Consider the following 288,358-nt stretch of genomic DNA (forward strand, 5'->3'; position numbering starts at 1 on the left):
AATTTGAAGAAAAGACCTATATGCAATACATGGGACGGCCGTGGGGGCAAGGTTTGCACCCAGTTATGCCCACCTTTATGTAGGGAATTTTGAAGATAATTTTATTTATAAACCACATCCTTGGTCTAAGAATATAGTTTAATATTTGACCTATAGGTACAGTGAGCTCCCGAGCTCCCTAGAACGCTCAGAATGTTTCAAGGTAATTTTATATACTTTTATGGCACCAATCTGATTATACATGTACCGTGACTTGCTTTTCATATTGTAATTTGTTTTATAATCCATTGATCAAGTGGTTTTATGAGCATATCTACCTGTTTTCTACCATTGTTCACAAATGAGAAGACACTCCCTGGAGGTGTGTTTTCCTGCTGCCATTTTCCATTTATGAGAGATGTGTCCATATTGTTTTATGATTTCTGCCATCTTATACGCTTGATAAAACAGTTATATACTCCGAAAAACGTGTTTTGTTTGTGGTAACCAAAAACACATCATCTCAAGAATCTCTTGGATAAAGGCAGATTATTTACTTCAACATTGAAGTGGGTCCAGTTCCTAAAAAATGTTGAAAAAGTTAATCCCCACTGTTGTATGAATCTGCGGGTCAATCTGATGATCACATGATCACTCAGATCACTGTTCGAAAGCTGTACAAAGTATGATGCTCTCATTAAGTGAGTTCATTGCTCTTATTTGTTATATGTGTATTAAATATAAGTTTAATCATTTTTTTAATAAGATCTTATTTAACACAATTTTTTAGTCACTGAAGGGGACATGAATTTATGATCTTCATTTGCTTGCATAATGCATCACACCACTTGTGCAGTGCAATGTATTATGCCCATACACGGTAGGGGGGCTAATACCTAATAGAGAGAGCCCCCTTCCTTTGGCTGCATTTAGTGTGGTGGCTATTGACCATAGCATGTAAAGGGTTAGATGCCCTGTTCCATAGGTTTTCCAATCCTGGGAGTTATAAGCGCACTAACCCCCATAAGGTTCCAATGTATGCAAAATAGAAAGTCTATTGGCCGGTTGCTAGCAGGTTAATATTTGGATGCTGCTCATCTCATGTTCAAGGTCTCTTGGTTTCTATTTAGACTCCAGGGTCATATTTAAAACCTCATTTTTTTCTGCCAGGAGATTTCCTTTGCTCATTACACAATTTCCCTAATTTCTTTTAATCTTATAATTACTTTTAAACTTCTGAGTGTTGGTAGAACGGTGCCTTCATTTACCGCTCATGACAAAGGTGAGAAAATTAATGAAAACCTGCCAGCGATTGTTAACGGACCTTCCTGCTCATTCATTTGGACATGTTTTTTAGTTTTGTTGCCCTGTTTGCAATAAGTGTTCCTTTTATTTGCAGTCACTAATCTCCTGTCCTGATCGAAGAAGTCTTTAACTGACATGAAAATTTTCACAAATGACAGTTCTTATTAGAACATAGGATCTAAAGATTTTGCACTTTATAGTGGGATTAGATGAGCAATGATCACTGGAGACTACTGGTGGAAGCTTGGAGGGATGAAAAGGTAAGAAAGACTGCAACTGAAGGGGGAAATAGGAAATGGGAAGAAACAGGGAAATAGGAGGAAGAAGAAAGGAAGTAATGGAGTTGAGCCTGGAAATTGGGGAAAGAGATTTGAAATGGAGGAAAATGAGACTTGGGGAATGAGGAAGGAAATATGGGAAAAGATGACGAAAATGAGGGAAAAAGAAAGTAAATGGAGGTTAAAAAAAATGAATATGGAGTGGAATTAACAGGAAATGGGGAATGAGCAAAGACATAGCAGAAAAAGGGATTAAAGAGGCTGAAAAGTAAAGTAAATAGAGGAAACATGCAAGAAATACTAAAAGAGACCGGAAACAGAGTGGAACATGGTGGAAAAAGTGGGAATGAATTGAGAAATTTGGAACAGAAGAAAGGGAATGTAGATGATCAAATAGTAAGACAAAAAAATTAATTGAGAGATGATGGAAAATGTCATGAGAAACTAAATCTGGGTACTGAAGTTTAGGCTAAAAAAATTGTGAGACTGAAAGAAAAATGGCATTGGAAGAGAAAAAAGAAAATGGAATAGAAAAATAAAGCAAGAGAAAAAAGAAAGGAAAGAAGAGCAATAGTAAGAAGGAAGAAGAAAAGATACTAAGCTGAACATGAAAAGAAGGGAAGAATCAAAGTTGGGAAAGAAGATGGTAAAGGAAGGAAAGAAAGATGAAAACGAACAGAAAAAGATCAGAGAAAGAAGAAATGATCTGTGAAAAGTTCTGTCCGCAGGAAGAGAAAAATGAAATTCAAAGCAGGGATGTATTCGTCACAAAACAGGCTCCAATGTCTTCCATTAGATTTCCATCATGACATTCTTCATGTTAAAGAAAAAGAATTGCACAGCACGGTATTTTTTCTAGCATTTTTTACATAGAACTGAAAACAGAGCTTAAAGATGAGAGACAGGAACAGCCATATAAGTGGCAGTGACACAAGCCATTCAGGATGAGTCAACCTCTCAAAATAATAATGTCATGTACATTTTAGATGTTTGTTTTCCTTTTATCATAAGCGACTAGGACAAAATATTAATAATGATAAAATAGGAAATACACGTTTAACTATACATTAGCTCAAAATAATAATGGTAAGAATAACAATAATGATGATTAGAGATGAGCGAACACTAAAATGTTCGAGGTTCGAAATTCGATTCGAACAGCCGCTCAATGTTCGTGTGTTCGAACGGGTTTCGAACCCCATTATAGTCTATGGGGAACAGATACTCGTTAAGGGGGAAACCCAAATCCGTGTCTGGAGGGTCACCAAGTCCACTATGACACCCCAGGAAATGATGCCAACACCTCTGGAATGACACTGGGACAGCAGGGGAAGCATGTCTGGGGGCATCTAACACACCAAAGACCCTCTATTACCCCAACATCACTGCCTAACAACTACACACTTTCCACATTCAAAAAAACCTCTATCAAAGTGGGAAAATACCTGGAAACCTTCTTTACTCCCCAAATGGATGGACACAAACCCCAATTTAAGCTCAACAAACAGTAACAACCACCCCTTTAAATCACGTTCCCCATGACAACCACAAATGGAATAGGCAATGGGAATTCCAAAAGCCCTCACCCTTAACTGTCATTTTGAGTGTGTGTGTGTGTGTGTGTGTGTGTGTGTGTGTGTGTGATGTGGTAAGACCTTCCAAAATTCACTTTTCTAGCCCTTAACATGAGCCCTTCCAAACAAAGTTACATGACCTTAAGCTGAGCTACCAGCAGAGATTGAGGCCCTTGGCATGAGTAGAGCCTTGCACCAGCAGTGTTTTTGGCACTTAGGGTGAGTTGAGCCTTGTACCAGCGTGTGTCCCTTAACATCAGGCGGGCCCTAAGTTCTGCGCTTTGCACAAAAGTTCCACATTAACTAGGCTGAATGGTACAAAGATTAGTAGGCCCGAGAACCAGGAACAGGTCTTGCAATGGCTGTCGGATAACGCTTAAAGCACATTGTCCACCAGCCAGTCAGCCTCTACCTCCTCTTACCCAACAGTCTTGTCCTCCTTCCACCCAAAATTCCCAATCTTCCCAGAACAATAACCCCAACTGTCCCTGCTCCCCAGAGCTGTTCTCCCTTCCTTTGACTGTACCGCAACCTGCCCCTCCATTTCGCGATTCCACGGACCTAACAGACGAGTATCTGTGTCCAGATGCTCAAACACTAGAGTCTCCTCCATTCCATCTCCGGTCGATTTGGTGGCGGATGACCAGCAACCCACCCTCATCGACGACGATGAGACGCAGTTGCTGTCAGGGCAGCCAGTTGACATGCGCATTGTGCAGGAGGAGGAGGCGAGACAGGAGTTGGAAGAGGAGGTGGTGGACGACGAGGACACCGACCCCACCTGGACAAGGCAGATGTCAAGCTGGGAAAGTAGTGTGGATGTTGAGGCAGGTGCAGCACCAAAAAGGGTAGCTAGAGGCAGAGACATGTCCAGAGGCAGAGGTCAGCTGCTTTGCCGAAGCCAGGCCAGACCCGGAATGTCCGAAGATGTTCCCTTTTGTACCCAGCCCAGAAAAACTCCCCCATCGAGGGCACGTTTCTTGAAGGTGTAGAGTTTTTTCAAGGAATGCGCCGAGGACAGATATAGTGTCGTCTACACAATTTGCCTCTCGAAATCGAGTAGGGGCCCTGAGAAGAGCAACCTGTCCACCACTTCAATGCACCGTCATTTGGAATCCAAACAATGGAATCAGTGGCAGGCAGCAACGGCAGGACAAACGTCGCCCGCCGTTCATGCCACTGCCTCTGCTCACAGTGCTGGCGATGCACTCCAGAGGACGAGCCAGGACATCACTTCATCTGCCTCCGCCACTTTGTTGACTTCTCCCTCATCCTCCCCTGTTTCTGTCTTATCTCCTTCTCCTGCACCATCAAAGGCACCATCAGGCGCTTCTTTACAACAACCCACCATCTCTCAGACATTGGAGCGCCGGCAGAAATACACCGCTAACCACCCACCCACGCAAGCCTAGAACGCCAACATCGCTAAACTGCTGGCCCAGGAGAGGTTGGCGTTCCGGCTTGTTGAAACTCCCGCCTTCCCGGACCTGATGGCAACTGTGGCACCTCACTATGCCGTCCCTAGCCGTCTCAACTTCTCCCGGTGTGGCGTCCCCGCCTTGCACCAGCACGTGTCACTCAACATCAGGTGGGCCCTTAGTTCCGCGCTTTGCTGCAAGGTCCACTTGACCACCGACACTTGGACAAGCGCCTGTGGTCAGGGATGCTGCAGTGCTTATCTTTAATGACAGGCAGGGTGAATGTGGTGGAGTCTGTTCCCCGGGTGCAAACTGGGGTGGCCTATCTCCTCTCCCAGGCCAAAATTCATGGCAGGAGTAGACTGAAACCCTACGACGCTGCAACCTCCACCACAGCTACTAGCGGCAAACGCTAAAACACTGGTGTGGGGAGACGTCAGCAGGCGGTGCTGAAGCTCATCAGCTTGGGGGACAGACAGCACAGTGCCTCCGAGGTCAGGGATGCCATCCTGGCTGAGATGGCATTTTTTTTTCCCTGCTACACCTGGGGCCTGGCATTTTTACGCCTGTGATAATGGCTGGAACCTGGTAGCGGCTCTGGAGCTTGCCAGCCTCCAACATGTTCCATGTTTGGCCCACGTCTAACCTAGTGGTGCAAAGTTTTTTAAAAACATACCCAAATGTACCGAAGCTACTGTTGAAAATGCGGCGCTTGTGCGCCCACTTTTGCAAGTGCACAGGAGTCGCTGCTAGCCTAAAAACACTCTAGCAAGGCCTACATCTGTCCAAACACAGGCTGTTGTCCGTCACTCACACACGCTGAAACCCTACAATACCATATCTTGAGCAGGGTGTGTGAGCTGCACAGACCTTTGATGGAGTTCCATCTACAAAACCCAAGGGTTCCTCAAAGTCAGCAACCAAAGTTTCTGCACCATGAGTTTCCAGGGGTGGCAGAGTTATGGCTAGGGGAAGAGGCATGGATAGGGATGATGTCTAGGGGCAAAAGCAGTGTGGATGTGGAGGCAAGCTAAGCAGGAAAAACTGGGGGTACAAGCTAAGGCATGGACTGGGGTGATGTCTAGGGGCAAAAGCAGTGTGGATGTGGAGGCAAGCTAAGCAGGAAAAACTGGGGGTACAAGCTAAGGCATGGACTGGGGTGATGTCTAGGGGCAAAAGCAGTGTGGATGTGGAGGCAAGCTAAGCAGGAAAAACTGGGGGTACAAGCTAAGGCATGGACTGGGGTGATGTCTAGGGGCAAAAGCAGTGTGGATGTGGAGGCAAGCTAAGCAGGAAAAACTGGGGGTACAAGCTAAGGCATGGACTGGGGTGATGTCTAGGGGCAAAAGCAGTGTGGATGTGGAGGCAAGCAAAGCAGGGAAAATGGTGGCTAGAGGCAAAGGGATGTCCATAGGCAGCAAGGGCAAAGATGCAAAACTCTCCCGTTTCAAGAATTTTCCTGACTTGTTTCCCCACAAAACATTCCTGGGAGGAGGGCTGAAACACCACCCTCCTCCTCCTCCGCTGTTAGATTTACCCCAGCTACGAGCTGAAAACGCTGCAACACTGGTGTGGGGAGACGTCAGCAGGCTGGGCTGAAGCTCATCAGCTTGGGAGACGGACAGCACACTGCCTCTGAGGTCAGGGATGCCATCCTGGATGAGATGGCAATTTGTTTATCCCCGCTGCCCCTGGGGCCAGGTTTTTTAGCTTGTTGGAGGGCTCTGGAGCTTGCCAGCCTCCAACACGTTCCATGCCTGGCCCACATGTTCAATGTAGTGGTGCAATGATTTTTAAAAACATACCCCAAATTAGCTGAGCTAAGGGTGAAAGTGCGGCACTTGGACACCCACTTTCCCAAGTCTACAGTACCTGGAGCTAGCCGCAATACACTCCAGCAAGGCCTACATCTGCCTGAAGCACCTACTGTTGTGTGAGGTCACCACACGCTCTAACCCTAGATACCGTATGTTCAGCAGGGTGTGTGAGCAGCAGAGACCTTTGATGGAGTACCAGCTACAAAACCCAAGGGTTCCTCAGAGTCAGCTCCCTCACTTTCTGCACCATGAGTTTCCATGGGTGGCAGACTTATGGCTAGAGGCACAGGCATGGATAGGGGTGATGTGTAGGGGCAAAAGCAGTGTGGATGTGGAGGCAAGCTAAGCAGCAAAAACTGGGGGTACAAGCAGCCGGTGACATCATCACTGACAAGCACAGCTGTCTGTCAGCTGACAGGCTGACTTTCACCAAAATGAACAGACAATGGATAGACTCATCATATACATGTCAGTTACATGACAAATTTAGTGCAATTTGCAAGTCCAAGATGGTTTGGAGATCTGCGGAGAGGAATCTCACCACCTCTTGCGGGTGCCATCATTTGGAAGGCAAGCCCTGGGCTCAGTGGGTGAGAGCAAGCGCAGGATAATCGTCGTTTGGCCTGGCGGCCACTGCCTCTTCCACTGTTGACAGGGCTGGCGCTGCAGTCCAGACCAGGAGCCAGGACACCTCCACATCTGCCTCTGACACTTTGGGGAGTTCACCCTCATCCTCACCTTTTCCTGCCATTTCTCCTTTTGCCCGCGCCATCATGCGCCTCTTCCCAGCAACTCCCCATCTCCCAAGCCTTTCATTTCATGCTAAAGTACAGCGCAACCCACCCACATGCCCAAGGCTTCAACGGCCTCATCTCAAGAAATCTGGCCCAGGAGATGTTGGAATCCCGGCTGGGGGACACTCTGCCCTTTTTGGGCAGAGTGTCTACTGCGCCACCGCACTGTGCCGTCCACACCAGCACTTTCCCCCAAACATGAGGCGGTCCCTAAATTCAGCGCTTAGCCCTAAAGTTCCATGTGACCAGTTACGAATGGACAAGTGCATGCGGACAGGGACGCTACCTTTCAATTTGGGCACAGTGGTTGAATGTAGTTGAGGCGTGGACCGGGTCGCAAAATGTGGTGGCCTGACTTGTCTCCCCACACAACATTCCTGGGAGGAGGGCTGAAACACCACCCTCCTCCGCTGTTAAATTGACCCCAGCTACGAGCTGGAAACGCTGCAACACTGGTGTGGGGAGACGTCAGCGGGCCGTGCTGAAGCTCATCAGCTTGGGGGCCAGACAGCACACTGCCTACAAAGTGAGTCATGCCATCCTCGATGAGACGGCAATGTGGTTTTTGCCACTGCACCTGGGCCCAGGCATGTTGTCATGTGTGATAATGGCCGTAACCTGGGATTGGCTCTGTAGCTTGGCAGCCTGCAACATATTCCATGCCTGGGCCACATTTTTAACTCATTGCTGCTAATCTTTTGAAAAAGGTACCCCAATGTTCCTGAGCTACTGGTGAAAGTGTGGCGCTTGTGCGGATAGTTTTTAAAGTGTATAGTTGCCGCTGCTAGCCTCTATGCACTCCTACAACGCCTGTACCTGCTGGAACAACGGCTGTTGTGCGACGTCTCCACACTGCTGGCACTAAACATATCATGTGTTGAGCAGAGTGTGTGAGCAGCACAGACCTTTGATGTAGTTCCAACTCCAAAACCCTCGGGTTCGTCAAAGTCAACTCCCTCAGTTGCTCAACCATGAGTGGCCATGGGTGGCAGACTTATGTGAAATCCCATCCCATCCATTGCACTGGACACGAAACATTAGCATGCGCTCAGCACAACTTCGGATATGGCAGATGCGTTAAGCAGGGTGCAGGGTACAACACAGACCAGGCCCGAGCACCAGGAACAGGTGTTAGAAATACTGCAGCATCTGCCATTTCCTTCCAATTTTGGGGTTTTGGACCCGCCACCGACTTGTCTGGACCTAAGTGGGGATCATGAGACACAGTTGCCATCAAGGCAAGCTGTGGTCATGTGCGGTTTGCAGTAAGGGGGCAGTGCGCAATTGGAAGAGGAGTTGGTGGATGACGAGGCCACCGACCCCACATGGACAGGGGTGATGTCTAGGGGCTAAAGCAGTGTAGATGTAGAGGGAAGCTAAATCAACAAAAAACCTGGGTAGAAGCAAAGGCATAAACTGGGGTGATGTTTAGGGGTGAAAGCAGAGTAGATGTGGAGGGAAGCTAAGCAGCAAAAACAGTGGGTAGAAGCAAAGGCATGCAAAACTCTACCCTGTTGGAAGACTTATTCCTAGGTCTGGAACACGTTAATGGCCCCCCTGGACAAATTACTGCCACTCAGGGACCTAGTGTCACCAGGAGGGACAAGTATAGGCGCATGTTGTGGGAATACCTGGCCGACACCAGCTCTGTCCTCTCCGATCCCTCTGTGCTCTACAGCCTAAACTTATTTTCTCATCTTTTTTTCTGAACTGCACATCTCTTGCCTGCTTCCTTTGGGATCTTAGAAATGGTGGTCCACTTCCACAGATGGTAACTTCAATAGACAGTGTAACGGGAGTAGCTGAGGGATCGCTGTCTTAACCACTTTTTGGCACAAAATTAACTTCCAAAGCCAAATATGGTGCAAGTATATGATGCAAGGACACCTACACACCTATCTCTGACACATTGGGGAGTTCACCCTCATGCGCCCTTTTGGCCTGCACCATCATGCGCCTCTTCCCAGCCACTCCACATTTCCCAAGCTTTTCATTGCAGGCAGAAGTACAATACAACCCACCCCCATGCCCAAGCCTGTAACAGCCTCATCGATAAACTGCTGGCCCTGGAGATGTTGGTGTTTGTTTATGCTTCTGGAGACCCAGGCCTTCCGTCAGCAGATGGCAGCTGGGGCACCTCCCTATGCTGGGCCTAGCCGTTACTACTTCTCTTGGTGTGCTGTCTCTGCCTTGCGCCTGCATGTGTCCCATAACATCAGTCGGGCCCAGAGCTCTGCGCTTTGCTGCAAGGTCCACTTGACCACCGACACTTGGACAAGCGCCTGTGGTCAGGGATGCTGCAGTGCTTATCTTTAATGACAGGCAGGGTGAATGTGGTGGAGTCTGTTCCCCGGGTGCAAACTGGGGTGGCCTATCTCCTCTCCCAGGCCAAAATTCATGGCAGGAGTAGACTGAAACCCTACGACGCTGCAACCTCCACCACAGCTACTAGCGGCAAACGCTAAAACACTGGTGTGGGGAGACGTCAGCAGGCGGTGCTGAAGCTCATCAGCTTGGGGGACAGACAGCACAGTGCCTCCGAGGTCAGGGATGCCATCCTGGCTGAGATGGCATTTTTTTTTCCCTGCTACACCTGGGGCCTGGCATTTTTACGCCTGTGATAATGGCTGGAACCTGGTAGCGGCTCTGGAGCTTGCCAGCCTCCAACACGTTCCATGTTTGGCCCACGTCTAACCTAGTGGTGCAAAGTTTTTTAAAAACATACCCAAATGTACCGAAGCTACTGTTGAAAATGCGGCGCTTGTGCGCCCACTTTTGCAAGTGCACAGGAGTCGCTGCTAGCCTAAAAACACTCTAGCAAGGCCTACATCTGTCCAAACACAGGCTGTTGTCCGTCACTCACACACGCTGAAACCCTACAATACCATATCTTGAGCAGGGTGTGTGAGCTGCACAGACCTTTGATGGAGTTCCATCTACAAAACCCAAGGGTTCCTCAAAGTCAGCAACCAAAGTTTCTGCACCATGAGTTTCCAGGGGTGGCAGAGTTATGGCTAGGGGAAGAGGCATGGATAGGGATGATGTCTAGGGGCAAAAGCAGTGTGGATGTGGAGGCAAGCTAAGCAGGAAAAACTGGGGGTACAAGCTAAGGCATGGACTGGGGTGATGTCTAGGGGCAAAAGCAGTGTGGATGTGGAGGCAAGCTAAGCAGGAAAAACTGGGGGTACAAGCTAAGGCATGGACTGGGGTGATGTCTAGGGGCAAAAGCAGTGTGGATGTGGAGGCAAGCTAAGCAGGAAAAACTGGGGGTACAAGCTAAGGCATGGACTGGGGTGATGTCTAGGGGCAAAAGCAGTGTGGATGTGGAGGCAAGCTAAGCAGGAAAAACTGGGGGTACAAGCTAAGGCATGGACTGGGGTGATGTCTAGGGGCAAAAGCAGTGTGGATGTGGAGGCAAGCAAAGCAGGGAAAATGGTGGCTAGAGGCAAAGGGATGTCCATAGGCAGCAAGGGCAAAGATGCAAAACTCTCCCGTTTCAAGAATTTTCCTGACTTGTTTCCCCACAAAACATTCCTGGGAGGAGGGCTGAAACACCACCCTCCTCCTCCTCCGCTGTTAGATTTACCCCAGCTACGAGCTGAAAACGCTGCAACACTGGTGTGGGGAGACGTCAGCAGGCTGGGCTGAAGCTCATCAGCTTGGGAGACGGACAGCACACTGCCTCTGAGGTCAGGGATGCCATCCTGGATGAGATGGCAATTTGTTTATCCCCGCTGCCCCTGGGGCCAGGTTTTTTAGCTTGTTGGAGGGCTCTGGAGCTTGCCAGCCTCCAACACGTTCCATGCCTGGCCCACATGTTCAATGTAGTGGTGCAATGATTTTTAAAAACATACCCCAAATTAGCTGAGCTAAGGGTGAAAGTGCGGCACTTGGACACCCACTTTCCCAAGTCTACAGTACCTGGAGCTAGCCGCAATACACTCCAGCAAGGCCTACATCTGCCTGAAGCACCTACTGTTGTGTGAGGTCACCACACGCTCTAACCCTAGATACCGTATGTTCAGCAGGGTGTGTGAGCAGCAGAGACCTTTGATGGAGTACCAGCTACAAAACCCAAGGGTTCCTCAGAGTCAGCTCCCTCACTTTCTGCACCATGAGTTTCCATGGGTGGCAGACTTATGGCTAGAGGCACAGGCATGGATAGGGGTGATGTGTAGGGGCAAAAGCAGTGTGGATGTGGAGGCAAGCTAAGCAGCAAAAACTGGGGGTACAAGCAGCCGGTGACATCATCACTGACAAGCACAGCTGTCTGTCAGCTGACAGGCTGACTTTCACCAAAATGAACAGACAATGGATAGACTCATCATATACATGTCAGTTACATGACAAATTTAGTGCAATTTGCAAGTCCAAGATGGTTTGGAGATCTGCGGAGAGGAATCTCACCACCTCTTGCGGGTGCCATCATTTGGAAGGCAAGCCCTGGGCTCAGTGGGTGAGAGCAAGCGCAGGATAATCGTCGTTTGGCCTGGCGGCCACTGCCTCTTCCACTGTTGACAGGGCTGGCGCTGCAGTCCAGACCAGGAGCCAGGACACCTCCACATCTGCCTCTGACACTTTGGGGAGTTCACCCTCATCCTCACCTTTTCCTGCCATTTCTCCTTTTGCCCGCGCCATCATGCGCCTCTTCCCAGCAACTCCCCATCTCCCAAGCCTTTCATTTCATGCTAAATTACAGCGCAACCCACCCACATGCCCAAGGCTTCAACGGCCTCATCTCAAGAAATCTGGCCCAGGAGATGTTGGAATCCCGGCTGGGGGACACTCTGCCCTTTTTGGGCAGAGTGTCTACTGCGCCACCGCACTGTGCCGTCCACACCAGCACTTTCCCCCAAACATGAGGCGGTCCCTAAATTCAGCGCTTAGCCCTAAAGTTCCATGTGACCAGTTACGAATGGACAAGTGCATGCGGACAGGGACGCTACCTTTCAATTTGGGCACAGTGGTTGAATGTAGTTGAGGCGTGGACCGGGTCGCAAAATGTGGTGGCCTGACTTGTCTCCCCACACAACATTCCTGGGAGGAGGGCTGAAACACCACCCTCCTCCGCTGTTAAATTGACCCCAGCTACGAGCTGGAAACGCTGCAACACTGGTGTGGGGAGACGTCAGCGGGCCGTGCTGAAGCTCATCAGCTTGGGGGCCAGACAGCACACTGCCTACAAAGTGAGTCATGCCATCCTCGATGAGACGGCAATGTGGTTTTTGCCACTGCACCTGGGCCCAGGCATGTTGTCATGTGTGATAATGGCCGTAACCTGGGATTGGCTCTGTAGCTTGGCAGCCTGCAACATATTCCATGCCTGGGCCACATTTTTAACTCATTGCTGCTAATCTTTTGAAAAAGGTACCCCAATGTTCCTGAGCTACTGGTGAAAGTGTGGCGCTTGTGCGGATAGTTTTTAAAGTGTATAGTTGCCGCTGCTAGCCTCTATGCACTCCTACAACGCCTGTACCTGCTGGAACAACGGCTGTTGTGCGACGTCTCCACACTGCTGGCACTAAACATATCATGTGTTGAGCAGAGTGTGTGAGCAGCACAGACCTTTGATGTAGTTCCAACTCCAAAACCCTCGGGTTCGTCAAAGTCAACTCCCTCAGTTGCTCAACCATGAGTGGCCATGGGTGGCAGACTTATGTGAAATCCCATCCCATCCATTGCACTGGACACGAAACATTAGCATGCGCTCAGCACAACTTCGGATATGGCAGATGCGTTAAGCAGGGTGCAGGGTACAACACAGACCAGGCCCGAGCACCAGGAACAGGTGTTAGAAATACTGCAGCATCTGCCATTTCCTTCCAATTTTGGGGTTTTGGACCCGCCACCGACTTGTCTGGACCTAAGTGGGGATCATGAGACACAGTTGCCATCAAGGCAAGCTGTGGTCATGTGCGGTTTGCAGTAAGGGGGCAGTGCGCAATTGGAAGAGGAGTTGGTGGATGACGAGGCCACCGACCCCACATGGACAGGGGTGATGTCTAGGGGCTAAAGCAGTGTAGATGTAGAGGGAAGCTAAATCAACAAAAAGCCTGGGTAGAAGCAAAGGCATAAACTGGGGTGATGTTTAGGGGTGAAAGCAGAGTAGATGTGGAGGGAAGCTAAGCAGCAAAAACAGTGGGTAGAAGCAAAGGCATGCAAAACTCTACCCTGTTGGAAGACTTATTCCTAGGTCTGGAACACGTTAATGGCCCCCCTGGACAAATTACTGCCACTCAGGGACCTAGTGTCACCAGGAGGGATAAGTATAGGCGCATGTTGTGGGAATACCTGGCCGACACCAGCTCTGTCCTCTCCGATCCCTCTGTGCTCTACAGCCTAAACTTATTTTCTCATCTTTTTTTCTGAACTGCACATCTCTTGCCTGCTTCCTTTGGGATCTTAGAAATGGTGGTCCACTTCCACAGATGGTAACTTCAATAGACAGTGTAACGGGAGTAGCTGAGGGATCGCTGTCTTAACCACTTTTTGGCACAAAATTAACTTCCAAAGCCAAATATGGTGCAAGTATATGATGCAAGGACACCTACACACCTATCTCTGACACATTGGGGAGTTCACCCTCATGCGCCCTTTTGGCCTGCACCATCATGCGCCTCTTCCCAGCCACTCCACATTTCCCAAGCTTTTCATTGCAGGCAGAAGTACAATACAACCCACCCCCATGCCCAAGCCTGTAACAGCCTCATCGATAAACTGCTGGCCCTGGAGATGTTGGTGTTTGTTTATGCTTCTGGAGACCCAGGCCTTCCGTCAGCAGATGGCAGCTGGGGCACCTCCCTATGCTGGGCCTAGCCGTTACTACTTCTCTTGGTGTGCTGTCTCTGCCTTGCGCCTGCATGTGTCCCATAACATCAGTCGGGCCCAGAGCTCTGCGCTTTGCTGCAAGGTCCACTTGACCACCGACACATGGACAAGCGCCTGTGGTCAGGGATGCTGCAGTGCTTATCTTTAATGACAGGCAGGGTGAATGTGGTGGAGTCTGTTCCCCGGGTGCAAACTGGGGTGGCCTATCTCCTCTCCCAGGCCAAAATTCATGGCAGGAGTAGACTGAAACCCTACGAAGCTGCAACCTCCACCCCAGCTACTAGCGGAAAACACTGTAACACTGGCATGGGGAGATGTCAGCAGGCCGTGCTGAAACTGATCAGCTTGGGGGACAGACAGCACAGTGCCTCCGAGGTCAGGGATGCCATCCTGGCTGAGATGGCATTTTTTTTTCCCTGCTACACCTGGGGCCTGGCATTTTTGCGCCTGTGATAATGGCTGGAACCTGGTAGCAGATCTGGAGCTTGCCAGACTCAAACACGGTCCACGCATGGCCCACGTTTTCCAACTTGTTGGTGCCATGTTTCTTTGAAACCTACACCATTGTGCCTGATATACAGGTCAAAGTGGGGCCATTTTCGTAAGTGAGAACTAGCCTCTGCTAGGCAGAAAACATTCAGAGCACACTCCTCTCATCTTCGCACCGTTGGCTGGCGGAGGAAGACGAGGGGGTTGGAGTGGCATCTGATATCCCTATCCCACACGAGGCTAGAGGGTGCACTTCAGTGCATCCCATTGCTTCACCACAAATGGTGTGAAGGGGAGTGGAAAATGGAGGAAATGGAGAGTGACCCTTACAGTTGGGGCCAGCAAAGGCATGCCAAGTAACACACTGGCACACATGGCTGACTTCATCTTGGGTTGCTTTTCAACACATATTTCACATCATGAAGAACAAATAATACTGGATTTTTTCAAGCCTCGAACCCCGGTCTAGGTCTAATGTCTGTTCCTTTCTTATATTAGGGGAGAGGGAAAAAAAATTACTTCAGTGATACGTTTAGCGTACATAGACTGACTATTAATGTGTATCCCACTTAGTGTTGTTAGGGTTACACACCGTCACAACCTGGCTAAAGCTTCTATAGCTGTTAATAAAGTCAACATAACTTTACGGTATCCAAAAAGACAGCTGGTACCGACAGAGAGCAAGACAAATGTCACCCAAAGCTGTGAGCTCTGAACACCCACAGTGACTTTGGCGTCATCATCATTATAAGGGAGCGGGTGGTAATAAATAACTTGGCAGTGCCTAAAACCCAAAAAGCTTATACAACTATATTTACATTAAGATACACAAATGAAACTTTTCAGTAGCATGTCATGAGACAAGCTGATAAGCTCTTCCTTTGTGCAGTGCTATTTGAAAGTTAAACGCTGCCTTTATTTTAATTCTGGAGAAGGTGCAGACATTAGATTTAGAACATGTTGTCTTCATTGTCCAAATCCTCTATATAGGTAACGTGTTTTTCGGGCCGAGCTGTCTGGGAACGAGCTGGTGCAGCACTGACAACCTGGGTGAATATGGCAAGAGCCTGAGATGTAGGGTGAATGAATCCCCAAATTATTTGTGGAATTCCCAGTGAGACAATGGCACTGTATACCAGTATTAAAAATTGTGGGTGCACATAACCCCCATATATTCTTTGAATTCCCAGTGAGACAATGGAACTGTATAGCAGTAGCAAAAATTGTGGGTGCACGTAACCCCCATATATTCTTTGAATTCCCAGTCAGACAATGGCACTATATACCAGTATTAAAAATTGTGGGTGCACATAACCCCCATATATTCTTTGAATTCCCAGTCAGACAATGGCACTGTATACCAGTATTAAAAATTGTGGGTGCACATAACCCCCATATATTCTTTGAATTCCCAGTGAGACAATGGCACTGTATAGCAGTAGCAAAAATTGTGGGTGCACGTCACCCCAATATATTCTTTGAATTCCCAGTCAGACAATGGCACTGTATACCAGTAGTAAAAATTGTGGGTGCACATAACCCCAATATATTCTTTGAATTCCCAGTCAGACAATGGCACTGTATACCAGTATTAAAAATTGTGGGTGCACATAACCCCCATATATTCTTTGAATTCCCAGTGAGACAATGGAACTGTATAGCAGTAGCAAAAATTGTGGGTGCACGTAACCCCCATATATTCTTTGAATTCCCAGTCAGACAATGGCACTATATACCAGTATTAAAAATTGTGGGTGCACATAACCCCCATATATTCTTTGAATTCCCAGTCAGACAATGGCACTGTATACCAGTAGTAAAAATTGTGGGTGCACATAACCCCAATATATTCTTTGAATTCCCAGTCAGACAATGGCACTGTATACCAGTATTAAAAATTGTGGGTGCACATAACCCCCATATATTCTTTGAATTCCCAGTGAGACAATGGCACTGTATAGCAGTAGCAAAAATTGTGGGTGCACGTCACCCCAATATATTCTTTGAATTCCCAGTCAGACAATGGCACTGTATACCAGTAGTAAAAATTGTGGGTGCACATAACCCCCATATATTCTTTGAATTCCCAGTCAGACAATGGCACTGTATACCAGTATTAAAAATTGTGGGTGCACATAACCCCCATATATTCTTTGAATTCCCAGTCAGACAATGGCACTGTATACCAGTAGTAAAAATTGTGGGTGCACATAACCCCCATATATTCTTTGAATTCCCAGTCAGACAATGGCACTGTATACCAGTAGTAAAAATTGTGGGTGCACATAACCCCAATATATTCTTTGAATTCCCAGTCAGACAATGGCACTGTATACCAGTATTAAAAATTGTGGGTGCACATAACCCCCATATATTCTTTGAATTCCCAGTCAGACAATGGCACTGTATACCAGTATTAAAAATTGTGGGTGCACATAACCCCAATATATTCTTTGAATTCCCAGTCAGACAATGGCACTGTATACCAGTATTAAAAATTGTGGGTGCACATAACCCCCATATATTCTTTGAATTCCCAGTCAGACAATGGCACTGTATACCAGTAGTAAAAATTGTGGGTGCACATAACCCCAATATATTCTTTGAATTCCCAGTCAGACAATGGCACTGTATACCAGTATTAAAAATTGTGGGTGCACATAACCCCCATATATTCTTTGAATTCCCAGTCAGACAATGGCACTATATACCAGTATTAAAAATTGTGGGTGCACATAACCCCAATATATTCTTTGAATTCCCAGTCAGACAATGGCACTGTATACCAGTATTAAAAATTGTGGGTGCACATAACCCCCATATATTCTTTGAATTCCCAGTGAGACAATGGCACTGTATAGCAGTAGCAAAAATTGTGGGTGCACGTCACCCCAATATATTCTTTGAATTCCCAGTCAGACAATGGCACTGTATACCAGTAGTAAAAATTGTGGGTGCACATAACCCCCATATATTCTTTGAATTCCCAGTCAGACAATGGCACTGTATACCAGTATTAAAAATTGTGGGTGCACATAACCCCCATATATTCTTTGAATTCCCAGTGAGACAATGGAACTGTATAGCAGTAGCAAAAATTGTGGGTGCACGTAACCCCTATATATTCTTTGAATTCCCAGTCAGACAATGGCACTATATACCAGTAGTAAAAATTGTGGGTGCACATAACCCCAATATATTCTTTGAATTCCCAGTGAGACAATGGCACTGTATACCAGTATTAAAAATTGTGGGTGCACATAACCCCCATATATTCTTTGAATTCCCAGTCAGACAATGGCACTGTATACCAGTATTAAAAATTGTGGGTGCACATAACCCCCATATATTCTTTGAATTCCCAGTCAGACAATGGCACTGTATAGCAGTAGCAAAAATTGTGGGTGCACGTCACCCCAATATATTCTTTGAATTCCCAGTCAGACAATGGCACTGTATACCAGTAGTAAAAATTGTGGGTGCACGTCACCCCAATATATTCTTTGAATTCCCAGTCAGACAATGGCACTGTATACCAGTAGTAAAAATTGTGGGTGCACATAACCCCCATATATTCTTTGAATTCCCAGTGAGACAATGGAACTGTATAGCAGTAGCAAAAATTGTGGGTGCACGTAACCCCCATATATTCTTTGAATTCCCAGTCAGACAATGGCACTATATACCAGTATTAAAAATTGTGGGTGCACATAACCCCCATATATTCTTTGAATTCCCAGTCAGACAATGGCACTGTATACCAGTAGTAAAAATTGTGGGTGCACATAACCCCAATATATTCTTTGAATTCCCAGTCAGACAATGGCACTGTATACCAGTATTAAAAATTGTGGGTGCACATAACCCCCATATATTCTTTGAATTCCCAGTCAGACAATGGCACTATATACCAGTAGTAAAAATTGTGGGTGCACATAACCCCAATATATTCTTTGAATTCCCAGTGAGACAATGGCACTGTATACCAGTATTAAAAATTGTGGGTGCACATAACCCCCATATATTCTTTGAATTCCCAGTCAGACAATGGCACTGTATACCAGTATTAAAAATTGTGGGTGCACATAACCCCCATATATTCTTTGAATTCCCAGTGAGACAATGGAACTGTATAGCAGTATTAAAAATTGTGGGTGCACGTAACCCCCATATATTCTTTGAATTCCCAGTCAGACAATGGCACTGTATACCAGTATTAAAAATTGTGGGTGCACATAACCCCCATATATTTTTTGAATTCCCAGTGAGACAATGGAACTGTATAGCAGTATTAAAAATTGTGGGTGCACGTAACCCCCATATATTCTTTGAATTCCCAGTCAGACAATGGCACTGTATACCAGTATTAAAAATTGTGGGTGCACATAACCCCCATATATTCTTTGAATTCCCAGTGAGACAATGGAACTGTATAGCAGTAGCAAAAATTGTGGGTGCACGTAACCCCCATATATTCTTTGAATTCCCAGTCAGACAATGGCACTGTATACCAGTATTAAAAATTGTGGGTGCACATAACCCCCATATATTCTTTGAATTCCCAGTGAGACAATGGCACTGTATAGCAGTAGCAAAAATTGTGGGTGCACGTCACCCCAATATATTCTTTGAATTCCCAGTCAGACAATGGCACTATATACCAGTAGCAAAAATTGTGGGTGTATATAGCCCCAATTCTATTGCTAGGGGACTTGCAGGGTATTTCTGAGGTGAAGGTGGGGGGGCACACCGTTGGAACGGGGATTTGGGGTGTATATATGGGGTATACGGGAATACACTGTCAGTGTGTTCCATTCAGGATCCTGGGAAAGCTGGGTTGCGGCGATTGAGCCCGTCAGTGCCACGTTACACTGACAAGCTTCTCCCTGGAATTGAAGTTATATGTAAGCCCAATATATTCTTTGAATTCCCAGTGAGACAATGGCACTATATGGCAGTAGCAAAAATAGTGGGTGTATATAGCCCCAATCCTATTGCTAGGGGACTTGCAGGGTATTTCTGGGGTGAAGGTGGGGGGGCACACCGTTGGAACGGGTATCGGGGGTATATATCGGGTATACGGGAATACACTGACAGTGTATTCCATTCAGGATCCTGGGAAAGCTGGGTTGCGGCGATTGAGCCCGTCAGTGCCACGTTACACTGACAAGCTTCTCCCTGGAATTTAGCTCTTATAAGAGCTGTTGGTTGTCTTCTCCTTCCTATCCTAGCCTGTCCCTGCCTACCCAGAATCTAACCCCTAGCTAACTGGACGGAAACCTCCGTCCTCGGTGAATTGCAAGCTCAGAATGACGCGAAGCTGGGCGGCGCTGTTCTTTTAAATTAGAGGTCACATGTTTTCGGCAGCCAATGGGTTTTGCCTACTTTTTTCAACGTCACCGGTGTCGTAGTTCCTGTCCCACCTACCCTGCGCTGTTATTGGAGCAAAAAAGGCGCCAGGGAAGGTGGGAGGGGAATCGAGTAATGGCGCACTTTACCACGCGGTGTTCGATTCGATTCGAACATGCCGAACAGCCTAATATCCGATCGAACATGAGTTCGATAGAACACTGTTCGCTCATCTCTAATGATGATAATAATAATGATTAGAGATGAGCGAACACTGTTCGGATCAGCCGTTCTGAACAGCACGTTCCCATAGAAATGAATGGAAGCACTTGGCATGTACACTTTGCCGGCGGCCGGTCGCCGTGCCAGGTGCTTCCATTCATTTCTATGGGAGTGTGCTGTTCGGAACAGCTGATCCGAATAGTGTTCGCTCTTCTCTAATAATGCTAATAAATTCAGCAAGCTATGGAGCATATTTACTAATACACAGTCTTAGATAGTACAAGTTTAGACCAGCCAGTCATAACCTGCACCAGAACTGTTTGATAACTATGGCTTATTGTTATACTATCTGGTCTAACATTAAATCACTTATTAGGTGGCTTAAAAGTGTTTGCATATTTTTGGCACATGGTGTTCCAGTGTAGGCCATGCCCATGCCTCTTTTTCGCACATTTCGTAAAAGATTCTGAAACAGTTGATAAATATGGCACATAACATGCTACCTATTTTGCTTGAGAAATCTCCCCCTATGAGCTCATACCGATAGATTATGTGATAATATGGGAGAAATAATTCATGGCATGAAGCATTGCATGTTGTACCCTGAAAATATGCAAGAATTTGCATTGCCTCCTGGAGAGAGTACAGTTCCTCATGGAGGTATCTTTCATGGCACACAGAGTGAATGAAGGTCCATAATACAAATGTGTAAGAATTCTGTGTCCACGTGTCAAAATCACAACTTCATAGCTATATAAAGTGCAATAGACGTTTAGAATATTCCACTGTTGTAGCCTCAGGCTGGACAACATGCAAGCATCACCAGCCAAACATCTCAGATTAATCCTGATTTCATTTTTTTCTTTTCCCGAGGAATTTACATATTTTCCACTGGAGGGAAAACCTATTGATTACATAGATGAAATGCACACTCCCTGTATGACTTCTTTTTTTCAGTAATCAAAGAATTTTTCTTTTTCCAGCCAAAATGCATGCAAAATAAGGTGGAAATGAGGAATAACTTGTTCAGTATAAATTAGAAACAGCTGTTTATTTCTGAGAAGTGAAAACTTGAAATGCTCCAGTTTGTGTCTTTAATTGTTAAGTAGTTATATCTAAAAATAAAAAAATGCATTAATGGAAATTAATAGAGCCTGTGATTATAGACTAAAATGGAATTCACTTTAATTAAAATTGTGGCTGCTTTCTGTCTGAATAATCTCTCTAAAGTTCCTGCCACTAGGTGTCTCACTTTTATCTAATTTGCAGTTCACTCCCTGTTACTAGGGAATTCCTGTCTATAGATATAAAATGACTTCACAGTAAGTGGAAGGAGGAGGGCCGGTTTTCTCTTCACACAGTGAAGGGAGAGGGGATGAGGCTCTGCGATTATCTGTGATTTACTAAAAATAAAGGAATACAGTATCTAAACAACTCTGTGAGTTTTCATGTATTTTTCTAGGAGGAACTCATATCCTGTTTTTCTTTGAACATATGTAGACTACACAGCCATTGGCGAATCCTGTAGCAGTATCCAGTGTCTGCAGCTCCACTCATTATATAGTTATTGTGACTACACTGTTTCAGGTGAGCACTGACACACAGAGAACAGTATATTAGTCTCTGAAGGGGTTAAACCTCTTAAAGTTCTGCAAAAGGAAAACTATACCTGTTGTTTTTTGTTTCAAATTTGTATGGCCCCTGGATTGGTGACTTAGGGTGTGTGATGTCATCTAGGGGGCCAGAAGTAGATGCCTGGGGACCGCTGGATGCCCAGGAGAGGGAAGCATAGCTGTTATTCACCTCCCCTGGACCTCCACATATTATACTCTGGGGTTTCCATCTCTTGTTCATTTGGATGCTTTTCTGTCTGTTAAATACAATGGATTATGACTTCACAGGGTTAAAACAGAGTCAAAAGTACACACATTTGCACATTCATTTTACCAAAAGAAATTTATGGGACACATTTGAAATTAAACATATCAAAAACACATGATGGGAATGGCCTCTTACAATGTAAGAGATGTCATAGACAGCAAGCAGCTTTCCTGACTGTGATAGACTTAGACTTCTCTTTCCCTGTGTTAGGGGTGTTTTTAGCTGCATCATACCTGCATACAGGCATGAAGGGGGAGCTGACTTAGGGTCTGGGGTCTAGTAGCTGTAGTTCCAGGTAACGTCTACAGGTAAACAACACCAAGATTTTCTTTTTTCTAATTTGATATTTTAATTTGACCCCAAAAAGCAAATAATTCTAACAATTTTCTGGAGGCCAAATACAGAGCGCATTGTGATTCTTGTAGCCCCAGACACAGAACTGGCGGGATGACAAATTGCTTCCCATATTGAATTAATAAGGGTGTAATCTGAGGCTTTGCTGTGCCTCTCATCACTTGTGTGAACATTATGAAAAACAAATGATTTCTAATTCTCTCAGCCTGTCTCATCCATTTCAAAATAATAAGCAAACGCATGTAGACTGTTCTCAAGGAGAGATGAATAGCAGAAGAGAGCAGGAATTATTAAGAGCGTGTTCAAGGCTCTGGACGTCGACCAAAATCACCACAATCCCAGAGCCGATTCTGCTAACAGTAGCAAGGTTCATGCTCAGCTTGGCTTCACACATTTATGTAGGATACATATGTTTTCTGCAGAAATAATCACCCTTTATTAATAGGGTTGGTTACATGAGCTAATCCTTCCAGACCTCCTAAGATGATCAGGAACCGAGGTTGTGTTTGTGACCCTGCCAAGTTCAGAAATTCACCGCTATCCAGAGATACTTTTCATAGATAGATCTATTGTCACTTTATAATACTGCCCTCTCTGTACAAAAATGTAACAAAAGGGTAACTACTATAATTCCTCCCCATATGTAGAAGAATAGTATTACTATAATATTGCCCTATACAACTACTATACTACTGCTCCCTGTGTACAATAATACAAGTATTATAATACTGTCATGTGACCACCGGGCTGGAAGTGGGGATGCACCATGGCTGCTCCCAAAGCTGTGTATACAGCTTTAGGAAAGTCAGAGAGGTGATAAACCATCCTTGACTTCTATATACAATGTCTGGCTGTAGTAACAGCTTGTACCCCACTTTCGTGCAGCTGCTTATATATTCATCCTTGCAGGGTTAAGAGTGGACAGCTCAGAGGTATATAGTCAATAGGTCATTCAAGAGTGGTTAAAGGGGTTGTCCCATCTCAAGGATCCTATCTATACTGGTAGCTTATATAAATTGAAGACTTTTCCTAAATATATTGCTTTAGAAATGCTGCTTTGTCTGCTTGCTATTTAAACTTCTTCCTCCCATTGTTTACACAGTGTTGCTATAACCACGGACCTATGAGATAGGAGAAGTGACGTCACAAACTCAGTGCTGGCAGGACAATCAAGTTCAGCTAATTGCACTTTGCTGATAAAGCCGAGTCTGTCATCTCTCTTTATAAACACACAGGTAACATGGAGACCATTCTCTACAAACATCTGCATATTATCTGATCTGTATAAGCATTGTGATACTTCAGTGTCCCGTTCAGCAAAGCTATGGGATGGGGGGGGATACAGGAAGTGAGAAGATGAGACAGCATGCAAACTTCTGAAACATTGAGATGGGAAAACCCCTTTAACATTTTGCACCTAAGGTGCCTTTTAAAAAAAAAAAAAAAAAAAGTGGCTTTAAGTGGGGGCATGGTTTAGATTATGCATGGGTGCAGGTTTGATTCACCATATGTGACTTAGTGCAAACCTATTCCACTTCCAAATTGCACTAAAAATTCTAGAGCACAAATTGTGACAATTTTTTAAGTCAGTATGTAACATCTCTGCCTGTTCGGGTCTCTGTGCCACCCTCTGCTCGCTTGCTGCGGTGCAGGAGGTGGGTGCAGTTTGATAATTTGCTTGAAGTTTTTAGTTGCACTGTGTGAACACGGCTCTAGTTCTGTAATTGTATTTGCACCACACCCGTCTTCTGCCCTTGTTGCCTCTGTCCATTCAGTGGTTTGATTTAGTCTTGCCTGTGATTGACAGCCTGCCTTCCTGTCAGGTTCAGGGCGGGTTCTTCCTCCCCTATTTAGTCCTGGCTCACATTCACACTGGTTCCAGTTATTGCCTCTTGCTTGCTGGTTTCCCTTGCTGTTTATTTACTTGTATTCTAATCCTTGACCTCTGGCTTCCCTACTGATTATTCTTTTGGACTCTGATTTGGCACTGCATCGGTCGACTGTTACCGAACCCTGGCTAGCTGACCTCCCTTTGTTGTTGTTCGTCTTGTCTGCGTTTTGTGTATCACTTATACAGGATGGCACTGTCTTCGTGGTTGCCGCCTATTACGTAGGATAGGGCCTGGCAATAGGAAGGGTCAGTTGGGGGCTTCAGCTTAGGGCTCACTGTCCCTTGTGCCCCTTCCTCCAGGGTTCACCAGCAGCTTCTGGGGAATTATCATCTGGATATTCCCTAACACAGTATGTGATATTTTGATAAATTTGTTGCAAAAAAACACACACTAGAAAAAAAAAAAAACAAGAAAAAAAAAACAAGCCTGAAGAGTGGCTTCAAAAATATTCTCATAACAGATTGACTACAATATTTCATATGATATCATATGTTATAATAGATCTTATATTATTTCCTAATTATTTATCTGAGACCAGCCGGTTCTATAATATACATGTGTTAGCACTTGATCTCAGACGCACAGGGCTACAAGCTGTACAATTATTATTACGTGACATACATTCTACTACCTGCTGTGCTGAAAATATTACCATCAGGTTGCAAAACTTTGCTTCAGGTTCATCTTTGTGTATTTCAACAAGAAGGTGAATGCCAAGGGTTAAATGGAAGCCAGGTAGCACTGTGACCCCTGAATGTGAGTGGTACATTCCAGCCTGGTGTCTGCCTCTATCAATACCAGTCTCATTACTCCTGTCTGTAAGGGAGAGATAACTCACTTGGAAGACAGAGCAACCTTCACCTTCTCCATAACTTGCATATTTTCCTGGCTCTGGTCCCAGAAGTTCCTTCTGTATTCTGATTCTGTATGTTCAGGTGCTTTGGGGGGTCAGTAGCTCAAGGACCTCGATCTGTTTATAGAGAACTTTATCTTGTGACGAGGAAAATGGGATCAAAACTGTCAGGTAACTGTATGATATAAAGTGCTAGAGGGTGTCTAAATATTCCAACATCCCAGAGTTGTCTTGCAAGTTTGGATAGAAGGTGAGTGAGTTGTGGATGTAAACTTTAGTCCAGCTGTACTACCCCCCATGAATACAAAATTATACTCCAAACTTTTATTACTACAAAATATAACTTCATATATATGAACAATCAATGCTTTGAGCAAGTCCTAGGACCATCATGTTGGTTGTCATCGAGCTGCCTTAACTACAGGTATGAGACTGGTTAAATATATTATAATAGTTTTTTATAAACTGGCAAAAAAGGATGACGCCAAGACCTATTGGTTATTGGGCAGATTTACTAGAATAGGACACGTTGTTTATATGGCAATGCCGTATTGTAAGTATACATACCATGTTCCATGCTCTCGGCCAATAAAACGTACCATTTTCATGGCAGATTGTACACCTGAGCGTAACCCATTTTCTGGGATCCCTCATTGAGTTTCTCTACTTGGGATCTGGGAGGCAGCCTGGGAAAGGGCATGTTCTAGCTTTCACAGATCGGTTATACGGACCATTAAAGTAATGTTTGTGTCAATAGATCCTATATTTACACTAGGACTGTGTGCTGTGCATTAAAAAACAGATAGCACATGGCAGAGAAACTCCATCATTTGAATAACCTCTAAATCTCATGAACAGATGCGGAGGAAGAACGAGATACCCAATGAGAAGCAAAACTTGTCTTGAACCTTTTACAAGGCGTTCTTATGTAATGATTGAGAGTCCTCAGTAGTTGATACCTTTTTTAATCTCTAACAAAAAGTGATGACAGATTGAAAGCTTTCGAGACTGCTCAGGTCTCTTCATCAGGCATTTTTTGTTAGCCAGTAAAAAAAAAGTATCAACTACTGACTGAGGACTCTCAGTCTTTACATTTCATATCCACTGGCTAATACGGTACAAAGATAAAATTTTGGAGGAAAAGGATTGCACTAGTAAAAACCTGACTACTACACCCATCAGCTTTAACATCTTTGTACAGTGTTGGCCAAAAGTATTGGCACCCCTGCAATTCTGTCAGATAATACTCATGTTCTTCCAGAAAATGATTGCAAGCACAAACTCTTTGGTATTAATATCTTCATTTATTTTGCTTGCAATGAAAAAACACAAAAGAGAATGTCAAATCATTGATCATTTTACACAAAACTCCAAAAATGGGCCAGATAAAAGTATTGCCCCCCTCAGCCTAACACAGCACAACCTTTAGACAAAATAACTGCGAACAACCGCTTCCGGTAACCATCAATGAGTTTCTTACAAGGCTCTGCTGGAATTTTAGACCATTCTTCTTTGGCAAACTGCTCCAGGTCCCTGAGATGTGAAGGGGGCCTTCTCCAAACTGCCATCAAGAGATCTCTCCACAGGTGTTCTATGGGATTCAGGTCTGGACTCATTGCTGGCCACTTTACAAGTCTCCAGTGCTTTCTCTCAAACCATTTTTGAAGTGTGTTTTGGGTCATTGTCCTGCTGGAAGACCCATGACCTCTGTTAGGTGCCTCAGGTAAGTAACAGGTGCTGTTAATTACACAAATTAGAGAAGCATCACATGATTTTTCAAACAGTGCCAATACTTTTGTCGACCCCCTTTTTTATGTTTGCTGTGGAATTATATCCAATTTGGCTTTTTGACAATTCTTTTTGTGGTTTTCCATTGAAGACAAATGAAATGAAGATAATAATACCAAAGAATTTGTGATTGCAATCATTTTCTGGAAGAAAATGAGTATTATCTGACAGAATTGCAGGGGTGCCAATACTTTTGGCCAACACTGTATGCATTTAAATGATGCTAGGTTCTTAGTACTTATTGCATAGCTACAGTCCTATGAAAAAGTTTGGGCACCCCTATTAATCTTAATCATTTTTAGTTCTAAATATTTTGGTGTTTGCAACAGCCATTTCAGTTTGATATATCTAATAACTGATGGACACAGTAATATTTCAGGATTGAAATGAGGTTTATTGTACTAACAGAAAATGCGCAATATGCATTAAACCAAAATTTGACCGGTGCAAAAGTATGGGCACCCTTATCATTTTATTGATTTGAATACTCCTAACTACTTTTTACTGACTTACTGAAGCACAAAATTGGTTTTGTAACCTCAGTGAGCTTTGAACTTCATAGCCAGGTGTATCCAATCATGAGAAAAGGTATTTAAGGTGGCCAATTGCAAGTTGTTCTACTATTTGAATCTCCTCTGAAGAGTGGCATCATGGGCTACTCAAAACAACTCTCAAATGATCTGAAAACAAAGATTGTTCAACATAGTTGTTCAGCGGAAGGATACAAAAAGTTGTCTCAGAGATTTAACCTGTCAGTTTCCACTGTGAGGAACATAGTAAGGAAATGGAAGACCACAGGGACAGTTCTTGTTAAGCCCAGAAGTGGCAGGCCAAGAAAAATATCAGAAAGGCAGAGAAGAAGAATGGTGAGAACAGTCAAGGACAATCCACAGACCACCTCCAAAGAGCTGCAGCATCATCTTGCTGCAGATGGTGTCACTGTGCATCGGTCAACTATACAGCGCACTTTGCACAAATAGAAGCTGTATGGGAGAGTGATGAGAAAGAAGCCGTTTCTGCACGTACGCCACAAATAGAGTTGCCTGAGGTATGAAAAAGCACATTTGGACCAGGCAGCTTCATTTTGGAAACAAAAATTGAGTTGTTTGGTTATAAAAAAAGGCGTTATGCATGGCGTCCAAAAAGAAACAGCATTCCAAGAAAAACACATGCTACCCACTGTAAAATTTGGTGGAGGTTCCATCATGCTTTGGGGCTGTGTGGCCAATGCCGGCATCGGGAATCTTGTTAAAGTTGAGAGTCGCATGGATTCCACTCAGTATCAGCAGATTCTTGAGAATAATGTTCAAGAATCAGTTGAAGTTACGTCGGGGATGGATATTTCAGCAAGACAATGATCCAAAACACCGCTCCAAATCCTCAGGCATTCATGCAGAGGAACAATTACAATGTTCTGGAATGGCCATCCCAGTCCCCAGACCTGAATATCATTGAACATCTGTGGGATGATTTGAAGCGGGCTGTCCATGCTCGGCGACCATCTAACTTAACTGAACTTGAATTGTTTGTCCAAAATACCTTTATCCAGGATCCAGGAACTGATTAAAAGCTACAGGAAGCGACTAGAGGCTGTTATCTTTGCAAAAGGAGGATCTACTAAATATTAATGTCACTTTTCTGTTGAGGTGCCCATACTTTTGCACCAGTCAAATTTTGGTTTAATGCATATTGCACATTTTCTGTTAGTACAATAAACCTCATTTCAATCCTGAAATATTACTGTGTCCATCAGTTATTAGATATATCAAACTGAAATGGCTGTTGCAAATACCAAAATATTTAGAACTAAAAATGATTAAGATTAATAGGGGTGCCCAAACTTTTTCATAGGACTGTATTATTCTCAATGTTCTGTATCTGAAGCCCTACTTTAAGGGCCCCTGGAATGTAAGCTTATTTAGAGAGTATGTAGTATTTTACAGATAGAGATAATTGGAAGAAATAACATAAATCTATCACATTTCATAGTATCCGATGTCTCGCTACAAGTATTCAGGCTATATGCTGCAAATTAGGTCCTATTCTCAACAAATTACAAGATAAGGGAGACAGGAAGAGGGTAAGCAACGTGGTCAAGGTGATCTTAAGGATAAGGCAAAGAGCTGGAAATTAGACTTGCCACTGCTCATTATAAGTCTGGGGTCCCAGTGCAAACATTGCATTTCAGACTTATTACAACAGACACAACGCCCCCTGCCCACATAGGAAAAACACGCAGCATCCTTGCCAAATGTCTAGAAATGACACAGTAACATTTATTAAAGATGTGGATCTAAAGCCGGAGCCTTCAGCTCTTATTCCCATCAAAAACCAAACGGGAGATGGATCAGATAAGAAATGTTTAAGTTGTTCTTGAATGTCGGCCTGAGCGGGAAAGACGAGATAACCAGATTACAAAGTCATTTCCATGCTCCCTGTATCCTGCACGTCTGACGGATCTGAACATTTTACCGAAAGCACATCAAAATTCGTAACATTATATTAAACAGTCTCTCGGCTTTTATTTCATCCAACACAATAGATAAAAGTGGAATTTAATAGAAATGTAATATTATTATTCAGTCTTGTGTTTATTGTTTTATTAACCCCCTAAAGATCAGCAGACACATTTTTCCACCAAATGGCATAGCCTCAGGCTGCTGGGTGGGGCCATATTTTTTGTGGGTTGATGGCTGATGTACTTTCTATTGTTGCCATTTTGAGGAATAGTTTGGTTTGAGTCTTTATTAACGTAATTTTTTGCCCAGTTAATTGCTGACCTAGCCTTGCGTTATATTCCTATGGTATAGGTTGTTATAGTTATACAGACATCAAATGTATACAAGCTGCTTTGTTATATGGGTTTTAGTAATTTACCCTATTAGTGATCGTTCCATAGACTTTCTACATTGGTCACTAATTGCCTTATTTTTGTGCAATGAACTTTGTTAGTCACTTGCATCAAAATAATGCAAGGGTTAATAATAAGGGATTTCTTGCAGTGTCTGAACAGGTGCCCGGCTGCACCTGCTCCTAACATCTGGAATTGGAAAACCATCAAATCCTGGACTTTAACCCTTTAGATGTCTCAGCCAATAGTGACTGCAGCATTTAAAAGGTATTGAAGGGGTCCCATGCCTTTACATCGCAGTCAAAGCCTAAGGCCATCAGAGCATCTATCTGCCACAACACGATACACTGTTTTTTGGTAGTAAAATGTATTGTGTAGAGCAGTGATTTTCAACCAGTGTGCCACGACACATGGTCGGGTGTGCCGCGGGGAAAGTTCCCCAATTACACTTACCTTTCTCCTCGTTCCCTTCATTCTTCTCGCCGCTCTCTCTCTCTCTCTCCGTAGTCTGGCTACGTCATCACATCGCGTCTCTAACTGTTAGCAAGACCGCGGAGAGAGAGAGACCAGCGAGGGAACGAGGAGAAAGGTAAGTGTAATGTGTACACTGTCTGCACAGATGGAGGGGACATGAATCTGGGGGCAGAGATGGAGGGGACATGAATCTGGGGACAGAGATGGAGGGGACATGAATCTGGGGGCAGACATGGAGAGGACATGAATCTGGGGACAGACATGGAGAGGACATGAATCTGGGGGCAGAGATGGAGGGGACATGAATCTGGGGGCAGAGATGGAGGGGACATGAATCTGGGGGCAGAGATGGAGGGGACATGAATCTGGGGGCAGAGATGGAGGGGACATGAATCTGGGGGCAGAGATGGAGGGGACATGAATCTGGGGGCAGACATGGAGAGGACATGATTCTGGGGACAGACATGGAGAGGACATGAATCTGGGGGCAGAGATGGAGGGGACATGAATTTGGGGGCAGAGATGGAGGGGACATGAATCTTGGGGCAGAGATGGAGGGGACATGAATCTGGGGACAGAGATGGAGAGGACATGAATCTGGGGGCAGACATGGAGAGGACATGAATCTGGGGACAGAGATGGAGGGGACATGAATCTGGGGGCAGACATGGAGAGGACATGAATCTGGGGGCAGAGATGGAGGGGACATGAATCTGGGGGCAGAGATGGAGGGGACATGAATCTGGGGGCAGAGATGGAGGGGACATGAATCTGGGGGCAGAGATGGAGGGGACATGAATCTGGGGGCAGAGATGGAGGGGACATGAATCTGGGGGCAGACATGGAGAGGACATGATTCTGGGGACAGACATGGAGAGGACATGAATCTGGGGGCAGAGATGGAGGGGACATGAATTTGGGGGCAGAGATGGAGGGGACATGAATCTTGGGGCAGAGATGGAGGGGACATGAATCTGGGGACAGAGATGGAGGGGACATGAATCTGGGGGCAGACATGGAGAGGACATGAATCTGGGGGCAGAGATGGAGGGGACATGAATTTGGGGGCAGAGATGGAGGGGACATGAATCTTGGGGCAGAGATGGAGGGGACATGAATCTGGGGACAGAGATGGAGGGGACATGAATCTGGGGGCAGACATGGAGAGGACATGAATCTGGGGACAGATAATGAATGATAATGAAATTTTGTGTACATCGAAACAGGCCCAGGTTTCACACTGAGTGAGTATAAATACATTTAGAATCTATATTATTAACTATATGTATAATATGTACTGTTTTAGTGTCATTTTGTGCCATTTTGGTCGGTGGTGTGCCCCGGGATTTTTTAAGTGTAAAAAGTGTGCCGCGGCTCAAAAAAGGTTGAAAATCACTGGTGTAGAGGACTGTAGGGTTATAGGTTGGACTTGATAGACTGATGTCTTCATCCAACCTTATCTACTATGTAACTGCTGCACTTCATTTTTACCCAGTCAGTTTGTATTTGTAGATTCTCCTTTCAATGTCCATATTTTATATATGTGTATGATGTAATAAATAAAATTATGACAAGTTTATTGACCAAGACTGGATGTGTAATATATTCCTTTTATACTAAGTGTCATACTCACGATTGCTTTTCTTGTGGATATTTTATGTAACTATGTTAGCGATCAGAGGATCACAAGTCAACTGATAAAAAATTAAATGAAATCTTATTTTTAATAATAACAAGTAAAAAAATAAATAAACCACTATAACCCCATCCCAAAATGGAAAAAAACAAAACAAAACATAATACACAAATACAGCTATAATGTTTTTCCCCACACGGGTGATGGCTTAAAAAGAATAATTAATTCATTATCAAATTTTAATAAAATTGACCGATTTGCCATTTTTTGGGGTTTAGAAAAGTTTATGTTCCCCTAAATGGCATAAAAAGGTCACATCTTCCCACAAAAAAAAAAAAAAAGCCACTACACTATTTCAATGACAGAATAACAATAACGGTATGGGTCTTTGAAAATGGCAATGCAAAAAATATGCAAAAAATATATATTAGAAAAAAGGGTTTTAGGCTAAGGCCTCACGTAATGAAACATAGCTAAAAATGCAGCAAAAACTTTATTTCATCCTTTCCTTCAGAGAAAAGCGTAGAGGAGACAGTCATCAGGCAACCTCTGATCGCTAAGGCTAATTTCACATCTGGGTCTGAGTCTCCATAGATAACTCCACCACAGAATCTGCCAAAAAGTAGCAGAAAGGAAAGCCCTGCACGAAGGACTTTTCTCTCTGCCAGTTTCAGTATAAAACTGGCAGAACCCATTGGGTCCGCGGGTGTTCACGCGAAACCACTGTTTTGGCGGATGGGATCTCTGTAATTCTAGTCCCCCAGTGTATCCAAATTGAAAGCCAAGTGCAAGTGTGAACGTAACCTTACTCTTTTTGCTGTTATCAGTAAAGCTAGACTTGAAAACATGTTCCCCAAACTATTTCTAAATACTATGTTACATTTCACCATTTTCACAGTGTTGGATACTAAGTTATAACCTATTGGTACTTGTGGTTGCATGGATACTTAATCAACACAAAACTTTTTTCTTTCTTTACTCTATTTTTCTCAGTAAACAGGATTATAGATATCGAGTTGTTCCTGCGGAATCATAAATGAAGGCCTCTGATTGAAATCTGCATCTTATAAATAAATTGTTGCAGGTCGCAAGAGGACAAAGTCACAGAATAGCGCCATCAATCAAATATGGCGTCCTCATGCTAATGACTGGAATGTGCTCTTCACCTCATAGGGAGAGTCAGGGCCTGTACAGGACAAAGAATGTTATACAACAACGTGAGAACAAAACACAATTACTCCAAAAAGTCGCATGGGATATTGGGGAGCGGGGGTTGTTACTAAATCTTCTTGGATATGTATCTGAGCCTCGTTATTGAGATTACATTAATATCAGGACAATGTAGTTTGCTGCACCCCCGGGACGACCGGAAAGGCCTAGAACATGCTCAGGTTCCTCAGTCCTGGCTCAAAAGCTATCAAAACAGGGTTTATTTCAAAGCGAAACGAAACACATTGCCCTCTTAAGAGACTGCACTCTGGAAGAACAGAAAGGAAAGTGTTATGTTTTCATGGTGAAATGCGGCTCGTTGCGATTGGAAGCGGCATCGGGAAATGAGAACAAATAGTGTTAAATCCATTAGTAAGTGCACATGTTCTGTGCAAAATAATAGAAGGTTAACAGCTAGTAAGGAAACTGTGTCAAACTCGTAAATTTGATCCCCCGCCCTCCCAGCACCGCTTCCAACGTATTTTACCAGATGCTGAATTTTGGCATCAACAAGTAATGTTGTATTTCAATGCATTTTGCAGCAGATTCATTAGTGGATTTTGCAGCAGAATTACAAGTATTCATCATTTCTCCAAATTACAATTTCCCGCTGGTTTAACTGTTAACAACAAGGAATCTTTCTGAAGCTTTTCGGGGACACACGGCGAGGCTCTTCCACTTTTTGTGTCTATATGAGCTATTAGAAGGGATCAGTAGTCGGAAATTCTTTTAAGTGAGAACTTCCTTCCTTGGTGGAACATACTAAAGTACAGGCCCACATGTGGACTTCACTTTACAGGCTAGATCTAGATTTAATCTGCAAAATTTGTTTCAGATTCTTGGGTATTCTTTAGAGATGAGCGAGTAGTACTCGATCGAGTAGGTATTCGATCGAATACTACGGTATTCAAAATACTCGTACTCGATCGAGTACCACTCGCTGTTCGAATGTAAAAGTTTGATGCAGAACCAGCATTGATTGGCCGAATGCTATACAGTCGGCCAATCAACGCTGGTTCTTCTCCTACCTTTAGAAGTGTAGTGTGGGCTTGTAGTGCAGGCATGCGCAGTCGGCTCTGCCCAAGCCCAATGCCTGACAGAGTGAATGAAGAGCTGGAAGATGCCACGGGGACGCTGCAAGGAGAAGACTGCCCGGAGGATCCAGCCCAACCCTCACTCGTGGACTTGGTAAGTATAATTTGATCGAACGTTACCTACCCCTGAAACGAGAATTTTCCCCCCATAGACTATAATAGGGTTCGATATTCGATTTGAGTAGTCGAACATTGAGTCGAACCTCGAACATTTTACTGTTCGCTCATCTCTAGTATTCTTATCTTGTCTCCTGTCTTGTTATATTCTTATCACCTCTAAGACTTAAAGTGGTTGTCCGACTCCAAATTTATTTTTTGTACTGATGACCTATACACAGAATAAGTTATCAGTAGGGTTGAGCGATCGTGTTCAGAAAAGATCGGATTCCGATCGGCGATCGATAAAATTTCCTGATCGCGATCGGAATTCCGAACATGATCTTTTTAGGTGGGATCGAGATCGGTACTACTTCCCACAATGCTTTGCTTAGCCTTCACACTGAGTATATAGTGTATACTCAGTGTGAAGGCTCCACTGCGGTTCCATAGGAATTAATTGAAGCAGCCCGCACACAGCCTTAACCCCCTGCGTGCCAGCTGCCTCCATTCATTCTAATGGGAGACTAAACTAACATCTCTAGTGGCTACTTACTTGCAGAGATGGCTGCTCCGGTCCCGGTGTTCTTCTTCGCCTCGCTGCCGCTCCATGCTGCTCTTCTCGCCTCACTGCCCCGCTTCCCAGGTTAGTGTTTAAAGAGCTAGGAAGGCAGGGCTTGTGGCTTAGGAGAGTGTGGGCAGGTACAGGGTGGGGAGACGTGACATCTACCCTTCCAGTACCCGTCCACACTCTCCTAACCAGCCCACACTCTCTTAACCTGGGAGGCAGGGGGCAGCGAGGTGAGAAGAGCAACGTGGAGCGGCAGCAAGGCGAAGAAGAACACCAGAGCAGCCATCTCTGCAGGTAAGTGGACACCAGGGGGGACTAAGTAGCCAGAGGATTAAAAAAAAATCCTCTGGCTACTTAGTGATTCACTACACAGCATGGATTCTAACAATTAAAGTGTTCAATTGTTAGATTCCATGCTGTATAGTGAATAGGATTGCTTTTAAGATCCGATCTCCGATTAATAAAAAAAAATCCCATTGACTTGCATTGGCATCGGAATTGGGATCGAGATCGGGTTCGAATAAAAAATGATCGGAAATCAGATTTTAAAATCGATCCTGAAAAGTCAAGATCGGCTCAACCCTAGTTATCAGTATAAGATCTCTGGTCATCCAACACACTGTGGATACGTCATCAGAAAGAAAAATTGACTTGAAGCTAGAGAACCCCTTTAAAGCACAAATCTGCTTGCCAGTATTTTGCACTGAGCTCTCATATCAAGGAATCCTCTCTTTGTTTTAGCACTTGTATGGAGTACATGCTGCTTTACTTCATTGTGGGAGTTAAAGTGTTTTCAATTTTGTCATCTTCCAAGTGCAGTAGACAGTGGTGCATAAAAGGATTATCCCACTTTTACAAACGGATGGCCTATCTGTGAGATCGTGAAGACCGTGAAATTTATTGGGGATCCAACACTCAACACAACTCACCAATTAGCTGTATGAAGGGGCATTGGTACTTGTGTGTGGCCTCTTCATTATTTACAACAGGAGTCAGAACTGCAATGTTCAGAACTGTGTACTTTTTGCCACTAGGGTTGAGCGATCGGGTAAAGATCGTCGATCGAGTAAATTTCACGATCGCGATCGGGTTCCGATCCCGCCTAAAAAGATCGGGAACGGAATTCCAATCCCGATCGCTCAACTTACCTGCACAGAACCGATGCCGCTCCCCGGAGCTCCGGGCCGTTGAACAACGGGAAGCAGCAGCGGTTCTGTGCAAGTAACCAGACAGCACAGGGGACTAAGTAGCCAGCGGATTTTTTAATCACTACACAGCGTGGAGTCCAAAAATCGAAGCGTTCAATTTTTGGATTCCGTGCTGTGTAGTGAATAGGATTGTTTTTAAAATCTGATTTTCGATCATTAAAAAATCCCATTGACTTGCATTAGGATCAGAATTGGGATCAGGATTGGGTTCCGATGGAAAATGGTAGGAAATCGGATTTTAAAAATGATCCTGAAATCTCAAGATCAGCTCATCCCCATTTGCCACTCATAACCACTGTTAGAAAAATCCCTGTTAGCACAGCGTTCTGATTTAATGTAGAATTCTACTTTGGATGTGACCAATAGAAAAGATACATTTTTGGTGTGGTGGACCTAATGGCAATATTGTTAGCTAGAAATGAGCTAATTTTTCACAAATTCAATTCAGCTGTTTTGCCGAATTTTCCTAAATGATTGGATTAGATCTGAGTTAATTCACAGTGGATCGTGTTAAAGTACAGTTATTTCCTGGCTGCAGAGAGCCTGTATAGTGGTGTAGAACACTGTGCCTTGCAGTGGTTTTTAGGGATGTCCCACTTGGGGACCTGAACCAGTGATGCACTGATCGCACAACATTGCATACAAAATACATTTTGCATTTCGATACCTCCCATTAAAATGCAGTTACATACAGGAAATTATTAACACTTAGTAAATGAAGCAGAGGCATTGACAGAAAGCAAAAAGAGGGGAAAAAAATAAAAATATGGACATGTGTATTGCAGTCTATAGCGGAAGTCAGCCTATGTAGACGCATAGGCTGACTTCCTCACTTCTGGGCAAGGTCAACCAGGTACTGGAGACTATTAGCACCCCAGGGTCATTGGCCAGACCACAGACTGCAGATGATGCTTACCGGCACCCCTTGATCTTGTTGCAGGGGGTGCCAAAGGGGACATGTAGCATGGCGGAAACCCTTGGATGCCATGTTCATGTTTGACTTCGGCATCCAGGGGGTTAAAAAAAAACCCAATTGGAGCTGTGCTTGAACTGGGGGTTATGGAGTAGGGTCTTAGCTGTCAGTTACAGCTAATACCTGCTGTCATGGGTGGTCACGAATGGATTAAAGGGCTGTGACATCACAGGGTGGTTGGCTGCTGATTGGCTGCACACATGGCATTGTGGGTGATCTCATGTTCCCAGAGTTCCTTGCTCAATGACCTAACATGTGCAGCAGACATTTTAGAAAAAATGTGATTCGTTACTATGAAGCGAGAGGAAATCTGGATTTGATGCAAATCGAATATTTCCTGAAATTTGGATCAAATTCAATTTGCTTGTCTCCATTGTTGCCCATATAGACACCTGAGGCCCATGTAACATTGGTTACATTATTCACCATTATAATCCTAATCTGATTCATCACTGCATGTATCACACCATTATATTCCTTGTGTAATAATAATTTGGAGATTATTATGCTGGACTTTTTATTCCATTTCTGGAGTCCATATCCATGGATACTGTTGTGACGTTCCTTGATGCAATTTTCTCAGAATTTTTAAATAAAATCTCAGAAATTTACAGGTAGGGGGCACCATTGCCTTGGTTTATATATGATCTGTTTGTCTGAAAGGATAGGAAGCAATAGCTAAAGAAAACACCTCATTGGATGTGGCTTGGTAATCTTACAAGAATTCAGTTTCCTGTATTCCAGTGTTACTTTGGCTTTAACATACCGTTGACTTAATTAAATCTGAGCTTCTAATACAGTCCATAAGCACTGCCTCTGAGAGGACCCAGTGGCCTGCAGATGGAGCAGCATTAATGGTCTCTCAGCTTGTATAACTCTTACTCACAGAGCAGCAAAGCGAGAATATAGAAGAGGTGACTGGACAAGAGGGAATGCGTTCACCTAATCAGCAATATTCTGTTGCACTACAGCCGTCCATATTATGTTTCTTAGTCCTGGCCAAGCCCTGTGTGAATAGGAGCTCTGTTAGGGACCCCGAGAATCCCCAGCGAGGTTGTGTGCAGACGCCGCATGTAGCATGAATGAGTGAGTCTGTGCTATAGAGTTGACTTTGGGGGGGATGTTAGAAATAACTTTCTGCTTTCTGTCAGTGATCATGGAAAAAAAAAACTGCTTATTGACAATTAGATCTGTGTAAAGTCAACTTCTTCTTACCGCATATGGAAAAACCTCATTTCATAGGTGTGTTTGTGCACAGATCATTGGGCTATTAGTTGCTCTGCACCCAGAACTGTAAGATCCTTCTTGCTACATCTCTACCTCTGAGCATAGCTCTTGTAAATTATATGTCTATAGGTCCTTATTGCTTGATATACCGATCACCACCACTGGCTTTCCTGCCAAGACTCAAGTAAGACTTAGTGTCAGGTTTTGCCGTTTGCTCATGTGCAAGGCTTATGATGCAGTCTTCTCTTACTGTCTTCAGTGAGGGAAATCTGTTACAAATCTGTGTAAAGCAATGGGGAGTCTCTGTACAACAACGAGAACTTCCGGTGTGCATAAAAAGCTGCAAGAGCACATAATGGAGCAGATTTACTAAGTGTCTAAGCTTTAGACTAGACAATCTTAAAGGGGTTGTCCAGGTAAAAATAGACAACCATTATAACTTTTAAATCAGCCAGGAGCATTGAAAAAAATAAAAAAAAAATCCTACTCACCTGTTCCCTATGTTCTGGTGTCTTCCCAATTCATTCCGGTCCTTCTGCTGAACGGTGCCCTTTCGGGGTTCTGCTGAAGACGTTGATTGGCCTCAGTGGTCACATGACCGCTGAGACCAACCAGCCAATGGCATGCAATGCCACTAACTGTGACATCACAGGTTTCTTCCTGAGGCCTGCTGAGACCACTGATTGGCTTCAGTGATCACGTCACTGCTGAGGCCAATCATCGGCTTCAGTGGAACTCTGGAAGAGACCAGGAAGGAGAAGCCACTGCAGCAGAAGAACTGGGACTCACCGGAAGGACACCGGAGCATCAGGGACTTACTGCAATGAAGTGCAACAGTAAAATGTTCTTTTCCTCCTAGACATTCATGACATCAAGTATACAGCATTTTCAATACAAGTTTAAACAGAAGAGAGGGGTGTTCCACAATATTCAGAATGATGTCACCATTAATGTGAAAAAGTGGTTACACCTCCACTAGGAACAGGGGCTAAGTACACTTGACAGGAGGTTCCAAGAGGTCACACCCTACTATTCAGACAATTATGTAATTTCTAGTCAATATGCCTTAAAGGGCTTATCCGGTTTCTAACATTAACGGCCTATCCTTAGGATAGGCCATCAATATTAGATCTGCGTGAGTCGACCACCGGGGACTCCCGCAGTTCAATGGTACGAGACATGGTTTGCAGTATTATATAATGCAAGTCATGCTGCTCACTTGCTGTACAAACTGTAGGGATGAGTGTAGGTACTGCAGTGCTGCCCCTTAGATTCCAATGAGACAGTGCTACAGTTTATAGGATGAGTAAGTAGTACGGCGTGTTTGCAGCATAGCTTGTGGTATGTAAACAATACCACGAACTACATTGTCTTGGTACTTGTGATTTGTGGGAGTCTCGGGTGTCGCAGATCTGATATTGATGGCCTATGCTTACTGTGGAGGGCAAGATTTTAACATAAGACTAGCCTTTCTCAGTAAAGTTTTTATTTATGTTTGGCTGTTGACACCATTGGGTTCATACCAATTTATCTAAGATATAGGAAGATTTTGACAATGCTGTGAGTAAATGCAATCTGTGCACAGTGTGCACTTTTGTTGTAGATTTTGGTACTTTTTTTGTGCCAAAGTCATGAGTAGATTGAGCAGAAGGTAGCAAGAATAAGTGATTCCTATATACAGGGGTGAACCTGGGCTTTCTGCCGCCTGAAGCGGCGTCAGAAAGCCGCCCCCCGGAGGAGGGGCGGAGCTGAGGGGGCGGGTCACAATAAAGGGGCGGGGCCAATCGGAAGGAGGCGTGGCCGAGCGGAGAGAGAGGACCTGCTCTCTGCCTGAGTGTGAGGGGCGGCCGCTGGGGCAGCGCTGCGTCCAGCAGGGCCGCCCCAATACACCACTCGCTTCCCTTGTCGAGCTGCAGACACGGTGACGCTAAGCCAGTCCAGGACAGCTTGTCCTGGACTGGCTTAGGTCAGCAAAAATGCCGCCCTCCCGAGGCCCTGGCATAGTGCCGCCTGAAGCGGTCGCTTCAGGTCGCCTCATGGGAGGTGCGGCGCTGCCTATATACCATTACTTTTGTAGCCATTCATGGCTTTGTCTAAAAAAAACCCCTCAGAAATATCTGTACAAAAAAGGATGTGTTTCTGCAACATAGGTCTTCAGCCCAAGGCTGGGCTCCACATAGCGTAAACGCCGCAAATTGACTACAGTGTTTTACTGTACCTAAAAAATTGGATAGGATTTTGTCCTATCCTACCAACGCACTGCAGAAAAGCTACAATTCCAAAAAACGTGTTTTTGTAAATCGCAGCATGTCAGTCATACCTACAGAAAAGCCGGCGTTTTCTGCACAGGTGCAATAGAAACAAAAAGTCTGCAGAGAAAAATTCTGTGGACTTTATATGAAAAATTCTGCAGAAAAAAACGTGGGGCCTTAGCCTATACGGGTTTTCCAATACGTAAGTCTTGGAAAAACAAAACAAAACGTTAATTATGAAGAAAACTAATAAAAGTATAAAAATTGTCCAGTATCAACTCATTAGACCATATGAATAGGATATTATCTTGAGTAACCTTCAGTACACATGACCTCATGGTGAGGATAACACATAGGTCAGTCGTTGTTCTCATTGTCTTTGATTACTGAGATGGCACAGAGGACGCCAGTATTGCCTGGTAAAACCATGGAGAATAAATCTTCCTACAGCTGGTTATCTTCTACTCCCTGGTACATATTTCCAAATCTTTGTTTCTTTTGGCAACTGTCTCTACATACAAGGTAAGAAAGTCATGATTCATAGTGAGGGCCATAAGAGGTCAGAATGAAGCATTGTGTGACGATGGCTCTGCGGGCTGAACTCCAAGAAGTCTCTGATCTTTCCATTTTCCTCCCCTAGGATCAGATTAGTATCCATGTTGTGGCTGCTCCATGTTTTTGATGTCATAACACAGTCGATTTGTTGCCCTCATAAATTTCCACAAAGCTATTGGAGCAGAAAGCGACTTACATTATAATCTCTGTTGCCGACCTGTTCCCCCACCCCAAAGGTTAACAAATCTAGCTGAGTGGCCATCTTTATAAAATCCATCAAGACATTTGACAAGTGTTTTGCAACGTCTTTACGTTCTGTTCACTATGATCTTAGCACGTCCGGTATCTGTGCAGGCGTCCAACGCACGACTCTCATGTTATGTCTGATCTTATGAGAATTTCTATAAAAAGCGACTTCAGTGCAGCCAAGTCTTCCAGACATTGGAATGTAGAAACACAGAACACGATTTTTGTCTTAGACTATAATGAGGTTTCTGGATTTATTTGTAATTTAAGGAACAAAAGGACAATTTGGTCAGTTAGCTGTTCTTGCCAGTGTTACAATGATATTACGTCTTCATGGTGCAAAATAAAAAGACAAATCTGTCAACTGTTGAACTATCTGGGATGGAAACCGAGCCGGTAATGTATTCCACTTGTGGGTTTACAAAGAGGTCATGTCAAACAAGCGCTTGTGATTTAGTTTGACTAATGAATGAGCTGGTCTGTACATGAGCAAAGATTTTATTAACATTTTGCAATGTGAACATTGGAAAGCTTGGAGCATTCAGCAGGTGATGGTAAAAAGTGCTTAAGGATGCAAGAAAATCTTTACTTATGGAGCCATCAACCCAAAATGAAACTTGCCATAACTGAACAATCTAAAGGGCAGTGTAAAATACTATAAGTGAATTATTGTATTTGTTTAGTGTCATTTCCAGCTGACTAATGCAATTTACATCAATTCAGCAGCTAACAGGGAAAAAATACCTGCCCTCGGCCAAAAAATAACTACTCTAATACTGTTCACTATGTACAAGAATACAGCTACTATAACTACTATTACACTGTCCCCTATGCGCAAAAATATATCTATTATGATACTACCCCCTTTACAAGAATATAGCTACCATAACATTGCCCTCACATGCAAGAATACTACTACTAATAATATGTACACGAATATTGCTGCTATATTACTATCCCATGTATACAAGTACATAACCACAATAATACTGCTATATACAAGTATTTAACTATTATAATACTGTCCCTATTTACAAGAATATACCATCCAAAAACTGCCTTTATGTTTAAGAATAACAATACTGTCCCTAAGTACAAAAATATATCTGCTACAATACTGAATCCTATCTTCAATAATATCACATCAATAATACAGCCATTCTGTACAAGCAGAGGAACTGGACTATAACTACTGTATTACAACTCTCTAGGTAGAAGACTGTAACTAATATAATACAGATTCCTATGAACTAAAGTATTACTATTATACTGCTTTCCATGAATATGAATATAACTATTACTATGATACTGCTTCTCTATGTATAAGAATGTCACTACTACAATACTACCTTCTATGAAAAAGAAAATAACTATTATAATACTATCCCCTATGTATGAGAATATAACTACGATAATACTGTCCCCTATGCACGAGAATGTAACTATTATAATACTGCTTCCCTATGGACAAGAATATAACTATTATAATAATGCTCCCTTCTGAACAAGAATATACAGTGACTACTACGATACTGTATGGTGGTGGTGACACCTGTTTTGGACATTAGTAGGCTTGGCGTAACACAATTTGGCATAGACTGGTTTATTTGTTATGCTGTATCATGCATTGTGATGTATTTGTACAATGCTGAATACTCATGTTATTTTAAGTAGTGCAGGTCATTGCATGATCAGTGTTCTAGTACCTTCTAGTTATTTTTTTTGAGCCAAAGTCAGGAGTGGATTGAGCAGAAGGTAGATGTATAATAACTTCCTATAGATCTTCTATTCCTTTTGTAGACATTATTGGCTTTGGCTCAAAAAAATGCAGCACAATCTACAACAAAACTGCATTTACGCAATGTGGGAGCCTCCATCCAAAATCTAATTATTAAGGTGACCTTGGGTGACATCCAAGACTCAATATCTGGGAAGCAGCCTGAGAAGAGACAGTTTGGGTACAGTGGCATGTTCCAGTTCTGACCAAAGTGGAGCAGCCGTTTTGCCACCGCTCCGACATCAGTGAATAGTCACCAGTGACTGACTACAATAGTACCCATTTGTGCAGGATAAATATAGGACAGTATTTATATTGACTGAAATTGTTCTTTAATACTATGACATCTGACTTGTCATGCATCTTGGAGTCTTGGTTATGATGTAGGCTCCTGCAGTTGAGTGCAGAGTGTCATTCCGGTTGTATGTTACAGTCAGACAGGTGCTGAGGCACATTGTGTGTCTGCTGTGTATGATTTCATCTCATCACACACCTCAGTGATCACTTTGTTTCTGACTTTATGTTTTACAATGTTCCTCAGAGTAAAGCAGAGATGTCTGTGCGGGTGATGGGATCGAATGCTGATTCCACAGGTCAGTCTCATAGAGAACTCGTGAACCGCAGACTCTCATCCTTGGCACAAAATCAAAGCAGAATGAGTAAATTGTGAGCGGGCAGTGACGGCTTCAGTTGGCTCTTATTGAAATTATCTGTGTAAAACTGATGTGCGCTGTGTCAGGTTCATGCTTCATTTGTGCCCTTTACAGAAACATAGATAAAAGCGGCATCTTCTGTACATCCTGTTACCTCACTAATCGAGACAGTCTGCTCAGAGGACATATTAATAATAATAATATTACTTTGACTAGGCAGATGACCGGGTAAAATGGCTCTATGCAAATGACCATAAATGCTCTGCTTATAGGGGCTGACCTTTTAGGATACCCCATTTGCACATGCCCTCTTAAAGCATATGGACATCAGTGAGAGAGGTAGTCCTCTACTCGATACCCCTCTGCCACTGTAAACAGTGATTCCAATTCTGTGACTATGTATTACATTTTTGTTCATCTCAATCACCACTGTCAAGGGTGGAATGTATTCTGTGCAGCCTGTTTAGTGCACTGGGACCTACAGGAAGGGGAGGGCCCACAATAACCAAAGAGGGCCTTAATCCAAGTTCTTTGTGTCACTCACCTCCTCCCTCTGCGTACTCTCTCCTGGGCCCGGGCCCCAAATTCTGCGTCATCCCTGTCATCCAATCACAGAGCCTGGAGGAGAGGATTGCTCTGTGATTGGCTGATAATTGTTTTTGTCTGAGCATTCTGCGCTCACAGATGGAGGAGCAAGAGGAGGGATTCATGTAGCCTTCAGTACAGAAAGTTATACTGGAAGCAGGCTGATACTCCTTCACTGTTCTACCTTACAAGGAATGGAACTTTTAATTGTCCTAGACCACCGGGGATATTATGTTTTATCTCATCAATGCCCTACACTACCAGGAATGAAACCATAAGTCCCTGCACTGCCTGAAGTTATTATTATTCCTTTCAATACCCTAGACCACCATGGATATTATCATTAACACCATCACTGCCCTAGGCTAGCAGTGCCTTTACCTATCATAACAGGGGAACTGTTTTCTGAAAAGTGGCTCCCATGCTTATTTGTATAAGGGTCCTCATTTTGTATTCAGTGTCCCTGGGTACCCTATAATATTTGTATAAACACTATGTTCATAGGGCCCCTGTGCAAGAACTGTTTGTGACACCCACCCCCCCCCCCCCACACACACACACATCCTACACAAAACAAATTGTGCACACATTGCACACAAATACACAAACTGTAAACATGCACAAATGGCACACATACAGCAGGCAAGCGGCACACATATTGTACACAAGTAGCATACACAACAGGTAAGACCTCAACTGACATACGCTACGCATATCAGATATGCATTGTAGAAATTCAACACATTTTTGTAGCACACAAACTGCAAACACATGAGACGCGCTCCACTCACATGTTATATGCCATTTGTATAGGACATTTCAGATAGAACAAGTTTGGTTAAACCACGCATTAAAATGGCTTAAAACTAAAGCATAGAATATAAGGCTGTCAGGGCTTTTAGGAACCTTTCTGTCCAATTTCTAGATCTCTAAGACAAACACAACCGAAGTTATGTCTCTTTAGTCCTTAGAGGTGGAGGCCGAAGGGAAGAGTAAAAAATAAAAGTACATTTATACTCCCCTTCCCTTACCTCTTTTGAGCTCTCCTTCAGTCCTCCGGTGATGTCATGCACCTGGGGTTACTGCTGAGGCCTGTGATTGGACCTTATTGGTGACATGGGCACGCCAAACACCATGACGTCATGTGACCACTGGTGGCCCAATCACAGGACTCAGTGGTGAACCCAGAAACATGGCATCACCTGGAAAGAGCCAGATGTCTGCGAGTAGGCCCAAAATAAGTAGAGGAAGATGAATATAAATGTTTTATTTTTCACTTCCCCTGGGACTCCACATATTATATTCTGAAGTCTGAAGAAACCCCAGAGTATTATGCAGTGGACATTTTAGCTTGCCCAAGAAGAATCTCCATTTGTACAGTTTCATAAAAAAAACTATTTGGAATATTTAGGTCAAACCTGGCTTGGTACAAGTTGGGTAGTGAATGCTATGTCTGTTTCCCTATACTTATGCCCAGGGTCACTTTAACCATATGGCTCTAGGTACATCCACATCAGGCTCTATCCTTGTGAAATTCCCCACAGCTGACCCTGCATTTTGGGTGCTGTCCCAGGCGACATATAGCAATTTCAACTGTGTTTCCTTAGAATTCATATAAATTGAATACAATGGTGGAGCACAGATCTATCATCTCAATGTTTTACCCTTCAGGATTGAGCTGATGATATCTACGGCAGGGAGGCGCGATAAGCTCCGAAATAGAGACATCACTACAGCTGGAGCCTACAGGCACAGCAATTACGTGGGAAAGGGGGAGGTAAAATTTGTATGTGTAACACCCCTTCAGATCTCACTCTATAGGAAGGGCGTGTGTATCTTTAAATTCGCTAAGGTGAAGTGCCTCCACCCGAATCTTTCTCGGAGCTCTGTAGGAAGGCAGGAGGGTTGTCCTCTTCTGCCAGGGGTTGACTCGGGAAACCCCTGCCTAAGCTCAGTACACACTCACAGAAATAGGGGTAAAACAACCAGGGAATATTAATTGGGATAGAAGTAAATAGGAATGTGCTCAGGAGAACAAATTACAAAAGTAGAATGGTAAGATAGCATATAACATAACACATAAACAACCCAGCGCTTGCTCCTTTGTAACCATGAGCTATAAGTGCATGCCAGGCCTGGCAGATATATTAATATAAATGGATCCCCTAATACTCTAAACTCTGGGGAACACAGGGTTAATGTACAATGACCCACACATAGTACATAACTCTCACAGATAAGTTTGCGCACACACTCCACATAACTAGCTGCATGTACCAAATCTCCCCTAATAAAGGTGCAGCAACATAAATAACTCAGTCCATCAGTTGGGGCCCTGTTGCCGCGGGTGTTGGCGCGCTTGCTGAAACCGTTGGTGCACTTAGGATTACTGTCCTCGGAAATAGTTCCCACAACAACTCTATAACACAATTCAGCAGTGGCTACTCACAACTCCCAGACACATAGGTGCATCCACTTCCAGAATTCTGCTTGACTCTGCAGCAATCATGTCCTGGTGTAGTGGGGCAGGGTCTTCCTGTGTGATGAGACAAGGGGTCTCTCCAGAGCCAAGTTGTAGAGCTGATTAGCTGCAGGGTGACCTCCTCTCCTGGTCTTAGCTGCTGTGCTGGAAGGACTGTTCCTGGAGCTCTGCCCTGTGTCTGCAGGTGCTGGACTCTCTGCTCTCCCAACCATGTGGTCCCCTCATCTCCTTCCTGCTCTTCCTTGACCCACAATCCCCTTATCCCCCAATCCTCTGCAGCTCCTTACCCTAGGTGGCAGGGGCACAGAGAAGCAGGTGGGGCTGGGATAGGTAATCCAGGGTGTCTGTACAGTGTTGCCTACTGCTGTTACTTTACCACTAGCAGGGGTTATATATGTAATATACTGAATGGTCACTGAGGGGGCAGGGAGCCTTTGAACCTTGAACCAGCAAGTAGAATCACTTGAACCAGCAACCAGAATCAGAATCACTCAAAATAAATACCTCAAGTAAGGAAAACCCAGCCTTTCCCTTAGGCACTATATACACATGTAGTTGGAAAGCCTCTTGTTTTTTAGGCCTCTGTGTAAGTGAATGGTATATGCACCTCTGAAGTGGAATATCCCCCTGACTAATAGCCACTGGAGGAGATGGTGATCATCATCACAACAAGCTATTAACTAAGTTCTATGAAATCATACTGTCAAGATATATTAGTCTGTACCATAGGGGGTAATATAGTAAAACAGTTTATTCATGTCTGTTGGAACAAGAAACACTGCAGGGAAACTGAGTGTGTCTATTATTATCTCCTGGAAGCGACAGTTTTGTTTGCAGGTAGCACTATGATCATTTTATGTGTGATAAGAAAGTCATCTAATCTGGACAATCCCTTTAAGGATTATGTTACAATGTAATGTTTTCCTGCTGCTGATCCTTACATTGGAACTACAGTTTATTTCCATAGTAGAAATAAGTATCCTGTGTCTTTCACACTTCAGTGACCACTTTACCCAAACTTTCATTTACTTTCAGGATTTATTCTCCCAGTAAATTGCGAGGAGTGCCAAACTGGGCGTAATTTAGTGCCCGTAATTCACACAGCAGCTAGTTGGGTTTTTCTATGTAGGCAAAGTCGCATCTGAGCATTATGGATGATGATCTGTGGGCCAAGCCCGCGGCTGGGGCTGCGCTGACACCACCGCCAGGCTGCCCATAAATCTCCGTCCTCTCCGCCATGATTCATGCCGCTCGCCGCTCTTCCACTCAACTTGACAAGGTTTTTAATTCTCTGCAGATCATCTCTACAAATTGTTTCATTTTGCTGTGCGGTTGACAATAACAAAAGGCGAGGGACAGATCAGCAATCACCGCGTGGCACAAAGACCCGTCCGCTTCTTAATTAATGAAATGACTTATTGAACCCGCTTTCCATCTCTTTCCACTTTTCCAGACTTGCTGTTGTATATTATGTTGAAATCCGAGGTTAACCCTTATCCTGCTGCACAATCCTATTTCTCACCTCCTGTTCTGTGACAAAGAGGAACCAACTTCTATAATTCCACATTCTCAGTCCAGGTTGATATTATGTCTTGAATTCTAATACATTTGAATAAATATACAAATTCTTTTAACTTTTCATATTACGTTATAGTCATAAAATTCCAAGTAAATACGGTAGAGAATGGGAGGTGTTTTTTTAGGCAGATTCTGCTTAAAAATTGACCTGCAAAAAAACTCTGTGAACATACCCTAAGAAATTTAGAGATGTTTACTGCAATTAAAGCCAAACCATCAGTGTGATGCAGGGTACTTCTCTGGCTGTGAGAGGGGGCCATAGATGTGGGTCACAAGGGGTACTATTTCTCTTAAGGAGACATAGTACTCCTACTGGGAAAGTTGGGTGACAAAGGCTGCAGAATAGAGGGATGTATGATTGTAGACAGTAACCATCAATGGCGACCAAATGTTATTTTCTGTGACTTTTTTAGTACACTATATGGGTGTATGGGGTGGATCAATTGTATTGTTACATGGATTATTTACACTGATACAATGTAATAAATGCTGATTCTATTTAGTTTACAGATATAATGTAACAAACCTTCAGCTTTAGTTATAAGTATAACACTAGTTTCACACTAGCGTTTGCCTGCTGTTGTTCGGGTCTGTAAGGGGACTTAAAAAACATAGAGCCCATCTGCTAAAAAAAGGGGTTACCAGTGGACACCCACAGGCTAAAATGGGGTCCGCCAGGGGTCTGGTTTCTGCTGGACTTTTCTCTTCGCCGAATTTAGGCAGATGTGAACCTAAACTGAGACAAGGATGGGTTTACAGACACTGGATATAAACAGAAAATGAAGAAACAAGAAGGAGCATAGGCCCTTGGTAACCAATCACAGCCCCACATTTCATGTATTCCCTAAATAAAAGCTGCGTTGTGATTGGCTCCTAGCGCCAACAATGACACAATGACTGCTCTCTCTCTCTCTCTTTTTTTAACATGTTCATAAATCTCTACAAAGCTGCTAAACTTCTCAGTGATTAGAGAAACTCTACTAGTGAGCCCATGAAACCACAGCCTGCACAGAGCCTAAATAATGTATTAAACAACTGGAATAGTGGGACCAGCAATAGCAACTTACTGATGTTTTCCAGGCCACAGGAATTTCTTTCTTTGTGTAATATATTGATATTAATATAGAAAAAAGACAGGTTTAGTCAGTATCAGGATATCTGGATAAAGGCTCCCTTTAAATCAATATAATCTTATCACTAATCCATGCTTTATTAAAATTATATTACCAAATATAATGGTTATCTTTATCTAATAATAATAAAAATAATAATAATAATAATAATAATAATAATAATAATAATAATAATAATAATAACTGGACTCTAGAAGATCTAAGGATAAGTTCAAACAGAGATTTTTGTAGGCAGATTTTTGAGGAGGAATCAGTGTCAAAATCTGCCTTAAAAAACATTCATTCATTTCAGTGGGAGTCAGACCCCTAGTGCAATTCCATAACAGGTCACGCGCACGAGATCATTGTTGCTAATATTATTATTGGTACTCCAATTGTTATGGCCGTTTTCACTTCTATTTGTATACTGACCTCCTTATCATTGCCATTCCCATTTGAATTGCACCATTCTGCTCTGAACATGCTGTGTTTCTTTTTATTTTTGCTCTTAGATACTTATTGACATTTCAGAGGGAGTCAGGAGCAGATTCTTTTCCTCATACTGATTTGCTAGAGGAAAAAAGAAGTGTCATGACCTATCATCAGGTACTGTTAGATGGCATCATATGTATCTCTGTGTATGATGACATCATGTATGGCTTCATGTCTGATGTTGTTATGTGCTATGTATGACTTGTATATTATGTATATCATGTATATCTGATGACTTCATGTACGGTCCTTTGTCTTATGATGACATGTGCAGATTATATTTGTTGATGTAATGCGCAGTTCCATGTCTGATTACTTCATGAATGGCTTCATGTCTTATGACTTCTTTTAGGGCTTTGTGACTTCATGTGCGGCTCCTTGTGTCTTCATGTCTGATGACATCATGTATAACTTCCTGCCGGATGATAGCCATGTGCGGCTTTGTGTTTCATGTTGTTTTGTCTGTTTTTTTTTTTTATATTACTATCTTCTTACTATTCCTTTCACATTGAAAATAAAATAAAAAAAATCTAATTTTCCGCAGACAAAATTTTATCTCGAGTTTAAGTGCCTGTGACATTTGTTGAAGTTTGGGTAGAGCACGCGCTGCAAGTTTTATAATGAGGTGGAGGAAGCATAAAGAAGAGAAAGATTTAACTAGAAGGAAAGTTATAAAGAAATGATAAATATTAGGAAAGAACAATCCTAATAAAGAGAGAGGAATCCAAAAGACATCAGTAAATAATCCAGCAACCCGTCGTGCAGATATGTATGGCAGCCATGACACATCACTCGCTGCAAACATCTCAATAAGCATATTTCTTCCTCCAGTCTGCAGAAGGACAGATGATTTAATTGCTCTGCAGAAGATCAATGGCAGATAGGAGAAGGTAATTAGTCCCTTGTCAGGTCTAACTTGTTGTCGCTCTACCAAAGTAAAGGCCCCCCTGGCTGTGTGCGGCTCAGCTCTGCTGCTTCAGTATCTCTAAATGTTATCGCTGCTCCCTGGTCAGACCTTACATGATCAGGATGTGACCTCTTGTCTGACCTCGTGCTGTTCCTGTCACCTGAAATCATGGTGACTACATCCAATAGATTTGGGAGGGGGTAGTACAAGAAGCTCTGACATATCTGTTCTCAGGAGGAAATTACCAGTTATGTTGGATGCAATTGTTCCCATAAGAATGCTAGAATGATAGAAGACTGAACATGAAGGGAATATGCGGGATACAATTTCACCCAACAATTATATAATGTAAGTAGTCAGCTATTCAGTTTTATGTAAATACCAGTTCTTCTTCATTAAAGAAAAACTCTACAACTTGCTAATAGATTTAATTTTTTTCTATCATTTTCAAGATGATAGTGAATCAGATATATCTTTTTTTACATCCAGAGGATAAAAACTTATCCTGACCTAATATTTCTTGTAGCTGATAGCTTGCAACAATTGTATCCAGTCTAGACAATCCTTGGTGATCCATCTAACCTATATCTGTCCTATTTCTAGACTATGGACAGCTAACTCTTCAGGTGCTTGCTGGAGGTGATGTAGGCACATGGCATTATAGCATCCCAATGCAGTCTCCATAGCTAGGCCCTTACCTGTGACATAACAGTGTTGCTAGATACAGGCATTACCCTAAAGTAGGTAGTGACCTTGCTGGAAGCTTGCCTGACTCCGAAACCCAGGGGTGAGGCCACAGCTACTGGGCCTGAGCGGCAGGCAGGAGAAAATAATATGATCCTGCCAAGTATATCTGTAGCTTTACAGTGCAAGACTATACCTGTCTGTCTAGCATTTCCATTTACAGTATATAACAGTGTGATCTCCATTACTCCAAAGCTACAAAACATCATCAGTTATGCCATCCTGTGATCATAAATATACGTATGTTATAATACAATGCTGCGTATAGTGACCTGACCCCTTGTGCTTAAAGGTAAGAAGGAATTCCATTGCTTTAACACGACAGATGTTCAGGAAACAAAGAATGAAAACAATTCCAGCTATAAGCATATCTGTTAGAATGGAGACAGAACAATGTTTTGCAAACCTCTAGGGGGTCAGAGATGTAATAATCTGCAGAATATATCACTATTTATCTGTCAGGAGATAGGGCAAGCAGTGCAATGTTCTGCATAGCTCTTCAAATGTCTGTAGTATACGTCACTATGTATGTCTTTGGTGGAATCGTGGACCGAGTACTGTTGTACAGACAGAATATATACCCATAGTTGCCAAATGTTGCAAGTTTTCTGGAAACATCTCAAGTTTTCAATCCATACAAATTTGTTTTCTCCTGGCCCACCCAAAAGTGTTTGTTCCTGTCTCTGCTGGGGCGGTCTATGCTAGGAATTACCAACTGAGATGTTAGTAACTATGTATCCCTATGAATCAATCAGGAGGTGGGGTGAATAATATTGTACATAATGTCATAGTGGTCAATGGAGTAATAATCTGCAGAACATATTACTATGTATCAATCAGAAGGTGGGGTGAATAACATTGTACATAATGTCATAGTGGTCAATGGAGTAATAATCTGCAGAACATATTACTACGTATCTGTCAGGTAGAAGAAAGTGCAATGTTCTGCAATCTCCATCGAGATAGAGGAGATGATACATTGTTTTTCTAGAGGTGTCAGTAATGTAATAATCTGCAAAATATATCACTATGTATCTGTCAGGAGGTGGAAGAAATAGTGCAATAGTCTGCAATCTCTAATGAGGTAAATGGTGTAATAATCTGCAGTATATATCAATATATATCAGTTTATTCCTCTTTTCTATCTCCTTCTATAAGTGTTGCTGTTTATTAGATTAGATACATTCAGTTATGGAGGTGACACGTTTGCACTATGTATTAGGTTATTTTCCTGTATTTACTCGGCGCTTCAGAATGCATCAGTGCTTTACATACACATTAACACAATAATCTAAGTGCTGTTTTGTAATGCTCGCTCTATAGCGGGTGGCAGGTAATGCGAAGCTTTACACAGACGTGAATTGAAAATTAAAGAAAGAAAGGCAATTGTTACAAAAAAAAAAAAGAGAAACATTGGCCAAGCTTTACATTTCCCAGCGCCTCTTATTTTACTGCAATTTCTGCTTTTCATCTGGAAAAAAAAGCAAAAACACATTGAAACCTGTATAATTAAATAAGAAGTGCTAATTGAAGATCTTTCAGCTTAAAAGCCTTCAGTGGAATGGGAGAAGCTTTCCTCGGCTTCAGCACTTGGCACTTGAAATCCACTTTTGGCAGGAATGAGATAAAAGGTATTTGTGCCGTCGCGACCAGATCTATCCAGGCAATAACCGAGACAATGAGCTGTGAGAGGGGCTGCTGCTTGTGGAGAGCTCTCACCGGATGACCGCTGCTTGGGGGTAGAACTCTTATCATGCGCTGGTTAGACTTTAAGACAAAATCACATCTTATGATTACTGCAAAAATGAAATAATTTCCTACAATAGAAACCACATGACATTGTAGTACTCCATATAGTAGAGAACACATAGAAAAGAATAGGGAGTGGGAGCAAGGGTGTATATAACACAGAGTGCACACCTAGCTATAGGAGATGCAGAAGTAACAGGCACACGGAGGATCAGCAGCCTGAGTGGGCCTAAGACCCTCTGCCACATCAATATATCAATACTATACAGCAACATAGCAGAAGCACAGAGGTTTCACAGTATGCCTATGCCACAGAGATAGACTACGCAGCTGCTGCTATGGGCCACCAGGTGACATCATAAGTATATCATATCATTATAATACTAATATAATACATGTGTATTAATAGACTGGTAGAGGGCTTCCAAAGTAGAATTTTAATATTTGCAGATGATACTAAGTTCTGTAAAGTAATCAGCTGAAAGGAAGATAACTCAGTTTCAATAACCAGTGCCAGGCAGCTGCTGCCAAGGCAAATAAAATCATGGGATGCATGCTTATGACAAGAGCATAGTTTTGCCTCTAAAAAAATCACCAGTCAATTCACATGCTGTATATTCCATGTACTTCTGAGTACCTGTATAAAGGATCAACATAGCTGAACTAAAGCGGGTGCAGAGGAGGACAACAAAGCTTATCAAATTTGGGTACTGTATATTTAATTGGGAAAATGAGGGGATATCCTGATGATGTGCAATTCATCATCATCATCATCATCATAGACAGGGATTCCTTAAGGGCTCTTTCACACGGGTACAGAGGGGGCGGATTATGGCGCAGAATCCACGTCATAATCCGCCCCCTCACAATGGGGGTCTATGGAGACCGCTAGCGTTCGTCTTTCCACTAGCGTTTTTTGCTGCTAGCGGAAAAAAAGAAGCGACATGACCTTTCTTGAGGCGGATTCCGCCTCAGGAAGTCAATACAAGTGAACGGGAGGCGGAAACCACATTGCGTTTTTTTGCCAAAAACTGCAACGCATTTTTTGGTGCATTTTTTAACCCTTTTCTTGCCAAGCACGTAGCTCTACATCCTCCCAGGGTGTCACTTGTATATCGGAAGATGTAGCTACTACGTCCTTACTTCTAATGCCCATATCTCTGTTATGACCCGGTCTCAGCAGTCTCGGCCTGTTCGGTTCAGGCGCAGAGTGTCCGGACGGCATTCAGTGCGTGAATCACCTGATGCAAGGCAGGGGAATATTCACACCAGACATGCTGTTTCTGCTCTGGCACTCAGGCGTGGATCACGTGGTGAGTTGCCTGGTGGATCAGTGCCTGGTGTGTCTTGGCCTCTGAAGGGGTTAAGTTCTCTGCAGTGCTGAATACTTGACAGGCCATGGGCGAGGCCTTCTCTTACTATATAAGGCTGTTGCACTTGCTCTCTGATGCCGGTCTTAAACGTCTGTACCTGTGCTCTTGTATGGTCTGTTGTCTGAAGGTGCTACCATCTGCATCCCGGCCCATCCAGTTTCTTGCTCCTGTTCACACAAGACTGGTTAGCTAAGTATTGAGCTCCTATCCAAACATAGTGTTCCGGGCGCAGCGAGCCCTAGGTATTTTTTCTGTTTGGAGGTTTGGAATTTTTTTGGTAGGGGTTTTTATAGTGTGTGATACTCAGTTCTGTTTTTTCCTATCCCTTGCTTAGTTCAGTTATTCTGTGTTTCACATTTATTTTCTCCCTATGCTTTTGCGTTACTCACGTTCACCGTTAGTCCAAGTCTGGACATCCGTGGGGGGCTTGTTCTGTATCTGCCTCTCCTTCCTAAACGTGAAGCTAGACAGGGGCTCTATTTCCCTTTGTAGGTTAGCTACTTCTCCGGCTGTGCTCGTGCCCCTTCAGGCAAGTTAGTCGGGCCCACGGCTACTTCTAGTTGTGCGAGGCAGGGTGTAGGAGTATCCACACTAGAAGTCCAAACTGCTCATACTTATTATTGTTTGTTTTTATATATGTTTTTCCTGTACTGTACTGAGAAGTTATCAGTCCGTGGTCAGGGATCCCCAGACCATAACAATCTCATCTTTAAAATGATACCAAGCTCTTTATGTTAACCCTGACAGTGCCGAAGCGATTCACCGATTCACTGTTGAACACGGTATTCGGGATTGAGATCCTATTGAAGATCTCAATTCCCGACAGCGTTTTTAACAGCAATTCGCTCAAAATCTGTAAAGACTATTATGAAGAACTTGATATTATTTTAAAGATGAGATTCTTATCTTTAAAATGAATCTAAAATTATCTTCATAGCCCAAACAAGTCCTGAGATACAGAAATTTAAAGTGACCCCCAGGAGGGGGGGGGGGAGAAGGAGCTTCAGTCCCTATTCCCCCCCTTCCTATCAATCAGAGCGCATACTATACTTTTGTGCTATGATTGTCACATACATGTATAATGTAACTTCCCCCCTGAGCTTTACTAGTGGGGTATTCTTATGTTATACCCCCTGAACATAATCAGGAAGTTTATTGGCGCTGTCACCCATTTACCATTGTCCAGCGGCAAAAAAAAGTCACACCAAACAGTTACACAACATATACACAAAATCATGCATAAAGTTTGCATTTCACCTAATCCCTGTCCTGTCCATACCTGAGCTTTCTAGAGTAAAATACGCCCTAGAAATGTCCGTTACATGCTAAAATAATAGTAATAATGATTATCACTAGAGATGAACTTATAGGTTGCTAAAATTTTTATAGGGGATGAAAAATAATATTTTTATGTAAAGTTCTATTTAATTTGCATGCACAAAATGGGATGGCGCATTTCTGCGATTTTGGCGTTTCTTTAAAACCCGTCCCTGTAAATATATACATGTGTGGTATGTATGAACTCCTCACATATTGCAGTTTTTTAGAAAGTACATTATGTTTGCAGAATGGGATTGCTGGAGTTGCACTTTAGTGGCAAATTTGAATTTTTGTGCAATTTTTGCTTGCAATCTCTGTTTGCCGCAACTTTGCATGAAGGTGGTTGTATATATGAAACATTAAGGTGTGTTTTTATATACAGTATGCTGTGCAATCTCAAAAAAGTTAGATTTTGGCATCACAGTCACAGTGATTTTAAATGTATTTTTTATATGAATGTGAAATTGAACATGGTTTTTAGGTGAAAATATGTGTTTTAGTGCATTTTTTCAAAAAATGTTTTGTGTTTGTCACAAAGTTGAATGAAGGTGGATGTGGCTATTGATGACCCATTGAAACAAATGTAATCTTCAGGTTACCTACTTTCAAAAAATATATAGGGTTTAGCGGTTCACTTGCTTTTCATGGTGTGTAATCGCTACACTTTTTAGGATGATACTTTTTTAACATTTCCAACTTCAAAGCAGATTTTTGTTCCTTCCAGTTCTGGTGGTTTTCTAAAGACACGTGCATGCGGGTACAGGCCATAGTGATATGAATGAACTCTGCACATGTTGAACTCTTATTTTTAGGAGGTTTGGTGCATATAATTTATTGTTTGGTTTCCACTTTTAACAACTAATATACATTTATTTGCATTTTTTCATAAAACATTCACTTTAAATCAAAATTGCATGAAGGTGCCTGTTTGTATACAGTACCAATCGGCATTCTGACAATGCTTCAGGTGTCTACTTCAAGAATATATAGAGGTATGGGGGGGTGGATGATTTTTTAATGTTGCAATTTAGGTTTGATTTGTCCATCTCAAAACTGTGAAAATTGTTTTGGCTACTGGAGGTGCAAAAATTCCAGAAACCCTTGGCAGTGAAAGGATTAAGGTCCATTCACTGTCCGGGAGGGAAAAACCGCCTGGCGTTTTTTGAGGCAAAAATCCGCTCCAAAAAATGCCTCAGTGTCCAAAAACTGCTTCCGAATTCCTGAAGCGTTTTTTTTTCCAGACCAAATTACGTCACACGGTATTCACGTGTGAACTAACCCTTACTGTAAGAGCAGTCAAACTGTAGAACTCTCTGTCATAGGATGTTGTGATGGTTGATTCCTTGTACAAGCTCAATAGGAGCTTAATACCTTTCTCGGTAGAAAAATATCACAAGTAGTTGTAAGCAAACCGATTTAGTTAGAACCAGATTCAACCCAAATTTTCCTAAAGTTTTAGGTTTACCGCCATCAAAACGCTATTATACTTCTGGTCATCCATCAGATTCCTCTTCAGGCCTCTTCTGGCCTCTGACTGACATCACAAGCCCTAGGGTCACTGCTGGGCTTCCGATTGGGCCTTGGCATTCCACATGGGGTATGAAGACATCATGATGCTGGGTCCAGGGGACTTCTGGATGCCAAAAAGTTGCCCATAGAGATGAGGCAAAATCAGTATAACCCTTTGTTATTTTTACTCACTTCCCCTGGCCCTCCACTTATTATACCTTGGGGTTACTGGTACCACTGATGCCCAACTTCAGATCTTCATAGATATGTTACAGTTTCTAATCTTTTCTTCATACAATGCAGTCAATGGTAGAATTATTTCATATTTCTAGCTTTATAAGCCATAACTCCCCCATATTCACTGACGTCTTTGCTTGTGTTATAAAAGTGTCTTTTTTGGGGTTTACTGAGCAAACCCCAGAGATCTATAAATAATAAAGAGATTTCTTAATCGCTTAAACAGATCGATATCTGCAAACCACTGAGAAAATGAGGGAGGTTCTTCCAGTTCCTTGAGGTGTTGTTGGACCCATCCCACAAGTCGTCTTGATGCAGTCTGATACTCTGCCCACGTCCTCATTACTCCTGTACTCACCAGAGCCCCGGGCAGCCTGGATGGTTTCTAAATTTAAACCAGAGCGTGGACTGATTTCAGATAGGAGGCCAAGCAGCGCTGAGGAGGAATTGGCCACAGCTCAATTCATAACAATGTCTTAAGTCAGCACTGCCAAACCGAGCTGGGAGATTCTGGTCTCTGTTACATTTTTATCTTGGGACCATGGAAATATGTTATCAGCTCTGCATCGCTTAATTGTATGTGAAGGATTTGGAGCTGGAGGATAGGATGACCACTGGCCAAACCAAACTGGGAAATCTGCTCCATAACTTCCTGTTCTCCTCTTGTTGGGTTCACAAAGTTGGAGAGAAAGAGAAGATGGAAAACTCAAGCATAAATGTGGATGTGAAGTTTTCAGGGAAATCTTTAAAATGCGATCATACTGTGATAGGAGATCATACTATGAACGTGACAGGTATAACTCAGGGGAAACAGGGAAATACTCAATGATTCATAAGGAAGGTGGAGTTCATCCTACAACATTCATATCAAGATTTCCCCAAGCTGCTGCAGCTGCACGCCTACCTGTTCCTGTCAATGACCACCCAGGTTACGCTGGAGGCAAAACAGTACTGGGGCCATGGATGGTGCCAACAAGTCACTATGTCTTTTGTCAGGGCCTTAGTTAGATTCAGGGCTAGGACAGCAACCATAATCTCTGTACTGAACCCCTTACTACACCTATTAGTGAGATCCTAACCTGGAAAAATCCTGTCAATTATTTTTCCCTTGTAAAATCTCATATATTCTGCCATGCTATATAATAAGGGAACTATTAGAGCCTGGTTATACTTGCTTGTTACTGGAAGTCATTGTCTCTTTTACCATTACATAGTGTGCAGTGTGACCCCTACCATTAATGGTGTGTCACTGTCCTTCTTGACATTACTTTTTTTGTCCTTGTCCCCATGTATCATTGCCTCCCCACCTTTACTGGACTGCCATTGGTCCTCATGCCATTAATACAGTGGCATTGTTTCACCTGGTAATACTTCAGTGTTGGTTTGCTGTGCCCCTGTCCTCTCTGCTATTACTGTACAATAGTGTTAGTGTCATTGGTGCCATTACTTATGTTTCAGGGGCTCCCCTGCCTATACTGTTGAGTGGCAGTCTCTTTTATTGGTGAGATTATTTCTGTTGTTACTGCTGTATCTGTCATTGTTTCGTTTACCTGTTACTACTGCGCCATTGACTCTCTGCTATTACTAATGTGTCACTGTCTTTATTACCATTACTACTGAGTTACTGTCTTCCCCACTATTACTTTGACATTATTTCCCCTACCATTACAACTAAATCACTGTATTCCCTGGCATTACTCATAAGACAGTGCCTCCACTTCTATATATACTGAGTAAATGTCTCCCCTACCATTACTACTGTATTACTGCCACTTGCCATTACTATTGTATTCCATGCCATTAATACTGTGTTACTGTCTCTGTTGCCATTACTACTGTGTTACTGTCTCCATTGTTACTACTGTAACACTTTCTCTCCTGCTATTATTACTGTGTTATTGTCTCCCCTACCATTACTACTGCGTTACTGTCTCCATTGCCAATACTGTTGTTACGATGTTACTGCCTCCCATTCCCATTACTTCTGTTACTGTCCCTCCTGCTATTATTATTATTATGTTTCTGCCTCCCTCCCATTATTAGGGCTAGTTCACATGTGAGTATAAGGGGAGGTTTTTGACAGCGGATTTCGCGTCCAAAACCTCCCCTTATAATGGTGGTCTATGGAGACCGCCGGGCTTCTTTTCTCCGCTAGCGGCAGCTCCCTCATATGTTGGCTCATTCATTTGAGCCGACAGCAGAGGGTTAAGCCGCGACAGCAATGTTCGCGGCGGGCGGGTTTTGACAAGAGAGAGACGCGGCTCGCCGCGTCTCTCTCTGTGTCAAAACCCGCGCGGGTAGTTCACGTGTTACTGTGTTCCTTTCTCCCCTGTCATTACTACTATGACATTGTCTCCCCTGCTATTATTACCATGTTACTGTCTCCCCTGCTATTACTACTGTGTTAATTCTCCCCTGTCATTACTGCTATGGCATTGTCTCCCCTACCACTACTACTGAGTTACTGTCTCCCCTGTCACTACTTCTATAACATTGTCTCCTCTACCACTACTACTGAGTTACTGTCTCCCCTGCTATTACTTCTATAACATTGTCTCCCCTACCACTACTACTGAGTTACTGTCTCCCCTGCTATTACTACTACGACATTGTCTCCCCTACCACTACTACTGAGTTACTGTCTCCCCTGCTATTACTTCTATAACATTGTCTCCCCTACCACTACTACTGAGTTACTGTCTCCCCTGCTATTACTACTACGACATTGTCTCCCCTACCACTACTACTGAGTTACTGTCTCCCCTGTCACTACTTCTATAACATTGTCTCCTCTACCACTACTACTGAGTTACTGTCTCCCCTGCTATTACTTCTATAACATTGTCTCCTCTACCACTACTACTGAGTTACTGTCTCCCCTGCTATTACTTCTATAACATTGTCTCCTCTACCACTACTACTGAGTTACTGTCTCCCCTGCTATTACTACTACGACATTGTCTCCCCTACCACTACTACTGAGTTACTGTCTCCCCTGCTATTACTTCTATAACATTGTCTCCTCTACCACTACTACTGAGTTACTGTCTCCCCTGCTATTACTTCTATAACATTGTCTCCTCTACCACTACTACTGAGTTACTGTCTCCCCTGCTATTACTTCTATAACATTGTCTCCTCTACCACTACTACTGAGTTACTGTCTCCCCTGCTATTACTTCTATAACATTGTCTCCTCTACCACTACTACTGAGTTACTATCTCCCCTGCTATTACTTCTATAACATTGTCTCCCCTACCACTACTACTGAGTTAGTCTCCCCTGCTATTACTACTACGACATTGTCTCCCCTACCACTACTACTGAGTTACTGTCTCCCCTGCTATTACTACAATGACATTGTCTCCCCTACCACTACTACTGAGTTACTGTCTCCCCTGCTATTACTACTATGACATTGTCTCCCCTACCATTACTACTGAGTTACTGTCTCCCCTGCTATTACTACTATGACATTGTCTCCCCTACCACTACTACTGAGTTACTGTCTCCCCTGCTATTACTACAATGACATTGTCTCCCCTACCACTTCTACTGTGTTCCTTTCTGCCCTGTCACTACTTCTATGACATTGTCTCCTCTACCAATACTACTGAGTTACTGTTTCCCCTGCTATTACTACTATGACATTGTCTCTCCTACTACTACTACTGTGTTCCTTTCTCCCCTGTCACTACCTCTATGACATTGTCTCCCCTACCACTACTACTGAGTTACTGTCTCCCCTGCTATTACTTCTATGACATTGTCTCCCCTACCACTACTACTGAGTTACTGTCTCCCCTGCTATTACTACAATGACATTGTCTCCCCTACCACTACTACTGAGTTACCGTCTCCCCTGCTATTACTACAATGACATTGTCTCCCCTACCACTACTACTGAGTTACTATCTCCCCTGCTATTACTTCTATGACATTGTCTCCCCTACCACTACTACTGTATACTGTGCAGTGGAGTTTTCCTGTACATCTTCATGTGTCCTATGAATACTTGCATTACTTAGGCAAGAAATAAATGTTACGAGAGCCTAATCTAGGGAACCATTTATTTTTGCACGACCAAATAATCCTTGCAGCAGTCAGGACCTAGTGTCCGCAAGGTCTGGATCAGTTTCATCACATATTTATTGAAGTTGTAAGCAGAAATCTTCCCAGGGAGCTGTGTTATTGGAGGGGAAATAAAAGGCAGCATTGATGGGCGTTCTCCATGAAGTGATTTTACTGATGGGGAGCGGGACGCACACACTGGGGCGTTGGATTTCAGGAAGTTGCTGTTTTCCTATGAAGAAACACGTCTGTAATAAGCTGTTTATTTTAGCACCCCTCCAGCCTCATTCTCTGTCCTACAATAACATGAAATGTCTGCGCTGCTGGATGGAACGTTCTGGAGCCCAGTCTCGGGTTTCTCTGGGATGATCGGCCACACTGCTGCTCACATCCTGTTTTTCCGATAAAACCAAACTTCTTATGCAGTTTTGGGGGAATGTGGGTTTGTGATGCAGACAGAGCCCATGTCTTGTGGGCCAGGACAATGAGGGAAGTTAACCTTTTCATAGCCCTTGACTGAGCTCTCTCAATCTGTAATGTTCACATTCTACAACACTGATGTGTTGTATCCGTCTCACTCTGGATGAGTCAGGATGCTCCGCACCAAGGCAGCGTGATATAGGAAATAATGGAAGAAAATCACTTCATTCATGCATAAGCTGTGAAGAAAGAAAAATATATATATTTTACAGAGGGAGCAGTAATATGGCTGCAATAAGTGGGATGAAGATGACGATAATCTTGGTCATTGTCATTTTCCTCAATCTATCAAACCATACAGCATATTAGATATCTAAACTAGAACTGGTGCCAAAATTTGCACAGATTTTGCAGTTTTCCTCCTCACTTCTAATATTTAAAAATGAAAGATAAAAGTGGGTATGATCTAAGAAGATCCATCATAAAGGCCTCCTGTATTAACTGAAGTGAGAGAAAATAGTGCAGATCTAGGTCTATTCATAATGGGCTGAGGCTAAGCTCACACACAGCAGGCCCACTGTGAATATCATGCCAAAGCAGAAGGCAGGTGAAGACTCAGAATACGGAAATATACATAGGAAATATACATACTGCCAAAAAGCTAAAAAAAAACACTATGGAAAAAACTGCAGTGTAACTGCATCACGTTTTTTCCCGCAGTGTTTTTTCGCATAAAGTCTGCAGAGTTTTCCCCTGCGGACTTTCTGCCCCTATTATACCTACACAGAAAAGCGAGCATTTCTGTAGATATAATTGACATGGTGCTGGGAGATGCTTCAACTTGATGATATTATCCTAACAGGCTTTGCACACATTGTTTCCATGCAGTCTTTGTTCCCACTGCATTCAGTTGCATAACTAATGGCACATCACATACATTATTATCAATAAACAACATAAAGAGGGACAAAATGTGTGGCGCGCATAGTGCGATGCAGCAAATTTAGCCCCTCCCACTTTTATGTTGACTCCGCCCATTCTCATTAATTTTTTTCAAGTCCCCCGACACAGTATAATCCTCCTACAGTCACCCGCACATTATATGTCTCCACATTGTAAAGTCCCCCTTCCAACTGCCCCACAGCATTAAGTCCCTCTCCTGGTGCCCCAGTTTAAACATGAAACTGGATCAGCTGGAGGGGGACATTAGCAGTGGGAGTAGTTGGAGGGGGCAATAAATGACAGATGAAGTGGGACATTAAACAGTGGGCAACTAGAAGCAGACATTAAACCATAGGGGTAGCTGGAGGGTGACATTAAACTGGGGGCAACTAGAGGCAAACAGGTCCCCCTCCAGCTCCTCCCATGGTTTAATGCCCTCTCCAGTTGTCCCCCAGTTTAAGTGCCCCCTTTATCTTCTCCATTTCATGTCCCCCCCTCCATTTCTGCCTTAGTTTCATATCCCCTTTCATCTGCCCCCAGTTTCATGTCCCCCCTCCATCTCTGCCCCCAGTATAATGACAAACACACAGACAGACAGACAGACAGACAGACAGACACATAGACACTCTTTCTCTCCATCCTGCATCTCAGATCCCCTTTTCCCCCTCCCTTCTCAGTACCTTACACGGATCTCTTCACTCTTCACTGCACGGGACACTGTCATGCCCACCTAGTCACGTGACCGTGTGATGTCACACAAGGTCCTTGAACCATAGTAAAGCGTTCCACCGATCACCTCAGGCTCTTATCCGTTATAAGAGCAGGCAGTGATCGGAGGAATGATTGATCAGTATATCATTAAAGGGACATAGCAGGACATGTAGGGAGCGGCTGTATGTATGTCGGTATGCTGTATGTAGTGCACGGGACGCTACATCTCCCATTCTAGGTTTATCCAGCGTGTATTGTGATTGTCATATTTCATAAGGATCTTCATGAAATGATGCTGAAACTGCACTCACCATATTACTGATAGCAGCATGGACAGAAAATGCAGCGTACATGGGGTAATGTGATTCCAATGTGAGTGTACTAGTGCTGGTCTGGAGATTTCTATGGATGGGAGATTTCTATTTGATCAGTTATATTTCCTCTACAATGTACAGATGTACTGCATGTAATGTTAATACTAGCATTGTAGTATTTGGAGCAGTGTTTCTAGAATATATAAATACAGCCAAATTCTTCTTTCCCACAAATCAACCCTTTACATGCTATACTTATCTTTTTCAACTGATTTTCCCTGAAATTTCCAAAAGGACTCTACAGGTAGTCATTGCTGTTATAGTTATGGCCACTAGATGTCAACACAACAGACAAATATGAGCATAATATATAGAGTAGGGGGCATTATTGACTGTAGGACAATTACAGTACTGGTATCTGCAGGTGAAAAAAAGTTCTATTGTTTATGGGCACATAGAGAAAACATGGCTGAGTTCCCAGTCTAATATTCTTTACATTTCTTAGGAACTTCCAGAATTTTTCATTTGATCCATTCTGTTCCCAATAGAATACTATACATACTGTATATCCTTCAGTAAATAGATACTGTGAAACTGCATCATCTGAGATCTTCCAGGTTTATAGGAATTGCGAAAGGAAGATCAAAAATAACCCAGAAATATCAGTCCCTAAGTTATCCTATTCATGGACTTGCATCGTATTCATGAACCTGGCAGCTCAGGATAAAACAGGCCACACATAGCAAGCTTCAGCCAAAAAGTGCTTTGGAAAAGACTTTCAAAACGTGAGTCCCTGGGCCTTAAAGTCAGAAAATCGTGATGCACAGTATGTGTGACGGTTTTCTGGTGCATTTAGCATAGTAAATTTCCCTCGTTGTTTTCATTGTTACTGTATTTTCATTGACAACCTGTCATCTATGATCTATGAGGAAGAACTTTATCCTGGAGCCAATATTATTAAATGATGTCTTTCATAGTATACATTGTCAAAATTTGCCTGAGTTGACATCTATAGATTGTGCTCAGCCTGGCACTGCTGTTTTACATCTTCTTGTGCATCTACTCTACAGACTAGTTACTTCAATTTCTCTTCATTGAAGACACAAAATGTTCCTCTATTTAATCCTCTCCTTTTCATAATAAAATATTAACTTGGAATCTATTCATGGAGATAAGATAAAGAAACCTGCGGCAATACGATGGCTCAGTGGTTAGCACTTAAGTGCTGGAGACCTGGGTTCGAATCCTGCCAGGAACAACATCTGCAAGGAGTTTGTATGTTGTTTGCATAAATTTCCTCCCATTCTACAAAGACATACTGATAGGAAAATAAATATACATTGTGATCCTGATATGGGGTGCACAATCTACATTAACAAAAAAAAAACAAAGATAAAGAAGCCTTCATATGGTACTACTAGCAGCTCAATGGATCTTATGGAAATATTCCCATGTGGGTTATAGAGGTCTCATGTATGAGATTTATCTTTCATAATGTTTAAAATATTGACTGATATATGAACTGGGGCAGAGGACTCTACTCATGTCATCTTCAGTGTTGGCTCTTGTATGCTGGCTTATATAAGCTCCATAGCCATTTCTAGTATATATATATATATATATATACATATATATATATATATATATATATATATATATATATATGTATATATATATATATATATAGTGGTAAAGTGTACGGAAAGGTGGTGGATGGAGTGTATATCTCTCCTGGTTTCCTGAGCCAGGCGAGATAAAGGAAAGCCTGAGCAATCATGTTCTAGCAGAGCATAGTCTGCTGGAACTCTTGTTCCTTACATGGGCTGGCTTTTCTGGGCTGGAGGGCAGGTTGGTAGTGGGAGCCTTCCAGTCCACACCCTTACTCCACCACGGGTTTTGCCCTGAGTCCGGGGCAGTCACAGGTGAAGCTTCCTTAAGGCTATTTACTGGGGAAGGAAGCTCAGTTATGGGCCTGATACACACATGGAGTGTGTGAGCAAAACACTCCTGAGACCAACAGGTATTGTGTGGACTTTGACTTGCTAATGTGGGGACTCAACCTGCTCTAGATCATAGAGGTAACCTATTGTATAGGTAGAGCCGGACAAGGCTTAGGTTTTTGTTGTTTTATTACTTTGCTGGCACAGTGTTTTATGCCGAAATCCCAAATAAAACACTCTGGACTTGTTTATCCTACTGTCCTACCCCCTACTATATATATATATATATATATATATATATATATATATATATATATATATATATCTTTTTTTCTGGAAAAACTGGGATCAACCAACCTAGACATATTTGTATTTTTCAAATGTACTGGCATCAGTGATAGCAAAGATCAGTATGGACCCCTAATATGAGTACTGAAGTAGAAAGATTTGACCAAGTAAATATAAGGAAGCATGAATGCAGCCCTACCACATAGGTAAAAGTAAGGTTAGCAGTTTCTGGTTCTAGAACACAGGAGATTGGAATGAGAAGGTGATGCTACTATTGGTCTCTGAAGCTGAGATTTCTGAGGGGAGAGGTGAGTTATGTTTTGTTTTCGCATCAACAGGTGTAAATTAAGAGGTTGTTTATGTAAAAAGGTTGAAATGGAATGAATCTGTTGTTCCCCCTACGCCCAACAGCAGCACAACTGGGGTATTCCTGCCCCTATGAGCTGTTAGGACAGGTGGAATATTTAATTACCTAACAGCTTTGACCCCTATAAGAGGTCGGAAGACCAACTCCCCTTTGTGTTTTTTTTCTGTCTTGTGGGACAGGACAGGTGGACAGGGGAGAGGTGTTCCGGCCTCCTATAGGGGTCCCCCTCTCCCCCCTAATCGTACCTTGTTGCGCGGCTCCCTGTCAGCTTGTCGGGTTGACCTCACTCTACCAGTGTCTGCGTCCTCTGTGCCTTGGTCCAGGTCCCTCACTGAAACGCTGTGCCTGCTGCATCCCGGACGTCAGGTCTGCTGCTGCCGGCGGGTAGGAACTTCCATCCTCCGGCGGGGTCTGGGAACCAGTTTGCGGTTCCCAGGTTCCGCCCGAGCTGGAGACCGCTTCCAGGGAGACCGCGCATGCGCAGTCCACGCGACCCGTTCTAGTGGCCGCGGCTGCAAGCAGCTCCAAAGAAAGAGCCAGGTAAGACTGCTCCTGTTTGTTTTACCCCCCTCCTATGCAGGAGGATCGGGGGGGGGGGGAGATATTTGTGCACACAATGACAAGAAAGGTCGGACCTGATTAGGGGATGTGACCCTGCCCCCTGTACCTCCCCAGCCCACCTATTAAACTCCCTTCCACCAGAGTAGAGTACCTGTCGCTCCGGTTACAGGTGCTTCTGAGTGCTGCTGCCTCAGGATTGGAGTTACCAGTGTTTTTGAATCTCAAGTTCTTATTTTCAAGGTCGGTGCAAGGGATTGGGGCTGGGGCTGTAACTGAGGAGGTCCAAACCCTTATGTGTTTTTTGCATGTCTCTTTTTCTCTGCCTCCTTAAAGAATGTCCTCCTCATCCTCCTCTACCCTCCCTCGGAGGAAAACCACAGCTAAGAGGAGACATTTGGCTTGTGCCCAGTGTAAGATCCCTCTCCCTGATGCCTGTGAGTACAGGTACTGCCAGGGATGCAGAGCCCTCCCTTCCGAGGCTACTCCCATTAGGGAAATGGTCTCCTGGGTAAAGGACTTTGTGTCTCATTCTATGAGGAAGATGGATGAGACCATCTCTCACCTTGCCAAGAGACCCCGGCTGGAAACATCTGAGCCCTCCCTCCCGCCTTTGGAAAGGCTTCATATCGGGGAGGTCGACTCCTCGGATGAGGATGTCGTAGAGATGGAAAAGGAGGTATTTCCCCTTGATAAGATGAGCAGGCTTTTCAGGGTCATCAGACCAAGAGATCGGGAGGCTGGTGAGGGACCAAGCAGGAGGGCAAAGTCCTTTAAGGCCAATTCAGACCTGATCCAGGTAATGGAGGGAAAGTGGAGGCATCCAGAGAGAGCATTCACACCTTCCTCAAGGTTTAGGGCTCTCTTCCCGATGTCGGAGTCCCAGCAGGGTGCCTGGGGACCACCACCCAAGGTGGACGTGGCGGTGACAAAATTATCCCGCCGAACTGTCCTTCCTGCCGAAGATGGGTCAAGCTTGCAGGATCCGTTGGACCGCCGTGTAGAGGGGTCCTTGAGGCAGGTGTATTCCGCCACCTCTTCTCAGGCCTCTGTGGCCATATCGGCAAACGAAGTGGTTGCTGGCCTGCAGGCCGAACTATCAGCCCTTGCTAGGGATATAGACTCGGGAGTCCACCGGGATGACCGCCTGTCGGCCATGACTGACATTAACTTGTTGGTGGACCACCTGGCTGAAATCTCCAGGACACAGTTGAAGCTCTCCTCTAAGTCTATGGCCCTTACTACCGTGGCCAGGCGACCACTGTGGATCAAACCGTGGAGGGTGGACAACGCTTCTAAACTAGGGCTTTGTACACTGCCCTTTGAGCCAGGTAGGCTTTTTGGCAAAGCCCTGGATAAAATTATGGAGGATCTGGCGGACACCAAGTCTAAGAATCTGCCACAGCCGCCAGAGAGAAGAAGAACCGCCTTTCAGGGGCGAGGTTCCTCCACCAGAGGCTTCAGGGGACGTGGGCGCTCCACTCCCCAGGGCAGAGGCAAGGGACGCGGTGCTTCACGCAACCGAAAGAGAGATCCCTGACCAATCTGAAACCTGCCATCTTGGGAGAAGACGGGCCCGTCCTCCATCTAGGCCCCCGGCGCAAAGGTCCCGGAGTCGCTCAGCATGTCATCTAGACTCCTCTGACCGAGACAACATCTTGCCCTCTTTAGGGCCCCAAACAACTTCATCTGTGAGTGCCCGTCCAGAAGGACCCTCCTCCGGTTTTCTTGGTACCCAAGACCTTGGGCGAAGGACTCAGGTTCATCGTTCTCTACCTAGACCGTTTCCTTCACGGGATGCGGTTTCTCTGAAGGACCTTCAGGCCAGGTATACTCGCAGGATCGCCCGTAGCTCGGTCCAGGACCTTGTATTTAGGGGACAAATACCTAGATGGAAAGCTTTGTCCTCAAGTTTCCACCCTCCCAGACGGCAGAACTTCATCCCCCCCTACCTTCGGGGAAGTAATATCCACGGGTCTTCCCCCAGACCTGCAGTGAGGCTGGGGAGCCCTTTAATTGGGCATAAGGTTTCTCAAAGCCTAGATCAGGGAAGGCTACCTCAGATACATTCATACCGTAGCCTAAGACCCGTTAGAATGTAGTTCCATCAGATCGAATACAGTTCCGGGGATTCACCATAGACTCTCTCACCTGGAGGCACCTTCTCTACGACAAGAAGCTGCGAGTCTGGAATCACTGTCCCTAGGGACTAAAAGAGCCTATCCAGTAGACCATCAGTGCCCAGCCTGTACAAGCCCGGCAGACCCATCTTCGCGATGGCAGGTCCTCTGTCAGGTTTACCTAGACCCTGTTGACCACAGATGCCTCCCCAACTGGGGGAGCTCATCTGGGGGAGACCCTGGTACAAGGCACTTGGCGGTACCTGAGGAGAACATGCTTACCCAGCTGGCGAGAGTCTATGAAAGCTCGAGTGAAACTTCAGACATTGGCGCCATATTCCCTGGGAGACAGGATCAGGATCCGAGTAGACGACCCAATGACAGTTTACAGCCTTCACGGAAGGAAGAGCAGATCCTTTCCCATCTTACGGGGCGCCACCAAGATCCTTATCTAGTCAGATCTTTTACTCTCCCAGCTGCCGGCGGTTCAGATTCCAGGTTACTGACACAGTCTGTGGGACTAACTCACCAGAGTTCGGGCAACCTTAGCCAGGTCTTCCCTAGACCAGGGTGCCTTCCACTATCTTACCAAAAGATGAGGTCTCCCCGAGGTGGATCTGATGGCTACCTCAAGCAGTGCCGTAATAGAGGTACACTGCTCCCCTGTCCGGGAGGACAGTCCTCTGGCGCTGTATGCCCTGTCAATACCTGGGAGGTTCAAATGGTAGAGCGTTTACCCTCCTCAACGGAGGATTCTGAAGGTATTGACGAAACTCAGGCAGGACCAGAGCTTGGCAAGGAGCACGCCATTCTGGTCAAAAAGGGCATGGTTCACCGTCTTCACTCCCATGAGGCAGAGGAACAACTGGAGGCTTCCACCAGTGCAAAATCTGGTAATCCGGAACAGTCAGCCCTATCAAGGCCTGAACAGATTCAACCTCACTGCCTGGAGGTCAGCCAGCCTGTAGCTGGCGAAAGAGGATTATCCCAAGGGGTGCTAAGAACTTTAGAGCGGAGTCAACTAACCAGAGCTACCAGAGGGTCGCCCAGATTTTCCAGAACTGGTGTTCAAGTAACCAGCGCGACCCTAATAGGAATACAGTCTTGGAGTTCCTACAAGATGGCCTGGAGAAGGGGCTAGCACCTGCTACCTTAAAGGTCCAAGTCTCAGCTCTGTCCGCTCTCTTGGAGACCAGGTTAGCACTAGATCCTCTGATTAAGCAATTTTTAAGAGGGGCTACTAGACTTCGTGCTCAAGTGCAGCCGCCCGTCCCTAGTTGGGACCTAGCCGCAGTTTTACATGGGCTTTGTGCGCCCCCCTTCGAGCCCCTATCTGAGGTGGATTCGAAGTACCTAGCATACAAGATAACTTTCCTGTTGGCAATAACCTCCGCCAAGAGGGTCGGTGAACTTCAGGCCCTAGCGGCCTCTGAGCCATTTATAACCTTCTTTCTAGACAGAGTACAACTGAGGTTCATCCCAGGATTTTTGCCAAAGGTACCCACTCCTTAGAATATCAACCAGGCAATTCTTACCAGCCTTTTTTCCCTCTCCCACCTCGGAGTGGGAGGAGAGGATGAACAAGTTGGACTTGGTGAGAGCTTTACAGATTTATCTAGACCGCACTGCGTCCTTTCGGAAATTGGAGAATTTGCTGATAAACGTGTTTGGCCACACTAAAGATACCAAAGCATCCAAACCAATTCTATCAAGATGGATTAGAGAAGCCATTATCTGCTCCCTACGTGCTCAGGATCTCCCAGTGCCAGACCTTATCCGTGCACATGCTACCCGAGCAGTAGCAACATCGTGGGCCGAGAGGCGTTCCCTTTCCTTGGAGCAGATATGTGCAGCGGCTTCTTGGAGTTCTCAGCTAACTTTCGCCAAACATTATAGACTTGAGTGGCGAACGATGGAGTCCACAGCATTTGGACACTCTGTGTTGGCATCAGCCTGCCAGAATCACCCGCCCTAGGATAAAGCGATACTTGCTAAATCCCCAGTTGTGCTGCTGTTGGGCGTAGGGGGAATGAAAGATTGTGAATGACAATCTGTTTTCCCTTAGCCCAAACAGCAGCACAAGGCTCCCTCCCTATGTTGTATTTGTACTATTACGTGTACTATGTCAGATTACTTCTGTAAAATATATGTCAAAACTTTACTTGTTACTAACACAAAGGGGAGTTGGTCTTCCGAACTCTTATAGGGGTCAAAGCTGTTAGGTAATTAAATATTCCACCTGTCCTAACAGCTCATAGGGGCAAGAATACGCCAGTTGTTCTGCTGTTTGGGCTAAGGGAAAACAGATTATCATTCACAATCTTTCGGTAGTATAGAAAGTAGTTAGGGGAATAAAATAAATGATTTTGAGATGTGAGGGTATTATGTGATTGAATTCAGAAGATCACCATACCTGTCTAGTCCTGTTGGCAATATTTAGTAATTTTGCTACTAGGTATTTTAACCCTTTCACAACCAGGGGTTTTCAGATTTTTCTCTCCTCTGACTGCCAGGGCAATATTTGGAAAAATAAAACCTATATTGCAACATTAAAAAAATCATACTAAACCCCCCATGAAGGTGCCTGTTCATATACAGCACCAAATGTCACTTGGTACTGTATATGAACAGGCACCTTCATGCAATTTTGATTTAAAGTTTATGATTTATAACAAAAACTGCTAATTAATGTATACTGTATTAGGTAGGGTTCACACTACAGTTGGTGTCCGTTAAAAAAAAAGGAAACCTATTATAACGGACACAAATGGACAGTAACTGATGGCTATCAGTTACTGTCTGTTGCCCATAGATCTCAATGTTAAAAAAAAAACAAAAAAAAAACAACGGATACTTACTGTCCATCTTTTCAAACGTACAGAAAAGTCCGGCATGTAGGATTTTTTTGTCTGCTTGAAAAAACGGACATGGTTGTAAATGGACACTAAAAGACACAAACAGACACTAAAGGACACAAGATAAAATTCCATTGAAATGAATGGAAATTGCAAACGGACCACTAGTGTCCATTGCTAAAACCCTGTACGGACAATAGCCATGGACACTGCTGAGCAGACACCAACGGTAGTGTAAACGCCCCCTTAGTTGTTAAAAGTGGAAACAAAACGTCATATGCACCAAACCTCCTAAAAACAAGAGTTCAACATGTGTAGAGTTCATTCATATCACCTGCATGCACATATCTTCATATAATCACCAGAACTGGAAAGACAACCTGAAGATTACATATATCTCAATAGGTTATCAATAGCCACGTCCACCTTCATGTAACTTTGTGGCATACACAAATAATTTTTTGAAAAAATATACTAAAACATATATATTTGCATCTAAAACTCCTATTTAATCTTAAATTCACACGCAAAACACATATAAAATAATAGATCAAGGTGCACGCATTTTTATAAAAACTGCAAACACATGGGCAGCAGGGAAAGGGTTAAAGAGGCATTCCCATCTCAAGGATCCGATCTATAATGCTGGTTTATGTAAATTCAAGAATCTGTTATCAGGACAATCAGTTCAGTTAATTACAGTTTTCTAATAAGGGCTCAGACAACGTAAATATCTCTATGTAAACCTAAAGATAACATTGAGTTTACAGCAAATCCCTTCTTTCTGAGCATGGTAAGTGTTCTCTCCAAACCTGTGTAATGTAACATAGATTCACTGTGCATGTTATTTGATCTACATTTATATTAGATATCTAGTAAATATAGTAAACAATCTCTCATGGTAAAGGCAATGTCTATATCTACAGAGGTACTTCATAGTGCCCTATTCTTCAAACAGTCAAAGCCCGCACACCAGCTTGATGAAGAATACAGGAAGTGAGAACTGCTGAGAGATGAACATGGAAAAATCCCTTTAAGATGTTGATAAAAGGAACTGTTAGCTCTTGGTAAATGCAATTGGTACTTGGTACATGCATTTGGATGGCCACAGATAGCATCCCACTAATTACATGATAGGGGATCTCAATTATGGAGGTTTACAAGCTCTGCAGTAGTTCAGAGCACATTAGTTCTGAAATAGGTTTTCACCCATTTTTTACATTATTGTAACTTATGAATGGTCTACTGTATATCTCATTTTGCAGGAATATAGGAAAATTGTGGCAAAGGTCTTACTCAAATTTTCCCCAAAACAGATATAGCACATGAAAAATAACTGTGTTGTTGGTTTTATGCAGTTTAAAAAATATTCTATTCCTTTTAAAAATGGCATTAGATAAGTTCTTGATATTGTATGATGAGCCTCATTTAACCAGCACCACCCTGTGATCATCCTATAACATCATACTAACACTCTTCTACCGGCAGAGTCACCTAATGACCGTGGCTTTGTGTCCACTTTGTTATCAGACACCTTTCAAGTTACGTTCCGTCTTCAAAAAGTCTTTTCATGTTCTTAAAAATGTTGAATTACTCAGCAAGGACACAAACCGACACCGAGCCAAAGAATTCTGTCTTTATTATGAGATGAAAAAAACGGTTCTGACAGCGGGAGAAGTTCTGAGACGAGTCACTCATAATATCATCGTAATATCATCTAATGGGGGAAACTGATGATACCAGAGAAGTTGTCAGATCACAGGAAGAGGCTCATTCAGACCTTACAATCACAGGAGATAAATGAAAAGTTCTCTGTGTGAAATGGAAGAGAAGCTGCAGCATGGCAAGACTAGCATAACATGTAATTGTGAAGGACTAAGAATGGAGAGAAGGGAGGGTTATATATGTGTACATTTAATGCACATCTCCATGTACATGTCTCAGGGGCTTTTTCCTCAAGGATAACACAAACCTTATTATGCAGCAACCTGATGGAGAAAACTAGAGGCTGGAAGCACTAGTAGCAATGATAAGAGTTGTCAGTGACCAGTAGAGTAAACCTACACCACCAGCTCCCCTTTTGAGCTAGTGTGGAGCTGAGCGAGCCAGCAGAGTAGCTTATGGTGGTGTTCATCTTCCCCTGGGATACTTTCTAACGGTCTTCAGGATCTCCGAGCCAGATGGAAGTTGGAAAGGACCTTGATGGTAGTTGTGGGTCATGACTCAGTAGACACATGTTGCAAGTGAAACAGGTTTGAACTTTACAGTGAAACAGCAACAAACAGCTTCCAATGTGGAAATGGAGTGAGCCTGGCGATAGTTTAACTAGTGGTCTGTGCACAAAATAACATATGCAGCTGTCAATCTCTCTCTAGCTCTCTCTCTCTCTCTGAATACCAAGGGAAGCCCTGTTAATCATGTGGCACAACAGTGTCTGAACTCAAGATGAAGCTGATCTTCGATTCCGCTCCAAAATGGCGCAACTTACAGATCTTTACATCTGTCCAAAATGTCTATCCTCCACAGATGTCAGAAATGGCCAGATGAAAAACGCCTGTAAGCCCAAATTTTTTTGTATGGCAGTTCCAGTTTCAAATAATGGACATCTAACGGACACCCAATGGATCCCATTATAGCCCTTTATTTTTGTGATCCATTTTTCCATTCTTTTGGTCTTCTGACATACCTGAAGAGTGGAAACCCAGCACAGATGTGCACCTGGTAGCTTGAATTTCCTCCCTACAAATCTCAGCAGCTTTTTTTTTCTGTTTCAGAACTATACCAATAGTCACATGGACTTAACTCTTCCTTTCTCACTATTCACTATGGGAGGCTGGATGAGACTCTTCCCACTCCATGGAAAGTGGATAAAAATTGACTAGTCTCTTCCTACAAACAACAATGTGCGGGCTGGACCTATTCCTAGTGGAACAGCGCTTAAAGGGAAAGATAAGTTACGTATCTAAAGCAATGCAAAAATATACAGAAAACATAGATCATTCAGGCAACTATGCAACCACTGAGGCATAGACATCAGGCAGAGGCTGGAAGAGGCCTGAAGAGGACACCTAGAGAGGTGAGTATAAGGTGTATACTGTAGGTCAGGGGTAGGCAACCTTTTTAGTTCGGCGTGCCGATTTAAATTAAAAAATCAAAGATGAGGTCCTCGGAGTGCCGGGCAATAATTGTAAAGCTGACGACACCTACACTAAAGTCATATAGCACAAACCACAACATAGAGGTGCTGTCATACTGCGCTCCCAGCCACATGCACTTACCACTATTTGCCTGGATACACATGTTCTTTTCCTTTAGAAGCAATGTAAGTACATGCGTAACCCACAATTAGTGGTAATGTATGTGACTGGGAGCAGAGTAAGGTCATACCTGTGGCAGTGGACACTAGCTGTCGGACACCGACGGTAGTGTGAATGCTCCCTAAGTGAAATGCAGATTAATTTCAGTCACTTTTAGTTCCTGGTGGTGCAGTAACAGCAAAACCCCAGCCAGGAATTAATCGGTGTCACACTTTCAACAAAGTGAATGCACTGGTGCCCAGGAACTGGATTTGGCTTTAATTGCATCTAGTTACAGTGTCACCACCCAATAGAATCACACTAAGGCTGAGGCCCCACATTACAAAAATGCAGCTTTTTTTATTGCAGATTTAGCTGCAGTTTTTTTCCGTCAAAGCCAAGAATGGCTAGAAAATGAACGGGAAATATATAGAAAGCTTCTTATATGTCTCCCTCCTGCTCAATCTTCTCCTGGCTTCGGCTCAAAAAAAACAGCAAAATCTGCAACGAAAAAAAGCTGTTTCTGCAACGTGGGGCTTTAGCCTAAGGCCCTCACGTTGTTGGAACACAGCTTTTTTTGTTACATATTTTGCTGTGTTTTTCTGAGCCTAAGCCAGGAGTGGACTGAGCAGAAGGGAGACGTATAAGAAGCTTCCTATATATTTCCCATTCCTTCTGTAGCCATTTTTAGCTTTGGTTGAAATAAACTGCATGAAAATCTGCAACAAAAACGCTGCGTTTCTGCAATGTGGGGCCTCAGCCTTGCGCCTCCTGCATACAAATGGCACGCATGTGGTTTTCACTGACCTATATGTTAAAATGAATTGACAGGGCTGCAAATGCAGACAGATATAGGGGATGTATAGGACAGATATAGGGGATGTATAGGACAGATATAGGGGATGTATAGGACACATATAGGACCTGCTCAATAGTTTTCAGCTCTTCAATTTGGCCCAGATACACAGCCACAAAAAGAATGGCTGTATATATGGGTCAATTGAAATATATAGGTCTGTACTTTTATCTGCAGTTGTAGATAAAGAGTCTGGTCATGTGCATTGCAGGTTACAACTCAATGTGCTCCATATTAATAGCAGTTAACCCCATCATGTCCCTCACATTAACCCCCTGTGTGCTTTACATAAGGGACACGGATATGTAAGACATATGGAGGTAATAAGTGAATATCTTCATTATATAGATCCTTTATTAGTATCCCCATATGTCTCACATATCAGTAACCCTTATGTGAGCCACACAGGGTTAATGTGAGGGACATGATGGGGTTAACTGCTATTAATGTGAGGCACATGGAGTTACTAAAACTAAAGTAATAACCCCAAATGCCTGACATTAATGAGAATAGTTAGTAACACATGTACCTGGTGTTGTGTTTACTTTCACTTTGCTTCCTCTCCTCAGGGCTGCAGACGGCAGGAGCTCCTCATGTGTAGCAGCAGGTCCAGGGAGCCCTTATCCTGTGCAGTGAGAGGCTCACCTCTGATTGGTGGCAGGGAGAGAAGGGGGCGTGTCCTACACAGCAGCTCTACCAGAGCACTGAAGGGATGCTCTCTCTCAATTTAGTGTATGAAAGTTGCGGGCTGGCTGCCGTGCCAACAAAATATGCCTCGCGTGCCAGTCTTGGCACGCGTGCCAGGGGTTGCCGACCCCTGCTGTAGGTATATAGGTATATATAGGTTTGCATATATATATATTGCATTATTGCATTATGCAAAATCCCCGTTTTCTGCTCCAGTCATGTCTGGCCTCCACTTCTGCCTCCAGGGAGCAGATTCTGAAGAACACTGCAACACCCTCTGGAGGAAGCATTGGTGGCTGGACCGGACGGGGATTGGTTAGTGAAATATCAGTCGCTATCTGTTTGAATAATGCTAGGTGGTGCCACTTGAGGCTGTTGCCTTAGGCCCCTCATGGAAGGTGCAGCCTTTTTTAGTGGCAGTCTTTTGTCGAAAAAATAAAACAAGTCTGTGCAGTAAAAGACATACAGCGTATTGTCCCGCTAAAAAAACTATCATGCACGGTTTAGAGATACAGTCTGTTACTGATACAGTCCAGTAGATCAAATAATTGTGTTCTGCAAGGAAAAGCTACAGAACAAGAAATGCATTTGTGACAATGTGGAGTACAATACTGTTATTTATCTTTCTTTTTAAATAATAATATTCTATACTTTCGAAGCTGCTGCGTGGCATTACGTACCACTGCGTATCGGACTTGTACACTTTATACCCAGGTCATTCTCTTGCTATTATATCTCTAGTTCTATTCCATAGTTAAATTAAAAAGTCAGTTTGCTGACGGCTGCTGAGGAGCAACTGAAGAACATTTGACAGAATTTTAATTGTAGCAGATCATTTCTTGCTTGTTTGATTTGAGCAGTGACGCACATTCCTCCAGATTGACTGAGAGAGAAGACACTTCACACACAATCTACACAACAAGCACTTAATGAAATCAAGCACAGCGCGATCCGCAGTGCTCACCATCCACGCTGGAGGCTGTTAACCCAACAACAACATTTAATGGCGGCCTCAGCCGGGAGGAAACCTCTTCACTTCACTTAGTTATTTTCTGTAAAGTGAATAAAGCAGATATTTTTTTTCTTTCTCAAGAGGACTCGCAAATGCAACTGCAGCCGCACAGAAGCCATTTGCTTCAAATAATATAGCAGATGGCAGCGCAATTTGCATATTTCTGAACATGAGTCTCTCAGCATGGGATAGAAAAGCAAAAAAATGTTAACTATATTCAAGTAAAAGAGAAAATGGCAGAAAAATGTCACTGTAAATCTGAGAGAAATCAAGACCTTTTGCATTTCACATTCTGTATCTCTTTAATAAGAACTAATTAGAGCACAAGAACATTCTGTGCTTTATGGATCCAGAACAGACTGAGAAGAAACAAGATCCTATCAAAAGTCACTTATGTTTCCGGAAAACTTTTGGATTTTCTTCTCATAGGGACATGGAAATCATAGATCCAAAGATGGTTGTAAGAAGTATAACTTCACACGGTTTCCTCATTGTGGTGCTTTAGAACTATTTAAAGGATTTAAGGTTATAGTTAGAGGCATTTTTACATGTATAAAATGTATTGTGTATGAAAAGGTTATGCGTTTTATAATAGACTTTGTTTTTGAGTGTCTCACAATTTGTCTGCTGTTAGTGTCTAAGAACAAATTTGTTTCTTATATCTCTTTCCACAGGTTCCCATAGCGAAGGCCTCGTTGCAATTATTTTCTGTGTAGCTAATCCTTTGAGCACTAAATACAGCTTGAGCACAAATTTTTCTTCTTTTCTAAGGATTTGGTACAATGGTTTATATGACACTGCTTATAGAAGAAATGTGCAATAGAATAACTTATATAATACTGCCCCATGTTATAAATGTTAAAAATATATTAATGTAATTACTATAATACTGCCCCTATTTACAAGACTATAACTACTATAATACTGTCCTCGTGTATAAAAATATAAGTACTATAATGTTGCCCCATGTCCAAATATATAACTACCATAATACTGCCCCATGAAAAAGAATATATAACTACTAGGAAAATGCCTCATATGCAAAAAATAGTGCTATAATAACTATTAATACACACCCCTTTGGAAAAAATTATCACTACAATAATAATACCCTTGCAGTATGTGTCAGTATAAATATAATATAAATACTCCTCCTGTGTGCAAATATATAATATTATAATACTGTCTTCTATGCACTTGAATATGACTACTATAATACCGTTCCCTATGTATAGGAATATATCTACTATAATGTTTCCTTTCTTGTGCAAAAATACAATTGTGAATTGTGAATATAAGTTAGGGTTGCTAAGTTAAAGTTACTAACGTTAACCATTTTACAAGATTTGTCTGGAGCAAATCAGGAAAGATTATGATTTGTTCCGGTGCCTGAAAAATAAAACCTATCCTGAAAATAAGCCCCTTTTTCAGAAATAAAAAATAATACAAGACGCTGTATTATTTTCAGAAACACAAGGGGAATATTACTGCCCTTACGGTATGTACCAATGTGAATATAAATACTATAATACTTCCTCCTGTGTGCAAACCAATAATTACTATAATACTGTCTCCTATATAACAGAATATGACTTCTGTAAGGGACCATTCACATGGAGGAAAATGGTGAGGAATTTGGTGTGGAATTTCAGCGCTGATTAATAATATATGAAAAGCAAGAAGACTGGTGTCATAGGCAGATAACAAGCTGCCTGAGTAGGGGCCAGTCACAGGTTCTAAATACAATATGGCAGCAATAAAACTTATATTATGCAGAACAGGCTTACACTCCGGATAAAGTAGCCTTGGAGACAGAATAGAGGCTCATTGGATCTATTCCATGCTACTATTCAGAAGTAGATTTCATTACAATTGATTGATAAAAATAAAAATAGTATGCACCAGTAGGCAATAGAATAGTTTCTTATCACAGTCGGAGGTAAAGTTCAGTTTTATCCACCTTTCTATTGAAGCACTGTTAAAGGCATGAACAGATTATAATTTGTCCAACTGGACAACCTCCTAGGGTCAGAGGCTCCAGAGGACCATGGCCACCCAACTCTCTCTTTCACCTTAAAATGATGATTTGCAGTGGCCTGTGGTGGCGGTATAACTCATAGTGTGGGTCGTGCATTCCTAGTAAAAGAAGCAGCTGCTTTTTCTCAGTGAAGTTCCCCCTCTTGCTCCCGTGGCCATTAAAAATACCATTGCGTCAAACCAATATATATATATATTTCTACTAGATGTTTTCATTGACATTATCAGAGAGAAAATCAAGTCAAAGCTAGAGATAACAGGTTTCCCAAAATATACATTAAAGTATAACCTTTAATAAATATCTGTTTAAAAAATTACTCTTTATAACAAAAAACCTGTCTATTTATCAAAATCATATGTACATAGTAGGATATATAGATCAATGTATGGACGACTCCAAATTTAATCAGATCATGAATAGAGCTCAAGAAAAAACTCAATAAATATAAAGGCTAAAGGGCTGTAACTATAAATCCAACCAAAGATTCATGTGACTGAAGACATTGCTAAATACATTTCAATTTCTTTATATATCCAGTCCTCTCCGTATCCTACTCTTAATATAGATTGTGGGAAAGCAGTTTCAAATTTAACCCCTCTCATAAGCTCTGAAGGAAAACGCATAGAGTAGAAGGTGGGCACACCATGCCAACTGTCTCCCGATTGGATGCAAGAGATGGATCTGCCGTAGAAGGGGGTTGTGCTTTGGTCTCATATACCTACCTCTCCCGGGATGTCATGCCTCTGCCTTCTAGTCATGCTAATATACACATTGCCTCCTGATAAACTGGTATACTTGCCGGGAAAATGCATGAGGACATGGGCTTATATAGGCAGGGGGAGATTAATCATCATCAGTATCTCCTGGGACTCATACTGGGCATAAAGGGGTATGTTCTTCTCAGCGTACCCTCTTACTAGCGAGTTTATTGAGAATGAACATTCCTATAAATGATCATTCAGCTGATAATTAGTCCATATAAAATACCCTGAAACCTTTAGCCTTGTGGGTGGCAACATGCTTTATATAGCTTGGGGCCCATGAAAGTCTTAAAGGGGTATTCCCATCTACATAATTATTTTTAAATTTGTAGATAATTAAAAGTTAAACATTTTTGCAAATATAAGTAATTAAAAATTCTGCAGAGTTTTAAAGATTTTCTCTAACTTTCTTAGTGGTGACAGTCTGTTATCTTGATCAGTTGCCATGGATGTGACCACTAATGCAGAAACTTTCTAAGGTCAGAAAATCAGCCATGATTTCCTTATTGTGCCCAGGATATCTTCTGATACATGCAGTGTTCCTGCGTGATAACCCAGCTACAATAAGAAAGTCATAGCTGGGTTCCTGACAAGTCCCAGACCATAGAAAGTTTCTGCATTAGCATACCTCCCAACCGTCCCGATTTCCGCGGGACAGTCCCGATTTGGGTGACATGTCCCGCGGTCCCGGTTGGAGGGAGGTATGTCCCGATTTCAACTCAGATCTGCGTCCAGAGGACGCAGATCTGAGTTGAACACACATGCGGCTGAAGGAAGGAGCTGACACAGGTCAGCTCCTCGCTTCCCCGCTGCCCGCCTCTCTCCCTGACACACGCGGCTGAAGCTGCTCGCGTGCTCGCTTCGCCGCTGCGTCTCTCTCTCGCTGACACATGCGGCTGAAGCGAGGAGCTGACCTGTGTCAGCTCCTCGCTTCGCTGCTGCCGCCGGCTCCTGGCTTGTAGACGCGATGTACACGCCAGGAGCCGGCGGCAGCAGCAAGCGAGGAGCTGACACAGGTCAGCTCCTCGCTTCAGCCGCATGTGTCAGCGAGAGAGAGAGACGCAACGGCGAAGCGAGCACGCGAGCAGCTTCAGCCGCGTGTGTTAGGGAGAGAGGCGGGCAGTGGCGAAGCGAGGAGCTGACCTGTGTCAGCTCCTTCCTTCAGCCGCATGTGTCAGCGAGAGAGGCGGTGAGGGAGCGGAGGAGAAGGTAAGTTTAATGTGGAGGTGGAACGTGAATCTGGGGGCAGATGAAGGAGAGGACGGCATGACATTGGGGCAGAGATGGGGGACATGAATCTGGGGGCAGAGATGGGGGACATGAATCTGGGGGCAGAGATGGAGAGGACATGAATCTGAGGGCAGAGATGGGGGACATGAATCTGGGGGCAGAGATGGGGGACATGAATCTGGGGGCAGAGATGGAGAGGACATGAATTTGGGGGCAGAGATGGAGGGACATGAATCTGGGGGCAGAGATGGAGGGACATGAATCTGGGGGCAGAGATGTGGGACATGAATCTGGGCGCAGAGATGGAGGGACATGAATCTGGGGGCAGAGATGGAGAGGACATGAATCTGGGGGCAGAGATGGAGGGACATGAATCTGGGGGCAGAGATGGAGGGACAGGAATCTGGGGGCAGAGATGTGGGACATGAATCTGGGGGCAGAGATGTGGGGACATGAATCTGGGGGCAGAGATGTGGGGACATGAATCTGGGGGCAGAGATGTGGGACATGAATCTGGGGGCAGAGATGGAGGGGACATGAATCTGGGGGCAGAGATGGAGAGGACATGAATCTGGGGGCAGAGATGGAGGGACATGAATCTGGGGGCAGAGATGGAAGAGGGACATGAAACTGGGGGCAGATGAAGGGTGTATATGAAACTGGGGGAGAGATAGAGGGGGGACATATAATTTAAGGGTGACTGTAGGAGGATTATACTGTGTGCGGGCACATGAAAAATTAACGAGTGGGCGGAGTCAACACAAAAGTGGGTGGGGCTAAATTTGCCACAGCGCGCTACGCGCGCCGCACATTTTGTCCCTCTTTCGGTTCTTCAAAAGTTGGGAGGTATGCATTAGTGGTCGTAACCATTGGCATCTGATCAAGATAACAGACTGTCACCACTAAGAAAGTTAGAGAAAATCTTTAAAACTCTGCAGAATTTTCAATTATTTATATTTGCAAAAATGTTTAACTTTTAATTATCTACAAATATAGATATGATTATGTACATGGGATTACCCCTTTAATTTTCTCCTGGTTAAAGGCAACAGCAGGATTGGAAATCTGCGTAACTATTTATGGTGGGGATTTGTTCGGCAAACATGGAGACAATTTGCTTGTGCTGCAAACTTCACAGAGGCAAAACAAATCTGAAGAAATTGTAATAGTGGTCTGGGGGGTTGGATAAGAAAAGGAAATGAAGACTATTTCAGAAATAAATGTCACATGTGAGCATCTAGATTTATATATATATTTGGGGTACGGCTAATCTATGTATGCAGATTCTGTTACAACACTTCCTAATAGAGCTTGAGTCTTGGGGAGCCCAGTCCAAACCTCTGTACACCAAACGTTGGCTGTGTGTTTGGCAGAAATGACTTGTGTAAATGTCAGTCAATAGCATTCCAGCATTCAATCATGCCACAAGTAATTATTTTTATGGTAGTGAAGACCATTGCTAAACCATAGTTTTATTGTTAATTATCTCCTGACCAATTACTATTACGATTGCTCAGAAATTAGCTAATTATGATTATATCTGGCTAATGTAAATGAGTCTTTAATAGAGACGTAGTACATTGATGTACGTATAATATATAATTTTCTAATGGTTATTTATAACATTTGTTTTGTAATCTGCCGCTTTCTTCAAGCATAAAATGTATAATATCCTGATTTCTGAATTATAATTACCAGAAATGTGTTTTTCGCTGTGACAGAATCTAATCAGCATGGTGCCAATTATTCAGATTTTATAAATTTTATATCTTATCACTTAGTTACTTTTTTCATTAGACTAGAAAAGTCACATGTCCGTCAGGTTCATACAATTAGACCTTCTTACTGTGTTGATCCAGAGGAAGCAAAAGCAAAACCCTGTGAGGCAGAGGCCAATTTTATCTCCCAGCAGGGAATATTCATCCTTTACTTCATAAATAGCAGTTAGATCAGTCATCCAAATAAATGACATCTTATAGCAGTAACAAAAGAAAACATTTTCATCCAGAAACACATCCAAGCTCATTGATACGGATGACATTCACATTATTCATCACCTTGCCATTCAGAGCACTATATCGCTATGAAGTGACCAAATAATGGACTCATCACATTTCCAAAAAATCTTGCCATAGGTTGCCGAAACAGAAGTGGTAACTGTGTCCTGATAAAACTTTCTTACATTACTTAACTATATGCTTTGTTCTATTATTACATTGCTGAAGAAGGTGTACAGTAAAGTGCCAAATATGAACATGGTGGGCCCCTAATAATGTGTAAAAACTATACCGTTAAACAGTGTCTGTACAGGTACTGTTCTATACTAATACAACCAAAGTGTGTCAAAACAATAACCTCATAAACTGTCTAAATGGCCTCTTTTGGTCAAGGTATGTTTATGCGCACATGGTGGAATTTATAAGAGCTGAAAAGTTCTGCTTCAGGAATTTAGAAGCAGAATTTTTCAGATTTGCCAAATCCACCACAGAATTTGCAAAGTCCATGTCAAATTCTGTCCAGTTCAGTCCGCTTGAAGATCAATCATGACACTTATTTTTTTCACTAGCTTAAAAAAAATCAGCTACAGCAAAAGAAGCAAATACTAATGGAATGAAGGCTGGTTTTAAACCAAATTTGGAGCTGATTTTGAGATAGAATCCACCTCAATATCACCTTCGAAATCCTATATGTGAACATACCCTACAGGTCTCTCGACCTCCTGTACCCCATCCAGTGTTATGCGACTGTAACGTCTCTGCCTGTTCAGGTCTCGCACACTGTGCCGCAGGAGCCTTGTACAGTTTGATTCTTTGCTTAGAGTTTTTTATTGCTCTGTGTGAACACTGCTCTATTACCTGTAATTGAGTTTTCACCACACTCATCTCCTGCACCTTGTTTCCATCTGTTCCTCAAGTAGTTAATTCTAGCCTTGCCTGTGTTAATTCTAGCCTTGTCTGACAGCCTGTCTACCAATCAATCATAGGGCGGGTTTTTGGCTTTCTATATACAGAGCATCAGCTCACACAGGCTTGCTGGCTATTGTGACTCTCTCCTTAAACTGTCCCTGCTAAGCTCCTTTTTCTGCTACTATTGTATTACTGACCTTTGACCCTTGTGACTATTCTCTTGGATTATGATTTTGTACTGTGTTGCTAAACTGTTACCGGACCCTTGGCTAGCTGACCTCCCTTTGTTGTTGTTTGTCTTGTCTTCATTCTGTGTTGTCACTTATATATAGATAAGGCTTGTCGGCCAGTTGTCACCAGTTGCTTTTCATAGGAACGGCAAGCAGGAAGGGACAGCAGGGGGTGTCAGCTTAGGGCTCACTGTGTTATTGTGCCCCTTCCCCCAGGATCCATCAGCAGCTACTGGGAAATTGCTCCTCTAGCAATTCCCTTACAGCGGCAATGTCAAAGTAAAGGATAACAAAATAAATCCAGTTTTCTTCTGTGACTATTGAAAACTTTTGCTGATGAGAATTAACAAGGGCACTGTATGTATGTTTTATTTATTTACTCGAAGAATCTATTGTCACACAAGTCAAAATTTGTCACTCAAATAACAGTGATAAATCCCCTCCTCCCACCATCACAGGGCTGGGAGACAAGCAATCTTAATACTGTCTGACAAATGATGTTTATAGTAAATGCCTGGTTGTCCCTGCCCTTGAAATTAGTAACTTCAATCCAAGCCACAGATTAAATGTGCATCAGTTATAATTTGCAACTGGATTATTGCATCCATTTCCCTCAGGAAATATAATTAATGATTTACTAAACATGATTTCTCATTGATTTGAGACGACTTCCCCTCGCCATGACAAATGGACCCGACTGTAATTTTATTTAGGAAGACAAACTTAGACTTTTCTTCTGCAGAACAAATCAAATGAAGAAGCTGATTAATGGAGAGGAGGTCTGCAATAAGAATCTCCATCTTGGTTATTATGTATCTGACATCTCCAACAAACAAATCTGGATTGACGAGAACAGAGAAGAGAGGCTTGGATCATGCAGCAGGATCATTAGTCAAATGTCCTCTTCTGGGTAGGCTGTCACACTAGTCGTGTGATGCACCAGATGCTGTCAGCCAGACAAGGTCTGATGTGCTCCATGTAGGCATTATGGGTAACAGATGGGAGTTCAGTCCAGTGTGTGCAGATATGTATTGATTATGTCTAACATCTGCCCTGAAGTCCTTAGATGGAGCTAACATCTCTATACTGTGTTGAATTGGAATATATTGGACCAAGAAGAAAGAAGTAGTCCATTATCCAACTGTATAAGACAAGTTTATGTAGACTTTTAATAACATTACCCTTTAGGTGCAAAAAGTGGGGTTATTGTCTGCTTAGCTGTATTATCCCAGATATTGTTGGAATAACGTAATGAAAAACTTGGACCCCTTCAACTGCACAAAGACAAACAACAGAGGCCATCAATACAAAAATATTACATGGGCTCCTTGCTTACCAAAAGCTCAGTATACACTGAATAGACACTTTATAAAGATTCCTCTGTAGAAATACATGGGATCTCTTTTGGCCTTCGGAAGTGATCAATGTTTCAAAGCATAAACAAGTATTATCCACAGATATCAAAGGATCCAGGGTACGCCAAGAAAACATTCCTCCAAATACCATTGCTCTACCTCCAACTACCTGAACTGGAACCTAGCAAGAAGGGTTCATTGATTTATGCTGTTTATGCTTCTGACCCTCTCATCAGCATGGTGCCAAAGAAATCTGGAATCATTTCTGGATTTTTCACTGCTCAGCGAATCCCTTTTTATGCTCTTTTGCCCACTGGGATCCTATGTTTATGTTTCCCCGAAGGTTGGCAGTCCTTGAAAGCCTGACCTGGCTAGTCTAGCACTCATGCCCGCGCCTCATTCAAATTCACTCAAATTTCCTTTGCTAATGTTGATTCACACTGAAACTGATTCATGGAAATCTTGTTCACTTCATTTTATGCTGCACTCAGTCATGAGTCTAATTTCTATACAGGGAAACTCTAATTGTGAAAGGGCGGGTGTCTCTAATATTGTGGCCGGTGACTCTTTGTAAAAAAATAACATTTTTTGGCTTAGCCCTTTCAATGATATCTAATAGTGTGAAACTGCTCTTGCTCTGGATAACTTACTTGACCCCTGCACAGCCTTTTAGGTTACACATATGGTTTGTCTTACCCAGTCCTGGACAATTGTTAGATCATTCATTAGTTCAGTGCTTGTTACTGTTATCTTATGTATTATGCAGGTGTTCTGAGGGAATTCAGGGCACTGTTATAGCCGATATTTGGTCCAAAATACTATTTTAAATATTAAAATTTGCATATTTTAGAGGGTTAATATTTAAAAAACCTTCTGCTGTCTGCTGATCCTATGAAGGAATAGAGAGGGTTGCAGCACTAGGGATTTCTGTAGCCTGAATTCTAGCAGAGCTGTTTTCTATATAACATCCAGAATTAAAGTGTTTGTCCAGTTCTTTGTTGTTGATAATCTATCCTCTAGATAAGTAATCAATAAAAGATCAGAGGAAGTCTGACATCTGGAATCCTCACTGGTGAGCTGTTTGAAGGGGCACCATGCTATAATTGCATCACATGGCCACTATGAAACAAACGGCATATGATATAAACAGTTATAGGATTGTGGCGCTTACAGTGTGGCCCCTTCAGATTGCTGATCTTTTATTGATGACCTATCCTGTGGAATGGTGATTGATAACAAATAATTGGACCTGGGGGTCTCCAACCTTCCCGGTGTCTTAGTCCATCCCGATAAACTAGGATTCATCCTCTGTAGGGAGGCTCAATATAACACCCTGAAGGCCTTCTCTGCCATCCATCATGCCTGTAGGTCCCAAACACACTTGATTCTTCTCTCTTTGGATGCAGAGAAGGCCTTTGACAGGGTTGACTAGAGCTTCTTCGATTCTACTCTTCAACAAATAAGTCTAGGCCCTCTTATGCTCTCCCATGTCTTATATAACTCCCCACAGGCCCAAATCTGAGTCAATGGAACCTTTTCCTCGTCCTTGTCCATTCAGCACTCGACAGGGAAGTCCTCTCACCCCCTCTTCTCTATGCCCCAGTGATGAAGCACTTACTTGTGGCCATCCAACGCAATCTGAACATTCAAGGCCTGTGGTCAGGTGATTTACATCTCAAAATCTCAGCTTTTGATGATTGACGATGATATGTTGCTATTCATTACTAATTCACTAATGACCCTTCCCTTCCTGCTATGAGAAATAGCCACTTATAACTTCTATAGCAACTATAAAATTAATCTCTGTAAGAGCACCGCGCTCAATGTCCCTCTTCCTGACCCCTTGGTTCACTCGCTTTGCTCTTCCTTTCCCTTTTCCTGCTCAACCAAAGCAATTAAGTACGTAGGCGTGCACCTCCCCAGCTCCCATCTGACTCCTTTGCCCTGAACTTCTTCCCACTCCTGCGTACAGACTAACCTATCTAGATGGGACACTAAGGGACTCTCATGGCTACGCCATATAAATCTCTTCAAAATTAATATTCTCCCCAGATTACTCTATCTCTTCTAGACAATCCCTAATATCCTCCCAAGGGAGTTTTCCTCCTTGGTCCAGAAAGCATTTACTAAAATCATTTGGGCCTCTAAGCTACCAAGAATAGCCAAACAAACCATCACCAAACCCAAGCAACTAGGCAGTCTTACAGTTCCAGATTGTATCCAATAGTATCTGGCAGCTGTCACTGCTTGAATCCTAGATTGGCATCACTTTGCTAATTCCAAACTCTGGGTTGCCTAATACCTCTCACGTTCCTCATGTGGCTCCATCGTTGCCATTGGTCGGGTAGAACTGCTTCTGAGCTCCCATATATTGCTCAACAAGTCCTCTGTGTGTGTCGATCATATCACACTGTCACCCATCTCCTTACTAATGATGGCCCATTGACTCCTGTCTTGGGCAACCCAGATTTTCCTATGACTTCACAATTGTCCTTTCTTACCCGTCCCTCAACCCAACCACTCCTCACATTTCTCAAAGTCCTATCTCCAACCTCCCTCTTACCCTATGCAGTCCTACCATGCCACCACATCTGATCTCCATCATCTACGACTTCTTCTCCATGGCTAAGGATTACCTTTTGCCGAATTTTGTGGTCAGCTGGGAGAAAGAACTTGGGACTACCTTTCAGCTGGACGAGTGGCTTTCTGTCTTTTACTCCTGTCACAAGTTATCTGTCCCCTGCAAAGCAAAGGAAACCAATTATAAAATCCTCACATACTGGTACAGAATTCCTTCTACCCTCCAAGAATTTTTACCCTCATCCTCTGCCAAATATTGGCAATGCTCCACAGGTCGTGGCACGATGCTACACGTTTGGTGGACTTGTCCATGTCTTCACCCATTTTGGCCTACAGTATGCAGTGTCATTAAGACAATTACTGGCGTTGCATTGGAGGATGATCCAGTCCCTCTTCTTCTCTCCATTTTTCCACTCGAGATACAAAAACATGTTCGTAGATTGATCGGCTTCATGCTGATAGTGACCAGGTCCGTCATTCACCAGCTCTAGAAATCCAGCTCTAGAAATCCTCAATGTCTGACTGACTTCAGGAGATTCTGTATATTCGGAGAATGGAGGACCTAATCTTGGAACTGTGACAGAATGACAGTTTCCACCAAAAAGTGTGTATGTCATGGAATGCTTTTTATTATTCTCCCAACTTTCACTCCACATTTCCTGATCTTTCCCCTGGACCCCTCCCATAGATTCAATAATGCTCTCTTGCTCTTCTTTTTTTCTCCCATCGTTCTTCGATGCCATTCATTTTGCAGTTTATGTTGCTGGTTCAGGAGTACTTATCACATCTTCCCCTTCTTTTCTTCCTCTTGTTTTTCTTTTCTCTTGTTTCCCCCCACTCTCCTCCCCCACCCCCTCTTTGTCAGTTGTTATAGAAAATAGCTTTTGCCACTCATCCATCCAAAGCTCTGTTGTAATTTCTTTAAAAATGTTAATAAAAACTTCATTGATTTAAAAAAAAAAAAAAAAACTAGACAACCCCTCATATGAACATTTGAGCTTCAAAAAACACTTCAGACTTCTCTATTCCTAATTTTGGCAGAACTTTTAATAGATTGGGGGGTGTCGCAGTAGCCAATTATTTTTCCAACAAGAACCTGTAGAACATGAAGATCTGAATTCCTTAACATAATTATAAAGGTAGGGAAATAGTGCTTCCCCTTGGATTGTATAGGGTTAATAGCAGATTTACCTCATTCGCATTTAAGAATTCAGGCAATTACTTCCAACCCCTTTCCATGTCATTTAGCAAGGAGTCACCATTTTCTTCGGAGAGAAGCTTTGAATTTGTAAGTCTAATGAATAAATTAAGGGAAAAAAAAAAGGTCAATGAGCCTCCATGTTTATGAAACATTATGCAAATGGGGATAATACGGGTCTGATGGTAAATGGAAATTTATAGGGATGATGGGTCATTTCACAGTTCAAATACAGACAAATAAAGTTACTTTCCCAACATTGTGATGAGGTGCAAGGTGGTCGTCCTCCATCTCCAGATGGTTAAATGTACAAGAACAAATCTCTGCGTCTTCCCGTACTCAGGCATTTTACTAAGAAATGGTCATTGTTTGCTTTTCACCTATTTGCTCAGCCCATTAATTGTCTTACTCTGGAGACTGAATCAATGGTCCTAATCTCGCCAGGATTACTCCTTCGCAGTATAAAGCTCACCTCTACTTGTCTTCTGGGATCTGGAGGAGTCAGGAGCCAAAGTTACTTTATTATGCTTTAACAGTTTGAGAATTAAAAAGAAAATCTTCCAGGATTATTAGATTTTTGGCTTTTCTAGTACTTGGTGTCTGTTCAGAATTCGTCAGTTTAAGATTCTACATTTGTTGGGTAAGATATTTATAGTGCAGCAAAATTGTTCTTGATTTTCCGTTGTTCCATTCCTGGCAGAGAGGGTCTCTCTGCTAATATTGGTAGAGGTGTACGGCCCTTGACATTCAGACCCTTAATATGACTGACATATAGATATAGCTGTTATCATTAAACATAAAAGTAAAAAAGAAAAATGGGCGTTTCAGTTATTTCTTTTTACTAACTATCAGGGTCTGGGGTTGCTAGGTGGGGTGGCATAGACACAAAAGTCCAGTTTCTTTAGTCCAAAACAAAGGTAAAGTTTATTTTCACTCAAAAAGGTAGTTCAGCAACAAAAGGAAACAATACAAAAATAAATACCTGCCCGGCTAGACGCTAACTAAACATAGAATAGGTTACCTCACCTAGAATAACAGAAATCCAAAAGCCAGTAGAATAATTCAGGACACAGCTCCAAAAATATGACCTCTCTGTTGGCTCTCTAGCCAAGCTCTGCCCACAGTCTGCTGCTGGAGCTGGCTTCTTAAGCTCCCTTAATGAGCAGACTTTCTGCAGCTGAGTTGCTGCCGGAACATCCCCAAAGTGTGGACTGGAGGGGGTGGAATGACAGGTCCCACTGCCAACCTACCTGCCATTCCTAAAAATCCAGCCCAGTAACCGGAACTTTGAAATAACACTCAGCAGACAATAGTTATCTGCTGAGAAATGTTCTTTCTGGAGTTTTCTCATCTCACCCACCTTAGTAGTCTGGGTGAGACTTACACCCCCTCCATTACCTGACCGTCCATCGGCTTACACAACCCATTAAAATTTGCTTGACTATAACATTTTTATGGGGTCTTCTAAGTCCATGATAGGAACATCTGAAAGTTGTTTCTCAACAAGTGAGGAGATCCATGGTTCTTCATTGGTAAAGGCATATAAACGTGATCTATCCCATATGACTAGATCTAAAATAGAAAAGGATCTAGATAATAAAAGCCATATAGACCAATAATGTAATATACTGTGTCTGTCTAGCCCATAGTGATCAGTGTTATAACAATGATATCCTGTTCACAATAAAAAGTCCTATTAAAAATGTCCGAAGTGAATACTGAAGACTTGAGCCATACGTACTGTCTGCACCCCATATGTGATAAGTAGTAAGAATGTTTAAGGTGTAATCATAGGTGGTCAGTTCCCTCATACAGATCTATGCAACTGGTTTGTTTTAACACAGAATGACATAAAATCATGAAACCTGGATGAAGTGATATGGAAATATAAGACTACGCTATACATGAGCAGCATTTACCTCAGTAAGCTGCACATTCTACATAGGATTGGAGTCAAGGGTCACACTAAATGTATGCACATGAATTGATCTCCATTGATCAAATTATGTCATTTATTGCAGCTAGTGAGGAGTTATTGACCGACTCTTCCAGCAGGAGTGGCGGGCTTCATGCATTTTGAGGTTCGATGTAAGGAGACTAGAGGTGGAAGAGACTGCTTTGTATTGCTGGTTAATAACATGATTCTCCATATGCATTAATGTCATAGAGAGATTTGCATGACCAAGCCTTGACAGGAAAGGAATAGGTGGAAATGCAGCAGGAATAATAAGGATTTGTAATAGGCACAGAGGATCTTATGTTGCGTGTCCTCAGGTATAATATAGACATAATAACATGCATTATTTATTATGCTTCCTTATATAGCACCATCATATTCCACAGCGCTTTACATACATTGACAGTCACAGTCCCATATAGGGCTCACAATCTAAATTACCTATCAGTATGTCTTTGGGAGGAAACCCACGAAAACACGGGGAGAACATACAAACTCCTTGCAGATGTTGTCCTTGGCAGGATTCAAACCCAGGACTCTAGGGCTGCAGTGCTAACCACTGAGCAACCGTGGTGCCCGGTGCATCTTCAAACCCTTTCACTTCTTTCGGGCTAATGCTAAAATGAAAAAATAAAGTCAAGTTATTCTCCCACCATTGCACTCAATATATTGACAAAGTGAAAACTGAATGTCCGACATCTTTGCTATTTAATTGAAAGTGAAAAAACTAAAATATTACCATAAGTATTCAGACCCCTGGCTCTATACTGTGTTGAAGCTCCTTTGGCTGCAATTGCAGCTTCTAGTCTTCTTGGGTATGGTGCCACAAGGTTTGGACACCTAGATTTAGGGATTTTCTGCAGTTCCTCTCTGCAGATCCTTTCAAACTCTCACATGTTGACCCTTGGTGGAGTCTAGGTCTCTCCAGAGGTGTTCAAACGTGTTCAAATCAGGGCACTCAAGAACATTTACAGAGTTGTTCCTAAGCCACTCCTATGTTTTCTTGACTGTGTGCTTAAGAACATCTTTTTAGAAGCTAAACTTTTGGTTCAGTCAAAGGTCCAGAGTACGCTGTATCAGGGTTTCATAAAGAATATTTCTATACTTCACTATATTTAGGTTTTTTCAACCATGACCAGTCTCCTTACCTGCTGAAAAACACCCTGCAGCATGCTTCACTGTAGGGATTGTATTGGGCAGGTGATGAGCAGTGCTTGGTTTCTTAAGAGGGCAAGACATTCTTGGTTTCATCAGATAATCTTGTTTCAATCAGTCTGAGAGCATTTTAGGTGTTCTTTTTGCAGACTCTAGGTGGGCTTTTGTGTGTCTTTTACTGATGACAGGCTCCTTTCTGGCCATTTTACCATAAAGTCCTGAGTGCTGCAGTGATGGTTAACCTTCTGGAAGTTCATCCATCTTCGCACAAGATATTTGTGGATCCTACTAAGATCATCCTCCTCCGATTACTTAGTTTGGTGGATTGCTCAGCTCTAGAAAAACTCCTGGTTGTTTCAGACTTCTTTTGTTTAAGAATTAATGAAGGCCACTGTACAACTGGGAACTTTCAGTGAGCAGAAACTGTTTGTACTCTTCTGATCTGTGTCTAAACACAATCCTGTCTGTGAAGTCTATGGATAGTTATTTCCTCCATATTGCTTGGTATTTGCTCTGATATTATCAGCTGTGAGACCTTATATAGACAGGGGTGATCAAAGTTTTTGGGTTCCAACAGCTGTATGAGACTTTGAGTTGCCTTGTGGTCACATGCCTAAAAAAGTCATAATAGCATTGTACTATTGAAAAAAAGGCTCCAGGATCAAATGTTGTCCTGTAGCAAGAAAGTGAGAGCACAATGTAGGAGTACATTGAGATGAGCAATAGTGCAAAATAGGGATAAAATTCAAAGTGTGCACATATTCTGTATACAGATTTTTTTGAGCCTTAACTTACCTTGAATTTTGTGATGGTCTTCAATTTCTTATTAAATCAATTTAATGCCTTATCACATACTATCAAATCTTGACAGGAAGTAAATCACTATATAAACGCTGTGTGGCCACAAAAAGACACATTCAGCATATCACATAGGATCACAAAACCATGTTATTTGAAAAGCTGTTCACACAAAGGAGATCCAGAGGAGACCCATGATCTTCCTAGCATGTAATAGTTTATTTACAGATGTGCTAAGTTATAGGGTTCTGTAGATGGAATATTTTCATTTATTGTGCACCAGATAATGTGAAGGAGAAGAGTAACTGAGCATGTCTTATGATACACAACAAAGTAATCTATGGGATAATAAACTGCTGCTATGATCTCTGTGTAGCAACTCCCACTCATGAAATGTCAGATCCAAACCGAATGAGCAAAAGAACAAATAAAGTGATAGCTATCATTAAAGTTCAGGGGATTAACATTTAGATGGTAAATTGAAAAAAAGTAATTAAATAATAGTTTTCCCTTAAATGTTACCAGGACTCAGCAATGAAGACAAAGTGCCGGCTGCATCATCTGGGGTGTACTCCGGTTCCCCGGCCTTTAATGTCAATTCTATAAATCAAAGAGCATCTGTTCACTAAAAATATAAACTAGAACTGCAAATAATAACTGGGGACACACAGGTGCAGAATCCAAGGCCCACACCAGCGAGAGCTCAAGTGCTGAGGCTGCATAGGAATTACTTACTCCACAGAAATAGCTGAGAGCCAGTCCTGGTCCATAGATACATAGATAGATGATTAATCTATATAATTGTGTTAATGTTGAAAACTCGGAACACCCTAAGCTAAAAGGTTACAGCTCAGTTGCCTAACTCAGTTGGACACCTTGTCAGCTCCAAGAATTAGGGTAACTCACAACAATAAAAAGAGCATAATTTTTTAAAATTCATAAAACATATTTAAAACTGAGGTTCACACCTCTAGCCACAGGTTTTGAACAATGCTGTTCTTACCCATTGTCTATGAGTAGAAACTGCAAAGTTCATAACACGTAAGCATTTAAAGATACAGTATGGACCTCAGTTTTTATCATATTTTAAGACATTTTAATAAAGTAAGCAATGTTTTTTACTCCACGGAGGAGCTGGACTTTTCACTGTTGAATAGATAAAGCTGCCAGTATCACACCGTGAAGCAGAGAACAGAAAGAAGAGCATTATCAGCACACCAAACATCAAAGAAGAGACACTGTCGAGAAGAGGATAATGCAGCCCATGCCATGCTGTGGCACTGAACAGCAGAGATTACAATTTGTCACTAAGGTGTCAAGAATACCTACCATCAGTCTTGATTTTGCTGGTATAATTGGCAAAAATCAGACCTCAATGGACTGAATCTCTAATGGTTTTGGGGAGTTTCCTGGCTTTCCCAGGGGTAAGGAACCATGTTGGGGACCAGGAATGAGAGGGGAGTCATACTAGAGATCATAAATGAGAGGGGATTAAGGATGGGATTAGTTTCGTCCAGTGTTTGAACCAAGCAATCCACCAGTTTCATTCAGCCTGAAATTGTTGGATAGAACCAAATGTGAAATGATTATACTCTGTGGTTTCTTCAGACCCCAGCGTAGAGTAGGTGGAGGACCAAGAGAAATAGAAAAAAATAAAAAACATTTATACCATTTATACTCACCTTCCCTCACCTCTTTTGAGCTTCTTCATGGCTTTCAACAATATGTGTCTTCCTTCTCTGGGCATGTGACTTCACAGAAGAGTGCCAAAACCACTTGAATTGCCCATGTCATCGCTGAGGCCTGGGAATGGTCCCACCAGTGCATGACGTCATAGAAGCGTGCAAGAGTAAAAGTGAATTTTTTTTTTCTACAGCTCCCTTAGGCTTACACTTATTAGGGTCCATTCACACGGAGGAAAATGGTGAGGAATTTGGTGTGGAATTTTCCACGTGGAATAAAAAGCCTCCCATTGATTTCAATGGGTTCTGCTAGCTTTTTTTTCTATTAGTCAAATTTTCCGCTAGTGGAAAATTCCACTAGTGGAAAAAAAAAGCTAGCAGAACCAATTTAAATCAATGAGGGGCTTTTTTTCTACATGGAAAATTCCACACCAAATTCCTCACCATTTTGCTCCGTGTGAGTGGACCCACTTTCTCAGGATAGATTTATAAGTGGACACTGGATGACCTCCTCCAAATTATTGGAATTTGAAAAAGCATTTTCCTATTATTACATGTGTTGTGTGACTGGAGAAAGCAATGTTAGGGCTGTAAGGGTGTGAACCTAGAGGGCTCTGTAGAGTGACCAAAACAGAGTTAAAAAGGACTCTGACCACACCCATACAAGAGAAAGGGGGCTCAACTCCAGAGGGACTTCACACAGCAGGAGAGTGCTGCTGGTGACCTGCAGGGGCAGGTGGACTGGACCAGCTGGAGACAGACAGAAAGTCTGTCTCAAGGAGACTGGAATCCAAAAGGAGCCCAACTCCAGAGAGGGAGTGCTGCTGGTGACCTGCAGGAACAGGTGGAAAGTGGACCAGTTAGAGACAGACAGGAGGTCTGTCCCAAGAGAATTGGATTCTGTAAAGGACTTTGAGCCAGACTGGTGAGAAGAAACCTCAGAGAGTATCTTGCATCTATAGATTAGTGAGAGTTCAAGAAGTGAGGTAGTGCCCTGTGTGAGGGCTAGGTTGTTTGTTATTTTTGTCCTGTTATAAGCTGAATAAAGCCACTTATTTTGGTTTGCATTACCTGATCTGCTGTTTATTTGACACCCAGCACTACCAATACCTCTGTTTAGTCTAGGAAACTGCTACCTTTGATGCTAAATTACCCCAATTGTCACAGGGTTATTATCTATATGTTAATATTAGGCTGGCATCTGCTATTGTTCATTCTTCTTCTTTAGCTGACCTATAACCTTGTTATTGCCTCCCATTTTTGGCCAGTGAGTAAATTCAATTTTGTTGTTGATGAGTAACGCTGGGTTCACACCTGCATCTGGGGTCTCCGTTCTATGGTTTCCGTCTTCTGCATGGCAGAAGACTGGAAACCATAGACCGGGTCCGGCCGTGCGCGGCGGTGAGCGTTTTAGGCTCTCCGCCGCGAAACCGGATTTTTTTATCCGGACACAGAGTAGTGCATGTCCGACTCTGTGTCCGGATTATAAAACCCGGTTTCGTGGCGGAGAGCGCAAAACGCTCACTGCCGCGCACGGCCGGACAGCTTTCTCACCCATTCAAATGAATGGGTGAGAAAGTCTCCTGCAGGCTTCCGTCTCCTGCATCTGTTTTATGCAGGAGACGGAAACCTGCAATAAGGACCCATGAACGCAGATGTGAACGAGCCCTTATCATGAGAATATTTTTTATAGAATTTAATAAAAAGTCCAACAAAAAGGACCATTAAAGAATGTAACAAAAGATCTGTGTTCTATCATAAGACTTGTACAGAATGTACAGAACTATGTAGAGATAAAGCACGCTTTTATACCTGCACATAGAGACCAAGAATGAGCAGTGATCCACAATAAACACCTTGAGTGCTCCTTTATATGTGGTTATTATGGTGGTGTTGTATTGTGCATATGATGGACATAGAAATGATCACTGAATTAGAAGTTTCAAGTAGTTTGCTGATGATACAGAATGAAGAAAAACTTGGAAATACGCAAACAAACAACAAGGGATTACATTAAACTTTTGTGGTCTTTATCCACCTGGTCTGTGCAAAGCAAGTCTCCATCTCCCTCACTTGGAGCTTGCCAGGCTGCTAATGCAGCTGTCTTCTATTTACAGTCACTATTGTTCGCCTACCGGGTACCAAGCTGCTGTTGCAGGCTCCTCTAGATTCTGGTGTCAAGTCTCTGACCAGTCTGTCTTCCCTGTTTCCAGGCTGCGTCCTGTTCTCAGACTGTCCCTGTGTGACAAAGGTTGGGCTAGATATAACCTCTCAGTAATCCCCTCTCAGGGATTTCCACACTGGAGACAAGCAGAATCTGTAAGACCACTGCTGCTGAGCAGCTTGGGAGCTTGGGAGTATGTGCAGTATTTCAGAAAAAGTACAGTCACAGGAAGCTCTGCAGCCAATGGCCACCGAATTTTTTAATCCTGGTCATGTAAGTAGTAAGGGAAACCTAGTATTCAGTTAGTGTAACAGTAGTAACCATTTAGAAATGCCAAATGCATGTGCCATTTGTAAAAATGTATGCGTTTTACATTCATTTTTTAATTGGGTTCTGGCACCCTAAGATAGGTCAGAGTGTTTCTAGGAAGGCTTGTTCCCCATAATTCAGCTGATTATAAAGCAGTGCTATAGGCAATTAAATAAAACAAAAAATACAGACACCAAACACCAGAACACAAAGCAGTGTCCCAGTACAGGGAAACCATCATCATGGATAAGGGACTGTCCACAGGAAAGATTATTTTGCTACCCTAACCCTGTATCTAAATACCTCAGTCAAGCTAAAGTAACTTGTTAGCACTCTCCCCAGGAACCATCACCCAGTTCTGATGCCCTGAGATCCACTCCCTAGCTTCTCCACTAATATTGTGGGAAAAATATTTAGTAGAACTTGTATTTTATTTGCCCACCCACTCTAAGGTTAGGAGTCCAGTGTGTGGTTCAAGCATCTCCATAAAAGTATACATACAAAGTTAACTTTCAATTACTATGTAGGACCACCCAATGGTAGAACTAGTTCTACTAAAGCTCCTCCCATAAAACTGTATATTAATCTGCAGATTCCTCCTCAAAATCAGCGGCAGATTCTGAACTGATTCTGCTTCCCATTGTATTCAGTTGGAGGCAGAGATCGGAGGAGAATACTGAAAAAATAAACATCTTACTTGATCTTGTCATGTAACCTGTGGCACACGACTCACTGCTGGGACATCCAGGCCTAAATCAGCAGGTCGGCTTCCCCCATTAGGGGGGTGAAAGAGGTATTTAAGGTGCGCCTCAAATTCCTCTTCATTTTCAAGTATGAGTAAGAGTATTAAGTTATAAAATGATTCCATGTGCAGCAGTATTACAGCTATATTGTATACAAGTTAGCGGTTTCCTTATAGTTTCCTTATGTCACAAACCCCATACACATAACAAAAAAGTTAGCCAATCCCACTTATTTTTGCAACTTTCTTAGATCCTTGTGTATTTTATTGTGAATTGTGTGATGTGTTTATTGTTGTGCATATGTAATGTGATGATGTATTACTCTGTATGATGTAATTTTAACTGTGTTTGCTGCTGAGTAATTGAGCCTACTTCTGTCTAGTCATCCGAGGAGAGGGCAATATAATGATTGGTTGTGCGAATATCAGTTGTGCTGCCCTTTTCATTGCAACTGTGGTACAACCCATGCATGCTACTGCCGATTGCCTTGTAGTCATGCCAGGTGGTAAAATTCCAATATAAAATGCAGGTTTTCCTTTGGGTCTTCCATCTTTAGATCCATTGTAATAATTGCATTGATGCAGCTGTGCATTGCAATTCTCGGAAAAAAGACTGGCTATATCCAAAGGCAAAGTGCAATGAGCCTAGTGTGTGTTTCAGAAGAGGGATCTGTAGGACCTGTGAGGAAACCCCAGTAAAAACAAGGCAAACACTCTGTTTTGCTTCAGGACTGCTACCCTCACCATTGTCAAGCATATTGCTGTAGTTAATCCTTGATACAACTAAATATCTTATTTAACCACTTTGTGGCTGCATAGCGGCTACCTCAGTAAAGTGCTGGTGACAACGATTCTGTAAAAGTGAGTGTGCTTTGTCAGCATCTCTGCATGTCCACAAGTAACAGGGTTGCTGTGTTCATGGATGGGTAGGTGTGGATGGGTGAAAGTGATGCTGCCCTGGGTTGTCACACTACATGTATGGGATTTCCTGGCCCTCCCCTGACAGATTATGTTGGGGAAAGAAGGATCTGGTGGGTTCATTTTGACACCCAATCTTTTTGTTCTCAGATGAGAAGTTATTGCCAGAATTGTCCTCATCCCTTTCGTCAATGCAATGCTTGGTTAAACTAAGCATGCATGTGTATAGGGAAGTTGAAAAGGATATCTGTTTTTTGACCAAGTTTGTATTTAGTTCCCTGAAATGCTCTAAACCAGGCATGTCAAACATGCGGCCCTTTACAGGCATATCTGCGGCCCACACAAAAGTTTCAAACTTTGTCTCTAAAGTTTAGAGACAAAGTTTGAGACTTTTGTGTGGGCCGCAGATGTACAAAACTCACACTGCTACTCGCTGTGTAGACGCGATGTGATGACGTCACATCGCGTCTACAACTGTTAGCGCGCGTGAGAGAGAGAGAGAGAGAGAGAGAGGGGGAGCGAGGACTCTGAGTCGTCGGAGAAGGTAATTTTAATGTGTGTACACATAGAGGGGGAACGTGAAACTAGGGGCAGATGAAGGAGGTGACGGCATGACACTGGGGGCAGAGATGGAGAGGACAGCATGACACTGGGGGCAGAGATGGAGGGACATGAATCTGGGGGCAGAGATGGGGGGGCATGAATCTGGGGGCAGAGATGGAGGGACATGAATCTGGGGGCAGAGATGGAGGGACATGAATCTGGGGGCAGAGATGGAGGGGACATGAATCTGGGGGCAGAGATGGAGGGGGGACATGAATCTGGGGGCAGAGATGGAGGGGGGACATGAATCTGGGGGCAGAGATGGAGGGGGGACATGAATCTGGGGGCAGAGATGGAGGGGGGACATGAATATGGGGGCAGAGATGGGGGGACATGAATCTGGGGGGCAGAGATGGGGGGGATATGAATCTGGGGGGCAGAGATGGGGAATATGAATCTGGGGGCAGAGACGGAGGGGACATGAAACTGGGGGCAGAGATGGAGGGGGGACATGAAACTGGGGGCAGATGAAGGGTGTATATGTAAACAGATAATTTTCTTTTATGAAACTAACAAAATCTTCTCAGAGAACAAGGCTGACTGATCACCACTTATCATCTTTGATCAAAGTAGGCACTGCGTTGTCATTTCAGCCTGTTATACCAACAATTGTTAGCACAAAGAGGTGTCAAGCCTCAGGCAAAACACTAAAAAAGATTGAAAAAAATAATAGCAAATAAATGTTTAGTTTTTAATTGCTGTATTTTTGGTAAATATAGTAGTTGCTGTTGCGCACTGCAAATATATGTTGCTGTTACATATTACTACTTCATATCTTGTTTTCATGACTGCTGTTAAAATACATGTGTGACATTAGCTGCTGTGTGCGGCCCTCGCAACAACCTCTTGTTACTCATGTGGCCCTCGGGGTACCCTGAGTTTGACATGCCTGCTCTAAGCCACAACCCTAACAACATGAATTACCTCGGTGGTGCAATACAATGCACTGATGACATCATCATGAAGGGAGGAGTTACTGCCTGTAAATGGAGTATATGCTACTTCTTGCAGACAGCTCCTCTACTGAACATGCATGAATATAACATGGGGATTCATAGCTAAGGGTGAAATTTCCCCTGAATCCCTTAAGTCCAGCATAGTGATTGGTAGCAAATAGTACAACATATTGCATATTTGTATATATTAGGATGAGTCTTTACAAGAAACCAAATGATTTCCCTCCATGTCTACCCCTTATTACATTTCTATGTGTGAGTATCCAGAAGGAGAAGAGTTAACTATGATCTGCTGCTGCTGCTGGCCACTTCCATGTGACCTTTTAATAAAATATGTACTGAACATGGAGTAGATGGACTGATGAGATTTCATAGGAGTCAAGATGACTGATCGAATCCCCCAAGAAATCTCCAGCCTTAAACCAATTCTATTGCGGCCACTGCCTTCCAGCTGGGGTTATGGATACTGCAGTGATTCTCCAGTCACCATGCTGCCTGCGGTTTTATATAGAATACTCAGCATAAACGAACATCAGGCGGGTGTGATGCATGGCTTAAATTATGACCATAACAATCCATGAGGTGTGAAAACAGCCCCTCAAGGGAGCAATAAGTCAACTGAAGAAACACCATTATCTCAGTCGCAGTGGTCTGCACAGAAACGACATAAGTCTGCATGTTATGGGTATCATCAATAAAATTACCAAAATCTCTTTTTGTGCATCCCTTGTCCTTCCGCTTCTAAGGCCCCGTTCACACGGGCAAGAGGGGGCGGAATCCACATCATAATCCGCCCCCTCACAATGGTGGTCCATGTTGCCGCTAGAGGAAAAAAGAAGCGAGCTGCCCTTTCTTCAGGCGGAATCCGCAGCTGAATTAGCCGCGGCGTCCGCCTCGCGACAGCACGCTCCAGACTAGGCCCATTCATTTGGGCCTAATCCAGAGCGGAAAGCCGTGACGGGATGTCGTGCATTGCACTGGCATCCTGTCGCGGCAGCCGTGACGGAATATGTGCACGTGGAATTGCGTGTGAACTAAGCCTAATAGGTTCTATGCTCCAAGCTACAGATTTTCTGCACACACCCTTGACTTCTCTGAGAGGTGGAGTCTAAACCACCTGCAGTCTGTAACTCCTCCCACTATATGCTCTCCTAGGATGCTTAGCTTCCGATCTGCCTAGCTTACTGAGTAGCTATTAAGGTTATAGTTAGGGTGTTAGGGTTTAAGGACAATAACCATTTTAGAAAGTAGTCTAGGATATAGCATCATCTTATGATCAATGGGATCTGACGTCTTGGATCCTGACCAATCCTGAATGTAAAGTCCACCCTGGTCCTTAACAACAGCAGCTATATGGGCCAAATAGTATTGTTAAATAAAGGGGTGTGAGGTTGTGGTGCTTACCTGTTCTAAAATTTTGTGCTTCATTTTCCTACAAGCTAGATTCCTCAACTGCGCTAACTACAGACTGACTTGAACAAACTCCAAACAAAAAAACAGGAACCAAAAAAATAAAATACATAAATAAATTTTATTAATTAACCACAAATAATAAACATAAAATAGCGCATGGAGACAAACAGGGGAGGGTCCACTAACTAGTAGCGGACAAATACCGCAACCCCCCAAGAGACTAATAGCCAGGGAATCCCCCCAAAAAAGATCAAAAGAGTCACAGAATGTAGGAGTACAATATATATATATATATATATATATATATATATATATATATATATATATAGTCTAATGATCAAAAACTGACCCAATATAGGAGTACAAGATATGTATATAAAGTCAAATGATCAAAAAAAAATTACCCAATATGCATACACTGGTGTAACAATCAGGTAGAAACGATCACAAGATATATAACTCCAGTATATACAATCAAAATCAGCCATTTAAAAGTACATACCTACAGACATGGCTAAAGCAAAATAACTCTTATTAGGGGGACCACTCCAGCTACCGTCAATGAGATGAAATGCTCAACTGCCTAGGCAGTTCTGGGCCGAATGATAATCTGAAATCAATGTTACAGAAAATCATATTAAATTTAGACACCATAGCATAAATGCATATAAATCAGCATTAAGTATAAAGACTGCACAATAGCGAAAAAAGTGGCCCTTTTAGGGCACACTGCATATTTAACTGTTTATTGGGTAGACACATGCTACGATTTTTGGCATGAAGCACTTTTTTTTTTCTTTCAACTATAGGATGGAAATCCATGCAAACACACAGAGAATATACAAACTCCTTGCATATGTGTTTTTCCCTTGATGGGATTTGAACACTGAGGACTCCAGCGCTGCAAGGCAGCAGTACTAACCGCTGAGCCACCGTGTGCCCACTCATCATGAGGCACTTTTGTTCAAAACCATGTGCCTCAGAACTAGACTGCCTCATTTTAAACTTGACTGGTCATTGGATGACTTTCTGATAGGGTCAATCAGTTATTTGGGGTTTTCCCAAAATGGTCTACATGTCCATTATGTTAATACCATGATGAATAACATCAGGGCCCTGGTGTATGGGTCCCTGGGAGTCACCTCTTCTGTTATGTGTGATGTAGCCTAGTCAGGGCATAACATAATATTTTATCATAGTGAAGATTCTGCTTTCATTGCTGATACTCGGAGTATTGTGCTATAATTACCCACAATATGGAAAACATGACTATAAAGAATAATCCTGCACATCCGGCGCTTACAAAATGGGTTGAAGATCTGTTTATTTGAAGGTTTTGAGTTGTAAATCCGGAGCCTGAGTTGTTATCGTCTTTGTTGGATCAAGCGTTTCATGTGAGATAACGATGCGGGGAGGGAAGTTGTGACAGGTGTCTGCGCTCCGATGTTTCTGCATCTTCAAAAGGCACCAAAATAAACCTGCTACATTGTCTCCATCTGCATAATATTAATCCACCTGAACCGACATAGATCAGCAGACGGCTTCCTCTGATGTTTACTCATGTAGCAGAGCAGTAGAGATAGTCAGAGCCCAGGGAATGGGCCCCCCAGAATATACAGTATTGGGGAGTGTCTATATACATAGTCTATATATAATATAAAGCGGTTTCAATATACATGACTGTTCTCAGCCTTCTTAACACATCCCAACCCTACCACACCATTACCACCGACCTTCCCTGAAAAACACAATATTATATACATAACAAAGAAAGGCGGGATCTTAGAATAAACCCCCTCCTGATACATAGCAATGATTCAAAGGTACCCCCTAATGAAAGTTGGTCAAAATGATCATCATTCTGAGAAAGTCCAGCGGGGACACACTACCAGAAGTTCACAAAAACATGTAGAATCTAGAGCAGAGGTGGAACTTGAAGCTCCAGGGCCCCAATGTAAAATCTGTAATGGAGCCCAGACCTACCTTATGCAGTTTAGAATAGTGGCATCATTTATGAAGTAGAATGACTGCTACCATTGCACCCTCTATAGCTATGTCTCTAATCTGGAGAACGCCACATACCTACTATGTGCTTTCATTCCCCAGACAATGTACATCTTCAAATACCATGTTCCTTCCTGGAGCAGTGACATACTTTACTGTCATAGGGTATATAAACAAAAAGAAATAATGGACAAATGAGTAGAAGTGTGGGATGCGGCTCCCTAACCACCTGCTGCCTGAAGATCCCAATCCCTCTCATATATATTACCCTACAAGTCCTTTTCCTATTCAGGTATGCATAGTTATCCCAAATAATTGTCTCACATCTATCCCCCTTCAGATCTTTACATGATCTCAATCCCAAAATCTAAAACCCTCTGATTATATCTAATTTAACCCTTCTCCTGTTTTGCCCTACCATCTATCCAAAGTCATGTAGCCCTCCCCTAAGCTGTTCACCAATGCAGATCTATGCTGTACCAAGGGTGTCTATATACAGTTCCAATGAGTTTTATATGCACAGTACTGAGCCAGGGAATACATAAGGGGACATTATGACGGTATAACCCTCCCTTTTGGTGACGCTGGTTGGCACCTCTTTCCTGATTGATGATTCAGGAGAGCGGTGGCCTGGTATCCAATGAGCACTTCCATCAGTTGTGAACGAAGTACTCATTCCAGCCTTTTCATTAAATCTGCCATTATCTTTTGGATTATTCAGGCAGATAATGGGCAATATTCATTACTCACCCATTCCTACTCATGTTATGTGAAACATATTTTTAAATTTTTTTTGGTTATGTTGTTTTTCATTTTCTATGTCCTCTATATTTTTTTAAATCCTAAAAATCTTGCAATTTTAACAGTTGCCACTAAGTCTAAAACAATGTGTCATCTTCTATTTTCTGGAGATGGACTGTGGGCCATAAACACAATGGTCTGTATAAGACATTATTGACCCTGTGAGATCATTGTGCAGAAAGGGGATTAGATAATCTGTGAAATTACCTATTATGACTGGTGGATTCGGAATTTTTTCTATATTACATCACATTATATTGCATATTACATTACATATCATTACAGTGTGCTGATAACTAAGATGGCTGCAACAAATAAAACCTGTTACAGAAAACAGGAAGTACCAGCATGTTATTTGGCTTAGTGGGCAGAGTAAGAACTGAAGAAGGTTTAGGATTCTTTCTTACTCTAGATAATGGAATGTGAATTTTTAGACAAACTCAAGAAAAATTCTTAAGATGTATGTTTAACATAGCATTTTATTTAAAAAGTATTTTTTTTTTCTAATGGTACATTTCCTTTAAGATGTGTAACCACATGACCTTACATTGGTGTCTACATATGCAGTATATATTAATGGCTTTAAAGCAATGATGGGCATTGATAGCAGCGATTACTCATCGGCTGGGGAGGTCACACAACATTAATCTCTGTTTAACATGCAAGAGGAACAAGGAAAGCCACTGGCGATAAACCAAGAGGCAAATAGTAACCATTAACTTGGTAACGTACAAGTATATTGTGGCAGCATACATAGGGATAGCTAGCTGTGAACAAATGTGAACCAAGCTGGAGAACAGTTTTAATTGGTCCAATTTTGGGAAAACCACTTTATGCTCTTGTAATGCTAGAGACAGTTGTAGGCTGTGAACATGTCTATCCTTGGGCTCATCATCAGCAAATAGTTTATGATGTTATTGTTTGTATAGGTTCGCATTTGAGGCTTCAAAAAGCGCTCAGAGGAGCGCGAAACAGCTGTTGCCTATTTTTCGCCTATATGCTGTCTATCCCTCCCAGAAGGTTGCTTTTTATTGTATTTGCTTTTCCGAATAAAGGACACTTTTTAGAAGAATCTTTCTAATGGGTGAGTGCCCTTCCTATTTTTTCCTTTTTGCTGTTTATTCCTACAATATGCTTTTTGGATGTTGAGCACCCCTGACACTTCTAAAAAATTAGCCATTCTTACGTGGATTTGTAATCTTTAATATTTCACAAAGATGTTACTACACAAATAGAATCAGCAGTGCCATCCCACATCTCCTCTTTACATTGTTTGTATAGAGGTCAATCTTTTCCACTCAATAGATGTTTCCTGTAGCTATATGTATATGAGTAATAATCACAAATATCTGAGTGGTGAGCCTAGCTTCGAATAATTTGCTGATAATGGTTACAGCAGTTAGTGCAGTCATCTTGTGCTCCTCAGTTCAAAACTCAATATGTTAATGGATCCCTAGAAGCCAGAAGCAACAGTAACATGGACAGTCCAAAAACACCAAAGTGGCAGGGCAGGATGTGGTATGGGCAGGACAAATCACTAGCAGGACATGATAAAGGCAGTAAGTAGCACAGACAGGATAAGGCATAGGCAAGATGTGGCATAGATAGGACACGGCACAGTCTGGATGAGGCAAAAGCAGAATTATGCACAGATAATATATGGTAAAGGCATGATGTTGCAGAGGCAGAATTTCACAAGTAACCTGGAACTAGTCTAGGACAGAACGAAAACACAGGTATAGCAGCCAGACTCAAGTACTAGACATTGAACCAGGAGATTCTAGGAATAGCTTGGGTCAGCAACGGGAGATACCAGGGTGGGGTTTAGAAGCAGGTGGGGGTCACGTAACAGGAACAAAGTCTTGACACTGGCAAATTACCACCAGGCAAGATGTGGCAAAGGCATGATGGTGCAGAGGCAGAATTTCACATGTACACCAGAATTGGTGTAAGACAGAATGAGAAGAGAGCAGGTATAGAGGCCAGACTCAAGCCTTAGACTAGGAACAGGGTCTAGGAATAGCTTGGGTCAGAAACAGGAGTTACCACCAAATTACCACCATGACAGACAGACCCATAACTGGCACAGCAAGGCACTGGATAAAGGCTTGTCCACAGGACACAGGCAGAGCATGTCACAGGGAGGATTAAACAGCAGAGTCAATCATCAATAGCCAATGAAAAAGTTGAAAACCTAGAAGCTTAGAACCGGAGGGGTTAGCCCCTTCCCACTCTCTCTGGATGTAGTAGAGCTCAGCACACACTCAGCTCTGCTACATCTCTGGTGTAGCAGGGCTCAGCACACACTCAGCTCTGCTACATCTCTGGTCGATGCATTCCTATGGGAAAAAGTCAGCTCCCGCATATCGCAACTTGACAGGGATCCCGACGAGATAGAGCCCCAAAGAGCTGTTTCAGTAACATTTCCACCTAAATAAAGGTTATCCCTAGCTAACCCTGCCAGTACATCTATTCCTGTCTCACAGTCACATAGTTCACAGTCTCATATGACCCGGATATTAAATCCACTATTCGTATAAATTGGAGGTCACCTGATTTCGGCAGCCAATGGGTTTTTTCAATTTTTTTTCAATGCCTCCGTTGTCGTAGTTCCTTTCCCACCTCCCCTGCACAGTTATTGGTGCAAAAAAAGCACCAGGGAAGGTGGGAGGGGATACAAATTTTTAGTGCGTTTGCCTCGTGGTATTCAAATGTAATCGAATACCTCGAACGGCCCCGATATTCGATCGATATTCAATTGATATTTGTTCGCTCTTCTCTAATGCTTATGTGATCAGTCCCTTTGAATTCAGTTTGACCAAAAACGGACTGATGCACATACTGATTGCAAACTGACACCTTTTTTCTTTTAATCTAGGAGAAAACTTGACTAGAGGACAGATAAGGGGAGAAAATTGTAAACAGAGTAGAGATAAGAACATATAATAAATGTCCTTACGTCCTTCTCTTCACACTGTACACTGCTGACTTTAGGCACAAGTCATCCAGCTGTTACTTACAGAAGTACTCCGATGACTCTGTTCTTGATTTCTATGATTCCTCCAATTTTGTGTTATTTAAGCAATGTTTGGGAAAACATATCACAAGTGGTTTCAGGACAAATCCCTCCCTTGAGGGACCCATCTTTTTATGTCCATGGGTATATCTATCTACATTTTTCCATGTGGATAAGATGGTCTATGAGACCAATGTCTGAAGCTTTTGCTTCAGGGCTTGTGATGTTAAAGCCTTACACATTCATCCATTGAAACATATATTTCAATATTTCGTATTTTTCGGACTATAAGACGCACTGGACTATAAGAGGAGAAAAATAGGGAAAAAAAATGTTCAGGCAAAAAATGGTAAAATATTTAATGTATGGGAGTTGTAGTTTTGGAACAGCTGCAAGGCCACATTGACAGGTGACCCTGCAGCTGTACAGGGACGTATAGGGCGTTTTTTTTGTGGGGCCAGATGTACTTTTTAGTTATACCATTTTGGGAAATGTTTATTGCTTAGATCACCTTTTATTTAAATCAGAGGCAAAACTGTGAGAAAAACCCGGTGGTTTAGCACTTTTGATTTTGATGTTCACTATACATAAAAATATTAGTAGACCGGGCATTTTCAGACACAGGGATACCTAATGTATATGTTTCACAGTAATGTTATACTTTTATATGTATTCTAGGGAAAGGAGGTGTACTTTTATTTATTTTATTTTTTATTATATTTTTTTAAGTGTTTTTTTTTTTTTTTTTTTACTATTTTACTATCCCCCGCCTAGGGGGCTTGAACCTGCAATCATTTGATTGCAAGTCCCATAGACGGCAATACAAGTGTATTGCCGTCTATGGGAGATTCTATACATTACTATCGCGGAGTGTCATAGACCAGCCGCGATAGTAATATATATCTATGACAGGCCTGGGAGTCTTCATTAGGCTCCCGGCTGTCATCGGAACAGGTCAGCTCCTGCGGCCTCGCCGTGCAGGAGCCGGCCTGCATCACTGAAGGTATGGGGCCGGTGGGGACCGGCCCCGGGGCTAACTTTAAACTGCCGGGACCTGCGGAGGAGGAGCGGATTTGCAGCATGGCCGCGCTACTGCCACCGCTGGTTTTCTTCAGCGGCAGGAGCGTGGCAATCTGCATACCCCTGCAGCTAAGACAGTCCCCGGCATCTGCTGTAATAGACCGGTGGATGCCGGGGAGTGTTTTAGCTGCCAGGGCCTGCAGTATTGTCACACTCCTGCCGCTGAAGAAAAACAGCGGTGGCAGTAGCGCAGCCATGCTGTAAATACGCTCCTCCCCCTACATTCGGACTATAAGACGCACCCTCATTTTCCTCCGAAATTTGGGGGGAAAAAGTGCGTCTTATAGTCCAAAAAATACGGTAATATGCAGAGAAACCTCTCCTTATCCAAACCACATTTTCGGTGACCAATTTTCAGTTTTCCATAGCAACCATCTTCTTTGAAAAAAACTCCACCTCTCTAGAAGACCACTTTTCCATGTAATTTTAGGTGGTTGTGTCATGTACAATGCTCGTAGTATGTAATATGCTCTTTAAAACCAGCAGTCCTATATAAGCCTTTTTCCCATCAAGCCTCAGCCCTAACCCCTCCACTCTCCTTTTCTTCCAAGAAGAGGTGTCCGCTGGGTGTTCTGCGCTAAGGAATATGAGAAGGTCACCTGCCGACAGCCTGTGACATATTGGAAAAAGAAGCTTCAGGTGAATTTAGAAAGTCTCATCACACTACGAGCACAGAATGAGTGAATTCATCTATCACTGGTGAAAACGCAGCCATGAATGCGGGGGCCTTGAAGGCTGAGCATAGACACTGCTGACCCTGCCGTAAATGACCATAATTCTTCAAGACTCGGGGCTGCGTGACAGGTGGAGCTCCAGGACGTCACATGAATGCACAATCAGCTGACATTAACTAGTCCATCTCTCTCACTTTCACGTCACACAGATTTTGAAAAAAAAGCACAAAGTCTTCTCTTGTGAGATCCTAAAATTTCTAATATACATTTAAAATAATAATTTCACAAAAACACAAGATGCAAAAGGCAGAATTCGCTCCCCACATATATAGGCTATACAATCTGGGATTGTGGGGTCTAGGACCCACTAATAAAATGTATCTGGGGGGCCCACTGTACAGCTACACCCAAATATTCCTGTTCAGAAATTCCTAAAACTGCGCACATTTTTTTCTGTTGTAGCTTGCTGCATAGGGTTTGCCTTGGACTGTTTCTATCATTTGAACCTGACAGTAGCCTGCTCACTAGCTCTTGCCTTAAACCACAGCCCTCAGGTCTCAGGCAATAGTAACACACTGCAAGATGTTTGGTGCCTCTGCAGTGACTGGAATGGAGGATAGTGGTCATTCTGCCTCTTTGCCTATATGTCATCTAAGCCTCCCAATAGAAAATAATAAACTGGGTACGGCGGGTTCACACCTGTCTCCGCTTCGTGGGTTTACCTCTTCTGCCGACAGGAGACGGAAACCCGTCATTCAGTGTCCGCTGGTGAGAGCTTTCTCGTCTCCGCGACGAAACAGTTTTTTTCAGGTTTCCGTCTTCAGCCCTCCACGGCAAATCCAGTTTTTTTTAACCGGACACAAAGTCAGACATGCAGGACTTTGTGTCCAGGTAAAAAAAAAAACTGGTTTCGCCGCGGAGGGCAGAAGACGCTCACAGGTGGACACTTTGCAAACCCGTTTAAGTGAATGGGTTTGAAAACTGACTGCTGGTTTCCGTCTCCTGTCAGTTTCTCGGGCAGAAGACGGAAACCTGAAAGCGGAGACCAGGCGCAGGTGTGAACCTGCCCTAGCTTGTTAGTTAAACTACCCAGTTTATTATATGAATGCAAAGGTTGGTTGAGATGCTCTATACTGCCTAGTACAGTATATAGTACAGTAAGTATACTGTGTCATGCATTGTTTCTGAAGGGGCTAGGGAGCTGGGGGTTACCTTGACTTAAGGATTCATGGTTATTCACTTGTTCCCCTATGGACCAGTCTGTATGTGTTCCTCATCATACATTAAGCAAATCCTCTGGTAGTGTATTGGACATGACCAGTGCAGTAACTAGGAATGGCGGGGCCCCATGGTGAACTTTTGACATGCCCCCACCCCGACCGACACCGAAGACTGACCCCCCCCCACACATTCCTGTGCACTCTATTATGCCCCATAGTGGCCCCTGCACACAGTATTATGCACCATAGGGGTCCCAGTACACAGTATTATGCCCCATAGTGGCCCCAGTACACAGTATTATGCCCCATAGTGGCCCCTGCACACAGTATCATACTCCATAGTGGCCCCTGCCCCACTGTGGACATCCATAAACAATTATTATACTCTGGGGTCTTTTCAGACCTCAGAGTATAATAATCAAAGATCCAAGGGGAGATACAAACATAAAAAAACACTGTCCACCACCTATCCCCGGCTCCGCTGCAGTCCTCGGTGGTGTCGGCCATCTTCCTTGACATTTGGACGTCACATGACCAGGGACGCAGGCCCGGGTCATGTGACGTCAGGGACCTCACAGTAGTAGGCCGAAGCCTGCCAGGAGCGTGGAAAAGTAAATAACACAGTTTTTTATGTTCACTTACCTCTCCCGGGCCTCCGATCATTATACTTGGAGGTCTGAAAAGACCCCCGAGTATAATAATAGTGTTTGTGGGGCCCATGGTGTCACTTACCGATCCCGGCCCCTGCCAGGATCGGTAAGTAAATAAACTAGTAACGGTCGATTAAGGGGAAAATAAATGCAGTGGTAGTGGCTGTCACCGGGCTCCTGATGTCCCGGGCCCTGTGGCAGTTGCTACCCCTGCTACCCCAGTAGTTACACCACTGGACATGACCAGCATAGAAAACACCGGTCTATGACTTCACCAGCAGAATAGTAAGTGCTGCTCGAGATTCTTCCACCAACTCTTGAGCCTCAAGAATCTGGACAGGTATTGCCTGTATCAGGGCCTGAGGAGGAAACTTGAGGATCTTGTCTTGTCTGGAGGTAGCCATGAGAATATCTCCAGAGTGAAATCTTTGCTAAAGATGTGTCAGTATGATAGACAAACATCTTTGGTTTTTGAGATGGATTACAGGAAATACAACCTGCCCGATCATTACAGAGACTGTAAGAAGTCAGTGAGTAGTAAGTTTGTGGCCCATTAGTGGGCTTGCCCTCAAGATGTCACCAGGACCAGGTGGTTTAACATCTGAATTTAATAAAAAACTTTAAAGAGATCTTGGGTCTCCTGCTGACTAAGGTATTCAATGAGTGTCTTTCCTCGGGCAGTAAGCTGATGTCATTGAGAAGATCTGCTCTGATCACCTTGTCAAAGGGTAAAGATCTGACCTGTATTGAGAATTGGCATCCCATATTGCTACTCAATGTGGAAAGAAAGATTCTAGCTAAAGTGCTGCTGTTTAATTGTCTGGTGAAGTTTGCGCCCCAGCTTCTTTCAATGGCTCAGCTCTGCAGTACAATTAGTTATGTGCTCACTGGAAGGGTAATTGCTGTCTTTAGATCAAGCAAAAGCATTTTATCAGGTTAAGCATGCATGCCTCTGGTCTGCCCTTCTGAGATATGGCCTGCCAGGGGGATGTTGGTTGGCTTAATACATTATATGCACGGCAAAGAGTCTCCCACTTGTGAATGGATGGATTGGCTTCTCTTTTGATGTTGTATCTGGTGTTCACCAGGGTTGCACATGATGCTAACCTGGTGAACCCTTGCTGTATATGTTGTTTGTAGTGTTTTGTTAGAATATTGTATTACATAATAAAAGAAATACCAAATGTAACTCAAGATGTATACAAAGTATGTCATGTAAACTATGCATGCAATAACTCCAGCAGAAAAAAAATAGTGAGTGCAGCTCTGGAGTATAATTCGGGGTGTAATTCTGGATTAGTATAGGATAAATAACTAAAGTATGTACATAGTCATTCTACCAGCAGAATAGTGAGTGTTGTTCTGGAGTATAATGTAGTCCTTAAAGTAGGGTAAATAGAAGATTAATAATATATTGGTGGGAACCTACTAAACCATATAGGACAGTTTAGATGGGTGTTAATGTGCCACATGTTTGATTCATGGACCTTTTTTGGGACAAAGATACGACCTGCTTGCCACTTTTTGCAAGAGGGTTGTAGCAGAATGTAGAACTAGGCAGGCCAGGGCAGGGATGTCTCAACACAACAAATTTATTACAACTTACTCCAGAGTGCGTGTATAAATTATACCAAAAATACACAACAAGAGTACGTGTGGATTATCAGCCTCAGGCACGTTTCATGTCAGTTGAGGAATTTATTAAGACTGCCATACAGAACGCCAGTCTTACCATTCCCCCAGTTCATTATCCTTAACATTTCTTTTTTGCTGTAAACTTTGTGAATCCTGTCTAGGTCCTTCATCAGAAGTTTATCAGCTATATTGCAAGTTTATGAACTTGACTCTGAGGTAAAGATTTGTTGTTGCCTGTTGAGTAAAACGTAAAAAACTGCAAATTTTCTTTATTTCTGGAGGTTTTATTCTGTTGAAGAGAAGTTGGAAACTTTCTTAGTTCTTGGGGTTAATAAAGTGTTTTATCCTTTGGCTTCTAGACTCAACTGCAGATAATTGTTACCTGAAAAATCACAAGCAAATTTCAGTTATCAGTTAATGGAGGAGAATGTCGGTCGAGCGTAGAGACCGGGCGCACCTGAAATGTCCAATCAAATCCTATTAAGGAAATTAGTAATTACAGTTGTGATGAGAAGACTCCTGACAAGCCGTCTGCAGTGCGTGAACCCTGCGGTGACCTCCCCGTCTTCTCTATGGACCCCGAGCCTTCTGCTCATTAGACAAAGACAGGAGACGACACAGCGCATCCGACCACGAGCAACAGTAAAGCTCAATAAACATTGCTGTGGATTCTAAAAATAACTCTGCGCCCATCTGCATTGTGTAATTCTGGGATATAAGGTTTATACAGACAGTAGTTAAGTCCTCATTATTACAGCAAAGTACCTTGAAATGATATAGAGATCAGTAATATTATATATAATAATATTAGACCTTGAGTTGTCCTCTGATGATTAATTATATCTTCTTTATTATATCTAACCATTATAGCCACCATGTCAATGCAGACAACATTTATTACCCACATTTTCCAGAGTACTGAATGGTTAAGCTGTCTAGTTATACAGAAGTGTACCCCTAACCAGTGGGAGACCCTCTGTGGGAACCTTATTTGTTAGTTTATAATTTAAGATTAGTGCATTCTTCAAGAATATTTATAGATTTATTTGGGTGTTTGGTGAGGAAAGTTTTATTGTATATGATATAGAGCAAAATTCCTTAAATCTGATATTGCATTGTCCCGAAAGTTTGTTCCAGCACAGAATTGTAATATGATTAAAGAAAACCAAAGAAGACTGAGAAAAGAAATGAGGTAAATCATATGATTACTGCAAAGTGACGGCAGCAGAAATAACTAGTTAGATATCAGAAACACGAAATATCTCCACCTTGCAAGCTATTATACAATTTAGACCTATCACACTCATTGCACTCCATCAAGGGAGTCTCTGACCTAGGACTATTTTTCTCCTTGAATTTACCCCCACTATTAACTGATTTAGAACCCAACTGTCAAACTCAACTCATGGGTGGGAAGAAAAATAATAAAAAAAATATTCTAAAGATGTATTGTCTCCATAAATTCTTATATTTTATGCAAACAGTGCTAATAACCTTACCTAGATCCTTCTTTAAATCAAGCCATAGCTTATTTATTTCTTTCCTATGGTAAAGCAAACACCCAAGGTTGGCAGTCTCCCTTCTAACCTGGGGAAGTTTGCAATGCTTGACCTCTACAAATATTATAAAGTCATTTATTTGGCCTATTAGATGTAACTTACCAAATCCTCCAATCCACTACCTGCCTGCTTATCACTTAACAATAACATACTGCTGTGGTCCAATAACGCTAGCACAATAAAGATTTAGCAAGAGCACAGCGTGACACGAGAACACAATTCACCCTTTCCTCTCATGGTTGTAAACCTGATTCCACCCTGGACACAAATTCAACTAAAGAAGATAGCCTTCCCTCGGACTCAACTACTCCATATACCAATTTACACTATAGCTTCCAATTATACTGATCTTGAAGTTATCTCTCTATTACCCCTGGATAGCTTTGATGGTGTCACCTCTTTTTTTCAGTACGAGTCATATAACTTTTTTCCGTAATTTAATGCATCCTTGATTGTCATGAGAATCTCTTCCTATCTACAATCTCTAAGAGTAGGGCACTATTACTTACTCATACATACTATTCCAACCAGAGTAATGCCATATTATGTTAGGGAATGGGAAACCAAGCTTGGCAGACAGATTTATGATTCTGAAATCACTGTTTTTCCCTCCAGATCTCAAGGTTTCTCAAGTTGTGCAATAATGTTGTCAGGATTCGGGGACGCCGTGGCATTCCTGCTATGCGGCGCATGCCCCGGAGGCGTGTCAGTGACTCCTCTGCCTTCTTTTAGTACACTAAGGGGTTAAGTTGCCTCCTTGGTGTCAGTTTGACTGGCAGGCTGTCTGGCCAGTCATTCCCATCTGTGATGGGTGGGGTTGTAGCCCTGTTCCTATTTAACTCCACTCACCCATCTTCATTTGCCTGCTATAGGTTCTATATAGTTTGGTATTGCCAGTGTCTGTATACTTATACACTTGCTACAAACACTTGATCTTTGTTTTCCCTTCCTGTTCCTTGCCTGTTTAGTTTTCCTGCTTATTTCAGTATTCTACTTCTTACTTATTCCTACTACTGGTCTAGCTTGAACTCTGTACTGCTATTGTTCTCTGTTACCTGCCGCCACTAGTAATTCTCTGTTTACATCTCAGCCCACTGGTAGGGTAATTATAGGGAATCTATTTAGGTTCCTGTGAGGGGCGCCCTTGTAAGGACGTTACTCTGACGCTAGGCAGGTTCAGTCAGGGGTTCTTATAGGGAAAGTTTCCCAACCTGTTTCCGCCCACGTTCCAGGACTTGCACTCAGCCGTCACCAATCCAGGTCAGTGTCTTACAAATGTAAGCAACTTCCTTCACGCTGTTGACCCATTGTTATAGGACTCCAGTGCCCCTTAAGGGAACAAATCTCTGTGATTCAGACAAGTGCTGGATGGGTAAACCTTCCCCGAGTACCCGTTCTCATATCTGGTAAACAGGCCCAAAACTATTTCCCTTCAGGGAGATTAAATGGATGTGCGATAGCTCAGTTCCTCCTCTCTTTGACAAACCATCAGCTGTGGTAGTAATAGGTTAAATATACAATTGTATTAGACTGCTTAGTATCTTTTATGTAACATCTGACTTGCACCCTCTATTCTTGTCTGTTGTTATGGTATTGTTTGTTGTATGCATCATGTATATTCTAGATAAATCCTACCAGAAGCTAGATGAGGTGTCCTTTATCAAAACCAATGCCATGTTGTTGTTTTTAATCCCTTTTATTTATGAAATTGAAAAACCCTAAATAAAAATAGATAAAAAAACAAAGACAAAAAAAAACAACAATGAAGTATAGACTTAGTTGACTCGTGGATTCCACTTTGCATATTCCGTCGCGGCTGCCACAACGGGATGCTGGTGCAGTGCACGGCATCCTGTCGTGGTTTTCTGCTCTGGATTAGGCCCAAATGAATGGGCCTAGTCCGGAGCGTGCTGTCGCGAGGTGGATGCTGTGGCTGAATCAACCGCGGAATCCGCCTGAATAAAGAGCAACTTGCTTCTTTTTTCCGTGAGAGGCATGTTGCTGCTCACGGAAAAAAGAGTACTAGCAGTCTACATAGACCTCTATAGTGAGGGGGCTGATTATGACATGGATTCAGCACCAAAATCCACCCCCTCTTGCCCCGTGTGAACAGGGCCTTAGTTACAGAGGGAAAGGGGCAGAGTACCCAGAAGAGTATTTCAGAAGTATGCTGATTTTATAGGGATCACAGATTATAAAGATATATGCTCAACTTTTTCAAGAAAACAGTGTGTTGATCTTGTGGAACATGCTGAGTTACACAGAGGAAAGAGCAGGGTTTTCCCGACATCACAGAGTATTTCAGGAGAGGTTTGCGAAGAGGAGAATGAGTATAACCAGTTTTATAGCCTTCTTTCTCTGACCATAAGAAACTTTTTCCCCTCCATCCGAACTTTATAGAAGTAAGTTGGTCCAGACAAGTTTGCTCCATTGGATGAGAGCAGCAAGGTTTGCAATGATTCATTAATGCCATTGCGGAGCTGAGAAGCGCTCCGTGGAGCTTGGACAATAACATGAAGGCCGTTTCTTGATGGATGAATGCAATGAACTTCCAATGTAACAATACAGTGTAACGTGCGCAGCACAGAAATAAATGTACTGACCTTAAGCAGCAAGAAAACTTCTTGAGCGCAAGAAGCAAACTTTCCGCACTCAGCAGAACTATAATTCAGCTGCTTTATAACTCAGGGAGACAATTACTGCCACTCACCAGTCAGGACAATGGCACCAGAGTGCAGTCTGGTGCTGGCACAAACCTGCAACTTCATCTCGATACATTATAAGAAATATCTATAGTGGGATCACTAGACAAATCAACCCTGTTATTGCTGCAGACAGCTCTCCATATATAACAATTACTCCTCAGATCCTGGAGGTGGAAGGATTTGTGCTTGTAGCGGCTTCGGCTTATCATTTATTGTGTAATATCTGATACATGAAAGAATGCAACGTTTAAGCTAAGGCCCCATGTATCAGCCACAATGAAAAAGCGCTGCACAAAAGACTGCGGCAGAAATGCATCGCATTTTTTTCTGCAGCGCTTTTCACAGAAAATCCAAAGAGTTTTCCTTGTGCATGCTTTCTGTTCTTATTATACCTATACACAAATCCCCATCATTTTCATATGTATAATTGACATTCTGTGATTTACAAAAATGCAATGGATTATGAAATGGTGGTATTTCTGCTGCAGATTTTTTTTTCTGCAACGTGCGGATGGGATTAGCCAGAATCCTATATACTTTGCAGATATTGTAGAACACAGTGTTTTTTCATAACAGGGAGCCCCGGGCTTTAAAGATAATGTATGTGACCCAAGACATCCAATAGAATTGTTACAGGTTACCTACAGAATTAATCTACATAGTTATTTCAGCCATCATGTATATACTGTACATGACATTATGTATCCAGTACTGAACCTGAGTCCTATAATATATTATATTTCAGGCCTGCCCTCACTATTCTGCTGGGAGAGTCACTTACATTGTACTGACCCTGATTTACAATCTGGTATTATACACCAGAGCTGCATTCACTATTCTGCTGGTGGAACTACTATTGTGTATATATTTTACATGACATATCCTGTATTTGTTCTGAGTTGTATTCTGTATCATACCCCAAAGCTGCACTCGCTATTCTTCTGATGGAGTCAAATCAAATCAAACAGGCTTTATTGGCTCGTCCAAATAGATATTTGGCATTGCCAAAGCTAGTAAAGTGTGGGGGGGAGTTGGAGTCGGAGCAGGGGGGTATGGGGGAGGGTTGATTTGGGGTATAACAGTCCGTGGAGTCTTAACTTCCTCTTAGCTGGTGGCCGCTATATGGGCAGGTGGAGGTGGGGTGTGTGGTTTGGGGTATAACAGTCCGTGGGGGTCTCATCTTCCTCTTGTTTGGTGACAGCTGGACACGTATTGGGCAGCGATCTCCACAGTGGCCTCTTCTTCTCCCAGTAGGATGTAGAGTTTCCTCTTCACGTCTGCAGATATGAAGTCTGGGATCTGGGCAGAGAGTCTTTGGTAGTAGATGGCCCTCACAGCTGAGTATTTGGTGCAGTGTAGCAGGAAGTGGGTCTCGTCTTCTAGGCCCCCCTGGTCACAGTGCTGGTACAGTCTGTTCTCCCGTGGCTTGTACGTTTGCCTGTGTCGCCCCGTCTCCATCTCCAGGTTGTGGGCGCTCAGTCTGTACCGGCTCAGTGTCTGTCTGTGTTTGGGGTGGTGTATTCTCTCCAGGTAGGTGGCTATGGTGTAGTCTCTTTGCAATGACTGGTACACGGTGAGTTTCTTGGAGTTATTTATTGCTCTTTTCCATTCCTCGATGTACCGCTCTCTGTCTCTCTCAATTACTCTTTTTTATTTGTAAAGATAAAAACAAAAAACAGCACCGAGCTGCATATGGTGAAGTACCGTATGAGTAGATGAAAGGTGGAGTTAAAAAAGCTTCTCACCTTTAAAAGGTTGTGTGTACAACCATTGAGTATAGCCTAGAACCTCTTAAGGAAGGGGGGGTTCCACCCCAGGTTATGAGACAGCAGGATCCTTGTCACCTTTGGTGTAGAATATATCAGGAAGGACCGAAGAAAAAGGGGATCAACGCGCTCAACTGATCATCAAATGGATAGACTTTATTTCTTGTAAAAGGCACACACTACGCGGGCAAAAAGCCCTTTTTCAAGTGTATAAGCTTGCTTGCGTGACACACATCCAGCCAGACGCATGCCTTGTTCAGGGCATGTTGCGGGTTTTGGCTTGGCAGATGGCTAATGCTTGGTTGGTGTCAGTTTTTCTCGGGGCTCTGTGGCTCAGCCAGGCTTGGTGGTGGTAAGAGCCAGGACTACTGCCCTGTATGTGAGTCACTGTACACGTACATTATTTAGCCTGTACTCATCCTGGGTTACATTCTGCATTGTACTCTAATGTTATGCTCACTATTCTGATGGTAGAGTCACTGTATATGTATATTTATTTAGTCTGTACTCACCTGGATTACATTCTGCATTGTACTCTAGAGCTGTGCTCACTATTCTGCTGGTCTTGTAACTGTGTACATACTGTGCATTACTTAGGCTGTTCTGATCCTGCGCTATGTTCTGTAGTTCTTTTATTAAAAATAAAAATGTATAAAACTAAATAATAACAAACTCTAGCACAGCCATTAAACAACATATAAGTAACATAACAATACAGAGAACACCATAGGAAACATAACACAATATACATATATAACATGGTAAAACCCTCCCGCTCTCCCTACTATAATGTATAATACAATATATACAATATGTACATAATCAGCCCATACATTGATTGGCTGGTTTAGCCTCATTCACACTGAACACGTCTGTTCAATTCAAAACACCCACACTTGCTTTTTTAACATACACAAACAGTTTAGTAATAGTTAAATTATCTATCAACGCTACACCACATACTACATCACCACAGCTATACATTTTTATATATATTATATACATTTTTTATATATACATTATTTTATAAACAATAATAATAAAATAATAATAATAATGATAATAATAATAATCAAAAACACACTAAAGTATATATTTTAGTCACACATACAAAATAAACTAAATCCCTTTCCTTGCTCTGATACTAGTTTAACAACCAAAGTTCACTTTAAGGGTCAGTTCACACGTTGGTGGTCTGCCTGCCGTGACCATCACGGTCGCGGCTTTCCCCTCCTATGTCGGCTCAAATGAATGAGCCGACACAGGAGGGTGCTGCCGCTAGGCAGAAGCCGCGGTCCAGCGCGCCTGAAGAAAGGACATGTCGCTTCTTTTCTCCGCTAGCAGCAGCCTGCCGCTAGCGGAAAAAAGAAGCCCGGTGGTCTGCATAGACCACCATTGTAAAGGGGCGGATTTTGAAGCGAAATCCGCTGTCAAAATCCGCCCCTTTGTTCACGTGTGAACGAGCCCTAAGGTCTCCAAACCAGAGTCAGTGCAGGAAATCCCTCTTCACTATCTTGTCACCTCCCAACCCAACACCTATGGCCATGAATATATAACATACAAATCAGTTGCTTAATCCAGACAAAATAAAATCACATCAAAACCCACAAGTTTGGCAACTAAAAGCTCTACATACATAGTAACCAAAACACAAATCTACTGGTCAGTAACAGTCCACCTATAAAATGGGGACGGTGTACTAAGGCACAGTAGGAGAACCCCCTGTAAAGTAGAGAGGTCCTCCATGCTCACAGCCTCTCATGCTCCTTGTTCCTAGCCACCCCATCCACTTGGAGGATTTGTGCATTGATGCTAAGCACTGTATGTTCTATGTATAATGTCTAACCACAAGGTTAACTATGAATACTAAGCATCAGATCCAAACACTCAGACTTTTGAATATTCCATAGGCCCATCATGCATAACAAAATGGACAACCTGGGCCAAATGAAGTAAAAGACCACTCTGTTGGTCATCTCTCTAAGGGACAATGAAGCAGGAGGTATTTTATACATTCTATCCCATTGACCAGTCCTTTCCTCAGAGTTCCTGCACTAATGGTTGTTCCCGACACAGTTTCCATGGAAGCAGCGCCAACCAAGTCCCCAAAGTTCAAAGGAATCCTGATGGAATTCACAAGTCTCAAACCAACACCCAAATCCTGGCTTAGGCAATCCTTGAGAGCATGTGGGCTTTGAAAATGAGTGGCTGGACCTTCTTGTCAAGAGGATTCCTCAAAAGAATCCTGATTTTCCATATTTCCAGACCCACCACCAAACTACTTTCAGAACCAGGGTGGCAAAAGCTGGAAGATGTCCATGTGATGTGAATCATATAGAAAGCCTCTTCAGTTCCTAACTTGTGTAGATCTTGATTATGGTGCACAGGCTGGAGCCTTTTGATAAACCAGTCGCACCTTGTGCTTGTCGAGGCCTTTATTAAGGCTGGCATATGAAACAACAGTCTTAATAATACTGCTCCACTGTGTATATACATTCAATTATTTATTGTGTACTGATCCTGAGTTACATTATGTATTATACTCCAGAGCTGAACTCCCTATTCAGTTGGTGGAGTCACTGTGTACATATATTACATTACTTTTACTGTACTGATCCTGAGTTACCTTCTGTCTTATACTCCAGAGCTGCACTCTGCTTGTGAGATCATTATGTACATGCATTATATTACTTATCCTGTACTGATCCTGAGTAATATACTCCAGAGCTGCACTTATAATTCTACAATTTAAGAGTTGATCTCTCTATGCATTCTTTGTCAGCAAAGAGTCTGCTCTGGTGATTCTTTATTCCAGTTACTGTAAAATCATTCCATGATATTAACTACCCTTCTTTAGAGGGCGTTCACACTACCGTCAGTGTCCGACAGGTAGTGTCCGCTCCTAGTGTACATTCAAAATCTCGCACGGACATTAGGAGCGGACACTAGCTTTGTCCGTGACACTTGTCATTCACTTAAATGGCGATCGGGTGCGTTCTTTTGCACTCCGTGCTCTTCCTTCACTGTCCGCATGTAAAGATCTCCGACTTTTCAAGTGGACAGAAAAACCCGACATGTAGGTTTTTTCTGTCCACTTGAAAAGTCGGACATCTTTATAAGCGGACAGTGAAGGAAGGGCACGGAGTGCAAAAGAACGCACCCGATCGCCATTTAAATGAATGACAAGTGTCACAGACACAGCTAGTGTCCGCTCCTAATGTCCGTGCAAGATTTTGAACGTACACTAGGAGCGGACACTACCTGTCGGACACTGACGGTAGTGTGAACGCCCCCTTACCTGCATTACAGTAGCTCAGGTAAGCCGTCAGGAGGGTGTCTGTCCACAAGCTGAATATCCCCAATAGTTACCAGCATATATACTGTATGTGTTACAGATTAACATAAATTGGTCCTAAGGGCAGAAAATTCCTTGGAATAGTTAGTATAAAGTATGTGGGGGAACTTGTGTATATGGTATGTTCTAATATTTGTATACATTTTTATTAAAACATAATTATGAGGGTTTTTTTCCTGGGAGACACTTGATATTACCCCTTTACTTCGGTGGCCCTTTGCATATGTTTTCCGGATGTAACAGATGGGATTAATGTCTTGCTCTGTGTTCTGTATATTTTCCTTGCCCTTGGATAATGTCTCTGTTTATATATATTATTACATTTTTGGGCAAAGGAAATAAAAGAGAGACTAAAGCGCATTCATTGGGGGTCATTCACACACAGAGATCTCTTTATTCCCAGTAATGGTGCCTTCTTCACAGAACGTGCAGGTGGGAAGTTTTATTGGGAACGACTGAATCCGCAGCATCTTCAGAGCAGTTGTGGAAAGCTGAGCTGTTAGTTGCTTCCAGATGGGATAGGGAGTCAGCTGCTTGAGCCGCGCCTGAAATCAGATCCACTCTTTTTAAGGGGAAACTTTTATTATTCTTCTGAGGGACGTGTTGGATGAGGCAAGCGCTCTACTCATGCAGTAACATTAGACAGTGCGTACTGTTGGGTAAGGTTACAAGTAGGAAATATGGCAGCCGCTCATTCCACCATGGGACCACCACTCTTCATATTTTCTGATGATTTGCACATTTTGGGAATGTTTCTTGTGCACAGACAGGAAAGATGATGCCATTTGCTTTGCCCACAGTGTGGGGTTTAAATCCACAGTCATGTGATGTCGTCCATGTAGTTTTCATATCATCATCATCCTCATCGTGCCAATGAAAACAAGTCGGGATTGAATTTTTAGTTTCTTTAGAGATGTGATCACATTACTCCTCCTCCAACTTCGATTTCCTTTTTTTAAAACTGGTTTCCAGTTATATCCATTCCTGAGAAAGTTGGGTGAGAACCAAAGAGGCCACCAGAGAAACCCCATCATGTAGTATGTACGATCTGTCTAATGTTACAACTATGTACAATGTTAGGGCCCGTGCACACGATGGAACGCGGCGTTGATTCTGACATGTAAACTCGTGCCAGTATCAAGCACTGCAAAACAGAATCCCATTGACGTCAATGGGTTCCATCTTACGCGTGCTGCACATTGAAATCAATGGAAGGTTTTTTTAACCCATTGATTTCAATGTGTTAAGCCTGATAAAACAGAACCCATTCAATTCAATGGAATTCTGTTTTGCAGCGCTTGATTCTGACACAAGTTTACGTGTCAGAATCAACGCCGCGTTATATCGTGTGCACGGGCCCTTAAATGTACCTCAAGAGATTCCTGAGAAACCCCACACTTATACTAGTCTATATATAACAGTACTACCCACCCTGACAACAGCTACCTGCAGATACAGTTCACATCACAAAATCAGTATTACAAGATAGAATTGGCATTCCCTATGCAGTATAAATAACTTCTATAAAATGTTATTATTTTAGATATTTTCGGACATGGTCATACCTAATATGTTTTTATTGTTTAGCTAGTTTATGTAGAATTAGGTATTTCAAGCTTTAATGTTTCTTGTTTTTGTATATTATTAAAATCTATATTTAAATGTTTTAGTTCACAATTCACTGTAATACTTCATTTAGTGTGTTCTCCCTGGATCTGCAGTCTAGCAGCTCCATACACCCAAGATGACATTATGATGCACATGAACATCAAATGTCAGGAAGGGGTTCAACCATGTAACCAATTTAAACTACAACAATTCTTTAACCTTCCATGTCCATGGGTCTGACACTTCACATCTTCAAAATACACAATGTCATGCTGATGCTGAAAAGCTTGAAGGCAACAAGCTCATGTGGCAAATTATTTGCTCAACTACATCACAGAATTGCACCATAGCTGTTAAATCTAGGATGTACTGAAAACAGCCAGAAAACCATACTGAGATACAGTGGCTTGCACAAGTACTCATACCCCATGAACTTTTTCACATTTTGTTACCTTACAACCACAAACATAAATGTATTTCATTGAGGTTTTAAGTGCAGGACCAACACAAAGTAGTAGATAATAGTGAGGTGAAAGGAACATGATACATGGTTCTCAAAATTGTAATCAAATAAAAATCTGAAAAGTGTGACGTGCAAAAGTATTCAGACCCCTATAACAATACTTTGTAGAGCCACCTTTCACTGCAATTCCAGCTGAAAGTCTTTTGGGGTCTGTCTACACCAGCTTTGTGCATCTAGAGACTGAGATTTTTGCCCATTCTTCTCTGCAAAATATCTGAAGTTCAGCCAGATTGGATGGAGAGCGTCTGGACTTTGACTTTGACTGGGCCATTCTTATACATGAACATTCTTTGATCTAAACCATTCCATTGTAGCTCTGGCTGTATGTTTAGGACCATTGTCTTGCTGGCAGGTGAATCTCCTTCCCAGTCTCAAGTCTTCTGCAGCCTCCAACAGGTTTTCTTCCAGGATTGCCCTGTATTTAGCTCCAACCATCTTTCCATCAACTCTGACCAGTTTCCATAGCCATCCTTATCCCTGCTGAAGAAAATCCTCCCCACAAGAAGATGCTTCCACCGCCATGTTTCACAGTGGGGACGGTGTGTTCAGGGTACTGAGCTGTGTTACTTTTACATAGCACTTAGCATTTAGGTGAAATGTTCACCTTTGGCCTCATCTGACCAGAGCACCTTCCTCCACATGTTTGCTGTGTCCCCTATATGGTTTCTGGCAAACTGCTCTTCTGGCTTTCATTCAACATTGGTTTTCTTCTTGCCACTTTCTTCTTCCATCAAGGCCAGATTTGTGGATTGTACAATTTATAGTTGTCTTGTAGACGGATTATCTCACCTGAGCTGTGGATTTCTGCAGAATCTCCAAAGTGGCCATGGGGCTCTTGATTGTACTGGATTTTATTTAGGGTTTTAGAGTACAGGGACCTGAAGACTATTGTACGTCACACTTTTCAGATTTTTATTTGATTTAACTGGGTTCACACTAGCGTAGGTGTCCGACAACTGGTGTTCGTAGATGATGCCCGCGCAAGATTTTAGCATCGGACACGATCTGTGTCTGTTTACAATTTCCATTATTTTAAATGGGATATTATGTGGTGTCCTTAAGTGTCCATTTACAAAGATGTCCGATTTTTCAAGCGGACAGCAAAATCCTAAATGTAGGATTTTACTGTTTGCTTGAAAAATCGGACATGGTTGTAAACGGACACTAAGGACACAACATAATATCCCATTTAAAATAATGGAAATTGTAAACTGACACAGGTAGTGTCTGATGCTAAAATCTTGTGTGGACATTAGCTACAGACACTAGCTGTCGGACACCTACACTAGTGTGAACCCAACCTAAAATTTTGAGAACCATGTATCATTTTCCTTCCACTTCACAATTATCTGCTGCTTTGTGTTGATCTGTTGCTTAAAATCTCAGTAAAATACATTTATGTTTGTGGTTGTAATGCTGGGTTCCCACCAGCACTTGCACTACATTCGGGGATTCTGCACTGCAAGCTCTTGTTTTGTACCCAGTAGGAGCATATCTCCAGCATTTGTTCTTGTTTTTCATTCCCAATGATGGATTAAAGGCTAAGTTTTAGTGATCATCTGGCTCGCCTGGTTGCTGGACTATACAAGAAGTGTTTTTTCTATTCATAACTATATATTACTCTAGTCAGCTCCTCCTGCTCTATAACATGCTGCCTGTGGATTAAACAGCATTTTCATAGTGACAGGTTCCCTTTAAATAACCAAGAATCCCCAAAATAATTCACAACGATGCCATGTGGTCATCTCACTATAATCTTCAAGCCATTAAGATGCCGCATTGTTTTTTTTTTTTTTTAGGTCATTCCAATTTTCTGTCCTTCCTCCAGTTGCTATTGTAATCCTCTACTTATAACTTTCATTACAAACTTTAGTCCTATCAGGTCACCTTCTTTTGAGGGCCACTTAAACCTCTTAAGGCCACTTTGTCCCACTGCCAATTTAACACCTGACAGCTCTAGTTTTACTCTGTTAGTTTTGTGACATTAGACTTTTTAATACCTTTTTCTATATTATCTTGTCATAGTTGCACAGATGGGCACAGGCAGCATGTTCACTGGATGAAGATATTGATGGCGAGTTCCTGGGGCCTTCTCTGTACAATAAGCATATGGTCCAATGTCTGTAAGATACAAGATCTCCAACACCGCAGCTCTATGGGATCAGTGCCTCATATACAGGCTTGGGGATCTGCAGGGCAATAACAGAAGGTGAATAAGCAGGATGTAGATTCTGCTACCTGCTGCATTGTCATTATCTAGAAGAACTGAAACAAATGTACTGCAGTATTACAGATATCTGGGGCTTGTGCAATGATGGAAAACATCTTCAGGGACTTTCTGCAAACAGTGAAGTTCTTGAATGATTCCTTGGAAAACTTTATAATGGATGAAGATGATGATGATGAATACTAGGGGTGAGATTAACAGCTGGTAAACAATAGCAACCACCACAAAAGGCAACTTCTCCTGGGTCACAGGATGTTGTCTACCCTACCAACATCCAGAGCTGCAGTTATAATGCTTTGTAATATATTTCGTGTTTTAATGCCTCACCATTTCCAAAATACCTGTTTGCTGTCAGTGAATGTGATCATTACTTGTTACTAGAGATGAGCGAACACTGTTCGGATCAGCCGTTCCGAACAGCACGCTCCCATAGAAATGAATGGAAGCACCTGGCACGTACACTTTGCCGGCGGCCGGTCGCCGTGCCAGGTACTTCCATTCATTTCTATGGGAGCGTGCTGTTCGGAACGGCTGATCCGAACAGTGTTCGCTCATCTCTACTTGTTACCTATAGAAGCTGACAATGGCTACAGATGTAATATTTCATAAGAGATGTGTTATTGCTTTAAGAAAATGTATAACAAGGTCACAGTTTTATCCAGCCTAAACAATCCTCTGCTTACTAAACATCACAAATCTCTCTCCTTTCCAGATAGTTTGCTACAGCGTATATTGCCCCACAAGGATACCCCTTGCATTTCACCACCTTACAACTTGCAGAAATTTTTAGAGGCTCTGGCCATACATTGCACCAAGGCAGTGTTTTTTGACTAATGCAAAACCGCAACAGGAAAAAGTGCTGTGTTTTACAGTGCCAGCAAAATGAATCAGATTTTATGTAATCCTATCCACACATTGCAAATGGCGTGTAAATACTTTGTTTTCAAAAATGCAGTTGTGTTAATATTACTTGTAGAAACACTGCATTTTCCCCCCAGGAGTTGGGAAGGCAAAAACCAAAAACGCAGCAGAAAAGCAGTACAAATGCAAGCGCTTTTTTTCCTGCGCTTTCTAACACGGAAAACTTTTGCCTCCTTACATGGAGTCAGTTTGTGATGGTTTCCTTGGGCTGGTCTCCTGCTGATTGTTGCAGATTTATTCTTTTACTTGGAGAGAGTCTAATTATCCGCAGGTTGGACATTCCCCAGCTGGAGGGGGATTTACTATTATTAATATTTTACTGTCCTTCTGGCCCCGTGGCTGCAGCACGTCTGTGTGATTCATGTTTTATTGGTGTTCTGTGGTGTCCCCAGTTTATCCGTGATATTTACTGCAGTCTGAGAATTTATATTTGTTTATTTTTCCTGTCAGTTATTGTTACTTACTTTCTATCTTTCTTGTCCTTAGAATTTTGGGGTTGATTCATTTTGGGGATATTGTGTTATTTTCTAGATTTATAATCTTTCTTGTTTGGTACAGAGACCCTGCTTCTTCATTGGGTTTATGATATCAGTACACAATAGATGCTTATTGACAAATTGTTCCTCAAATAAGGAGGCATTTACACTTGCGCCGCTGTCTGCACGACGCGATTCCACCGAAATGACATAAAAACAGCTTGGGGATGGCTTGCATATGGTCATGTTAAAAAACCATTAATTTCAATGGGTTTTTAAAGCAGTGTTAGTATGCAGCCTCCCTGCCGTGAAACCGCTTTTTTTGCACAGACACAAAGTCCTGCATGTCCGACTTCGTGTCTGTGCAAAAAAAGAGGTTTCACAGCAGAGAGGCTGCATATAGACACCGGCAGTTTACTTTAAAAACCCATTGAAATAAATTAGTTTTTAACCTGACCATATGCAAGCCATCCCCATGCTGTTTTTATGTAATTTTATCGGAATTACAGCGGGTGGTCAGCATCTCAAGTGTGAACACCCCCTTACCTGAAGCATAGGTCTCTAACCTGAGCCCATTTCTTGTGAAACTGCAACAAGCAGCATGCCTTGATAGCCGGAGACCATACTGCGAGCCACAGGTTGGAGACTACTGTCTGATCCAATGCACTGTATATGGAGGAGAAGGTCCTTATGTGGGAATTTACTAGAGATGAGCGAGTACTGTTCGGATCAGCCGATCCGAACAGCACGCTCCATAGAATGGATGCACCTGGTACTTCCGCTTTGACGGCGGCCGGCCGCTTAACCCCCCGTGTGCCGGCTACTTCCACTCATTTCTATGCGAGCGTGCTGTTCGGATTGGCTGATCCGAATGGTACTCGCTCATCTCTAGAATTTACAATTACAACAACCATTTTTATTTGATTAAGTGAATTCTGATACAAATCAATTACAAAGATTAATCAAAATGATTAATAATAAAACGGCTGAATTTAGGGTGAAATTTATGGTTTCGTTTTTAAGCGTTTGTTCTACATACAATTACAATTGATTCACTTTCCAACCCGACCACAAGGTGGAGTCAGTGTTCAGGTGAGGCTTCATACAATTTCTTGCCAAGCATGGAATCAAAAGAGGATCAGAGAAGAGTAAGGAATACTGACCCATTTCCTCAGGGTCATCTAGTCTTTGAGTAAGAGGATAACTTTCCAAGCTTCTTTAAGATGTGGTGACCTAGTCAGGATGATTGTAGACTCTGGCCACTGCCCTCAGCACATAATACATGAATTACAGCGGCTTCTTTTGGATGAAATTTATATTGACCTTTCCAAATGTAAAATTATCTAGAAATGCAGAAAACCTTCAGTGAGACAGAACTCTACAAATAAACAGTTCATGATGTGCCAGACAGAAGAGGCCGAGGAGGAACCACATCCTGCAGCAGCCGCAACAACTCACAGTGTTTTCACAAGTGTTTTTTATCCTGCACTTGAGTTTGATGTGTAAATACCTCACAGATGTCTCCTGCAAAAGTAAATAGTTATTGGTGGGTTAAATGGTGTCCAAAAAAAAGCCGCTGATTCTGACCCCGTGTATTATAACATGGACTCTGTTGGGCCAACATTCAAGTATTAACAAATTATTTTGCTAGTGATATATTCTGCAGATTATTACTTCACTGACATCTCTAGAGAATTGCAGAACATTGTTCTGTCCCCTTGACCTTGTCTCAGACATATTCTGCAGATTATTACACCGCTGATGTATTTTGACACCTTATTCTAAAATAATAAGAATCTTTGTTTTTCCGAGATTTGTTTCGAGCACAGTAATCTAACTGCAGATCTTCAGGCAACTTTTCTTGTTCCTTGCTCTGAGCTCATATAAACAGCATCTGGGCTTCAGTCTTGACTGCTGCAGGGTCTGGCAGCACAACGGCAAAATAGCATCACTCAGAGCACACAGCAAGAGTAAAAAAGTCACATGATCCAGACTCCTCCACAGTTCCCCTGCTGAATATCCACAGTTCTGGGATTTAATGAACTTTTCTTATCTCTTTCATAATGGAAATCTCCTCCTGCAATATGTGTCATCTTCAAATGCATTACCTTTTATTATACATCACCAACATATACCATAGCATTGTAAACTGACTCCTATCATCTCTGACCACAGGAACTCACAATCTAAGCTCCCTATATTACATCATTACACAGTTAGTGAGTTGAAAAAAGCCCATCATGTCACACACAGAGGGGCAGATTTACTAAGCTAAATGCACCAGTATTCTGGATTTCATCACTGAACCCACTAGGTATCAAATATCCTTTTTAACTTTCCCTTGTTATGTTAGGCTGGGTTCACACTACCGTAGGTGTCCGACAGCTAGTGTCCGTAGCTAATATCCGTTCAAGATTTTAGCAACGGACACTAGCTGTGTCAGTTTACAATTTCCATTAAAGGGGTTGGCCAATTTCAGACCAATATTGACAAACAAATGTACAATGGAAAGATATACAATTTTCCTATATACCTTCTGTATCAATTCCTCGCGGTTTTCTAGATCTCTGCTTGCTGTCATTCATTCTGTTACTTCTAGGGGATAAAACTCTGACCATGGTCATGTGATTTATGGTCCATGGTCATGTGATTTACGGTCCATGGTCATGTGATTTACGGTCCATGGTCATGTGATGAGCACACAGGTGCCGCTCGTTATAGTCCTAGCACAATAATCAGACATCTGCCTGGTAATCAGCTGTGCAACTGTGTGCTCATCACATGACCATGGACCGTAAATCACATGACCATGGACCGTAAATCACATGACCATGGACCATAAATCACATGACCATGGTCAGAGTTTTATCCTCTAGAAGTAACAGAATGAATGACAGCAAGCAGAGATCTAGAAAACCGCGAGGAATTGATACAGAAGGTATATAAGAAAATTTTATATCTTTCTATTGTACATTTGTTTGTCAATATTGGCCTGAAAGTGGCCAACCCCTTTAATTTAAATGGGATTTTATCTTGTGTCCGTTTGTGTCCTTAAGTGTCCATTTACAACCATGTCCGTTTTTTCAAGCGGACAGAAAAGTCCTGCATGCAGGACAATACAAATTAACATGGCCTGATCTTGGATTTTGTCTGGTATTACAGTTAATCCGCACTGAAGTAAATGGGGTTGTGCTGCAATACAACATGCAACTTATGGCCAGGTGTGCCGCGGCTTTTAGAACTACTAAGACTACTGGATTATCGTTTCAGTGGCTTCATACACTAATGAAACTCAGAGGGAACCTAAATGAAAGGTTTTATCTTTATTCGTTTAACCCACCTCCTCCTCTGAATCTTATTATGTAATCTCAGAAAAACAACCTGACAAAAGCATCTGTGGTAAGGTAGCTTCATCTTACTGGGACCCATGCTGAGGATTCAGCTGGCACATTGAGGAGCCAGTTGTCCATTTTAAGGGGCACTCTTTTAATTAATACTCATTCTCTTTCTCTGCACTTGCTGACACTTCCTTTAAGAACATCTTATTCAGGGATAAAATAACAGTGGCATGTGTGTGACTTGTGTGTCTATTAAAAAGACAGAGGTCATTGTCAGGTTGTTTACTGGCGCTGGCTAAAGAAAATCCCACTCAGGGTGCAAGATAGGGGCCAAGATTGTTCTGCCAGTGACAAGATTTAATATAGGAGACTTTGCTGAAACATATGGATATATTATATGTATAGTGCTAAAGGAAATGTGTCATTAAAAATATATACAGTAAATCAGACTGGGGCAGGAAAAGAAAATCATGGTATCAACATTAGAGAGTAGGGCAAGTAAATTACCACAGCTCTACTGTACAGCTGTAGGTCTAGAAATGGTAAGACAGCAATGTTGGCCGGACTCATTAGATGTGTATTGAACCACATTTGCCATTTTCAACAGGGCTGCCAACCATCTAATGTATATGGGGCTTCCTGACTCTCCGGGTCACCATGGAGCATCCCAGAGTGCTACTACTACTGGGTTGTGTTGGCATGAATCATCTTCTATGTTCTATGCTCTATATCTTTGTATATACACTGTTATGTAGCTTCCTTTGTTATTTTTTTCCCCTTTGTGTTCAAACCTTCCTCTTGGTTCAGCCCTGGGGTTGTAAGAAACCTAGGTCTCCAGGGTGACTGTTGAGAGCTCAGTCTAGTAAGAACAGTGATCCTGTGCAGTTCATGCTGAGCTGTGCAGTGAGGAAAACACCAGCACAGAGACTGTATCTCAACGGCTGGCCTGTAGCGTCTAAGATTGTGACTTGCCTTAGGCTTATATAGAGACAGCCCTAAGAACAGAGTTCAGCTGTCTGGACTATTTGATTCCATGCCAGGAGAATCAGTGGAAGACACTGACAGGAGGAAATTGACTAGGGCCTAAGCAAAGTTAACCAGATCACTGTTAGGACTCCCTGCACTATCATCCCTAGTATCAATAGCTGGGAGAGGTACGATAGGAATGGTAGATGGAGGGCAAGTCTGCTATAGAGCCTGCATTATTACCCTCCTAAAAACAGGGCTGGGGAATTGGACACTGAGGTACTACTAACCCCAGTTGGAAGCTGCTGTTTATACCTGTCTCCAGTTGCTGAATAAAACTGTTACTTTGTTCAACTGCAACCACGGGCTCCCTGAGTCGTGTCTGCCTTATCATCAGGGCCCTTCCGAACACCATCACACTGCGTCAGAGTGTCGATGTCCCCTCTCCAAGTAGAAGTTCCCTTGGGAAAACTACTACCACCACCATCCAGGTAGTGCTGCAAGACCCCCCTCAGCAGTGTCCGACCTAGGAAAAGGGCTCGTTTGTGTGGTTGAGTGTGTTCGGCCTAGCAGGCAGCACATCATCCGCCACTACTATTCCCATCCCTCCATCTCCCTCCATCTGGGTTGCAGCAACTATGTTCATTGGGAGATAATAAATCATTAGTATTCCGCCTCCTTTTCCTGAGCTCCTTTCTCCTTTTCTCGGTCTATCCTTCCCCCTCCTCCCTCTTGGTTTCCATGTCTTTGTTGGTCTCCCCCTTGTCTCGTTTGGTTCCTCCTTGATTTGTCTCCCTCACCCCCTTTTCCCTCTTTCTTGTGTGTCCTTTGCGTTGCTTATACGGCTTCATCTGCCTACTATGATGTTTGCATATTTATGCTCTGCTGGCCGGGGAACTCCTTGACCAGCAGCTTCTTTGGAGAGGCCTGTGGGCCTCGCTTTTGTGTTATCTTTTTACATTGTTGACCCCCCCCCCCTCCCTTGTTAATGGAAAAAAAATCATTAGTAGAGTTGTTTGGCAGTGACTTTCAAACCATTCCAGGTTTAATGCATGTACACCAATCGACTGAGCTGAGCATGCATGCTTCTGGGGAAATTGGTTGAGGCTGGGGCCCCATGTGGTATAAATGCTGTGGTTTGGCCATGGTGGAAAAGTCACGAGAAGCAACGCAGCGTTTTACAGCCTCTGTGTAGTGGATAGGATTCTAGTGAATCCCATCCCCATAGTGCAGGAAAACTTCCAATGTGGTAAAACTGATTTCCAAAACCGTCATGGTTTTGGAAATCACAGCATTTCCCTATAGGTATAATGGAAGCAGAAAGTCCACAGAGAAAACCTGATTGAGGCTTTGGCCGCACATAGAAGCTGCAGCAAAAAAGCGCTGTGAGAAAACTGCAGAGGTTTCTTCTGTGGACTTTCTCCTTCAATTATACCTATAGGAAAACCACCTGTATTTCCATAGGTATCATTGACATGATGCAATTTCCAAAGATGCATCAGTTTTGAAAGTTACAGCGTCTGCACTGCGCGTATTTGTCTGCAATGAGTGGATGGCATTCATCAACTGCAGGGAGAGCAGGGACAGTAAAACGTCACATTTACACCGCATGGGGCCTCCCAGCCTAAAGGAAGTCCGAATAGCCTTAACTGCACAAGGGAGGAGCTTATGAACATAACAATGGCTGCTTTCCATCAGCTGGGCCATAGTGATTACCAGGGCATTAACTTCTATTGCCAATATGATCTTTTCAAAGACATACTCTGCTGGAGACTCTGCTCCTCTATATAAGGCTGCCTTAAACAAATGCAAATGAATTTGCCTGTAGTACACCAATTGCCAATACAGGAATTCAGCCAGCACACATTTAGGCTAAGACCCCACATAGTGGAGCGCAGCACAAAAGCAGCAGAAAAGCATCACATAGATCTTTTCACAGAAGTTCACAGAGGTTTCCTCTGTGGACTTTCTTTTTCAATTATGCCTGTTGGCAAAGCCAGCGTTTCCATAGGTATAATTGACATGCAACGTTGCAAAACAGCAACGGTTTTGGAAATTGCAGCATGTCCACAGGGCATATTTTTTTGCAAGGTGTAGCTGGGATTTGCGAGGATCTTATCCATATTGCAGTGAGTATAATATGCCACTGAGGCATTTACGCTCAGGCCAATCCGTGGTATTTACGTATTTATGTGGGACCTTGGCCTTACTAGTATTTTCATTTGTGAATTTATGAATTATTGGGAGGGGTTGGCAATCTTTCCTGCAATCATTCACTCTGACTTTACCTCTCATAGAGTTGTTTGCTGGCAGTGCTTGTTTACATGGAGAGATGTGTGCTGACAAATGATCATTTTTATAAAAGATGCCATGAAAAACAAACCTGCATTTCCTTGTTGATCACAAGGGATCTTTACATAGGAGTAAATGTTGAACCGTACAAGTGTTTGTTTGGCCAATTATCTGCCTGCATAAAAGTCTCACAACTCTCATAATACAAGATCAACAACTTCTCTCCTGACATACCCTGTGTTGCTAAAACAGTTTGTTAGTGGATTGAAATGCAATGCAGACTGTTGCTTTCTTCTCCATCTGTGCCAGATTTATCGAAGTGTCTGATACTGTTTTATAAATCTGATGTACTGTTAGAATGTCTAGTCTAACATCACACCACTTATTAAAAATAATAAGTATTATATATTAACAATTTTGGAGCTTTTTTGGAGCATGGCGGTACCACTTTAGGCCTTGCCCTTTCCTGATAAGCCACATCCACTTCTAAAACAATTGACAAATGTGGTGCACAGCAGATTAGACAGTTTTCAGCACACATTATGTCAGAATTCTGGCACATTTTGCTTGATTTCCCCCATCTTTTAAGGTAGGCCACAGTGCACAGCTAACTCTTGGTCATGTGTAGAAAAATGCTCTAAAGCAACCCACACAGCATCCTTTTCTAATGTAGCCTGCATTATTACATAGTGTAGGAATAGAGAAAAAGAGTGCTTTAAAATTTGGTGCACCAATCCAAGCATAGTTAGTTCAGGAATAGGCACAGCCACCTACACCAGTAAGCGGTAATGCAGAAGTGGAGCATATGAAGCGTTTGAACCAGAGACCATAAACGGCGATGGAATTCACACTAGAAATGCACCTTACTATTGACTTTTATAAACTGGTACTGGGTGCAAAATACTTTGCAAGTGCAACCTTAATCTTAGAGAGATGGACTAAGATCATAGTTCCCAACCATCCCAGATCCGGCGGGACAGCAGTGTACTGTATCTAGTGCCCTACTTTATTTAGCTTGTTCCCCCGAAGCGACAAAGCTAAACGCTTCAGATCTCCTGGGTCTGCTCTCCCATCTCCATCATCAACTGTAAGATGGAACTCACATGTCATGAAGCCCATTAGTAACCAACATAGAATATGTGTAGTTGAATAATGGGTTAAAGCATGGCCTACTAAATGAACAACAAATTGTTGTAAAGCCATAATAGCTTAGGTTTTTACATTGACAATCCTGCCCTAAGAGTAAAACTGATACCACACAGTGGGCTTATACTAAACTGTGTGATGTTATATGCAAACGGACTGAGTTGTAACTTGCAACTTTTGCAAAGGTGGGTGAGAACATGGCAAAAGAGGTTACCCAGCTTCCAAAAATATTATTTGCAAATACATCCACAGCAGTGTTAAATGCTCACTGTTCTCGTGCACCCTTTGTTTGGCTTCATTTTACTTGCTGCTCCTTGTATCACTGTTATTTACATGCAGTGAATCTGTGGACAAACTACATTTCCCATGCTCCATCTGCCTGCTCTCACTTTCTGTGTACCCCTCCATTCTCCACTCTCCCCTCCAATGAAATCACAAGTAATAACTCACCCATCAAGTAAAATGAAGCCAAACAAACAGAGCAGAAGGGAACAATGAGTATAGTATTTAGCACTGCTGTGGATGTATTTGCAGACCATTTTTGGAAGCTGGATAACCCCTTTAATATTTACTCCACAAAAGTAATATAAATGAAGTTAGTATTTTCAGGAGCGCAGGGGTTGCAGCAGATTTGCACCCAGGACCAAAGACACCAAGAAAAGCAACTACTTCATGATCAGGTAGGCTAATGTGTGTGCTTTTGATTTTGTATGCCACTTTTGTGGAGTAAAATATTTGCTACATAAATATATATTAAAAACATACCGTAATAGTAAAATATTGCAACCAAGTTTTCCAAAAGTAGTTGAGGCTTTTGCCAATGCCATATTCATTCATTTTTAGGCCATAGAAGCTAGACCTTGTGCCCCAGTGCTGCTGCAGATTTGTGCCTATCTTCAAGGGCACCAAGGCTAAGTTCACTGAATTATTTCATAAATTAAAGTGCCCTCTGGTGCAAGAGACATCAAAACTGACTTACGATACACCAGTCCTGTGTCCTACAATGCTAAGCCATGTGCCAAGTTGTTTTGCCACCACTGAACTTTTAGCATTTGGTAACACTGCTTTTAACTGTCATGCTAGTTGCATTTTATAAGACCTTGGTAACCACTCAGTCTGTTGTCTCTTGTAAGAACTTTGTAACCACTAAGCATGCCAACTCAAATCTAAGTAAACCCTAAACACCTATTGTTTTTAATCTGCTATGTCTACCAGAATTACAGTACTACCCCATCATCAAGAAGGGCCTCAAAATAAACTTCTTAAAGCCTGTAAACCCGATAGGTGTAGTTTGCTGTTTCCTGCATTTAGTCTCTACTTCTGCCCCTCATCTCCAGTCTCATTCACAGGTTTCCCTAGTTTTTGTCAGAATAGACCATATACATGTGAGATGCAGATTGAAGTTGATATTCCAGACACTTTCGTTATTGCAGACATTGTCGCTGTTATCAGAGGGCCGCGGGTCTCGACTCAGATCTGCTTGTTGCCATATGGCACGAATGCTCCTGACCGCATGTGGCATGGAAAACCGAGCATTGGTACAACTAAACCTCATCCATTATTAGCTGTTTTTCTTTAAATCTGCAGTCTTCAATAGCTAAAAATACAGCTCTTTACAGGAATATGTAAGGCTAGGATGGTGAAAACTGTAATCTTACTTCCTTCTAATAGAAATACAAGTACAAGAGGCAAAATGAGCATCTCTCTGGCTGTCGCCCCATAAAGCGCAGTTGTTGCAGTCAGCTCTTTACAGCAAATTGTTAGAAGATAGGAGTTGTGGATTTGGCTGCTTGACCCTTTAACAATGGAGTAGAGTGCTGTTGTCACAAGGAAAAGAAAAGAGAACAGTCCGTCATATAAGGACATTGTTACATGTTTGTGTATGACACAGAACAGGGACAAAAGGGAGGAGGAGCCAGCTGTGGCACAATTCTGAAAACACCAATTATGTAATCATAGATAATCTGCTGCTTCAAGGGGCTACAACTCAGAGACCTACAGAGAGAGAACAACATCTGACATTGAGATATTTCCGATGGCTGCGTCACTTGATGCAGGAAATGACAGCGTTCTGCTGCAGAATGTTTAAAGGGGACTTCTGTCTTTCTAGAAATACATTTCAATCACTGCTAGAACTTGTGCATTAATTCTTTATCATTTTCAAGATATCTGCTTGTGGAACATTCTTATTTACATACTAAGGATACTGCTTTGGGTTATTAGAGTGAATGAGACTAATCCACATGCAAATCCATTTCATGTCTAACTACAAAACTGCAACATAGCGTAAGCCTAGTGAACATAGCCTAAGGATAAAATCCTCACCTAATACTGCTTGTAGCTGAGGGGTTATTAAAATTGTTTGAGCTAAACATATCAACAGCATAAAGCTGATTCTGTCTAACAATGTATCAGCTTTAAGAAGTTTTTTTGTACATTCCAGCATAGTTAGAAAAATATTTGTTTTTCTTACTGGTACAGTACCATCATATTCAGACATTGTCAGTCACTGTCCCTTATATGGCTCACAATATACATTACCTACCAGTATGTCTTTGGGATGTGAGAGGAAGCTGGAGCACCTGAAGGAAACCCATGCAAGCGCAGGGAGGACATACAAATTCCTTGCAGATGTTGTCCTTGGCAGGATTTGAACCCAGGACACCAGGGCTACAATACTAACCACTGAGACACTATACTGTCCCTTACACGTAGCTAAGTTTCAGTAACTGATTATACAGTAGCTATGTCCTAACTGAATAAAGCTGCAGTATAAAGTAGAAGGAATAGTGCTTATGACAAGAAAGAAAATGTATATAGACTACCATATAATCTGTTCCTTTAGAAAATAATGTTCTGGTTTGGCTTTAACTACAGAAACTGTGGCAGATCCATTAAGAGTGGTATTTCACATAGTCCCATAGTGTATGAATGGTCTATTAGACTCTACATACTGTAAGGTGGCCTGCAAAGGCAGTTTTCCTAAGTAGATAAAGCATTCCTTTTTACCCCAACAGACAAAGTTGGAGGCCCTGTATGGTCCGCAAGTTGCTGATCAGCAACACTAGTTGCTGATCGGCAACATAGGCTCTGCAGATGTCCTTGTCCTGCCGCACTCCAATAGAACATAGAGTTCTATGGGCGAGTCCGTGCAGTACCGCAATTCACGGCCATTACGGACATGTCCTATAAATTGCGGACCACGGTTGCGGCCCGACCGCACCATGGTGGTGTAAGAGGCCACATTAAATATAATGTGTCCGCAAATGGTCTGCAATTGAAAACCCTCAATTGCGGACCATTTGCGGACTTACATTACGGGCGTGTAAGACCAGCCATAACTGTGCAGAAATAAAATATGAATTGCACAGAATGAATATATCACTATGACTGCCATCGCATAGATTAATTGAGTTCAGTCTTCCCAATCTCAGCAGTTTTCCCATTACTCCCCCAGAACCAGTCCCTCACACATGAATTAGGCTCGTCCATTCCTAGATTCAGTGTCCATGAAGATACTTGCCTTAGAAATCACTCCCTGTCCACTCTTTGGCCATGGTCATCCTCAGTGTGTTAAAGTTTCTAGCGTATCTTAGGAAACTCTGCTGGAGAATGTAACATTTGCTGAGGCGGCAAATCCAGGAGCTCGTTAGATGTGATAGTCAACAATAACTGCAATCAGGTCACATCATTAGTGAATGATTTATACTGAAACCTGGAAGCGTTCTTCACAATTAACCTTCACATTCATTAGCCCCGGTCTGTGTCATACACACGTTTCATCTTCATATCTTTACAAAAATGAGCTTGCAGGAGCTACGTTCAGCTCAAGTAACTTACTGACGGAAAACTCCTCAGAAAGAAGCAAGAGCTTTTCTTAAAAGCTGCATTGCTACAACCAGAGCTCTTATAACACATTTGTGGGACCAATGCGAAGGCTTCATAAGTGGGCCCCCCACACCGTCTAGACATCTCAGCTTTCAGACAACACAATTTTGTTTTACCCTTGACCAGCCCCACCCATTTCTACCAAGTCCCATTGTGCCCTAGCATAGTAATGGTGCCCTAGTGATGATACCTCCTTTGTTCCTAGCAAACAGTATAATGTATCCAATGTGGCCCCACACAATATACTAAGTGGAGGCATTTAAGGAACATTATAATGTCTCATAATGCCTATTAACTAGTATAATTTCCCCTAAGTGACCATACAGCATAATGTTTCTTCCTTCTAGATTTTCCTGTACTAACTTAACCCCCTTTCCCTCTCCTTTTTTCTCCCTTCTTCCTTTTCCCCCTTTTTTTCTCCCTCTCCTCCGTCTCCCTCTCCTGTCTGATTCTTGCTCACCCATGCCTTGCTGCTTCTTTGAGTATTACATACAGCATAATGTTTCAAAAGTGTCCTCATTCAGTATAATATACCCTAAGTAGTTCCACTCTCTATAATGTCTCCAAAGTAACCCCCACATAGTATAATGACCATTTAGTAGTGTCCATATAATATAATGTCCTCTCATTGCCCCCCATACAGTATAATAGTGCCCCCAGATCTTGAAGGTAACCAACAATTTGCCGACCTGAAACGTGGAAGTCTTTTGTGTGGATATACCATAGGAGCAAACTCTGTGACGAAAGGGTGTCATAGTGGTGGAGGAGTCCATAGTCCCTGGAGTACCAGTAAGTACAGTGAAGTTAGAGTCTGATTTGGACAGGGAGGAAGTTGATGTGGGCAAACATTGTATACAGTGAAAGTAAGCCCTGTATGAGCATATGAATCTCAAAGATCATGAGATGATATTGCTACTAGGGGAGTTGGTGGCTGAGGGGCTCACTGACTAGAATATACAGATTGTACAGGAGCCTCATTGGTGCATGAAATCAGTGGACCTGTCTGCTGTCTATGGCCCACATGGTGAGCCCAATGCACGTATAAAATGCTAGAAGATGTCTCTATGGATAATGACATCCTTTCCCTGCGCAAGTGGAACTGGCAGGTTCAGATTCTGTGGGCTCATGCTGTTTTTTTCAGAGCAAAATGATGCTGATTTTGTGGAGATGCATGCTCTGGAGCATGAAATACTAATGCCAATGATGCCAATGTACCAGAATATTGTACAGGCCCTGTGTCAAGAGGTCAAGGCACTACTGAAACAGATGTAAGAAAGTAGAGTGATACAGCTCAGTAAGTGCCCTTTGATTTCTCCAATTGTACTTGGAAAAGAAAAACAGCACATTGTGGTTCTGCGTGGATTATTGATGTCTGAATTCTTGTACCACTCTAGACTCTTACCCCATGCCGATGATTGAGAAGTCTCTCACAACTCTGGGGCAGGCCCAATACTTTTACAAGCTTTCTTTAGCCAATGTTTACTGGCATCTATTGGTGATTGAAACAAAACAAAGACTGCCTACATCATACATGGTATATGAGTTCCTGAGCATGTTGTTTAACTGAACAATGTGCCAGCCACATTCCAGAGGTTGATGGAGTAGTCCCTGGGAGAACTGAACCAAGAATGTTTCTTGATTTACCTAGATTAAATCATTATGTTCTTAACCACATTTTAGGAGCCCAAGAAAGACTAGATTGGGTTTTGACCTGGTTGAAGGATAATGGACTGATGTTGAAACTTCAAAAGTGTCACCTCCTCACATAAGAAGGTTTAGGCCATTCAAAAGTATCCCATGTCTGTCAACACTAACAAGCTCTATTCGTTCCCTGGGCTATTGAACTACTTCTGGCACTTTATGAAGGACTTTGCCAAAATTGGAGGCCGATAGCAGCCTCCAGTAGCTGAAATAACTGGAAGAGATGCCAAAGACCTCAAAGAAGACTTTGGCTTTGACTGAGGAAATAGACCTCACCTTCTGGGTTCTATAAGAACTGATAACTAGCATGTTGATACTGGCTTAAATGAACTTCAGGAATTCCTTTGTGTTTGTCCCATATGGACCATTTTAGCATATTAGGTGGGTGTAACAGTTAGGGTCAGTTCACTCCACTCACCCTTCACTCAAGTTGCAAATTGAGCATAAATTACATACCAACACAGTCCATGCACTCCAAATACATGCTGCTGCCACTACTGGCTTGGCTGGCTTAACATAAACCTCACTGCCGTACGCATATGTCTCTCCATTAGTTATACACAAACACACTTTAAAAAGGTAATGGGCAAACACAAAACAATTCAATACCCAAAGGGTTCATTGATATATGACAAATAGAAAGCTGATAAGACAAGCAAAACAGTTTTTAAAAATAAAAGGAGAAAATACAGAACCTTGTAACTTACAGTCATTTTGTTTCCATTTGCGTCACTGCAGATGTGTGTCACATTCAAATAACCCACCACAGTTGCCGATGGTGATACAGATGGCCAGGTTGTACAAAGACTGCTTCTTCATGCTCCCTGCTCTACCACCGATGGAGGGTGCAAGTGCCCACAGGGGAGTTGGAACGTGAAGATGAAACAAAGGAGCTGGCCAAATATTGCAAATATTCAGGAGATTTACCTACCGGTTATGTTTCATTGGACTCAGCCCAGAACCTATGATCTAATTAATCTGCCATCATTAAACCTGCACAAGTTTGATTTATATAGTTCACATCTCTAAGCTTTCCTCATATGGCATATGAACTATTTGGTGTAACAAGCTTCCATAGACCATTGCAAGATAGTGAATGTTTGCAAATCTGTGGACTGAAGAGTAGCAGCGCATTCCTTCTCCCTGGCAAATGTAAAAACCCTTGCCTTTTCATCCAGTGGAGACCCTGCAGCTGTTATGAGGTCCTAGAAAAGAGAATGAATAGGATGAAGAATGGAAACATCAGCTGCTAATGGCCCAGTTTGCGCTCATTTTTGCCAATAAAGACCATGTATGGGGTCCTGGAGAGAGAATCTCAGATTTATCATTTAAACTCTAGGCTGTGAACAAATGAGGGAAACTTGACAGAAGAAAGTTTGAGTCTTATGTGTGCGGTGTTGTAGTATGAACAAACTGCACAACATTTTAATTTTTGCCATTTGGACCATTCTCTTCTAAGCCAGGACATGCCATGTTTGGTCAGACTCAGAACTGTAAAAAGACATTAAAGTAACAAGTAAGAAAAGTTATATTGCTGCAATCTCCTAAATTATGAAGAGCCTTTTATAGAGGGATGGCATGGTTATAACCTGCAAACAATGAAGCATGCTCCCCTCTGCTCCTCAATTACTCTGGGCTGCTGCTTACTAATTTTATCCAGCTTATTACTGCATAAAGTGTCCTACATAAAACTACACCAGACTGGTGAAAGGTTTCTCTATTGTACCATAATTGCCATTTTTGTATAATATAAAGCTGTCACTCCCCCTCCCTTTCTAAATCACAAGCGAAATATCTGTAAATTCCTCTATACCTGCCAGGTCGTCTTTTTCCAGGCCAGTCCTGAAAATAACATTATTTCCCGTCCGTGTTGTTCCTGATTCCTCTTAATAGCTGCACATAATTGCCCTGTAACGAAGGAGTCTTTGTGCGCGGCGTTTCTGTGAGAGGCGGACACGCCGAGCTTTTCTATAGTCATTTTGTTCTGGTGGATTGACAAGAGCACTGAAGTTAAAAGTCCATTTCCATGGACTGGAACACCCAGCAGAGCTTATTGCGGTTCTGTATGATCCGTGCTCCCACTCATAAACCCTGACCATACAATTTACCTGTCATTCCAAAGTTCTTGTGCTGGTCTGACCACTGGCAGATCTGGTGATAAATAGCTTAGTAAGCCTTGAGTCTCATAGAAGATCTTTAGATCAAAACACAGAAACTGTATGGTGATGGATAAAGCTAATATGAATACATGATCAAGCAAAAAGCCTTTCTCAAACAACAGAACAAACCTAAGGGTGTATTTACATATCACAGGTTTTCTAGATGACAAATTGGATGGGTATTTACTAGAGATGAGCGAGACTTGATTGAACAGTAAAGTATTCGATCGAATACTACGGTATTCGAAATACTCGTACTCGATTGAACACTACTAGCTTTCGAAGTTTAAGGTTCGATGCAGAACCAGCGTTGATTGGCAGAATGCTATACATTCTGCCAATCAACGCTGGTTCTTCTCTTACCTTTAGAAGTCTTCTCCGTGCAGCGCCCCCGCGGCATCTTCCGGCTGGAATTCACTCTGCCTAGGCATCCGGCCTAGGCAGAGCCGACTGCACATGCACTGGCATGCCCTCGCATGCGCAGTCGGCTCTGCTCAGGCGTCGGGCCGGGCAGAGCCGACCGCGCATGCGTAGTCGGCTCTGCCTAGGCCCCGATGCCTAGGCGGAGTGAATTCCAGCCGCAAGACGCCGCGGGGGCGCTGTGCTGGGAGAAGACTTCAAGGAGAATCCAGCCCGACCGTCACTCGTGGACTTGGTAAGTATAATTTTATCTAATTTTGCGTACCCCTGAAACGAGCATTTCCCCCCATAGACTATAATTTGGGTTTGAAATCCTTTCGAACATTCGAACAGTGTGCGGCTGTTCGAATCGGATTTCGAACCTCGGACATTTTAGTGTTTGCTCATCTCTAGTATTTACAAGACGATCCAAAGCTGATACTAGATTATCTGCCATGCATGTGCTGCTTACATGTCAGCAGATCCATATTGAACATGGGCTAATGTGCAATCTTTTCTATGTGGAAGGTGTGAGAGGAATGAATATATTGGGGGAATTTATTCCTTGACTGATGTGAGGTATGCCTGAATTATTAAGAGGCTGTGGTATATTTGGCGCAAGAAAGTGTTGTGTGCCAAAGATGGCATCAATGGGTTCATGCATTTTTTTTACTGCATGCAATATTTCATACTTGGTTCACTTGTATTGATTATAGACTGTTAGCAGATTGAATGAGAATTTTAGAATGGAACCTGGACCAAAATGCAGATCAATTCAAAACCTTACAATGTGAAAGGATGCTAAGCTGTGAGAGATAAAATCACACCATTCATCCTCATATGTCACCACAGAACAGTTTACGCTGTATCCTATGAGAGAGTGGATCAATGGTGCAGGGGGAGGAGGCAACTTCACTATGGCCGCCTGAGCCATATTGCTATTTATGAATTAGGGTTTTAAAGGAATTTTTGGGGGGCTAAAATATTATTGACCTATTCTAAGGATAGCTCATCAAATACCAGATTAGTGGGTGCCCGATACCTGGTTCCCCCACTGACTGACTGTTCTCAGAGAATGTAACAGAAAGCAGACTTCTCTGTTCTCTATGTAGTGACCAGACCAGGTTACTGCAGATCCATCTCCCTTTTATTTCAATGGGAGGTAAGCTGCAGCGACTAAGTTCAGCCCCTACACAGAGAACAGCTTCCTGTTCCATTCTCTGTGTCTCAGCTGTTGAGAACAGCAGATTGGTGGGGATGCCGGATGTCCTGCACAGATCTGATATTAGTGTCCTATCTTTAGGAAAGGTCATCAATAGGAGTACATACCCAACCTGTAATTTCTACATATCCCTCAATGTTTCACAGATTTATAATCTTACAGGTTCAATAGGATGGATTTGCACATATGCAGTTTCATACTTTTCTTCTTTGCAGACTAAAATAAGACTAAGTTCAGTTCACTGTGTACTGAAGAAGATAGTTATAGAATGGAATAGTCCAGACAGAATTCATTAATTAATTAATTAATTAATTAATTAATTAATTAATTAATGCTGGCTAGAGACTGGGCATAAAGGGGCCTCTATTTTCTATGTGGGCACAAAGGGAGCACAAAGTGAACACTGCTACTTGAGTTGGACCAAGAAGACACTATTACTTATTCAGGCACTAGCGAATAATAATACAAATTTGGGACACTATTACCTATGTGGCACTTTGTGGGGGCAAAAAATTACCTAATAAGTTGGTAAGGGCACAAAGTGCACTATTACCATGCAAGGGGCACTTATCAGGAATCTCAGTGTCTGTATTCCTGCTTCTTGACGTTGCAGGCATCACTTTAAGGTTACTATGATCAATGGTCAAACTCTGCCAGGGTCTGCTCAGCTGGTCAGAACTTTAAGATGCAGATCTTATCAGAACTCTGCATCACCATCCAATCCTGGCATAAGGCGGGGTATTTACACTTGGCTTTAGCACTAGTCATTTGTCTGAGATTGTTTTTGCAACTGGCCCCCTTGTTTCTCTGTGTTTACTCACTGAACCTCTCTCTGATGTTGCTGATCTCTAGGTAGATGACATTTGGCTTTTTCTTCCTTCTTATTGGGTTATTTCTGTCACCTACTGGATTAGACTACGGCTTGGATGTTGACATGTCTTTGGTTACGTTTTGGCTCATCCACACTTTCCTGATTAGACCTTGGATTATTTATAAATCTCTCAGTCCACCATTGGATTATTGTTTTGACTCTCTCTCTTACACTTATTTTCTTGAACCAAGTTTTGGCTTTTTAACCTGAGTCCCAACTAAAGTCCAATCGACCTTGCAGTGGGCACTGGTGAAAATTTATGCCTTAGACTCTTCAAACCAAAACTGTATTGGGTTATAGGTAGCTACTTACTTCCAGATAGAGTTTATCTGTTTCCTGATGCACATTGAGTAATAAGTCCAGTAGCAATTCCAATACAGATCTGGGATTTGCTTGTACAGCAAGTCCATAACAGCACTATTACATTGCAATGGCATAAAAAGAATATTATTAACTTGTGGGATAATAAAGGGCGCTATTATCTTGTAGGGGCACAAATGGGGATTTTTACTTTGGGGGCACAATAGGGGGATTACTACTGTGTGGAACAGAGAGTGGAAGCTATCACTTTGTGCTAGAGGTACAAAGAAAGGAATTATTGTTTTGTAGTGTGCACAATCTGGGTGTTATTACTGTGTGGAGACACTATTATTTTGAGAGTCACAAAAGAATAGTAGCTAGCACTGTGTATGGGGCCCTGACAGGAACCTTGAAGGCAGCAGTCACTTTGGTGGCAGCAGCAGGATAGCATGTGTGTGTGAAGAAGTCATCATAAAGGTCTGGGTCAGATGGAAAAGATAAAGTACTGGAAATACCTATAGTGCATTTACTATTCACTGTGTAGAACTGCTATCTGACCATTATCTGATGACTGCATTATTAGGTTGTGAATCTACAATCCTCTGCAGAACTCTACTTTTGGGGTGCTATTACTTCTTGGCAGTTGCAGTTACCAGAAAATCCCTTTCTTAAAGAAAAAATACTTTGAGCCTTCTCTGTAACTGGGAAAATGTCAATTGATAATCAGTGTCAACTCGGGAAATGTGTCTGGTGTTCTGGAAGAAGACAGGGTGTATCAGTCACCCATACTATCCAACGCAACAGATTGCTGGTTTTATGGATAATTAATCACACCCCTTCTGAACCCAGCACTGCCATATTTCCTTGCTCTCATTGGGCCTGTTGTTTTTGGACCAGAATGTGAGTACGAAGAAGCTTCTTCATCTTTCTTGTCAAAACACAGACTTAGAAAAACACGATGGAAACATCTGTTCTCTTCTTCTGTCGCGAACAGAACTCGGAAGAGAAGGGAAAAAAAGGAGAGAATTTAATTAAGAAATAGTGCTGTGGAACATACATCTGACATGAGCCGAGCACATTCTCTATTAAACTTTCTGTCACGGAGAAGGATATTTTCAGCATGAAAGAGGAAGGGATTGGGAGTCCTTTAGATTTAGAAATCGTCTTCACATTCGTAATGTCTTCCACTTATATCCAACTCCATTATCTCCACAGTAGAACAAGTGCGCTCATTATCCTCTTAGTGTCTTCATGTAAATTTCCAGTGGAACGCTCGGAATGTTCCGTATTAATAGGAACTAAGTAGGTCATAAAAATCTTCAATAGAGAAAGTACCACCTTACTGGACCAGGGTCTATACAGATATATGTGTGTATGTATATATATATATATATATATATATATATATACAGAGACACCCAGTACTATGTAAACGGGTGTAAGAATCCTTTCATAATAGAAGTGTTAATAGTTTATTTTCATCAATTAAAATTAAGTGAATGAGTGAACAAAAGAAATCAATATTTGGTGTGATCGTCTTTAACCTTAGAAACAGTATCGATTCTTCTAGGTACACCTCCTTAGTGTTTTTGAAGTATCTCAGCAAAGAAGTTGTTCCAAATATCTTTGAGAACTACGCAGAGATCGGTGTAGGCTAGATCAAATTCTTCTGTCTCTTCACATAATGCCAGACAGACTCAATGCTTGAAATTAGGACCATATCATCATAGGGGCCATATCATCACTTCCAGGACTCCTTCTCCAAAGGATGGTCAAACGGATGGTCAGATGATAATGTGATATAGATTTCTATTTTTGTTCATTCACATTGCATTTTGTTAATTGACAAAAATCATTAGTTCTATTTTTTAAGTAATTTTACTTTGCAGCATTTTTTCTGTATTTGCTTAAACTTTATTAGCCTGAAGACGACATGTGTCTAATGACACTGAGGTTCTTGAATTTACTGACTGGAGAAATGTACAGGGAAGATAGATTTCACCTAAAGCAATTCTTCACCTTAATGTATTTGGTGAAAAGAGTAAAGACTTCCATTGAGCCTCCTGCCCTTGGTGTGTCCTCAGTTCATGGCCTTGCGTATTGACAGGTAGAGCGGTTTCTAGGGACATAAGACGCAGCTAGAAAGAACTTAACAATTGTTACACTATATCCACAGCAACCAGGGTGTCAGACAAAATTCTGCAGTTCATAGTAAACCTAGATTGTCCACCTGCTGCCAAGTGAAATGATCTGCAGTGTACATTAGACAGGGCAGATGGTTTCTGAGGTCATAGATCATGGGACTGATGTGTTGACTACTCTGTAGCCACATTGTAAGAATCTGCAGAAGATAATGATACAATAAAACAGCAGTTAAGAACCAAAAAATTATTGTACCTACCCTTGGTGAAGAAACTGGAGCAGTGTGTGTGTGTGTGTGTGTGTGGGGGGGGATTTTTGGCAGTGAGGTAGAGGCTTCTGGTAATGAAATAGCGGGTCCTGAAAGTGATGGAAGAGTACTCTGTGTCCAGGTAGATGTGACTCTGTGAGTTGGTATAGATCTGGCTTATCTTTCTATAAGCCGTTGTTCTCCTATGTTTCACATGGCTCTTATGAGCTGAAGTATTCACCTGTACTGTTCTTAGCACCACTTGTCTGAGTTGCCATTGGTGTTTATTTACCTTTATTGTGTTTGACTTGGAAAGCCACAAACCCTTGTCTTCAGACTCTGGTCCTGCCGCTTGTGAAAATACAGAGCAGTGCGGTAAGTTTAATGGACTCCTATACGGCGGAGCAGGAAGCCCCTGAGCTCTATTTATAGCAGGAATTTCTGCTCTTTATTTGTCTATAAACATGTAGTGAAATATAGAAGGGGCCGTGTGATACGTTTGCGGTGAGACGATGCCTTTACAGTACTAGAATATGTTGTGTTACCCTGTATTTTATGCTCACACGCTGTTACATTACCGCACATTAATCAAATCAGTCAAATGACGACCCCCAGCAGACTCCCACCACAACTTAATAGGATTTATATTCCTTTTTCATAAGAATTTACAATATTCATAAAAGGTTGGTGTCCACATTTATGTGACTGGAGCTTAATCATTTTATAACATAAAGGTACTGTAAATTTGTTACAGACTTGGTCTAAGATTTACTAATAGTACGATAGACAGCCTAAAGTCACTAAGGCAGTCTATAGATACACTGGATATATCATAATGGTTAATACTAGATGATAAACCTGGCGTATCTTTAGACGGTCTAGTCTAAGTTTATACCACAATAAGACAATTCATATGTTCCCATCCCAATCTACTACAGAAACAAATAGGCTTTGTAGCTTATCATTTTGTGCTAAGTTGTTTCTTAGTCCTTAGAACTAAGAAACAGTAGTTTCCAAAATGTGTCAGCTGCTTTTCGTGTAACTTGCTACTGAGGTATACCATCAGGGTCTATGTACCATCTGTATATCTGCATTTTTAATTGGATGACTAAATAGAGATTCAAGTTTTTTAATTAAGTGGATCTTGCTGAACTTCACTCTTACCGCAAGTCTATATGTGTGTTCACGTTCCGAGGAATCCTTGAGAGATCGTGCATTGGATCCCATGCATTGAGAAGTGACTGTTCCAATATTATATGCTTGCATTTAAGTGTTATGCATTGAAGATTGGATTTTCTTTATTATATGCTGGTGGGCTGTGTTTCTTTTCCTGCGAGTACCCTGTCTCACAAGTAGGCTGTCCGGAGCTGAGCGTCAGGATACGGCTTGACAGTCTATATGGTTTGACAGTTTTGAAGTGCAACATCAGGTTCCAAGATTCTGAGAACCGGTGTGATAAGGATTATCAAATACCAGTAACCTAGTGCCTTCACTAGTAATGGATATATTCTTCATCATATGCCACAATTAATAAGCACCAAACCCAAGAATAAACATACCCAACAATCCCCAAAATTAATAAAAAGGTCCCAAAATGACTATAAATACACACAAATATCTATATGTATACCAGTATCTATACCACCCTAAATAAACACAGTCCCTAAGATACATAGCTAAGCTTGCTCCCAGAAGACACTTCTAAATAAATATGTGCCCCCAGAATACAGACCTCAAATCAGACGTATATAAATATGTACCCCAGAATAAATACAGACCTCAAATTAGAACTCTACATACCCAACAGAGATCCAAATATAACTCCGGCTGACTGGTAAATGAAACAGACCTGCTAAACCTAAATAGCTACAGTCCCTATGCCCCCTAAATACAGACCCAATTAAACAAATACAAACTCCAGACCAGTCCTAATTGAATATTTCCCCTGAAAAAAAGACAGACCTCAAATCAGAGTCATAATAAATCAATCCCTTAAATACAGACCACAAGTCAGACACTGGTAGGCTTGCAATTCTACTCCCAGTGACCTCACAACTTGCAGGCAGCCTATGACATCATTAAATGTGCTTTAGGAAAGGACTTAAGAAATTACATTTATCATTACTGATGCTGATTCTTAAGGGGAAAGTCAATGAACAGGGCTTGTGCCACATGTCAGTTTCATCACATTTTTGTGGTAATTCACAGCAAAAACCTACAAATATTCCAAATTTTATATTACGAGGAAGGTCAACTGCTTTCATTGGGCCAGTTTGGTCACAAATTAGAAAACTGAAAGGATCTACTGTTACCATAATGGTGACTGATACCACAGGACACATTAAGAGGTCTTGTGGAGTCCATTCCTTGAAGGCTAACATCTGTTTATGTGGCACGATGGGACCTACACAATATTAGGTTTTAATGTTGAGGCTGTTGATACATATATTATTGTGTACTTGTGTATGTATGTGTATTGCATGTAGATGTAACTCCAAAGCCTTTGGAGCCAATTATGTTCAAGGACGTTAAGTCTCTTTGATTATTCACATATGCAGATGAGGCGCTGAGCCCCAGGTTACCAGTGCACTTTAAATTGTCAGCAGACAGATGCCCTGCTTCGCTTTTGGAGTTGCAGAGATCACCATGAAGCCATGGCTGATGTGCTGGAGTCTTCTCAATGCCCTCATTAACATGCTTTTATCACTGCCCGCTGCACACTCCACTGAAGCTTCTCTATGTCCCGGCATTAAAAGAGAAAGTGAGGAGATACAAAGAGCCGCCAGACGCTGCTGTGTGCGCACAACGACAGCAATGAATTAATGATTACACCTGGCGTGGCGAAGGCGGCAGATTTATATCTCATACACAACATAAAGGGCTTAGGTGGCTGCACATGGAAGATTCACATCTCAGCTTCTCTTTATATTCACAAAATCTGATTTTATTACCTTTCTTTGCATGAATATGTGGTGTCCGTCTGCTTGCTTGTCTATTCTGAACGCCAAAGACTTATCAATATTGTCACAGATGGAAAACCTTGAATTAAATATCTGAATGTTTCACAGCTTACGATAGATGTGACCTCACTACAACTTCTGTCATGCACCGGTCACAGTAAAATCATCCAGCCATGTTGGCATTTTTGTGATTGATGGACAACCACTTTTAATTCTCCAGGTCCTCCTGTTACTAGATAGGCCCTTAACTCTACGGCCTGACATCCCTGGACCCCGGTTGGCTTATAACTGTTGCGTGCAGTTATCACAGAGTGAGAGCGACTCTACCAAGTTTTCGTGTTTTTTTTATATTTCTACTCTGAGTAGTAAACTTGATGGGAAACTAATCCCCTCCCCCATTAATGTCACATGCTCTAATAAAGGAAAGGAAAGGGTTAACCAAATTCTACTTATAATGGCTGTCCCATTAACAACAAACATTGTATTGTAGAAAGGGAGTTCTAGTGATCTACAGTATAAAGAAATCATAAAAGAAACCTTATTGAGGAAGACCCTATATATTGGAAGATCCCTCTACAGGTATATTGGATTCAATTATCGTACAAGATGTAAGAAAAGTATAGAAAATTTACATTACCACTACTGACCACAGGTCGATTATTAGAGTATTATTGTTCACTGTTCTTTGTATATTATGTACGCCAGGACTCAGTTATAATGGACTTTTGTTACTCTGCTGTTGTGTAGTATTCTATGTACTGTATGTTTATTATATTGTTTGTGTCTACTATATGTTGTCTATTATATTGTTGGTGTGTGGTATGTGGCCTATAGGTATTGTATTGTTTCTGTATAGTATATTGTGCATATATTTATTATACTGTTTATATGTAGTATATGGTGTACATTTAGTATATTGTGTGTAGCATACAGTATAAATATTTAGTATATTGTTTGTATATACTGTGTGGTATATTTTGAGTACACTTATGCCTAACAGTTATATATACCACTCGGCCAGGTTTGTAGTCCACAATTTAGTATATTGCATTACTTATGTTATCCTTGCAGATCTCCTTGGCCTCGTCTATGGAAAACTCAGCTATCCACCCTACATTCAGAATGGAGAAGTGAAATCGATAGGCCGCCTCTCAACTGCCAAAGGAGATGAGAATTATAAGATGATAAAAGTCTTTTGTATGAAGGTCATTTCTTGTCCTCAGAGAATGCTACCAATGGGTCTCTATAAACTGGGCTCCTGCAAACATATTGTTGGGCTCCAATCTGACACTAAATCACCATTGGGCAAAAATCTAATTACTGGCAAGTGACAGCCTAATTCAAAGAGGAAAGCGGGGGGAGATATAGTGACCCACTTATCACAACAGCCAAAAATACCCTAAAAGTGAATATGTCATGATTCAGTCAAGCTATATATAGAACAAAAGTATACTGCAACTCCATCAGTCCCCTCTTGTGACCATTAATGGATTGTACACAATGATATTGCAGCTTATTCCACGTGACGTGGTCACCTTCATTGCCTCCTCCTGCGCCCTTCCCCTCTTATCCTTGTGATAATGAGATCTCTTGGACCCTCTGTGGAGATGGTGGCGTATGTCCTGCCTGAGTGTCAGTTCATTTTGAAGGAGCACTATTCACACTGTTTTCGAAGAATGGAAATCTCGGCTCTACCATCAGATTAACTGTTCTGAGAACTGCACGTTACAGCTCAAGGGCTTCAAATTGAGGCTTCCAGACATGAAGTGACATTTCAATTAAATCATATTGACTTTAACAAGCAGAACTCAGTTACAATCCCCCAATCTACGGTTAAAAATACAAAGACGCTCTACAGACACATAATACAATGTGAGGAGCGCGTACTATGGAGGAAAGAAACTGCAGAAAATGTCTTTATTCCTTGTACAGAAGAAACACTGGAGCAGATAAGGAGACCATATCCCTCCTGAAGAACCTGCAGCAACCTCACCATAAATATATGACTCAGGATTTCTTCACACATTGTAGTCTTACTGCGATTCACTTCTGCAATTTTTGCAAAATCTTTGTATAATCACATCAAACTGGAGACATACTGGAGTATACTCTAAGGGGGCATTCACACGGAGTAACGCCGGGCGTGTATCACAGCCGTACATGCCGATGTTACGGCAGACTGCCGAACACTTCCCATTCACTTCAATGGGAGTGCTCGTAACAGCGGCGTTTACGAGCGCTCCCATTGAAGTGAATGGGAAGTGTTCGGCATGTACGGCTGTGATACATGCCCGGCGTTACTCCGTGTGAATGCCCCCTAAGGCTTTTATTTACAGTAGGTTGAAGTGGTGGGAGGTGCAAATTGAGTGAACTCCCCCTTAGGGCTCGTTCACACGCGCACAAAGGGGGCGGATTATGGCGTGGAATCAACGTCATAATCCGCCCCCTCACAATGGTGGTCTATGGAGACCGCTAGCGTTCTTTTTTCTACTAGTAGCATGTTGCCGCTAGTGGGAAAAAAGAAGCCGCTAGCGGCCTCGCAGCAGCAACCTCCGGGGTCGGCACATTCATTTGAGCCTGCTCCGGAGGGAGAAGCCACGACTGTCAGAAGCCGCGACAGTCGGATTTTGGCCCGAAAGTGACACGGCTCACCGCGTCACTCTCGGTCCAAAATCCGCCCTTCCGCCCCCCGTGTGAACGGGGCCTTACCTGTCTATCTAGCACTTAGGGTGGCAGCCATCCTCTCATGTAACACAGAGAAAGCTGCACCAAACTTTTTGCTTTATGCAAAGTGTTACTACTCGTCCGCCACAGGATCTTAGCTGTTAGTAGGCAGCTGTCATTGATCCACTGTTGGTGCAGGGGCTTTGATACCTACACGGAGATCTGGCCTTGCACAATTGCAGCTAGCTGCATACCTCCACACCACATTCACTGACCTGGAGTAATTTTTTCTTTTTTCTCCTAGCTTGTCATTTGGCAGCAATCATTGCCTTTATTTTTGGCACCGAAAGCTAGTAAACTGTCAGGTGGGCAATCACTGAGATTAAGGTGCCATAGACACTGGGCAGTGGACATACAGTTGCCATGGTATACTGCTAGTTGCAATTGTGTGAGAATGTGACGTGTCTTCTTATAACTCTCAGCATCAAAGGCACAAATTATAGCACTTGGGCCCAAAGGAAAATATTGTTATAGGGCCACCATTTAACATGGGGCACTTCATGTACAAGGACCCCTTATCAGGATGCAGTGACAGACAGTAACTTCCAAGGCATGGTGGGAATAGAACATAAAATCTATCCGGAAAAATATAAAGAAATGTTATAAATGTGATACATACCTACTGTACAGGATATATACTTTGCCTTCCAACATATTGTACAAAAACATGTTTTCCCTGCAGTTTCTGCCATAAGACAAGGACTTACAGACTGAGAGCAGAATTTGTCTGCAGAAATCAATTTGCGGTAAGTTTCATCATTGAATATTGGCAGATGTCAACAGGAAAATCTTTAGAGAACATCTGAGATTCCGCAGAATTCTTGGTTCTAGTCATCAGCGTCTCTCCTGCCGCCGTTGTGCCAGGAAATCAATCAATTGTCTTTGAATAAAACACACTTTGAGCACTTCCTTACAGAGCGGAGTCGTTCACACCTTCTGGGGCGAGATGACCGTGGCATTGACAGGTTAAACGTGTCACGTGATCAGATTATAGGAGTACTGTGTATTGTACAATAACCAACGTATGTTACACTTATATAATCACATAGAACTAAAACTTCTATACATGGAATTCTATGGAGGAAGAGGCAACAGCAAAATGTTGATGCTATGAGTCACCCACCCCCGGACCCCCATATTCCTGCTCCTGTATTTGTATCCTGTGTAGTCAGAGGAAAGTAAAAATGCGTTGTAATTAGAATGAAGGTTTTCACGTGAAATGAATCAATTATACAAAGTTTTGAAGATAAAATCAAAGGACAATAAGACTCATCATCTGATGAGGAAAATCACTTTCATACTTTAATTAGCTTCAATATTCTCTGTGTTCAATGTAAAGATGAAAGTCAAGGATAAATGTATTATCCGGAAATACAGAAATGAAAGGGGGTGGGGGGAGGGAACAGGAGGTTACACAACTCAATCTGATTCCATATATAGAGCTGACTAATATTAGACATAAAATATGCAGATAATGGGATGGATTTTGCCTGGTACGCTTGTTGTGCAACCAAAGATGACTGTGTAGCCCTGTGATTACTTCACTAATGTAAGTGAATGGGGTTGCACTACAACCCTGAGGATGTTGTGACTGAGACTTCTAATGGCAAAAAACAACAGTGCAAAACTGAAGCACAATTTCTCTATCAATTGCCAGACTGTGTGAGATGTACAATGATTACCTGGAAAGAGGATAGACTCCTAAAGTAGCAACAGGTCAGCATTTCCCATGAGATGAGGTCAGCATCAGATCATAGAGTCCTTGAGGGGCTGGCGCTGCAAGTGGATTGGTTGCAGATAGTGAGTGCCAAGCTGCACCATTGGCTGCCCCTGAGCCATAGCCTGCACATCTCTTCCAGAACCCCACCATCCCACAGTATTGATGCCTATGCTCTTACACTGACAAGCAAAAGGATAACAATGTTTTGAACTTTTTTCCCTTTCATGCTCTATATCTCACCATCCACTATAGATTCAAACATGAGACCACACTCATTTTATAGACAATCATCTCGGCCATCTCGTACATAAATTTGACTTGCAACTATTTAGAATATGATAAGTTATGAGGAATTGAGGCAGATTTATCTAATTCCTCTCCATTTTTTGGCCCTCTAACTCCTCTACTTTCACTTGCGGATAAACCACAGCTGAGTGGGACTAGTCAGTGGAATGGCTCTTACTGTGGGATCTGAAGTTGATCAGTGGGGGGAATATTCCAACCAGGGAAGGGGGATAGCCATTTTATTTTTTGCCTCAGGCAGCAGATAAGCTAGAATTGGCCATGAGTCAACCAATATGTACAGAAAAAACCCTGATACATTATATATATATATATATATATATATATATATATATATACACACACATATATATGTACATACAGTGGGGCAAAAAAGTATTTAGTCAGTCACCAATAGTGCAAGTTCCACCACTTAAAAAGATGAGAGGCGTCTGTAATTTACATCATAGGTAGACCTCAACTATGAGAGACAAAATGAGAAAACAAATCCAGAAAATCACATTGTCTGATTTTGTAAGAATTTATTTGCAAATTATGGTGGAAAATAAGTATTTGGTCACTTACAAGCAATCAAGATTTCTGGCTCTCACAGACCTGTAACTTCTTCTTTAAGAGTCTCCTCTTTCCTCCACTCATTACCTGTAGTAATGGCACCTGTTTAAACTTATCACTATAAAAAGACACCTGTGCACACCCTCAAATAGTCAGACTCCAAACTCTAGTATGGTGAAGACCAAAGAGCTGTCAAAGGACACCAGAAACAAAATTGTAGCCCTGCACCAGGCTGGGAAGACTGAATCTGCAATAGGCAACCAGCTTGGATTGAAGAAATCAACTGTGGGAGCAATAATTAGAAAATGGAAGACCACTGATAATCTCCCTCGCTCTGGGGCTCCACACAAAATCTCACCCCGTGGGGTCAAAATGATCACAAGAACGGTGAGCAAAAATCCCAGAACAACGCGGGGGGACCTAGTGAATGAACTGCAGAGAGCTGGGACCAATGTAACAAAGCCTACCATCAGTAACACACTACGCCACCAGGGACTCAGGTCCTGCAGTGCCAGACGTGTCCCACTGCTTAAGCCAGTACATGTCCGGGCCCGTCTGAAGTTTGCTAGAGAGCATTTGGATGATCCAGAAGAATATTGGGAGAATGTCCTATGGTCTGATGAAACCAAACTGGAACTGTTTGGTAGAAACACCACTTTACGTGTTTGGAGGAAAAAGAATACTGAGTTGCATCTATCAAACACCATACCTACTGTAAAGCATGGGGGTGGAAACATCATGCTTTGGGGCTGTTTCTCTGCAAAGGGGCCAGGACGACTGATCCGGGTACATGAAAGAATGAATGGGGCCATGTATCGTGAGATTTTGAGTGCAAACCTCCTTCCATCAGCAAGGGCATTGAAGATGAAACGTGGCTGGGTCTTTCAACATGACAATGATCCAAAGCACACCGCCAGGGCAACAAAGGAGTGGCTTTGTAAGAAGCATTTCAAGGTCCTGGAGTGGCCTAGCCAGTCTCTAGATCTCAACCCTATAGAAAACCTTTGGAGGGAGTTGAAAGTCCGTGTTGCCAAGCAACAGCCCCAAAACATCACTGCTCTAGAGGAGATCTGCATGGAGGAATGGGCCAACATACCAACAACAGTGTGTGCCAACCTTGTGAAGACTTACAGAAAACGTTTGACCTCTGTCATTGCCAACAAAGGATATATAACAAAGTATTGAGATTAAATTTTGTTACTGACCAAATACTTATTTTCCACCATAATTTGCAAATAAATTCTTACAAAATCAGACAATGTGATTTTCTGGATTTGTTTTCTCATTTTGTCTCTCATAGTTGAGGTCTACCTATGATGTAAATTACAGACGCCTCTCATCTTTTTAAGTGGTGGAACTTGCACTATTGGTGACTGACTAAATACTTTTTTGCCCCACTGTATGTATATATATATATATATATATATATATATATATATATATATATGTATACAGCACACAGCATTACAGTAGACTGTCTCAAAGCTGCACAGAACTGCCTTGTGTAAAAAATCCTGTCGATCTATGCTGCACAGGTATAACTTCTGCACAATACATTGCCCCTCCATGCTGTCATGCTGTACAGTTTATCTTGTGTACAATGACCTGCACCTCCATGCTGCACAGGTCTATCTTGTGTACAATATTGTGTCATGCTGCACAGGTTTTTCTGCTGTCTAATAATCTGTTTTCTTTGCTGTAAATTAAGTACTTGTAGATAGGATTATATTATGTGCTGTAAAACTAACTCTTTCTTTAACACCGCAGTATAGTGGCTCAGTGTTTAGCACACAAATTTGAACAAGAGAAACATCTACAAGGTTTCCTCCCACATTCCAAAAATATGCTATTTATAATTAGAGATGAGCGAGTAGTACTCGATCGAGTATTCAATCGAATACTACGGTATTCGAAATACTCGTACTTCGAGTATTCGAGTACAGTAATCAAGTACCACTCACTATTCGAATGTAAAAGTTCGATGCAGAACCAGCATTGATTGGCCGAATGCTATACAGTCGGCCAATCAACGCTGGTTCTTCTCCTACCTTTAGAAGTCTTCTCCGTGCAGTTTCCCCGCGGTGTCTTCCGGCTCTTCATTCACTCTGCCAGGCATCGGGCCTGGGCAGAGCCAACTGCGCATGTCCGCTTGTAGTGCGGGCATGCGCAGTCGGCTCTGCCCAGGCCCAATGCCTGGCAGAGTGAATGAAGAGCCGGAAGACTTCTCGGAGGATCCAGCCCGACCCTCACTCGTGGACTTGGTAAGTGTAATTTGATTGAACGTTGCCTACCCCTGAAACGAGCATTTTCCCCCCATGGACTATAATAGGGTTCGATATTCGATTTGAGTAGTCGAATATTGAGGGGCTACTCGAAACGAATATCGAACCTCGAACATGTTACTGTTCGCTCATCTCTATTTATAATATGATAATTTTTATGGTTGTTGGGGATCAGGGGCGTAAGTACCGGGGTAGCAGCTGCCACAGGGCTCGGGACATTAGGTGCCCGGCAACAGCCGCTACCACTGTGTTTTTTTTCTTTTACTAGGCCGTTACCACATGTGCAGGCTTTGGTAGAACTGAGAATGCAAATGTACATTGTTATTAGAAATTATAGTGTTCAGCCCACAGCTATTGTACTGTACTGTATTGTTATGTATGACCAGCCCTTATATGACCAGTATTTTCTACTGGCTAACCTTGCTGGCAGTCAGCAGGAACAGAATTCGGGTAAGTTAATATTTCAGAAAATGAAGAGGAATTTGAGGCAGACATCCGCCTTAAATTCCTCTCCATTTTCCGCCCAACCCCCCCCCCCCCCCAAAATAGAATGCTAAATCAGAGCATCGTCATTCTGCTGCGGCTTTCCAGTTTGATTAGGTTCAGATCAATGAGCCTTATCAGCCAATAGCCTCAGCCGCAGTCTCCGTGGAATAATCTGCTGCAAAATCAACAGCAAGATCAAGCAGGACACTTATTTCTTCTGTGTCCTTCTCCAATTTCTGCCCTACATTGAAAACAATGGGAAGTAGAATGGGTGGAATCTGCTGCTGATTTTGCTGCGTGAACAGGCCCATTTCTTAGATTGTTTGCTCCTGATCATTGGCCACTCATTTCTCAATCACTCACTTTATTGCTGCTTCTGTATGAGGATGAATGAATCTTTTCTCATATAGTTTGCGTAGTTTACTCTGCTGACAAAATAATATCTTTATTTTTCCTGCAGAATCGTTACGCTGTTATTCTCTGTGTATTTTCTTCCCCTATTAAATCTATTGGTAAAATGCTCATGACTCCGCAGCTAAAATAAACATGCAGTGATTTTCAAAAACACATGTTTTTTTTTTAAAGTGTGCTTTTTCACATTTTTCCTGCAATGTGTGGATGAGATGAAATGAAATCTTATTTACTTGTAATTTGTAGTGATTTGCATGTGTACTGCGTTGTGTAAACATACCCTTACACTGGCCAAAAAATCGGAACAAGAATTCTTAACATCAGAAATAAAGCAGTAGTAAGGCTGGGTTCACATGGGGATTTTTGGACCAGATTTTGACATGGAACCCACCTCAGAATCCTGTCCAAAAAAATGCCTCCCATTAACTTCATTGGGAGCCGTTCACTTCTTTTTTCCGCTAGCGGTTTTGTGCCGCTTGCGAAAAAAGAAGCAACCTGCCCTTTCTTGCTGCGGATTCCCTCTGCGGCGCGACACCTCCCTCCCAACTAGGCCCAATCATTTGGACCTAATCCGGAGCAGAATGCCGCAGCATCCAGTTGCAGCTAGCCATTTTTTGGACAGGATTCTGAGCCGACCTCTGTGGCAAAATCCAGCCCAAAAAACCCTGTGTGAACCCAGCCTAATAGTACCTTTATGGTAAGGCTCCCTGTAGCCAAAAAGTGGGAAAAACCAAGTCGGAAATGCAATGCGTTTTTTTTCTGCACCACTTTTCCGCTAAATTTTCCTTCATAGATTTTTTGGTTCAATTATATCTACATGTGAGACCTTAGGGTCCATTCACATGGAGTAAACGCGCACTTATTTTGCCAAAATACACGTGTAAAAATAACACTCCCATTGACTTCAATGACATTTTTTTACACGTGTAAAAAAACACATCAAAATACACGTCAAAATACACGTGCAAAATGTCATTGAAGTCAATGGGAGTCTTATTTTTACACGTTATTTTGCCAAAATGAGCGCTTGTTTACTCCATGTGAATGGACCCTTAGGCTATACATAGCAAATAACAGCTAAGAAATGTTTTGAAATAAAAACATAGTGGAAAAAATGCGGAGGAAAGAAAATACAACCAAAATGATGAAAAGTGTTCACTGCTTTTGTGCTGAGTTTTGTATGTTTGCTTTCGCTCATATAAGTCTATTGGGAAAATCCACTGGTTTTGCAGGTAATATTACCGTAATTTCTTTCTGAAGTGTGGGTTTAACATTATGTAAAATCTACATCTTTTATTAGAACTATGAAATACAGTGTTTTTTCTGCTGTGTTTCCACAACAACAGCCAAAAACACTGCTAGAATCAACTGTATAGCAAAAATAAACTGGAAAATAGTTTTGTTATTACAGTAAAAATAAATAAAAATGCACTTAATGGCATCACTCAGCCAGGGAATGCCCGTATGCTCCCCTACATAAATAATATAAATAATCCCAGCCAATGGTTTCCACACAATTTGTAATGACATATGCAGCCATTGACCTGATGCATCCCACCCAAATTATTTGATCTTGGTTTGGATTTCTTCTCAACACTGGCAAAGCACAAGAAGCTACAAAATAGCCTTGTGTCCGTAGTTACTCCGGCAGCTTTGCCAAAATAACCAATCGGGTTCGTGTTTGGTGGAAACAAGTAACTATTTTCATTTGCTGAAACGTTTCCGGTTATTGCACAGTCTGTGCTCTCCCTCTCCTAGATAGAGTTCAGCAGTTGCAACAGAAATGCGTCATAATATTGTCAAAAAAAAATTTATGGCCCAAAGTAAGCCAACTAAAACATGTTAGAACTGTAGCCTAGACAGTCTAATGAGATGCCAGATTCGACAGCATCATTCAAATTGATAAATCTGGCGAATTTTAAGAATGCCAAGGTATGTACTTGTCTTCTGCCCCATATAATGCAGGATTGTATTGTCTGCTGTAAAATACACTGACTCTGCAGTCTCTTCATGGTAATCAGAGATGAGTGAGTTGGTTGGTAAGGACCAGGTTTACTCAAAATATTACAAATTGTTATTTTTTAATGAGATTGAACAAATGGCGATTCAATTCGGATGATCAAAAATGGCCACGCTGTGAGAAAATGTTTAACCAGGAAATACAGAGCAAATATGTGTCTAATGACTTACATATGGTAACAACATCTGACAGTATGTGTGTACCTTGGAGGAGGATAGGAGTTGTGCTTCCTGAGTAGCTGTGATTTGAGACAAATTTAGTATCCAGTTGTTTGGGCCCCTATGACTACACTGTGTTCAGCCACCAGATCTCTAACTGGAAGAGGTAATGTGTATTTCTTTAACTGGAGTGGCGTAAAGGCACAGCATTACAGTCTGAGCATCCCTCATCTCAAGGCTGGGAGTAGCCAACAGGGTGGAGACAACTAACCCAATCGGGAAGTTGCATAAGTTTCATGTAAGTCCTGAAATTAAAGTTCAGTTTGATTCAACTACACCACTGTCTCCTGAGTTATTCCTGCGCTGACCATCAGGGCCCTTCTGTGGCCACAAATTTTTCTCTCAAATAACAATAGCACTCGCAGGCCAATCTTTCTACAAACCATTGATTTTTTTGCATATGCATATAACCACCACGTGTCTCTAAAAAAACACTGTTAAGCACCTTTTCCACCAAAAAAGGGTAATTTTTGGAATATTTTAAATGATAAATGCATAAAAGACAGAAGCAGCGCAGTACATGGTTAAAGTCGGAGTTTGTATCAACTATTTACCATACATGTCACTTTCACTTTGACATAAGTTTGGTTGTGTTTGCCTTAGGCCCGGTTCACATCTGCATAAAAAAGCGGTTACCTCATAGACCAGGGGTAGGGAACCTTCGGCTCTCCAGCTGCTGTGAAACTACAACTCCCAGCATGCTCCATTCACTTCCATGGGTGTTCCAAGAACAGCAGAGCAAGTATGCATGCTGGGAGTTGTAGTTTTGCAACAGCTGGAGAGCCGTACGTTCCCTACCCCTGTCATAGACTATAAAACAGACCTCATAGACTATAATGGGGTCCGTGTGGTTTCCGTGTGAAAAATGCAGAGAGAAAAGTGCTGCTTAAAAAGTGCTCCACATTTTTCATGCAGAGAGGGGAACAGAATCCCTGAACACAAATGTGGACCGGGCCTAAGAGAGCTTCGAATTAGATTTTCTTAGCAGCCCTAAGAGTGTTCTACACTATGTTTTAAGCTAATTTAAAGTATGGTTGGTAACAAACTTGTTCGACCCAAAACAAATCTTGGGACCAAATCACCCAAACATAAAGTGAAACGAATTTGAGAGGTTCTCCCCTCTCTAATCATTATGCTATACAATGAAATGGAGAAGATGATGTTGTAGCACACAATCTTTCCTGCGGCAAACATGCAACACAACATCATTCTGTGCTTCGATTTCCAGGTCCTACCTGGCGTAAATCTCTATTCTGAAACAGGAACATGCCCATGATCTATGAAAAGGCCATATCCTCTTCAAAATACTCTCCATCCCTGCCCCAGACAGGGTCTTTGTTAAGACTGGCGTACAATGCGCCAGTCTTAATAAATATGCCCCAGTGTCTTGCCATGCCATTGTATTGTATTGTCTGGTTTTCCATTCTTTTCATTGCATTATCTGCTATAGAGTACACTGTCTCTCCATGCTGTACTGGTTTGCATTGTCCCAAAGCTACGCAGGTTTGTTTTATCTGCTGGTAAATACACTGCCTCTCTATACTACACAGGATTGTATTATCCACTGTAAAATACACGGCTTCCCCTATACTACCCAGGATGGTATTATCCACTGTAAAATACACTGCCTCTCTATACTACACAGGATTGTATTATCCACTGTAAAATACACGGCTTCCCCTATACTACCCAGGATGGTATTATCCACTGTAAAATACACTGCTTCCCCTATACTACACAGGATTGTATTATCCACTGTAAAATACACGGCTTCCCCTATACTACACAGGATTGTATTATCCACTGTAAAATACACTGCCTCTCTATACTACACAGGATTGTATTATCCACTGTAAAATACACGGCTTCCCCTATACTACCCAGGATGGTATTATCCACTGTAAAATACACTGCTTCCCCTATACTACACAGGATTGTATTATCCACTGTAAAATACACTGCCTCTCTATACTACACAGGATTGTATTATCCACTGTAAAATATACGGCTTCCCCTATTCTACACAGGATTGTATTATCCACTGTAAAATACACGGCTTCCCCTATACTACACAGGATTGTATTATCCACTGTAAAATACACTGCCTCTCTATACTACACAGGATTGTATTATCCACTGTAAAATATACGGCTTCCCCTATTCTACACAGGATTGTATTATCCACTGTAAAATACACGGCTTCCCCTATACTACACAGGATTGTATTATCCACTGTAAAATACACTGCCTCTCTATACTACACAGGATTGTATTATCCACTGTAAAATACACGGCTTCCCCTATTCTACACAGGATTGTATTATCCACTGTAAAATACACGGCTTCCCCTATACTACACAGGATTGTATTATCCACTGTAAAATACACTGCTTCCCCTATACTACACAGGATTGTATTATCCACTGTAAAATACACTGCCTCTCTATACTACACAGGATTGTATTATCCACTGTAAAATACACAGCTTCCTCTATACTACACAGGATTGTACTGCCGTTTCAGGTTTGAGTTTGCCTGTTTTTTTGTGGTGCAGTTCCTATAATAGTGCTATAATACATTAGAAGCCAAACTGACCATTCCGATCAGTATCCCCCTTTTGCAGCCGTGCTTCCAGGTCTACATCCCTTCTTTAATGTTTAATGCCAGTAATGGCTTCATTCAGCACACGGGAAGACGAATAATGGAAATTGTAATACTCTAAGCAAGTTTTCAAATAATTGTGTTGGATTCCATTTGCTGCAGCTTTACGGTCACCGTCCATCTTAGTGACATCTCCCCAGCTGGGAGGAACAGGCCTGACCTGTGTGTAGGACACGTTCTGCAGAACAAGCCATTTCTGCATAATCCACAGAATCTGCGGCCTGAGAAATACTCCTGTCATACTGCTATCTGCGCTGCACCTTCCTTAAAGGCAGGAGACAAATAGATATTTATGGCTGAAGTTGTTTTACCCTTTCACTGTGCATAAATTGTAAATGACATTTAAAGTAGCTGGAAACAGCAACAACTGCAGCTTAGTATTATCAGAACAGTTAATAAATCTATCACCCAAGTATAGTGTTCTTACAGAAGCTTGCCCTATATTTACAGTAGGCAGAGTAAGAGGACAGAAAAATATGAGTGGTGGCTTAGAGATTGAGAACATCATAATGGAAGGAGCAGATTTGTACTGAGTATTGCAGCAGAAGAGTGTGCTGATCCTTTAGCAAGGGGGTCCCTGACTGTGGTCAAGTATGTTTCATGGTCAAGTTTCGAGTGAAAAAAAATACATTATAATAATCTATTTTCTAAAAACACACTACACATAATTGGTGTTGTCAAATCCACAAGGACCTAAACTATAAAATTAACATGCTCTAGAATACAGGTACAGAAAAGTGCCAGAATTGTTGCTTTTGTTTATCCAACTTATCCAAAAAAATGGCTAATAAGGTCATCAAAAATTCATATATACTTTCAAAATTGTACCAATGAAAACATCAATTTGTCCCACTAAAAATAAGCCCTCACACAGCTCCATCAACGGAAGAATAAAGAAAAAAGACGTTACAGCTCTCAGAATGTGAAAAGAAAAAATACATACATTTCTTTAACCCCTTCCCAACATCCGCCGTAATACTACAGCGGACGCCGGGTGTTTAATTATGGGTGGCCGCCATAGCAGCTGGGTGTCTACTGTTCTACACAGTAGACACCCAGCACTAATGCCTCCGGTCGGTGCTCGCACCGATCGGAGGCATTAACCCCTCCAGCGCCTAGGTCTAAGCTGACTGAGGCGCCATTTTCCCGGCGGCGCATGGGCGCCGCCATTTTGCTGGTGATCGCCGGCACCTGGAGCATGCTCCATGGCCAACATCACGTTGCCATGACAGCTGGGAGCCTTAATTTCTCAGGCCGCAGATTCTGTGGATTATGCAGAAATGGCTTGTTCTGCAGAACGTGTTACATAGTACCTGTAGATAAATACTGTGAAACACATACATATTAGGTATCTCTGTATCCAAAAATGCCCACTCTACAAATCTATTAAATATTTTTCCTGTATGTTAAACACCGTAGCGGGAAAAAGAGTGCCAAACCACCATTTTTTTTACTGTTTTGCCTCTGATAAAAATTTGAATAAATAATGATCAAAGCAATACCAATTCCCCAAAATGGTAGAACTAAAAAGTACACCTGGCCCCGCAAAAAAAGACGCCCTATGCATCCCTGTACACAGAAGTATTTTAGAAAATTTTTTTTTTTGTTAAGGGGTTAAAATGTAATTAAAACCATATAAATTTGGTATCTCCAGAATCGTACCGAAACATAGAATACAGGTGACATGTCATTGTGGCTGCACAGTGAACGCTGTAAAACTGAAGCTCGTAAGAAAGTAGCACAAATACACTTTTTCTTCAAATCACCTCCATTCTGAATTTTTTTTCAGATTCCCAGTATATTGTACAGAATAAATAATGAAGGCATCATGAAGAAAAATTTGTCCCACAAACATTAAGACCTCATATGGCTCTGAGAGCGGAGAAATAAAAAAAGTTATGGGGTTTGGAAGGAGGGAAGTCCAAAACGAAAACCAAAAATAAAAAATACCGTCGGCTGGAAGGAGTTAAAAATGTTTTGCATAAGCAGCAAAGCATTAACCCCTTCCCGACATGCGCCGTAATAGTACGGCGCGTGTCGGGTCTGTAACTATGGCGACCCCCCATTGCCATGACAGCCGGGAGCCTTGTTAAGGGCTCCCAGCCAGTCTGCAAATTCTCTCTTTTGCAGGCTGGTGTATACAGCCTGCAAAAGAGATGATGATTTTTTGCAATGCATTAGCATTGTAATGCATTGCATTAGTGATCAGACCCCCTGGGGTTCAACACCCCTAGGGGGTCTAATAAATGCAAAAAAAAAATAAAAAAAAAAGTAAAAAAAAATATAAAAAAATATAAAAAGTATTAAAAGTTCAAATCACCCCCCTTTCCCTAGAACAAATATAAAAGTAGTTAAAAACTGTGAAACATATACATGTTAGGTATCCCCGCGTCCGAAATCGCCCGCTCTACAAAGCTATACAAATATTTTTCCTGTTCGGTAAACGCCGTAACAGGAAAAATAGTCAAAAGTGCCAAACCGCCGTTTTTTCACTGTTTTAATTCTGATAAAAATTTGAATAAAAAGTGATCAAAGCAATAACATTTCCCGAAAATGGTAGAACTAAAAAGTACACCCGACCCCGCAAAAAAAGACGCCCTATGCATCCCCGTACACCTATGTATAAAAAAGTTACGGCCGTCGGAATATGGCGACTTTTAGAAAAAAAATTTTCAACACCATTTTGGAATTTTTTTTAGGGGTCAAAATGTAAATAAAACCATATAAATTTGGTATCCCTGGAACCGTACCGAAACACAGAATACAGGGGACATGTCATTTTGGCTGCACAGTGAACGCCGTAAAACCAAAGCCCGTAAGAAAGTCGCAGAAATGCATTTTTTCTTCAAATCCACCCCATTCTGAATTTTTTTCCTGCTTCCCAGTACATTATATAGAATAATTAATGGTGGCATCATGAAGAAAAAATTGTCCCGCAAAAATTAAGACCTCATATGACTCTGGGAGTGGAGAAATAAAAAAGTTATGGGGTTTAGAAGGAGGGGAGTCAAAAACGAAAAATGAAAATCAAAAAATGCCATCAGCGGGAAGGGGTTAAAGAGAATCTTTCACCACCTCCACCAACGCCAGTTCTTTTCTCTCTAGCCTCCACCGTTCCCGAGCAGCAAGTGCGGTTAGTTTTGGTACCTAATGTGCTATTTAAAGGGATATTCCCATGAGCATAACCTTTTTTTTAAATTTGTAGATAATTAAAAGTTAAACATTTTCCCAAATACAAGACATTAGATATTTTGAGAAAATCTTCAAAAATTTTTTTAGAGGTCACAGTCTGTTGGCAGGACCTTTCTAAGGTCAGAAAATCAGCCATGATATCCTTATTGTGTTCAGGTTATTTTCTCATGCATATAGTGTCCCTGCCTGGTAGCTCAGCTACGATAAGAAAATCATGGCTGGATTTCTGACAAGTTCAAGACCATAGAAAGTTTATGTATTCCTGGTCGTATCCATTAGCAATGATCTAGACAACAGATGTCACCACTAAGATGGTTAGAGAAAATCTTTAAAATGGTACAGAATTTTTAACTATATTGACAAAATGTAGGTATGGTCATTTTCATGGGAATGCCCCTTTAATCTCTGTAATGTCAGAAGGGCAGTGTCAGGCAGGGGGTGTGAGTCAAAGCTCCAATCAGAGGCAGCCGTGGTCAGAACTAAGAATCACACCCCTTATCTGCTCCTGCCTGACACCCCTTATCTGCTCCTCCTCATTGAAGCTGCAAAGGGTCAATATTATTTGTAACAATGATATAATATTATTACTATTATTGTAGTTATTTTGGATATTTTTATTTTACACAAATATCTATGTTTTAACATAGTTTTTAACTTTAAGTTTCTTCCGTTGCCCTAAAAGAATAATGGTTGAAGTACAACAAATCCCTGAGAAGAACAGTAAAATTTTGGCAAATCGAAGCAGGGTAACAGATGCTCATATCCATGCTGAACACCACAGCGCAGTTATATCTCAGAGATCCAGGATCCAATATCCACTAATGAGAACAACTTAATTGGCCGCTTTCTGCTTCCATCTCCCGCACTTTCTGACCGCTTCGCTTTGAAATTTGCACAGAAGTGATGATTTCATTAGGAGCAGCTCTGGTCACATGCTGAATAAATATTTCACATGACTTCTACCCTTGTGTCAATGTCTCGGAGAGGACAAGCTAAAATTATGGAAAATGAGGATGAAAATATTCTTGCTGCTAAAAAACCTTCAGAGACACAGAAGTAAACCTTAAACGTCAATGGAAGCTCATTGAAATCCGTATTCAATGCAGAGCACCAAGGCCACTTTAATACCATCATAAAATAGCTGCATTTTAGTGACCATACCATACCTCCGATCTTGGAACTCCTTAATGTAGGTTCTTGCTGAACCAAACATAGTGGCCTAGTTTATTCTGTGGCTTCAACCTGATTGTGTAGATGTAACAGGGGGATACTGGGTAATACACATTATCTTATTTGTCATATTTTTTACACCTGATTGTGACCCCAATAGGTAGCCTATAATATGGTTTGGCAGGACATATCTGGTTGGCTGAGTGAATGGCATGATGCGCTGTTTGTATTTGTATTCTTACAAGAGGCAGACTTCACCACAGTTAGCCTGATAAAGAACCTTGCTGGTGGTAATCATGCTGGTGGTATCATGGTGGCTATGAACTCTACCGATTCCTCCAGCTCTTCTGCCAGACTAGTGCAGTGCCAAAGGTACCTCCAGGCTACCTGGTGATGCTAGTTTTTTCCCCAGAGGACGTGCTAGTTGTGGTCATCATTCATAAGTTGATGGGAGTTGGAGTGCCCATGATGGTCATGCAGTAATAAGACTCAGAAGACACAAGGTATGCAGGAGCAGAGTAACTGGCAACTATACTTGAGGTTTAACACAGTAAAACAGATTCCAAGTGTGGAGGTACATTTCTCGTAACTTTGCCACTGTGAATAGGAACTGAGCTAGCAGTTGGTATATCCAGATGGCAGTCTACTCAGTCCCTCCTAAGGCTAGCTATGCTAAACTGTATGCCATGTTCTCTCTCATACTTTATGTACTAACTACTAGAGATGAGCAAACATTAAAATGTCCGAGGTTTGAAATCCGATTCGAACAGCCGCACACTGTTCGGCTGTTCGAGCGGATTTCGAACCCCATTATAGTCTATGGGGTGAAATGCTCGTTTCAGGGGTACGCAAAATTCGATATACTTACCAAGTCCATGAGCAACTCTGCCTCTTCTGGCTTCTCTTGCTCTTGTAGTTCTATACAGGAGCATAGAGAGGCCACCCCAAAATGGCCGCCGGCTGTCTCCTGTATTGAACTGCAAGAGCGGCTACCCAAAAATGGCCTCCGGCCATTTTTGGGTAGCCGTTCTTGCAGTTCAATACAGGAGCCAGCCGGTGGCCATTTTGGGGTAGCCGCTCTTGCAGTTCAATACAGGAGCTGGCCGGCGGCCATTTTGGGGTGGCCTCTCTATGCTCCTATATAGAACTACAAGAGCAAGAGAAGCTAGAAGAGGCGGAGTTGCTGCAGAAGAAGGAGGTGGCGCAGGAAAGAGCTCTGGGCAGCAATGGGGATGCGCTCATCGGTGTTTCAGCGCTGGGGCCCGCCCTCATTGCTGCGGAAAGCTAATTTGCATACCGGTTAAAACTGTTTTTCTACGGAACGGTGCGGCGGAGACCACGTCTAAAGGTAGGAGACGAATAGCCTTTCTTAAGGCTATTCTGACGTGTTCATTAGAAAATAAGGTAGTTTAATGGTAGAATCCCTTTAAGCACTGTGTGCATAAAAAAATGAGTGAAAAAAAACAGGGCAGGCAACAGACAAAAGGAAAGGGAGGAGGAAATACTTGTGCAAGTACTACTATCTCCTAATAAGAATGTGGGTGGCAAAAGCAACACTTCTTTTTTTGGTGGCACTGCCAGTAGTCACAGGATTGTTGTACTTCCTGAGAAACTTGATGAAGTTTTTGATTATTTAGCGGGTTCATCTCTGTCATAGGATATCACACTCGAGAGTGATGTGATCTTGAGTCAGGCTTCTGTGTGTTCCTCCTCCTACATGACTCGGAATTTTCCCCAGAGCCTTTCTGAACTGTTCACTGTGCCTCCTTCACTGACACAAATTCCTGGTAGTGATGTTGAGAACAGTCAGCATTGTGTGCAAGCAGAGGAAGAAGATATGATGATTATTTGTGGTGGTGGAGATAGTAGTGGCAGCAGGTGTGGTACTACTACTAATGGTAGTTGTTTTGCTAGGGGGATATCTGTTTGATACGTTCTTCATTAGAGATGAGTGAACAGCGTTCGATTGAGTACATGTCCGATCGGACATCACGCTGTTCTCAATGTTCGATTCGATATGAACACCGCGATGCAAATGCACTTAAAGTTTGATTCCCCTCCCACCTTCCCTGGCGCTTTTTCTGCACCAATAACAGCGCAGGAGAGGTGGGACAGGAACAATGACAACAGAGGCCATGAAAAAACTAGGAAAAAGCCATTGGTTGCTGAGGACATGTGACCTCTGATTCAAACGAACAGGCGGCATCATCTCCGATTCATTTGTGCTTGCACTTACTTAGAGACAGACATCTGCTGAGGGCTAGATAGGTTTTAGATTCTGCTAGGCAGGAATAGCAAAGAAGAAGAACCACAACAGCTCTGTTAAGAGCTACACTAAAGGGAGAAGCCCATATACCCATATACCCTATATACGCTCAATCCAGGGTTCAACAGTGTGTCCCCCCCCCCCCCAAAACTAAGGGGTATACACTGAAATTCTCAGCCCATATTCACTATATACGATACATCCAGGTTGCCACGGTGTGTACCCCCAAAAAATCGGTGGGATATACATTCTAATTCTCAGGTTATATACGCTTCATCCAGATTGTCACGGTGTGTACCCACAAAAAAGCAGTGGGATATACAGTCTAATTCTCAGGCTATATACGCTCATCCAGGTTGTCACGGTGTGTACGTACAAAAAATCAAACCCTGATTTCCCCAAACTCTGCTGGTTAGAGGCTCAACTCACTCCAAGGGCCAAAAACTCTGCTGGTAGGAGGCTGAAGTCACCTAAAGGGCCTCAATCTCTGCTGGTAACTCATCTTTTGGGCCTCTAACTTAATTTGGAAGGGCTCGCATTAAGGGCCAGAAAAGTGAATTTTGGAAGATCTTGCCACATCACACACACACACACACACACACACACACACACACACACACACACACACACATCCACAATGACAGTTAAGGGCGGGTACTGTTGGATTTCCCATTGCCTATTCCATCTGTGGTTGTTATGGGCAACGTGATTTAAAGGGGTGCTTGTTAAGGTTTCATTACAGTAATATTTGGGTTTCTGTCCATCCAATTGAGGAGGAAAGAAGGTTTCCAGGTATTTTTCCACTTTCATAGTGGGTTTTTTGAGTGTGGAAAATGTGTAGTTGATAGGCTGTGATAGTGGGGTAAAACTATGACTTGGGCTTGTTAGGTGCCCTCAGACATGCTTACCCTGCTGTCCCAGTTGCATTCCAGAGGTGTTGTCATCATTTGCTGAGGTGTCATATTGGACTTGGTGACCATCCTGGGTCGAATATTGGTTTCCCCCTAAACGAGTATTTTTTTCCCCATAGACTATAATGGGGTTTGATGTTCGATCGGACAGTCGAGTATTGAGCGGCTACTCGAATCGAATTTCGAACATTTCACTGTTCGCTCATCTCTATTCTTCATGACATTGCAATTATAAAATATCTTCTGTTCATGTACCCTCTGATTTGTAAAGTGCTGCAGAATATATATATATATATATATATAAAGTTGTTGTTGTTATTAATTATATTATATTATTATTATTTATTATTATTATTATTATTATTATTATTATTATAATTATTATCATTATGACCCAAAGGCCACAAAGCCCTTCTCTTCTCCAAAGGAAGAAATTACTTGAACAAGCTATGGGGTGTGAAAGTGGACCTATACCTGGAGCAGCACTAATTTGGTTGTGGTCTCCTCCCTTCTAACACTCTGCAAAGCATCCAGTACATTACAGGCTGATACATAATAAGATGATTACTGGATAAGATCTCTGTGGTTTGATGCTACTCCATCTAGCTTTTTTTCCCCAGTTGTTATTATTTTCTAAGCGTCTGTCACAGACTGTTCCAGCCATAGAGATATGTGAAGTTTGATTCATTCTCTGCGAAGCGTCCTGATGAAAGAGATAGCAGCATCTGCAAATGAATATAACATTACCGGCTCTCGCTGTTCAGAGCTGCAGCAAAATATGATTTCAAATAGTAGCAATCCAGGGTGACATTGCTTTAATGTAACACATGTCCCCAGTAATGAACCCCAATATCACAGAGAATGGGAGATGACCTGGGCAAAGCCCAAATATCTGCTGAATTCACCATGAAGCATCAAATTATAAGGATGCTTCTCCTCTGCATAGGAAACATTTCCCTCTAGACATTATCTATCTACTGTATGTCTGTCTCACATGTTCTATGAATCTACATCTACCAGTCGATACACAAGTCTTACATATGATCCTACAGAGATCTGTCTAAGTATCTATCTATTTATCTATCTATCTATCTATCTATCTATCTATCTATCTATCTATCTATCTATCTATCTATCTATCTATCTACTGTCTGTCTGTCCCATACGTGTGTGTGTGTGTGTGCATCAATGTATATTATATGTCTGTCTCTTATGTCTATGTACATCTATCTATCTATCTATCTATCTATCTATCTATCTATCTATCTATCTATCTATCTATCGAGTGGCACATACACAGATTGTCTGAATTATCTGTCTGCCTTATGTATATCTATGAATCTATTTAGGTTTCGATCTAACTCCTATCTATGTACCTGTCTGTCTGCCTTTAATTCTTGTACTCTACACCATCCATCTGCTGGGGTTGAGTTAAAGCCACTTTGCAAGTTTCAAGTGGAGATTGCTATTGATTATGAAGATATTCCTGTGCTCAGATGCTGTCAACCTCTGGCTTGAAAATGGACAGATAAGACAGTCTCATTTTATTTAGACTTTTAGATGGTTAAAGCTTTGCTCGGTCAATAGCTGGGTGCACTTTAGTGCTCTTAGGTTCTTCCCTCCCTCCAGGTTGTCTCTAAGTGTTTCAGCAGCTTCGAAGCTAATCAAACACATGTAGCACTTTAGGTCACATGTGATGATCACCTCGTCCTGAACTCTCTGAGACCGTGGGAGATCAAGTGCGCAACTTTTGGGAAAGTTCTTCCAAGAGTACAAAATAATAGAGTGTCAGTGTAGCCAGAATTATACCAATACACCTGAAACAAAAGCTGTTGATCATGTGCTCCTTCTGAGATCGGATGCCCCATCCCCACATCTAACACATTACACTTAGAGATGAGCGAACACTAAAATGTTCGAGGTTCGAAATTCGATTCGAACAGCCGCTCAATGTTCGTGTGTTCGAACGGGTTTCGAACCCCATTATAGTCTATGGGGAACAGATACTCGTTAAGGGGGAAACCCAAATCCGTGTCTGGAGGGTCACCAAGTCCACTATGACACCCCAGGAAATGATGCCAACACCTCTGGAATGACACTGGGACAGCAGGGGAAGCATGTCTGGGGGCATCTAACACACCAAAGACCCTCTATTACCCCAACATCACAGCCTAACAACTACACACTTTACACACTCAATACCACCTCTCTGACAGTAGGAAAACACCTTGAAACATGTGTATTTGGCACTTGCAGTGAGGAGAGCTTGTCACCAGCAGTGAATTTGGCCCTTGTAGTAAGTTGAGGTTGGCACCAACATTTGTTTTGAAAATCAGGGTGGATTGAGCCTCTAACCAGCAGAGTTTGGGCAAATTCATGGTGGAGGGAGCCTCTAAAAACCCCAGTTTGGACCAATTCATGGTGGAGGGAGACTCTAAAAACCCCAGTTTGGACCAATTCATGGTGGAAGGAGCCTCTAAAAACCCCAGTTTGGACCAATTCATGGTGGAGGGAGCCTCTAACCAGCCCAGTTTGGGCAAATTCATGGTGGAGGGAGCCTCTAACCAGCCCAGTTTGGACCAATTAATGGTGGAGGGAGCCTCTAACCAGCCCAGTTTGGACCAATTAATGGTGGAGGGAGCCTCTAACCACCCCAGTTTGGACCAATTCATGGTGGAGGGAGCCTCTAACCAGCCCAGTTTGGACCAATTCATGGTGGAGGGAGCCTCTAAAAAACCCAGTTTGGACCAATTCATGGTGGAGGGAGCCTCTAAACAGCCCAGTTTGGGCAAATTCATGGTGGAGGGAGCCTCTAACCACCCCAGTTTGGACCAATTCATGGTGGAGGGAGCCTCTAAACAGCCAAGTTTGGACCAATTCATGGTGAAGGGAGCCTCTAAAAACCCGTTTGGACCAATTCATGGTGGAGGGAGCCTCTAACCAGCCCAGTTTGGGCAAATTCATGGTGGAGGGAGCCTCTAAACAGCCCAGTTTGGGCAAATTCATGGTGGAGGGAGCCTCTAACCAGCCCAGTTTGGACCAATTCATGGTGGAGGGAGCCTCTAACCAGCCCAGTTTGGGCAAATTCATGGTGGAGGGAGCCTCTAAACAGCCCAGTTTGGGCAAATTCATGGTGGAGGGAGCCTCTAACCAGCCCAGTTTGGACCAATTAATGGTGGAGGGAGCCTCTAAACAGCCAAGTTTTGGGAAATTCATGGTGGAGGGAGCCTCTAACCAGCCCAGTTTGGACCAATTAATGGTGGAGGGAGCCTCTAAACAGCCAAGTTTGGACCAATTCATGGTGGAGGGAGCCTCTAACCAGCCCAATTTGGACCAATTAATGGTGGAGGGAGCCTCTAAACAGCCAAGTTTTGGGAAATTCATGGTGGAGGGAGCCTCTAACCAGCCCAGTGTGGGCAAATTCATGGTGGAGGGAGCCTCTAACCAGCCCAGTTTGGGCAAATTCATGGTGGAGGGAGCCTCTAAACAGCCCAGTTTGGGCAAATTCATGGTGGAGGGAGCCTCTAACCAGCCCAGTTTGGACCAATTCATGGTGGAGGGAGCCTCTAACCAGCCCAGTTTGGACCAATTCATGGTGGAGGGAGCCTCTAACCAGCCCAGTTTGGACCAATTCATGGTGGAGGGAGCCTCTAACCAGCCCAGTTTGGACCAATTCATGGTGGAGGGAGCCTCTAAACAGCCCAGTTTGGGCAAATTCATGGTGGAGGGAGCCTCTAAAAAACCCAGTTTGGACCAATTCATGGTGGAGGGAGCCTCTAATTAGCCCAGTTTGGACCAATTAATTGTGGAGGGAGCCTCTAACCAGCCCAGTTTGGACCAATTAATGGTGGAGGGAGCCTCTAACCACCCCAGTTTGGACCAATTAATGGTGGAGGGAGCCTCTAACCAACCCAGTTTGGACCAATTCATGGTGGAGGGAGCCTCTAACCAGCCCAGTTTGGACCAATTCATGGTGGAGGGAGCCTCTAAAAAACCCAGTTTGGACCAATTCATGGTGGAGGGAGCCTCTAAACAGCCCAGTTTGGGCAAATTCATGGTGGAGGGAGCCTCTAACCACCCCAGTTTGGACCAATTCATGGTGGAGGGAGCCTCTAAACAGCCAAGTTTGGACCAATTCATGGTGAAGGGAGCCTCTAAAAACCCGTTTGGACCAATTCATGGTGGAGGGAGCCTCTAACCAGCCCAGTTTGGGCAAATTCATGGTGGAGGGAGCCTCTAAACAGCCCAGTTTGGGCAAATTCATGGTGGAGGGAGCCTCTAACCAGCCCAGTTTGGACCAATTCATGGTGGAGGGAGCCTCTAACCAGCCCAGTTTGGACCAATTCATGGTGGAGGGAGCCTCTAACCAGCCCAGTTTGGACCAATTCATGGTGGAGGGAGCCTCTAACCAGCCCAGTTTGGACCAATTCATGGTGGAGGGAGCCTCTAAACAGCCCAGTTTGGGCAAATTCATGGTGGAGGGAGCCTCTAAAAAACCCAGTTTGGACCAATTCATGGTGGAGGGAGCCTCTAATTAGCCCAGTTTGGACCAATTAATTGTGGAAGGAGCCTCTAACCAGCCCAGTTTGGACCAATTAATGGTGGAGGGAGCCTCTAACCACCCCAGTTTGGACCAATTAATGGTGGAGGGAGCCTCTAACCACCCCAGTTTGGGCAAATTCATGGTGGAGGGAGCCTCTAACCAGCCCAGTTTGGACCAATTAATGGTGGAGGGAGCCTCTAAACAGCCAAGTTTTGGGAAATTCATGGTGGAGGGAGCCTCTAACCAGCCCAGTTTGGACCAATTAATGGTGGAGGGAGCCTCTAACCACCCCAGTTTGGACCAATTCATGGTGGAGGGAGCCTCTAAACAGCCAAGTTTGGACCAATTCATGGTGGAGGGAGCCTCTAAAAACCCCAGTTTGGACCAATTCATGGTGGAGGGAGCCTCTAACCAGCCCAGTTTGGGCAAATTCATGGTGGAGGGAGCCTCTAAAAAACCCAGTTTGGACCAATTCATGGTGGAGGGAGCCTCTAATTAGCCCAGTTTGGACCAATTAATTGTGGAGGGAGCCTCTAACCAGCCCAGTTTGGACCAATTAATGGTGGAGGGAGCCTCTAACCACCCCAGTTTGGACCAATTAATGGTGGAGGGAGCCTCTAACCTGCCCAGTTTGGACCAATTAATAGTGGAGGGAGCCTCTAACCACCCCAGTTTGGACCAATTCATGGTGGAGGGAGCCTCTAACCAGCCCAGTTTGGACCAATTCATGGTGGAGGGAGCCTCTAATTAGCCCAGTTTGGACCAATTAATTGTGGAGGGAGCCTCTAACCAGCCCAGTTTGGACCAATTAATGGTGGAGGGAGCCTCTAACCACCCCAGTTTGGGCAAATTCATGGTGGAGGGAGCCTCTAAACAGCCCAGTTTGGGCAAATTCATGGTGGAGGGAGCCTCTAACCAGCCCAGTTTGGACCAATTAATGGTGGAGGGAGCCTCTAAACAGCCAAGTTTTGGGAAATTCATGGTGGAGGGAGCCTCTAACCAGCCCAGTTTGGACCAATTAATGGTGGAGGGAGCCTCTAACCACCCCAGTTTGGACCAATTCATGGTGGAGGGAGCCTCTAAACAGCCAAGTTTGGACCAATTCATGGTGGAGGGAGCCTCTAAAAACCCCAGTTTGGACCAATTCATGGTGGAGGGAGCCTCTAACCAGCCCAGTTTGGGCAAATTCATGGTGGAGGGAGCCTCTAAAAAACCCAGTTTGGACCAATTCATGGTGGAGGGAGCCTCTAATTAGCCCAGTTTGGACCAATTAATTGTGGAGGGAGCCTCTAACCAGCCCAGTTTGGACCAATTAATGGTGGAGGGAGCCTCTAACCACCCCAGTTTGGACCAATTAATGGTGGAGGGAGCCTCTAACCTGCCCAGTTTGGACCAATTAATAGTGGAGGGAGCCTCTAACCACCCCAGTTTGGACCAATTCATGGTGGAGGGAGCCTCTAACCAGCCCAGTTTGGACCAATTCATGGTGGAGGGAGCCTCTAATTAGCCCAGTTTGGACCAATTAATTGTGGAGGGAGCCTCTAACCAGCCCAGTTTGGACCAATTAATGGTGGAGGGAGCCTCTAACCACCCCAGTTTGGGCAAATTCATGGTGGAGGGAGCCTCTAACCAGCCCAGTTTGGACCAATTAATGGTGGAGGGAGCCTCTAAACAGCCAAGTTTTGGGAAATTCATGGTGGAGGGAGCCTCTAACCAGCCCAGTTTGGACCAATTCATGGTGGAGGGAGCCTCTAAAAACCCCAGTTTGGACCAATTCATGGTGGAGGGAGCCTCTAAACAGCCCAGTTTGGGCAAATTCATGGTGGAGGGAGCCTAGTATTAGCAGAATTGTGCAACGCTTATGGTGGATGAGTATGAGGATGCGGAGGAATTGGAGAGGTTGAGTACAGACATGGAGTTTCATGTTGGGGTGCTTTACACAGGTGGGCACAAAAATGACGGCTCTACCCAGTGGTGGTTCATTTTTATCAAAGTGAGCCGGTCGGCACTCTCAGCTGACAGACGGGTGCGCTTGTCAGTGATGATGCCACCGGCTGCACTGAACACCCTCTCAGATAGGACGCTGGCGGCAGGACAGGACAGCACCTCCAAGGCATATAGGGCAAGTTCAAGCCACAGGTCCAACTTCGACACCCAATACGTGTAGGGCGCAGAGGGGTCGGAGAGGACAGGGCTGTGGTCGGAAAGGTATTCCCGCAACATGCGCCTATACTTCTCACGCCTGGTGACACTAGGACCCTCCGTGGCGGCACTTTGGCGAGGGGGTGCCATCAAGGTGTCCCAGACCTTAGACAGTGTGCCCCTCGTTTGTGTGGACCGGTGAGAACTTGGTTGCCTACTGGAGGAACTGCCCTCCCTGCCGCCAACGTCACATGCTGGAAACATCTCCATCATATTCTGCACCAATTGCCTGTGGCAAGCATTGATGCGATTGGCCCTCCCCTCTACCGGAATAAAAGACGAGATGTTGTTTTTATACCGGGGGTCAAGGATAGCAAAGATCCAGTACTGGTTGTCCTCCATGATTTTGACAATACGCTTGTCGGTTGTAAAGCACCCCAACATGAACTCAGCCATGTCTGCCACAGTGTTAGTTGGCATGACTCCTCTGGCCCCACCGGAAAGTTCAATCTCCATTTCCTCCTCATCCTCCATGTCTACCCATCCGCGCTGCAACAATGGGACGATTCGAAGTTGCCCGGAAGCCTCCTGTATCACCATCACATCATCGGACAACTCTTCTTCCTCCTCCTCCTCCTCCTCCTCCTCCATTAAACGCAGTGAAGCGGACAGATGTGTGGACCTACTCTCCAGCTGTGACGGATCGGATGCTATCCCTAACTCCTCTGTGTGATCTGAGTTATCCCTGATGTCAATCAGGGATTCTCTCAGAACACACAAGAGCGGGATTGTAAGGCTCACCATCGCATCCTCAGAGCTCACCCTCCTTGTGGACTCCTCAAAGACCCGTAGGATGTCACAAAGGTCTCTCATCCATGGCCACTCATGGATGTGAAACTGAGGCAGCTGACTTTGTGGCACCCTAGGGTTTTGTAGCTGGTATTCCATCAAAGGTCTCTGCTGCTCAACCACTCTATTCAACATCTGAAACGTTGAGTTCCAGCGTGTGGGGACGTCGCACAAAAGCCGGTGTTGTGGCACATGCAGGCGTTGCTGGAGAGATTTTAAGCTAGCAGCGGCTACTGTCGACTTGCGAAAGTGGGCTCACATGCGCCGCACTTTCACCAGTAGCTCTGGAACATTGGGGTAGCTCTTTAGGAAACGTTGCACCACTAGGTTGAAGACGTGGGCCAGGCATGGAACATGTTGGAGTCCGGCAAGCTCCAGAGCTGCTACCAGGTTCCGGCCGTTATCACAAACGACCATGCCTGGGCCCAGGTGCAGCGGCTCAAACCATATTGCCGTCTCATCGAGGAGGGCATCCCTCACCTCGGAGGCAGTGTGCTGTCTGTCCCCCAAGCTGATCAGCTTCAGCACAGCCTGCTGACGTCTACCAACGCCAGTGCTGCAACGTTTCCAACTCGTAGCTGGGGTCAATCTAACAGCGGAGGAGGAGGCGGTGGCGGAGGAGGAGGCGGTGGCGGAGGAGGAGGCGGTAGAGGAGGAGGAGGAGGGGGGTGTTCTTCTCGTGTCCCTGCCAGGAATGTTAGGCGGGGAGACGAGGTACACCGGGCCAGTTTGGGAAGCAGTCCCAGCCTCAACTACATTCACCCAGTGTGCCGTCAGTGAAATGTAGCGTCCCTGTCCGCATGCACTTGTCCACGCGTCGGTGGTCAAGTGGACCTTTGTGCAAAGCGCGGAACTAAGGGCCCGCCTGATGTTGAGTGACACGTGCTGGTGCAAGGCGGGGACGGCACACCGGGAGAAGTAGTGACGGCTAGGGACGGCATAGCGAGGTGCCGCAGTTGCCATCAGGTCCAGGAAGGCGGGAGTTTCAACAAGCCGGAACGCCAACATCTCCTGGGCCAGCAGTTTAGCGATGTTGGCGTTCAAGGCTTGCGCGTGTGGGTGGTTAGCAGTGTATTTCTGCCGCCGCTCCAATGTCTGAGAGATGGTGGGTTGTTGTAAAGAAACGCCTGATGGTGCCTTTGATGGTGCAGGAGAAGGAGATAAGACAGGACCAGGGGAGGATGAGGTAGAAGTCAACAAAGTGGCGGAGGCAGATGAAGTGGTGTCCTGGCTCGTCCTCTGGAGTGCATCGCCAGCACAGTCAGCAGTGGCAGTGGCAGAGGCAGAGGCAGTGGCAGTGGCGTGAACGGCAGGCGGCCTTTGTCCTGCCGTTGCTGCCTGCCACTGATTCCAGTGCTTGGATTCCAAATGACGGCGCATTGAAGTGGTGGACAGGTTGCTCTTCTCAGAGCCCCTAATCAATTTCGAGAGGCAAATTGTGCAGACAACACTATATCTGTCCTCGGCGCATTCCTTGAAAAAACTCCACACCTTCGAGAAACGTGCCCTCGAGGTGGGAGTTTTTCGGGGCTGGGTACGAACTGGAACATCTTGGGAGATTCCGGGTGTGGCCTGGCTTCGCCTAAGCTGCTGACCTCTGCCTCTAGCTACCCTTTTTGGTGCTGCACCTGCCTCAACATCCACACTACTTTCCCCGCTTGACATCCCCCCTGTCCAGGTCGGGTCAGTGTCCTCATCATCCACCACTTCCTCTTCCAACTCCTGTCTCATCTCCTCCTCCCGCACAATGCGCTGGTCAACTGGATGCCCTGACGGCAACTGCGTCACATCATCGTCGATGAGGGTGGGTTGCTGGTCATCCACCACCAAATCGAACGGAGATGGAGGAGACTCTAGTGTTTGAGCATCTGGACACAGATGCTCCTCTGTTAGGTTCGTGGAATCGTGACGTGGAGAGGCAGGTTGAGGGACAATGAAAGGAGCGGAGAACAGCTCTGGGGAGCAGGGACAGTTTGGGTTATTGTTCTGTAAAGCTTCGGAATTTTGGGAGGAAGGAAGACAAGACTGTTGGGTAATAGGAGGAGAGGAGGCAGAGTCTGACTGGCTGCTGGACAATGTGCTGTAAGCGTTCTCTGACAGCCATTGCAAGACCTGTTCCTGGTTCTCGGGCCTACTAAGGTTTGTACCCTGCAGTTTAGTTAATGTGGCAAGCAACCCTGGCACTGTGGAGTGGCGCAATGCTTGCTGCCCCACAGGAGTAGGCACGGGACGGCCTGTGGCTTCACTGCTACCTTGCTCCCCAGAACCATTCCCCCGACCTCGCCCACGGCCTCGTCCACGTCCCTTTCCGGGAGCCTTGCGCATTTTGAATTCCTAGTTAGAAATTGGCACTGTATACCAGTAGTAAAAATTGTGGGTGCACGTAACCCCAATATATTCTTTGAATTCCCAGTCAGAAACTGGCACTATATGGCAGTAGCAAGAAATGAGGGTATTTGTATTCCCAATATACTCTTTGAATTCCCAGTCAGACAATGGCACTGTATACCAGTAGTAAAAATTGTGGGTGCACGTAACCCCAATATATTCTTTGAATTACCAGTCAGAAACTGGCACTATATGGCAGTAGCAAGAAATGAGGGTATTTGTATTCCCAATATATTCTTTGAATTCCCAGTCAGACAATGGCACTGTATACCAGTAGTAAAAATTGTGGGTGCACGTAACCCCAATATATTCTTTGAATTCCCAGTCAGAAACTGGCACTATATGGCAGTAGCAAGAAATGAGGGTATTTGTATTCCCAATATACTCTTTGAATTCCCAGTCAGACAATGGCACTGTATACCAGTAGTAAAAATTGTGGGTGCACGTAACCCCAATATATTCTTTGAATTACCAGTCAGAAACTGGCACTATATGGCAGTAGCAAGAAATGAGGGTATTTATAACCCCAATATATTCTTTGAATTCCCAGTCAGACAATGGCACTGTATACCAGTAGTAAAAATTGTGGGTGCACGTAACCCCAATATATTCTTTGAATTCCCAGTCAGAAACTGGCACTATATGGCAGTAGCAAGAAATGAGGGTATTTGTATTCCCAATATACTCTTTGAATTCCCAGTCAGACAATGGCACTGTATACCAGTAGTAAAAATTGTGGGTGCACGTAACCCCAATATATTCTTTGAATTACCAGTCAGAAACTGGCACTATATGGCAGTAGCAAGAAATGAGGGTATTTGTATTCCCAATATATTCTTTGAATTCCCAGTCAGACAATGGCACTGTATACCAGTAGTAAAAATTGTGGGTGCACGTAACCCCAATATATTCTTTGAATTCCCAGTCAGAAACTGGCACTATATGGCAGTAGCAAGAAATGAGGGTATTTGTATTCCCAATATACTCTTTGAATTCCCAGTCAGACAATGGCACTGTATACCAGTAGTAAAAATTGTGGGTGCACGTAACCCCAATATATTCTTTGAATTACCAGTCAGAAACTGGCACTATATGGCAGTAGCAAGAAATGAGGGTATTTATAACCCCAATATATTCTTTGAATTCCCAGTCAGACAATGGCACTGTATACCAGTAGTAAAAATTGTGGGTGCACGTAACCCCAATATATTCTTTGAATTCCCAGTCAGAAACTGGCACTATATGGCAGTAGCAAGAAATGAGGGTATTTGTATTCCCAATATACTCTTTGAATTCCCAGTCAGACAATGGCACTGTATACCAGTAGTAAAAATTGTGGGTGCACGTAACCCCAATATATTCTTTGAATTACCAGTCAGAAACTGGCACTATATGGCAGTAGCAAGAAATGAGGGTATTTATAACCCCAATATATTCTTTGAATTCCCAGTCAGACAATGGCACTGTATACCAGTAGTAAAAATTGTGGGTGCACGTAACCCCAATATATTCTTTGAATTCCCAGTCAGAAACTGGCACTATATGGCAGTAGCAAGAAATGAGGGTATTTGTATTCCCAATATACTCTTTGAATTCCCAGTCAGACAATGGCACTGTATACCAGTAGTAAAAATTGTGGGTGCACGTAACCCCAATATATTCTTTGAATTCCCAGTCAGAAACTGGCACTATATGGCAGTAGCAAGAAATGAGGGTATTTGTATTCCCAATATACTCTTTGAATTCCCAGTCAGACAATGGCACTGTATACCAGTAGTAAAAATTGTGGGTGCACGTAACCCCAATATATTCTTTGAATTACCAGTCAGAAACTGGCACTATATGGCAGTAGCAAGAAATGAGGGTATTTGTATTCCCAATATATTCTTTGAATTCCCAGTCAGACAATGGCACTGTATACCAGTAGTAAAAATTGTGGGTGCACGTAACCCCAATATATTCTTTGAATTCCCAGTCAGAAACTGGCACTATATGGCAGTAGCAAGAAATGAGGGTATTTGTATTCCCAATATACTCTTTGAATTCCCAGTCAGACAATGGCACTGTATACCAGTAGTAAAAATTGTGGGTGCACGTAACCCCAATATATTCTTTGAATTACCAGTCAGAAACTGGCACTATATGGCAGTAGCAAGAAATGAGGGTATTTATAACCCCAATATATTCTTTGAATTCCCAGTCAGACAATGGCACTGTATACCAGTAGTAAAAATTGTGGGTGCACGTAACCCCAATATATTCTTTGAATTCCCAGTCAGAAACTGGCACTATATGGCAGTAGCAAGAAATGAGGGTATTTGTATTCCCAATATACTCTTTGAATTCCCAGTCAGACAATGGCACTGTATACCAGTAGTAAAAATTGTGGGTGCACGTAACCCCAATATATTCTTTGAATTACCAGTCAGAAACTGGCACTATATGGCAGTAGCAAGAAATGAGGGTATTTGTATTCCCAATATATTCTTTGAATTCCCAGTCAGACAATGGCACTGTATACCAGTAGTAAAAATTGTGGGTGCACGTAACCCCAATATATTCTTTGAATTCCCAGTCAGAAACTGGCACTATATGGCAGTAGCAAGAAATGAGGGTATTTGTATTCCCAATATACTCTTTGAATTCCCAGTCAGACAATGGCACTGTATACCAGTAGTAAAAATTGTGGGTGCACGTAACCCCAATATATTCTTTGAATTACCAGTCAGAAACTGGCACTATATGGCAGTAGCAAGAAATGAGGGTATTTATAACCCCAATATATTCTTTGAATTCCCAGTCAGACAATGGCACTGTATACCAGTAGTAAAAATTGTGGGTGCACGTAACCCCAATATATTCTTTGAATTCCCAGTCAGAAACTGGCACTATATGGCAGTAGCAAGAAATGAGGGTATTTGTATTCCCAATATACTCTTTGAATTCCCAGTCAGACAATGGCACTGTATACCAGTAGTAAAAATTGTGGGTGCACGTAACCCCAATATATTCTTTGAATTACCAGTCAGAAACTGGCACTATATGGCAGTAGCAAGAAATGAGGGTATTTATAACCCCAATATATTCTTTGAATTCCCAGTCAGACAATGGCACTGTATACCAGTAGTAAAAATTGTGGGTGCACGTAACCCCAATATATTCTTTGAATTCCCAGTCAGAAACTGGCACTATATGGCAGTAGCAAGAAATGAGGGTATTTGTATTCCCAATATACTCTTTGAATTCCCAGTCAGACAATGGCACTGTATACCAGTAGTAAAAATTGTGGGTGCACGTAACCCCAATATATTCTTTGAATTCCCAGTCAGAAACTGGCACTATATGGCAGTAGCAAGAAATGAGGGTATTTGTATTCCCAATATACTCTTTGAATTCCCAGTCAGACAATGGCACTGTATACCAGTAGTAAAAATTGTGGGTGCACGTAACCCCAATATATTCTTTGAATTCCCAGTCAGAAACTGGCACTATATGGCAGTAGCAAGAAATGAGGGTATTTGTATTCCCAATATACTCTTTGAATTCCCAGTCAGACAATGGCACTGTATACCAGTAGTAAAAATTGTGGGTGCACGTAACCCCAATATATTCTTTGAATTACCAGTCAGAAACTGGCACTATATGGCAGTAGCAAGAAATGAGGGTATTTATAACCCCAATATATTCTTTGAATTCCCAGTCAGACAATGGCACTGTATACCAGTAGTAAAAATTGTGGGTGCACGTAACCCCAATATATTCTTTGAATTCCCAGTCAGAAACTGGCACTATATGGCAGTAGCAAGAAATGAGGGTATTTGTATTCCCAATATACTCTTTGAATTCCCAGTCAGACAATGGCACTGTATACCAGTAGTAAAAATTGTGGGTGCACGTAACCCCAATATATTCTTTGAATTACCAGTCAGAAACTGGCACTATATGGCAGTAGCAAGAAATGAGGGTATTTATAACCCCAATATATTCTTTGAATTCCCAGTCAGACAATGGCACTGTATACCAGTAGTAAAAATTGTGGGTGCACGTAACCCCAATATATTCTTTGAATTCCCAGTCAGAAACTGGCACTATATGGCAGTAGCAAGAAATGAGGGTATTTGTATTCCCAATATACTCTTTGAATTCCCAGTCAGACAATGGCACTGTATACCAGTAGTAAAAATTGTGGGTGCACGTAACCCCAATATATTCTTTGAATTACCAGTCAGAAACTGGCACTATATGGCAGTAGCAAGAAATGAGGGTATTTATAACCCCAATATATTCTTTGAATTCCCAGTCAGACAATGGCACTGTATACCAGTAGTAAAAATTGTGGGTGCACGTAACCCCAATATATTCTTTGAATTCCCAGTCAGAAACTGGCACTATATGGCAGTAGCAAGAAATGAGGGTATTTGTATTCCCAATATACTCTTTGAATTCCCAGTCAGACAATGGCACTGTATACCAGTAGTAAAAATTGTGGGTGCACATAACCCCAATATATTCTTTGAATTACCAGTCAGAAACTGGCACTATATGGCAGTAGCAAGAAATGAGGGTATTTATAACCCCAATATATTCTTTGAATTCCCAGTCAGACAATGGCACTGTATACCAGTAGTAAAAATTGTGGGTGCACGTAACCCCAATATATTCTTTGAATTCCCAGTCAGAAACTGGCACTATATGGCAGTAGCAAGAAATGAGGGTATTTGTATTCCCAATATACTCTTTGAATTCCCAGTCAGACAATGGCACTGTATACCAGTAGTAAAAATTGTGGGTGCACGTAACCCCAATATATTCTTTGAATTACCAGTCAGAAACTGGCACTATATGGCAGTAGCAAGAAATGAGGGTATTTATAACCCCAATATATTCTTTGAATTCCCAGTCAGACAATGGCACTGTATACCAGTAGTAAAAATTGTGGGTGCACGTAACCCCAATATATTCTTTGAATTCCCAGTCAGAAACTGGCACTATATGGCAGTAGCAAGAAATGAGGGTATTTGTATTCCCAATATACTCTTTGAATTCCCAGTCAGACAATGGCACTGTATACCAGTAGTAAAAATTGTGGGTGCACGTAACCCCAATATATTCTTTGAATTCCCAGTCAGAAACTGGCACTATATGGCAGTAGCAAGAAATGAGGGTATTTGTATTCCCAATATACTCTTTGAATTCCCAGTCAGACAATGGCACTGTATACCAGTAGTAAAAATTGTGGGTGCACGTAACCCCAATATATTCTTTGAATTCCCAGTCAGAAACTGGCACTATATGGCAGTAGCAAGAAATGAGGGTATTTGTATTCCCAATATACTCTTTGAATTCCCAGTCAGACAATGGCACTGTATACCAGTAGTAAAAATTGTGGGTGCACGTAACCCCAATATATTCTTTGAATTACCAGTCAGAAACTGGCACTATATGGCAGTAGCAAGAAATGAGGGTATTTATAACCCCAATATATTCTTTGAATTCCCAGTCAGACAATGGCACTGTATACCAGTAGTAAAAATTGTGGGTGCACGTAACCCCAATATATTCTTTGAATTCCCAGTCAGAAACTGGCACTATATGGCAGTAGCAAGAAATGAGGGTATTTGTATTCCCAATATACTCTTTGAATTCCCAGTCAGACAATGGCACTGTATACCAGTAGTAAAAATTGTGGGTGCACGTAACCCCAATATATTCTTTGAATTACCAGTCAGAAACTGGCACTATATGGCAGTAGCAAGAAATGAGGGTATTTATAACCCCAATATATTCTTTGAATTCCCAGTCAGACAATGGCACTATATACCAGTAGTAAAAATTGTGGGTGCACGTAACCCCAATATATTCTTTGAATTCCCAGTCAGAAACTGGCACTATATGGCAGTAGCAAGAAATGAGGGTATTTGTATTCCCAATATACTCTTTGAATTCCCAGTCAGACAATGGCACTGTATACCAGTAGTAAAAATTGTGGGTGCACGTAACCCCAATATATTCTTTGAATTACCAGTCAGAAACTGGCACTATATGGCAGTAGCAAGAAATGAGGGTATTTATAACCCCAATATATTCTTTGAATTCCCAGTCAGACAATGGCACTGTATACCAGTAGTAAAAATTGTGGGTGCACGTAACCCCAATATATTCTTTGAATTCCCAGTCAGAAACTGGCACTATATGGCAGTAGCAAGAAATGAGGGTATTTGTATTCCCAATATACTCTTTGAATTCCCAGTCAGACAATGGCACTGTATACCAGTAGTAAAAATTGTGGGTGCACGTAACCCCAATATATTCTTTGAATTACCAGTCAGAAACTGGCACTATATGGCAGTAGCAAGAAATGAGGGTATTTATAACCCCAATATATTCTTTGAATTCCCAGTCAGACAATGGCACTGTATACCAGTAGTAAAAATTGTGGGTGCACGTAACCCCAATATATTCTTTGAATTCCCAGTCAGAAACTGGCACTATATGGCAGTAGCAAGAAATGAGGGTATTTGTATTCCCAATATACTCTTTGAATTCCCAGTCAGACAATGGCACTGTATACCAGTAGTAAAAATTGTGGGTGCACGTAACCCCAATATATTCTTTGAATTCCCAGTCAGAAACTGGCACTATATGGCAGTAGCAAGAAATGAGGGTATTTGTATTCCCAATATATTCTTTGAATTCCCAGTCAGACAATGGCACTGTATACCAGTAGTAAAAATTGTGGGTGCACGTAACCCCAATATATTCTTTGAATTCCCAGTCAGAAACTGGCACTATATGGCAGTAGCAAGAAATGAGGGTATTTGTATTCCCAATATACTCTTTGAATTCCCAGTCAGACAATGGCACTGTATACCAGTAGTAAAAATTGTGGGTGCACGTAACCCCAATATATTCTTTGAATTACCAGTCAGAAACTGGCACTATATGGCAGTAGCAAGAAATGAGGGTATTTATAACCCCAATATATTCTTTGAATTCCCAGTCAGACAATGGCACTGTATACCAGTAGTAAAAATTGTGGGTGCACGTAACCCCAATATATTCTTTGAATTCCCAGTCAGAAACTGGCACTATATGGCAGTAGCAAGAAATGAGGGTATTTGTATTCCCAATATACTCTTTGAATTCCCAGTCAGACAATGGCACTGTATACCAGTAGTAAAAATTGTGGGTGCACGTAACCCCAATATATTCTTTGAATTACCAGTCAGAAACTGGCACTATATGGCAGTAGCAAGAAATGAGGGTATTTGTATTCCCAATATATTCTTTGAATTCCCAGTCAGACAATGGCACTGTATACCAGTAGTAAAAATTGTGGGTGCACGTAACCCCAATATATTCTTTGAATTCCCAGTCAGAAACTGGCACTATATGGCAGTAGCAAGAAATGAGGGTATTTGTATTCCCAATATACTCTTTGAATTCCCAGTCAGACAATGGCACTGTATACCAGTAGTAAAAATTGTGGGTGCACGTAACCCCAATATATTCTTTGAATTCCCAGTCAGACACTGGCACTATATGGCAGTAGCAAGAAATGAGGGTATTTGTATTCCCAATATATTCTTTGAATTCCCAGTCAGACAATGGCACTGTATACCAGTAGTAAAAATTGTGGGTGCACGTAACCCCAATATATTCTTTGAATTACCAGTCAGAAACTGGCACTATATGGCAGTAGCAAGAAATGAGGGTATTTGTATTCCCAATATATTCTTTGAATTCCCAGTCAGACAATGGCACTGTATACCAGTAGTAAAAATTGTGGGTGTATATAGCCCCAATTCTATTGCTAGGGGACTTGCAGGGTATTTCTGGGGTGAAGGTGGGGGGGCACACCGTTGGAACGGGTATCGGGGTATATATCGGGTATACGGGAATACACTGACAGTGTATTCCATTCAGGATCCTGGGAAAGCTGGGTTGCGGCGATTGAGCCCGTCAGTGCCACGTTACACTGACAAGCTTCTCCCTGGAATTTAGCTCTTACAAGAGCTGTTGGTTGTCTTCTCCTTCCTATCCTAGCCTGTCCCTGCCTACCCAGAATCTAAGCCCTAGCTAGCTGGACGGAAACCTCCGTCCTCGGTGAATTGCAAGCTCAGAATGACGCGAAGCTGGGCGTCGCTGTTCTTTTAAATTAGAGGTCACATTTTTTCGGCAGCCAATGGGTTTTGCCTACTTTTTTCAACGTCACCGGTGTCGTAGTTCCTGTCCCACCTACCCAGCGCTGTTATTGGAGCAAAAAAGGCGCCAGGGAAGGTGGGAGGGGAATCGAGTAATGGCGCACTTTACCACGCGGTGTTCGATTCGATTCGAACATGCCGAACAGCCTAATATCCGATCGAACATGAGTTCGATAGAACACTGTTCGCTCATCTCTAATTACACTGTCATTTTCTGATTTTAGCTATATTTACTATTTACATTATATTAATATTTGCATTTTTTTTAAATGTAGATTGGGAGCCCCATATAGGTATCACAATGTACTTTTTTTTTTTTTTTTACTCTATCAGTATATCTTTGTAGAACGGGAGGAAATCCATGCAAACACGGGGAGAACATACAAACTCCTTGCAGATGTTGTTCCTAGCGGGATACGAACCCAGGACTCCAGCGCTCCAAGGCTGCAATGCTAACCACTGAGCCACTGTGTTGCCCCTAATATTTGCATATTTTTTGTTCCTTTCTAGTTGTGTGCACCTTTATTAAGTTCCCACTGAGTTTTTTGGTCACGAATTTGGTCAGGAAACTGACTGTATGGTGAGTTGTTTTTTGGAGGAGGAATTTGAGTCAGTTTCCTGACCAAAAAACTCAGTGTGAACTTAGCCTTATTCTGAGGAACATTTCCAGATTCATGTGAAAATGAAGTTGTGATGCCATTTCTTTCAGATTTTTCAGGTATTTGTTACGCTGCTTATGTAGCAGAGTGCATTTGTGGCTTTTTTGTGACTTTTGAAAAATGAAAAAGATGCACTTTGTTAATGTATCCTAAAATGTTTCCCTAGATAAAGCACACTCATGTTCCCTGCCAAAGAAAGCAAAGTGACAAGCCTTCTGTAAAAGTTCTGGAAACAGGCACCTACAGCATAAAACGTTAAAAAAAAAAAAAAAAAAAAATGTGCAGAACAAGAAAAATTAAGGTGCAAGAGGCTTGATAAATTCCTTCCGCTGACTTCTATAGAAGTGTCCTAGGCATGCCTCTAGTGGTCTGTGAATATATCACTATGACCATCGCCTACTGTCAACGCCTGATCTTGGTTATCTGCCACCAGCATTATTAACAGAGGTGTTACCTGAAATATTTCAGGAACATGGAAAATTTTAGAAAAGTCTTAAAAAATATGCTTAATGCAAAAGAAAACTATTTAAACATAGGGCAGTGTGAACATGTCATTCACAAGAGCAGAAATGATTCATTCTAGCAATGGGTGGAGGGCTGCTCATAGACCCATCTCAAACAGTCTTCAATGCATGAATGGGGTAAATATGGGCAATAACAGCTTTCAGTGTAGCCCAACATCCCCATTATATATGTCCTCTGCGCATCAGAAGTCTTGTTGCTCTGTGTATATGGGACACGTCTGTGCTTTATTCATCTTTTATCTTGCATGTATCATCCTTTAATGTAGTATTTGTGTTTTCCCCATTATTCACTTTGAATGATCAAGGTCATGCAGACACATTGAAAGCAGAATGATTCATTCCTCACAGGCCTCCAGTGGAGGAATGAGTGACGGATGATGGCAGATTACACAGAGTTTCCGAGTTCTGCTTGTAAGAATGTATCTTATCTAAGAGGAATCCTGCCGAGACCATTTGCTTCCCCCTAAACCCAACGAGCTGGCGCAGTGAGGAGACGGCATTTTCTGTAAAATAACTCTTCATTTAATTTGAAAGCTTCATGAAAATGTATGGCTCCCCGTATAGCGAGATCAGTTTGATAGGTGCGCGCCGTGAAGTGAGCTCAGAACACCCATTTACCGGCGTGATGTTCTAATTAAGGCCTTCATTGAATTTGCTTTAAATGCGCGCCTATCAAAAGGCCTCGGATAAGTGTTAGCGTTCCCCGGGATCCGGCTACACTAAGCACTTAGCCTGAGTTTTCTGAAACTTCAGAGAAATAAACAGAGCAAACCCTGAATGAATTAGAATTCAACGTGCCGCTGCAACTTCAGCTCCTACCTTGTGAGATTGTGAATCCCTCCAGCAATAAACAGCGAAGCGATATTCATGTTCTCTGCTTTATAACCTCACTCGTTATTAATAAACTTTCATCCGCAATTTCTAGAAATGGTACATAAAATATAAAGAATATTATGAGATAAATCCACCAAATATACATAATATTCTAATACTGTGTAGCCATTATATGTGAGATCACACACCTCATACTATAGTGACAGCTCTACCATCTATTACAGCTGAGAAGTCTCTATATTGTGTCTGAGAGGTCACAGTCACAGCCCTATTATAATATATCAATAGTAATATTATTACATTGTCTTCACACCCCTTATAGTACAGAAAACTATATCTATAGTTACTGATAACCAGTCTCTATATCATATCTGAAAGGCCACAGTCACAACTATGCCGCCTATTACTATCATCAGGAAATTTATCCATGAGGTCCACACACCTTTTATTACAGGGACAGCTATTTTATTTATAACTGCTGACAGCCAACCTGTATATCATAGTTGTCAATGACCCTTCCCCAGTGCCGCACCTCCCATGAGGCGACCTGAAGCGAGCGCTTCAGGTGGCGCTATGTCAGGACCCCAGGGAGGGCAGCATTTTTGATTACCTAAGCCAGTCCAGGACAAGCTGTCCTGGATTGGCTTAGCACCAAGCGGTGGTTTGGGGAGGCAACTGGAGCAGCGCTGCTCCAGCAGCCTCCCCTCACGCTCAGGCAGAGAGCAGGTCATCTCCGTGCCTGCTCTCTGCCTGCGAATGGCGCTAAGCCCCGCCCCCTTCGCTCCGCCATGCTCCCTTCACTCCGCCCCTCCTCCCGGCTTTCTGTAGTTCGCCTCGGGCGGCAAAAGGGGTAGGTTCACCCCTGCCCTTCCCCTATTACGAACATCACTGAATATAATATTAATATAATTACATTGTGATCAGACATGACATCTATATAACATATACTATAGAAACAGCTATTTCATGTATAACTGCTGACAACCAGCTGCTATATCATGTCTGGTTGTGGTCATAGTTCCAACCCCCCATTACCGAAACTACTAAATAAAGTATAATAGTAATATAACTAATAGTTCATATAACTACAGCCAGAATGTCTTCTATATAAGAACATGCAGAGGTTTTACATTTGTTTCAGATTTTGCATGCAAAAACTAAATTGTATCATGGAGTCTTATGAAAAGGTCTATCCAACAGCCTCCTGAGGAGTCCAGGCTCAATTCCTGGATAAGTAATATTGATGAGAAGAATTAGAGATCACAAGTCTGCCCTTAATGTTTATCTGTTAGTCAATTCACTGATATACAAATAATCTAATTAAGGCGCATTTACTCTCTGACCCAGCCACTCTCCTGTCACTTATAAATATTTACAATTGACCTGACACCTTCACGATCCTGTAGAAATAATAGAACAACATAAAAGTGACAGCAAAAGAAAGAAGAATGATGTCATATTCATGCCACTATAGTAGTATATGAAAGAAATTCTTCATGCCCTCTAGCATATGGATAAGTGGCATTCTAGGTAATACTACTGCTGATCTAGTTAACTGGATGCGTTGCATTCTCATTGATGATACTGTCTAGGGAATGGATAGGTTGCATTCTCAGTGATGTCACTGCTGCTCTTTAGAGAGTGGCTAGACTCTGTGATGTCACTGCTCTCTCATGTGAATGGATAGGCTGCATTTTTAGTGAATTAATTGCTGACTAGGGTTGAGCTGATCTTGAGATTTTGGGATCGTTTTTAAAATCCGATTTCCGATCATTTTCCATCTGAACCCGATCCCGATCCCAATTCCGATCCTAATGCAAGTCAATGGGATTTTTTTTAATGATTGAAGATCGGATTTTAAAATCGATCCTATTCACTACACAGTGTGGAGTCCAAAAATTGAACGCTTCAATTTTTGGACTCCACGCTGTGAGGGTATAAAAAAAAATCCCGTTGCTACTTAGTCCCCCCTGGTGTCCGCTTACCTGCACAGATCCGCTGCCACTGCTGCTCCCCATTCTTCTTGTGCCTCTTCTCTCTCCTTCACATGCCTTCAGAGCACCATGTGTGCCCCCGCCTCCCAGGCTAGTGTTACTGATGCTAGGAGTAGATGGGGCTTGTGGCTTAGGAGAGTGTGAGTGGGTACAGGGCGGAGAGACATTAGTGCCTCACTCACATCTCCCCTCCCAGTACCCGCCCACACTCTCCTAAGACACAAGCCCCGCCTTTTCCCAGCATCTCTAACACTAGCCTGGGAGGCGGTGGTGTGCAAAGCGCTCTGAAGGCATGTGAACGAGAGACAAGAGGAGTGAAAAGAATGGGGAGCGGCAGCGGATCTGTGCAGGTAAGTTGAGCAATCGGGATTGTAATTCCGTTCCTGATCTTTTTTAGGTAGGATCAGAACCCGATCGTGAAATTTACTAGATCGCCGATTGGGATCCTATCTTTTCCAATCCCAATCGCTAAACCGTATTGCTTACCTCTAGCAAATTGATAAGCTGCATTCTCAGTGATGTCACTCTCTAGGGAATGGATAGGTTGCATTCTTAGTGATGTCACTGCTGCTCTTTAAAGAGTGGCTAGACTCAGTAATGTCACTGCTGCCCTCATGTGAATGGATAGGGTGCATTCTCAGTGAATTCCCTGCTGACCTCTAGCAAATCAATAAGGTGCATTCTCAGTGATGTCAGTATTGCTTTCTAGTGAATGGATAGGCTGCATTCTCAGTGATGTCACTGTTGCTCTCTAGTGAATGGATAGTCTGCATTCTATGTAATATTACTGCTGATGTAGTTAACTGGATACATTGCATTCTCATTGATGTCACTGAAACTCTATAGGGCAGTGGTCCCCAACCTTTTTTCCACCAGGGACCAGTTTCAGCAATACAATTTTTTATGGCCCGGTGGGGGCGGGAAGGGGTGTGGATGCATGCGGGGAAGAGGTGTGGTTGGGAGCAGGGTTAAGCATGGGGGTGTAGATTACTGATGACGGACACTGCAGGTTACGAAGATGGCTACTGATGACGGACACTGCAGGTTATGAAGATGGCTACTGATGACAGACACTGTCATGAAGATGGACACTGATGACGGATATCACTCCTAATGCTGCTATTAACTTCACTACAGCCTCACTACAGCTACATTATACGTCACAGGGACAAGTGACATGTAATGTAGTTGCCCAAAGTTTGGTAGGTGAGTTCGGGGTGGAGCCAAGACCCGCTGCATGTCCTGCATAGTACTAGAATCCCAGACATACAGCTGGTCCTGGCTCAACCCCACATTTTGCTCACCTTATCCTGATGATCAACAACCAAGCGTCAGTGTTGTGGGCACTCGACGGCTCCACAGCAGCTGCTGACTCCTCGCCGCCGGTACGCGGATCGGTGCAACATGCCCAGCGGCCCGGTACTGGTCCGTGGATGGGCGATTGAGGACCCCTGTTCTAGGGAATGGATAGACTGCATTCTCAGTGATGTCATTGCTCATCTTTAGCGAATTGATAAACTGCATCCTCAGTGATGTCACTGCTGCTCGCTAGAGAAAGGATAGGCTACATTCTCAGTGATGTCACTGTTATTCTTTAGTGAATGGAAAGGCTGCATTCTCAGTGATGTCACTATTGCTCTCTAATGAATGGATAGGCTCCATTCTCAGTGATGTCACTGCTGCTCTCTAGTGAATGGATGGGTTACATTCTCAGTGATGTCACCGCTGCTCTCTAGTGAATGGATAGGTTGCATTCTCAGTAATGTCACTGCTGCTCTCTAGTGAATGTATAGGCTCCATTCTCAGTGATGTCACCGCTGCTCTCTAGTGAATGGATAGGCTGCATTCTCAGTGATGTCACTGCTGCTCTCTAGTGAATGGATAGGCTGCATTCTTAGAGATGTCACCGCTGCTCTCTAGTGAATGGATAGGTTGCATTCTCAGTGATGTCACCGCTGCTCTCTAGTGAATGGATAGGCTGCATTCTCTGTGATGTCACTGCTGCTCTCTAGTGAATGGATAGGCTGCATTCTCAGTGATGTCACTGCTGCTCTCTAGTGAATGGATAGGCTGCATTCTCAGTGATGTCACTGCTGCTCTCTAGTGAATGGATAGGCTGCATTCTCAGTGATGTCACTGCTGCTCTCTAGTGAATGAATAGGTTGCATTCTCAGTGATGTCACTGTTATTCTTTAGTGAATGGAAAGGCTGCATTCTCTGTTATGTGGCTGCTGTTCTCTAGTGCAGTGATTTTCAACCAGTGTGCCGCAGCACACTAGTGTGCCGTGACACATGGTCGGGTGTGCCGCGGGGAAAGTTCCCCAGACGCATGCCAAGATTGGCACGGGAGACCTATTTTGCTGGCACAGCAGCCAGTCCCCGTGTAAATGTAGACGGAGCGTCCCTTCACTGCTCTGCTAGCTAGAGCTGAGGTGTAGGACACGCCCCCTTCTCTCCCTGCCCACCAATCAGAGGTGAGCCTCTCACTGCACAGGATAAGGGCTCCTTGGACCTGCTGCTACATGTGAGGAGGAGCTCCTGCCGTCTGCAGCCCTGAATAGGAGAGGAGGAGAGGAAGCTGAACAAAGTGAAAGTAAAAGAAAACACCAGGTTAGTAACTATTCTCATTAATGTCAGGCATTTGGGGTTATTACTTTAGTTTTAGTAACTCCATGTGCCTCACATTAATAGCAATTAACCCCATCATGTCCCTCATATTAACTCCTGTGTGGCTCACATAAGAGTTAATAACATGTGTGACATATGGGGGTACTATATAATGAAGATATTTACTTAATTATCACCTCCATATGTCTCACATATCAGTATCCCTTATGTAAAGCACACAGGGGGTTAATGTGAGGGACATGATGGGGTTCACTGCTATTAATATGAGGCATATTGAGTTGTAACCTGTAATATACATGACCAGACTTTTTATACACAACTGTGGATAAGAGTACAGACCTATACATTTCTAAGGACCCATATATACAGCCATTCTTTTTGTGGCTGTGTATCTGGGCCAAATTGAAGAGCTGAAAATTATAGAGCAGGTCCTATATCTGTCCTATACCTACCCTATATCTGTCCTATACATACCCTATATCTGTCCTATACCTACCCTATATCTGTCCTATACATACCCTATATCTGTCTGCATTTGTGGCCCTGTCAATTAATTTTTAATGTTTATATCAGTGAAAACCACATGCGTGCCACTTGTATGCAGAAGGCGTAAGGCTGAGGCCCCACGTTGCATAAACGCAGCGTTTTTGTTGCAGATTTTGCGGCAGTTTATTTCAACCAAAGAATCAACCATTTAGAATCTATATTATTAACTATATGTATAATATGTACTGTTTTAGTGTCATTTTGTGCCATTTTGGTTGGTGGTGTGCCCCGGGATTTTTTAAGTGTAAAAAGTGTGCCGCGGCTCAAAAAAGGTTGAAAATCACTGCTCTAGTGAATAGATAGCCCACATCCTCAATGATATCACTGTTGCTCTCTGTTGAATAAAGGAGATGCATTCTCAATAATGTCACCATAATTTTTATTGTGCGGACAGACAGTATTCTGTTTCTTATGAGCGGGCACACAACAGAGATTTCATATTTAGATTGCATGATGCAGCCTCTAGAGCGATCTTTGCAATGTTTTGCTCTGAGACGTACCGACAGCAGGATGCTCTTTCTCAGCCTGAGATTTTGTTCTTGACACTTTCTAATTGATCAGATTTACATGAATCCACATTAGTTGTTACAGACAAATGGGATATATTTTTAGAATTTGAACATACGTTTAGTTCTGGGTTTGGAAGCTGTCACTGAACAGAAGTATTTATGATAAGTGGAGCGTTCCTCTGCAGATGTGTAAAAATCACTCATATGCCCACACTCCTAAAATAACATTTCTCTTTGCATCTAATGATATTTGACCATGCGGCTCCATTCTATAAAGAACCTCCAAGGATGAGATGTCTGTGTATTGTGCCAGCACTCTACAGACTACATGTCATCTTACAATAAAGTATGTTAATGAAATATTTAGGGGATCAGCTCACAATGGGGCTATAAGATTAAGTCCTTCACTGAGGCTAAGGTCCCATGTATTGGGCTGCAGCCAAAAAAAAACAAAAAAAAACGATACGAGAGACACTGCAGCAAAAACACATCACCATTTTTCCTGCAGCACTTTACACAGAACGTCTACAGAATTTTCTTTTTTTTTGGTTAATCTTTTTAATTTTCTTCTGTTTTCTTCAGGATAGACAACTTTCTAAAAGCCCTGTTTGGATATTTGCGATAATTGTTGACAAAGACAGTATTTCACAACAGAAAAAAGCACTGATTCAGTTGACCCTAACCTCTGCAGGGCTGGGTGGATTTGCTTGGCTCTGGTGACTCCTTTAAAGCAGCAACAGCAAAAACAAAAAGTTGCAACTTCAGGTATTTTACATTTCAATAAAACTGTAATTGTAAGCCCACATGCCACGACAAGGCAACCTGTGTTAGGTGGATTCCTACACTAAAATGACTCCCTTCTCTTACCCTTGGTTCACATCTGCGTTTGGTAATCTGTTTGGGGAATCCACATGGAGACCCCCCAAACGGACTACTGAAAACATTTGCAAGCCGTGTGCAGTGAAAGCACATGGACCCCATAGACTATAATGTGGTCCGTGAGATCTCCACATGAGTCATGCGGTCAGGAAAGTAGATTGTGAAGTACTTTCCTGTCTGCATGTTCCCTGCGGAGATGTTGCAGCAAGCACACGGACCCCATTATAGTCTATGGGGATCCGTGTGCTTTCACTGCACACCGCTAGTTAAATGTGTTGAATCTATATTGTTAAGTTGGCGGGCTGTTCCGCTATATTCTTAATCGAGATCTATATCATACGATCTTCTTCAATATGAGCATGCGCGAGTGCTCTAAAATGATTGGATAGTCTTTGTCATTTGACTTTAATGGGAGAACATCGGCCTTGTTCTGATATACTGGTTAAAACTCCATAGTTCTCCTTCAGGTCCGCTCTAACATAGGGGAGGAGCCGAAAAGCTTATGGGCGTGTTTAAAATACAATGTAGGCTGGCTTCAATGTGAGAATATCGCTTTTGGCCCTGATAGGTTGGTTAGAAGTGTGTAGTTCTCCTTCAGGTCCGTCCAAACGAGGGGGAGGAGCCAAAAAACCTATGAGTGTGTTTAGAATCGCTATGTTTGTGGTACATTGGTGCGAAATGGCCGTTGCCTCTGCCGCATATGCTATCGCTCCCTCCCATATTGTTTTATCGATATTCTTGAATAAAGGACTATGTTTTTAAAGAAGATACCTTTCTTTGGTGAGTGCCCCCCATTTGTTCTTGTTTTTCATAAATGAGATTACTGTTGCTCTTATACCCTTTGAACATCATGTTATCCTCAATTTGCTATGCTGTTCACAATAAGTCATTTCGACCAGGTGTGTCCAAACTTTTGCATGCCACTGTATAGTGGCATGGAAAATTTTAAAAAGTCAAAAAATGTTTATATATATATATATATATATATATATATATATATATATATATATATATATATATATATATTGGTTTACAAATAGGTAATTTGGTGACGCATTGTCTTTAAAAGATATTGCCTAAACTGGATTAACAAGTTTTTTCCACTTTTTCTGAAATATCACTTGATGGTTTGGGAGTTTGATTACCACAAATGGTTGGAAGGGGTTGGGAGCGCTAGCATGGGTCCTGATATCTTTTTTCTGGACATGGAAATCCATTGAATTAGACCCACCTAGAGAAATACCCATTTGAGGGGCCAGTCAAAGTTTAAGAAGTCCAGCTCTTTTCTCATATATATAACATGAGCGGATCTGCCTCCAGGACAGAGAGAACCCCATCCATCTTTAAATCTGAATGAGTATGAGCAGTGAGGAAAAAATAGAAACAATGTAACAGGTCAAATATTATAAATAATAATATAAATAATAATAATACGGATAGAAATGTGCAGAATATAATAGAGGTTTCTTTCCATTAACTTGTCTGCAGTTTTACTCCAGAGTTTTCCTTCTCTCATGAGTAAAGATCATCTGATCTTGATAAACATCACTCCCGAATATTTACATCAAAATGATGAACGGTTTGGACCTTTAAAAAGCTGTCAAATAAAAGAGGGAGCTGAATGTCAAGGTCTTTCTTAGAGCAAAATATTCAAATGCTAAGGCTGCGTCCTGCCACGTGTGCTGACCTTTTGTGGAACTGATACAAATGAGGCCTCTTCCGTTATCGCATATCTGATTGATGTCATTGCGTGATTGAATCATGCGCTACCTTTATGGCCTACGCTGATCAATAAGTGCAGATTAGCAGAACAGACCATGGAGAGGAGGCAAAATCACTAACAAACTCAAAAGTTATCTCGCAAATACAAGAAAAATGCTGTTGAAAATATAAAGTGATGCTCTGAGCTCCAAACTGAAGGGATTGTTGCAATAGGGATTTGCAAGCAGAGCTCTTCCATAGTCTGTAATGTTTATAATGCCACCCTGTCCCCTAATAACACCTCATGAGAAAGTGATCATACTGAGAAAGTGGTGGCTAATTGCTGATACCCACATCGCAGAAGCTTCAGTGGAGATGGGCCCCACTTTTAGTTATGTCCCTTTTTTATCCTACCAGCATATGTGGAAACAATCTGCAAAATAAAGGGCTTCAATCTCTCTCCTGAATAGATTCATGATCCATTAATCCATTAGAAGCTATCAGAAAAATACAGACACCATTTATGGAAACCTGCTTCAAGTAACTTATGTGCGCAATCTAATCCCAATATACAACCTGCAAATCCTTCTACAATCCTGGTTATTGCAATGGCATATTTAATTAAAACATAACCTTTAACAAATATAAGTAATGCTGTGCACAGGATGCTATTGATTCTTCATCTATAGGGTACTTACATGCTATTTTGTCCCCTGATAAACCCACATTTCAAAGGAAGGTGGTGGGACATGTTGGGACTAGAGATGGGTGAAGCCCTCAAGATTCGATTCATTTCTGGTTCCAGTGGCTTGAGGCCCAAATTAGTAAGGGTGACAGTCTTGGTATTTGGGAGAAAAAAAAGTCACAAAAATGTATCCCTATAAGGGAACAGAATGCCAAACCCACATTTTGTGAACACTGGAACAAGCAATGGTGGGATTGTTTGTGGAACTTGCAACTACAGAATTCGAAGACAGTTTTGTGGCACACTGTCAGCATGCCTGCCACTTGAAAAGTGAAATAGTAAAGAATTCACTTAAAAAAGCACAAATGTGTGACAATGACATTTACAAGATTTGAAGAAAAAATAAAATATTTGGGTTTCTGTGGTACCTGTTGTTTTACTGTCGCCACATGATTTGCTCCACAAGGGGGCCCACTGAGGCTCTGTCGCCCAAAGGCCCATAAAAAGCTGGAGCCAGCCCTGGTCCTTGCCCATAATTGCTACTCCGGGTATTGATAATGGTGTGCAGCTTTTCCTACATGTAGATGCACACATGGCAATATCAAGCAGGGATAGCTTTCATAAACAAATAATAGCTGCTAGGTAAAAACGTCTTTATTCTCAGGATGTACAACAACACTGCAGCTGCTAGTGGGACTGTCAAGACAAGAAGTGTTGTTGCTGTTGCCATCCACATTCTTATATTTAGTATTTGCAAAAGTGTTTCTTTTTCTCATTCTTTTTGTCATCATCTGCCCTATCCCTATAATCTGCCTGTAATTGATTAAATCTCACTACATTCTCCTATTTATAAGATCCTTTAACTCTAATGATTGCAATTGTAAGCCTTTCAGAATTGAATGCTCTGCATGATGCAGTGAGATGAATGACAGATCCCTGCCTACATTCACCATTACAGCAATGCCGCGTATTCAAGCTTATAGCACTTTATATAGTGTATATGACATTAGTGCTGTAAGGTGTCAACCTAGCACTGTCTATTGGCTCGGAGGCTGTCAGCTTATGTCAGTTGGAGCTAGAATGTCATTGTAACTGAAAAGACAAGTGTGTCGTTGAACCTGGCTCATGACAAATTGGTTCATTCATCTCTACTTCGGATGAAGGGATGAATGTGTTTTATTGAATATATTCCATCCTTACTAACTGAAGCAGACATTTATCTTCACCTTATGGATACAACTAAGGACATTTACGTCCACATCTTAGTTTGGGATATTTTTATTGGACCTCAAGTACATCCTTGGATTACTATGAGGGCTGCTCTAAAATTTTAGGGGCTTGTAGGCGAGTATCCTGGTGGTTGTACCATTGGCCTATATTACTTATTCTAAGTTTAAGAGGTTTGGTTCTTTTACTTATATTGATTGAAGGTTATGTTTTAATGTGCCATGGTAGGTTTATTCAGTGATAAGTGTTGATATACCTTGGCTTTTCCGTATTTGATATTTTCTGTGATATTTGCAGCTCCATATTACCTTCGCCATCAAACGCTGGTGAATCCTGGGTCCATGTCATCCATTGTACACGTTATAGTATTTCTTTATATGGAAAAAGGCTAAAGGACTACTCCAAAACAGATGATATACCCTGAAGCATCTGCAGGGGAAAAATATGAAACAGGGATTTTAAGAATAAATTTAACATCAAAGGTAGACATGATAAAGGATGAAAAAGTAATGGGATCATTCTGATCTCTATAAACAGGGTTGTCATTTCTGAAAGAGCATCTGTCACTGCTCCTGACATGTCTGTTTTAGTAAATACTTGCATTACAATGAGATAACAATTCTGGAGCATCAGCTTATTTTCTTATAGCTGTGTTCCTCTGTAATTCCTCCTAGAAATTTAGGAGTTAATTGAAACTTGACTGTTACCATTCCTCTTGTCAAAGAGGTATGTCAGCACTGACTGGACGGTGTCAGAAAATGCCGAGACATCTGAAATTGTTGACATCCACTTCTCAATTTATTCATAGGGTGAAGGGAGAAATAACAATTTAGAAATCTAAGAAAAGTTTACGACTGTTATTACAATGGGAATACATGTATTGCATATATTGACTAAACAGACATGGTAGAAGAGACGACAAGTCCTCTTTAACTCTGTCCTCATCCCATCCTGAGGTAAAACAAATTCAGAAGGCCTCTCTCTGGAACAAAATAAAAGTTGAATTCATAGTGAATTTTTCTGTACTTTAGTATGAGACGCCACGCACTACAACTACCCACAGTGCAGCGCTTGAAACCTCAGACCAGGGAACTGAGGAAAGTCACAAACATTTTTTCACATAGTTAAAAACATATCCTTGACAATATATTATTACGAGTCTCTGAGGATGGGTAAAATGTCAGATGATCTCCCACTAGAATCAAACGGAGTTTTTGTCAGCATCTGTTTTCATTTCATTTATACGTGTGAGGTTAGACGCACCCCCCTCGCACCCCCAGCCATCCTCTAGAAGGAAACATGGAGAAAACGTCAGCCAAAGTGTAGGAAAATCTGAAACCGTAGCAAAGAGGAAAGGAAGGATTTAAGTTACCTCTGTGTAATAATATCTTCTAATGTCACATAAGACTGAGGTCACGAGGCACAGTAAATTACAATTTTTATATAGGGGATCAAGATCTTACTCTTGTCTGTAAGTCAAAGTTAGGCATTGAAGGCTGAGCGAAGCTAAAACCTGGAGGAATAATGATGACATTTTTTAATTCTGTGTTATTTTAAGAGCAGATTATTTACTTTAGAAATCATTGCTTGTCACTGTTATTATTTCATTAGATAACCTCCATGGGGCACTGTTGCATTGAAGTCTATGGAGCTTGCAACACTGATAGATTTAGACAAGAGTTACATGGCAACTTTGGCTGTGACTGCCGTTATGTGACCAAAGATCACTGGGTTGTTATGAGGCTCTTTTACTACTGGTCACAGTACTCTCAGATCTCAATGTGACTAACTTGTATGAAGGGGTTGCCGTGTAGCCCTAGCCTCAATGCTATCAGAACTCTGGTGCAAATGACTGCCACTCACTAGACAAGGGGTGTTAGGCTAAAAAGGGAGCATTTGGTGGAAAGAGTATGGTTTAACATGCACCAAATACCAAGAGATGCATAAAACTAGACAAATGTGTCTAAGGCTGAAGCCCCACGTGGTGCAAATGTTTAGCGAATCCCATTCACAAATTGCAGAAAAATAGCCACAACGGAAATGTTGCAATTTCCAAAACTGTTGCGATTTTGCAAATTGCAGCATATCAATTATATCTACAGAAACACTGGCAACTTCCATATAAGTAGCAGAAATTCTGCACAGACTTTCTGTGAAAAGCTGTGCAGGAAAAAAACGCAATGCATTACTTGTGCGGTTTTTCCGGCAGCACTTTTTGGCTGCGGCTTGCTACGTGGGGTCTTTTATCATCTAGATTTATCACCTAGAATGAGTTTTTCCTGATAAACGTAGTCTATGTCTGAGCTGTCTAAATTTAAGACATTATTAATAAATTTGCCACAATGTACTTGAATGAAGCATTCAGAGAAATATGAGACGTATTATTTCAGATTTCAATACCACACCATATACCAGAGTGATTATCATATTTCATAATCTTCCTCCTTTTTCTATAGAACATAAGGACAATGTAACTAATTTTATCTGCAATGTGGAAAGCAGACCGGGGGCTATATAGATGAGCCAGATTTATCACAGTGGCTTGTGCTGATGATAATTTGCAGCCTCAGAAGATGCTTTTTATACACTGTCTACCAATAAGTATTTGGACACCTCTGGTAGAATAGAAAAACCACATTTATTCCTATTCAATCGTTGGTAGAGCCCAGCAGATGCTTCCTTACGAATGGTATTGATGGACACAATACTTCCGGATACCTGGTGAAACTCCTGGTGTATGTGAGCCATCGGTTTGGTGCGGTTTCTCTGGCCAGCACTTGTCAGTCTCTATTTCCCAGTTTCAGGGTCTGCCGACTTGGGGCACATTCCGACAATCACCTTTCACCTTCCACATCGTAATCACATAGGCCATTGTCGATTTTGGGTAATTAAGTTCGTTTGCTATGTCCCTTAAGGATCGACCATTTCTGTGGTACCCCACAATTACCCCTCTCTTGAAATCGGACAACTCTGCACTTCGTGGCATCTTGCATGCGACTAATGCCAATGCTGTTTCCTACATGATATTTAATGGTGGAAGGTGTGACATACATCACGACCATAGATACTGTATCTTCATTTGCATGGGTGTCCAAAAACTTATTAGTAGACAGTGTATTGAACTCCTTTCACCATCATGCTATTCCATGTTCCCTTTGCAAGCACAATAAAAAACTATTTAGAATACATATAATAATGCTAGGTTCACACAGCGTTTGGGATTCCATCCTTCAGCCAGCTTAGGGATCTGAAAATGGAAACCATATCTGTTAGGGAATTGCTAGATGACAGTTCCCCAGAAGCTGCTGGAGAACCCTGGAGGAAGGGGCACAAGGGACAGTGAGCCCAAATTTACCATAACAAAGAAACTTATGACTTCAGTGTGTGTTGAGCCCATTTGCAAAGAGATTAAAGGGGTTTTAAAACGGACTTTACCCCTGGCCAGTGGAGTAAAATCCGCTCCAGTGACAGACAGAGGTGTGTCAAGTGGCAAAATATTTAATAAAGTTTGCTGCAGACCCAGAGTCAAGTAGGGCCTTGCCAGAAACAGACCTGTCCCCAGAGGACAGAGACACAGATAGCAACATCTTATTGTTATCGTTAGCAAATACCTGGTTGCCGGAGTGGTTCTCCTGATTACCACTCAGGCACTGAAGTTTTTTCACTGGTGACAAGGGTCTGATAGAGCAGTCTTGGATGACATGACCAGAGGAACCACAGTACAGGCACAGGTTAGTCCTGAGACAATGCTCTCGCCGTGTCTTGGTGTCCACAGCTCCCAGTTCCATGGGTTCCTCTCCCGAAGTGATGGGAGGAAAGGTAAGTTTTTCAGGAGAGAGAGAGGAAGAGACAAAACTTGGAGGAAACAGGCCCTACTCTCTCTTTGAAATTTTCCCGGATCTTACAGTCAATACGGACCGCCAAAGTCATGGCCTGTTCAAGAGTAGGGGGATCTGAGTGACCAACCCAGAGCTCCTTAACCCGATCACACAAACCTTGTTTAAAGTGAGCCTTTAGAACGGACTCACACCAACCTGCCGTTACACTGCACTTACGGAACTCAGAGCAATACTCCTCTGCAGAGCGTTTGCCCTGCCACATAGTGAGGAGTTGCGATTCCGCAAGCGCAATGTGGTCTGGCTCAGCATAAATAGAGCCCAGGGACTTAAATTTTTTTTCCACATCAAACCACTCTTCAGCCTCAGGAGGGAGTTTAAGGGCCCAAGCTTGTGGATCCCCCTGTAGCAGAGATATAACCATTCCCACCATTTGGGCCTGAGTCACATGTGGATTAATATGAAAATACAAGTGATAAGACTCCCTGAAAGTCTCAAATTTTTCACGGTCCCCTGAGAAACGATCCAGGAGTAACATCTTGACCTTATTAGGTGAAGAACCGGCTGGGAATGAAGCAGCAGCCTCAGTAAGGATCTGAACCTGTTTAGCTAGCTCACCTACCAGGCCTGTCAATCCTTCCAACTTGGCTGCAAGGCCCTGAATAGGATCCATGGAGGGAAACAATGGAAGTAGGGTTTTGGGCTTGTTATTCTGTTAAGGAAATGCTAGATGACAATTTCCCAGAAGCTGCTGGAGAACCCTGGAGGAAGGGGCACAAGGGACAGTGAGCCCTAAGCTGAAGCCCCTCCTGTCCCTTCCTATTGCCAGGTCCTATCCTACGTAATAGGCAGCAACTCAAAGATGATCCCTTCCTATATATGTGATACAAAAAAAGCAGACAAGATGAACAACAACAAAGGGAGGTCAGCTAGCCAGGGTTCGGTAACAGTCGAGCGATGCAGTGCCAAATCGAAGTCCAAAAGAATAGTCAGTAGGGAAAGCCAGAGGTCAAGGATAAGAATACAGGAAACTAAACAGCAAGAGAAAGCAAGAGTCAATAACCAGCACCAGCGACTGTGAGCCAAGACTAAATAGGGGAGAATGAACCCGCCAGGACCTGACAGGAAGGCAGGCTGTCAATCACAGGCAAGACAAAATTTAACCACTTAATGGACAGAGGCAACAAGGGCAGAAGACGGGTGTGGTGCAAATTCAATTACAGAACTAGAGCCGTGTTCACACAGTGCAACTAAAAACTCTAAGCAAATTATCAAACTGCACACGCCTCCTGCGCCGCAGCATGCGAGCAGAGGGTGGTTCAGAGACCCGAACTGGCAGACATGTTACAATATCCTCTTAAAATGTAGTTACACGCGGAAATCCATGAACCACATAGACTCTAATAGACTATATTCTGTGCAGGACTTTTCTTTCTGGCGACGTGGGATAGAGTCTGTGAACGCTAGTGTGAACAAGACAGTTCCACCAGTTTGTTATTGGCAGGAGCATTCTGACGCATTTAGTTTAGTAAATCTAACCATAGTTTGCACTGTCTTTCTCTGGATTTTCTATATCGCATTATGTCGTATTTCATAAAGGAAGTTCCAGTAAATGACTCAATAATTAGAGATTTTTGGCTGAAGTACAACCAGAAGCTGTGTTATAATCAGGTCATCCTGTAGGGAAATATGCCCTTAATGGGTTTGTTATTTTCCCAGCCTCCCTGGAATTGAGTTAGTGAGTATGCAGAGATGGCGGTCGTGCTCCTGCATCTGCTCTGACACTTTGTAGGTTCCATGTAGCTCAAGCGCAGTCATGAGCTGTAAATTCCAGGCCTTATACATTTTTCCTGCCAGCGCTTTACAGAACTATTAATATGCCAGTGTCCAAAAAAAAATTTAAAGGATAAACACAAAGGGAAGTACAGTGTTGGCCAAAAGTATTGGCACACCTGCAATTCTGTCAAATAATACTCATTTTCTTCCAGAAAATGATTGCAATCACAAATTCTATGGTATTATTATCTTCATTTAATTTATCTTCAATGGAAAACCACAAAAATAATTGTCAAAAAGCCAAATTGGATATAATTCCACAGCAAACATAAAAAAGGGCGTGGACAAAAGTATTGGCACTGTTTGAAAAATCATGTGATGCTTCTCTAATTTGTGTAATTAACAGCACCTGTTACTTACCTGAGGCACCTAACAGGTGGTGGCAATAACTAAATCACACTTGCGGGCATGCCGATGCCTGGAAGAGTGAATTCAGAGCCGGAAGACGCCGCGGGGAAGCTGCACGGAGAAGACTTCTAAAGGTAGGAGAAGAACCAGCGTTTATTGGCCGACTGTATAGCATTCAGCCAATCAATGCTGGTTCTGCATCGAACTTTTACATTCGAATAGTGAGTGGTACTCGATCGAGTACGAGTATTTCGAATACCGTAGTATTCGATCGAATACCTACTCGATCGAGTACTACTCGCTCATCTCTAATTAATACCAAAGAGTTTGTGCTTGCAATCATTTTCTGGAAGAAAATGAGGATTATTTGACAGAATTGCAGGGGTGCCAATACTTTTGGCCAACACTTTATGGCATGTGCCATTTACAGCTGTGAAAAACAATCACAGAGGAGAACTATTGTTAATATGAACATGATTCTTACAATATAGAGTCCTGAGCGATGATATCATCATTAATAATAATCATAATAATTGTGTAGTCTATAAGACATTGGTCCCCAACCTGCTCATACATTTGATGCGGGAAGTTGTAAGGGTATGTTCACACAGAGTTTTTTGCCTCAGAATCCGCCTGCAAAAAATGGCTCCTGTTGACTTCAATGGGAGCCACTTGCTTTTTTTCCCTGCTAGCTAGTAGCATAAAAAAGAAGACCTATCTTGCCGTGGATTTCGTGGCTGAGTCAGCCGTGGCGTCCACGTCCTGCGTTCATTCAGGCCTAATCAGGAGCAGGGTGCTGTGACAGAATTCCGATGAGGTCTATAGGTATATAGAAATGGTAGAGATTGTAGCAGATAACCAGCATTTTACTGACACCCTACTTAGTAATATAAAGTTGAGGGAGAATATTTTGCAAAAGTCTCTCATGGGTCAATGTCTCTCTATCTGATAGATAGATAGATAGATAGATAGATAGATAGATAGATAGATAGATAGATAGATAGATATTCCTTGTATGTAACCTAGTTTTAATCATCCTCTTTCATTTGTATGAGACAATATTATAATTTGCTTGCCTCACACAACCCGCTTCTCTTTGGATTTGCGGTAACATTATAACATAACCGGGAGCTGCTGTCTTTGCGATGTGACCTTTATCAGGATTATACTGAGCTCCTTGTGGGTATCCCTTGACCTCTCCGCTCCTCACGTCCATGGGACACGTATAATAGGCTTGCATCAGTAGACCCTTGTCTACAGGCGGCTTCATATTGTATTCTTTTAAGCGAGGAATGAAGTGGTAACATATTATCCACTTGTTAAATAAGATTCTTTACCTTGGGTTATGTTTCCAAGGAGCAGAAAGTGATTTATTTGGTTACGGGGGACGTGGGACCTCTATAAATATAAAAAAAAATCTAAATTCCCAGCGGCCTTGGGGAAGGATAATGTATGCTAGCCGCCTCTCCTGCTTGCTCATATATTTCTCGCCTGTACTGATGGCCGTGCTTGTCTACAAACATGCAGTAAACAGGCCCAGCCTCTGACGCCTGACATGATAGGAAGCACACGGGGGAATAAGAGGCTGCTAATGGTGTAGTGTGTGCGAGCATGTCTGCCGCTCAGATTTAATGTCACTCCCGAGGCTGAAGCAATCTTCTCTACCTTCCATAACAACAAGCTGAGTGCTGAAGGTCTTGTCAGATCAATAGTGAATATCTACGCTTCTCGCTGCAGACCCCAGGCCCACCTCTGCCCCAGTGAGGCCGACCTTCCATGATATATATAATGTTCCTCACTCATCACTATGGATTCATTATTCAGCTCCATTATTCAATATCCTCGTCACATTCCAGCCTTGTCCAATTATTCTACAGTCTCGAGATATTTGTCTCTGCACTTTTTCTATTATTCTAAAGATAAAAAGACCCTTTCCTCTAGCTTGTGCTCCGGCTTTCATGAATTGTGTATTCAGCGAGTAGACACAGACGTAGCACAGCTAGCATGACCTCTTACAGATTAACTTGATATAGAGGCTGGTTATCAAACTAGATGGAATAGCTGTTAGGGCTTATTCACATAACAGTGAAAAACGGATGTCTGTTCTGAGAACACTTTGAATTCAATGTTATTTATCATCTGACCCTTTTTTACTTTTCACAGTCTTTTTTTACTCTGGCGCTCATTTATGATGTCAGCCGCGCCTCCTTCTTAAATGCTGTGCATGTACTAGTTAGTTCAGATGCGCCTTTTTTGGCCATGTGCACTCCTTTTTAGTGCAAAAAGGCGCAAGTGTTGAAAAATTGCGAGATCGCCACTTTCTAATGTGCTCTAACCTGATGGGCTCTTTTACACTGCCCATAAACTCGGGTACATTTGTGCCTTTTTTGCACCTTTTTAAAAAATAGAGATGAGCGAACAGTAAAATGTTCGAGGTTGGATATTCGTTTCGAGTAGCCCCTCAATATTTGACTACTCAAATTCAATATCGAACCCTATTATAGTCTATGGGGGGAAAATGCTCGTTTCAGGGGTAGGCAACGTTTGATCAAATTATACTTACCAAGTCCACGAGTGAGGGTCGGGCTGGATCCTCCGTGCAGTCTTCTCCGTGCAGCTTCCCTGCGGCGTCTTCCGGCTCTTCATTCACTCTGCCAGGCATCGGGCCTGGGCAGAGCCGACTGCGCATGCCCGCACTACAAGCGGACATGCGCAGTCAGCTCTGCCCAGGCCCGATGCCTGGCAGAGTGAATGAAGAGCCGGAAGATGCCGCAGGGAAGCTGCACGGAGAAGACTTCTAAAGGTAGGAGAAGAACCAGCGTTGATTGGCCGACTGTATAGCATTCGGCCAATCAATGCTGGTTCTGCATCGAACTTTTACATTCGAATAGCGAGTGGTACTCGATCGAGTACGAGTATTTCGAATACCGTAGTATTCGATCGAATACCTACTCGATCGAGTACTACTCGCTCATCTCTATTAAAAAAAGGTTCAAGTCATAATTGCAGCGTGAAAAGGAAAACACAAAAGTGGCAAGAGCAGCATTTCAGCATGAAAAAAAAAAGGCGCAAAAGATTCTTAAATGAAGCATAGTGCAAAAAAAGGCTTCAGGAAGACGAAAGTTACACCAAAAAAAGGTGCAAGTAGATTAATAAATGTGTCCCAATGTTTCTATTCACATATCTGGTTTTTTGACAGTCTATTTTTCATGTCCATCAAAAAAATTGGCATGCCCCATCATTGTCCATGTTTCATGGACACACAGACTCAATAGAAATCACTGGATCCATTTTTAGCTGATGTACTTCGCAGTCATTCGTTTTATGTCTGTTTAAAGTTAAAAACTAATGTAAAATGAATGATACTTGCTTATCAAAAATGAAAAAACAAAATGGAATGGATGCAAATCAGATGCAAAATGGCTATTAACAATGGACATGTACGGCCATTAGATCCATCCAAAACATTACTGTTGTGTACATAATGACTTAGTGTAGGATTAGATTCGGGGATCTAGTATCTGATCACAATGGAATTATAGTATTGTTAGATTCAGTAATGTCAGAAAATGGCGACGGCGCTGTGACATCCTCTCATTCATAATATAGATGTTGGTTGTCAGTAGAGATGGGCGACCCTCCCAAGGTTTGTTTCATTTCAAGCTTGGGTGGCTTGAGTTCCTGATTCGGCGCAAACCAGATGCAAAATCTGCAGACCTTAAGGTGCATTCACACGGAGTAAACGCGGCGTGCAATGCGGCGCGTTTACGGGTCGTTTGCGCCGCATTTTTGACAGTGCAAGTTTGCGGTCGCGTTAGAGTATAATAGGTGGCTCAGGGGAGGTGTAAAAAAATAAAACACAGTTATACTCAGCTTCCCTCATCTCTTTTGGATCTCCTCACAGTGTTCGGCCTTCTACTGGTGACGCCATGCACTGGGGTCACTACTGAGGGCTGTGAATGGGCCATAGCAGTCACATGGGCATGCTGAGCATAAATGTTTTTTATTTTTCTCATCTTTACTAGGTCTCCACTCAGACTGCAGGTATGCTAAGAAAAGCTTCCAACACCAACACCATCACACTCATTATACTTATTATTATTAGAGATGAGTGAACACTGTTCGGATCAGCCGATCCGAACAGCACGCTCCCATAGAAATGAATGGAAGCACCTGTGACGCTGACATTGCCGGCGGCAGGCCGGCGTCACAGGTGTTTCCATTCATTTCTATGGGTGCGTGCTGTTCGGATAAGATAAGATATTTCTTTAATAGTCCCACAATGGGGAAATTTCAGTGATACAGTTTCATAGATGGTACAGTAGTATATAACAAGAGAGAAAAACACATACAAGCTCATGGCAGATAGAGAAATCGTAGGAATCATAGCAACTAAAAAGGAAAGAAACATAGACACACTGCAGGATCATTTAGTTCTCTGTGCGGATTGATAATAATAATAATAATCATAATACAGCCGACTGTGGTTGTAGGACACGAGGAGGGGTACCAGCATGTGAATATAACAAGCAGAAATTTTGCAGAGGTGGGGGACATAGTCAGCTATCATGATAACATGTGGTAGTTTTTGGTAGCTGGTGAGATCTCCTGCTCACAGCTGATAGTTTGGTATCTTGCATCAACACTATTGTCCTTTTAACCACAAAAAATGCCCCAAATGTCCTTCATCACAAGCCCTCCTCCTCCTTCCTTCTTACCAATGTGTTCTACTACCCCAAAGAAGTCAGAAACCATCCAGGTGTACATGGTGCTGCTTTCTTGCCAAGCTTCCATAACTCTTGGGCTAGGTGGGTGATGGTAGGTTCCCAGGCTGTAGCAGAGTCCCACGTGTCCACAGTAGAAGAAAGAAATACCAGTCAGCTGTAGGCATCTTCACACATCAGTAATAGATGCCAAAAAATCATCTCCTTGAAGAAGAAGTCCACACTTCCATGTAGGTTTTCCTCCATGCTGCATGGTGTCCTGGGTGGATGGTAGCAGGCACATGTGCAAACAGGAAACCAGCTGAACCAGGTCTTGTCATTGTCCATGCTTTACAATAGAAACAAAAGGAACAAAATACTTCACAGGTTCTTCCATTCGATTTATAGTTGCTAATTCATAGTGCTAGTTTTCTTGGTTACAGGATTCTTGAAGATACAGAGAAAAAGAGTGAGAAAGGAAAGATAAAATTTGCTCCCAGCTTGGAGCACTGCATCAAGGCAGCCAGCCACTCAGGGGGCGGCACCTAAAAAAAAAACAGTGTTCGCTCATCTCTAATTATTATCATAGTGCTCACCTGTCCCAAATGTGAGCCCGCGACAATGATGTCACAGAAGAGAGCTGGAAATCACCAAGAAACCGCTGGATGGACGAAGAGATCCAAAAGAGGTGAAATAAGCTAAATATAACATTTTTTTATTGTTTTTTTTTACCTCTGCTGGGTCTCCATCTATAATACTCTGGGCTCCTATTGATGTCAGTAACAGGACGGAGGACTCTGACAAGCTCCCAGTCATAACATAACTGCTGGTTAGAAGTATAATACATGGAATTGCTGATATTGTATTAAGTACATGGATGTCATAGCTGATCACAGTGTAATAATAGTACTATTATATTCATGGATATCAGTAACAGAAAGTGGGGCTGTGACATGATATAGTAGTTGGTTGTCAACAGCAATAAATGGAATAGTTAGTGTAGTACAAGGTGCATGGATCTCATGTCTGATCACAATATAATTATATTAATATATATTGCTATTTTATCTTGTTCGGTAATGTCAGTAATAGGACACAGTGACAACCTCTCAGACCCTATATAGAGACTGGTTGCCAGTGCTAATAGATGTAATAGCTGTGACTGTCATATAAGGTGTATAGATCTTGTTAACTTCTTATAATAGCAAATAGAGACTGCACAGCATAATATGATGTGTTATTCAGTATATACTGTTTAGCTAGTATGAGACTTTCTAACCTTTACCTCTCGTTTAGATTATTTCTTGATGTCTTTGTTACTTGCTGCAGTTAGAACTGATCCTTGTATCTGATCTGTATGGATATTGTACATTTTGTGGTCTAGATGTATTAAAGACTAATAAGGCAACAATTTGCTCTAGTACTCTGCACATCTGCAGTGATTTACATCGCTCGGTCTGTGCCGGGGACAATCTGGTAGTTTCCTAATGATTAATAGCTCAACTTTAGGACTCACAATAAAGCCGATGATTGCCCTGATGCATTGACTTTCTGCCAATGAAGGTCTATCGAGTGGCCAGCCGGCAGCGACTCCCTCATTGTATTTTGATGATAAAACCATTTAGTATGGAGAAAGAAGATTTAATGACTGGGTCCAGGACTCCGCTCTTGAACTAGAGCATTTAAAAAATCATTCTAAGCGTTTAAGGTGGAGAAAAAAGGCAGGTAATTATTTGGGTCAACTACACCATCTGCTTAGAAATCAGCCCGGCTCTCGCCTCTCGCCATCTGAATACAAGAAGAGCAGATTCATTGTGTCCTATAAGAATGTCCATTTCACAGCCATGTCAATGGCGCTGATTACCGTAAATTATTTCTCGTCTGTTCTCAGCTCTGTCCATTTAAGGTGTAACTTATAATGTGTGGTTGTTGCTGCCATTCTATATAATGTACAAGAAATGATTATCATTATTACTATTATTATGTTGCACTTAAAATGAATATTTAAAAACAAATGTTTTCTATGTATATGATATCAGTTTCAATAATTATTCTTAGTTTATAAGATGAGCCTTCCTGCTGTTTATCATGATGATAAGTAGATTCTGATGACCCCACCCTCTTATGATGCTGAGATTACTTTGATGAACCTGTTGCGATCTAATAATAATGATTTGCAAAGTGGTGAACTCAATCTCATTGTTTGCCACATTTGCTGGTGTCCAGTTAATGCCATATTATAGGCTTGTTGTACTATTCTCCATGTTAGATTTTCTGGGAAGTGGGACCTTTGGCAGGTCTGGGTGTTGTAGCACTGATGGGGTTTGGCTGAGCGTCCTCCGTGATATGACCCAATATAGCTATGGCCTTACATTATTTCTCATACAGTGTTGCAGTACTATAAAAGTTGATGTACATGTGTGACACTTCAGGAGTGTCCAGGTCTACAGTAGGGATCTGCAAACTGATTTGTTTAGAACTGGGTTTCCAAAAGTTTCAGGTTCGCATAAACACAAACTTCTAGGGCTTGTCACCCTAAAACACTATTATACCCTGGGGTCTCCTCAGTTCCTACGGTATAATAAGTAGATGCCCAGGGGAGGTAAGAGAAAATAACAAACACTTAGACTCACCTTGTTTCGCCTTTCCTGATGGCCCCCTCTGTGGTGAAGCCAGGGTGCGTGATATCAGTCAAAGAATGGAAGAGGCCTGAAGAAGGTGCCGAGGAATGCCCAGGAGAGGAGAGACAAGGTGAGCATAACTGTCTGTTATTCTTCCTCATCCTTCCTCTCCACTCATTATACTTATTATTATTGGCATGCCCACTTATTATACAGTATATATTATTAGCAGCTTATCAGTTTTAAACTTACTGTAGGATTTAACAGGACAAACAGTGAATCCCCATGAGCCCCCATACTTAATGCATCTTCAGATTTACATCATTGTTTAGTAAGTCATGTAGACATGAAGATCACATTTTTCCCACCCTCTCTCTCCTTATCTTCTATGAACAATATGATATCCATGAGGATATCTAAAATGTAAAAAAAAAAACAAAAAAAACTATACATTTATTACTACAGTAAATAGCAAAAAACCCTGTAAAACTACAAAAAATAATATTAATTAGAATATCAGTGACCAAATATGTTGTCCTCTCCTTTTCCAATAAACAGATATAGATAAGGAAAAGTTGAGTGCAATTTCTCACTTACAACCTGACACATAAAAAAAAAACCAAAAAAACTATTTCCAACCCACTGGCTAACACGGTACGAGAACAAACATTTTCCTTAAACCTGACACATGACAATTGTAGAAGTTGTAGGATTTCTATTGAGTCTTTCTTAGCATTTCTGATCTCACTTTTTTTCCTTGCATGGCTTAAAGGTAAGAACAATATAAACTTACTAAGCCTGATATTTAATACGACATTGAATTAACTCCTTTTTACCTTGCTTTTAGAAACTATATGAGATGTGCAGTGATGTTGAGATGCCATCGAGCTCCAGATGTGGGTGTGTTCAGTTCTGACCAATTGGTCTTTCTTTGCTCTTTTTAAAGCCTTATATAAGTTACCTGGAGCAGTATTTATATTGTCTATAATACCTTGTCCCCATTTACACCTCAGTCTATCAGGTTACTTCCTAACCATTAGCCCCTGTGGAGCAATACCATGGCTGCCTGGGCTGCAAAGCTGGTAATAACCCTGAGTGTTCCTAAGCTTGATAAATTGATCAATTTCTCCTAGTAATAGGTTTATCTTTTATCAGTTATTGGCTTAAGTTGTCTCATTGTATATATTGTAGTTTAATGTTCAGGAAATATGCCCCTTAAACAGCTTTACGCTTGTTGGACCAGCGTTATTGCCATATCTCGTCTATTACCAATCTTTCTCTGACCGTGTTCATTTAGGGAACAGTATTATATTACACAGCGTGTCTGGCTTTGGGAAACAGGACATAAACCACAGAAACACTGTGCAGAAGAAAGGGAAAAAATAATATGGGCCTAGCTGCAAGGAACAAGCAAGGAGGAAAGTGGCAGATTACCACAATGCATGTTCTGTGTATGGCCAGGGTCATAAATTAAAGGGTTTTACAAGCTATAAATATGGGATACACAGAAAACAGGGCTTAGGTAGTCATCTTCCATATTTATTTCCAATGCAACCAAGGTAAAAACTTGCCAGCTACTGCCAAAAGGACTTTGATAGAAGACGGATATCTGTCTGTTCCTTCGTCTCGGCCGAGACGAAGGAACAGACAGTTCCGAAACGCGTCGCCGTGTGTACAGCAGGCCAGACTCCAAGTTACGATGTAACTTTTTTAACCGATGAACGATAATAAAAGTTAAATTTTAAGCTACGGATATCCGTCTTCTATCAAAGTCCTTTTGGCAGTAGCTGGTAAGTTTTTACCTTGGTTGCATTGGAAATCATTATCAGCAGTGTTGTGTCCACCTGCAAGCCGTGCTCCCCGAAGGACTCTACATGATATATCTTCATATGGTGAGCTGATACATTTTTTCCTTTTTTTTTGATCTTCCATATTTAGGCTTTCTTCACCCTAAGGATATGCACTCACCAAAGAATTTGGAAACGTCATCTGGAAAGGGACAGGGCATGGTGTATGGATTAAAGAACACCAACAAGGGAACTTTGTGTCATCTTCAGCTGGATATGACACAGTGTATAAGCTTTGACAAAAAGGTGAAGTCCCATTTAATATATTCCCATTTATGTCATATGCATGAGGGTATCATTTACTCATAAGTCACATCACATCTAGACATCCAGGATATACCCTGCATATAAACAGGGAAAAAAATATGCAAATCTATTCTCCAGGATGGGAATCTTTTCCTTTTGGAATAGAAATACTAATTTGGCAATTAAATCCGCATCATGATTAAATAGACTTTTTAACTGAGTCACGCATGATGTTAAGGATGCTGCCCTCTAGAGGGCGGTGTACAGAGTGCACTGTTCTCCTAATTACATCCTGGAGAATAGATCTACATATTTTTTGCCCAGAATCCCTAGCGGAGCAGGAATGACTTGTAAGTCTCCGTACTGCCTATGTAGGCAAACACTCTCCCTGATGTGTACGATTATCCCCTATAAACAGGGAATTCATGTAGAATTGGTTGATCAAGTATGTGGCACTCTCCATTCACCTATATCGGAATAATCCAACCAGGTGAGCTGAAGAAGCATTCTCCAGTGGGATGCAATAATGCGGAGATAGGTACAGTTCCCTTTAAGTCCCAGCAATTTAACATTAGCTCAAAGTGACTAGGCCAAAGGTAAGAAGAGCATAAGGAGTATATCTAATTCAGCCATTAAATTCCCTTCTTATTAACTTACTAAACGTATAAAAAGAAGAAATAGTGAACAAATGGAAAGGAATAAAATATGACTGCAGAATAAAATTGTTTGAAGTAATGATCTCTCAGCTTAAATGCGAACTGACACAGAACAACATAGTGGGTAGGGGGTGGTAAGTTTAAGGTAGGTTTTAAACATCTCTTTCAGGCTAAGACCCCATGTTGCAGAACGCACCTAAAAAAAAAAATGCAGAAAAAACATAGTTTTTATTCCACAGCATTTTTCATTGCATTTTTGTAGTTTTTTCTACAGATTTTGTTCCCCCATTAAACTAGGAAAAATGCCAACGTTTCCGCAGGTACAATTGACATGCTCCGATTTTCAGGATCACAGGCATTTTTGAAATTGCAGCTTTTCCACAGCCTATTGATGTTTTTCTGCTATGTGTGGATGGGATTAGGTAGACTCTCAGTCACTTTGCAGGTACTGTAAAATGCAGTGTTTTTTTCTGTGTTTTCACAATGTGGGGCTCTAGCCTAAGGCAGCATTGCCCAAGTAATAAAATCCTGAATTACAGAAGAGGTCTGTGGCTGCCTCCCTGTAGCTCGGGTCCATCGGCAGCACCTTCTATATGACTAATAACACTGCATTATTATGTGGCCGCTCTGTACTGATTTACACAATTCCCCTAAACACTCAGGGATTGAGGAAAATCCAATTTTCATGTTTGAATTTAATGGTGTTCAGAGTAAATGAATCTTTTTGTAATAACAGGAAAGTCCGTTGTTTTGTTTTTTTTCATTTGTTGAGCTGCAATGTGACACCTGCACAGGGGGCACATATTTTATATGGATATAAGTCTTACATGACAGGCTTATAATTTACAATTTCATCAATACAAAAAAGTTGAATGTTATTTTTGGAATTTACATCTAAATGTTATAAATAAGTTCAAAGCTTTACAACTGGAAATAGCTAACCTTCAAAACATGCCTCCTGAGTATTACAAGGGACTGTCTGATCTGTTAAAGGTGTATTCCAAAAACAAAGCATTTATTGTGTCGCCATAGACTTTTATGGAGTCTCTGGAATTTCTACCACTCAGTGTAGACATGCACCCTCTTTTTTGAGATTTGAGAAGTAAATCTGTACATGAGACACTCATTCTTCCATTTGGTGAGTGTTCAAAGACAATTAATAGCAGCAGCATTTGACACTATTGACCATAAACTCCTCCTCACTATGCTCCGCTCAGTTGGCCTCAAGGACACTGCACTCTCTTGGTTCTCCTCTTATCTTTCAGACCGCACTTTCAGTGTATCATTTGCGGGCTCTGTTTCTTCCCCTCTTTCCCTTGCTGTTGGGGCTCCTCAGGGCTCAGTTCTAGGCCCCTTGCTCTTTTCTCTCTACATAGCCCCCATTGGACAAACCATCACCAGATTTGGCTTCTGGTACCATCTTTATGCTGATGACACCCAATTATATACATCTTCCCGTGATGTGTTTCTGCTGTCTCAAATATCATGTCTTCACTCTATCTGAAACTAAATCTCTCTAAGACTGAAATACTACTGTTTCCACCATCTAATACATCTGTCCCTGATATATCCAGTGCAGTCTCTGGCCTTACTATAACTCTTAGGCAGCATGCCCACGGCCTTGGGGTTGTGTTTGACTCAGACCTTTCCTTCACCCCCCATATCCAATCACTCGCATGTCGCCTCCACCTTAAAAACATCTCCCGAATACGCCCTTTCCTCACCAGAGATACATTAAAGACACTTACTGTTGCTCTCATTAACTCTTGCCTTGTCTACTGTAACTCCTTACTAATGGGTCTTCCTATTACTAAACTCTCCCCTCTACAATCTATTCTGAATGCAGCGGCCAGGCTCATCTATCAGTCTAGACACTACAGCGATGCCTCTGGTCTGTGTTGGTCACTACATTGGCTGCCTATTCATTACAGAATACAATGTAAACCTATCACCCTCATCCACAAGGCTCTCCATAATACTGAACCTCCCTACATTTCCTCCCTCATCTCTGTCTACCGCCCAACCCGAGCTCTCCGTTTACTCAATGACCTAAGACTTACATCCTCTATTATCAGAACCTCCCACGCTCGTATACAAGACTTCTCCCGAGTTGCACCACTTCTCTGGAATGCTCTACCCCGGACAATCAGATTACCTCCCAATTTCTACAGCTTCAAGCACAAACTAAAGACAGATCTTTTCAGACAGGCCTATCACAATTCTTAATGTAAACCCTTCTGTACTGTAATTAGAATCCCTAAAATTAACCCTTCTCTGTTTACATTCCCACATTACGCCACACGATATGATGCCGTTTCAGACTAACCTTATGTGTCCAGGCACCACCTGCACTTTAAAGGACACGACTTGTGATGGCTCATACAGTGTTATGTTTGTATAATGACAGTAACCTCTATTATAAAATTGACCACTGTATAACCAATGCTACCTCAGATACCGCCCCTACTAATTTGTGTCACCCTCTCTACCTCATAGATTGTAAGCTCTTGCGAGCAGGGCCCTCAGTCCTATTGTGTGAAGTGACTACTTCCTTGTAATGTATCTTTTTGTCTGTACTTGAACCCTACAAATTGTATAGCGCTGCGGAATATGTTGGCGCTATATAAATACAATTTATTATTATTAATTATTATTATTATTATTATTATTATTATTATTATTATGTAATAGAAACACTGCTGTCTAACATTTATGGAATTCTACTTTTAATATATAACCATATGCTGATGGCAGGCTCTTTGTTATCAGCTGGGAATAACTGTCAATCTGAATTTGGTTCACGTTGCCATCCCACAAGTTAGTGTGCCATTGTGTTGTACCCCAAGATTCATTTTATCATTGTACGGTCTCCCAAAGGATCAATATGTAATTTTTGATCTATACTCCAGCTGTCAGGGAAAGTTAAGGACCTGGGTGCTGTTTCCTCTAAATTTAGCGATCTAAAACAGCAGCTATACAACTGTTGCTATATAAAGCCAAGCAATTTGCCATAATAAGCTAGAGTGGTTTTTCGGCTGAAAATGGAAGAAGTAAATGATATACTGAAGTTCTGGGCCAGTAAAAGGATTAACGTCTTCATCTCTAGGGGTTGGCATAGAAAGTGTTAATATTAGATATCTGATGTCCAGTGTTTTACTCAGCTCTCCAATCCCTATTGTTAACTCTGTAGCAAGAAGTCTAGCATTATAATGGACCCTGTGTGTGACTGTTCTCCATGGTACCCCCTCTTACTGATTCTTCTGCATGGTCCCCCCACATGATGCTCTTTGCAGAGAGGAGATAAAGGACCATTAAGGTATATCTAGAAAGTCACATATTTCCCTCTGTGATTGAGCATAGCTATTCATTAATACTAATGCAGGAGCTTAGGGGGTCTGTACAGGGAGGCACTTTCAGGGGTGCCTATTAAGCTTGGCTGCTGTAGCTTTGAGGACAGTGCCTGTGAGCTAGTGTGTGACTGTTGTACCAACTCAATTGTCAGTATACCATAGTCCTTCCACCCCAAGTGTTAGTGTGTCACATTCCTTCCACCCAAAGTGTTAATGTGCCATTGTCCTTCTATCTCAGGAGTTACTGTGCCATTTTGATGCTTCCACCCCTACTGTCAGTGTACCATTATTTTTCTACCCTGAGGGTCAGTGTGACACAATCCTTCCACCCCTACTGTCAGTGTGCCATTATCTTTCCGTTCCACGTGTCAGTGTTTGGATTCATTCACATCTGCGCCCGATCTCCGTCTGTCGGGTTTCCATCTTCTGCAGACAGAATATGGAAACCCGACAAACAGTGTCTGGCTGTGAGCGCCGGGGATCATTTTGAGCTCTCCGCGGTGAAACCGTTTTTTTTTAACCGGACACAAAGTCCTGCATGTCTGACTTTGTGTCCATTTAAAAAAAAAAAAAAAAAAGGTTTTTGCCGCGGAGAGCACAAAACGCACACCGGCACTCACAGCCGGACACTTTCCAAAAATGACTGCAGGTTTCCGTCTCCAGTTTCGGGCAGGAAACGGAAATATGCATAACGTAGACCGGGGTGCAGATGTGAATCTGGCCTTTCATTGCCTTTCTACTCCACATGTCAGTGTTCCATTTTCCTTCCACCACAAGTACTGACGTGCCATAGTCCTTCCATCCAAGTGTCAGTGTTTCGTTTTCCCATACAACAATCCTCAGTGTGTCATGTACCCCAATTGTCCAGCTGTCCCTGTGTCAATGTCCTTCAAGTTTTAATGTGTCGCTGTCCTTTATCAGAAGTATTAGTATATCCTTGTTTCTAAGTGTGATTGTGCCATTGTGCTGTACTCCAAGTGTCCATATGTCCTTGTCCTATCATCCAGAGTGCCAGTGTACCATGGTGCTGTATAACCAATTGTTAGTGTGATATTATGAACTCGGTCTGATAACTGTGGAATTCTATGATGTGGGTCCCTCTTGGGGTCTCGAGGGTTGTTGAGCCCTTTCTCTGCAGTGGTCATTCCAGTACAGTAATACAAACAGTATGTATTCCTGAGTGTCTCTTTGTCTATAATGATCTCTGCTGAAGACTTCTATAGATTACAACATTCTTATTATGCAAAATGCTTCCGACTTTTAAGCCTGTCAAGCGCTCCCTGGATAGATCTCTTCTTTGGCTATAAAACATCAATGTGTTTTTAAAATGAAATAGTTTTTGCTTTTCTCTGGGCTCAGAGTAGTCTAATTAATCCTGAAATATGACTCAATATCTTTTTATGATAAGAGAATCAGCGCAGTAATAGAATATGACCACAAAGCCATGTTCATTATAGACGGCAGTCAGAACTCAGCTAATGAAAATGTGGACATTAAGCTTATGCTACTTTCTAATAGACTTTGCGTTTCAATTCCTCAATGCTTTCGTGCTCTTTGCTTGCTGTCAGTGAATGACAACATTGATTATATATAACCAGTGGCTGAAAACCCATCATGTCCACCTGACACTGTGACATAGCTAGTTAGGTAGAAATTGTGACATCCTCTCCCAGCCACCTAAGTATTTATAGATACAAGACAGATACAAAGGAGCCATGAGATTAGAGAATTAAGATTGTATTATTTTATAGTGAAGTCATCATTTTCATTATGTCTCTGTGTAATAGTAACTAATATCTTCCTCATAATTTACATATTCTGCATAATGGACACTCAAGGACTGGCAGAGTTAAGACTTCCTTCTTCTGCAGAGCCGTCTTGTGGAGCATTCCTCCATATTGTCAATTCTCAGTAGTGTCGTCTGCCCTTACAAGACGTCTGCAGTGTATCATGCTTTATATATTTTTATGGTTCCATGTATGACTGTTAATTGATACTATATGGACTGAAATAATCAATTAGATTTAATTAAAGGTTTTATCTTCCTTTAAAAATCCCTTGCTGAGCAGTAAATTCTGCCAGAGGACGCTGAAATCAGACGCCATGAGTGCAAGAGACCAAGGAGGCCCACAGAACAGATATAAAACTGATGGAGCCATCAATACAGGGATAGGCAAGAAGACGACTGGACAATTGAAATGAATTAAGTTCCATGAACAGATAGATGTAGAGTCTTCTATATTCCCCCCCCCCAAGTCACCCCTGGTACCTCTATTAAAGAGCATCTGAGCCCACTGCCTCAATGACGTATACAGTATGGACTGTCTAATGGATGCTGTTTAATGCTACATATTCAGGGTTTTTTTCAGTTTAGGATGTTTGAACTTGAAAATCCATTAAAAGAAGCCCCAACCATACACTGCCCCATACAGACTAATGCATATTATACTTGGCCAGATGTAAAATGCAACTTTTCTCCATCATAGCTCAATAATCCATACAATACAATCAGGTTTGTTTTCAGCTTGTGAGGAGAATCAGGGATTTATCTCATGATGGTCACGTATTGCTGAGTCCACAGTTACGGCATAATTAGTATGCGGAGCGGGCGACCTTAATAAGGAAGAATACGACAGAGCTTTTGTCTCTCTTCATATAAGACGAGCCCCGGAACAGGAGCTGTCACAGAAACGATTAGATCGTCTAATAAAAATGTTCCACAAATATAATTAATATTTTCTTGACTCATTTAAAGCCCCCGCACTTTTTGACCTTTGGTGTAAAGCAGTAGACTTCACATTTTATTTGGTGACGAACTCAATTAAAATGAGAAATGTAAGGAGCAGAAAGTAAATTTAGACTTTTGACAATAGATAATACGGAAAAAAAAATTTCATTTGACATGTTAAGATATTGCGGCGAACACAAAGACAGCCCATTAGAGCAGCTAATGTCGATGTGGTGAGATATTTTGAAGCCGGGAACCAGGGGAGTAATGTACCTTTTCTTTCTGATTTCAATAAGACAGCCGAGTACATTTCTTGCTCATTATATAAAGAGTTTTAATACAGCGCGGGCCGAGAACAAAAGATATTATGGAAATTAGCAAATACTCTACGAGACAAGGACTCTTATTCCTCATTGTCAATTTGTGCTCCCAGCACCGCTCAAACTGTAAAAGGTATTACAGAAGTGGAGACTACATTAAATCCAGGCGCATTTATTCATAGCAAGGGACAAAAACAGCAATGACGGCTGCCGAAAGATCTGTACAAAGGCTTTAGACAGACGACCAGATACTTGGATTTCTTTCGTGTGTCCGAAAGTCTCATAGGTTAAAACGACTAGAATAGGTAAATAGGTCATTGATCCAGGGTTCTATTTTGTTTGTAGTTTTTTTCCTAAAATTAGAAAAATTGTCATTTACCTGTTGGGAACTTTACTTTCACACGGCTGAACGTTAAAGTTGTAACGTCACTGCCTGCTCAGGCCTCTGCGCCACCCTCTGATCGCACAATGCGGTGCAGGAGGCATGTTCAGTTATCCCTTTCTTTAGGTTTTTCTTATATTGTTTGAACACTGTCATATTCTCTCACCTCTGTAATTGATTTTCCACCACACTCATCACCTTCGTGTCCCTCTGCTCCTCTAATAGTTAATCTTAGCCAATCTACCAATCAAGTCTGGGGCGGGTTCTGGACTTCCTATAAACAGGTCATCTTCCCACACAGGTTTGCTGGCTACTGTGACTTTGTCCTTGCTAAACTTTCTACTTACTCTTATTGTATTGTTCTTACTGACTTCTAAGCTTTGTCTTTTCTTGTTACTACTCTTTTGGATTACGATTTTGTACTGCTTTGTCTCTCTGGCTTTGATGCTTGGCTTGAAGACTCCTCTTCTGTGTTGTGTTGTCTTGTCTGTGTTTACATTTATTCAGAGAAGGGACTGTCATCCATTTGTCCCTCTCATTAGGACAGTTGTGGTAAGTAGGTAGGGTCAGGACTGGGTTGAGCTTAGTACTCACTATCTTTGTCTTCCCCTTCTTCCCTGGTTTCAGCAGCAGCACTGGGGAATTGCTCAACTATCAATTCCCTTACAGCAATATACTGTAAAAGGATGAACTTGATGGACTTATAGTGTGTTTTTTTTCAGCGATAGAAACAATGTTACTATGTTAACTGAGAGTATACATATACACAGTATATACAGAGTAGACTAGTGTAATTAAGTTCATCAGATGGTTTGTTTGAGAACCCCACCCCAGCCAGTTATACAGCGATGTTTTCCTTTAAGTAACTCATAGAACTTGTGTCCAAATACTGCACTGCATTGGCTCTGTTATGGTAGGACTCAGAGCTGGACTGGGGACCTTACAGTGGACACAGATTCTGATAAAATTAGGGGGTCATGCCACAAAGGAACCCATGTGGTTCAATAACCTCAAGAGAACTAGAATAAAACAGCGGCAACACATTGACTATAACAGGGTTCGGACAGTGTCCATAGATTTTAAAGTGAAACCGGTGGAGGAAACAATCCTACATTCACAAGACTGCACAGTCTTGAGTATAGGTTATAGCCTCACTCTACCACCTTTGGCATCACTTTTGGGTTCCAAATTAGTGTTATAAAGAAGTATTGGATTATCAGAATTTCTGGACCATGGGCACATGTCTGTTTTTACATAACTCAGTGCACAATCTTATAGTCAACTGAGTTTAGCTGTTCCTTCATATTGCTAATATTGTTTCCTGGAAATGTAGCAGTTTATCTTTAGCCTTATGATCCCGAGCCAGAGAAATATAGGCTGTGGTGTTTTAGCTTAACTAATTTCATCTGAAGATAATTCAGAAGGGATCTGTGTTGTCCATTGATTAGCTGCTCCCACAATAGATGATCTCCAGTCACTGGGCACAATTACATGGCCATGCTGTATTCTCCTTTTAATGTTTTCAATTCCATTGAGAAAATTTCTCTTGCCTTGGCTCAATATAGAGTCTCCATTTACAGGATAATGTGAGACCTTCATTTATAAGACTTAAAGAATACTAGAGTCTTCATGAAAGGTTGAAATATCTGCAGGGGCTTGCTCGGCAGTCTGTTCTATGACTGTATAAGCCTTCATATGTGATGTCCTATCCGTTTTTCTGCTGCTAATGTCTCTATTTTGGTTGAAGCTCAGTTTGCATTTTACTTTGAGGCTGTGGGCATGTAAAATTAACAGGTGCAAAACGCTCACGGGCGCTCTTCCGGCTGCGGTACTTATTTTTCTAAAGACGTTCAATAAAAAATGGGGCAGCACTAAAATATTTACAGTTTTAAAAGCAATGTATTAGTTCACTCTCCTGAGCCTTTTTCTGCTTATTTTCCTTATTCCTGAGTTTACCATGGTGTTTATATGTAAGCCATAAAGGCTTCAGGTCATGTAACTGCAGCAGCCAATTGCTATGTTACTATGGATGACATATCAGTGCCGCCAGCATGTAAACATCAACAGCTCAGTGATGCACTGAGGAAATGTAAGTATATTATGAAATGTATTGTTTTGAGGAATATCAGCTATCTCCTTAAATAACCTTATTATATCACTTGTAATGAATCTTCATTATGACCAGCCACCAAAAGGTTAAATGCAAAGGTTTCAACTGATAAATAAATTGGTAATGAACATTTTTCCCAAGTTCTCACAAAAGTCGGTTTTAAGGCATAATTTGTGCTATAATTTACTTTTGTCAGAAACTTTCAATATGAAGACGTTGACCTTTAGCTAAAAGCTAAGAAGCAGCGGAAAACATTGAGTGGCCTTCAGATCAGTGAAGATTTCCACTCTCCATAAGACGCTGTCAGAAGATACACATTTGCGTAATACCTTTCAAATAAGAAGTATCTGGAAGGCGCAGCGTTCACTGCTTTAATAGGTTTTTGTCCCCACCATTGCCGGCTTCAATGATATTTGTCGTCTAATAAAAAGGATTACACTGCAGGGGAGTCTCAGCACCGACGGATCACCATTTTCTCTCAGCGCTTTTGTCTAAATGAGAAAATCACACGCTCTTTACAGGACGGTTACATTAATGGCCACATTATTGGTATTCCATTAGCAGGGAAATGATAGCTCTTTGAATATGCAAATGTATAATTAACCAGCTCACTAGGTAAGACTCCCATGGAGCAAGCACAACGGGACTCACAGCATGAAAAAATTATTGCTGTACCCACATGTTCAGCACCTGCACTATAATTTATAGGGTATCACAATTATAATACAGTCATAATAATCAATGGATGTCAAGGGTTAATATCTACATCAGACCCTGCAGCTAGTGGTTCATTATCAAGCACCAATTAAGTCTTGGACCAGAGGTAGGAGTCCTGAACTAAAAATGGTGGGACCCTATAGGAAACAATAAGGTAGAAGAAGATCCCACTGAGGCTCAAATTTTTATTCAAGGTGAATTTATTAGACAAGTGGTGGCAGAACACACAGTGTAGTGTGCATGTAATCATTTTCGGCTTAAAACGCCTTCCTCAGACGCCAATGATGGTCAAAGTGCCAGTTCAATGAAAGTATAAGAATAATGGAAGTTTAGTGGATGCGGGCAACTGCTGGTTTAGTAAACGTAATACGTTCCAATATTCAGATGTGAAAGTCTTCTGGTGTGGCGGAGTTAGTCATCTGTATTGTTGTAAGGTATTTGGGGGTCCCTATTATGACAAGTGACTCCCAAAAGTGCCCTGTAAGGATAGCAGGTAGGTGGATAGGTATCCCGTCTCTGTGGATTACACCTAAACCTTCCTGTCCGTGGTATGCCTTGGAAACAAGTTGGTGGTGTGACAGTGGCAAGGCACTTTGGGGAGTCACTTGTCATAATAGGGGCCACCCAAGTACCTTACAACAGTACAGATGACTAACTCCACCACACCAGGAGACTTTCACATCTGAATATTGGAACGTATTCCATTTACTAAACCAGCAGTTGCCTGCAACCACTACACTTCCATTATTCCTATACTTTCATTGAACTGGCACTTTGGCCATCATTGGAGTCTGAGGAAGGCGTTTTAAGCCGAAAATGTTTGCATGCACACTACACTGTGTGTTCTGCCACCACTTGTCTAATAAATTCACCTTGAATAAAAATTTGAGCCTCAGTAGGATCTTCTTCTACCTTAAGGATAAGGACTGGGACCCTATCCCACTGTAAAAGAAAAACCCGGTGTCCCATCACACCATTTACCTATAGGAAACAATGTTCAGGATGGGCTAAGTGTAAAAGATGGTGAAACCTTAAGATTCTAATAGAAGAGCATTGGCTACACAGGTCCTAGATACTACAAAAATCTCAATTAATGTACCCATAATTAGGTATAGAATAGGGATTTGGTCAAGACAGCTCAAATAGTCTCCTATAAGGGACAAGAATAGTTTTTAGAGAATCAACCTAGCATGGCAAGAACTTGGAAACCAGGCCAAACATGGCAGGAACTATGCAGAGTGTATTAGAATTAACAAACATGGCAAGAATTAGATAGAAGCCGGGTAGAAATGTGTCAGGAAACTCGGCCAAACATGACAGGAACTATGTAGACTGTGGTAGAAGAACAAACCAAACATGGTAAGAATTAGGTAGAGGCAACGTAGAAATGTGGCAGGAAACGCGGCCATGGCAATGAAGAACAATATGAGGTATGGGACTGCCAGGTGTTAGCAGCTTCTCTTTGTATGAATAGACATTACAAAGGAAATTTGCATGAACTTCAGCAATCACTCCTTTGACCTCCATCAAAGGTAGTCAAAAATGTATGAAAATATAAACACTGTAAAATGACCATACTGTGACAAAGTACAATAATACCGTGTGGATACCAAGACTAACATACCATCAGACTGAGACTATAGGCTATGAAGGAAAGCATGTGGTCCATGTGCTTTAATGTTGCACCTCCATGGTATGTTAAGGTGACGGTGGCATATTTTGCAGATATTTTGTCATTATGTTCCTTTTACTTGCTGTGTTTACAACTTTCCAGGTCTTTGTGAAGGTTAGGACGGAAAAGCCATTTTCACACCCATCAGAGCTGAGAAGGTGATGATGATTTTTTTTTTTGCAGGAGCTGTTTTCACTACACAAAGAGCTGAACCGCGAGGCAGTGTTTTTTTTTTTTCTCTCGCGAGCACATGTCATGTCAAGGCAATCTAGAGCATAGAAATATCTTCATTTTCTTCGAGTCAATCCTCTTTATGAAGACAAGGCCCTTTCAAAAGACTCTCGTTATTTTGTCGTTCCTGTCTGGCATTTAATGATTCTAAAAAGAGTAAAAAGTCAATCAATAATAGCTATAAGCGGGAGATTAGCATGTCTTAGCACTGAATAGGCTGTCACTGTGACACTGGAAAGTGCTTTTGATTGGTGCTCATTTCCAACTTGTCAGAATCCGCTCGTATCTATTTCATTACTGTTCCAGAATGTTCTCTCCTGAGCGTCAGGTGTGAGCAGCGGCCGGAAAAATCTGCAAATGCCGACCTTTCTTCATTCCACCTTCATTTTGTAAGATTTTAATATAATATTCTTCTTGGCTTTATCGGCAGACAGCCTGTGAACTGCACAGGTTCCTCCGCAATCTTCCATTAACCTATCCATAATGGGCAACGTAATTATGCTGTTTTTTTATGTTGTATGAAATGTCAGTCCATCCTTGCTTTCACCTCTGTGTAGCCAGTGTTTGCTTGACATCCAAGATCTCGGCTTGGTAATTAAAAAAGAGCTGCAGAATTTAAGATAATGTCCAGGATTTAAAGGGGAAAGCAATCTGATAAACTCCCCTGCAGTTTTTAATGCAGTTCTTTGAGCCATAGCGAGATGTGGTTGCAGCAGGAAGGAGAAATGTAAGCTTTTCCTCTTCATTTAATTTTTTACTTAAAAAAAAAAAAAACCCTGGAACTTTGTGTCCCTATTATATTTATACAAAAAAACGACAGCGTTTCAGTAGAGATAATCGAGATATTGTGACGGTTTTTTGAAATTTCAGCATTTCTGCTGCAGATATTTTTTATATATATATATATATATATATATATATATATATATATATATATATTGCAATGTGTGAATTAGATTAGCCAGAATCTCATCCGCTTTGCAAATACGGTAAAACAACGTTTTTTGGGGTTTTTTTGCTGCGGCGTTTCTGCATGTTTTCGCAACGTGGGGCTCCAGTCTTAATCCTTTACAGTGTAAACCAGACCAAACCACATCGCAAGATATCATTGTAAAAAGTTGCATTAAGCATAGAACTCTATAAAAATGGTGCACAACCAAAATATATTTGCTACATTGAATCCAAAAGAAACAAATGCCAATAAAACACACAGCAATTCAGGCACAAATAATAAAACAGCCCCTATGTTGTGTCATCCTACCGTGTCTGATCTTCTGGCATGTTATATGGAGAAGAAAAGCATGATCATAGACTCTGGCCAGGGCCCCACAGGTCGGAAATGCCACAGGAAAAAAATCGCAGCATTTTACAGTAAGTGCAAAGTGGATGGGATTATAGTGAATCTCATGCTCACTTTGCGGTAGAAGTCGCGGTGCGGTTTTGGAAATCGCAGCATGTCAATTATATCTATGGAAACTCAGTTTCCCCATAGATGTAATTGTAATAGAAAATCCACAGAGGAAAACGCGAAGTTTCTGTTTAAAGCACTGCGGGAAGAACCACGATGCGTTACCGCAGCGCTTTTTGGCTGCGGGTTGTCCCATGGAGCCTTAGCCTTTAACCAGAATTCTACAACCCCAGAATCCATTGCAATGAATTTCCACAATGAGCTAAACCACGCTAAGCCATTCAAATCAATAGTGCAATGTCCAAGATTTGCAGTAACAGAAATCTCAATATAAAGGGTTTGGTAATATGATGGGTGGTGGTCCAAGCCCATGCACTTCACTCCATTGCTGATTAAACTATCTTATGCTTAATCTTTTTACCTAATTTATTTCTCTTACTTCTATAGAGCCATTCCGTAACACTTTACAGACATTATTAATCACTGTCTCATACAGGGTTAATATTCTGAGTCTCGGGAGGTGATACTTCTAATCTAGTGCTGTCACATTTCTTGTAATTTTTCTGGATTATTAGGAATTCTGTGTCTAAGTTTAGGGAGAAACCTTCATTTACTGTTTATCCCTCTAGCAATAAGGGTTACAGAGGTCACAGGACATTGGCCCTGGTTCTTGAATAGGGCATTCTTGGCCTCTTAACAATGACCTATCATGTCATCAAACCTTACATACCACTAGAGCTGCGCTTCCCTACTGTGTTTGTCATTAGTTCAGTTACCAATATTAGTGTACTGTCAAGTGGGCGGTCACTGATAATTGAAGAGCACCTCCTTGGCAATGGAAAACAACTTACTGAGCATTCACTAACCAACAACTGCTCCCCAATATTCGTAGTCTGACTAATAGCACCAATATCTCTGCAACAGGGAAAGATACCAGAAAAAACAAACAAAGCGGGGGTTTCAATAGAACAGTAACTTTCCAAATGTCTATATAAAACTTATGAAAATCTATATGGCTTGTTTCCACTCACTGACAGCAAGCAGAGAAGTAGAAAGTGGTGGAACTTATCACTATATGAGATCAAGCTTCATTTACATTGAATCGGACCTTTAACTATTCATAGGTCCAACTATTAAATAAACAGCACTGAAAGGGTTTTTTTGTCACTTACGTGGTGACTTTCTACTCTTAGTGGTTCCTCTACCGTTCATGGTGAGTGTTTAAGATGCCGGTGGGGCCTCCTTAATTAATGGACTTTGCAGAATATCAATAGACTTGCAGATATTTATCTCTTAGGAGTAACTTCTCCAGGTTTTTTTTTTTTTTTTTGGCGCTCAGTAATTCTCTCCCTTTGAGAGTCAGACACTTGTTATTTTTTATTTTTACTTGACATTTATTTTCGCTACATGAATAAAATATAAAGTCCTGCTTTCGGCAGACAGCTCACAGGGGAGCACAACTTATTAGTTGCCAACTTTCATTCAAATCAATATCCCGTGTTAGAGGTGATTTGCTTTTCAATCACGACAGGTAATTCATGCCTGGGCCAGAAGCAGGCGCCCCCCTGATTGAGCAGCCCGGAGATGAGCACCTTCACGCGACCTTGAGATACTGAGCGATGTGCAGCCATGGGAAGGATAACCCAGAGGGTAGAGAAGCTTCTATCAGCTGCGTCATGTGACTGAATAATAATGTACGCTTGTATATAACGGATACTGAATCCCAGTGTCCAATAACGACTGTGATGGTAAAGAAGACAGTTCCTAATATAATGCCTACATACATGAAACCACTCCAATATAAAGTTTTTTGTTTTGTTTTTCTAATAAATGTTAGCTATATTTGTGATATATCTAGCTAAGGGATACTGTTCTGCCAGGCTGTTTCTGAATTTTCTACAACTGAATATCCATTGTATACTTTGAATGGGTTTTATTGTGCAGCATGAGAATGGAAACATTGCAGAAATCTTTGTAACAAATCTACCACACATGAAAATACCCTGCTAAGTGGAAAGGAGTCTAAGTATTCTAATCTTAAGAAAGGAAACTGGAAAAATTGTGGTCGTTCCTTTCTGCACAGAAGAGTGTTGTAATATATTACTTATCCTGTATGCCTTCCTACTTACATCCTGTATTTCTTTTATTGTAAAAATATATATAAAAATAACACCTTATATCCTGTAGGTCTTTTTATTAATGAAAATATAAACTATACCATAATAACGTAACATTGTAACAGTAACAACATTAATAAACAAAGAACATAACAGAGATAACAGACATCTAAGACAGAAAATAATACAAATAACATAACTAATGACAAATCTATATTACACTATATTCAATATGTACATGTTGTCCCATAATTGATAAGGGGTAAATAGTAGGTTTCCTGGTTCAGCCCCATTTACACCAAACACTCCTCAACTCAATAGAATCCCAAACACCATATCACATACTGCACTAATCCCAGTACGACACACTCACGAGACCAAAGAATACAATCCAAGAGATTTTGGCATATATTAAACATATAATAAATATATATAATAAACATATATACAGTCCTATGAAAAAGTTTGGGCACCCCTATTAATCTTAATCATTTTTAGTTCTAAATATTTTGGTGTTTGCAGCAGCCATTTCAGTTTGATATATCTAATAACTGATGGACACAGTAATATTTCAGGATTGAAATGAGGTTTATTGTACTAACAGAAAATGCGCAATATGCATTAAACCAAAATTTGACCGGTGCAAAAATATGGGCACCTCAACAGAAAAGTGACATTAATATTTAGTAGATCCTCCTTTTGCAAAGATAACAGCCTCTAGTCGCTTCCTGTAGCTTTTAATCAGTTCCTGGATCCTGGATGAAGGTGTTTTGGACCATTTCTTTCTACAAAACAATTCAAGTTCAGTTAAGTTTGATGGTCGCCGAACATGGACAGCCCGCTCTCAAATGATCTGAAAACAAAGATTGTTCAACATAGTTGTTCAGGGGAAGGATACAAAACGTTGTCTCAGAGATTTAACCTGTCAGTTTCCACTGTGAGGAACATAGTAAGGAAATGGAAGACCACAGGGACAGTTCTTGTTAAGCCCAGAAGTGGCAGGCCAAGAAAAATATCAGAAAGGCAGAGAAGAAGAATGGTGAGAACAGTCAAGGACAATCCACAGACCACCTCCAAAGAGCTGCAGCATCATCTTGCTGCAGATGGTGTCACTGTGCATCGGTCAACTATACAGCGCACTTTGCACAAATAGAAGCTGTATGGGAGAGTGATGAGAAAGAAGCCGTTTCTGCACGTACGCCACAAATAGAGTTGCCTGAGGTATGAAAAAGCACATTTGGACAAGGCAGCTTCATTTTGGAAACAAAGATTGAGTTGTTTGGTTATAAAAAAAAAGGCGTTATGCATGGCGTCCAAAAAGAAACAGCATTCCAAGAAAAACACATGCTACCCACTGTAAAATTTGGTGGAGGTTCCATCATGCTTTGGGGCTGTGTGGCCAATGCCGGCACCGGGAATCTTGTTAAAGTTGAGAGTCGCATGGATTCCACTCAGTATCAGCAGATTCTTGAGAATAATGTTCAAGAATCAGTGACGAAGTTGAAGTTACGCCGGGGATGGATATTTCAGCAAGACAATGATCCAAAACACCGCTCCAAATCCTCAGGCATTCATGCAGAGGAACAATTACAATGTTCTGGAATGGCCATCCCAGTCCCCAGACCTGAATATCATTGAACATCTGTGGGATGATTTGAAGCGGGCTGTCCATGCTCGGCGACCATCAAACTTAACTGAACTTGAATTGTTTGTCCAAAATACCTTTATCCAGGATCCAGGAACTGATTAAAAGCTACAGGAAGCGACTAGAGGCTGTTATCTTTGCAAAAGGAGGATCTACTAAATATTAATGTCACTTTTCTGTTGAGGTGCCCATACTTTTGCACCGGTCAAATTTTGGTTTAATGCATATTGCACATTTTCTGTTAGTACAATAAACCTCATTTCAATCCTGAAATATTACTGTGTCCATCAGTTATTAGATATATCAAACTGAAATGGCTGTTGCAAATACCAAAATACTTAGAACTAAAAATGATTAAGATTAATAGGGGTGCCCAAACTTTTTCATAGGACTGTATATATATATATATATATATATATACACACACACACACACACACACACACACACACACACACACACACACACACACACACACATATAATCCCAAACCCATGCCTACACCCAGTCACTGCGAACATACATTCCTTATCCTGTACTGATCCTGAGTTATATCCTGTATTATACCCCAGAGCTGCACTCACTATTCTGCTGGTGAAGTCACTGTTTACACACATTACATTACTTACTCTATAGTGATACGGAGTTATTCCCGTATTATACTCCAGAGTTGCACTCATTATTCTGCTAGTTGAGTTACTGAGTACATACATTACATTACTTATCCTGTACTAATCCCGAGTTACATCCTGCATTACACTCCAGAGCTGCACTCACTTTTCTGCTGGTGGAGTGACTATGTACATACATTACATGTATTATACAAGTATTATACTTTAGAACTGCACTCACTATGCTGCTCTGCTGATGGAGTCACTGGGGCAGATTTATTATTTCTTGTACACTGATGGAGTCACTGGGGTAGGTTTATTATGCCTTCTACACTGATGGAGTCACTGAGGCAGGTTTATTATGCCTTCTACACTGATGGAGTTACTGGGGCAGGTTTATTATACCTTGTACACTGATGGAGTCACTGGGGCAGATTTAATATGCCTTCTACACTGATAGAGTCACTGGGGCAGATTTATTATGCCTCGAATGCAAGTTTTCTATTTTAAAGGCATGCAGGGGGTGAGGTCATCGGCCACACTAGATTTATCATTATTTACTCAAGAAATCTGGCATAAATGATGGGTCATGTAAATGTATTTCAGCTATGTACTGGTGGACATTTTCACCGAGGTGCAGAGCCTGGCTCAGAGTACACCTCATTTATGAGAAGGAGTGCGCCACATCATATATGGGCGCACAATCCACTGGCTCCAGGGCTATGAAAACTGCCAGTCTTAATAAACCTGCTGCACTGTATATATTACATCATTTATCCTGTACTATTCCTGAGTTAAATCCTGTACTATACTCCAGAGCTTCATTCACTATTTTGCAGGTAGTGTCAAGTATAAGAAGATTATGACATTCTGGAAAATTACTTTGTAACAACATGTAAATTGATACATAAAATGACATGACAGTGGAAGGTCTTGTTGTTTCTGTGTCTTATCCTCTGTAAACCCCCATTAGTTGCTTCCTTCCCCAGGTGCTGGAGGAGTTCGAGATGGTTAATGTGCTGTCATGTGGAGCCTTCTACTACTTACTGTACATTAGGTTATTTAGTGAATTAGGATGGGGCTGTAAGAGAGGATTCCCTTTGTTTGTATAATTTATGCTGCATTAGCATTTTACTAATTTTATCTCTTTGTATTAATCTGACAGGCTAATTGTGCTTCATTTTTCACACTGATAGATGATCTCGCTCCTCTCTACCTTCAGCACAAGTGCAGGCACTGAACAGTTTCGTTTAATAGCAAAAATATAAGAACATTTTGAGGTTGTCACACCAAATTATGTGACCAGTCACTGAGGGTCTAAGAGAACAAAATAGATAGAATTTGGTTCATGTCTCTTAACATAATTGATTAAATAGATAAAGGTACACTTTAAGTAAGCCCAACCCAGTGATTGCTACATATATGGGAGCATTCTGACTCTCACCCAAAATCAGATATTGGGGGGGGAGGGGAGAGAAATATCAGGCATGTTGTACTTCAACATGCCCAATCCTTTGTTCCTTCTTGTGATAAGCCGCTACCGGGTAATCCTGTACTGATTCTAAATAACAGCCTACAATATACTGCACAGCTGCATTCTGTATTTTGCAGTTGCAGTCACTGTGTATATACATTATATTAATTCCTGTATCAATCCTAAATTACATTCTTGTAACTATTCTGCTGCTGGAGTTGCCATATACATACATTACAGTAGTTTTCCTGTACTGATCTTGAATTATGGGTAATCGTAGGGAAGGGTTTGAACTATGCGCGCACAAATACAGGACCAATAGCTCATAGATTTACTACAGTTGTGGTACATAACTCACTTAGATCGGCGCACCAGCCAGCTACTGTTTACACTTGAAAAAGGGCTCAGCCCGAAACATGTATTGTTATTTGGTCAATAAAGCTCTAGTAAATCTATGAGGTATTGGTCCACTATCCCTGCGCTGCAAGTCTGCAGAGCTAACCACTGAGCCACCGTGTTGCCCCTTTCTTATCTCAAATTTATCCACTCGAGATCCTACTTACTACACCATATCACTGCTCGGTGTTTCTCCCCTTTTGTGTTTATGATCTTGAATTACATCCTGTATTATATTGCAGAGCTGCACTATTCTGCTGGAGGAGTCCCTGTGTACATACATTACATTACTTATCCTGTACTGATCTTGAATTACATCCTGCATTATACTCCAGCGCTGCACTCAATATTCTGCTGGTAGAGTCACTTACTGTGTACATACATTACATTACCCATCCTGTACATGCCGAAGTTATATCATATATATCCAGGGCTGCCCTTACTACATCATATGACTGTACAGAACCATGTCCAGCATATCCCAAAACACAGACCCCTAGAACAAGCTGTATGCAGAAACTGAACAAGCAGAGCAGAGAGTGCTTGTAGATTTAAGCACTTAAACCTGGGGAATCGTGACTGCAGCTCTGAATTATAATATAGTATTTTTGTAAGGCAAACATGAGCAGTGGGACAATGATGTCAGCCTCTGTGCCCATCTGCTTCAAAACATTTACTTTACACTCCAACTCTACTCTTCTGTCTATATTGAATATAGTGATCAGCTCAGAAAGTATAGAGGGAGTTTTTTCATCTCATTGTGGCCAGAAATCTGTCAGTGCACAGTAGCTCCTGTCTGCTGTAAACGCTCATCCTAGCTGACTGTAGAGATGTTCAGGACCCTGGAGAGTTCCTTGTAATGGTCCAGTACTAGTTAACTCACTATTGGGGAGTCTTCGCATGAATTATCTTAAAGAGCACCTTTCATGTCCTCAGGCACATGCGGCTTTATATACTGAATTCAGCACTGTCGGTTTTCCCAGTATGTGCCCCGGGTGAAGAACTATCAGTGCATTTACTAATAGCCCTTCACCATCAAAAGTGTATTCCTGACAGTTTAACTGGGAACACCCCTCCTGACAGTCTGTCCACAGCACTATACTGAGCGGTGAGGAACATCCCCTCCACCTGACAGTACTCGTCCATAGACTAGTACTGGGAGGACGTTACTCATCACTCAGTATCATGGCTGGGTGGTAAGGAATGCCCCCTCACAGAACATCACTGCGGAAAGACTCTCAGGAGGGGCGTTCCCAATTAGACTGTCAGAAACACTCTTCTGATGGTGAAGGGCTATCAGTAAATGCACCGATAGCTCTTCACCCAGGGCACATAACGGGAAAACTGACAGTGGACTGAATTCAGCACACTGTCGATTTCTAGTGGAGTATAAAGCCACATGTGCCTGAGGACATGAAAGATCCTCTTTAAGCTGTAACCATTCACTTAGGACGCCATGAGCACTGCCTCTTGGGTTTATGCAGTATGTACTACTTTTGTTCAAGGTCTATAGAGAGTGTTCACAAGGGCTGGGTTATGGGATATTATAATATCTTAAGAATTTTTAATATATTCATACATTCTTAATAATCCCAGGCTCTGTGATTATATATGTGGCATTGATATCACATTATATATACAAGTCATGATAGAGTTACATTAGCAATAGTGTATCTAAAGCAGAAGTCATCAGACCATGTTTAGACATTGTATCCATCCATCCATGTTGAGCTGGAGATGATGGATGATTCTGTATCACTCCCTGTCACTCACATGTCTTGTGTCACCCACAGGACGCTCTTCATTTCTATACATTAGATACATCAGATTCTGCTGATATCACGTTCTGCTGACAGATATTTATACATCTTGTTACTCTGGCAGAGGGATGGAGCAGATGTTGGTCTGATTGCGAGATAGTTTCATTAACATTTAGAAACAATTTGAGAGTTTGTTAAAAAGAAAAGTTGAAATTCATTTGTGAAGTTTTAAGGAGATCAAGATTCACCTGCTGCTTGAGCTGTGACACTTCAGAGATGTGTGACTGATATATAGGAGATTATCTAGAGTGAAGAGGACATCTTGTTAATACCGAGGTCAAAGCTTCTTTGAAAATCTCCAAAGTAATAAGACTATTAGAATTACAGTATAACAGTATTATCAAGACTAAACTGAGGGTAACGGATGGAGGAAAAAATGCCCCCTTGTTCCAGGTCCTCAATTACAGCAGCCTTCATGGTAACTTTCAGCTATCCAGTTATTCACATATATAGATGGCAGTGGAACCGCACACTAATGACTTAAAGAATATGGGTGCTAGCAGTCAAAGAGTCCTGCGACTCGTGTACAGTATAAACAAATGCTGCTGCACACCGTATATAGGTGAAAGGGTGAAACAGAATTTTATTTTTGGTACATAAACGCCATGAAATGGTTTGACAAGCATAAAGAAAGCACCCATGGGGCCACACGGTGGCTCAGTGGTTAGCACTGCAGCCTTGCAGCGCTGGAGTCCTGGTGTTCAAATCCTGCTAAGGGCAGAAAACCACCTGCAAGGAGTTTGTATGTTCTCCCCGTGTTTGCATGGATTTCCATCCCATATTCCAAAGACATACTGATAGGGAAAAATGTACATTGTGAGCTCTATGTGGGGCTCACAATCTACATTAAAAAAAAAAAAAAAAAAGCATAAAGAAAGCACTAGATCAATAAATGAACATAACGTTTCGGTCATTTTGGACCTTCATCAGATCGGATCTAGTATAAAGTAAGCAGAGTGCGCAGCAGGGTCATGACGCCATGACCCTGCTGCGCACTCTGCTTACTTTATACTAGATCCGATCTGATGAAGGTCCAAAATGACCGAAACGTTATGTTCATTTATTGATCTAGTGCTTTCTTTATGCTTGTCAAACCAATTCATGGCGTTTATGTACCAAAAATAAAATTCTGTTTCACCCTTTCACCTATATACGGTGTGCAGCAGCATTTGTTTATCCAGTTATTCACAGACTGGGAGGCCTATGTACATTGTATCTAAAGGATATGTGCAGCTATAGGGTCACCGAGGTAGGAAGACACCAGTATTATAAATGGCACATGGTACTGGTGGTAGTGTAGGTCGATGAGGCCTTTGTTAGAGGTTTTGTATTAAGGCCTAGAAACTTCAAGTTAGACTCCTGCCTAGCGTAGTAATGCAGAACTACAAGGCTCTAAACTTATAGTATAGTAAGAATTGTAGCTTTCATCTCTGGAATCCCCAGCAGAAAATCTGTACCTCACCAATATTTATTTATAGTGCCACTGCGCTCTTATGTGACACAGAGATGTCTTGAAGATACAGGGAAATCGAGAGGTAAAGACAGAGATATAGCTAGATACACAAATACACAGGAATACAATAGTATACATAGAATACAATAAGATACTCAGATACAATTATCATGTGTTGCAGGGTCTTGCTTGCACCTGAATGAGCAGATTCTCTTATAAAATGCATTATATAACATCTCCAGTCACCTGTATTTTATTATCCACAGCAACAAATCATGGAACATAAACTCACAAACAATGCCGGGATCTTTCCACTTTACTATTTTTTGGTTTGTAAATCCTGTATTAATGTTTCTCTTGCATTGTTGTGGATGTGACTGCAGGGGAGATGCGCGTAGTGAAGTCGCCGCTCTCTGCTCTCATTTCTTGCTGTGAGTCAGCGGCTTCTCCTGTTTTTTCATCGGCGAAGCTTTTGAAGAGCAATCAATAATATCAAAATAGACAAATAATTGCTTTAGCATTCTTATTAACTGTTATAAATCATGGAGTAGAGCTCGCTGGATGGTGCGCTGACACCAGTGGAGGGAGCCACGCTGGCACAATGTGATGAGCTGGCATATTTTCTGCACGCTAGTGTTCATCTAACGTTTTGCTGTGAGGACTTATCCTTGCTGTAATATTAATCTGTTATTTCACCCCTTGTAATGGATGGCGACCTGCCAAGAGCCCCCCGGTCATGCAGAGTCCACAGCTTTCCACTGAGCAATACGAATTATTTCTTCTTTACCCAAGAACAGCTTGGAAGATGCATCAGCTGCTTTCTCCAATATTAAAGATGCATTGTACAGAATATATGATGTAATGATGGTGTCACGATTGTGGGCGCATGAATACAGAACTGAAGATTATAAGAGAGGGCGTCCAGAAATGTTGCATCCCCAATAGTGATATTTCTTCCATTTTAAATAGATAATAAAACATTCAATAACTCAGAAGATCTGAGATCATAGATAGGCTAAGACCTTAGATTTACTCATTCATTCATATCACTTCCTATACAGTATACCAGTCCTATTTACTACCATGTCAAGTCTCTGAAAATCCTTGGTATGGGGAAAAATAAAAGTCTTGTATTAATATTAAGGGTCTGTAAAACTTCTAGATTCAATAGAAGTTCCGAAAGTTGTCCCCAGGATTATTATTATGGTCTTTCCCTTAAATAAACATGGATGCCGAGCATAACTCGTACAAACTACTTAAAGTAAGCAGCACCATTGCTTACAGCTAAGACCCCCATAGACAAGACCATCACAGCCAAGCACCCCCAAACTCCTCATGTACTGATACAAGACTTGTATGGTCGACCAGGCCTTGCACAAAGGAGCTTCCATCACTTTTTGTAATAATATGTTCTAAACAATAATATATGGCCTGGATGCAGCTTGTATAATGGGCCTATTATAACGCTCATTTTTCAGGCTGGATAATAGTGGCACACAGTCTGCTTGAGTTCCTTAGTTAATTCTATCTATAAAAAAGAACAAGAGCTTAATGCAAGGAAGGGAAAATAAAAGTGGATGAAAACGAGTAAATCAATTTTTGGAGATAAGCAAATGTTATGATAATAAGTCCACAAGTCATTTCCAGCCTGTGAATTCATGGCTGGTGTTATTTCAGAAAATCAATGGCGACTTGGGATATCTGTACACACAGAGAAAAGCAAAGGCTGAAAATCTAAGATTGATACAGCCAGGAACTTTGGGGATTAGGAAGCAAAAGGTGCAATTGGCTGGAAAATATTAATGATTGCACGAGCTGCTGTAGTAAGAGAAGGGCCGGGGTTTAATTCCTGAGCAGCCCAAGCCTATGGGAGCAATTCACAGGAAGTCCAATATCTTGTATTATCTGTGCATGATGTTAAAGGTAGCTTTTTGCTTTGTTGGGGGAGGGAAGCAAGGTAGAGCTCTATCCCCAGGCATTTGGTGTTGTGGACAAGGGCTCATGGACAAGGGCTCATGGTTGAGGCGGAGGATAATTCAGCAGAATAATAATACTTTGCTTTTTTGCAGTATTGTACATATTATAGGGAGATTTAGGTCTCATAATGATAAAAGAGGGTTTTGTCTGACGTCCTACTATCTTTCAAGCCCCATTCAAACAAAGGAAAAAATGTCTGTAGGTAGTACTGTTGTTCTTTGCTACAAGGATTGAGGAGGGGGTAGGTATATTACTCCTGTAGGGACCACCAGGTAAACAACTGATGAGCAGTGTACATGCAGATTATGAGAAGGGATGCAGTTGTACCCAGGTGCAGGACAAGCATCAGGGTTGGCACTAGATTTGAGTGGGCACTTGGGAGACAGAGGCTCAGTGGGCCCTTTTTGGAGCAACTTATGCGCACTGCAGCATAAGTTCAGATGTCGAAAAGTAAAGAGGAATTTGAGGCAGACATCTGACCTGGATTTACTCTTTATTTTATGCCCCAAGATAACATTCTGTTGTGTATTCCATCACTGATTAGGTCCAAATTAATGAGTCTAATAAGAGGGAAATCTCAAGCCGCGACCTACGAATCATTTGCAGAATATGTGGCAAGATCAAGCAGGACACATTTTATTTTTCCAGTGTTCTGCTCCAATTAGTTTCAATGGGAGGTAAAATGTGGAAGGAATCTTCTACTGATTTAGGTGTGCAAACCGCTGCAAAATCAGCACCAGAATCCATATAAATTTGCTCGATCAACGATCAGGATCCGATCTTTCCCGATCCCTCAACCCTAATACCGAAACACTTTACTAAGAACAGGCCCAAATCAGTCATCTGATGGAGGAAACACTAACTGCTTCTCCCCTCCTACCCCCCTACATTATCAGTTATATTGTTAAGACAAACCACCAACAGAACAGGGAGTCTAATGCAATTCCAAAATGACTTACATTTTTATGCAAAAGATTAAAAAACATATGCTTTATCTAACACGACTTGAAAAACTGAAGTCATAAAAGTCATTTAGCAAGAAACCCATAGCTCCTTATATATATATGCTGATCTTTTACTTTGCTATATGCCTTATTTATCGGGAAGGATGAGTTAGTATTCCCTGAGATCACTCCTCTTGTTACTTTGAATAATGCTTAACATAGTTGATGGATCCACTTTTAGATAGCAATGATGACATCTGGATTTTTGGTATGATGTCATCACTGTGTATTACAGTAGCTAGTATGTGTATATATCATTGTTTCTATAAATAATAAATTCAATATTAATCATTCTATTACATAGATTTAATGAATTCTGATTTGATGACATTGACACGTGCTATAATGGAGCTCAGTGAGCTATGTGTAACCTTCCTGATTTGTTCCCGTTTGCTTTAATCCAGTGAAATCTGTGCGGATTTAATGTTCTAGACAATTACCAGCTTTTAATTTCATTGCGTCCTCATTCAGCTCCCAGGGAGCAATTGTGCTTTCTTTGTGGTTGTGTTTCCCTCTCATGATTCAAGTCAACCAGATAAAACACTGCGCTCGCCTGTCTAATGCTGCTTCCAGTAATTGTTTGGGATCTGGCCAATTACAAAATCCTATAATCCCCAAAGATAAAAATGATTCTGAAAGGTTCCCAAACTTTGCTTTTTCAGTGACTAACTGCAGAACTTAACTAATGTCCAGATCCGTGTGCCAGAAAGTGCCGCATAATTCAGACGCACAATATTTCTTCGAGTCTAGGACCTGTAATGGCCTCAGGTTGCTCGCTCTTTCTGCTGTGATGTGCCATAGCTTATTTTTCAAAGGCAGGAAGATAAAATCAAAGGGTATTTTTATCATATATCTTCAAGCAGTTGCCATATGTCTGCAGGTCAAGTATGAAAAATGTCCTCTGAAGATCTGCAGACAGTGCATTGTTGTGTGTGGAGCGTTAGTCACCCAGTGGCATTTGCTTAATACTTCAGGAAGGTACAAAGGACACAACTATGATTGACTGCCACCCTCACCCCCTTATTCCCATGCTACGGCTGATCAGAGGAAAGCTGAATGCTTGGTCACTTGGTAATACCTAAGGGCTTGGCAGCTAAAGATGCTATAGTCCAGGGTTAGTGGTGGAGCCTACAGGTAGATCCTGAAACTAAAACACAGTAAAAGAAATCAATCGGCAGCTCATGATTTACAGTAAAATCTATCTATCTATCTATCTATCTATCTATCTATCTATCTATCTATCTATCGGACCATGGGCTGATTTAGTCCATTAATACTGGAGTTGGAGTTCTGTTTGATAGAGATATTCCACCTCCCCATGGACAAAGAGGTATGTAATATTTTGCTAAATGACGACCCTTGGGGAGGCTGTAGCTTAGGAGTTTACAACTGTATAAAGTGGGTTTTCCAGCTAATTCAAGATAAACCGATATTTCAATGGGCTATGGAATGGTGTGGTAACATGATAAAATTTGCCCTCACTGATCTCTGCAACTATCTGGTGACAATGATGCATGGGTCCCTGCTGGTCAGAAAATGTCTGATTGACCAATCGTTGGCCACAAAAATTACCATCTAAGCCACTGATTGGCTGAAAGGGCATGTTCAGGAATTTCCTGTGTGCTGAAAGGTCAGGAAGTAAGAGTCAGTGGGGACACCAGCAGCATCAGAAATATGGCTATTTTTTTTTTATTAGAAATTACTCTTTAAGCCCTATAAATATATTTTTAATTTGCTTAAAGGGGTTTTCCAGGAAAAAAAATCATAAAAAAAAAATATATATCTTTTAGTGCTATTTCTGGGTTTCTATGTGAGCTCCTGGCATCCTCTGCATTGCAAATCACTCAGAGCTAACTCACCCTACCTTCCTCTCCCACCCCCTTCCTTTCTCATACCCTGTTTCCCTAGCTAGCTCACCCACTACTAGCCCTTCCCAATTAAATAACTCAATTCACTCTCCCAACCCATCATACTTACCTGTCTTCCAGCCTGGATCTTCTGGGCACAGGACATCAGTTCCTTCTGGGGGGCCAGCTCCTTTTCTTCTTGATGTCTGCCATCACCTGCACAATAGAGCTGTAGTGCCGGTATGCACTGTAGCCCAGGAAGACAGGTGAGTATGATGGGGTTGGGGGAGTTAGTAAAGGTGATGTTCCATTTCCAAAAACTGGGAACCGAACATCACTGGAAAACCTGAAAAGGTGCCATGGGTAGTCACATGATGGCCCTGGTGATCTAGGTAAATATAGATTTTTTTGTAAACTAAGTATCTTACAAGGTAGTCACGGGAGGGTGTTTAGATTAGAATAGCAATATCATTTTGTCACAGACAACTCCTTTAAATCTGGTATCTACAGATAGAAAAATATCATTCTGACTTCTATAAAGATGTGTATTAGTTAGCCATGCATTCTGATGACCTAAGATGTATTTTATATACCGTCTTGACTCCTTTATGAAGAGATGACAGCTTATACAAGGCAAATATTCTACATTCAGCATTTCATTATTGCTCCACTGGGAAATCAGCAACTGCCTGTTATTATGTAGCATTAAGTCATGTATTGGGGGATACTCTCGGATAGATCTCACCACATGCCCATTAAACAATATGGGGTTCAGTGTCCACTGCATTCACGTTCACAAATATGTGTCTTGAAATGAACATAACTGCAGATCGCACAGTCTTTAACCTTCAGTGAGAAAATCTAATAAGAACTCATGACCGGGATGATTTGTCTTGTGCTTTGTATAATTGTGTTGCTACTTTAATGGCGATGAGTTTCTTGAATGCTGCAATCTCTGGGGATCCGGCGCAGGAGAAAACATTCATCTTAATCTGCTTTTTTCCATGGACATCAGATCTAAATAAGTAAACAGGCACTTTCTGAAAGTGTATTGCGGCTCTGCAGCAGTTCCCCTGTCGCCCGCTCTGTGCAGCATTCTGAACAACCACCTACATGTTCTAACAATCAGAGCCATAGTAAAAAAAGATAAATGACTTGTCGAGCAGCGGTATCAGGTACAGGCTAGAACGCAGGAATAAGGCAGCCAGAGTGGCCAATACAAGATGGTGAGAGATATCACACACAACCTCAGTGAAGATAGGACAGCGGGGCAATGGTTTCCTGGACCATTGGATTATGTTTGTACTTGGAATTTTTTAGGAAGTTAGGGAGTGCTGCATATGTCTAAATTTTAAAGTAATTGTCCCGATGAACCCGGATTTCCTATAGAATACATTAAAAGAACTGGATTATAGGAGAGGCAATAGAGGCATTACCTATCCGTATGTAAGACCTGTACTGTGCATGCAAAAATTTAGGAGAGAGATTAGTTTGTTGGTAGTTCAGGGGACATTGTGATGAAATGCAACAAGTTCTAACAATTCTGATGTTAAAATACACAGAACTGGGGAGAAGAATAGCCTCAACCCAGTTCTGTTACTGGTAGACTTGTGGGCTGCCGGCCACATTAGCCCTGCAACCTACAAGCTAAGGACACATTACAGCACAGCAGGGCACTCGGAACACAGGAAGAACACAGGCAAAGAGAAAACAGAGGTAGGTACTGTAGTACAACTGTGTGTGGGTTGGAGACACTCAAAGGTCCATTGTATGGGGGCCATTATATTGTATGGAGCCACTATATGGGAAACATTATTTTTCAATGGGAGGCAGAGAATGAAGCAGGAAGCTATAAACATAAGAGTTCTGCGACAACAGAGTCTGATGCGCGAGGCACCCCATTAATTGGACAACTAAAGGCACAAACTGTGACTCACAGCTTATCGTTGTTAAATCCAGGACATTGGAGAATTCTGTAGTAACAAAGCTTTTGAAAATGTATCATCTTTTTGTTGCATTCACTCTGAAATGTTATATAAAAGTTAAAGCCCAAGCCCCTTACTATGGCGACTTCTGAAATCGTAATGTAACATGCATATAATTAAGAATCCACAAAAAAGGCACAAGGGACCAGACCCCCATCTAGGCACACATTGATCTACAGAGTTTTCTTTATCTTCACTCCTGAATCAATGACAGACAAGAAAAGAGAATGTCTTTACCAGCAATTGTAATAATCACAAGACGTCTTCCTGCAGGGGGTGATGGGAACTACATAAAAGAGGAGAGGGCTGAATATTAAATATTACATAGAATCCATGTTAAAAAAGACACCAGAATCCACAGGGAAGAATAATTTATTCTTATTTCATTATTTATATGAAAAATCTGAAACTTCTGTGTAATTATTAAAGTGTTCAGATTATATATAAGAAGTTATCCTGAGGAAATAAGTAATGATGGAATACAATAAATTATACAACAGTCACCTATAAGCTATATCTATTCAGGTCATGTAGTGTCACTGCTACTCTCATAAGCTATATTCATCTGATGTCAGCAGTGATCTCTAGTGAATAGACTGGCTGCATTCTCAGTGATGTCAATACTGCTTTACGGTGAATGTATAGGCTCAGAGGCATAGCTAAAGCAACCATTTTATGCTCCTGGACAGCAGAGATGGGCAAATCTCTCAAGATTTGCTTTGTTTTGGGTTTGGGTTGATCAGGAACAAAATTCAGATTCATGTGTGGTAATACAGCAGGGATTGATATGATGGAGCAGACAAAGCGCCATACCTCTAATGAGGCGAGGTGAGGCGCTCGCCTCAGGTGGCGCACGGAAGGGGGGCGGCAGCCCGGGCAATTTTTTTCTTCTTTTTTTACTTTTTTTTTTTTCTTTGAACCAGTACAGGAGAGCTGCCGCTCTACTTGCGCTGGTTCCGATGTCTACGTATCAGCATAGGCGGCGTCATCACGCCGCCTACGCTGATACGTAGACGTCTGATGTCAGACCCCTGAGTATAATAATCGGAGCCTCAGGGGAGGTGAGGGAACATAATCAACAATGTTAATTAACTCTCCGGGATCCGATGTTAATCATAGCTGGCTTCAGGCATATATGGTAACGCCCAGACGTCACGTGGTCTGGTATGTTACTATATAGGCCCAAAGCCTGTGCTAGCAGTACCATATAGGCCCGAAGCCTGCTAGGATTAAAGAGGACCTTTCATGGGTTTGGGGCACAGGCAGTTTTATATACCGCTGGAAAGCCAACAGTGCGCTGAATTCAGCGCACTATCGGCTTTGCTGATCTGTGCCCTGGGTGAAGAGCTATCGGTGCAGGTATTGTAGCTCTTCACAGTCAGAAGGGCGTTCCTGACAGTCTGTCAGGAACGTCCTTCTTCCCAGCAGGGCCTATAGCGCTGTACTGTGTGAGCGGGGTGGAACGCTCCATCCCTCCTGATAATACTCGTCTATGGGCAAGCACTGTGAGCAGAAGGAGGGTGCGTTCCTCCCCGCTCACACTGTACAGCGCTATAGGTGCTGGTGTGAAGAAGGACATTCCTGACAGATTGTCAAGAACGCCCTTCTGACTGTGAAGAGCTACAGTACCGACACCGATAGCTCTTCACCTGGGGCACAGATCAGGAAAGCCGACAGTGCACTGAATTCAGCGCACTGTCGGCTTTCCAGCGGTATATAGAACTGCCTTTGCCCAGACCCATGAAAGGTCCTCTTTAACATCAGATCCCAGAGAGGTGAGTAACAGTGTTTATTATGTTCTCTCATCTCCCCTGGGGCTACATCTCTGGTGTAGCAGAGCTCAGCGCACACTCAGCTCTATTACATCTCTATGGGAAAAAGTCAGCTCCCGCATATCGCAAGCTGACAGGGATCCCGACGAGATAGTGGCGTAATACAGGTATTTGCATGTTAGATGCCCCCAGACATGCTTCCCTTGCTGTCCCAGTTGCATTCCAGGCTGTTGACATAATTTCCTGAGTCGAAGTGTGGCTTCCCCTGAAACTAAGCATTTTTCCCATAGACTATGATGGGGATCAATATTCATTTGAATAGTCGAATATCGAGGGGCTATTCGAAACGAATATTGAATCTCGAATATTTCACTGTTCACTCATCACTAGCTGCATACTGTATGGTAACATTAAATCATAATGCCTGTTTTGTGCCCAACATTTTGATCATTACAGAAATTTTAGTTCGCTATCTCAGTGTACTGTTTTATGTGGACAGGAGGGCTATGCCACAGCATGTGAGGGTTATGTATATTCTAATAATACTTTTACATGTGTAGAAATAAAGCTCTTAGTCTCCATAGCTCAGGCATCATTGATTCCTTCACAGAAACAGATGGTCAGTGTACATGGGGCTTACAAAATACGCATGCCAGATCGATAACAGCAAGAGGCTGTGAATGGCTTTACTAGCGTTACTTTCCAGATGGAGCAAAGAACAAGAAAAATTGCTGAGAAAATTGCAGAGACATTTTGGTCCCAGCTTCTGTTAATGTTTGGTTCATCTGGTTATCAATATGGAATAAGAAATGTTTTGTCTAAGCCCAGGACCATTACCCATATCTGAACATCAGAAATAGGAGGGATCAAACAATAATATAATATTCTTCTCCTCCGCCACATTTCTCACTGTGTATCTTGTTAAGTAGCAGGGTGACTGACTATTAAGTCACTATAGAGTCTCACTGGTCACCTCTGTGAATTCTTCATTGGGGTAAAATTCCCACATAAGGGTCCATTCATACGGAGTAACGTGCCACGTGATGTGGCACGTATACGGCGTGTGAGACTTTGCACGCCGTAAAAGCTCCCATTTTGTCTCACACGCCGTATTCGTGCCACATCACGCGGCACGTTACTCCGTGTAATGGATCCTAACATTGTCATTACTAAAAGTAGTAGAACTTTTATTATAACACCAGACTGTTTACCAATATTCATTAAATCACAGTATTACAATTAAATTAATTCTTTATCCGATATAGAGCTCCAAGTCAGCTGCATATACATTGATTTCAAAGGTAAAGTGGTTTTCCCATGAACATAACCATTTTTAAAATTGTGGAAATTTTTTTTTTTTTTACATTTTTGTAAACATAAAATTAAATATGAATGGTGTCAGTCCTTTGTTCTCAATGCATACGACCATGAATGTAGGAGCTTTGTATGGTCTTGGCCTTACCCAGTCATAATTTCCTTATTGTGACTGGATTATCTTCTCATGTATGTAGTGTTAGTACATGATAACCTGTCCAAAATATGAAGATCATGGCAGGATTTCTGACATGTCACCGACCATAGAAAATTCCTGAATTCATGGTCATATCCATTGTCAATAGGCTTGAGCCGATCTTGACTTTTCAGGATCGATTGTAAAATCTGATTTCCAATCATTTTTCATTCGAACCCGATCTCGATCCCAATTCCGATCCTAATGCAAGTCAATGGGATTTTTTTTTTAATCGGAGATCGGATTTTAAAAGCAATCCTACCCCCTGGTGTCCACTTACCTCCAGATATGGCTGGTCCTGTGCCCCGTGCCTTCATTCTTCGCCTCGCTGCTGCTCCACACTGATTTTCTTCCTTCGCTGCCCCCTCCCTGCCAGGTTAGGAGAGTGTGGGCGGGTTAGAAGAGTGTGAGCGGGTACTGGGAGGGAAGACCCTGTACCCGCCCACACTCTAAGCCACAAGCAGCGAGGCAAGAAGAAGAAGGGCACTGGAGCAGCCATCTCTAGAGGTAAGTAGCTGCTAGAGATTTAGTTTAGCCTTCCATTCGAATGAATGGAGGCAGCCGGCACGCAGGAGGTTAAGGCTGTGTGGCGGCTGCTTCCATTCATTCCTATGGAACTGCAGTGGAGCCTTCACACTGAATATACAGTGTATACTCAGTGTGAAGGCTAAGCAAAGCATTGTGGGAAAAATCACCGATCTCGATCCCACATAAAAAGATCGTGTTCGGAATTCCGATGGCGATCGTGAAATTTTCTCGATCGCCGATTGGAATCCGATCTTTTCCGAACACGATCGCTCAACCCTAATTGTCAACTTATCAAGACAAAGATTGTCTCCACCTAGATGGTTAGAGAAAATCTCTAGAAGGCTGCAGATTTGTAATAATTTATATTTGTAAAACTCTTTAAATATAGCTAGGTTTGTGAGAAAACCCCTTTAACCCCTTGTACTATTACAGTGGATGTTGATACTTTTAATATAGTGCCTGCATAGAAGCAGAGTGGATGCCGTAACAGCGGTGTCTCCATTGTTTTACCCAACAGAGATTTGGCGCTAGTGACCACAAGTTCCCCCCCACTACCCCACCAATATATCTGATCTTTATGGATATGGATGTGTCAGAATATGGCGACTAAAATAATGTTTTGCTTTTTTCAATATTTTAGATTTTTAGAAAGTTGTTAAAATATGACAAAAACTATAAAGACTTGGTATTGCTGTGACCCAAATAATAAGAGGAACATGTCATTATTATACACAGTGGGCTCTGCTAAAGCAAAACCCACATGAAAATGGTGCAAATGCAGTTTTTCTTTCATTATTAATTTTTTTAGATTCCCAGTAAATTTTCGATCAATGAACAAATACCTGCGACAGGAAAGGATTAAGATTGTACTGTATTTACCTTCAGTCACCACTATACTGCTAAGAGTGTGGATGCAGTGAACTCCAAAGCTCCCTCTAGTGGTGGATTAAGATACATTTTAAAATAAATGTGTATGCAGGGGATATGGCGCTCTGTATCAGGAAAACAGAATTCTGACTGCTATAGCAATGTATAACAAAATTAGAAACATTTTTGGACCAAAAATAACCTTATAATAAAATGTGGAGATTGCCTTCAAAGATTTAGGGCTTGTCATACCATAGTTAGATTTGAGGAGGCCAATAATCACGTATCCATCCTACACTGTAGCAGTATGGAAATGCTTAGTGATTTATTAACAGGAGCGATGTTCACCCAAAAGAGCGCTGTGAATTAATTCCGGCGGCAGACGACGCACCTGCTATCACACAAACACATTTGTCAGAAATCATTAGCTTGATTAGCCAGTCAGGTAATATCTCTGCGGTCATCAGATTCATCAGGATCGGGCTTGTTTCTTTTATGCCTCTGATTAATTAGTCTTGTCTTACATTGTATGTCAAATGCCAGCTCTGGGAATGAATTACTAAGATGTGCACAGCTACTCTGCCACCTTAGCAGGGAAAGAACAGTCCCCTGGTCGAGACAACTCCTCCATATCACACCAGCTACTCATCACTAGAGGCAAACTAATCTGGGAAATAAATATTTCTCTCCATTTGATTAATATAGACTTATTCCGCCATTGTTTAGTGTAAACCTAGCTGCTTCCCACATCCAGCTCCTGTTCATTAATCTCAGTTCTCCATCATTAGGCGAGCCACCTAGCATCAGTCAGTGACATATGTGACATATGTTACATGTATAACAAATTGCCACAGCTGTCAGCCATTCTGCTCACGTCCAGTAGGCAAAATATTACGGAAATCAATTTATCACTGAAGTAAATGCAAAAAAGAAAATTCTCGTATTACCTATCGCCTCAAAATACAATGGGGCAGATTAATTGAAATACAACACAATTCTGGTGCAGTGTGTTTCAACAAATTGATATATATGACGTGCCAAGTTTATGGTGTATTTTAGATATTTTTTGTGTGTTGCATAGCATTGGTCATAAGGGGGCACTCACCAAAGGGTAGTTTTTATTTTAAAAACGTCCTTTTATTCAGTCTTTGATAAAAACATATCCATAGGAGAAGTATGGGAGAGAAGAGGCTGCACAGAGGATGGCTGGGCAACAGTGTGTTTTTCTAGGGGTGTGAGCACCACCCTTTGTGAGCATTCAACTTTTTGGCTGTAACTCCTACAGTGATATTTTGAACACACTTTTATATATGTACAAATAGGTTGTAGCAGTGCCACCTTATCTTTTCTCTCTGACCTATAACAATGACCATCGCTTAGCAGGATTGGTGACTTGGCTTTCTGATATGTTGTGTGGTCTAAGATTTGCCAATCTGTGCCACAACTGCGTTTACATTTTAGAGCAATGTACATCAATCAATAAAGTCTAAAGTTAGATTACAGGGTCTAAAGATGCAATAAATTTATTCATTCAGCTTCAACCACTGTGATAAATTTGGTGTATTTTAGACTGTCTTCTAATATAAACCCGTATCAGGGAGAAGGGCAGCTCTGTAATGTGTCAGTTGTACATATGCCATATTGTTACAACATGCGATAACTTACTAACAGTGAAGTATAGCTGTAGAAACTCCAGTTAATCCTAGTGAAATGTAATGTGTGCAAACTGTGTGATTGACTCAGACAGAACGTTGTCCCAAATCATAACTTACCTCTTCTGCATCAACAATGACTGCAGGACGGCAAGTATTAGCCAATGGCACGATCTCCTACAGTAGTGATCTGTGGTTTAAATAACATGCCACTTAGATGATATATATATATATATATATATATATATATATATATATATATATCTCAACTAGACCTTCTTTGCTTGCATTAGTCTCAGATCAACTTCTATCTTACCACTGACTATGGACCCTTTTCCATTTATTCTGCTAAAGACCATTCAGAACACCATGACGTAACCCTGCGGCAAACTCCTGACCTTCTTGTAAAGGTTATGGATGAATATCAGGTCTCTCTAGACTCTTTCACACTCCCTTTTGCCTACACTAGTCTGACTTTAGCATAGTGAATCCAATGTCAGGGCTGTTACAACCCCACATTGACCCAGCTCTTGAGACTGTCCTATTGCTCTTTGGTACATCCCATTGCTAATCCTTTAACGTGGAATAAGAGGCGCATAGTGCTGAGTATAAACATAAGACATGCCATTACCAAGACTGATGGTGCAGCCAGGGAATAGGAAACAAATGTTGCAATGTTTGTTTTGGAGAAGTAATGAACAGGATATATTCCTGTGCCGCGCGCAATCATCTCATCAAGCTGAAAAATGTGTCGTATTGGAAATTGTCAAACACACACAAATGAATCGTTGTTGTTGGCACAGATGTGAATCCATTATATTGAGACCTCCTATTCTGTAATTGATGATCTGGGAACAAGTCGACTCAAAAGAAATCTCTGAGGCCAACTTTACCCCGGGCTGGCCAGCAAGCCCCCCGGAAGACCTATAGACAACACTGTGATGTATGCAATCCATCCGATCTGAATGTGAGGAACGCCAGGCTTGTAATGAAAATGTAGTAATCACTATAGTTAGTAATCACAATAAATCGAGTGGCGGATAAGAGCGACAATTAATCATTTTCTAGTAATTAAGTAAATCTTCAATGCATTCAGCGGCTGCGATTCAATTTCAGAAAGGGTTTGTTGGTCAATTCATCAAGCGTTGTTTGTGTCAGAGGAATATGAAGAAAATGTGTTTTCATTAAGCCGTCTTCATAACTCACAATAGCCCAGAAAATAAGAACATTATTACTGTGATTTTAATGTAAAATTAACCGACTCTTTCATTTGAATTATCGTGAAGGAGGATCCATAATCCAATATTAGATTTTTCTGTTGAAGTCTGTTGGGTTTTAATTGCATCTTAATTCCCTTCCATAGCAAATTAAAAAAAAGGAAATGGAGAAAACAAATGAAACCGGCGAACGGCAAAATATTCTGCGTTTACACACATCTGTTTCATTTGTGGAAGCCAATCACATAGCGATATCTCACACTAGTGGTGATGGTGGTGGTGGGTGGTTGGGGGGGAGGGGTCATCACTTCATTACTTTTTAAATTGCATTTGGAGTATATATATATCATGAATGGTCCTCAGTGGATGACGTCCTCTTGATCCAGAAGAAGCCAGCAGTGTTCTGATACAATGAGCTACAATCATATACTACATAGAAAAACACAGATTGCAAAATGGATTATACATCATATGCTGACATATGCTACAAAAGAGCACATATACATAAAGAGATGAAATATTCTTGTTATAGCTCCCAGGAAGATTTCTGACTCCTTAGATTAGAGTTAACTAAGAAGTCTTACCCCTCGTTCACATCAGCGTTTGGATTCCATTCAGAGGAGTCCGCATGGGGACCCCCCCGAACGGAATACAAACGCAATGGCAAGCGTTGTGCTGTAAAAGCACACAGACCCCATAGACTATAAAGGAGTCAATGTGCTTGCCATGCGCTGCCCACATGAGTCATGTGGACAGGAAAGTAGATGGGGAACTACTTTCCTGCCCGTAAGATCACTGCGGAGATCTGGCGGTAAGCACACGGACCCCATTATAGTCTATGGGGACCGTGTGCTTTTACTGCACCAGCGCATGCACTTGCGTTTGGTATTCCTTTCGGGGGGGGGGTACCCATGCGGACTCCCCTGGACGTAATCCAAACGCTGATGTGAACGAGGGCTTAAGGTGGTCACATACCTTCAACAGCTATTTCTCCAGATTCTCATTCACACATCTATACTAGGTTGGACCAAACATACACACATTCCCAATAGCGAGAAGAATACATTGATGTCAGAACGTTATGGACATGATGAGATCCAATGTATCTGGCCCTTTATATCAAGGGAAAGAGCCAAGAAGCTTCCAGACCTATTAGATGGTCAGCCAATCCCACCTTAATCTGCAGGTTCTGCTGACCTTTATCTAATGCGTAGAGTTATCTTCTCTGCTCTGTCATGGACAGTACAAAGCTATATTAGAGGGGGATCCTTAAAGCCGAGTGATGATGCTAGTCTGTAAACTAGGCCTACCCTTCTAACAGTGGGAGATATCTCCAGCCCCTGGGGACACATATCGGGAAAGCCCACAGCGCACTGAATTGAGCACACTGTCTTCTTTCTATCGGTATATAATACAGCACATTGGTGAGAGCAGGATAGGTCCTCTTTAAAGTGATGGCACTCTTAATAGACAAACCCTTCCAGACATGAATCACATACTGTAAAACGTGATGTACTTTACTACATTTCTGCATAAGCTTTGTCAAGTTTATTTTTATTTTTCTGATTATTTTTAGACTGAAGTCTTATGAGAAGATTAAGGAAATCAAGAATCATCTTGATCATCTCACTCCTACATACAGTAGTTTTGGTAAAGTTGACTTTTCTTTTGTATTTCCATTCTCTATACATTATTTACTGATGTGACCCCATGAAACTCTTCCTATTTTACAGCCCTTTTCTTTGCATAGATTGTTTTTTCTTGGTGAAATTAATGGAGAAAGTGATGTTACATATGGTGTCTACAGCTGTTAATAAAACCCTAACTTGCGCAAGGTTAATATCATCATTAAAAATGTACTTGTTCTGAAAAATGGCATACGAGCATCTGACTTTTTAAATATTCATTGTAATTTTCGAGTAGACAGCACCAAAAGAGGGGTACTCAGGAGAGAGACCGCCTAGATAGTACTGCACTTCGTACTGCTGCAGACAGATATGAGAGATAGAGTATATGTGTAAATAGATAGACACATAGAATGAAAGATATTCTACAAGTCGCTATCACGTATTCTGCTTTTTTACTGGCTTGAATTCTTTATGTACTGGCTGCTCCTCTGAGGCTGCAGCACATTATACGTTCAGGAAACGGAAAAATAATCGGGGCCAAATGTGACATTGGACGAGTCACAACATATATGTAATGCGGAGAGCCCGGCTAGGGTAGTGTTCCGTGCCTGTATTACATTAGTCAGGAAGACTCTAATCATATGTGCCATTTATAAGACCTGGGAGATGCTGTGGCCGCTCTAAATGCTTTGTTGGTTCCATGTAATATGAGCCATGGAATTTTATAAAGAGCTTTAACAACAAATTTTCAATAAATGGACATATTTCTCCTAATCCCGGCCTTCCTCTAATACCATCTATAGTGAACCTCATCCGCAGATCGTTACTCATTCTCCTAGAATTTGTGGAGGAAATACAAATAAATTAGAAGTTTCTCTATATGTTATCCTATATGTTACACATGATATATACAATGAAAGTAAAGGGGATCAGAGATCTTAGAGGCCTTTTGCTAGAATAGAAAATGTATAATAGCTATAAAGTGAACGCCGAGAGATCCTTGTACCTATTCTCGGTCTAGTCACTACTTCCCTCAATGTATGGAGCATATTAGATTCATAAACATGGATTATAGAACTGCGACAAGTCAGCTGGGATTTTACAGATCTTATAAAAATACATAAGAATCCATTTTAATAGCGTGTCCGAGGCTCTGATCCCAGTAACACAACACTCAGTTGACTCATTATAATTCCATTATAAGGCACTGGTGACCTTATAACATATATATGGAGCTGTATATAATAAACTCAGTGTTTTTCTACTGAAAGCAGGACTATTGTCAACCAAAGGGATTGTAAAAATAGGACGGAAGTAGTAGTGGTACTGATATTCTTATGATGATGATGATGATGATGATGAACATTACAACTACTTTTTAAAATACAACTTTTACAAATACTAATGAATCATGGCAGAAAACAAATACAATTTTGAGTATTTTTTGTGGTTTTTTAACTCCTTAATGCTCTGCACCATACTATAATGTTGCACTAAGGATATTGTTAGCACTCAGTGCCATAATAATATGATACAGAGCTATAGCAGGCACAATAGTTATCAAGACATCTGGTTGAGGGGGTGGGAGTTTTTTTATGCCTCTTGACCCCCGCCCCCTTCTTTGAATCAATGGCCACCTTGCTGTCTTGCCCTATTACACATACAGAATTTATGCAAGTGATGCCAGGCTCAAGTCCCCTTTGAATCTCTCATTTTAAAAACATAATGTAGAAAAAAAAGAAAATCAATAAATATATTAGGTATCACCATGTGCATATACATGTGTACAATAAATACCATAAAAAAATACTTAACTTGATTTAATCACCTCACCTACACCCCAAAAAAGCAATAAAATTGATCAAAAAGTTTTAAATATCAGAAAATTGTACCGATAAAAATTATTGTGTCTTGCGTAAAGAAAAAGCCCTTAGGGCGGGTTCACATCTGCGCCAGGTCTCCAGTTTAGCCAATTCGGCCGGTTTCTGTCTTCTGTCCCCGCGAAATTGGACAGGAGACAGAAACCCAGCGGTCAGTTTTCAAACCCATTCACTTGAATAGGTTTGCAAAGATGACCGCCCATGTGCGCGTTCTGCCTGTCTGCTGGGAAACTTTTTTTTTTAACAGGACACAAAGTCCTGCATGTTTGACGTTGTGCCCAGCTAAAAAAAAAACGATTTCCCCACGGACAGGCAGAAAGCGCACACGGGCGGTGATCACTATAATACAAGTGGTAGAATGCCATCTCTTACCATTCTGTCAGGCTGACTGGCAAACTACTGTTTCTCCAGCCCTCTGAGAACTTTCCTGAAAGATCTTTTGAGCTCATTATAAATTTAACTTTGATCTAGTCATATATATTAGAAAAAAAGTTCAATGTATTATTATTATGATGATTGTGACTCTACCTTTATAGCTCTGCCCCTTGTAACTGACTTCGGCTAAGGCCCCGCATTGCGGAAACACAACGAATCCCATGCCCACTTTGCAGTAAAAACCACCGTGCAGTCATGCCGCGATTTCCAAAACCGGCATGGTTTTGGAAATCGCAGCATGTCAGTTATATCTATGGAAATGCCTATTTCCCCATAGATATAATTATAACAGAAAGTCCATGGAGGAAAACTCTGCAAACTTTCTGTTTAAAGTGCTGCGAGAAGAACCTTGATGCGCTCCTGCTGCAGTTTATCCCATAACGCATCTTGGCTACGAGACGTCCCATAGGGCCTTAGCCTTAATGGTAGTTTGGGATGTAAAATCCCAAGTGTTTTCCTTATAGATTTAATAAGAGAAGGAAAAAAGCAGAGAAAAGGGCAGCAAAAATTCTATGGAAAATGCTGTGGGAAAACGTAATGTGTTTCTGCGTATTTTAGGTGGGTTTCCCTATATTGGGCTTTAGCCATAATCATGGAGCGCTAGACTGAAGCATATGCAAAAATTATGGAAGTGGTAGAAATAATAGACATATATTCCTATTATTAATACTATATAATACTATTATTAGAGTAATAGGTAATAATGGTAAAACAAGATGAATTCCATCAGTAAAGGGTTAATTCTGCAGATCTTCTGCCTGTAATTAATATCTCATGGATTTACAGAATATCGCACCTTTACATGTCGCTCCGCAGATTAATTAATTCCACACATGTCAATACCATATGCTAAATGATAAAAATAAACAGTTACAGAGACAACTCATTTTACAGATCTGCAGCGGAAAAACACGCCGATTTTTTGAAAATCACAGCACATAAATGATACCTTTGGAAACACTGGCGTTTTCCATATAGGTACAATAAGGGAAGAAAGTCCTGAGGGAAACTTAGCAAAAACTTTGCCATATGGGGTCTTAGCCTAAGTATATAAATTTATGGTAGAGGCTTCAGTCTCTTCATAGAGCTCTCGGTTCCTGCGCTAGAGGGGCCGTTTATTAAGACTGACGTACTATAACCTGCCCCCATGTGTCCACAAACCACAATGCAAAGCCATGTCTGCAATAAAATGTACATGGTTATGTTGTGCGGCAAAACGAAGATGGCAATCTTTATATGATTTCATACACATTTTGAAAAACATAACTTTTTGTGTTTATCGATCATGCTGGTTTTAGCACCATTGTTTCTTTTTGCAATGAGATTATTTTCAACAGTGAACAGTTACATGTTACAGGGTTTATTCTTTGCCAGTGCCTATGCTTTGTAGGGTCAGGGCTCGTTCACATCTGCGCCCGGTCTCCGTTATGCAGGTTTCCGTTTCCTGCATAAAACAGAGCAGGCTACGGAAACCTGCAGGAGTCTTTCTCACCCATTCATTTGAATGGGTGAGAAAGCTGTCCAGCCGTGAGCGGCGGTGAGCGTTTTGCGCTCTCTGCCACGAAACCGGGTTTTTTAATCCGGACACAGAGTCGGACATGCAGTACTCTGTGTCCGGATTAAAAAAAAAAACGGTTTGCGGCAGAGAGCATAAAACGCTCACCGCCGCTCACGGCCGGACCCGGTCTGTGCTTTCCATCTTCTTGCATGCAGAAGACGGAAAGCACAGAACGGAGACCAGAATGCAGGTGTGAACTTAGCGTCAGCAGTATTTTCCCAATATACAGCAAAACTCTGGATAGGGCATTCTTGTTTGCCATTCTTCTCATGGGAATTTTTATAGGTTTGAATAATGGCAAAGCATGTTACAAAAATAACAAGTGAAAGCCACCCAAAACAATGCAAATTGCTTGAAGGAGAATATCGTAAGTCCTGTGCTTGAGAATGTTAATATAAAAAATAGATATACAGTTTTGATACTTTTTGTAACTGTCCAAACTTATCTATGCAACTTTATAAAAAGCCACAAAAATTGTCACAATCTCACTGCTCGCGAGGGGGTTGTATTGAAGGTGGAGTAACATTTTGGGACAGACGATGCTAAGTTTATGAAAGCTAAATGTATCAAACATTGTGGCAGATTTATTAAGACTGGCATTCCACATGACAGTCTTAATAATGGCCCCAAAAGACACAAGGTACAACTGATTTACCAAGAGGCGGCAGCTTCCTATTAAATCAGATGCAGACCCTTGTGCCACAATGACACATACATATAATATTCCCTTCCATAACCCTCCTATCTTTCCTCATTATCATTATATATAAGAGATGCCCAGGTTATACCAGCATGATCCATATCACTATATAATGTCAGGGTCTGGGGTTGCTAGGTGTGGTGGCATAGACACACAAGTCCAGTTTCTTTAGTCCAAAACAAAGGTAGAGTTTTATTTTCACTCAAAAAGGTAGTGCAGCAACAAAAGGAAAGAATACAAAAATAAATACCTGCCCGGCTAGGCTCTAACTAATCACAGAATAGGTTACCTCACCTAGAGTAACAGAAATCCAAAAGCCAGTAGAATAATTCAGGACACAGCTCCAAAAATATGACCTCTTTGTTGGCTCTCCAGTCAAGCTCTACCACAGTCTGCTGCTGGAGCTGACCTCTTAAGCTCCCTTGATGAGCAGACTCTCTGCAGCTGAGTCGCTGCCGGAACATCCCCAAAGTGTGGACTCGAGGGGGGTGGAATGACAGGCCCCACTGCCAACCTACCTGCAATTCCTAAAAATCCAGCCCAGTAACTGGAACTTTGAAATAACCCTCAGCAGACAATAGTTATCTGCTGAGAAATGTTGTTTCTGGAGTTTTCTCATCTCACCCACCTGAGTAGTCTGGGTAAGATGTACACCTTCTCCATTACCTGACCGGCCATTGGCTTACAATACAAAATGAAGTACAACTTGTACCAGCTGTAAGTATAATAATTATACAGAAGATGCCCGGCTTATACCAACATAGTCCATATTGACTCTATACAAGATGATGTATAATTTATATCAGCTGTGCATGTATAATTATTAGAGATGAGCGAACACTAAAATGTTCGAGGTTCGAAATTCGATTCGAACAGCCGCTCAATGTTCGTGTGTTCGAACGGGTTTCGAACCCCATTATAGTCTATGGGGAACAGATACTCGTTAAGGGGGAAACCCAAATCCGTGTCTGGAGGGTCACCAAGTCCACTATGACACCCCAGGAAATGATGCCAACACCTCTGGAATGACACTGGGACAGCAGGGGAAGCATGCCTGGGGGCATCTAACACACCAAAGACCCTCTATTACCCCAACATCACTGCCTAACAACTACACACTTTCCACATTCAAAAAAACCTCTATCAAAGTGGGAAAATACCTGGAAACCTTCTTTACTCCCCAAATGGATGGACACAAACCCCAATTTAAGCTCAACAAACAGTAACAACCACCCCTTTAAATCACGTTCCCCATGACAACCACAAATGGAATAGGCGATGGGAATTCCAAAAGCCCTCACCCTTAACTGTCATTTTGAGTGTGTGTGTGTGTGTGTGTGTGTGTGATGTGGTAAGACCTTCCAAAATTCACTTTTCTAGCCCTTAACATGAGCCCTTCCAAACAAAGTTACATGACCTTAAGCTGAGCTACCAGCAGAGATTGAGGCCCTTGGCATGAGTAGAGCCTTGCACCAGCAGTGTTTTTGGCACTTAGGGTGAGTTGAGCCTTGTACCAGCGTGTGTCCCTTAACATCAGGCGGGCCCTAAGTTCTGCGCTTTGCACAAAAGTTCCACATTAACTAGGCTGAATGGTACAAAGATTAGTAGGCCCGAGAACCAGGAACAGGTCTTGCAATGGCTGTCGGATAACGCTTAAAGCACATTGTCCACCAGCCAGTCAGCCTCTACCTCCTCTTACCCAACAGTCTTGTCCTCCTTCCACCCAAAATTCCCAATCTTCTCAGAACAATAACCCCAACTGTCCCTGCTCCCCAGAGCTGTTCTCCCTTCCTTTGACTGTACCGCAACCTGCCCCTCCATTTCGCGATTCCACGGACCTAACAGACGAGTATCTGTGTCCAGATGCTCAAACACTAGAGTCTCCTCCATTCCATCTCCGGTCGATTTGGTGGCGGATGACCAGCAACCCACCCTCATCGACGACGATGAGACGCAGTTGCTGTCAGGGCAGCCAGTTGACATGCGCATTGTGCAGGAGGAGGAGGCGAGACAGGAGTTGGAAGAGGAGGTGGTGGACGACGAGGACACCGACCCCACCTGGACAAGGCAGATGTCAAGCTGGGAAAGTAGTGTGGATGTTGAGGCAGGTGCAGCACCAAAAAGGGTAGCTAGAGGCAGAGACATGTCCAGAGGCAGAGGTCAGCTGCTTTGCCGAAGCCAGGCCAGACCCGGAATGTCCGAAGATGTTCCCTTTTGTACCCAGCCCAGAAAAACTCCCCCATCGAGGGCACGTTTCTTGAAGGTGTAGAGTTTTTTCAAGGAATGCGCCGAGGACAGATATAGTGTCGTCTACACAATTTGCCTCTCGAAATCGAGTAGGGGCCCTGAGAAGAGCAACCTGTCCACCACTTCAATGCACCGTCATTTGGAATCCAAGCAATGGAATCAGTGGCAGGCAGCAACGGCAGGACAAACGTCGCCCGCCGTTCATGCCACTGCCTCTGCTCACAGTGCTGGCGATGCACTCCAGAGGACGAGCCAGGACATCACTTCATCTGCCTCCGCCACTTTGTTGACTTCTCCCTCATCCTCCCCTGTTTCTGTCTTATCTCCTTCTCCTGCACCATCAAAGGCACCATCAGGCGCTTCTTTACAACAACCCACCATCTCTCAGACATTGGAGCGCCGGCAGAAATACACCGCTAACCACCCACCCACGCAAGCCTAGAACGCCAACATCGCTAAACTGCTGGCCCAGGAGAGGTTGGCGTTCCGGCTTGTTGAAACTCCCGCCTTCCCGGACCTGATGGCAACTGTGGCACCTCACTATGCCGTCCCTAGCCGTCTCAACTTCTCCCGGTGTGGCGTCCCCGCCTTGCACCAGCACGTGTCACTCAACATCAGGTGGGCCCTTAGTTCCGCGCTTTGCTGCAAGGTCCACTTGACCACCGACACTTGGACAAGCGCCTGTGGTCAGGGATGCTGCAGTGCTTATCTTTAATGACAGGCAGGGTGAATGTGGTGGAGTCTGTTCCTCGGGTGCAAACTGGGGTGGCCTATCTCCTCTCCCAGGCCAAAATTCATGGCAGGAGTAGACTGAAACCCTACGACGCTGCAACCTCCACCACAGCTACTAGCGGCAAACGCTAAAACACTGGTGTGGGGAGACGTCAGCAGGCGGTGCTGAAGCTCATCAGCTTGGGGGACAGACAGCACAGTGCCTCCGAGGTCAGGGATGCCATCCTGGCTGAGATGGCATTTTTTTTTCCCTGCTACACCTGGGGCCTGGCATTTTTACGCCTGTGATAATGGCTGGAACCTGGTAGCGGCTCTGGAGCTTGCCAGCCTCCAACACGTTCCATGTTTGGCCCACGTCTAACCTAGTGGTGCAAAGTTTTTTAAAAACATACCCAAATGTACCGAAGCTACTGTTGAAAATGCGGCGCTTGTGCGCCCACTTTTGCAAGTGCACAGGAGTCGCTGCTAGCCTAAAAACACTCTAGCAAGGCCTACATCTGTCCAAACACAGGCTGTTGTCCGTCATTCACACACGCTGAAACCCTACAATACCATATCTTGAGCAGGGTGTGTGAGCTGCACAGACCTTTGATGGAGTTCCATCTACAAAACCCAAGGGTTCCTCAAAGTCAGCAACCAAAGTTTCTGCACCATGAGTTTCCAGGGGTGGCAGAGTTATGGCTAGGGGAAGAGGCATGGATAGGGATGATGTCTAGGGGCAAAAGCAGTGTGGATGTGGAGGCAAGCTAAGCAGGAAAAACTGGGGGTACAAGCTAAGGCATGGACTGGGGTGATGTCTAGGGGCAAAAGCAGTGTGGATGTGGAGGCAAGCTAAGCAGGAAAAACTGGGGATACAAGCTAAGGCATGGACTGGGGTGATGTCTAGGGGCAAAAGCAGTGTGGATGTGGAGGCAAGCTAAGCAGGAAAAACTGGGGGTACAAGCTAAGGCATGGACTGGGGTGATGTCTAGGGGCAAAAGCAGTGTGGATGTGGAGGCAAGCTAAGCAGGAAAAACTGGAGGTACAAGCTAAGGCATGGACTGGGGTGATGTCTAGGGGCAAAAGCAGTGTGGATGTGGAGGCAAGCTAAGCAGGAAAAACTGGGGGTACAAGCTAAGGCATGGACTGGGGTGATGTCTAGGGGCAAAAGCAGTGTGGATGTGGAGGCAAGCTAAGCAGGAAAAACTGGGGGTACAAGCTAAGGCATGGACTGGGGTGATGTCTAGGGGCAAAAGCAGTGTGGATGTGGAGGCAAGCTAAGCAGGAAAAACTGGGGGTACAAGCTAAGGCATGGACTGGGGTGATGTCTAGGGGCAAAAGCAGTGTGGATGTGGAGGCAAGCTAAGCAGGAAAAACTGGGGGTACAAGCTAAGGCATGGACTGGGGTGATGTCTAGGGGCAAAAGCAGTGTGGATGTGGAGGCAAGCTAAGCAGGAAAAACTGGGGGTACAAGCTAAGGCATGGACTGGGGTGATGTCTAGGGGCAAAAGCAGTGTGGATGTGGAGGCAAGCAAAGCAGGGAAAATGGTGGCTAGAGGCAAAGGGATGTCCATAGGCAGCAAGGGCAAAGATGCAAAACTCTCCCGTTTCAAGAATTTTCCTGACTTGTTTCCCCACAAAACATTCCTGGGAGGAGGGCTGAAACACCACCCTCCTCCTCCTCCGCTGTTAGATTTACCCCAGCTACGAGCTGAAAACGCTGCAACACTGGTGTGGGGAGACGTCAGCAGGCTGGGCTGAAGCTCATCAGCTTGGGAGACGGACAGCACACTGCCTCTGAGGTCAGGGATGCCATCCTGGATGAGATGGCAATTTGTTTATCCCCGCTGCCCCTGGGGCCAGGTTTTTTAGCTTGTTGGAGGGCTCTGGAGCTTGCCAGCCTCCAACACGTTCCATGCCTGGCCCACATGTTCAATGTAGTGGTGCAATGATTTTTAAAAACATACCCCAAATTAGCTGAGCTAAGGGTGAAAGTGCGGCACTTGGACACCCACTTTCCCAAGTCTACAGTACCTGGAGCTAGCCGCAATACACTCCAGCAAGGCCTACATCTGCCTGAAGCACCTACTGTTGTGCGAGGTCACCACACGCTCTAACCCTAGATACCGTATGTTCAGCAGGGTGTGTGAGCAGCAGAGACCTTTGATGGAGTACCAGCTACAAAACCCAAGGGTTCCTCAGAGTCAGCTCCCTCACTTTCTGCACCATGAGTTTCCATGGGTGGCAGACTTATGGCTAGAGGCACAGGCATGGATAGGGGTGATGTGTAGGGGCAAAAGCAGTGTGGATGTGGAGGCAAGCTAAGCAGCAAAAACTGGGGGTACAAGCAGCCGGTGACATCATCACTGACAAGCACAGCTGTCTGTCAGCTGACAGGCTGACTTTCACCAAAATGAACAGACAATGGATAGACTCATCATATACATGTCAGTTACATGACAAATTTAGTGCAATTTGCAAGTCCAAGATGGTTTGGAGATCTGCGGAGAGGAATCTCACCACCTCTTGCGGGTGCCATCATTTGGAAGGCAAGCCCTGGGCTGGGGTGAGAGCAAGCGCAGGATAATCGTCGTTTGGCCTGGCGGCCACTGCCTCTTCCACTGTTGACAGGGCTGGCGCTGCAGTCCAGACCAGGAGCCAGGACACCTCCACATCTGCCTCTGACACTTTGGGGAGTTCACCCTTATCCTCACCTTTTCCTGCCATTTCTCCTTTTGCCCGCGCCATCATGCGCCTCTTCCCAGCAACTCCCCATCTCCCAAGCCTTTCATTTCATGCTAAAGTACAGCGCAACCCACCCACATGCCCAAGGCTTCAACGGCCTCATCTCAAGAAATCTGGCCCAGGAGATGTTGGAATCCCGGCTGGGGGACACTCTGCCCTTTTTGGGCAGAGTGTCTACTGCGCCACCGCACTGTGCCGTCCACACCAGCACTTTCCCCCAAACATGAGGCGGTCCCTAAATTCAGCGCTTAGCCCTAAAGTTCCATGTGACCAGTTACGAATGGACAAGTGCATGCGGACAGGGACGCTACCTTTCAATTTGGGCACAGTGGTTGAATGTAGTTGAGGCGTGGACCGGGTCGCAAAATGTGGTGGCCTGACTTGTCTCCCCACACAACATTCCTGGGAGGAGGGCTGAAACACCACCCTCCTCCGCTGTTAAATTGACCCCAGCTACGAGCTGGAAACGCTGCAACACTGGTGTGGGGAGACGTCAGCGGGCCGTGCTGAAGCTCATCAGCTTGGGGGCCAGACAGCACACTGCCTACAAAGTGAGTCATGCCATCCTCGATGAGACGGCAATGTGGTTTTTGCCACTGCACCTGGGCCCAGGCATGTTGTCATGTGTGATAATGGCCGTAACCTGGGATTGGCTCTGTAGCTTGGCAGCCTGCAACATATTCCATGCCTGGGCCACGTTTTTAACTCATTGCTGCTAATCTTTTGAAAAAGGTACCCCAATGTTCCTGAGCTACTGGTGAAAGTGTGGCGCTTGTGCGGATAGTTTTTAAAGTGTATAGTTGCCGCTGCTAGCCTCTATGCACTCCTACAACGCCTGTACCTGCTGGAACAACGGCTGTTGTGCGACGTCTCCACACTGCTGGCACTAAACATATCATGTGTTGAGCAGAGTGTGTGAGCAGCACAGACCTTTGATGTAGTTCCAACTCCAAAACCCTCGGGTTCGTCAAAGTCAACTCCCTCAGTTGCTCAACCATGAGTGGCCATGGGTGGCAGACTTATGTGAAATCCCATCCCATCCATTGCACTGGACACGAAACATTAGCATGCGCTCAGCACAACTTCGGATATGGCAGATGCGTTAAGCAGGGTGCAGGGTACAACACAGACCAGGCCCGAGCACCAGGAACAGGTGTTAGAAATACTGCAGCATCTGCCATTTCCTTCCAATTTTGGGGTTTTGGACCCGCCACCGACTTGTCTGGACCTAAGTGGGGATCATGAGACACAGTTGCCATCAAGGCAAGCTGTGGTCATGTGCGGTTTGCAGTAAGGGGGCAGTGCGCAATTGGAAGAGGAGTTGGTGGATGACGAGGCCACCGACCCCACATGGACAGGGGTGATGTCTAGGGGCTAAAGCAGTGTAGATGTAGAGGGAAGCTAAATCAACAAAAAACCTGGGTAGAAGCAAAGGCATAAACTGGGGTGATGTTTAGGGGTGAAAGCAGAGTAGATGTGGAGGGAAGCTAAGCAGCAAAAACAGTGGGTAGAAGCAAAGGCATGCAAAACTCTACCCTGTTGGAAGACTTATTCCTAGGTCTGGAACACGTTAATGGCCCCCCTGGACAAATTACTGCCACTCAGGGGCCTAGTGTCACCAGGAGGGACAAGTATAGGCGCATGTTGTGGGAATACCTGGCCGACACCAGCTCTGTCCTCTCCGATCCCTCTGTGCTCTACAGCCTAAACTTATTTTCTCATCTTTTTTTCTGAACTGCACATCTCTTGCCTGCTTCCTTTGGGATCTTAGAAATGGTGGTCCACTTCCACAGATGGTAACTTCAATAGACAGTGTAACGGGAGTAGCTGAGGGATCGCTGTCTTAACCACTTTTTGGCACAAAATTAACTTCCAAAGCCAAATATGGTGCAAGTATATGATGCAAGGACACCTACACACCTATCTCTGACACATTGGGGAGTTCACCCTCATGCGCCCTTTTGGCCTGCACCATCATGCGCCTCTTCCCAGCCACTCCACATTTCCCAAGCTTTTCATTGCAGGCAGAAGTACAATACAACCCACCCCCATGCCCAAGCCTGTAACAGCCTCATCGATAAACTGCTGGCCCTGGAGATGTTGGTGTTTGTTTATGCTTCTGGAGACCCAGGCCTTCCGTCAGCAGATGGCAGCTGGGGCACCTCCCTATGCTGGGCCTAGCCGTTACTACTTCTCTTGGTGTGCTGTCTCTGCCTTGCGCCTGCATGTGTCCCATAACATCAGTCGGGCCCAGAGCTCTGCGCTTTGCTGCAAGGTCCACTTGACCACCGACACATGGACAAGCGCCTGTGGTCAGGGATGCTGCAGTGCTTATCTTTAATGACAGGCAGGGTGAATGTGGTGGAGTCTGTTCCCCGGGTGCAAACTGGGGTGGCCTATCTCCTCTCCCAGGCCATGGCAGGAGTAGACTGAAACCCTACGAAGCTGCAACCTCCACCCCAGCTACTAGCGGAAAACACTGTAACACTGGCATGGGGAGATGTCAGTAGGCCGTGCTGAAACTGATCAGCTTGGGGGACAGACAGCACAGTGCCTCCGAGGTCAGGGATGCCATCCTGGCTGAGATGGCATTTTTTTTTCCCTGCTACACCTGGGGCCTGGCATTTTTGCGCCTGTGATAATGGCTGGAACCTGGTAGCAGATCTGGAGCTTGCCAGACTCAAACACGGTCCACGCATGGCCCACGTTTTCCAACTTGTTGGTGCCATGTTTCTTTGAAACCTACACCATTGTGCCTGATATACAGGTCAAAGTGGGGCCATTTTCGTAAGTGAGAACTAGCCTCTGCTAGGCAGAAAACATTCAGAGCACACTCCTCTCATCTTCGCACCGTTGGCTGGCGGAGGAAGACGAGGGGGTTGGAGTGGCATCTGATGTCCCTATCCCACACGAGGCTAGAGGGTGCACTTCAGTGCATCCCATTGCTTCACCACAAATGGTGTGAAGGGGAGTGGAAAATGGAGGAAATGGAGAGTGACCCTTACAGTTGGGGCCAGCAAAGGCATGCCAAGTAACACACTGGCACACATGGCTGACTTCATCTTGGGTTGCTTTTCAACACATATTTCACATCATGAAGAACAAATAATACTGGATTTTTTCAAGCCTCGAACCCCGGTCTAGGTCTAATGTCTGTTCCTTTCTTATATTAGGGGAGAGGGAAAAAAAATTACTTCAGTGATACGTTTAGCGTACATAGACTGACTATTAATGTGTATCCCACTTAGTGTTGTTAGGGTTACACACCGTCACAACCTGGCTAAAGCTTCTATAGCTGTTAATAAAGTCAACATAACTTTACGGTATCCAAAAAGACAGCTGGTACCGACAGAGAGCAAGACAAATGTCACCCAAAGCTGTGAGCTCTGAACACCCACAGTGACTTTGGCGTCATCATCATTATAAGGGAGTGGGTGGTAATAAATAACTTGGCAGTGCCTAAAACCCAAAAAGCTTATACAACTATATTTACATTAAGATACACAAATGAAACTTTTCAGTAGCATGTCATGAGACAAGCTGATAAGCTCTTCCTTTGTGCAGTGCTATTTGAAAGTTAAACGCTGCCTTTATTTTAATTCTGGAGAAGGTGCAGACATTAGATTTAGAACATGTTGTCTTCATTGTCCAAATCCTCTATATAGGTAACGCGTTTTTCGGGCCGAGCTGTCTGGGAACGAGCTGGTGCAGCACTGACAACCTGGGTGAATATGGCAAGAGCCTGAGATGTAGGGTGAATGAATCCCCAAATTATTTGTGGAATTCCCAGTGAGACAATGGCACTGTATACCAGTATTAAAAATTGTGGGTGCACATAACCCCCATATATTCTTTGAATTCCCAGTCAGACAATGGCACTGTATAGCAGTATTAAAAATTGTGGGTGCACGTAACCCCCATATATTCTTTGAATTCCCAGTCAGACAATGGCACTGTATACCAGTATTAAAAATTGTGGGTGCACGTAACCCCCATATATTCTTTGAATTCCCAGTCAGACAATGGCACTGTATACCAGTAGTAAAAATTGTGGGTGCACATAACCCCCATATATTCTTTGAATTCCCAGTCAGACAATGGCACTGTATACCAGTATTAAAAATTGTGGGTGCACATAACCCCCATATATTCTTTGAATTCCCAGTCAGACAATGGCACTGTATACCAGTATTAAAAATTGTGGGTGCACGTAACCCCCATATATTCTTTGAATTCCCAGTCAGACAATGGCACTGTATACCAGTAGTAAAAATTGTGGGTGCACATAACCCCCATATATTCTTTGAATTCCCAGTCAGACAATGGCACTGTATACCAGTATTAAAAATTGTGGGTGCACATAACCCCCATATATTCTTTGAATTCCCAGTCAGACAATGGCACTGTATACCAGTATTAAAAATTGTGGGTGCACATAACCCCCATATATTCTTTGAATTCCCAGTCAGACAATGGCACTGTATAGCAGTATTAAAAATTGTGGGTGCACGTAACCCCCATATATTCTTTGAATTCCCAGTCAGACAATGGCACTGTATACCAGTATTAAAAATTGTGGGTGCACGTAACCCCCATATATTCTTTGAATTCCCAGTCAGACAATGGCACTGTATACCAGTAGTAAAAATTGTGGGTGCACATAACCCCCATATATTCTTTGAATTCCCAGTCAGACAATGGCACTGTATACCAGTATTAAAAATTGTGGGTGCACATAACCCCCATATATTCTTTGAATTCCCAGTCAGACAATGGCACTGTATACCAGTATTAAAAATTGTGGGTGCACGTAACCCCCATATATTCTTTGAATTCCCAGTCAGACAATGGCACTGTATACCAGTAGTAAAAATTGTGGGTGCACATAACCCCCATATATTCTTTGAATTCCCAGTCAGACAATGGCACTGTATACCAGTATTAAAAATTGTGGGTGCACATAACCCCCATATATTCTTTGAATTCCCAGTCAGACAATGGCACTGTATACCAGTATTAAAAATTGTGGGTGCACATAACCCCCATATATTCTTTGAATTCCCAGTCAGACAATGGCACTGTATAGCAGTATTAAAAATTGTGGGTGCACGTAACCCCCATATATTCTTTGAATTCCCAGTCAGACAATGGCACTGTATACCAGTATTAAAAATTGTGGGTGCACGTAACCCCCATATATTCTTTGAATTCCCAGTCAGACAATGGCACTGTATACCAGTAGTAAAAATTGTGGGTGCACATAACCCCCATATATTCTTTGAATTCCCAGTCAGACAATGGCACTGTATACCAGTATTAAAAATTGTGGGTGCACATAACCCCCATATATTCTTTGAATTCCCAGTCAGACAATGGCACTGTATACCAGTATTAAAAATTGTGGGTGCACGTAACCCCCATATATTCTTTGAATTCCCAGTCAGACAATGGCACTGTATACCAGTATTAAAAATTGTGGGTGCACGTAACCCCCATATATTCTTTGAATTCCCAGTCAGACAATGGCACTGTATACCAGTAGTAAAAATTGTGGGTGCACATAACCCCCATATATTCTTTGAATTCCCAGTCAGACAATGGCACTGTATACCAGTATTAAAAATTGTGGGTGCACATAACCCCCATATATTCTTTGAATTCCCAGTGAGACAAAGGAACTGTATAGCAGTATTAAAAATTGTGGGTGCACATAACCCCCATATATTCTTTGAATTCCCAGTGAGACAAAGGAACTGTATAGCAGTATTAAAAATTGTGGGTGCACGTAACCCCCATATATTCTTTGAATTCCCAGTCAGACAATGGCACTGTATACCAGTATTAAAAATTGTGGGTGCACATAACCCCCATATATTCTTTGAATTCCCAGTCAGACAATGGCACTGTATACCAGTATTAAAAATTGTGGGTGCACATAACCCCCATATATTCTTTGAATTCCCAGTCAGACAATGGCACTGTATACCAGTATTAAAAATTGTGGGTGCACATAACCCCCATATATTCTTTGAATTCCCAGTGAGACAAAGGAACTGTATAGCAGTATTAAAAATTGTGGGTGCACGTAACCCCCATATATTCTTTGAATTCCCAGTCAGACAATGGCACTGTATACCAGTAGTAAAAATTGTGGGTGCACATAACCCCCATATATTCTTTGAATTCCCAGTCAGACAATGGCACTGTATACCAGTATTAAAAATTGTGGGTGCACATAACCCCCATATATTCTTTGAATTCCCAGTCAGACAATGGCACTGTATACCAGTATTAAAAATTGTGGGTGCACATAACCCCCATATATTCTTTGAATTCCCAGTGAGACAAAGGAACTGTATAGCAGTATTAAAAATTGTGGGTGCACGTAACCCCCATATATTCTTTGAATTCCCAGTCAGACAATGGCACTGTATACCAGTATTAAAAATTGTGGGTGCACATAACCCCCATATATTCTTTGAATTCCCAGTCAGACAATGGCACTGTATAGCAGTATTAAAAATTGTGGGTGCACGTAACCCCCATATATTCTTTGAATTCCCAGTCAGACAATGGCACTATATACCAGTATTAAAAATTGTGGGTGCACATAACCCCCATATATTCTTTGAATTCCCAGTCAGACAATGGCACTGTATACCAGTATTAAAAATTGTGGGTGCACGTAACCCCCATATATTCTTTGAATTCCCAGTCAGACAATGGCACTGTATACCAGTAGTAAAAATTGTGGGTGCACATAACCCCCATATATTCTTTGAATTCCCAGTCAGACAATGGCACTGTATACCAGTATTAAAAATTGTGGGTGCACATAACCCCCATATATTCTTTGAATTCCCAGTCAGACAATGGCACTGTATACCAGTATTAAAAATTGTGGGTGCACATAACCCCCATATATTCTTTGAATTCCCAGTGAGACAAAGGAACTGTATAGCAGTATTAAAAATTGTGGGTGCACGTAACCCCCATATATTCTTTGAATTCCCAGTCAGACAATGGCACTGTATACCAGTAGTAAAAATTGTGGGTGCACATAACCCCCATATATTCTTTGAATTCCCAGTCAGACAATGGCACTGTATAGCAGTATTAAAAATTGTGGGTGCACGTAACCCCCATATATTCTTTGAATTCCCAGTCAGACAATGGCACTATATACCAGTATTAAAAATTGTGGGTGCACATAACCCCCATATATTCTTTGAATTCCCAGTCAGACAATGGCACTGTATACCAGTATTAAAAATTGTGGGTGCACGTAACCCCCATATATTCTTTGAATTCCCAGTCAGACAATGGCACTGTATACCAGTAGTAAAAATTGTGGGTGCACATAACCCCCATATATTCTTTGAATTCCCAGTCAGACAATGGCACTGTATACCAGTATTAAAAATTGTGGGTGCACATAACCCCCATATATTCTTTGAATTCCCAGTCAGACAATGGCACTGTATACCAGTATTAAAAATTGTGGGTGCACATAACCCCCATATATTCTTTGAATTCCCAGTGAGACAAAGGAACTGTATAGCAGTATTAAAAATTGTGGGTGCACGTAACCCCCATATATTCTTTGAATTCCCAGTCAGACAATGGCACTATATACCAGTATTAAAAATTGTGGGTGCACATAACCCCCATATATTCTTTGAATTCCCAGTCAGACAATGGCACTGTATACCAGTATTAAAAATTGTGGGTGCACGTAACCCCCATATATTCTTTGAATTCCCAGTCAGACAATGGCACTGTATACCAGTAGTAAAAATTGTGGGTGCACATAACCCCCATATATTCTTTGAATTCCCAGTCAGACAATGGCACTGTATACCAGTATTAAAAATTGTGGGTGCACATAACCCCCATATATTCTTTGAATTCCCAGTGAGACAAAGGAACTGTATAGCAGTATTAAAAATTGTGGGTGCACATAACCCCCATATATTCTTTGAATTCCCAGTCAGACAAAGGAACTGTATAGCAGTATTAAAAATTGTGGGTGCACGTAACCCCCATATATTCTTTGAATTCCCAGTCAGACAATGGCACTATATACCAGTATTAAAAATTGTGGGTGCACATAACCCCCATATATTCTTTGAATTCCCAGTCAGACAATGGCACTGTATACCAGTATTAAAAATTGTGGGTGCACATAACCCCCATATATTCTTTGAATTCCCAGTCAGACAATGGCACTGTATAGCAGTATTAAAAATTGTGGGTGCACGTAACCCCCATATATTCTTTGAATTCCCAGTCAGACAATGGCACTGTATACCAGTATTAAAAATTGTGGGTGCACGTAACCCCCATATATTCTTTGAATTCCCAGTCAGACAATGGCACTGTATACCAGTAGTAAAAATTGTGGGTGCACATAACCCCCATATATTCTTTGAATTCCCAGTCAGACAATGGCACTGTATACCAGTATTAAAAATTGTGGGTGCACATAACCCCCATATATTCTTTGAATTCCCAGTCAGACAATGGCACTGTATACCAGTATTAAAAATTGTGGGTGCACGTAACCCCCATATATTCTTTGAATTCCCAGTCAGACAATGGCACTGTATACCAGTATTAAAAATTGTGGGTGCACGTAACCCCCATATATTCTTTGAATTCCCAGTCAGACAATGGCACTGTATACCAGTAGTAAAAATTGTGGGTGCACATAACCCCCATATATTCTTTGAATTCCCAGTCAGACAATGGCACTGTATACCAGTATTAAAAATTGTGGGTGCACATAACCCCCATATATTCTTTGAATTCCCAGTGAGACAAAGGAACTGTATAGCAGTATTAAAAATTGTGGGTGCACATAACCCCCATATATTCTTTGAATTCCCAGTGAGACAAAGGAACTGTATAGCAGTATTAAAAATTGTGGGTGCACGTAACCCCCATATATTCTTTGAATTCCCAGTCAGACAATGGCACTGTATACCAGTATTAAAAATTGTGGGTGCACATAACCCCCATATATTCTTTGAATTCCCAGTCAGACAATGGCACTGTATAGCAGTATTAAAAATTGTGGGTGCACGTAACCCCCATATATTCTTTGAATTCCCAGTCAGACAATGGCACTATATACCAGTATTAAAAATTGTGGGTGCACATAACCCCCATATATTCTTTGAATTCCCAGTCAGACAATGGCACTGTATACCAGTATTAAAAATTGTGGGTGCACGTAACCCCCATATATTCTTTGAATTCCCAGTCAGACAATGGCACTGTATACCAGTAGTAAAAATTGTGGGTGCACATAACCCCCATATATTCTTTGAATTCCCAGTCAGACAATGGCACTGTATACCAGTATTAAAAATTGTGGGTGCACATAACCCCCATATATTCTTTGAATTCCCAGTCAGACAATGGCACTGTATACCAGTATTAAAAATTGTGGGTGCACATAACCCCCATATATTCTTTGAATTCCCAGTGAGACAAAGGAACTGTATAGCAGTATTAAAAATTGTGGGTGCACGTAACCCCCATATATTCTTTGAATTCCCAGTCAGACAATGGCACTGTATACCAGTAGTAAAAATTGTGGGTGCACATAACCCCCATATATTCTTTGAATTCCCAGTCAGACAATGGCACTGTATAGCAGTATTAAAAATTGTGGGTGCACGTAACCCCCATATATTCTTTGAATTCCCAGTCAGACAATGGCACTATATACCAGTATTAAAAATTGTGGGTGCACATAACCCCCATATATTCTTTGAATTCCCAGTCAGACAATGGCACTGTATACCAGTATTAAAAATTGTGGGTGCACGTAACCCCCATATATTCTTTGAATTCCCAGTCAGACAATGGCACTGTATACCAGTAGTAAAAATTGTGGGTGCACATAACCCCCATATATTCTTTGAATTCCCAGTCAGACAATGGCACTGTATACCAGTATTAAAAATTGTGGGTGCACATAACCCCCATATATTCTTTGAATTCCCAGTCAGACAATGGCACTGTATACCAGTATTAAAAATTGTGGGTGCACATAACCCCCATATATTCTTTGAATTCCCAGTGAGACAATGGCACTGTATACCAGTAGCAAAAATTGTGGGTGTATATAGCCCCAATTCTATTGCTAGGGGACTTGCAGGGTATTTCTGAGGTGAAGGTGGGGGGGCACACCGTTGGAACGGGGATTTGGGGTGTATATATGGGGTATACGGGAATACACTGTCAGTGTGTTCCATTCAGGATCCTGGGAAAGCTGGGTTGCGGCGATTGAGCCCGTCAGTGCCACGTTACACTGACAAGCTTCTCCCTGGAATTGAAGTTATATGTAAGCCCAATATATTCTTTGAATTCCCAGTGAGACAATGGCACTATATGGCAGTAGCAAAAATAGTGGGTGTATATAGCCCCAATTCTATTGCTAGGGGACTTGCAGGGTATTTCTGGGGTGAAGGTGGGGGGGCACACCGTTGGAACGGGTATCGGGGGTATATATCGGGTATACGGGAATACACTGACAGTGTATTCCATTCAGGATCCTGGGAAAGCTGGGTTGCGGCGATTGAGCCCGTCAGTGCCACGTTACACTGACAAGCTTCTCCCTGGAATTTAGCTCTTATAAGAGCTGTTGGTTGTCTTCTCCTTCCTATCTAGCCTGTCCCTGCCTACCCAGAATCTAAGCCCTAGCTAGCTGGACGGAAACCTCCGTCCTCGGTGAATTGCAAGCTCAGAATGACGCGAAGCTGGGCGGCGCTGTTCTTTTAAATTAGAGGTCACATGTTTTCGGCAGCCAATGGGTTTTGCCTACTTTTTTCAACGTCACCGGTGTCGTAGTTCCTGTCCCACCTACCCTGCGCTGTTATTGGAGCAAAAAAGGCGCCAGGGAAGGTGGGAGGGGAATCGAGTAATGGCGCACTTTACCACGCGGTGTTCGATTCGATTCGAACATGCCGAACAGCCTAATATCCGATCGAACATGAGTTCGATAGAACACTGTTCGCTCATCTCTAATAATTATATACAAGAGATGCCCAGGTTATAGCGGCATGATCCATATCACTATATACAAGAAGATGTACAACTTCTACCATCTGTACATATATCATTATATACAGAAGATACTCAGGTTATACCAGAATGGTCCATACTGACTCTATACAAGATGATGTATAATTTATATCAGCTGTGTATATATAATTATATACAAGAGATGCCCAGGTTATAGCAGCTTGGCTCATGGCAATGTTACAGGATCACATCATTATTTCTCTTCTATAATTTGCAGAGAGAATGATGAAATTTTCCATTTTTCCTCCCTAGTTGTTATAACAGACGGTCGATTTGGACGTTATATAGAAATAACAGACAATAATTCTGAGCAATGAAACATAGCGCAGTGAGCAGTGGTGGTTGTGCAGAGTGCAGAGCGGCTTTGCCATCTGCATGGTCTTCTGCCGTTGCTGTGGACCCTGGAGAGCCAGAGTGGGGGATATTTACGATGTGCAGAGCAGAAACTTAGCTAATAGTTCTCAGATTTATTCCCTGTGTATTAACATTTCCTAGCGGCGGCGGGCAGTTCCTGGTCAGTGCAGGACGTTAATCTTGTGCGCCGGACTCCACTGATACATTTATAGCAAGCTAGGATCTCATGTCGTTGCTGTTCTGTCCTCAAGTTACATTGAAAGGAAAATATTGAAATAGTGATTGGATGCAGCAGCTGCAGTGGTGACATCACTGGTTTTAGTAGGGTTCCAGGAATTAGATAAATGAGTAGGGGAGGGAACTGATCCGGTTGAGTATAGATCATAAAAGGTGTCCAGGAAATAACAACTTCACGATTAAGTAGCAATTCTGTAGGTAGTCTAAGAGTATCCAGAACCCAAGATGGGGTTAAGATGTCCAATCTTTTGTAAATAGTGCTTCATGGCATGACAAAGAGTACTGCAACTTTGTAACAGACTTTGTACGAAGATTCCTTGTCTTTTTTTAGATCTTTGCTCTTTGTCAATGTATAGGAACATGCATTGTTAAATCCAGTGTCTGATAATCATCCGGTCTAGACAATCCTCTATATGATAAACACATTTACGTCACAAGTGTCTACCCTGTGCTAGTAGTATTGCAGTCGAGGTAATGTGGATCAGTCTAAACTGGATCCACTTTCCATTCATTTCTGCACAAAGTGGGGGGAATTTATTAAGACTGAAGATTCTTACTCTTAATACTTCATACCAGCCTTCAGCTCTTCCTATGTGGACCCAAAAGGCAGAGAGCCTATCTGCTGAAAAAGGACACCCACAGACCCCATAGACTATAATATATACTCCAGTGTAAAACCAGCGGAAAGAGAGAAGTCCTCCTTACAGCACTATGGAAACTCCAACACAAATGAGAATGTAGTCTTAGTAATTCTAGCAAGTCATACACCTGATCGCAGATCTAGTTTTGGGGTATAACTCACTCCAATTTCTAGATTCTCGTCCCCCTCAGTCCACTGTTTTAAAAAAGTAGGGAGCAGAGGCTGAGATGCGGCGCTGTGCGACAAAAATGTGGCAAGTTGTATTGCATTTTTGGAGATGTTTGAGGCGCAGGATTCATGAGCAGGTAATGGGCACATCTGGTGCATGAAGTAGAACCTCTATTATCAAGTTTTTGGCTCCTACAGATTGTCAGCTCATTCGGTGACTGTGGGAGCAGTATTCAGTATTTGCAGCCAGTAGTATTGATATGAAATGTTATATCAAGGTTACTTCGGTGTTCTGGAGTTACACTAGTTTCACACTTGGGGACCCAATAAATGGAAGCCCAATAAATGGAAACCCAAATGGAAACCCAATAAATGGAATCCCTTAAATAGCGGTTACCCATGGAAACCATAAGCTATAATGGGGCTCACGGGGTTTCCAAAAAATGGGGAGAGAAAAGTCCTACTTGCAGGACTTTTCTCTTCACATTTTTCAAGCAGAATGAGGGATGGAATCCCCAAGCGGAGACCGAGCGCTAGTGAGAACCTTGCCATACTGCATTGAATTTCTCCTCCACTCGGCATTATACACAGATTTCACTGTAATTATGTTTCCTGCAGGTTCCTTTGCCTTCTTTTTCATTTTTCTCTGTTAGCACTGCTATGTTTTCTATACCATTAGATGCTTCAGCTGGTGCTGAGTATAGAAGAATTGATGCTTGTTCTTTTATAGGATTTAAAGGCTAATTGTGGGAGAATAAGATATAGAATAGATAACACATTCTCCATATGAGACAGGGAGAAACCTTGCAGTCACTGGTAAAATAATTGCAGCTTATTGTCAGCTTTCTTTTCTTGTAAATTGTTAACTGAAGATGTACAAAGGATTTGGCGGTAACAGGAGTTCAGGTGGTGACTTCCGGTTCAGGGATTACACCCATTAATATACCAAAAATTAGAGTCACTTACACACTAGAAAACTCTTCAGAACTGCTGAAACCTTTCCAAGAAATGACAGCTTAGCTAGTATATGTAAGCCCATTATGTGTGCTCTCTCCAACAGTATACAAACACTGTGCTTTGGTAATGCCATGTAGTGCCCTAATAATGCTAATAATAATAATACATCATACAAATTATACGCACAAATTGCACCAAGTAGTTACACCACATATTCTTATAAAAATGTATGGCACAGAACATACAGTACATTCAATATTACTGTGGTTCCCATCTGTTTGCTGCATGCTCCCCTGACCTCAAAGAGTGAAGAAGGTTTTTACAGGCTAGAATATTTCTTACCATGGAGATGTAATTCCCCAATATGTACATAATAAGGGCCGAAATAAAATTTATATTAACTTCTTTATATGGTTGAAATGCAACTCAGACATGGGAAATTTCCATGCCCTCAAATCAAAATAGCAAAGATTCATTCAACGATAATGATATCATCCCTGGGGTCTTGGGTTGGTGAAGGAACTGAAACATCACAGATAGCAAAGGCTTTACTATGGTCTAGGGTGGTAAACAGTTAATCATCACAATTCTCTAATGGTCTGCATTTACATCTATGGGGACTTCCGATCCGTTCTGGTCCAATGACATAGATTAGAAGCCCCCATAGATGTGAATAGGTTTTACTTTCACTATTTTAGACCACTAGGAATGCCTTCATTAAAACCTTCACAGCCCTAGATCATGAGGGTTGCACCTAGCAAAGTCTTCTCTATCCTAGATGTTCCTTTTATCTCATTTACCACGTTAGCCTACCAAAGTATTGCCCAATAATGCTCTCTGTACCCTAGACCACCAGCAATACCGCCATTCTCTCCACCAATCTTCTACACATGCCTAAACAGTAAATCTACCTCGTTCTGCATCATCTGTTCAGTATTTTTGCAATGTCTTAAGCAATAAATGATCTCTAATCATGTGACAAATTAACGTCTTTACAATTAGCAGATGTGTGACCATGTTACAGGGGGTCCACCCACAGGTTCAATGTAAAGGGTACAATACTTCACATGGCTCAATATACTTTATTTTAAGGCTGAAATATGAATCAGGAATATAAAGTTTGGGAGATGTCACGCAGTTACAGATCACACCAGGCACACATTTCCTTTCTTTATACGTTGCCTCCGTTATATGTTTTTCATATTTTTGTTCCAGCAAGTGTGATAATGGCTTTTAATGAGTTTCTGAAAAGGGGAAAATCTTATGTGACATTTTGCCTCCTATTATGTATCACAAACTGGCAATTTCACGTTTCTTTTTTTCCAGAGGCGTCGGATGAATCGTGAAGTTTAAAGCTTTTTCATTTCTACATCCTTGAACATTAGAGGAGAATTTACTCCGCCATTACCTTGCTCTGCACTGACTCGGACCCATTCAGAGGCACATGGATGGTATCAGGTTTTTGGAGTTATGACCGCTCATTGGACAATGAGTCCCATTAATGTAAATTACCACATATAACATACAGTAGAAAGGTTCTGTAAAGATATAAGGTGGATACATGCCAAGTTACACCTCAAGTAAAAGGAAAGATACCACCTTTATATTACTGCAAGTTACACTTATTGCATTCTCAGAGCCTTATTACATACAGTTGCATAGGAGTGCAGGTAACATCTACTACATTATCTGTATACAGAAAGTTATCAGTTAATGTTATCTGTAGTGTTACATAGGACTGCAGGTAATATCTACTACATTATGTGTATTCAGAAAGTTATCAGAACTGCAGGTAACATCTCCTACGTTATCTGTACCCCATCACTGTGTGTTACCTGTGCTGTTACCAATGACTACAGGTTACATCTACCTGTACTGAGTTATGTGTAGCTGTGGTGTTACATAGGACTGCAGGTAACATCTACTACATTACCTGTACTGAGTTATCTGTATCTGTGGTGTTACATAGGACTGCAGGTTACATCTACTACATTACCTGTACTTTGCTGCTACTGTATCTTCCATAATTCATGTATTCTTTATACATTTTGTCCTGTCTTTCTGATATACCATATTTCAGTGTGGCCATAGATGCAGGTGCATATAATACAAATCAGGGCCTTTCCTTCAATCTCAGAAGTTCCTCTAGTACTGAGCTCCATCACTTCTAGGACACATTCAGGTGTGTGACTCCCTTAAGACCTCGCCTACTAGCGCTTGCCTCCCAGGTAGCAGGACCCATGCAGCGTTCTATGAAACATTAAGTCGTCTTCACGCTCAGCGGGTCGTATTTGAGCACGCACCGGGTAATTTGTTGCTTAGTGTGAAACAAAAATATGTGTCTGGAGGGAAGAAAACTGTTATAGAGAATGCCAGTTATCACTGCAGTTACATGAAGTCTGCAAAGGACCTTGTGAACCATCTATATCAAGGAAAAGGAGGTTGAATGTTCCAGTAATAACATAATTTCTAAGAATGTCTTACACAACTTTCCAAGGATCCTGGATGGAAAGATAAATGGTATGTCTGGAATGTATCATTTTCTGAGGGATGGCCCTTTAAATATACTGCAGCCCTTGGTGTCACCACTCAGGAGTTGCGAGCTGTGATAGCGCCTGAAACGGCTTTCATTTGCTGATAAAATATTTATCTAAGTTAATTGCGCCCTTATACCCAACATTAAAGGACACTTATTGCTGCAAGACACGATTAAAATACGAGCGTGCAAAGGACGCGGATCCTCCAGAAATAAAGACGGGAAGATTAACATAAGACACAATCGCTACAAAGTGACGCAAGAAGCCATATTGAAATCTGAAACACTGCAAACCAGTGACCCAAAAAGAGCTGGAAAATGAGGCACGAAGAAAGGTCAAATACATAATTATTTCCCAGAAATCATTGCTCCTGACCGGCAGCAATATAAATGCAGATTATCCCAGGAATGCAGAGTGAATGTTCAATATCCAGAAAGCTGCCACATAAAAGTTTAACAAACTGTGCAGGGCTTTTATTTACTGTGTACTGATCTGAGCTAAATGTCTATTGCTCCAGTCACTTCCAGAGCTGCACTCTGAAATATGTTGGTGTATGTTGGCTTTTGGTCTACAATTTCTCACTTTTTGCTCCCTGTTTGGCCAGTGTCTAAGGTAAATTTTGTATTAGATTCCAGTCACATTTAGAATTTCCAAATTTTCTGGTTTCCTGTTAGCTCTCAGGCTTGCAGATTCCCAATTCTCACCTCTGCAAGGTCAATGTTATTAATTTATAACACTTTATACTGTCTTATCCAGAGTTACATCCACATATGTGCTGGGTTCCTGTTAGCTCTCTGGCTGCAATATCTCACTTCTTCCCTCTGCTGGCTTAGTATCAGAGCTACATCTAGTCTTCAACGTCCATCTCCATTCATGTCCAGAGCTGCATTTAAAGTTCTGCTTTGTTCCTGTAAGCTCTCAGGATCTTACCTCTCCCTACTGGCTTAGCATCTATATACAACATACTTTGCAGTGGTTTATTGTTAGAGTAACCCCGAAATCACATGACTGAGTTTCATACTGGGCCACTGCAGGAAAAAATGTGGTGGCGATACATCATTTACACAATTGTTGCATTTTTTGGAAATTGCAGCATGTCAGTTATACCTACAAAAAATGAGGAAAACTCTGTGGACTTTCTGTGAAAAGCGCTTCGGGAAAAAATGCAATGAATTTCCACCTCGTTTTTTCCTGCAGCGCTTTTTTCGATGTGGCCCACTACATGGGGACTTAGACTAAAGGGTTTTTGAGATTGTAATATCGATTATCTTTCCTTAAGATAGGTCATCAATATCAGAGCAGTGGGGGTCTTATACCCAGGAGCCCCACTGATCAGCTGTTTGGAGAGACCACAGCATTCAGGTAAATTCTGTGTTTTTCAGTGGTTTTTTTGGAGCCAAAGCCAAGAATGGATATAAAAGTAATGGGAAATGTATAGGAAGTTCTTATACTTCTACCTTTTGCTCTTTTCACTCCTGGATTTGGCTCAAAAAGCAGCAAAATCTGCAAACAAAAAAAATCAGTGATTCCGCAATGTGGGGTTAAAGCTAACGCTCTACCTTGTGGAAACGCAGCTTTTTTTGTTGTGGTTTTATGAACCAAAGCCAAGAAGAGCCAAAAGATGAATGGGAAATATATATATATAGTACTTATAATTCTACTTTTTGTTCAATCCACTCCCAGATTTGGCTCAAAAACCACAACAAAATCTGCAATAAAAATAGTTCTGCTTCCGCAACGTGGGGCCTTAGCCTTACTGTGGTGTGTATTTATGATGTAGGCGCACCTCCTTGTTAAATAATGTACACATGCATTAGTGCAGCTTAAGGCCCCATTCACACGGGGCGCAGAATGGCGGCTTTTGGTCCTGATTCTGACACAAGAAGCTGCGTCAGAATAGGGCCAAAATGTGCTGCCACTACTGTCACGGCTTCCGACAGTCGAGGCTTCCCGCTCCGGAGTAGGACCAAATGAATGGGCCTAGTGCGGAGCGTGCTGCCGCGAGGCGGACATCGCGGCTGAGTCAGCCGCGGAATCCGCCTGAAGAAAGAGCAGCTCGCACATTATGACCTGGATTCAGCGCAAAATCCGCCCCTTCATGCCCCGTGTTAATGGGGCCTAATATGCTGTGTGCACTTTGCCCCTGTTTTGCTGACCTGACAGGCTCTTTTACACTGCACATGTACTAGAGTGCATTTGTGGCATAGCTGACATCATCAAAGTAAGAACTGTAGCTGTCATTTTCAAGGAGGTGGCACTATGACACTATGACGCTGCATAAGGCATTGGTGATGAGTCTGGCTGGAGCTCCTGATGTGACTGGCATTTCTTATGCACTTTGCCTACTATAGCCAGGGCACGTTGTAGCTAGATCATTTTAGGCATTCCTACCATCATCTATTTTTGGGCAGTTACTATGGCTGTTGCTTGCAGGTGTACTATGAATAGTTCTCTGTGTAGTTATTATGGTTGGTATTGGCAGGGAGGTGACAGACAGAAGTGATATACACAGAGTGCACTACCCTAAGGACTAGGTGCCTGATACTGGAACATGAGGCTTCTGCAGATAGTAACCTGTCCCTATAATTCATACATAGAATATTTGGCATAATTTGAATGTTCTCTGACCATGCTGAAACTTCCATGTGTCATGATGACATAGTATAAAACTTCAGCGAGCCCATTACCACCTCACACAGGGACAGCATCTTATTTCATTTCTTAAGAAAGGTTTGTGATTTGAGAAGGAGATTTGCACCCTTTGGAAATAAGTGAGAGGCGCAGCGTCAGCATCATCTAATGTCTTCTGACTCAATACTGTTTTGCTAAGGATGCGCACATTTATTATGTCAGACAGAATTTTTCTCGTCTCACTGAGATATATTCTTTTAATTCCGCCTTAGAACTCCGCTAATAATTCTTCAGATATAGGATAATATAAAAAGTGCAGCTTCCTGTCTCATATTATAGATCACTTCTAGCTATGAGCTCCATATGATGTTGAGAAAATTTGCAAATAATGTTTCTTGTACATTTTGTACTTATCAATGCTTTGTACTCCAGTCACCTCCAGAGCTACATTTACAATTAATTCACCATTGCTATTTTTTCTGAGTACTGAGCTCCCTTTTTATTTCCCCTGCTGGTTCAATGTCTGAGCAAAATATATATTGTATTATGAGATACAAGCTACTAGTAGTATCTGAATATTACTGCCTACATATATAAATAAATGACAGGAGGTGGGCTTGCTATCCCAGGGCCATCAATATATTAATAATAATAATAATAATAATAATAATAAATTGATTAATAATAAATAAGGGCTGACATGTAAGG

This window comes from Leptodactylus fuscus, chromosome 7 (genome assembly GCF_031893055.1).
Source record: "Leptodactylus fuscus isolate aLepFus1 chromosome 7, aLepFus1.hap2, whole genome shotgun sequence".
In the NCBI taxonomy this organism is placed as follows: Eukaryota; Metazoa; Chordata; class Amphibia; order Anura; family Leptodactylidae; genus Leptodactylus; species Leptodactylus fuscus.